Consider the following 271,666-nt stretch of genomic DNA (forward strand, 5'->3'; position numbering starts at 1 on the left):
ACTTTCCTGACCCAGGAATTGAACCCAGTTCTCCCGCATTTTGGGCAGACGCTTTACCATCTGAGCCACCAGGGAAGCCCCTGGTGAACTTTTAGTTCAATACACAACTGCTATTTAGTTGGATATTCAATTCTGTCCCCTGCCCATTATAATATTTCAACATTTGAAATCAGGGCCAGTCTTGAAAATTAGAGGCTTATAATCAAGCTGTTCATATGACAAGTCTTGGTGCTTTGAAGATAGCTAAGAGTCTGAAGTTTCAGAGCCAAGCCTGGTAAATGACAGCTGGAGAAGAGCATTTAACTAGCACCATGATAAAATAATAAGACTGAAGACTCCACTGCAGTGGTTGCCTCTTGACAGGAACTTTGTCCTGTTTATCTGTAATTTCCCAGTTCCTGGCACAGTGCCCTGACACACAGTGGCGTTTAATGACTTTGGGAAAGAAATGAATTGACAAGTGAAGAAGGAGTGAGCGAATACAGAGCTACTCCCTTGCTGATCTTAACTACTCTCACGACTTTAAATACCATCTAGGCAGAGAGTACACCCAAGAATATATCTTCAGACCAGAACTTGCCTCTGAATGCTAGACTCCTACATCCAATCACCTTCTCATCCTACCTGCACATCTTATAAGCATCTCTAACTTCATATGCCAAAGATCAAATTCCCGATTCTTCCTCTACCTCCTCCCAAACTCTTCCAACCATAGCCTGCCCCCACTCTGTCAAATATATCGTCACTCTTCCAGGTGCTCAGGACAAAAATCTTGAAGTCATACTTGACTCCCTTCTTCCTCTATAGCTGCTTGATGGACTTTTCGTCCATCAAGTTATCCCTAGGGTTCTACCTTCAAAATACACAGTTCCATGTCTACTTTTCACTGTCTCCCCTGCTTTCACCTGGCTCAAGTGGCCAGGATTATTGCAGTAGTCTCCTGACTTGCCTCCCAGCTTCTGCCTTTACCCCTGGCAGTCCATTCTCACAACAGCCAGTGTTGGTTACTTAGGCGTGTCTGAATGTTTGTGACCCCATGCACTGGAGCCCGCCAGGCTCCTCTGTCCATGGAATTTTCCAGGCAAGAATACTGGAGTGGGTTTCCACTTCCTCCTCCAGGGGATATTCCTGACCCACAGAATGAATCCGTGTCTCCTGCACTGCAGGAAGATTCTTTACTCTCTGAGCCACTGGGGAAGCCCCACAATAGACAGATTGATCTTTTAAACATGTCAGATTGTGTAAATCCTCCACCTGCTTATACAGTTTCTCTAAACCCTTACAACTGGATTTTGTCCCCACCTCATTTTCTGCTCTCCCTTTAGTTCACCATTGCAGCCACTGGCTGACCTCCTTGCTGATCCTGAAATGAACTCAGGACTAGGGCTCTGGTCCTCACTGTTCCCTCTGCTGGGAATGGTATTCCCAGCATGGTTCTTACTTCCTTGCCTCATAGGTCACCTTCTCAGTGAGAACTTTCTTGACCACTTCACTTATTTTTTTTTTTAATTAATTTTTTTTTAAATTAACTTTTATTGGTATGGTTGCTTACAGTGTTGTGTTAGTTTCTATTGTACAGTGAAGTGAATCAGCTATAGGTATCCCACATACGTGTATCCCATCCCTCTTCTTTTTGGATTTCCTTCCTATTTAGGTCACCACAGAGCATTGAGTAAGGTTCCCTGATCTATACAGTAGGTTCTCATTAGTTATTATTTACACTTAGACTTAGTATCAATAGTGCATATATACGTCAACCCCAATCTCCCAATTTTCCCACCCCTCTTTGTCCCACCCCTTGGAGTTCATACTGTTGATTACTCCATTCATACTGTGGACCACTCCATTTAAAATTGAAAACACATTATGGCTCCCATTCTCCTTTACCTGTTTTATTTTTCCCTCCTTGGCTATCATGCCCATTTAATATACCATATATTTTCATTATTTCTTTTTTCTTTCCCCACTAGATTATAATCTCTATAAAAGCAGGAATTTTTCTTTACTGGGCTCACTACTGAATCCCCAAGACCTAAAACAGCACCTGTTTAATGAAATGAATGTGTTCAATGAAGGGACAACAATGAAACTAATTCAATAACTATTTACCATGCGAGGATCCCTTGCAAGGGACTCATGGGTAGTAGCTAATTTTTACAGAGGAGGCACAGAAAAGCCATGATTAGAAACCTAGGTCTAATTCAACAATGTGTTCTTTTCTCCAGAACCCGGTACCTCTCCTGTGCTGTGAAAAGCCAGAAGGAGGTGGAGAGTCCAGAGGGGTCGGGGTCCAAGCCATGGCACCCCTCATAGCCCACATACTTAAGTGTGGCCAGGAGAGATCAGCTGTCAGTTCAGTTCAGTTCAGTCACTCAGTCATGTCCGACTCCTTGTGAACCCATGGACTGCAGCACACCAGGCTTCCCCGTCCATCACCAGCTCCCGGAGCTTACTCAAACTCATGTCCATCGAGTTGGTGATGCCATCCAACCATCTCATCCTCTGTCATCCCCTTCTCCTCCTGCCTTCTATCTTTCCCAGCATCAGGGTCTTTTCAAATGAGTGAGTTCTTCACGTCAGGTAGCCAAAGTATTGGAGTTTCAGCTTCAACATCAGTCTTTCCAATAAATATTTGGACTGATTTCCTTTACATTGATTGGTTGGATCTCCTTGCAGTCCAAGGGACTCTCAAGAGTCTTCTCCAACACCACAGTTCAAAAGCATCAATTCTTCGGTGCTCAGCTTTCTTTATAGTCCAACTCTCACATCCATACATGACTACTGGAAAAACCATAGCTTTGATGGGATGGACCTTTGTTGGCAAAGTAATGTCTCTGCTTTCTCATATGCTGTCTAGATTGGTCAAAGCTTTTCTTCCAAGGAGCAAGTAGCTTTTAATTTCATGGCTGCAGTCACCATCTGCAGTGATTTTAGAGACCCCCCAAAATAAAGTCTCTCACTGTTTCCATTGTTTCCCCACCTATTTGCCATGAAGTGATGGAACTGGATGCCATGATCCTAGTTTTCTGAATGCTGAGTTTTAAGTCAACTTTTTCACTCTCCTCTTCTACTTTCATCAAGCAGCTCTTTAGTTCGTCTTCACTTTCTACCATAAGGGTGGTGTCATCTGCATATCTGAGGTTATTGATATTTCTCCTGGCAATCTTGATTCCTGCTTGTGTTTCTTCCTGCCTGGCATTTTGCATGATGTACTCTAAACATAAGCTAAATAAGCAGAGTGACAATATACAGCCTTGACATATTCCTTTCCCAATTTGGAACCAGTTTGTGTTCCATGTCCAGTTCTAACTGTTGCTTCCTGAGGTGCATACAGGTTTCTCAGGAAGCAGGTCAGGTAGTCTGGTACTTCCATCTCTTTAAGAATTTTCCACAGTTTACTGTGATCCACACAGTCAAAGGCTTTGGCATAGTCAATAAAGCAGAAATAGATGTTTTTCTGGAACTCTCTTGCTTTTTCGATGATCCAGCAGATGTTGGCAATTTGATCTCTGGTTCCTCTGCCTTTTCTAAAACCAGCTTCAACATCTGGAAGTTCACGGTTCACGTATTGCTGAAGCATGGCCTGGAGAATTTTGAGCATTATTTTGCTAGCGTGTGAGATGAGTGCAATTGTGCAGTAGTTTGAACATTCTTTGGCACTGCCTTTCTTAGGGATTGTAATGAAAAACTGACCTTTTCAAGTCCTGTGGCCACTGCTGAATTTTCCAAACTTGCTGGCATATTGAGTGCACCACTTTCGCAGTGTCATCATTTAGGATTTGAAATAGCTCAACTGGAATTCCATCACCCCCACTAGCTTTGTTCCTAGTGATGCTTCCTAAGGCCCACTTGACTTCACATTCCAGGATGTCTGGCTCTAGGTGAGTGATCACACCATTGTGATTATCTGGGTCATGAAGATCTCTTTTGTATAGTTCTTCTGTGTATTCTTGCCACCTCTTCTTAATATCTTCTGCTTCTGTTAGCTATCCATACTATTTCTGTCCTTTATTGTGTCCACCTTTGCATGAAATGTTCCCTTGGTATCTCTAATTTTCTTAAAGAGATCTTTAGTCTTTCCCATTCTATTGTTTTCCTGTATTTGTTTGCATTGACCACTGAGGAAGGCTTTCTTATGTCTCCTTGTTAGTCTTTTGAACTCTGCATTCAGCTTTCCTTTTCTCCTTTGCCTTTAGCTTCTCTTCTTTTCTCAGTTATTTGTAAGGAAGGCCTCCTCAGACAACCGTTTCGCCTTTATGCATTTCTTTTCATTTTTTGCATTTCCCACCAGCTGTCGGAACAGACTGAATCCGTTCAGTAGTAGGCACCGCCCACCTCTTTTTTTTTTTTTACTGATTAGCTTCGGTTCCTAGAGTAGGAACGGGATGATTTCTGGGAGGGATGCCGGATTAGCGGAGCTTCCTCCCGCAGCTCGCGGAGGCTTCCCTGAGGCTGTAGGAGACGGAAATCCACAGTCAAGAGTCTGGGTTTCCGCCCGGAGGGCTCTTCCTGCCGCTCCCGGAAGCTGCGCTCGCTGCCCGGGTAACGGGTCCCGGCGGCTGAAGCGGCTGAGTTGCACAGATGGATCTGGAGGAGGCGGTGAGAAGTCCGGCTGCCGCGCGACCAGGCGACGGGGCGGGAGGGCCGTGAGGCTGAGGAGAAGGCGCCGGAGGACGCCAGCTGGCTGTGGAGGCGCTCTGGTCTCGAAGTGGGGCGGGTCAGAAAGGGATGGAGCTGGCGGGCCGCGGGTACCCGCGTGGTGGGGGAGACAGGCTGGAGCTGCTGGCTTGTTGAGGTTGTGAGTGGAGACGGGGTGAGGTGTTGATCGAGAGGGGTGTGTTTTAGGGGGAGGATGAATTTGTAGGTTTTGTGAGGTGGCCGCCCTCGTGGCTCACCTCCTCTAGACTGGACCACCCGCAGGTTCCCTTTGATGTTGGAGGTTGGGCGAGGGAGGCCGGGGGCTGGAACCAGAATGCCCCCCCAAGTAACCCCTGTAACCCCAAGTAACGTCACATCTCCCAGCACCTAGTCTTTGGGAATCCTCGTCTCGGCCTTGCGTAGGGAGGGCCAAATTCGGGTGTGAGGGCACGACCAAGATTTCACTAGTTACCAGTATGGAAGAAGTCAAGTGAAGTCGCTCAGTCGTGTCCGAGTCTTTGCCACCCCATGGACTGTAGCCCACCAGGCTCCTCCATCCATGGGATTCTCCTGGCAAGAGTATTGGAGTGGGTTGCCATTGACCTGCTTTTGAAATAAATTGGCTGTGCGTTTTGCTAGTCTTTGATGAGAATCCCTTGGACTGCACGGAGATCCAACCAGTCCATCCTAACGGAAATCAGTCCTGAATATTCACTGGAAGGACTGATGCTGAAGCTGAAACTCCAATACATTGGCCACTTGATGCAAAGAACTGACTCATTTGAAAAGACCCTGATGCTGGGAAAGATCCAAGGCTGGAGGAGAAGTGGAGGACAGAGGATGAGATGGTTGGATGGCATCACCAACTCAATGGACATGAGTTTGAGTAAACTCCAAGAGTTGGTGATGGACAGGGAGGTCTGGCATGCTGCAGTCCATGGGGTCACAAAGTCAGACACGACTGAGCGACTGAACTGAACTGAACTGATGGTGTTAGAGGAATATTGGGTAATTAGATAAATGATAATATGATTTCACACACCAAAGAGCTGAGAATTGATTATTCAGTGCCAGTCTATGTATGTACAGAAGCATCATGGTGATAGAAGGCTTTTCTCATTGTAGGTACTCAATAAATGTCTCTTGAATGATGGTTAACGGTGTGTAGATGCTGGGTTAATGAAATGAACAACTAGAACTCACCATGAGCCTGTAGAGTTATGAGTAGGGATCTTGTCTGTTTTGCTCAACGTCACATCTCCAGCACCTAGTTAAGTGTCTAGAGCATACATAGTAGGTACTCCTTGGATTGCTGAATGAGCAAATGGAAACTTGAAACAACCCTAATAAAACTCTGGTTCCTTTGTGGTGGGTTATGTGTTCTTAGTGTCCTGGAGGAAGTTCCAAATGGTATGCTGTTTCTTTTAAGTCTTCTCTATACTTAAATCTCATCATCTTTTTTCCTCACAGCATTTTCAAGTTTTATTTACTCATCTTCCTCCACCCCCCACTTTACCCCCAGCATCTTTTTTCTTCCCCTTCCCACACACTGTGTGTTTTAGAAACATTTAATAGTTTAATTCCATTTCAAACTGCTCAGACTGAACTGCTATTCTCCTTGTTTGTAGATAATAGTCTCTTTGGTATGTTTTCTATTTTCAGTGTTTCTGTACTGATAGAGTAGAATTGCAGGGAAGCCTGTACGTAGACCTGCAGGGTTTAGGTGCAGTGTGTTAAATGTGATGTTCCTTTTCTCCCACAGAGAGAGTTCAGAGAGCGCTGTTCTCAGTGTGCTGCTGTTTCTTGGGGTCTTACTGATGAAGGCAAATATTATTGCACTTCTTGCCACAATGTTACAGAAGTAAGTAACAGGTCTCATTTATGAATTTGCTTGTGCTTTAAAAATGGCAATTTCAGCATAATATATGGCATAGTACCCCCCCCCCCACCAGATTGATCTATTTTTATTACTAAGCAATGCCCAAATACCAAGAATATAAGTCATCCTCAAGTACTGACACAAGGGTTAAAGACTTCGTTAATTAGATTTAGGATGAACTTCTGAAACTATCTTGGGCCATGAATATAAGTGTTTTCCTGGTTCGGACTGTATGGTATATTTATTTGTAAGGGGAAATAATTAAACTTGCACTTGGAAGATGATAAATTTCTTTTCATTTGTTAATACTTACTTAAGAGTTTTTAATGTGCCATGATAGCATGGAGGTTTGGAAGATAGAATGTTGGAGGACTATTGGGAGTACTGGAAATATACATTGTTATCATTATGTCTTTGCACAGTGCATTACACATTATGAGTATTTTCATGTCCATTCATTTATTTCCTACTCTTAACAATGTGTGAGATGCACTATTATGCCTGTCTACTGGTAGGGCAAGTGGGCCTCATCAGGTGAATGAGTTTGCCAAAGTCTCATGGCTAGAAAGTGTTGAGGCAGGATTTGAACCTGAGGCTTCTGACTCGTGTTCATTTTATACCACCACACCTGCCTCTTAGGACAGAGGCTGACATCCTGTCCTGTGGGTCCTTGGTAAATGAGACTGCATTCACACAGGGAGTGCGAGGTCCTCTTCTGGTCACCACCACCCTCAGGACAGGACAACATAACCAAAATAATCAGAGTGTGGACAGCCTGCTGTTGAGTGGGCTAAACACACCAGGACTTTTCTCTCCGGAAGAGGATTTGCTCAAAGTCTACAGAGCCAGGAAGAGCAGATATATTTATTACCTTTGCCCTGTAGTCCTCCGGGATGTTTGAGAAAAGTGATTAACTTAGCTTGCAACTATCATTGAGACAGTCATTGTTCTTCATTCTGCTTCGCACTTGGTCACCCACAGTATTCATAAGATATGAACTCACTCAATGAAATTGTTGGGGTGATGATATGTTAATTACCTCATTTGTGGTGATGGTTTCATGGATATACATACACACACATCAGATCATACACTTTAAATATGCTCAGTTTGGTCCTTTGCTTTGATGTTTGTTGAGGCATTAACAGTTTTTGGTTTTGTACCAGCAGTGCAAATGTAAACACGATGAAGCAAGATGTCTGTAATGGACTGTCATTAGCAGATGAAGACAGCATATACTTGTTTTGGAGAAATTAAACTATTAATACATTAACTAATTGCTTTCTTTTATTTGTCTTTTGATAGTATTTCTATTTATTTCTGTCTGACAAAATCTGCTGCAGTCAGTTTTTAACTTGAAAGATCCTAATACCAGTATTTCCACATTTGAAAGATACCAGCTTTGTATGGAATAACCTGTCAAGAGTGGAACGTTCTGGATGGTGGGCACCATCTTCCTACAGGCCCAGAACCTGTCTCAGTGCCTCCCGTGTGATAGAGCTGTGTGTTGCACAACCTCAGTGGTTCTCTTGGCTTTATGGCACGTTCTTCAGATAGGAAAGTATGTGACTGGTGTGGGCTTGGCATGCCAATGTTTAAATCCACCTGGTGGGAAATGGCTGGTGAGCTGTGGTTACACCTACAGAATGGAGGTTGCGGTATAGCTTTCTGTGTTTTTCTGCTCCTTTCATTGCCCCTCAACTTACTCTTGTATGTAATTTTCATTTCCTAGATAGCCATCATCTGAAGGAAGGCCTTCTGAATTGATAAAGGAATTAGAATGTTATCTTGATTGATTTCATACAGGAAAAATATTTTGAGGTCTTAAATCTGGTCTATGTATAGACATTCTTGCAAGTATTTTGTGGATATTTAATAAAGGTGTAAGTTAAGATAGTGTGAGTTTAACAGATTTATATGATCGTAAGAGCAGATTTACTGTAGAAAATGTAGAAATGATGAAGGTGAAAGCTACAATCACCAGTGAGCTCAACATACATTTCAGTAGCTTCCATTTAGTCTTTTATATGAGAGACTGTCTGTATATGAAAGGGGCAAGGGGATATGGGTGAGTACCCCCAATCTTGTGTGAATGTGTTAATTAACTGCATAAACAGTCCACAGTATAACCATTCTCTAATTAGTTACAGCTTCAGTCAGGGTATTTAGCTTTTTTTAGCTTTTAGTTATTTTGCATTTTGTCTAATTCTTGTTTTAAGCCTTCCCCCGCCATCCCTCCCCCACCCCCACCCCCACTCTTTATAGGTTTTACCTGTTTTTGTTGGGTAATTGCTTTGTTGTGTGTTCTGAAATGTCTTACGTTCTCAATGTGGCCAACCCCATCCACCAGAACGGCTTTGAATGTGATTTCTGTGGAATACAGGGAGAATGTATTCCAAAAATCCTGTTGTTAGAGGCATTTCTTTTATTTTTAATGAAAGTTGAAGATAAATTTCATTCTAAATCTCTAACTTTAGACAAATACATAGGTAGTGTACGCTGTTGGTTAAAAATCTTCACCTTTCCCCCATCACGTAGGGCTGATGCTTTTATTAATATATTTTGGTTGTGAGAGAACCAGAATCTTAGGTCCCAGCCCTTGAGAGCACTTGGAATTGAAGACTTTGGGATAAACTGTACTCAGCAATAAGTCATTCTAAAATCCTGTCGGTCTGATTAAGAATGAAAGTAGTACTTTTATAATTTCATAAAGCTGTTTTAGAGTATGATTCAAACACGTAGAAAAGTTGGATGAAACTAATCTGTGTGTAGCTTAGGCATTGCTGACTACAATAAATACAGACATTATTTTAGTTTCAAAGTGGTTTGGGGTGGGGAAAAAAGGTGAATAAATTTGACTTTAGGATTGGGTGTCAAACAGTTAAAAACTGATTGAAAATAAAAGGTTATTCATTTGACAGTTATTTATTTAGTATGTTTAAAACTGTTCTCCGACAGCATACTATCTATAGTGAGACAGATCACCAGCCCAGGTGGGATGCATGAGACAAGTGCTCGGGCCTGGTGCACTGGGAAGACCCAGAGGAATCTGGTGGAGAGGGAGGTGGGAGGGGGGATCGGGATGGGGAATACATGTAACTCCATGGCTGATTCATGTCAATGTATGACAAAACCCACTGCAATGTTGTGAAGTAATTAGCCTCCAACTAATAAAAATAAATGAAAAAAAAAGATACATACAATATGTATGTTTAAAAATTAAGAAAATAAAGAAATGGAAAAAAGTGAAAAAAAATGACTGATAATAACGTACTTGGAAATGAACAGAATTAAAAATTGAAAATTATTAAAAAAAATAAAAACTGTTCTCCACACAGTTTTAGGTACTAAGAAGTTTTGAAGCAGAAAATAACATAAAGGCTAACCAGAGTGTTACACTTTATCTAATTTTCCCAAAATGCTACCGTCATTGGTCCTGGCATCCACGGTCTGGTTCATTATACACCCCAAAGTATGCTTGGAAATATAGTCAAGGACATGTGAAACTACCTTTGTATGGTCTTTTTTAATGGTCTGCTTCTGTTTCCTGCAGAGATCTACGGAAGTCATAGACACTGGGGCTATTCCTAATACTAAAATACAAGCCATCAACCGGGGACTTAAAAGAAAACGAAAACTTGGTAAGCTCTTTCTTCATATGTGCTTAGTATTTTTCAATCATGTTTTCATTTTCATAATTTGGGTGTGTGCAATTGGAATTTTAAATAGATTCTAACGAAGTTGCCAGAATTTTAAGCCAAAATAGAGTTAAAGTCGATAATTATTTTTGGTAAAATTGGAAACAACTTCTTAAAGCATACCCATTTTTATTCTGTTTATTGTAGATGATTTGATTTTTTTAGTGGTACAACTACTGTGCAAAAAATAATAATAGTCAAGGGAGTGTATTTCTTTGTATCTGTTGGCATATGTTTCTCTATTCTGTATCTATAATCTCTCATGATTTTCTGTGCTTTTAAAGAAAATTGCTTCTTTTCTGACATGTTTCAGCTATGGAGTTGTCAGGTTAGGCAAGTTAAATATGATACTCAGCTTTCAGAAATCCATTTCTCACAGTGATTTTGAACACACCCTTTTATAATAGGGAAAATTAATTTCCTTTAAAATAACCTCAGCATGGGTGTGCTTTGAAAGGCAATCTATTTCATTAATCCAGGGAGTACATATAATTAACCATTATTGAGAAGAATCTGAGGTGAAGTTTAGTTGATGCTTTTTATTTCTGTGACTGATTGCCTAGTTTCAGGTTTGAAATTAGACTAATGATAATGGCGGACTCTTCTACCTGAGGTAGCTTTAAGGATACACACATGAAATATATAATATGTATAAATGTTGGTGAAATAACTGCATGAAATACATTGCTGATCTTAGATAAATAACAGAGAATGCCTAGATGCCAACTCATGTTCCTGTTTAAACTTTAGTAGTGACTATTTTTATTAGGCTAAAACCTGATTAATCTTAATTAAATTTAATTAGAGTAAAACCTGATTAATTTGGACTTGGCATCTAGGTAGTAAAAACTGTATAGTTTAAGCTTAAATTGCTGAAAGAACATCAGGTGTTTCAAATTAAATGTTGAGAGTCTTATATTCAACTGCTTTGTCCTTAATTTCTTCATATGTAAAGTAAGACAGTAATACCATTTATTATAGAGAGTAGGAACCCAGACTTAGAATTTAAGATACGACTTTAGTTTGTCAGAACAGGGTGCAGGAAGGAGAGAGCACGCACGGCTGGCTATAGCGTGGGGAGTTTAAACTCCCTCACCTTTGGAACGCGTCAGAATTGCAGGCTTCTTATTTTACTCCTGTACAAACGAAGACCCTTTCCAGAAAGTGAGTTAGTCAGCAGAGGTGGGGAGACCTTGTGACCCTGAGGTTCGGGAGGGGCACAGGAATCCTCTGACTTTCTGCAGGGGAGAGGGCATCTTGGAGTCGTAGCAACAGACTTCAGAAGCATATTTTTTCAAAGAGTTGCAGTATTTGTCAACCTGGGAGGGGTAAAACGTAAGAGTCTTAACAGATTTGAGCATTTTCTTTTAACTGGTAGTTTTATTTAAACATGTAGCTTTGTCCATTCCTTCAAAATCTCTTAAGACTGTTTTGAGGTTGCAAGAAAATAACCTATTAATACTTAAAATACGTGGTGACTGGACCGAGTTCAATAAATCTTAGTTTCCTTGCTTTCAGTTTCACACTCTTACCTAGAACCATCTTGATGAAAGGAGAAAGCTGTTGAGCAGTTTGTTTTCTTTGTGTGTTCTTTTTGTACACCGTTTCCAGCGATCTTGGAACTTCCCCTCTTTGCTTTTTAGTTCATTCATTCTCCAAATCTTGGAACTTCCCCTCTTTGCTTTTTAGTTCATTCATTCTCCAAATACTCATTGTTCCCTTTCTGTGTGAGGTGGGATAGAGGAGTCGGAGGGGAAACAGTGGCTGAGTGTTGAGTATCCTTTCATTTAGGTTTCTGCTGGGCATTGTTCAGTACATTTATAAAACTTGTTTTCTTTTTTCAATGTGGTGACTAACCATTTTTCTGCCCTTACATTGATATTTCAGAAAAATTAAATTTACTTTAGCATTTGTGTACAGATTTGCCAGACTGGAAGTGAGAGTATAAGAATGGAAGCTCTACTCAGGGATATGAAAAAATTCCAGTTGAAGTGTGTGAAACACAATTGTAATTGTGCAGTAGCATTACATTTAGTAAGTAAGAAACTCAGATGTCTGAAATCTGTCATTTGTCATTTAGAGAAAGGCTGGGATTGGTATGTGTGTGAAGGTTTTCAGCACATACTTTATCAACAAGCAGAAGCCTTACAGAGCCTTGGAGTAGGCCCAGAGTTAAAGGTAAGTCCGTTTGAGTTCAGATGTTAACCTTTCATTTTGTTGTTTGAAAAACAGTAGACTTAGAGTGGAACTAAGAGTAGTAGGGTTATCAGTAATAGCATTTGGCTTATTAGAAAGAATCATTTTTCTGATGATTTTTCTTTAATCCTTTTGCAAGACCAGCAATTCCCAAAATGTGTAAATAAGCAGTACATCCAAAAGAAAGTAAGAAAGGTTTTAGTCTTCAGATAATTAGGAAACATTAGGTTAAAGTAAAATAAATAACTTTGTCCACTTATTAGTGCCTTTTATGTGTTAATGTGCTTTTTAATTTCCTAGGGGATGCAATGTGCAGTATTCACAATTTGAGAGTAAAATCCTCTGGTGTGTGTGGGAGGATGGGATGGGGGAAGTAGCATCCATCAGGACTTCTAGAAAATGCACTTTGTGCAGTGATACATTAAATCAGTGGTTTTCAAACTTGAGTGTATATCAGAATCAACTTGAAAGGCTTGTTAAAACACAGATTGCTTGACCCCATTCCAGAGTTTCTGATAAGCAGGTCTGGAGTAGGGCCCAAGGATCTGCGTTTCTAATCAGTTGCCAGGTGATACTGATGCTACTGGAGTCAGCTTAGTTGGAGAGAAGTTTCCATGTGTATGTGGAATGAGTGAATAGGACATCATATAGCACTATGCTCATAAATGAAAACGAGCAAAAAGCGAAGGAAGAAATATCAACTAGTGAAGTCACCAAGAAAAGATTGGTAAAGCAGCCTTTGCTATTCAGAGCAATGGATGTCCGCAGCAGGCAGGCAGAGTGGCCACAGGCCGGTGCACAGCCTGAGTGGTGAGCCTTAACCCTGACAGGCATTGCTTAGGTAAGCCTGCTGGTAGCCTGCAGGTTTGTGGATCTGGTTTTTCCTGGCAGAGGCATCTGATGTATGAGTGTTTTTTAATAAATGGTTTCAGGTGGTTCCACCAAAGAGCTTCAGTAGGGTTTACACCTGTATAGCTTTCTGTTGATACCTACTTCATCGAGATTAATCCTGAAAACAGTTTCTCTGAAATTAACCAATAAGTATGACTGTTTATACCTGGCCAGCTAAGTGGTGCAGGAATGGTGTGATGATAAGAACCCAGGCTCCAGAGTCAGAACTGACTCTAGATCCTATTCATGGGTCATTTTGGCCATGTTACTCAGTGTCTTCAGTGGTGAAATGTGAGCTAACAATTGTTTTGTAGGATTGTGTTAAAGCTTATGGATGCCTTGTGCCCAGTAGGTGATAAATAAATGGAAAAGCTGTTTTGTTTTGTTTTACTTTCACTTGGACAGAGGGTGGGAGGAGGAAGGGGGTGTCAGTAGGTCACTAAATGCAATAGCAACTTTGCTCCTAACTAGAAGTGTAGTCACATGTAAGTGACTTTCTTTCTCTGGATCTTAATTTACTTAACTTGTAAAAAGAAGGGATTCAACTAGGTGATTTTAAGGAACTAGTTCCTTCCTTTCCTAAAATCTAAGATTAGGAAGACTATATTCAGTGCTTCTCATATACCTGATACTGAAATGATAATTCTTTCAAGGAAATTTAAGTAAGAAAGGTAAGAATACATTTAGATGGAAACAGTATGTAAAGTACAAGAGAATAGAGGTTCTGTGATCTGGATGTGCCAGTATATTTTCATCATAACCTGAAGCATTCTTGTTTCTCTTTCACATTAGAATGAAGTTTTGCATAATTTTTGGAAGCGCTACCTTCAGAAGAGCAAGCAGGCATATTGTAAAAACCCAGTTTATCCCAGCAGAAGGAAAAGTACGGTAAGTCACACGTCTGACAAGTGGGACCAAAAGACATATCTGGTGAGAGATAGAAATGAAGATGAGGTTCAACCTTACCTCAGTTATGGTTTTCAGAGGAGTTTCAGTGAAGAGGTTTCATTTATAGTCCAGAAGGACAGGGTCAGTGATGTAGGCATTGAAATTAATTTTGACTTCTTATTTGACCAGTTGAAAAATAAATAAATTTGTGGTTAAGTTTCTAAATAGAAGTTTAAAGGAGTTTCTACCATTGTACTATTAAAAACTGTTTTGCAAATGTTATTCTTTTTGTTTGGAACACCTGCTTGCTTTACCTGGCATTTCAAGATTCAGCTCAGTTGTCATCTGGATGCTTCACCACCCCACCCCCATCCATCAAAGCAGTTATATTTTTAGCAGTTTTCTTTTCACTGCTTATTAAATGTGCCATGGATCATTTTGTTTGGAATAGGGGAGGATTCCACTGCTGGGAAATGCAGGTTTGATAAGCTTTGATGTGTTTTATGTGTGGTTCTTACTCTCTAGGACTGAGAAGGGATTCTGACTCTGTTTGACACACATTTGTTAAGAGCTTGGAAACTTGGCCCAGTGTTTCCTTGTTTGGTTAGGGTCTCATAGGTTCCACTAGCAGAGTTTAGTGAAAGAAATGAGATGTTTAGAAATTGTAGGAATGAGATGTTTAGAAATAGCAGGTAGAGCAGGAAAAACGATAGTTCAGTTTTACGCGTAAGTTTGAGACAGCTGTTGGACATCCAGGAGGAAATGTGGAGTCCTCAGATACACAAGTGTTCAGTTCAGGGGAGAGATCTGGACTAGAGATACAAATTTGGAAGCTGTCAGCTCACACTATAATCAAATCTAAAATACCATTGTTTGTAAGATGCACCATTATTTTTAAATACCCCCAAGAAAAAAGAAAATGCTGCAAATTAAATTGTGCCATGACGCTGACTGTAAGATATTCCTGATTTCAGGGATGTTAAAATATAGAGATGGGGGAGTGCACATTAGAATTGAAAACAGTATACATAGTAGATGGTATTTAAAACTACAAGACCGATGACATCCCTGAGGAGCAAAGACAGAGAAGAGGACCAAGAACTGAGCTCTGCATATTCACTGGGAGGACCCTGATGCTGGGAAAGATTGAGGGCAAAAGGAGAAGGGGGCGACAGGGTGAGGTGGTTGGATGGCGTCAGTGACTCAATGGACATGAATCTGAGCAAACTCCAGGAGATGGTAAAGGACCGGGAAGCCTGGCGTGCTGCAGTCCTTGGGGTCGCAAAGAGTCGGATACAACTTAGCGACTGAACAACAGTGAGAGGCGGAAGCGAGTGCACAGAGGGAGACGTTGCTGTAGGTGGGAGCAGGGAAGGGCGCAGAGGCCGACAGAGGGCCGAGCGTGTGGTGTGGGAGTTTCCTTAGGATTGCTCCAGTTTTCTCAGTGATCTCCATGTATCAGCCAGCTTTATGGTCGCCTGGCCCCTCGTGGGCTCACCTGTCAGAGGGTACGTGCTTGACAGAAGAAACAAGCGTTATCCTGTCCCTGGTTTCTTTTTTCTGTCTCATTCTCTGTGAGTTCCTTTAATACGAGCTTTATCTCCTCACAGTGAGATCCAGTTTCTGGCCTACATGACTGAGAGCATGGCTTTTTTGACTGTGATCAGCTCCCCAAGGTCATGTCAGTTAATGAGGCCTTTAGGTAGCTAGCCAGCTGACCTTTCTAAGGGACACTCTGACCGCTTTTTCAGCGATACACTTGTGAAAAATTAAATCATGCTAAGAGATAATGTATGATTGTCAAGCCTCAGTGTGTCTGGAGTCATTATTGACACTTGGTGTTTTTATTGGTGTTGCTGCTAGAGCTATAGGAGAGGTGTTAGTTGCAGAGAGAACTAGGCCTGTTGCGTCTGCGTGTTTCTCTGCTCGTGCCTGTTTGGCGTCCTTATCTGAGAAGCATGGCTAGGGGCTGCTGGGGAGCGAGCACGTGCAGAAGCCCGGCTCTCTTGGTCTCAGGGACCAGGCAGATGGCTGCAGATCTCTAGAGTGGCTCCTTCTCTGGTGTTTGTGATGCTCAAGCATTGTTTACAGTTTGTGGAAATGAATTATGTTGTAATTCCCATATAATCATAATTTATATTCTTTTATAAAACAGGTATTAGAAGATAATTCGAGCCATTCAGACTGGGAGAGTGAGCCTGAGCTGCTGAGTGACGTGAGTCGACTGTCTTTTGGTGAGAGTGGAGCAGAGTCTCAGCCTGATGTCCGCACTCCAAAGCCTTTCCCCATCATCAAAGCATCACACTCAGGTAAAGATGACAAACTAACACTCTGGCAATGCATCTTAGAAATAATGTAGTCCTGTCTCTTCATATTCCAAGGAAGGGAACTTGGCCTAGCAAGGAAGAATGATTTGTTGACTCATGTGGCAAGGAGAAAGGTAGACTGAATGAAATATTAGGGCAGTTTTTAAAAAGGTACATTGTTTCCTCATGAGCTTTTAGGTGTGATTTTTAAAGGGAACTAAACAGTGAGGCTTCCCAGGTGGCTTAGATGGCAAAGAATCTATCTGCAGAAGACCAGGGTTCGATCTCTGCTGGGTTGGGAAGATCCCTTGGAGAAGGGAATTTCTCCCTACTCCAGGAGCTGTTCTTGAGAATCCCATGGACAGAGGAGCCTGGCGGGCTACAGTCCCTGGGGTGTAAAGAATCAGACATGACTGAATGACTAACACTTCACTTTTCAAGCAATAAGCAGATCCAAAAAGGAGGCTAGCTGGGGTTACAGCTCAGGGGTAGAGCATTTGACTGCAAAAAGGAGGCTAGCTCAAGTAAGATAGCTGTGGGCTCAGAATTTTAGAGAAAAGTTGTAGCAGAGAACTAATAGAACTTAGCCATGTGGTAAGATAGACAGGAGTCAAAAATAAGCTGCCCAGTTTCTCTGCATAGACTAACACAGGCTGAATCAGATTACCATATTGTGTGTGTGTGTGTGTGTGTGTGTGTGTGCATGTGCATGTATGTCTTACTTTCTGGTTTAATTCCGTAATTTAAAATAGATAAGGAGTGTATTTAAGGTTACAGATACAGACCTTCTCCTCAGAGCATTTATTCATGATTTTAGTTGTTTCTACATTACTTTTAAAAATGAAAACAAAGAAACGTGGTGGAAAACAGAGAAAGATTTTATTATAGATTGTGAAGGTCTTGATGTGTGCTACTGGAGTTGTTTGGGAGATAGACTTCAAACCTCCTGGTGTTAGGAATTGTTGAAGTCTGCATTACGTGTGATTAGTAAAATTTTCAACAAAACTTTTCTAGTATGGACTGCTTCTTTGCAAGCCCCTCACCCTCCAGAGATTAAAAATTCCTTTTATCAGCATATCCACGTTTCTTTTTATCTTTTGTCGTTTCCTTTTTTTTTCCTTCAGCATATCTGCCTTTCTTGATGGACTGCACAATGACACAGTTATCAAATAAGTTAACATTTTGTGTCCAAAGAAGTTAGAATTGTAGGATAATTGGGCGGCATGGCATGTGGGGTTTCCTTTTCCATGCCTCAGGCCACCTGACTCAAATAATCTCAGAGAACTAGGACTCTGAAACCATCCAAGCCTTTTCAGTAAGACATCATGATTGTTTACCTATGTTAGGGGTTTTTGTTTGTGTGTTTGTTTCTTAGTAAATGATGATCTTTAGAGCTTTATTTTCATTTTCCTATTAAATGTAACTATTAAAACACTCATTATTAATGCAAAACATAAAATTCAGATATTCATGGGAATTCTCTGACAGTCCAGTGGTTAGAACTCAGCACTTCCACTACTGGGGCCCAGGTTTAATCCCTCGTTAGGGAACTAAGATCCTGTAAGCTGTGTAGCCTGGCCAAAAAAAAAACAAAAACAGATGTTCATAAAGAAAATAAAATCACGAGTTATTGTACCACCCCAAAATAACCACTATCACTGTATTCTTCTACATTCTAGAAGGTTTTTTATTCATATATATGTGTATATATATATATATAGAGAGAGAGACAGAGAGAAAGCACGAGTTTTGTTTTCCAAAAATGTGAACTACTTGATTCTTAAAATTTTTTTGATCAAAATTCTACATGCATGACTTGTTACACAAATAAAAATGAATTGCCGTCCACTATCTCCCTCAAATATCCCGTTTCCCAGAGGCATTCATTTTCAACTCTTTTTTAAACGCTGTATTGCTGTATCACATGCTTCTGTTACTACATCTTAATTTCTCGTTCTGCACCTGAGCGATTAAATTCCCACTATGGATGACGAAGCCTTAGCTCTTTCACTCATCCCTCACTGTCCCTCCTTACCCCCTGCCACGTAGTTACCAGCACATAATTATGAATTTCTCCTTCTCTAGCTTTTCAATGTAATTTTTTGCTTGGTCAATTTTTTTGTGCTTAAATTGTAAATGTATATAAATATTCATCAGAGCTGAGTCATATAGTTTACTATGATTACTTTTTCTGTATATGCTTTGGTTTCTCCAGAGTTGATAATTTGCTTAGTTTTCTATTTATTTATTACTAATCTGTAATCTAGGCTTCCCAGGTGGCTGAGTGGTAAGAATCTGCCCGCCAGTGCAGAAGATACGGATTTGATCCCTGGGTCGGGAAGATCCCCTCGAGAAGGAAATGGCAATCCATTCCACTGTTGTTGCCTGGAGAACCCCATGGACAGAGGAGCCTGGTGGGCTACAGTCCATGGGGTCACAAAAGAGTCAAATACGACTTAGTGAAATTATGAATCTATAATCCATGAATCTATAATCTATTACTAATGTATCTCCACACTTCCCCTCAGTTCTGGCAATCTCTCAATTCCTTATTCTGTCAATTTCATGTTCGGTAATAGATCCTAGAACTTCTGAGCTGCTTTGATCTAGAATGATGTATCTCCAGACCTCTGTCTTGGGGATCTCTTTACCACCATCCCGAGAAGTCTGTCACCTCTCTGTGGTTAAATTTCTTATTTCTTTATCTCACTTCATTTTCTTTCTTGGTTCACGCCCTCAATTTGTGGAGCATCTTTTCTTATTTTGCTGAGGATATTAATGTTATTTCCCACTGATTTGAAGATTTGACGGTAAAGCGTCTTCCTACAATGAGGGAGACCTGGGTTCAATACCTGGGTCAGGAAGATCTCCTGGAGAAGGAAATGGCAACCCACTCCAGTATTCTTGCCTGGAAAATCCCATGGACGGAGAAGCCTAGTAGGCTACAGTCTATGGGGTCACAAAGAGTCGGACATGACTGAGCGACTTCACTTTCTTTCTTTCTTTGCCTTTTTATAATAAAGGGTTTCTTCAAGTGCTTAGCAAGCCTAAGGAGGCTAGTCCTGTTTAAGAATGGACATTGAAAAGTTGATTGAAAGCTTTCTACCCACAGTAAGTCTTGTCACTTCTGCTCTGGTTTATTTTCTTGGTGAACCTCCAGCATTGTCATCAGCTGACCAGATTTTCCAGAAACATCTCTGAGTCTTTTTTTTGGAGGGTATAACCCCAGCTGTCCTGGGAACTGGGTGGGAAGAAGGCCTCAGGGGAGGAGAGGGTCTCTGGAGGAGAAACTTCCAATTTTCGGGCAAGACTGGGGAGGAGCAGTCATTTGGCTGCATGGAGCTTGGGAAGGAGTCTGGGTGTATAGCTTCTTAATCAGGCTTCCAAGCAGTCCTCCTGGTGTTGGTCCTACATCATGCACTTTCCAGGGCTACCTGGTTTAACCAGTTCCTGAGCCTTCCTTAGAGGTCCCCAGGGAAAATTATATTGAATTTTGCCTTCCCCTATTGCTGGCTGTGAATTCAGCTTTCTCCGCACTGCTAAGCAATAATCACCTCTCCATTTGCTTTTCAGCTTTTAACATTTTATTGCTGTTGTCTCTTTTTCCACGTTATTTGTTCTTATATGTATATATTTTAAAAATTTCTTTATAATTAAAGTGGGACAAAACAGAAGCTAATGTGTGTTTTCAATCTGCCATCTTAACTAGAAGTTCCTACATGTTTTTATATATGTAATATATAGAGAAGTTTTAAAAATAATGTTTTATAGAAATCTGTGCCTTTGTATATTCTTTTAAAACCATAGTCTTCAGCCTTTAGCATCCATCAGAGGGATGGTAGGGATGGAGGGCTGGTGAGCTCAATAATTTGCATCTCTACCATGTTCTCAGGTGATGCTACTATACCTGGTCCAACAACTGAACTTGGAGAACAGTCCAATGCTTTTACACAAAGCATTGTGTAAATTGTTATGCACTGTTTTCATTGCGTGGAGTTAATTAAATTTCTATTCTAGTCACTTAGGTTGTTTTAAATTGTTTTCTTATTATAAACAGTGTTGCCATAACGTGTCTTGACCCTGAACCTTTGCATGTTTTAAAAATCATTTCACTAAGATGAAATCTTTGAAGTAAAGCTGCTAGACCATTGGTCACCAAATATTTATTGGGTTCCTTCTCCACCTGGAGCCTGTTCTGAGCTCTGTGGATGCCATGGTGAGCAATACTGTCTGTCTTCAAGCTGCCTAGAGTGTCCTGGGAGGAGACACACCCAGGGACAATAAATGCACATGTGAAAAAGAATAGCGCAGTTCCTGATAAATGCTATGAAGAAAGGATCTTCAGGATTTAGAAAAGGGGATTTTGAGGGATAATTTGGAGAGTTTTTGCCCAAGAAAACTTGGAGTCTCTCAGGGTTATTCCTAGTCCTGCTTTTCTATCTACCCTCACTCCTGGCTTTAAACACTAGCTATATCCAGCAACTCTAAAATTCCTATCCTCTCAACTCTAGAATTTTATATTCAGCTGCCTACTCAGCATTTCCATTTGCATGTTTAATAAAGTCTTACACTTAACATGTGCAGGTCTGATATCTTGATTTCTCTGGTCAAGCCTGATCTTCTGCCACCTCCCTTGTCTCAGTAGGAGCATCTCCATTCTTCTTGTTGCTCAGGCCCCCAAACTGTAGACTTCTACTCATCTCCTCTTGTTTTCTCATACTTCACATCCAGTCTATCAGCAAATCTTTCTGATTCTGCCTTCAGCATGTGTCCAGGGTCCAGCTGCCCCTCACCATCTACAGGATCGCCACTCCAGCACAAGGACCCATTGCCGTGGACCTGGCATCATGGTCTCCTGTGTGCCGTCCCCTAATTCCATTCTTCATAGCAGCCAGAGTAATCTTTTAAAAATCAGAAATGAGATTATGTTGCTCTTCTGTTTAAAAGTCTCCAGAAAACTCTTATTATGCTTAGTTGAAAATCTGAAGGACAGATCATGGCCAACAAAGCCCTTTAACATTTTATTTTCTTGTCATCTAACAATTCTCTCTGGTCATCTCCTGCCACTCTTCCTCTCACCCGTGGTGCTCTAGCCACACTGGCTTCCTTGTTGTTCCTTCAAGTTGACTCTGCTGATAGACTCCCCAGATCCTTCAGCCTTACTCTCTGATTTCATCCAGGTCTCTGCTCAGGTGTCACGCTCCCCACAGGGCTTCTGGGACCACCCATGTGGGAAAGCACAGGTCTCCTCCCTTCCCCTTACTCTGTAGGCCCCTACATTACTGTTTTTCCATGTTGCTCTTAACCACTGTCTGTCAGGTTTTTTTTTTTTTTGGTCATTTACTGTCCCTCACTACTAGTATGTAAGTTTAAGGAGAAATGAGATACTGTACACAGTCATTTCCCCAGACCTGGAAGAGAAGCACAGAGTAAGATGGACAAGTATTTGTGGAATGAATGCATGAGGATGAAATAATGCTTTGGGGGAAGACGCCCGGAGCATGGGAGTGGGAGAGGTACTGCCTCAGCTATTGTTTGGAGAGCCTGTCGGAGAAGGGGACAGGGAGTTGAGGCGTGACTCAAAGGAATGACACACTTTTGCTTTGCTTAGTAGTTGTTTGTCCTTTTATTTATTTGAAAACTTGCTCCTGATCACTACAAAAAAATCCAGAAAAGACAGATAGCTCCTTAGACTCTCTCACACACCCCACTCCCACAGAGAACCAGCTCTTAACATTTTGGCCAGTTTTCTTCCAAATCATTACTGCCCTTTATTGCCAAGTTGCTCTGTGTAAAGATTCTATCACTAATTTTAAGATATTTAAAATACCTCTTTGGATTTTGCTGTTTTTCTTCTTTTCTTGTCCAAAATAGTTGCTTACACTTAAAAAAAAAATCTCCATTTGTCCCGTAAGAAACGACCTCTGTCTGTTCCGGGTCTCTTGATGGAGTAGAATATTCCCTGCGGAAGGAGAAGGGGGTCATGAAGATGAGCGTACCACGGACGCTAGCCTTCTGCTATCTGTCGTTACTTTGGCAGAGAGAGACAATTACTCTTTCAGATCTTTTGAGGTAAGCTGGGCCTCTTACGATGATGATTTTGCTGATTATCTTGTGACAGCCTGTGGATATTTTGGATTTTACCAGGAGGCTTCAATTAAGGAAGGGAAAGATTAGGTAGTTTGAATTCTGACTCTGAAATGTAATTCTCCCTGGGCTAAGAATTCATCTCCTGGGTTTCCTTATTTATATAGTGGAAATAATACTATTTATCCTACATGGGGTATTAGAGAATTTATCATCCACTGTGAATAAAATGCTTTGAAGGTGAAAAGTGACATTTAAGTACCTGCACAGTATTATTAAGTATTTTTCATTTTTAAGAGAGAAGATGAACAGATGACCTTCACATGGCAAATATTAGTAGTAAGTTATACAAAAGCATACCTTGGTGTTGTTAAGAGCTAAAAGATAGGTTGTCTGTGTTTATAAGCTAAAATGGAAAACAAAGCTATTACAAGAACCTGTTACATGGATAGTCAGCATGTACAGTTTTCAAGATTATCTGCAGGGTTTTATAGGTAATGAATAAATTATGGTATGTAAGAATATCTCATTAAATAGAAGATGTACCACAATCATTAATGTGTTCATTTTTCCTTGCTCGTTATGTGTTCTAAATGATAACATTTGAGTTTCTCAATGTGTGGAGTGATTTTCAGAGCATAGATTTGGAACCAGAACCGTGGATTCGAATCCTGGTTCTATCACTTATATGCTATAGGACCTTGAGTAAGTTATTTAATTTCTTTCCGCCTCTGTTTCCTCATTGGTAAAATGAGGTTGCTAGTAATATCTACCTCAGAGAGTTGAAACTACTCTCAGTACTTAGTACTACATGAAAAGCACATAGTGCCTGGTGCATAACAAGAACTCAGTTCTAGTTATTGTTGTTTATGTTTTCTTTATCATCATCATCATCATTGGCACTAGGCCCTTTGATTAAATAAAGTGCCTCCAGTAAATGAGAATAGTGCCTTTGAATTTGGCCACATCAACCAAATAACAAGGCTTTTCTCAGATGTGATTAACTTGACATGCAGATAGTCCATGATTCAGTGAATTTTACTGTTACGTTAAAACCTCATCTTGTTCTGTCCGCCCTCATTGGGTGATCTCACCCTTCCCCACGGCTCTAATTACCATCTGTATGATGACGACTCCCAGATCTGGATTTCCAGCCCAGACTTGTCTAGTGAGGGCCAGACCCATATATTCACATATTCAGCTGCCTGCTGGATACTCCTTCATCATCTTTCTCCTCAGTTCATCTCTTTCTCCACTGATTCCCTTCTTCATTAATACCCTGTTCCATCTCATACAGGCACCTGAGACCCATCCTTGACTCTTTCCTCTCTCTGCGTATAGTTTAATCAATATGTCCTCTCAATTATACTTCCAGAATAACTCTGAGAACCATGTTTCCCCCATTCCCTCTGTCTCTGTCTTCACCTGGGTTACTTAGCCACTTCCCAGGTGAATCTTGTGCTTCTCCTGTCCATTTGCTCCTGGTAACCCGAAGGATCTTACAGGAAGGATCATGTCACTGGAGCTGGATGAAAGGGCTAGCTGCTCTTTCTACACAAGGCAATCTGTAAGGGGGTAACAAAACTACCCTAGAAATCTAACAAGGAAGAAATAATAGTTGCCCAGAAATAATAGAGAAAATTATTTGCCCCAAAATTCTTCTCAGGGAGAATATTTTATGTGGTTAGAGGGTTGGGATAAGATCCTACACATTTGTCTGTCTCTCTCCCCCTCTTCTTCTGCCTCTCTCCTCACCCCTCTGTCTCCCTGCTTCCTTTTTTTCTTGCTTCCCACTCCAAGGGGAATTGTAAACTGCCTTCAAGAAGATTAGATCTAGTTAGCTGGAGGGCTTTTATTTTGCTCTGTGGGCCATACAAATTTGAGACCTGGTTTAATTGTTTGAAGGAATAGAAGAAAAGACTTTACCACTGGTCCTCTCTCTCTGCTTTTCTTGGAAAAGAGCTGTAAGTCACAAGTTCTCAAAGTGTGGTCCTGACCAGCAGCATCAGCAGCTTCTGGGAATTTGTTAGAAAGGCAAATTCTTGGACCCATTCTAACCTTCTGAGTCAGAAACTCTGGGAACAGGACCTGGTAATCAATCTCTGTTTTAATAAGCCCTCTGGGGATTCTAAGGGATGCTAAAGTTTGAGAACTACTATTGCTACACCCTGAATAAACTATTTAAAGAACATTGATTTGAAGGCCCTACATTATTAGCCTTTCCACAATACCCATGTATCTTATACTGATCCTGTATGTCACTTCTCTGTTAAATCCTTTAACAGCATCCTCCTTAGGATAAATTCATAACCCTTGAGGAGCCTTTAAAGGACCCTGTATTAACAATTATAATAAATAAAAACAGCCAACGTATGTTCATTCCACAGATATTCGTTGAATATCTGCTATTTGCAGGTGTTGTTTTAGAGTCCAGACCCTTGAAATACATTTGTGAACCATATAGATAGTCCCTGCTCTCCTAAAGTTTAAGACTAGAGGAGAGGACAGATAAGCAAATACATAAATATAGTAAATCAGACAAGGAAATGCTGTTCAGAAGATTGAAATAGGGTGATGTGATAGAGAATGACTAGATGGCTACTTTAGATAGGTTATTAGGGAAGGCCTCAGTGAGAAGGTGGAATTTAAACTGCACTCTGAATGAAAATAAAACCTGCTGTTGAGTATCAGAAGTACTAGCATTCCAGGTAAAGAGAGGTTGCTAGTGCCAGGCCCTAAAGCAGTTGCAAGCTCTGTATGATCCAGGAGCAGAGGAGGCTGATGTGATGGGAATGTGAATTTGAAGGAGTAGGAGGAAGATGAGGGCAAGGAGATAATAAACAGGACCAGACATAGGTCTTTGGAAACCAAGTTAGGAGTTTGGATTTTTTTTTTTAAAGTATAGTTTAAATACAGTTCACCCTTTTAAAGTATACAAGTCAGTGGTTTTCAGTATATTCACAGGGTGTGCAGCCATCACCTCTATTTCCTGGATGTATTTATCACTCCAAGAGGAAACCCATTGCCATCAGAAGTTTGCCTTTAAGTGTGATAGTAAGCCACCGAAGAGTTTAACAGGAGAGACATGAGTAGCCACCGAGGAGTTTAACAGGAGAGACATGATCTGATCTGGTTTATGTTTTCAAGATTGTTCAGGCAACTGTGAGGAAAGTGGATTCTAGGTAGACACGAATGGAAGCAGAGAGACTGGGTGGTCTTTTCTATACTTAGAGCAAGAAGTAGTGGCTTGGATTAGGGTGGTGGTGATAGAACTAGAATGAAGTGAAGGGGTTCAGGATATGTTTTGTGGGTGGACACAACTTACCTCTAATGCAGTGCTACTTAAACCACCTGTAATGAATAACTAGTTTGTTAAATTTCAGTCTGTCACAGATTGAAGCTTTTGGAAAGTACAGTGGTATTATAAGTAGAGATAGTATCTCCAGGGGTCATGACTGGAGTATTGGTTTCTTGGTTAGGAGGGGCGAATGAGACGCTGTCAGTCTACCCCACTGCTCTTCTTTTGTCTCTGTTTTTCTTTTTACCCTTTCCTCCTACCTAGCATACTGTGTATTTCACTTACTTGTTTTGTCATCTTGGTCTTCTCAGTACAATGTAAACTCCATGGGAACAAAAATATTTTATTGTTTTTTTCACTGCTGTGTCTCCCAGCCTGGAATAATGTTGGGTATATAGTACTCGATAAATTTCTGTCGAATGAATGAATGAATTGTAGATAAGTATGTATGAATATTTATTTACATTTATGTGCTAACTTCTTCAAACTCAGTAATTTACTATGACCAGTTACTATGTACCAGACGTTGAGACAGAGTGGTAAACAAGTGTTTCTTTAATTGTTATTCCAGTGACAGGTACCTACCATGTACTGTCATAGGTACTGGGGACCAATTGGAGGGCAAGGAGGTAGTCTAACAAGGAACACAGAGACCAAAAAGGTCTCCCTGAAGAAGTCATTTAAAAGATGAGTAGAAACTAATCACGTCAGAGAAACTAGGGATAGACAGAAGGAATGCCATATCTACAAGCCTGGTAAATTGACAAATAAGATAAACACACCTTTTAGAAATATTTTATCTATTTGGGCAGAAACAGAAGAGATTATTAGATAATCAACTAAATCTTGTCTCTGCACAAGGGAACAGAAATATAGATATTTTCAGGTTAATTGTCCTTAAATCTATTTGAGATATACAATGTACTCAACTGCTTCTTACCTTGTCTTTGAAATATAACATTTTCCCCTCTTTTGTTTACTTTGCCAAATCAGTACATATCTTATATTGAAACTTTTTCAAAAACACAGATTTGTTGAAGAGGAACATATTCCTTACATACATGCTTTTCAGCATTTTCCAGAAGAGATGAAATTATATGGACGTGACAAAGGAATCTTTGCCATAGAGGTAAATTATTTTCTTTTTTACTTTGTAGTCACTTATGAGACATTAGAGTAATTTGGTGATTTATATTCATCTCCTGATTTACTATTTCATGTTGAAGTTTAAAAAAGTCAACCACTTTTTGTTCTATTCAAATATGAAACATTAATCATATCTTAATAAAGAGTAGAACTATTATTTATATTTTCTTTTTGTGGTTTCTTTATTCTCTAGGCTATTCTCAAAATATAGCTTTAGTGTGAGATGTGTGCACTGCAGATAAATGTATTGTTGAGACTAAATTTCAGAAGTTTTATATAGAGAACTTGAACTAATTTCAAATTTTAAAAAACAGTGTATTTTGTTGTTATTTGCTCACTATGTTGCTTTAGAGGAAGGAACTGAAAGTTACTATGTTAGGGCTTCCTGGTGGCTCTGATGGTAAAGAATCTGCCTGCAATGTGGAAGACCGGAGTCCAATCCCTGGGTCAGGAAGATCTCCTGAAGAAGAGAATGGCAAACCACTCGAGTATTCTTGCCTGGAGAATCCCATGGACAGAGGAGCCTGGCGGGCTGTAGTCCACAGGACTGCAGAGAGTCAGATAGTACTGAGCATCGGCACTTTTGTTTTGAGAGGCACTGTTTTAAGACCTTTGTTTGCATCAGTCCTCCTCTAGCTCTCTTTTCATGTTTCCAGTGGAAGATCTTCTGTTCTTTTAATTATGAGCCTTTATCACAATTTATAGTACTCAAAGGTTATATGCCCTTTGCTCTTCATCAGGTTTTCAGAGTACTTAATATTAATATTAAATATTATCCTGCATTTGCCCACTTAAGGAATTCTTTTCATAGGCTTTCTTAACCTTCACAGCCTTTACGTTGTTTTCAGTTTGTTTCAAGAGACGTTTGTGATCCTAACTAAACCTCTGCATGAGTATGGTTCACCATCTTCCCAATTATACATGTGAGTAAACACCTCAGAGTGAAGTGAAGTATTAGTCACTCAGTCATGTCCAACTCTTTATGACCCCATGGACTGGGATTCACCAGACTCTTCTGTCCATGGGATTCTCCAGGCAAGAATATCGGAGTGGGTTGTCATTTCCTTCTCCAGGGGATCTTCCTGACCCAGGGATTGAACCTGGGTCTCTGGTGGCTCAGATGGTAAAGCATCTGCCCACCGTGTGGGAGACCCAGGTTCGATCCCTGGGTCGGGAAGATCCCCTGGAGAAGGAAACGGCAACCTATCCAAGAATTCTTGCCTGGAAAATCCCATGGACGGAGGAACCTGGTAGGCTGCGGTCCATGGGGTCGCAAAGAGTCAGACATGACTGAGCGACTTCACTTTCTCCTGCATTGCAGGCAGACTCCTTACTGTCTGAGCCACCAGGGAAGCTCAAACACTTCAGAAGGTGGAACCTTTTGCCGAGGTCATTGTACACAGTAGTCTCGAACTCGAAGTACAGCCTTCTGTTCTTTTTTTTTTCCCTCATTTTGTTTTGTATTGTATAGTTTCTATGGTGATGTCTTCAAATTCACTGATCTTTACTTCTTGAATTTGTAATCTACTGTTTTTTTTCCACTATTTTTTTCATTTCAGATTCCATGTTTTTCATTGCTAGAAATTCCATTTTAGTCTTACTTTTCATTTTGCTCATTATGTTTATGTTTTCTTTTTCATCCTCCAGTTTATTGACAATATTTACAGTAGATGTTTTAAGGTTCTCATCTACTGATTCTGTTACCTCTGAGTCTGTTGACTGGTTTCTCTCCTGATTGTGTGTCGTGTTTTCCTGCTTTCCGTGCCTGGTGGTTTTGATTGGATGTAGACAGTGTGAATTTTGTGTTGATGGATGCCAGATTTTTGTTCTGCTGTATGATTAGGTAGCTTGGATATCAGTTTGATCATTTAGAAGCTTGTTTTCAAGCTTTTTTATGGCTGTTCCAGAGCTTTTATTCTTGGACTAACTTAACTCCTGCTACTAAGTGATGTCCCTCTGAAAGACTTCACCTAGTGCCCCCACTATTATGAAGCCTCTCCACTCCAGCTGGTGCCTTATGTGAGCTCTGAGAATTGTCTGGATTCATTGGGGGGAAAGATCCAGAGATTTTTTTTTTTTTTCTCCCCTGGCCTCAAGTTTTTTGCTTTTTTTTTTTTAAAGCATGCAGAGTTTGGTACTCAGCCAAAGACTGAGAGGACCCCTTTGCAGACCTCCAGAGTTCTCTGTGCATCTGCATTCTCACTCATACTGTGTCTGCAAATTATAGCCACCCCAGCCTCCAGGAACTCTAATCTCTCTCTAACTCAGCGAGACCATGGGGCTCTGTTTCACTCTCTGCTCCCTGCACTGCAGGTTGCAGACTGCCTCCAGGCAGCATCCTGCAGCCGTTTGTTTCTCTTCTTTCAGGGCATAATCATCCTGTGCTTCCTGTTTTCTAATGCCTGAAATTGTTTCATATATTTTTTCTTTAAAAAAAGAAATTATTTATTTACTGTATCGGGTCTTAGTTGCATCTTGTGGGGTCTTTTGTTGCAGCACACGGACTTTGATTGGGGCACATGGACTCAGTAGTGGCATGTAGTCTCTCTAGTTCGGGGGCGAGGAGCCGGAGCACACGGTCTCAGTCGTTGCAGCATGTGGACCCTTCAGTGGTGCCGGCTTCGGTGGTTGCAGCGCTCAGGGCATGTGAGATCTTAGTTCCCCAAATAGGAATCAAACCTGCATCCCTACATTGCAAGGCAGATTCTTAACCACTGGGCCACCAGAGGGAAGTCCCCTTATATATTTTCCCCAATTCTCTGTTTATCATGGGAAGTCAATTCCCATAGTAGTTAGTGCTTTAAGGGCAGAAATAGAAGTGTTCCAAATACTACTTTTTAGACATTTAGAAATAGAGTCAATATTCAGATGCTTTTTAGCTAATTGTTACCTAAACAGTTCTTTCTTGAATGCCTGCAAATATCCAACTGCTCATTTATTCCTGGATTTTTTTGAAAATTATAATCTCTATTCACAAATACTGTCTAATCTTTGCTTCTGAATTTTCTACCAGCTGGACCATGTTATTGGAGGATCGTGGTTATAAACTTTTGTTTATATAAAATTCTTGCCCTAATAACAATCTCTTTTGTTGACTAGTTTTAAATTAATCTTGAGTGAAGGGGCAGGAGTAAAAGAGGGGAATGATTTCTTATAGAGATTTTGATAGAAAGTATAAGTTTAAAATAATATGAGACTATATCTGGATAACAATAACTATTTTACTTTGCCTTTTTCACTTGTATCTTAGTGAGCTTTTTTTTGGAGGAATTAGCCTTTATATATATATATAATTTTTAATTGAAGGGCAATTGCTTTACAATGTTGTGTTGGTTTCTGCCATACAACAGTGTGAATCAGCCATTAGTATCCATGTGTCCCTTCTCTCTTGAACCTCCTTCCCACCCTCTACCCCACCCACCCCTCTAGGTTGTTACAGAGCACTGGGTTGAGCTCCCTGTGTTATACAGCAGCTTCCCACTGGCTATCTATTTTACATATGGTAACGTATATGTTTCAGTGTTACTTTCTCAATTTGTCCCACCCTCTCCTTCCCCCACTGGGTCTACAGGTCTGTTCTTTACCTCTGCATCTCTATTCCTGCCCTGCAAAGAGGCTCATCAGTACCATTTTTCTAGATTCCATATATATGCATTAATATACAATAATTTTTTTCTCTTTCTGACTTACTTCACTCTGTTAAAAGGCTCTAGGTTCATTCACCTCACTAGAACTGACTCAAATGTGTTCGTTTTTTATGGCTGAGTAATATTCCCTTGTATGTATGTACCACAATTTCTTTATCCATTCATCTTTTGATGGACATCTAGGTTGCTTCTGTGTCCCAGCTATTATAAATAGTGCTGCAGTGAACATTGTGGTACATGTTATCTTTTTCAATTATGGTTTTCTCAGAGTATATACCCAGTAGTGGAATTGCTGGGTTGTATGGTAGTTTTTGAAGGAATCTCCATACTGTTCTGCATAGTGGCTGTATCAATTTACATTCCTACCAACAGTGCAGGAGGGTTCCCTTTTCTCCACATCCTGTTTGTAGATTTTTCGATTATGGCCATTCGGACCAGTGTGAGGTGATACCTTATTGTAGTTTTGATTTGCATTTCTCTAATAATGAGAGATGTTGAGCACCTTTTCATGCATTTATTGGTCATCTGTATGTCTTTGAAGAAATGTCTGTTTAGGTCTTCTGTCCATTTTTTGATTGGGTTGTTTGTTCTTCTGATATTGAGCTGCTTGTATATTTTGGAGATTAATCCTTTGTCCATTGATTGCTTCATTTGCAATTATTTTTCCCATTCTGAGAGCTGTCTTTTCGTTTTGTTTATGGTTTCTTTTGCTGTGTGAAAGCTTTAAAGTTTAGTTAGGTCCCATTTGTTTTTATTTCCATTACTCTAGGAGGTGGGTCATAGAAGATCTTGCTGCAATTTATATCAAAGAGTGTTCTGCCTATGTTTTCCTCTAAGAGTTTTATAGTCTCTGATGATTACATTTAGGTGTTTAATCCATTTTTAGTTTATTTTTGTGTATTTAGTTTTATTTTGTGTATAGTTTATTTTCCTAACAAGGAAGTATTCTAATTTTATTCTTTTACATGTAGCTGTCCAGTTTTCCCAGCACCACTTATTGAAGAAATTGTCTTTTCTCCATTGTATATTCTTGCCTCCTTTGTCAAAGATAAGATGACCATAAGTGTGTGGGTTTATCTCTGGGCTTTCTTTCTAGTTCCATTGGTCCATATTTCTGTTTTTGTGCCAGTACCATACTTTCTTGATGACTGTAGCTTTATAGTATAGTCTGAAATCAGGAAGGTTGAGTCCTTCAGCTCCATTTTACTTTTTCAAGATTGCTTAGGTTGTTCAGAGTCTTTTGTGTTTCCATACAAATTATCAGATTTTTTGTTCTAGTTTTGTGAAAAATGACATTGGTAATTTGATAGGGATTGCACTGAATCTGTAGATTGCTTTAGGTAGTATAGTCATTTTAACAATATTGATTCTTTCAATCCAAGAACATGGTATATCTTTAGAGAGCTTTTTTTTTTTTTTAAATAAACTTTTATTTGGGAATAGTTTTAGATTTATAAAAAAGCTGCAAAAATAAAAATGTATCCTTTACCCAGATTCAAATTTTATTACTATTTTATCCTACAGTTTCATCCTTTGTGCTATTTTATCACTGTATCTATCTCTGGAATTCTATTTCTGAATCATTGAGGTAAGTTACATTTACATAGCACATCATCCCTAAATATTTTAGTGTATATTTTCAAAGAATAGGGATAATCTCTTCAGTTCAGTTGAGTTCAGTCACTCAGTCATGTCTGACTCTTTGCGATCCTGTGGACTGCATCATGCCAGGCCTCCTGTCCATCACCAGCTCCTGGAATTTACTCAAACTTATGTCCATTGAGTTGGTGATGCTATCCAACCATCTCATCTTCTGTTGTCCCCTTCTCCTCCTGCCCTCAATCTTTCCCAGCATCAGGGTCTTTTCAGATGAGTCAGTTCTTCACATCAGGTGGCCAGAGTATTGGAGTTTCAGCTTCAGCATTAGTCCTTCCAATGAATATTCAGGACTGATTTCCTTTAGGATGGACTGGTTGGATCTCTTCACAGTCGAAGGGACTCTCAAGAGTCTTCTCCAGCACCACAGTTCAGAAGCATCAGTTCTTCAGCATTTAACTTCCTTTATAGTCCAACTCTTACATCCATACATGACTACTGGAAAAACCATAGTTTTGAGTAGATGGACCTTTGTTGGCAAAGTAATGTCTCTGCTTTTTAATATGCTGTCTAGGTTGGTCATAACTTTCCTTCCAAGGAGCAAGTATCTTTTAGTTTCATGACTGCAGTCACCATCTGCAGTGATTTTGGAGCACAGAAAGATAAAGTCAGCCACTGTTTCCACTGTTTCCCCATCTATTTGCCATGAAGTGATGGGACCAGATGCCATGATCTTAGTTTTCTTTTACTCTCTTGTATAACTGCAATTAACTTACTAACTTTAACTTTTTATTTTTCTGGAAGCTGCACAGAATAGATATGCCACAATTACCTCACTAGTTGTCTGTTGATGGAGATTAGTGTTTAAGGATACAAGGCTAAAAGGCTAAAGAAGGAAGCTACGTGATGAGAAAAAAAGCAAACAAATAGAACTGGAAACAATCTAAATGTCTGTCACCAGAAAAAGGGATAAAATGTGACACAGTCAGACATGGTGTATTAAACAACCATAGATACAAGCAGCAGGAATGGATCTAACATTATATCGAGTGTGAAAGGCAAATCTTAGGAAACTATGTACAGTATGATGCCATTTTTATTAAGCTCAAAAAAGAAGTTAAAGTAAATATATAGGTATATTTATATGTATGATAAAACTATTTTTAAAAAAAGTTCATGTAAGCAAAATTCAGGATATTAGTTACCTCTGGAGGGAGAACCACAGAGGGAGTACTAAAGGAGGAGTCCATGGGCAGATGTAACAGTTGGTTTGTTTGTATATTCTTTGCATCCCTAGCTACTCTTTGACAGTAGGAATCACGCAGTGCTTCTGTTTGTCATCCGTAAGACTTCATGGGCTTCCATGGTGGCTCAGTGGTAAAAAATCTGCTTGGTAATGCAGGAGCTGCAAGAGATTCATGTTTGATCACTGGGTTGGGAAGATCCCCTGGAGTAGGAAATGGCTACCCACTCCAGTATTCTTGCCTGGAGAATTCCATGGACTGAGGAGCCTGGTGAGCTTTAGTCCACAGGGTCACAAAGTCAGACATGATTGAGCAGGTGCGCGCGCGCACACACACACACGTAAGACCTCATATATAGTACAATTCTGTATACGTGGAAAAGAACTCTGTTTGTTGATTAAATGATTTGAAATAGCTGAAAAACAGAATTAAATACTTTATTTAGAGAAGATTTCAAATACATTTGTTGGGGATTTTTTTCTACCTAAGTAGTAAGCTTACAGTCTGCTGCTTTTGTATTTATTATGTATCAGGGGGCTATTAAATAGTGGCATTTGGCTGAAAAAATAAAAAAGCATTCCACTGACATTTTAGTGGTAAATGCATAAGGGATGTAATTTCTGCTTATAAGTAAGGACATTTACAAACTCGATTCATGGGTGTGTCAGTATCACTCATGAAAACCGCTTGTGAGATTAATAATCTTATCAGTTCTTCGTACTGCTCACCCATGTACCGAAACCAGTAGTTAATTACCCCAGTCAGAAAGTGTATGTTTGAGGCTACATGGATGACTTTTTTTTAGAAAAATAATACCTGATATTTGCAAAGTGAAGCCAGTGATTTCATGTGAACTGTCTGTGACTTAGTTCGATCCTGTGTCAGTACCCACCCCTGGTACCCAGCGTGTTCAGCCCAGGCCTCCCCCAAACTCTACTTCCCAGGAGAAGGAATGAGAACCAAGTTCTGTACTCGCCTAAGGAAAACCGAGTAATGACAAAGGTTATGCTGTGCTTAGCTGCTCAGTCGTGTCTGACTCTTTGTGACTCCATGGACTGCAGCCCGCCAGGCTCCTCTGTCTATGGAATTCTCCAGGCAAGAACACTAGAGTGGGTTGCCATGCCCTCCTCCAGGAGATCTTCCCAACCCAGGGATCGAACCCAGGTCTCCTGCATTGCAGTTGGATTCTTTACCGACTGAGCCACCAGGGAAGCCCAATGACAAAGGTTAGCCTGCTGCAAAAATGATCATGTAACCCTGCCAAGATCAAATGGAAATTATTTGGGGATTGTCTGCTCTTCTGGATACCAGCTTCTAATATGCTTTAGTACAGATAGGTGAATTTAAATGTAGGTATTCCACAATAAGCAGAATGTTTGGAGGAGAATGTCGGTAGGTTTTTCCCAACTCTTATCCTGAGGCCAAACCAAATGAGCGTCTCCTGTTCAGTTGGTCATCGATTCATAAATTTGTATTTGTTCATAAGGTTTATCTTGGTCTGGGCAAGTCGACAGCATGTTTCTGAAATGGTCTTATCCCCAGGACCAAGACTATATTTCACATAAAGTAATGTATTCACCATAGCCTTTCAGAAGACTAGATTTTGAATATAAAAAAGTATATTTCTTGTTAATTCTGATAGATTTACAACAATTAAGATAATTCTAGCATACCAGAAATGCGAATTGAACTGTTTTATGAATTATAATGCGTGTGGAATTCATTTTATCCTTCCTCCATAAATAATACATTACAGTGCTTTGTCATCTCTTCTGACATAGTTTTATTCTTTATTAATTTCCCTTTGCCATAGAAAGTCTTATTTTAGGTTTGGGTTAACAGGTGCATGTAGCATTAGCTTTTTCTCAGCTGAATTTTTGCTTCGAAACAACAATAAGTAAGGGTGCGGCACTGTGCCTTTTTTTAATAGCAAAGCAGGAAGTTCACCTCTGACAGGGTATTGTAATCAGGTTTATCACAAGAGCCTGCTGTTGTGTAACAGAAACTCTAGCTTGTCCTTACCTGTCTTCAGGCATTGCTTCATGAAGGAAAATAAACTCAGTGGAATATTTGTGAAATTCAATAAAATGCTTTCCCAAGCACGCCATTTTTAATGCATGCTAGAACAATTGATTATAGCCTTGTGGTCTTTTAAAAAACATATTCGCCTTGGGATTTCTTAATATTGTAATTAAATGAATCTATAGCCCTCTAGAAGCCCCATGTGTCATATTTACTATACGTTTTAGACTCATCCTCCACTGTGTCTACTAATAGTACATACTCCCTCCCCCCTCTCCCCCACATTTTTCAAGAAAAGTGGAGAAGGTTTGGGATGCCTTCAGATGACTGTTTATTTAGTTGACAGGCAGCTTTTCTTCATTGTACGCTTTGCATTTGCTCACAAAAGTGCATTCACTATTCCATAGTATGTTGAAACTTTTAAATGGAAACAGCTTTTGGTTAACAAAGGAAGCATTTTCTTCCCTCCCTTCATGTCTTAGCTTTCTCTACTAAGTCTTGGCTTCTTCAGCAGCTGTACCTCCACCAGAAATGACAAAAGGTGCGATTGTTCTGGGAGATGGTGATGAAGATAATGCCAGTGGAGTTTTGTGTGTGTGGGCTGCTTGGGACTGTTTTTCTTCTGTGTTTGGTTTTGTTTTGTTTTTGTTATTCCAGAAAGTTGAGCACACCTTAAAAGAAAAAAATAAAACCAAAGGGAGGAGGGAAAAAAAGGCTTTAAAGACCCTTAAACCTTTATCCTGTGTGAACTATTTCTTTCCATTAAATTGTTCTGTTAATATTCAAGTGGGCCCCAATAACAACAAATCTGACAAAACTCACTTTATAACATAGGGGAGTGGAATCCAGAGTAGAGAGTATTGATGTGGTTTGTTTCTTCTTCCAAGCGGGCCATGGGTTTGTCTTTCTGCCATTACTCTGACTTGAGTCAAGTTCAGGAGAGGAAACAGGTGTGAAAATTAAGTTTTAGAATTTCCAACCATCTCCTTTTTCTGAGTTGTGATTCCCAACTCCTGGGAGGTAAACTGTTTCATTTTCTTTAAATTTAAAGATAACCTCCTCCTCTTTTTTTCTGCCTCTGTCTCTTCTGCTGCTTTATTTTTGAGTCAAATTTCTGAAGTGTGGTGCTGATCTGAAGCTTCATTTATTTCTAGCAAAAATCTTTCAGTTCATCTGGTAGAATAAACTAAAAATCTATTCCTTTTCAGAGACACCATCTCTGTATAGAGTAGCAGATAAGCAAATTGCTGCTTAAGCCAAAATTGGGCCTAAACAGACTTTTCTCTTACAGGTGGAATTTATTCTGCCAGTGACTTAGCAGACAGTGGAGCTACTTGTGTATTTTCAGCCTTGTTTTCTTTTTTTTTTTTTAATCTTTATGTGTTTTAAACCCACAGACCAATTTCTAAACAGTTAGTATGTAACATACATATTATTGTACCACGGTCCTTGACAGTGATTCTAAGGCCTCTCAAGAATTAGTCATTTCGTCATCCCTCACTAGACTCAGCAAGAAGCAATAAAGAGGAACCTGGAAATCCATTCTGAAGTACATCTCCAGCTTTGTGAATGTTGATCAACAACATTCTGATCTCTCTGAATGAGTGAAAAGAAAAGATGCAGTGCTGGTTCAGCCAAACCCACTGAGTGGCACTTTGCCATGATGATTCATTTTGCCTCGGAGCAATCTTACGCCCTTTGTGAAACTAGGTCCCTGTTGGTTTAAGGAAGAAAAAGACTCCTCCAGAGCTGTCAGTCACTCTCTGAGCCCCTCCAGATGACTATCTCGCTGGATCAAGCTTTAATACACTCTGAGTTTTCAAACTTTACTCCAGATTTTTTCACCCTCTTCCTCTGTAGGCCGCATGTCACTCTTGGGATTGTTTGTGCAACCTCTGTTAGAGTAATCATCTAGCAGGTTTGAAATCTGCCTGAGGGAAACTGAGAGGAGTGTAATGATAACAGGTGTTCTCAGGTTCCCTCACTCCCACTCCCTTCCAGGATTACTACTGCTAGGCAGTGTGAATAGAAACCAGCTGACGTGCTCTTTTGTTCCTGGCTTTCCGCAGCATCTTAGCCATCGCTGGAATGTGTGGGTACACTTCTCTCATCAGGCTTGTGAACTAAAACCGTCAGAGCGTCTCTTCCAGGCTCCAGGAAGGAGTGGAGAGCCGCTTCATTTTATTTTATTATTATCTTGCACAAGAATATTGTGGAGAGTTTGTTTAAACTACAACTTCCTAGACCTAGTGTTAGGGATGGATTTATGAAGTCTGGTGTGGGATTGAGGACTTTTAAATCAGCGTCTTACAAGTGGTTCTGATAGAAATATGCTCTGAACAATACAGACTAGTCTTTTCATCTCTGCCTCTGTCTGTCTTATGCTATTGCATCTTGTTCCACAAAAAAAACTTAGAGGGAAAAGTAAATTAATTCGGGGATAACCAAAGACCAATATAAAACAAAGTACTATGGAGAAGGAAATGGCAACCCACTCCAGTATTCTTGCCTGGAAAAGTCCAGGGACAGAGGAGCCTGGCGGGCTGAAGTCCATGGGGTCACATGACTGAGCATGTGTGCACGAGGGTGGAGGGAGATGGGTTGGTAGCAATAAAGTGGGAGAACTAAAAAAAAAAACAAACAAAGTACTATTATACCTAAACTAAACATGCCAAGTTTTAAACAGTATTCTAGTAGTGCTCTTATTCTACTTAACACACAGATTCCAAATGAAATATAGTACAAATGCCCAGCAACTTTTATTACATCCTTCCTTTAGGTGTATTCTATACATGCATACATTTTTCTGAAAGTCAAAATAACACTATTTCTTGGTGGCTTAGACGATAAAGCGTCTGCCTACAATGCGGGAGACCCGGGTTCAATCCCTGGATCAGGAAGATCCCCTGGAGAAGGAAATGGCAACCCACTCTAGTACTGTTGCCTGGAGAATCCCATGGACGGAGGATCCAGTTAGGCTACAGTCCATGGGGTCGCAAAGAGTTGGACACGACTGAGCGACTTCACTTCAACACAGTCGTTAAATGTTTACTGTAATTATTTTATATATCCATGTTTTGGAATCTTGTCAAAATTAGAGCCTTCTACCATTCTCCGGGCTAAGGACAATGGCACGAAAACAAAAATGTGATCCTGTGATCACATTCTCTACAACAGTGTCGTGTCATAGTCCTGCCAGTCTCCTGCCCCAGGTTGGATGCTTTGCTGAGCTGGTGGTGCAGGCCCCTAGAGTGGCCTGACTTGGGTGGAATAGGAGCAGATGTGTGGTGGGGTTAGTCCGTAGCCAAGCCCTGTAGAGCCAGTTGGGCCACCATTTCACGTGATGTTGGAGGCAGAAGGTAGCGGATGTCAGTGTGGATATTTTGTGTGTATGTGTTCAGTCGCTAAGTCATGTCCGACTCTTTGCGACCTCATGGACTGCAGCACACCAGGCTCCTCTGTCCTTCACTATTTCCCGGAGTTCGCTCAAATTCATTTCCATTAAGTCAGTGATGCCATCTAACCATCTCATCCTCTGCCGCCCTCTTCTCCTTTTGCCTTCAGTCTTTCCCAATATCAGGGTCTTTTCCAATGAGTCAGCTCTTTGCATCAGGTGGCCAAAGTATTGGAGCTTCAGCATCAACATCAGTCCTTCCAAGGAATATTCAGGACTGATTTCCTTTAGGATGGACTGGTTTGATCTCCTTGCAATTCAAGCGACTCTCAAGAGTCTTCTCCAGCACCACAGTTCGAAAGCATTAATTCTTTTTTGCTTACTAGATTCCTTTTCATTAATGATCTTACTATTACTTGTCAAGAATTTATTATCCATTAAGTTGATTTTCTGAGATAATTATTTTTCAAAGAGGAACATTCACTGCTTTAGTGTTTGTTTGCAGATAAAAGTACTTAATTTCATCTCCTACCTGCATTATTTAAAAGGATTGTATGCTAAGTCACTTTAGTCATGTCCGACTCTTTGCAGCTCCATGACTAGAATTCCTGTGTCCATGGAATTCTCCAGGCAAAAATACTGGAGTGGGTTGCCATTTCCTTCTCCAGGGGATCTTCCCGATCCAGGGATTAAACCCCAATCTCCTGCATTACAGGCAGAGTCTTTACCGTTTAAGCCACCAGAGGGGAGCAGGATTAGGGTTACCATAAATCTTGTCAGTAACATTAATTGTTAACTTGAGAAGATTCTTCAAATTCTGAGCAACTTGATGCAGATGTCTAAATGAGTTGATTTTATAAAGATAAAAAGACAGCTTTTCCCAAAGGTCACTTAGATAGAGTGTATGTTTTCATTTTTAACTTTTTTTGTGTGGCTCTTTTTGGTTTATTGCATGTAGGAGTTACACTAGTCCAAGTTAAAAAGCAAACCCAAAATTATGGTTACATTATACAGGCTGTGAGGTTTTTAAACTTGTGAGTAGGGACAGAAGGGAAATTCTACTCATTGCAGGGAAATCCTCACTTAAGCTTCAGTGAGCCAAAAGCACTTAAAATCCGTGAACCTTCAGCTGGTCATCCTTAGCCAGTCCAGTCTCCACCAGGAACTGGCATATGTTCTTGTGCTGGTCACCCTGTAACTGAATTCCTTCTCCATATTCTGGATGCTCAATTGCAGTACCTTTGCAGGCAAATTTCTTCCTAAATGTCTTCACTAGTTTCTTTTTATCATCATCATCAGCGATCTCTTAGACGGTAGTAAGGGTCTTCCTGCTGTTTCTCTATTGAATTCTTGTATGGATATAATCCTCAGTGCCGGCAGGAAGCAGATCATCACCCTCACTTACATCAGCAAAGGGTCGGAAGAGTGGAGGTTCTGGATAGGGGACATACAATATGATTCCTTTTCCCCGGTGGAAATGGCCTGCGGAAGGTGGCGGCGGGAGAAAGCGGGTTAGGGGACAGAGCCTCCATCAGGAAGCGAGGGGAGGCCGCTGAGTCCCTGGCAGCAGCTCAGTGACTGGGTCATTTTTTTCCTTTTTAAATTTACAGATTAAAATACAGTTGTTAATAGTATTTTTGTATACAAGTAGAATTACTGTACCTCATCATTTAGAACAGACTTAAAAGGCCACACTGCTATTTGGTTAGACAGAAATTTACTTTGTATTCTTCAGCTACAGGTTGATCATATGTTAATAATATAGCATAAACTAAAAGCCTTTCCTCCCTAATAAAACTCAAAAAAGTTTAGATACTGAAATACTGGTATCAAAATAAATACAATACAAAGAAGGTTGTAACCTCAGGCAAAGTAAAATTGGACATAGTTATAAATTCTGGAAATTTGCAGTTTGTTTTCTGTAATTTAAGTAAAGTCACTCAGTCATGTCCAACTCTTTGCGACCCCATGGACTATCGCCCGCCATGGAATTTCTGTCCGTGGAATTTTCCAGGCGAGAGTACTGGAGCAGGTTGCTATTTCCTTCTCCAAGGGATCTTCCCAACCCAGGGGTTGAACCCGGGTCTCCAGCATTGCAGGCAGACACTGTACCATCTGAGCCAGTACCATTATAAAGTATTCCCTTGTGCTTTATAATTGCATGTAAGCTGAATGTGCCAAAGTAACATTGAACAGAGAAGTATTTGTTCCTTCACTTGGTTCCCAAACACCTTCATACATTTAGAAAATGGGCAAGACTTGACATAGTAATATTATTGGTACAAATTGTTGGGAAACAGATTTTCACTTAGAATAAGGAAGAACTTTGTAATGATTAAATGCATTAAAAATTGAATAGACTACCTTCAGGAAAGGTATTGAGTTCCCATCACTGGAGATTTACAAGAGCTAGACATACACCTGCTAGGGGTTTTGTAAATTTAGACCAGATACCTTTAAAGGTCTTGCCAACTCTGAATTTGCTGGTTGGATGATTTCTCCTATAGGGTGATATATGAAGTGATTGTTACACAAAATAGTTTACTAAACTTTCCCTCTTAGCATGTTTTTTTAAGCGAGACATACATACAGAAAAGTGAACATATCACAAATGTACCCAACCTGATGAACTTTCATTACCTGAACCAGCCCCCTAGATCAAAAAACAACCATCTCTGCACCCCAGAAGCTCCATCCTATCCCCACTTCCAGTCGTGATCACCTGCACCCTGAGAGTAATCTCACTCTTGACTTCCAGTCAACTTTAATAAATATTGCCAAACAGATTTCCAGAATGTTTGTATTCTGGCCTAATTTTAACGAGGTCCAACCATGTCAGAAATGTCAGTTTTTCTGAAATCCCATAGATCTTAAAAAAAAAATGTTGGTTGTAGCACTCAACAGCTATCTTATCCTATAGTTATCTTTGAACACTGACCTCCTTTTCTAGAGTATATATTCCTTGAAGAGATGACTTTATTCATCTTTATATTTCCCGAAGTATCTTACATAGAATAGACTCTAAATTTAACATTTTTATGTGAATGGATAAGTAAATAAGGAAAAATTATATGTAGTATCAATGAGAAGAATGTTTGGAAATTGCAAAAATATAAATAGCATACCAAATTAGCTACAAGGGTGCTCGTAAAATGAACAGAATTAATTTATTAATATTGGCTCATACATTTTCCTGAATTCTGTAAGGTACTCTTTCTTATAGACTAACATATGAGAAAATAGAAAGCTGAATTGCACGTTTTTAACTATAAGACTTAAGCCCTGGTGTCATCTCCAACACAGAAGCGTGTGAATGTTATGTAACACTGAATTGAATCTGTTAGCTGTGAATTGGAAGGTTGGCGAGAGGGTTCTGGTTAGGGAAGGCGAGAGGGAAGTCCTGCTTTGCTGGGATTATGACGACATCGTAATTCCAGTAGGATTACAGCTTTATCCCAGATTCTTCCATGATTGGCAAGAAGTAATGGTTTTACTATATCATGGGTAAGGCCAGTAAGAATTGTTTGAGCCAGATAGAATTTTAGTGGCTTTTAAATTTATAACTATTACTGTTTAAAATAGTTCAGTGAGGATATTTGGGGTTTATGGGTGTTTCTGCTTAATGTTTTTAATCTATACTCCAAGTTTTATTCAGTGAATACATGTTATTTTTAAAATCAGAAAGTAGTTTTTAAAATAATTTATGTTGCAGAAATCACTACCTTGACTATCTCTTTCATTCCAGTCTTGGCCTAACTATGAAGTTATCTTTAAAAAAATAATTGAAGTTGCCACATTTTTAGATTTGCCGCGTTTTCCAGACATAACTGAAAACTGCTATCTTCATCCAAACATCTTGTGTATGAAATACTTGATGGAGGTCAATCTCCCTGGTAAGTGTGAGGTATATATGGTGAGTAAGCCTTGACTTATTGAATTATTATGAAAAATGTATCAAATCCTCTCAATCAGAGACTATTAGAGTCACCTGACAGGGTCCATAGTAACATGATGCTTAATTTCAAAATTCTTTCTTAAAATGTTTTGGACCATTTAAAATGGTTAAAAGGACACTATTCAGAAGTAATGAGCTCTATTTTGGGTGAGAGGGATAAGCTTGAGAGATAATGTTTGGTTTTTACAGTAAGTTTTTGCTGAATACAAGTAACACATGATTCAGTATGTATTATTAATTACTTAGGCACCTCCGCTGAAAAAGGGCAGCACTCCTTCATTTGCATGAAGCGTGATTAGTAAATAAAGAATTCTAATTTTTAAAATCCCAGAAGTTAATCTGCAGTGATATTTTTATTGTTTAGTAACATATTTCTATTTCCAGTCCCTGAGACAAATGGAGATGAAGGTCTGGTAGGATGCAAAGGCAGCCTCACTAGCCCTTGTTCACAATACACCAAGACACAGGTCACCCCAGCGGAATTCGCTGATGGAATCTATTCCTGAATTTCTTGCTAAACTAGAAATGTGAGAAATGCAGGGTTTCTATTCTTAACAGAAAATACAAACATGGCGTGACTATATTATTGCTTATGCAATATAAAAAAATGTGATTGAATTTATTTTTAATAGGAAAGGAAAAGACATGTTATATGAAAAAAACAATATACAAAACTGCATGTATAATATAATTTTAGCTATAAAAATAAACATAAATTGGAGTAACATATATACACAAATGTAAATATTAAGTCTTCTAAAATATTTTTTAAAGAGGAAAAAATAAGCTTCTCAAATGTATCATTTATTAAGCTAAGGAATGTATGCGTCTTGCTGTAACTTCAGAAGTCACTGGCTCTTTGATTAAGATTCCAGAATTTGGGAAGTCTGATTTCTGCACTTTGGCATGTTACATATATCAGTTTATTGTTTTGGATTTTGGTTTTTTGATTTACTTTCGGAGTGGTTTTTTTAAAATATGGCCAGTTCCTGTGTTCTGTTATATACTTCAAAATCCTAAGCTCATAATGGGGAACTCTTAAGATATGGAAAGAATGCAAGGAATTACCAAAATATAACTGGCTCGGGCTGGGTTATGGCAAGTGTCTAGCTCACATAGTCGCTATTGGACAGAAGTGATGGTGGCAGTGTTTTTTGACCAGTGTGTGTAACTTAATAGTATTTCTCACCTAACTCTTCCTGAGAGTAACAAGTAGAATTAAAGCCACTATAATATACAGAGAGAGACTGCTATCATCTGATGTTTTAAAGTGCTGTTTTAGAGACCATATTAAAAAGAGCCAGGATAGAGAAATTTTACTTCCCACAAAGTGTTCAATAGAAATAATTTGGAATATAGATAAAAAACTATACACAAATGTTATTGACCTTATTTGTAGTACTGAGAAACCAGAAATAAATATCCAATGGAAAGGTAATGTTTAAGTAAATATTTTGTATATTCAGTGGAACCATGTGCATCTTTTAAAATCATGTTTGTGAAGAGTATATAAAAGTATGGGAAATGTTTATGTCATAATAGAAAAGGAAATAGGCCAAATTATAAATTATATATAATATAATCATAGCTATATAAAATTAAAATATTCATGAAAATATTGGAAATAAATTTACCCAAATATTTAAGTGCTATTTCTAAGTTATAGTAATGCATTTTTTCTTTCTTCCCACTTTATGTATCTTATAAATGTCCTATACTGAGTTTGTATTATTGGGAGGAAACAGTAAACAAAATAGATCTACAAACTAAGATGTGGTGATCCCTTCAAAATTACATTCTAAAATGTGACGTTGATTGGGCTCCTACCCATGAGATTATAAGAAGACTTCTAGAATATTGCCATTTTCAAAGCTGAAAGTTTGCACTCTACAGTTCTCTTGTGCTATTGATCAAAAAGAAGAGATCTGTGTACTTGGCCCTTTTTCAAAGAGAGGTTTTCGGGTTCCCAGAAAGCTAAAAGTGGTTTTAAGCATGCTGGGGCAACGAAGGCCCCTCCTCAGTGCCTTTATGTGTGACAGTGTCGTCTCTGGAACTGGGCAGAAAGCAGCTTCCAGCGAGCGTGTCACACACACACCCTTGCTGAGTAAGCTCTGCCTCTTTGGTGGCTCTGACTGAACTCCAAATGCGTCTCTTAGTTTCGTCCCTCATTCTGGGGCTGAGGAGCCGGCCAGAGAGAACTCCTGGCAGCTTTCATAGTCATGTCTGTTTAATTTGTGGGGAACCCTGTAGAGTTTCCAAAGTGCCTTCATCTGTATTACCTCATCTGTTGAAGGTGGAAAGGGAGGACGGGTGGGTGTTCTCATCTCAGATGAAACGTGGGCAAGCTGAGTGACGCCTGGCTGCTGATGGCCAAGGCGTCATATAATACTCCAGGTCACATAATACTCCAGGTCAGAATCTTAGTTTTTCTCTCCTGTCCTGGCTTCCTTCCTCATAATTTCTTCCATTTGCTTTTTATTAGTGTGTACTTTTAGTATAAGAGAAGCAATTCAAGATATTAATTTTAAATAAATAGGGGAGACATTTTTCAAGAAATACCATTTTTATAGTAATAAAATTCTGTATTTAATACTATATATAGAGACATATATATACTGTGTGTAATATTATTTGTACTGTTACAAAAGTATTGTATACTACATTAAGAGAATAGAATCAATAGAACATAATGACTGACAGTATATAGGAAATGCAATACAACTTATTATGCTCTTGTAAATAACAACTGTTCTACTTGAATTTAATCAAAATATAGGTACTTCAGTTAGTAAGTAAAGAAATTCGCTTAGTAATTCAGTGTTTTCAAAGTATAATTCACTTGTCCTATCTTTTTAATGTTTATCCTCACCGTAATGCCTTTTACAAATGAAGAAACTGAGGTTGAGTGGCTCTAGTCTGGAGTCACAAAGCTCATGATTAGAAAGCCTAAATATATAGGCTGTAGGTGTTCTGGCTCCAAGTCCCAAGTTACTCAGCCTTGAATAATAGATGAGTCTGTGCTGAGCGTGTAATTTCTTTGGGAAAGCAGTGCAGCGGGTGAGATGCACACTGGGCCTTCCAGTGTGCTAGCCAGGCTCCCTAGCTTCCCGAGTGCATATTTTTAGAGAAGCCCTTGGTCTTACAGGAAAGTTAGTTTCAGGTAAATGCAAATTGCCGTAGAAACATAGACAAGGAGCATGGATGAAGCAATAGAAGATGGATGTGTGCCTGTGTATTCAGTGCCAAGATGTGTCCCGTAGATAGCAGGCGTTTTGGGAAGTCAGAATAGAAGATAGACCTTGCCAGGATTCAACCATTTGTTTTTCTATACACATTTCATTTTTTGGTTTATTTATACACAAAATGGTATGTCTCAGAGTTCTGGCATTGTATCATATTTTAAGATAAAGCTTATCTCGTGGATATATACATTAGTATGGTCTCATTAACAAAAGAGTTTAATTTCACATTTTTCTGTTTTATTCTTCAACAGATGAAATGCATAATTTAACCTGCCTAGTGGTAAAAGCGACTGGAATAGGAGAAGTGGATTTTCTAAGATTTGATCCTATAGCTAAAAAGGCAAAAACTGTTAAATATGATGTGCAAGCTGTAGCTGTCATTGTAGTGGCATTGAAACTGCTCTTTTTATTAGATGACAATTTAGAATGGTAAGTGTATGTCTGCCTTAGGAGGAAAAAATTGTATCATTTTCCACTAATTATTCAGAGTAAAGGACTCCACATGTTATATCTCAGTAGAAAGTAGAGACTCTCAGTTGTTATAGAACACTGACTTGTAGCAGCAACTACTCCTTACCTAATGTTTTGGCTCAGGTATTTGTTAGAGATTTCATTCTCCTTTAGTAAGTTGTTTGGATCATGTTTTCTTCCATTTTTAGGAAGCTACACATGTGTCTCATTCTCCTGAGTTTTAAAGCATCATACACAAATTCTGAACAGTCACTTAGCACTTCATCTGTGTACCTTTTGATTTCTGGCACTATGTATCTTCAAAGATCATCTGGAAAGTGAAAGAATCGTAAAATGCCAACAAAGAGTGGCAGTGTCTTCTTCCCTATTTCAGTACTTGCTTCTGCATTAAAAGTTGGCATCAGTTTCAAGTACTGTTCTATACTTTTCTTTCAAAAGAATTCAAAATTTAACTGTCTTCAAATGAATGATTTCCAAATAAATTGATTTGTTTATTTGTATCTCCAGGTCTTTGTCTAATATTGCAGAGAAATATAATGAAAAGAACAAAGAAGGTACCTTTTTTTTTTTAGTCAATCAAGTGATTGTAAAAGGTGAATTAGAAGAAGAAACTCTGAGAAATATATAAATTGTACCTTGTATCAGACTGTTTATATGTGTAATTAATATATCTTCTATTCTTGAGGAGATAATAGTCAAATCTAAGAGAAACAGACATGTAAAAAGATGGTTTCAATATGTGTAATCTAGAAAAATAGTAAAGATGATCTTATTTGCAAAGCAGAAATAGAAACACAGCTGTAGAGAAGAAACGTATGCTTACCAAAGGGGAAAAGGCAGGGGGATGGGGTGAGTTGGGAGATTGGGATTGCATATCTACACGACTGTGTATGAATAGGTCACTAATGAGAACCTGCTTAGAGCTGCGGGAGCCCTGCTCAGTGCTCTGTGGTGGCTTTAACTGGAAGAAAGTCCAGAAGAGGGGGAACACGTGTGTATGTGTGGCTGGTTCAGCAGAAACTGACCCCACAGTGTAAAGCAACTATATTCCAATTTTTTTTTAAGGTAGTTTTGGTGTAATACAGGGCCACAGTACAGGTGAGAGTTCAGAATGGAAGGGGGTGACAGCAGAGTGCTCACAAGTCATATTAGAGCGTGGAGATAGTCAGCCCCTCCAAGGGCTGGCACATAAATGTTTAGTCAGATCAGTGAATAAAGACTCAAATGAGCAACATGTGTTATAATAATGTGACATATTTGGTTAGTAATCATGGATTTCATTTCTTTCAGATAAACCATGGTTTGATTTCAGAAAATGGTACCAAGTTATGAAGAAAGCTATTGATGAGAAAAAACAAAAGTGGGAGGAAGCCAGGGCAAAGTATGTTACCTCTTCTAGCTTTAGATTCACCTACTTTATTTTTTAAGTCTATTGCTTTACATCTGAAAGCTCAAGTTTCATCAGTTCAGACTCACCAGCATTATGACCCTTTTTTCTAGAATTAACCCCTCTGCCTAACCTAACTTTTAAAAATATTTCTATTAACTATTAGTGAGTGAGTAAAAGTCGCTCAGTCGTGTCCGACTCTTTGCGACCCCATAAGCCATATAGTCCATGGAATTCTCCAGGCCAGAATACTGGAGTGGGTAGCCTTTCCCTTCTCCAGGGGATCTTCCCAACCCAAGAGTCAAACCGGGGTCTCCTGCATTGCAGGCGGATTCTTTACCAACTGAGCTATCAGGGAAGCCCCATAATGTCCTTTTAGGGGCGTCCCTGGTGGTCTAATGGTTAAAACTCCACACTGCCAATGCAAGGGAGGTGAGATCCATCCCTGGTCAGGGAACTAAGATCCCACATGCCACACGGTGTGGCCAGAAGATTTAAAAAATAGTAATATTAGTGTCCTCCTCCTGATCCAGAATCCAGTCCAGGGAGCTGTATTGTACTCAGTACTCATCTTTTCGTAATCTGCATGACTCTCCTCTGCATTTCTGGTATTCCTTCCTCTTTCGTTTCCCACAGTGGATCAGTTCCCATCTGTGCTTCCCACTATTACAAAAGACTGCAAACATCAGCCTGTGTCATTTATAACTGGACTGTTCCTCCAAAATAAAGTTCCCTATAAAAATCCAAACAAAGCAAAGCAGAAAGAGAGTAGATATTTAATTCATTCATTCTCACTGTTTGACCTCGAGTTCTTCTCATGTAGGTCCATTGTTGTTGTTTAGTTGCTAAGTTGTGTCCAACTCTTTGTGATCCCATGGACTGCAGCACGCCAGATTCCTCTGTCCATGTGGTTTCCCAGGCAAGAATACTGGAGGGGGTTGCTGTTTCCTTCTCCAGGGGATCTTCCCGACTAGGGATCAAATCCGCATCTCCTGAATTGGCAGGCAGGTTCTTTACCACTGAGCAACAGGGAAGCCCACCCAGGTCCACTGTGGCAGAGTGGAAAGAGCATAGCATTAGAGAATGCAGGGGTGCATCCTGATTGTTAAAACCAGCTGTTTAACTGTGGCCCAGTTACTTAACTTAGCCTCAGTGCACTGAAATGTAGTCAGCTCATAAATTTTCGGAGATACTGTCTTATGTGGTAGAGGGTACATTGCTATAGGTTTCTGATTTGAATGGGTTTTATATCTATTCTTGGAACTTTGAGTCTCTGTGAGACTTTGAAGAAAAGGTTAACATTTCTGTAGTGTATGTAATTTTGCAACAGTACTCATTTGATCAAGTCATTTTATATCCTCTGAGAAAAATCAAGATTCCTCAAATTAGTTAAAATGATAACTCCAGTTTCCTCATCAATAAAGGAAGGCTAATGATGCCTTCTTGATATTCTTAATCACAAACTAAATTTCAGTGTTTGCAGATAGAATTAGATTATTTCTCCTCTAAATTTAAGAGAGCTTTTAAATCAAGAAACAGACTTCCAGGGATGAATAAAGCGCTGTGGGAGAAAGGATCCTTGCTGAAGAGGGGAGGAGATGGGCAGTTTCTTCCTGTTCAGGTTGAACAGATAGTGAGAGTGAGCTTCTGACAGCTGTGGGCACCCGGGGAATGGAGGCCTTCCTCTTTTCTGTTGGAGAAGGAATGTCTTTAGTCATTGGCTCTCAGCAGGCACAAGAGTAGCAGCGAGAACAGAAGGCTCTCCTGAGTTCTTAGGTAATCTTGGAGAACCAGCCATCGGACCTTCCTTTTCTGGTGCCGCTGTGGTGGTCCCGACCAATACTGAAAGGCTAGTTATTCAGGGGCCATGCCACTTGGGCATCTCAGGGTTGAATAGGTGCCCATTCGTGAACCCAAACCAGGCACCAGCTTACACTTCAGACATACCTGTTAGAGCCCAGATTCTTCCTGCAGTGCCTCAGTCAGCTGTGCATCAAAAGGCTCACTGACTTTTAGCTACTTTAAGGAAGAATTTAGTGACCAAAAAACGTATGTCTGGTTTCAAAGTGGCATTTTCCAGACGGACACCAGGCCTCTGGGAAGAGCTTGTCCAAGGGACCTGTTACCAAGATCCTTCATAGAGTCTGTGTTTTGGGATGAGTGAGATGACTTGTAAGTCAATGCTGACTGCTCTGTGGGCACAGAGCTCCTATGTATGCACATCACCTGTTCTACCCTTCCCCATCTCTGTTGTTGACATAAATTTCTAATTTTTCTCTCTATTCTTCTAGACATCATCTTCCATATTGTCAGGTAAAAGTTGTTAAGTATTTTCTACAGCTCAGCATAGGTCTCTATGCATGGGATTATGAGAAACACTAATAAACTGTAGTTGAAAACCTAAAAATAACTTTAGAGAGTGCTTTGACTTCCAGTTTTCATGAAAGAAAATTTAAAAGCATGTGCAGAAGATCTTTGCAGCCTTTCAGGTTAGACAAAAATTTTCTCAGATATGATACCAAAGGCATGATCCATAAAAGAAAAAAAAAAGATAGACTTCATCAAAAGAAAGAACTTCTCTTCTAAAAACACTGTTAAGAGAAGATACAGGCTAGGAGAAAATATGTTCAAATCACATATCTGATAGAAGGTTTGTATCCAGAATATATGAAGAATTTTCATATAAGAAAACAACTCAGTTTTTTAAATGGGCCAAAAGTAAGTTCACACAGAAAACCTATATATGAATATATGTAGATTTTATACGTCATTCACAAGTAAACGAATGAAACGTTGTGGCCAAAAACGCAACAACCCAGATGCCCTTCAGGTGGTAATGGATAAACAAACTGTAGCATATCTGTAAAATGAAATACTCTTCAGTACTAGAAAGGAATAAGTTTCTGATACATCCAGAAATGTGAATGAATCATAAATACATTATGCTAATGAAAGATTCAAAAGGTTATATACAGTCTAATTTCATTTATATGACTTTCTGGAAAAGGCTAAGCTGTAAGAATAGAGAAACAGATTGGTGGTTGAGACCAAGTTTAGCTGAGGGTCAGGGCAGGAGTTGACCTTCAAAAGGCATGGGAGATTTGGGAGTGTGGAACTGTTGCGTGGACTAATCATGGTGGTGATTACACAACTGTATGTGTTTATCTAAACTGGTGCAGCTATACACTGAACAGGGTCGGTTTTGCTACATATAAATTATACATGTAATATACAGCAGTGGGGAACCAAATCCCGAGGGAAGGCTGGACAGACAGAGCATAGAGGACCCTGTGGCTTCCTGGAGAAGATATCGAGACTTCGTGGTGGGCCTCTATTTTTTGTAGTTTTGAAAAGAGGTAAACAAAGTAAAGTAAATGTTTAAAGAAGGACTGTCTGACGATTGTTAATCATTTTCGATAGCCCACCTTTCCCGTCTTCTGTGCCTGTGACCTCAAGGAAGTAATGACACCTCTTTGACTGCAGCATAATTGCCGCCTGTGTGGGCGTTTACTATAAATGCGTAAGAAAATCCATCTAAATGAGGCAGTCACAAGGCGTTTTTAACAGTGGGTTTATCTAGGGAGTGGGATTAAACTGTTTAGGGAACTTCTGTATTATTAAGAGATTTTTTTTCATCTTGAATATATTGTCACTTTTATTATTTGATGAATAACAAAAAGATATTTGAAAGAATCACAGATGACAAGCTTTCTGAATATTTAAATGTGGTATGATTTAGTTCACACGTAATTTTCAGGAAGACCATGACCTGTTCACAGTGATTACACCTCTGCATTAGAAGGCGGGCACTTACTGTTCACTTTGTACGAGTTGTCAGAGTCAGAAGCACCACTGCTTTATCTGCAGCAGAAGGGTGTTTGGCCAAATACAAGGAGGAACAGCTTTTTTCTTAGGTGGCCTCACTTTATGAGAACATACAGCATGGGAATTTTATGATGAAGGTATAGTCAGTCGTTTCTTTGTCATCTTACGGCATCTGGGAGGTTTGGGGTGGAACTTAACCTTCCCTTGACTTCTTGCCTCCTGCAGTGCCACTCACTCACGTCTAGGTCATGAGTGCTATAGAGACGCGTGTCAGCAGGTCTTTCTAAGCCAGAGCTATTATATGAGGATCGGGAATTTCAGATACTGCCATTGAGAAACTTCTCTGAAGTGTGTTGAGGCCCATTTCATCTCCATCCTGCTCCAAGTGCGTCTTTATCTTGGCAGGTTTCTGTGGAAAGGTGAAAAGCCACTCTACTACTCAGCCATTGACAGGCCAGTGGTGTATAAAAGAAGAGGTGAGTGGGGTTTCTTCTCGTTAACACCAAGTAACAGCCCAGCTATAGAAAAGCTAAGTGTTTTCAATTGAAAAGTGAACGCATAAGTTCTTTTCTCAGTTGTTTAACAAGTGTCCCATTGCACATCCAGAGAAACGTCCTTCTCTGTTAAAAATGTCAGTAGAAATCTATTTCAGGAGCACTGCGATATTCAAACAGAACTTAAGTTCTCGCCAAAATCTTAAATGCTATATATCTATACTTTCAGAACTCTTTATTTGGAGAACTGCTTTTTTAGGTTGTTTTTTTTTTGTTTGTTTTGTTTCTGTGGTAAAATATAGATAACATAAAATTTACCTTTTTAGCCTTTTCAAGTTGTTCCTCGCCATCCCTCTTCCAGTGTCAGTTTCCCCTAGTTATGCTCTTCCATCACCGTGGAGCACTTACAAAACTACAAAACCACCGTTGGTGCATTACTATCAAGTAAATACAGACTTTATTTGCCATTTAATGTGAGTTTTTATTTCATTTCTTTTCCCTTCATTTCCAGAAATGGTGGTGAGTCTACAGAAACAGTTTAGCACACTGGTGGATTCAGCACCAAACATTGAAAAAAAAAAGCCTTCAAGTTTTCAGTTCAACTGGACTGAAGAGGACAGCGAGAGGCCTTGTTTCCATGGTCATAGCCTCCAGGGAGTCCTGCAGCAGAAAGGCCAGTCCCTGACAACCAAGAATTCCCTCTACTGGCTGAGTACTCAGAAGTTCTGTAAAAGGTATGCGATGCTCTTAGAAATCATGGGATAAAAACCACCCTGAAACCTCTAGTTTGGCCTGAAGTAGTAGTCTTTTCTCATTAAAAAAAAAAAAGGCCACCTATGATTTAAAGGAGTTGGTCATAATGAGGGGCAGATGTGTTATTGGTTGGACTTTAGAAGATGGTGAGCTTATAGTCAAGACCCACACATGGGACAGGAAGTTAGGACCTGATGCGTTAGTACCATCTGCCTTGTCTGCCTGCATAGTCGGTCCTTGGGGGTTAGTGGGGAACCTACACCTTTGTGCTCTTCACTTGGCACGATCAGTGCATTTTTGGATGTTCTTCATGGGTGTAATCCTGTAACGTAAGACAGTTAGTTACAAATAGACCTTGGTATAATCAGAGATGAAATAACCAAGATTTTTTTCTCTGCGTGAGTTCTAAGGCTAAGCAATACACTCTGTGCATCAAGCATGGTTATCACCATGGTTTTATGTACCAAAATCATCTGTCAAATTACCTTGCCTATTCAGATCATAGCCTAGAACCACATAGTAAGCAAAAAAGGGTCCAGCTCACCAATAAAATGGCCACTGAGTCCATAACTAACGCATATACACTCCTCTCAGGAAGCCCTCTAGTCCCTCACTCTGCCGGGAGGTATGTGTCCATCAGGCTAAGTTGTCTGATTTCCAGATTCCTCGCCATCAGAAGATGCAGAGTAGGCAGGAGACTGAGAGGTGTCTGCTGCTGAATGTCTTGACAGCAAATATAAGTTGTACTCATTTGACAAACAATAGAGGAACCAGCCACAGAAGCAGACAAAAGAACTCAAATTACAGTGGTCTGAAGTTCATTCATGACACACAATAGCACCATAGAACTGAATAAACTTGACCATGTCTCTGCTTTAGCATGTCCCCAAATTATGTGCATTCTCTTTGGGTTTGTTTTTCTTACCTGTATTTTCTAATATTTCCACAATAAAAGTGGACAACTTGTCACCATATAATTTTAAAGGAGGGCTTCCCTGGTGGCTAAAGGCTTTTGAAAATAGGCTGAATGTTCTCTGATTAATAATAACCAAATAATATATAACTCAATTTTAAAATATGTCTATCCAAAATGGTTAAAATGAAATGTTTTGATGCTTAAAAGAGCAGATCTTCAGCAACATGGAGAATTTTATTACACAGGAGGACTCAGTTTTGAGGGTTCAGAAGAGACAAGCTTTGTACTGGGAAATAATTTTGATAACACTCAGGCCTTGAGAACTAAGCAGAGAAAGGCTGAGAGCCCTTCAGATCATGAGGGTGTTTATCCTTCTTGTCTGAGGCGGAGCTAACAACCTGGATGAATTTAAATGATTGTAAGTTATATTTGGTTTTATCACTTAAAACTTTAGGAAAATTTAAAATTTTCTGAATTTATGATAAGGGATGTAATCCTTAAAAGATACTGTTGTTGATTCAACTTAGAAATAAAAAGTTCTCACTACAATATTGTAAAGTACTTAGCCTCCAACTAAAATAGATAAATTAAAAAAAAATAAAAATAAAATCCTACTGTACACATTTTATTATCTTTTTGTTGTAGAAATAGAGCTTTCTTTATGGTCCCTAGGCAAGGAAAACAATATTTGCACCCTTTTTGTGATAATATTTTGTCTGAGTCTCTCTTCATAGAGCTAAAATTAAAAATTAGAAAAGAAGAAAAGAGGGCACCATATTTGTGAGAATTCATATAAATGGCTTATATTCTATTTCCAATCAATGCACAAGCAGTTGAGGCTTTTAAATTTCCTACTAGTGAACATAGTAGGGTATATTATTAAAATAGGCTTAAGATTTTAAGTGAAAATTTTAAAATCAGTTTTAAAGGAATATAGGGAAAGTGAACATTTTTGAGCCCTTACTTTGTGCCAGCTGTTGGATAAGTGCTTAATATATATTCTCATTCATTCCTCTTTTCATCTTATGAGGTGGTTATTTTTTTTCTGTTTTGCAGATGAAAGAACCAAGAGTATTTATCCATAGTCACAACTGATGGGTGTCTGAGTTCTATGGTGCAAATACAAACATTCTTTCAGGAATTTAGGGCCATATTTGTTACATAAATCATTGTCTAAATGTTTATACCATCTATATAATGTTCACTTGTTTTTAAAACTATTTATTATGGAAAACTTCAAGTATATTCAAAGGTAGAGAGCGCAGTATAATTAATGCCCCCTACCCATAGTCACCCCCACATTAACAACTTTCCATGTGGCTAGACTTGTTTTCCCCATGCCCCAGCCAGCTCACTGCTTTACCTGTCTACTCCCAGATTATTTGGAAGCAAGTCCAAACATCATAATTTTCTCAAACAAAGCCATAATACCATTAATCTGACATTAAAAACTAATAGTAATTCCTTAATCTCATCAAACATGCAGTCAATGTCTAGATTTACCTGATTGTCAACAGTAAGTTTTTAAATAACTCAGAATCCACATAAAGTCCTTACATTGCCGGTGGTAGAGATAGCCCTTAAATACTTTAGTTCATAAATTCCCCCTTTATCTCTTTTATTTCCCCCTTGCAGTTTACTTATTGAGTAACCCAGGTCATGTGTCCTGTACAATTTCCTGTAGTCTAGATTTTGCTGATTACAGCCCATGACACCTTTTAACGTGTTCCCCTTTCCCCTGCTTCCACCTTGGTATAGGTAAAGATTGGCAGAGTTACTTAGCAGTTTTCATTAGTGTTTTAGAGATTTGATCAGGTTCCGGTTCTACTTACTACTTTAAAATAAGCAAAATTGCTTTGTTAACTCTTCCTTCTATAACACATACAGAACTGCAGCATACATTATTAAGCCTGGTATCTTATTTTGGTTGGGAGCTGGGGATTATTTTGTTCTTGTGTTTTCAGTATGTCCAGAATCTCTCCCTGTGTGCTTTTGTTTGCCTTGACCATGGTAAGAGGAGGGCCCACCTGGAGTGGAGGAGGAGCTGTGAGAACTGGCTGTGGACCACCTGTGTCCCACGCCTGATGGCCACAGACAGTGCTAGCATTTTTTTCCTTTATAAAATGTAGGATTCCTTCCAGATTGTTCCATTTCCTTCCAGCTCAGAGTACTATCTTCAGCCTAACCATATACAGTTTTTAGGTTATTTGGGGGATATTCAAGGGACCAGCACATACCTTTCTAAATGACCCTAATTTAAACGTGGTGTCTTTTTTCTTCCCCTTCTAGCCATTGTAAGCATGTGACAACCTATGAAGAATCCAATTTTTCTCTGAGTTACCAGTTTATACTAAATCTCTTCTCCTTCTTGCTGAGAATAAAGACTTCCTTTCTCCATGAAGAAGTGAGCTTAATAGAAAAGAGACTTTTTAAAGCAAAATATAATAAAACAAACAAGAAATCTTCAAGATCCAGGAAAGCAAGAAAATACTGAAAGAAATAAGTGGAAACTTGTCAGGGAAAATATTTTAATAATGAAAGTAATGTCATTGTAATATAAAATTCTAGAGAATGGTGAAAAATAGTGTTTTACTGCATACATGTACACACATACAAATACCTATATCAAAAATGTATGTTGGAAAACAGGTGAAATTTATTTGAATTTAGTTTTAAATTATGAATGTTCTCATTGTTAAAATGTTAAGTAAATGGTATCCAGAAATTTGTATTTATTGTATTTTTAAAAAATATTTATTTGGTTGCACCAGGTCTTAGTTACAGCACGTGGGATCTTTAGTTGTGGCATTCGAACTCTTAGTTATGGCATGTGGGATCTAGTTCCCCAACCAGGGATGGAACCTGGGCCCCCAAATTGGAAGCTCAGAGTCTTAACCATTGGACCAGCAGGGAAGTTGCTTCATTGTATTTTAAAGCTAAATTTTCTTTTTAAACTAGATCACTTACTTACTCTTTACACCCCAAAGTAAATCCCAGATGGATCAAAGATCTAAACATTATGATATTTTATATATACATGTATAAAGTCTTAGAAGAAAACAACTGTGAATGCTGTGATGATCTTGGAATGGGAAGGACTTTCTAAAATGTCTCAAAACCAGAAAGCAAAAGGAAAAGGTTAATAATATGACTACAAAGTAAAAGGCAACTGAAAAGCTGGGAAAATATCATTAATAGTGTACAATGAACAAAGGGATAAGCCCTTTAATATATCAATAGTGCTTGCAAAGCAATAGGAAAAAGATAGCTGAACAAGGCATATGAAAAGATAGCTTTCTGAAAAAACAAAATACAAAGGCCAAGCTAAAAACAGGGTAGTCAATGTCACTCATATTAAATGCAAGTTACAGAGATGTTGTTTCCCACATATTAGGTAGGCAAAGATTATACAGGTGTCTTAATACCTGGTGTGGATATTGGAAAAAGCCGTTCTGGTTCATCATTCGTTTATTTGTGCAATAAATACTTACTGAGCAGCTTCTGTGTTCCAGACACACGCTAGACCCTGGAGGTACAGTACTGAACAAGGCAGGGACAGTTAGTATACAAATAAATAATATTGGGGGCAATGAAGTGCAATGAGGAAAAGGTAAGGTAAGGGATGTGTGGTCAGGTGGGCCCTTTAGTACAAAGTAAATGAAAAGGACAGTCTGGGAGGTGACATTTGAGCTGAAACCAACCTGTGTGAAATCCAGTTGAGGGGGCAGGCCATGTGGCCATCCAGGCGGAGATCATTTTAGGCACAGGACACCCTACTCGGTGTCTACCCAGGAAAAATAAAAGCATCTTTCCACACAAAGACTTACACACAAATATTCACAGCAACTTTATCTGAGATCGCTAACAGATAAACAGCCCAAATGGCCATCAACAGGTGAATGGATATGGTATATCCATACAAGGGAATACTACTTAGCTATAAAAAGAAACACACTGTTGAAACAAGTCACAACACCTGCTAGGGAGTGGGGCAAGAGATTGAGGGGGCTATATAAGAAACATATCTTTCTAAGACTTAAAAAATTGCCTTCCACAAAGTAGTGAAATGTTTTCACGTTATCGAGAAAAGAATTGACTGTTTTTGAGTCGACCTTACATGCTGGACCCCCATTCACACACAGCACGAAATAAGTCAGGTTCTTTACAAATGGTATTTTGATAGATGCTGGATTGTTAATCTGTGCCATATTTGTGCCCACTCTTTTAAGAACAATGTAGCATTATGTTCATTTGGATAAATTGTGATTTGACAACTGATTTCAATAAAACATTTGCTTCACTTAAAAAAAAAAAAAAAATTGCCTTCCAAAGACCTGAACCGGAAAATTATTTGTATATGAGCTTTATGGAATCAACAGCATGATCTGAAGTGCTGTGGTACTTGAGTGGAGTAAAGAGCTGAATTTGCTAACAAGCCCTCCAGGGTGATTCTGATACACAATAGAGTGACAACCACTGGCCGCAGGGCCATCCACATAGCACTCAGCTCTACCTGCCGCCCTCCATATCCTCCCCTGGAGCAGGGAAGTACTTCTGGAGCCCTTCAACCCCCGGAGGGCCTTAGTGGCTGGGCAGTCATTTCTTCTGTGCTGGCGTCACCCTGCCCGTGTTCACACAGGGCGCCCTGTAGGTGGTCTCCTCAAGCCTTCTCTGCCTAAACACTTGCCTCAGCTATTTCTAAAGGACAAAGAGATATGATTAGGAAATACGGCAGAAGCAGGCACAGTGCCACAATGGATGTACAAACAGCGCCCAATAGGAGCATAGAAGGGGAAGAGACCCACACCGCCGGGTGGAGGAGGTCCTTTGTTCCCCAGCAGGCTGCCCCTGAGGAATCAAATTTTTTCAAACTGATTGCCCGTTCAGTTCAATTCAGTTCAGCCGCTCAGTCGTGTCCGACTCTTTGTGAATCCATGAATCGCAGCACGCCAGGCCTCCCTGTCCATCATCAACTCCCGGAGTTTATTCAAACTCATGTCCATTGAGTCGGTGATGCCATCCAGCCATCTCATCCTCTGTTGTCCCCTTCTTCTCCTGCCCCCAATCCCTCCCAGCATCAGGGTCTTTTCCAATGAGTCAACTCTTCCCATGAGGTGACCAAAGGATTGGAGTTTCAGCTTCAGCATCAGTCCTTCTAATGAACATGCCCGTTCAGGGGAAGTGATAAACTATTTTGCCACTAGAGTGACTTATACTTGTTGATTTGGATGGACTGTGTATTTTGAACAAATCTTACTTAGTTTTTAAATTAAATCAGCGCTGCAGGGAAACAATTTTATAATTTAGGTCACCATGGTAGCTCATTTGCGGCTAAGTCGGCAAAGAGTCTGCTTGCAATGCAGGAGACCTGGGTTTGTTTCTTGGGTTGGGAAGATCCTCTGGAGAAGGAAATGGCAACCCACTCCAGTATTCTTGCCTGCAGAATCTCCTGGACAGAGGAGCCTGCCAGGCTACAGCCTATGGGATTGCAAGAGTCAGACGTGACTGAGCGACTGAGCGCATACACCTAAAAGGAAGTATGATAGAACCAAGTAGGATTTCACACGGTCTCAGATCTGGAAAATATTGTAATAGTGTGAAACCAGAGACTTCTAGGAGATGAAAATAGAATACACCAGATATTTCTGGGGAAAAAAGAGTCCTGAAATCATTTTGTGTCTTTGAATGATCAGTCTCAGCTGATGGTTGTGTAAATAGTGCACACATGTGCTGAAAATGCTAAAAATTTCAAGTTTTTAGTTGCAGATCATCAAAACATTGTGAAAAGCACAGCTGTGTAACATGTATTAAATATGCATCTGCCTATCTACTTACTGAACACTTTAATATAAGATTTCTCATTTAATATATCTAGATAAATCTATCTGGTATAACTATAGCAACAAAGTTTTGCTCACAGTAGACTAAAGTAAGAAATCTGTATGCAGGTCAGGAAGCAACAGTTAGAACTGGACAAGGAACAACAGACTGGTTCCAAATCGGGAAAGGAATACATCAAGGCTGTATATTGTCACTGCTTATTTAACTTATATGCAGTGTACATCATGAGAAACGCTGGGCTGGATGAAGCACAGCTGGAATCAAGATTTCCGGGAGAAATATCAATAACCTCAGATATGCAGATGACACCACCCTTATGGCAGAAAGCAAAGAACTACAGAGCCTCTTGATGAAAGTGAAAGAGGAGAAAGAAAAAGCTGGCTTAAAACTCAACATTCGAAAACTAAGATCATGGCATCTGGTGGAAACAGTGACAGACTTTATTTTGGGGGGCTCCAAAATCACTGCAGATAGTGACTGCAGCCATGATATTAAAAGATACTTGCTCCTTGGAAGGAAAGTTATGAGCAACTTAGATAGCATATTAAAAAGCAGAGACAATACTTGGCCAACAAAGGTCCATCTAGTCAAGGCTATGGTTTTTCCAGTGGTCATGTATGGATGTGAGAATTGGACTATACAGAAAGCTGAGCGTTGAAGAATTGACGCTTTTGAACTGTGGTGTTGGAGAAGACTCTTGAGAGTCCCTTGGACTGCAAGGAGATCCAACCAGTCCATCCTAAAGGAAATCAGTCCTGAATATTCATTGAAGGGACTGATGCTGAAGCTAAACTCCAATACCTTGGCCACCTGATGTGAAGAGCCTGATGAAAAGACCTTTGAAAAGCCTTTGAAAAGACCCTGATGTTGGGAAATGTTGAAGGCAGGAGGAGAAGGGGACAACAAAGGATGAAAAGATTGGATGGCATCACCAACTCAACCGACATGAGTTTGAGTAAACTCTGGGAGTTGGTGATGGACAGCGAGGCCTGGCATGCTGCAGTCCTTGGGGTCACAAAGAGTTGGACATGAATGAGCAACTGAACTGACTAAAGTAAAAACTTTAAACTTGTTAAACATGTTTCTTTAAAAATTTAAATCTGGTGAAAGTACAATGAGCGTGTGTTCCTACCAGAACACAGAACATTGGCCCAAACAGTTCATTAGTCTACAGGGAGCGTTCATACATTTTGAACATAGTTTTGTTAGTTCAGGTTCTTGTTTCTTTTTTTTTTCAATCCTTCCCCTGCCAAAAAAAAAAAAAAATGCAGGTTTCTTTAGGCAGTTTGAGATTCTGTTAGACTTAAAAGCAACGGGACTGTCTCCTCCCTGCCAGCCGAGGCTCCTCTTGCAACAGATCAATCATCATTGTCATGAGGACATAATGATGGCTCACAGCGGGGAGCCATGCAGTGGGGAGCCCTGGGTGCCTTATCCTACTGAAGCGTGGCTTTTTCCTCCGGCCTAAAAGCAGCAGACCTGTCACTGACATTCCGAAGTGGCACTTCTACAGCCCAAAGGAAGGAGGCCTAGCACTGACGGCAGAGTATCTGTAGTTCTTTGTTATCTCTTTGGGTGCCCCCCTTCCCCGTATTGGCACAAAGCCACCTAAGGAAATTAAAAAAAAAAAAAAGCAGTATTAATTCAATCCTGGATTGACACAGGAAGCTATACTTCTCAGAAGGAAAGAAGGACCATTATTTCTGAGTCTCAAAGAAAACCTCAAGCAGAATCTCCAAAGTGTGGCAGCTGTAAAGAGTTCTGCGAGTATTATTATTGTGTTAGTCACTCAGTCGTGTACGACTCTTCGACCCCATGGACCGTAGTCTGCCAGGCTTCTCTGTCCATGGGATTCTCCAGGCAAGAATACTGGAGCAGGTAACCCTGAGGGTTCTTCCCAACCCAGGAATCGAACCCCGGTCTCCTGCATTGCAGGCAGATTCTGTACCATCTGAGCCTCCAGGGAAGCCCCTGTTATATACTGTAGGTAGTTAAAAGTGTTTTAAAATGTATGTTTTTATCTTGAATATGTAGCTGGTAACTTTTTTTTTGCTGGTAACTTTATAAAATTTAAAATGCCTCTGCAATCTTGAAAGCTGAGTGAATTCACAGTATCAAATCTCACAGAATGTCTCACGGAGCTCCCTTGTTTGGGGCCCTTGTGAAGTATTTAAGCATGAAGTGACTTTAGTGCCAGACTTGCCTGATAATACGCTGTGACTTGAGAAGAACTTACAAAAGAGTCCTTTTATTGACTATAAATTAAGAACCTGCTATTTCAGCTCACTTGGCCTTTTGCCCTCTGCAACAATGATTTCCTTCTGGAACAATTAGTACACGTTTTATGGATATTTGAGTTGAACAGGGTGACTCACAGATATTCCCAAAGAAAATTTTAAGTTAGAATACCACTTAAATGTAATTATCTTTGTGTCACCATTGTTGTCCATGTTAATTCAGATGAAGTGATTAAGTTAAATATTACCTAAAATGAAAATGGTGGTCTCTGAATTTTAAAACTCCCAAGGTTAAAGTAGGAAAAATGTGTTCTTTACCATGTGAAAGGATCAGAGAAATATTATAAAATGTGTTTACTTATTTTCACCTTTCCCTCCTTAGAAATTCACACCAGAATGAACAGTCTCCCTGGAAAAGTCTCTGCTTGGGGTCCCAGGTGCCCTAAGCAGTCACCCTACTGGGGCCTGAAGACAGGGACCTCCTCTCCCACCCCCCACCCAGCCACCCCAAATGCAGTGTGTTCCTGCCAAGCCCTCTCCACGCCCATCTAGACACACTTTCTTTCTCAAAGCACAGCCCAGGGATCCGAATCTGCTCACGCCAGGGCTCGTGCAGACCAGACCAGGGGCTCCCCTGCCTGCCCACTCCTCACCACTGCCTGATGATCAGAATTGGGGGCGGGGGTTGGCCTCAGAGTCTGCATTTCATCACCTGGCACCCCACTGCCCATCCCCAGGCACAGAGGGTAGGGACTACCCCCCACCACCCACCTCCCACCCCCTGACCTCAACCGTCTTCATCTTCCCTCTGTCTGAAAAGGTGTCAAGAAGAGCTCCTTTCTTTTGGTACCTCTGCACCCACAGCACCTCCTATGTTTGGCATTTATTGTCACCTGATTCTGCGTGTGTACTGTTGTCCTGACTAGGCTTTATTGTCCTTTGAGGCTGGGGGCCATTTCTCATGGCTTCATACAGAACCCTACCTCCAATATTTGTTTAATAAATGTCTTCGATGAAAGTAATGATTACTTTTTTTAAAAAGCAAAATTACAAAAAGCATCCTGCCTTCTTATCAGTTTACCACAGTGCAATGGTCACCACTTAATGGATGAACTTAGTTGTCTGCCTTCCAGACACTGGTTGTGAAACAAACTGAAGTACTTTTAAGACAGAAGGGGAAAAAATGGACATAGCTTTTGCCCAAGTATACGTGTGGCCTCACCCCGTAACTATATGATGCTCACAAGGTGCCAGGCACTGTCCTCAGCACTTGACACAAATCACCTCTTTCGATCCTTTCATCTCATCTCAGATGACGTGGTGCTATGATTATCTTAGAAATAAGGATGTTGAGACATTCTGATCCCAGGTAGCCTAGCTCCAGAATCTGTAGGCTTTGCCAGCTTGCAGCGCTGTGTCTCAAAGACACAGTGTGGAAGCTAAGTGTGGAAGCTAAGGAACCCCAGTGCTACCCAGAAGGAGACAACATTAGCCTGCATGAGTGGAGTGCACCCTCACGGACACTCACTCCTAACCTCCACCCTAACCCTGCCTGTACTCTCTGCTCCTCATCTCTCAATCACTAGCTCCATTCAACTAACCCCTAAGCTATAAGTCGTCCCCCCTCACTGTCACCGCCAACATCTCATCCATCACTCAGCTTTGGCAGTCCCATCACCAAGTACCTCTCTGGTCTGTTTCCCGTCTTCCATGACACAGTGACTGCCCAAATCAGGCCCTCATCGTCCCGCTTCTGTGTGTGTTAGTTACTCAGTTCTATCCAATCTTTGCGACCCCACGAACACAGTAGCCCGCCGAGCTTCTATGTCCATGGGATTCTCCAGGCAGGAATATTGGAGTGGATTGTCATTCCCTTCTCCAGACAGTCTTCCCGACCCTGCGATCAAACCATGGTCTCCTGCCTCGTAGGCAGATTCTTCACCATTTGAGCTACAGGAAAGTCTCAAAACCTCTCACCTTGACAATTTCTCATTCCCTCTGCCAACAGTTATTTTCCAAAAGTAGGCCAAAACACTTTGAGGCTCAAAACCCTTTGATGGCTTTCTGCTGCCTGCAAGCCGATGGCTTGGCCTGGGGTCCATTAGACTGTGGCTCCCACACAACCAGCCCTGCCACAGCCCTGCCCCCACTCCCTGCATCGAGGGCAAGGGGCTCCTGGGTGAGCCGTGACCCACACACTCAGTACCTTTGCCCCTGCTGTATTCTCTCTCAGGAGCTTCCTCCCTTGTCTCAGGAGGACGTTTATTTTTCTGTGATGACCCTGCTCAAATACTACTTCCTCCACTTTCCCCGCCTCGGTTCCTGGCAGGATCCATCCTTCCCAACTCAGGGAGATTTGTTTCTTGTTAGGGTATTTATACCATTTGTACTAAGGTGCCCGGGTCTCTAGATTGAGCTATTTGACTGCCAGACTGTGAGTAAGGGCTGGGGGAAGACACTTGAGAACTTGTGTGAAGAACAGAGTTGACAAAGGTAAAAGTAACATGTGAAAGAAAAAGCATGTTTAGGAGATTTCACACATCTAATTGGTGACAATGAGGTTTATGCAGCTAATGTCCACTTCCTACCAGAGCTCATCAGAAACTTTGCAGGACTTTTCCTCTACGCATTTTCGAGGTGATGCCTGCACATCGGTTTTGCTTTACTAAGGATTGTATGTCAACTAAGAAGCATTTTGTGGTGCTTTGCCTGGTCCTTCCCTCTACTTGTCAGCAGCCCTCTGGTTTCATGTCCCTGAATTAGCATCTCCATCCTCTGATTCCCACTATAGCCCCAGAGTAGAGACTTATGGATTTTTTGTGATGCTTTGAGGAACCTTTATTAAAAGGATTAAAGGATACCTACGTAAGTAATCCTCAGCTATTTCCCAATCTCCAAGTAATACAGTCATAGTGATGCCCACGATAATTTCAGACCAAACGCACATCAGTTATGAAACTCCAGGACCTGCTTCTACTTCTTTTTCTCTCTTGATGCTTGTCGCAAAGTTCTCCTGGCTTTTTTCCCCTTCTCGTTTCAACCTCTACATCTTCCCTTCTCTAATTATCACCAAAGACGTAACTCAAAATTCCAGAGACTGGAATGGATAGCGTCATGGCTGAAAGAAGATACACAGCAGTGAGTGTATCTACACATAAAAACAGAGTTCATGAACTGTCAACTTTGGGCAAGTGACTTAATCACGTTCCCAGTTTCCTACCTATACGTGAGGTAATTATTCTCTTACAGTAAAAATTGATGACCCTAGAGCCTATTATTCAGAGTGAAGTAAGTCAGAAAGAGAAAGATAAATATCGTATACTAATGCAAATATATGCAATCTAGAAAGATGGTACTGATTAAATTATTTGCAGGGCAGCAAAGGAGAAACAGACATAGAGAACAGAACTATGGACACGGCAGGTGGGAGGAGAGGGTGAGATGTATGAAGAGAGTAACACGGAAACTTACATTACCATATGTAAAATAGACAGCCAACAGGAAATTGCTGTGTGTCTCAGGGAACTCAAACAGGGGCTCTGCGACAATCTAGAAGGGTTGGATGGGGAGGGAAATGGGAGAGAGGTTTGGGAGGGAGGGAACATGGTGTACCTATGGCTGATTCTTGTCAATGTTTGACAGAAAACAACATTTTGTAAGGCAATTAAGCTTCAATTAAGAAATAAATTTTTAAAAAATTTGATGAGATGCAACAACATCTTTAAATGGATCTTAGCTGAGGGTGTTTTACCACTCGAACCCTTTTCTTCAAAGAGGAGAATATGCAAATGTGAGCCAGCAGGCAGAGTCAGGGCCTCCCAGTTCCCCTGATCAGGGCGTTTTCATGAAATGACAGGAAGCATCATGGCTCCACCTCGAAGAACGTTAGTCACAGGCCAGAGAGGTTTCCCGGGGGTGAAGGCCAGTGTTCCTAAGCTGAGAGTGCTCTGACAGCTCTGTTGCAACTATTGAGCCTTCACCGGAATGATTGATCTACAGTGAAGCCATGAGAAAAGAATGTGAGCTATCTGGGTTCAAGTTGCCAGAAAGAGGGTGACACCCAGCTTGACATGGCTCTTCGGCCTCCATTAGAAATGCGTCTGCGTCAAGTACCAGGTACCTGACAAGACTCACCTGAGACTGCAGCTGTCCTGGCCCGACAGGTGGGCAGGCAGGGGAGGGGCAGAGGCTCCAGGAGCAAGTGATGCCACTGAGGATATTTGAGAAGCGAGGGCATGGAGACCAAACCACGGAGAGTCCTCGGGGTTGGCGTGTTCTCCAAGCTTGGGAATTAACTATGCTTGTTTCATCGCTAAGTCATGTATGACTCTTCACCACCCCATAGACTGTAGCCCACCAGGCTTCTCTGTTCATGGGCTTCTCCAGGCAAGAATATTGGAGTGGGTTGCCATTTCCTTCTCCTTCCTTAGAGAATGAACAAACGCCATCTCCCAAGACATGTCGTCACAAGAAACCCCCAGCCATGACTCCGCCACATCTCTTCGAGTGTCCAGGCTGCTCCATGGTGGGGGCACAGGAGAAACACCAGGTATCATGCAGAAATACGTACCAGCAGCACCAAAGCCTGGGGAGAAAGTGTGGGATTTGGAAACAAGACGCCTGGCTTCATACCCCAAATTCACTGGCTATGAGACTTTGAAAATGTTTGATTTCTCTGGACCTTGTTTATCCATCTACAAGATGGGCGTAACCCTGTCTCACAGGGTTGCTTTAAGAATCGAATGACTCAGGTATGCTTTGAATCTGAAATGCCTCCAGAAGGTGACTGTCATTACCATCCTGAATAACAATGATCGTTGATCCTCTGTGTGTGTGTTTTTAGTTGCTCAGTTGTGTCCGACTCTTGCGAACCCATAGACTGTAGCTTGCCCGGCTTCTCTGTCCAGGGGATTCTCCAGTCAAGAATACTGGAGGGGGTTGCCATTTCCTTCTCCAGGGGATCTTCCCAGCCCAAGAAATGAACCCGGGTCTCCCGTGTTGCAGGCAGACTCTTTACCAACTGAGCTACAAAGGAAGCACCTCTATAATATGCTTATCCCCACACTAGATGATGAGGGATTTTTAAAAATATGATACATAGTTTCTGTTCCTTAAGCAGTTTATAGTACAGTTAGGAAAATGAGGAGATGGAAGATTTAATATTTATTGAGTTCTAAAAGATCTGGTGGGGTTTCCTAGGTGGCTCAGCGGTAAAGAATCTGCCTGCCAATGTAGGAAGTGTGAATTTGATCCCTGGATTGGGATGATCCCCTGGAGAAGGGAATCATGAAACGTAACAAACCAATCAGCCCTGGGCGATAGGGGTCATTAGCCCATATTCTCCAGGGGTTCCATAATTTCCCAAGTCATAGAGCTGGGAGACAAGGGTGGAGATGTCAAACTCTCCCTTCCACACCTCGTTTGTACAGAGTGGATGACTTTCATCTCACAGGAGGCACTAGCAAACAGGGCAAGACACAGTGGCTCTGGTGAACTGGCTGGTACAGATTCCTGGAAGTCAGGCATGGAGGCTGTGCCCTTGTCTTACAACTACTTCCGCTGTCCCTTCAATAGGGGCTGCCTCTGATGAGCCTACCTGTGAATGGTTGGTCAGGCTACAGCTAGGTCAAACAGCCAACAAACAAGCACTTGGAGGGACTGGACAGGGCTCAGACCCTGCTGGTCTCTAGAGAAGATGGAAGCCGCCCGTCCAGGGTCTTTGAGCCAGGCATCGCATGAGATTCTTTAATTGTATTATGTTTTTTCAATTCCTCAAAACTTGATACTGTTTTCCTCATTTTACAGATGAGGAAATTGGGGACTGGCAGTGAGGTAGACTGCTTAAGGTAAGAACAGGAGGCAGATCTGAGCTTGGAATCCAGATCTGATGGACTCGAAATCATCCCCTCAAACTCTTGCAAAATTTAATTACCTAAAAGGTGGAGATGCTTTTGATGAGTGTTAAATGAAGGGTATCTGAGGAGGTGGGGGAGAAATTTGTATGGGAGGGAAAGGGGTCCTGGAGGAGATGACATTGGAGGCTGGCCTTGAAAGAAGAATAGGGACTGGAAGAGATGAGGTGGAGAGAAGAAAGAGCACAAGCAACCAGGGGCCTGAAATTGCCGGACGCTTTCAGGGGACTCTGTGATGGGGTCCAGGGTGCAGGGCGCTCTTTACTGGGACAAACATTTGTGACTGTGTGTTGGGGAACTTGAATACCAGGCTTAGGAGCTTGGACTGCCATCTGTAAACTGTGGGCAGGTAAGATCAGAACTATTCTTAGCAACTGCTATTAGAATCAGGAGACATTGAAGCTGGAAGGGACCGGATGACCCATCCAACCTCGTCCTTTCCCAGAGGCCCAGAGCGAAGTCACCCAGCAGGTCAGTAGAATCGGGGCTAGTACCTAGGCCTGTGACATTCCCAATCCACCTTCCAGTCTGTCTCTCTACTTCCACGGGGCTGTTAGAACCCAGGGGTCTCCTATGGGAGTGTGGCCCCAAATTCATTTGCTACTCTGAAGCCCAAGACTTGGAAAGCTACCTCAGAAATCTGCCTTCTCTTAAAAAAAAATGACCCTACCCTTTAAAATTTAATGACATTAAAAATGTCATTGCCAAACAACTGAAAGGACACTAAATCTCACTCGTGATTTTTTAAAATGCAAATTAAAAAAAAATTAGATACTAGTTTTCATCTAAAGGCTAGCAAAGTCTGAGCATGCTCCTGTCTGGGGAGGTCCCATGACCCATTGGTAGCAGTCCAATGGGGGCAGCCTTTTGGAAAACAGTTGGGTAAGATCTATACAGACTGGAACTGTGCACGCCTTTTTCACAGCACCAGCAATTCTGGAGATTTATTCTATGTCTGTACTTGACCAAGTGTGCAGAGTGTGTAGATAGAGGGATGTGTATTACAGAATGTAATTGTGGAAAACTGGAGATAAAAACACTAATTGCTTGCAGGTAGGGTCTAGTTATCACACATCAATACAAAGAAATAATCTGCAGCCATTTTTTTTCAGAGAGAGAGAGATTCTTTATTGAAACATTTAATACTGTTCTATTTCAAGTAAAGAATTTCACATTTTGCATAGAATTTAATCACACCTTAATTATAGGCAAGTCTTGTCTGACTCTTGCGACCGCATGGACTGTAGGCCCACCAGGCTCCTCTGTCCATGGCATTTCCCAGGCAAGAATACTGGAGTGGGTTGCCATTTCCTTCTCCAGGGGATCTTCCCAAACCAGAGATCGAAGTCAGATCTTCTGCACTCAGGTGGGTCTCCTGCATTGCAGGCGGATTCTTTAATGACTGAGCCACCAGGGAAGCTGATGCATAGTCTCAATAGTATATATATATATATATATGTATATATATATACGTATATATGTCAGTCGCCATCTCCCAATTCAACCGACCCCACAACAGCCATTTTTTAAAATACAGGCGATGTATACGTGTTGACATGGAAAACGTGTAAGACTCTATAGTAAGTGAAAGTGAGCAAGCTGAGGAGGGCCGTACACAGTATGGACTCCATTGTATAAGAAAATATACCATATGTATATTACTTGTGGATACACAGGAAATATCTGGAAAGTTATAGGAAAACTGGTAGCAGTGGTTATCTCCGGGGGGGAGGGACAGGATGGAGAAGGGAGCAGCTCTGTGCTCTAAACCCTCTGTATTGCTTACGTCTCCTTTTTTTAAACTATAAATATGTATTATTTTTATAATTCAAGAACAGTAGAAAAATTTAAATTAAAAAAGATATTGTCAACATCTTACAAATACAGATTTTTTTTTACATTTAAAACAACTATTTGTTTTTAATTGAAGGATAATCACTTGACAATATCGAATTGGTTTCTGCCATGGATCATGAATCAGTCATAGGCACACATATGTCCCCTCCCTCTTGAACCTCCCTCCCTCCTCCCTCCCCCCTCTGCGCTTCATTCCTCCCTCCCCCCTCCCTGCCCCATTCCTCCCTCCCTCCCCCCTCCCCGCCCCTAGGTTGTTACAGAGCCCCAGTTTGAGCTCCCTGATTCACACAGCAAATTCCAACTGGCTATACAGATATGGATTTTAACTTCCATTTTAGAGAGCACTTAAAGACAAATGAAACAAGCTGGCATTCAGATTTATAAAATGGACCCAATGTTTTTTATTAATACACCAGTTTTATAACAACCTCTGGCCTTTACTGTTCTTGTTTCTGGTTTTGTGGTTTGGTGTTCATTCATTCATCCCATATTGATCTTGCGCCTATTACATATCAGACTGTGGTGCTGGAGGAGACTCTTGAGAGTCCCTTGGACTGCAAGGAGATCCAACCAGTCCATCCTAAAGGACATCAGTCCTGAATATTCATTGGAAGGACTGATGCTGAAGCTGAAACTCCAATACTTGGGCCACCTGATGTGAATAATTGACTCATCTGAAAAGACCCTGATGCTGGGAAAGATTGAAGGCAGCAGGAGAAGGGGACAACAGAGGATGAGATGGTTGGATGGCATCACCAACTCGATGGACATGAGTTTGAGTAAACTCTGGGAGTTGGTGATAGACAGGGAGGCCTGGCGTGCTGCAGTCCATGGGGTTGCAAAGAGTCGGACACAACTGAGTGACTGAACTGAACTGATGTATCAGACAGGGGAATGGAAGCATGAGACTGTGCATCTCCTGCAATAGGACGGTCATTTAAACCAGTCGCAGATGTGGTACTGATGGGAGGAGGCTGAGGAGCAGAATGGATGCCTGCAGAGGAACATTATCTCTTCAGGGATCACTTCCTGGACATCTTCTGTGTGGATACCAGGAGGCTGGGGACAGGAAAATGGAAGCAGTACAATCTCTGCCCTCTCTTGAAAAGCTCCCACTATGGTGGAGATAGACACAAGTAGAGAATCAATTGCTACAGACAGAAAGTGGTAAGTGTGGTAAAGGGGTGATGCTTAAGTACTATGTGTGCACGTGGGACACTTAACCCAGCCCAGAAGGCTGTGGAGGCCACCTGAAGGAAGGGGAGGGAGTCCTAGCCCAGTCTGGAAGGTGGAGTGGCATCTCCCAAGCAGCAAGATGAGTAGGGGCTGGGGGTGGGGTGGGGCAGGGGAGGTTCCCAGGGAAGAGGACCACCGCCAGGAGCAGAGTTGCAAAAGGGCAGGCAAGCTGATCAGACACACTCCATGCAAAGGCATTGGGACTTATATCCTGAGTGTAGTAAGATGATGTGATCTAAAATCTGTGCTTTGTATAGGTCCCTCTGGCCATATCTGGAGATGGATCAGAGGAAGAAGAGGGAAGGACTACGTACAGAGACACTGTTTCTCAAGTTGAGTCTCATCTACAGCACAACTCTGCAGAGCTGCACCATTCCTGGGAACCACCTGTACTATTACTTAATTTCTTTTTAAAGTTAGACCACTTTAAAAAAATAAAATTTCTTTAAACGAGTTGCTTCTACTGCTGCTGCTAAGTCGCATGAGTCGTGTCCCACTCTGTGCGACCCCATAGACGGCAGCCCACCAGGCTCCTCTGTCCCTGGGATTCTCCAGGCAATAATACTGGAGTGGGTTGCCATTTCCTTCTCCATTGCATGAGTGAAGTCGATCAGTTGTGTCCGACTCTTTGAGACCCCATGGACTGTAGCCTACCAGGCTCCTCCGTCCACATCCATGGGATTTTCCAGGCAAGAGTACTGGAGTGGGTTGCCATTGCCTTCTTAAATGAGTTAGTGAGTAAGAAAAAAGAAGAGACTCTCTGGCTTTAGCATGGTACTCAGGGCTAGAGGACAGAAGCTGACAATGGCAGAAAAGTGAAAAAAGTGAGGGTGAAGTCGCTTCAGTCATGTCTGACTGCAACCCCATGAACCGTACATAGCCTGCCAGGCTCCTCTGTCCATGGCATTTTCCAGGCAAGGATACTGGAGTGGGTTGTCATTTTCTTCTCCAGGGGATCTTCACGATCCAGGAATTGAGCCCAGGGCTCTGGCACTGCAGGCAGACTCTCTACCGTCTTAGCCAGCAGGAAGGAGACAGTGAGAAGTGTCTGTGGCTGCTGTTTAGGCCCCAGGAGACCTGGAGATCAGGGAGCAGGAAGATGGTGGGAGTGGATGAGGGGTTGGGGCTAAGTAGAGGTCCTGATGGCTTCCATGTTGCTAAATCCTCATCTTCCTTGACATCCTGGCAGCATGTGACCTGGTTGACCACGGTTTCCTCCTTGGTTCCATTTTCCTCCTCCCTCAGGGACCGCCACCCATCCCCCTGTCCTGTCTTCTCTGCAGAATCCTCTCCCTCTCTGTTGGAGGCTCCAGGATCCAGTGTTGGTCCTGTTCTTTCCTCCCCACAGCCATTGTGATTCACCCCATCTCCAGGCTCTCAACACCATCTCTGTGCTGATGGTTCCCAGATGTCTTTTCAACCCAGACGTCTCCCCACGACTCCAGACTCATATCCAACCATCTCCTGATATGTCTACTTGGGTCTCCAACAAAAGCCTTGAAACAAACATGTTCAAAATGCAACTCCTGACCTCCCCCAGACCTCTTCTGCCTGCAGTCTTCCCCGTCTCAGCGATGGCTGAGCATTCTTCTCAGTTTTTGGCTGCAAACCTTGTAGTCCTCGACTCTCTTTTTTTTTTTCCTCACACCTCACATCTGGTTTTTAGGAAATCTTGTTGGTTTTACCTCCAGAATAGATCCAGCATTTGACCATTTCTCACTACTCTATCCCACCACCCTAAGCCAAGCAACTGTTTTCTTTGGCCTGGTCTTCCTGCTCCCAGATCTGTCCCCTACCACCCAACAGCCAGCTTCATCACTTTAAAACAACAAAGGCAAAACAACACGTGCCTTTGTTGCTGTTCAGTCGCTCAGTCCTGTAGGACTCTTTGCAACTCCACAGACGGCAGCACACCAGGCTTCCCTGTCCTTCAACATCCCCCAGATCTTGCTCAAACTCATGTCCATTGAGTCACGTGCCTGCCATACTCCAACTCTTTCGATGCTTCCCCACCTCACTCAGTGAAACCCAAGTCTGCACAAAGGCCCACAAGGCCCGCAGTGTTCCCTGTCCCCATCTCCCCTGTCCTTCAGCACCCCAGCCCTTCAGTGTGGGATTACTGAACACACCAGGTATCCCCAACTTCTGCCGTGCGGTGCCTCTGCCTGGACCACCCCTCCCCACCTCCTGAAGGCCTCACCTCCTTCAAGTCTTCAAGTGGATCCCACCCTCTGCTCCCAGCTGCTCTACTTTCCCTCCCGCATAGCTTTCTAACCTATCAGTACAATTAATTAATTTTGTTATGGCCTGGTACCCCCAAGTCGGATGCTGGAAGAAGGCAGGGAATATTGTCCCCTGTGTTCACTGCAGGTATCCCCAGCACCTAGAGCAGTGCCTGGCATAGAGGCCAGTCTCTCAATAAATACTTGCGGAAGGAAGGGCAGACCCTGGAGAAGGGAGCTTCCACTCGGAAAGGCCAGCTGGGGCCAGGGGCAGGCAGGGGTGGAAATGCATAGAAGCTGGCCGGGCAAAGGAGTGACAGAGGAGTGATGCGGCTTGGGGGTGCTGGGAGGGGCGGCAGTGGTGGTGGGGGAGGAAGAATACAGGGTGGCCGGGGACGTCCAGATGCGCTTCCCAGAGGGCTAAAGAGGTGGGCAGGGATGGAAGTTCGAGGCTGGTGGGGGCGTCCGGAGTTGTGGGGGGGCCCACAGAAGAGGGGGAAGGGACAGGCACTTGGGATGCGGGCGGCTGGGGTGCTGCTGGGGTGACCACTCGGCGGACACCCACCCCACCCTGGCCGCGGGGGGGAAAGGCGGGGAAGCTGGAGAGAAGCGCCGTCTTTGAGGTCGTGGCAGCTTTGCGGCTACTGTCAGGAAGCGAACAATCTAAAGTGGATGAACGGGGTGGGGGGTGTGGTTCTAAAGCCGGACAGTTTCGGGCGGCGGGGGGTGGGGGCGGGAAAGGCGAGGAGGGACACGTCTGCGCTTCCTCGGGTAAAAGGCAAAGGAGCCTCGTAAGGAAGGGGGACGCGCTCGGAGAGGTGAGAGGGACGAGAGGGTGCAGGGCCCCGGCTCCACCGGCCCCAGGCCGGGAGATGCCCGAGGCGGCAGAGCAGCGGACCGCGGGGCGCCGTGAAGATGCAGCCGCTAGGTTGGGAGGGGAGGCTCCACCACTGGAGCGGCGGTGGGCTTGGAAGAGCGCCCAGGGACCCGGGAAGGCGCCTCCTTCCCGGGTCCCGGCCCGTCCGGCGGGTGCGGCAGCCGAGCACGGTGACCGCGGGGCACAGCGGGTACGCAGCGCCCGGCCTCCCCAGCCGCGGGCGTGCCAGGGACCGCCGAGCGGCTGCAAGTGCGCGCCCGTGGGCCTCGCGGCTTGACCGGAGTCTGGGCCGGAGCTGGGCCCCGGAGCTCCGGGCGCGCCGCACGGACGCGGCCACGCGGAGCGGCCGGGCCCCGCCCCGCCCCCCGGGGCCCGTCGGCCCCGCCCCGCGGCCCGGGCCGCCGGCCAATCAGACCGCGGTGCCCGCCCCCCCTAGCCCCGAGGCCCCGCCCTGTGCTGGCGCCGCCAGCCAATGGGCGGCCGAGGCGGGGCGCCCTGTGCGCGCTGCCCGTGCCCGGCCGGCTCCGAGCGAGAAAAGCCGACCCAACCCGTCGGGGCCGCTGCTCCGGACCCGCCGCCGCCGCGCCGCCGCCGCCACCTCCTCCCCCCCGGATCGGGTGTACTGTCCCAACCCGAAAGTCCAGTTCTGCGGCCCGGCAGCGGCGAGCGAGCGCGATGACACAGGAGTACGACAAGTGAGTGAGGGCGCCGGCGTCCGCGAGGCCGGCCGTGCAGCCGGGGCCGCTGCTGCCCGGCCGGCCGGTCGGCCGGCCGCACCTGCCGGGAGGCCGGGCGGGGGGCGAGGGGCCCGGCGGCGGGAGGGGGCGCTCGGCTCGCCGTCCGCGGACTCCGCTTCTCCGCACCCCCGCCCTGCCTTTGTTCCTCCAAAGCCCCCCCTCCCCCCCACCTGGGGGGAGACCCCTGCCTTGGGGGGTGCGGGCCTGCTCTCCGGAGTGGAACCCCCCCACCCCGCCCGCAGCTTCGGGGTCCTGGTCTGGGGTGGGTGGGCCACCCCTCGGGCGCGCCCCGATTCTGCTCCCCGGGGTAGGGGGGCGCGGAGGCCTCGCGCCCCCGCGCCCCCAACCCGAGCGGCTTTGCTCTTCGGGACGCGCTTCGCGGCTGCAAAAGGGGAGCCTTCTCAGGTAATCAAGTCTCTCGTCGCTCAACCGTGTCGTTCGGCCGCCTGCTAGAACCTCGGAACCGAGAGATCTAGGGAAAAGTTGAAGTGCTCGGGTGTCCTGGCGTTTTCTCTTTTTTTCCCCTGGCTGACTGTGTGAGTGAGAAAATTGCTGTTGGAGTTCTTTTGCCGCTTGCATCATTGGTGGTAATTACAGATTGCTGTAATTAAAAATGCTCAGAAATATCAAGAAGGATGAGACTTTGAAATCAGGGTGGTAAACTAGGAAGCTTTGTCCTTACTAATAATGCTTTCATGGAGCTCGTGATTGAAGAAATGTTTTCATAAACTGTAAGGCAGTAATGTAAGCCGTTAACATTAGGAGACACCCGGCGAGGGACGCTTCTGTATATCCTTTGCAGCTTTTCTGTAAATATAAAATCGTTCAGAAAAAAATGCAAGTCGCACCCAACCAATCAGTTATATTTGAGATCAGTGAATCCGGGGCACAGCAGTACTTCTCCCAGTTTTGTAATTATTTGCTGAGAATCATTTTGTGTAAGGGTGCTATTTTTCTGGAGGAGAGGTTTAGATAGTATTATGTATGGAACAGCTTAAGTGAAATAACTTAACCTTGTGTTGTACAGTATGCAGATAAATTATTGCTTGAAAATATATAATTCAAGGAGAGGGCAGTGATGAGCCTTTAGGGACTGTCATGAGGAAGTAGACTAAAAAAGGCAGCTGGTTTCGTGTTTATTTCTTGACTTATAGTTTAGATAAGGCATATTTCCAGAGCTAAAATTTTGGCCTGAGGCACAGTTTGGAAATAGTTTAAGACACCTTCAGGGTGATCACACACAAAATCATTTGCAAAGAAATATTTATTTTCTGTTGCTTGTGCAGATTTGGGATGGGGGTGGGAGAAGAAGGGAAGCTGAAGAACTAGCATGAGGGGAACTGAATGAGCCAAGTGCTGTCATATAGTCTTCTGGAAGTAGCTGTTACACTCTTAATATTACAGCTTAGCAAGACCCCAGAGAGTCATCCCGGGGTACCACTGGCTCAGCAGCTCTTGTTCTGTCCTCCTGGTGGCACAAGGAATGCCCCTTTGTATATTCTTAATTTTTTTTAAAATTTGAGATTTGTAGGAAGTCTTCATTTTTAAACTGAACATGCACTTTGAACAACCCATTGTGTTTGTTTTGTGTTAAAATAGTATACCACCTTCAAGATTTCTTTTCCTACCAAATGTGCACTCCTTGAAATAAGATTTAATTTTGACTGAGGATGAATTAAGTTGTTGGATTTCCTCCCCCCCTCCTTTTTCAGAATCTCTGTTTTTAAAGGGCCTAGGTGACTGCCAAACCCTAACCTTGTTGATTACTTGAGAAGATAATCAGTCTTTCTACATTCACTTTTAGAGTAGGTAGGTCACCTTTAGGCAATTTACATATTTCATTTGTGTGTTGCAATGAGAATAGCTCTTTTAATTTGCTTGTTAGAATAGTGATAATTCGGAGTAGTTCTGAATATTTAAACTTTTTTTTTTCAAGGAAAAAAGTGCTTAATTTTGCTGGAGGTAGTTTTCCACTTTTTTCTTTTTATTGACTTACTCAACAGAGCCAACTGAACAGTTGTTGAGGCTGTTTACATTTCAGGTTTTTGGAATCAGTCATGTTTGCTTTACTCTTTTAAGTTAAATCTTCTATAAGACTCTACTAAAGTTCTCTGTTGATGTTCTGGATTTTTCCCACCAAACTACAGCATTAATATGAAGCAGTTCTTGCCCCATGTGAAAAACCAGGAAAGATTTTTGAGGACAGATTCCCCAACCTAAAAAAAAAAAATCTTTTTTCCTAAAAAAAAAAAATCTCTTTTTGTCCAGCGGCTTCATTTATTATTGTAGATTCTTAAGTGTTTATCTCTAAGATAAACAGTGAACTCCCAAGCCAGAAAATTGTGTCTCCTTATTGGTTTACAGTCCCCTTTGGCCACATTCCATGCTCAATCTGCTGGTAATCAGTAGAATATTCTAAGTTTCTCATATACCCCCGAGGATTAAACCAAGTTATCCCTTCTTCCTTCCATCCCCCCTTCTCTCCCCCTTGTTGGTAGTTTGAGGCATGGCATCACCCAGAGAAGGAGGGAAATAGCAGTATAGGAGCTTGAGGATGGAACCGGATGTACTGTTGAAGAGGGGACAGTCCTGAGTGCCTGTGTTTGAGGAGAGTGCATGTTCTTGGCCTTACTTTGTCCTTGTGTTTGTTTATGTAAAGCGTTTGAATAGCTTCACATTTTCTTGGAGTGAGTTTTTGACTTTTGGTTTTAGTGGGGTTTTTTTGTGTGTCCTGGGTTCCACGTGAAGGTTAACTGCAGGTTCCCTGGCTGTCTAAATATTGTACATCTTCCTGGGTGACCCATTGGGCTACATTTAAGTGGGTTGTCTTCTGATCGTGTCTTAACTTACTTTACTAATGATGAAATGATGAAACAGTGGACTCTTTTATTGCAAAATCAAGAATTGGCTGTTTGCTTTTTCAAAAATTAGCTTATGATGATTTGCCATAGAAGAAGATGTGATATATATATATATATATATATGTATATACACACACACACACACATATATGTTGTTTTTTTCTTTTCTTTTTAAAAAAATCTCTCCCAAGCAAACGGCCAGTGTTGGTTCTTCAGAATGAAGCACTTTATTCACAGCGGCGTTCCTATACTAGTGAGGATGAAGCCTGGAAGTCTTTCCTGGAAAACCCGCTCACTGCAGCAACCAAAGCGATGATGAGTATCAATGGTGATGAGGACAGTGCTGCCGCGCTGGGCTTGCTCTATGACTACTACAAGGTGGGTTTGCTTGCTCTTCAGAACCCCGTAACTACTGTCCAAGGTGCACTTGATCCAATAGCATATAAAACAGTAATTTGCTGGTAGACTGTAATGCAAGTTGCTTCTGTAGTGACTATAAATCGTTTAATGAGTGCTTTGACGTACTGTGGTTCAAAGCTGAAAATCTACAATCACAGAATCAAAAGGTGGTTTCTAAAATGTATGAAGTAGCCAACTGTTCTAGCTCTATCTGAAAGGTGAAGTTACTGCGAAAGAAGAAATTCTCTGTGCCTTAATGAGGTCGATCATTTCTTCAGAGGTAGCTCTTAGCACCATCTAGAGTGGACAGGGGTTCCCTTTGCCCGTGTGCTAGCCCTTTCTTCCTAGGTAGTCTGCGTGGTTTCCTTTCCTTTAAATGGTATTGCGGGCATCTGATTTGATTTGATTGTGAGATTTCTTGGGGGAAAAAAAAACAACTCATATTTTCTAGATTTTCTAGTTTAAGGTTCAGGATGTGTTTTACTGTCTGTTCCTTGAGGTTTGGATTAGTTTTAATTCAGTGCAGTCTGTCCTCTGCCTGAGGCTTTACCTGGTGTTTGTGTCTGGATTGACACCCCTGGTCTGTGTCGTCATCATTAGCCCAGTGATACTAGCTACCACCTACCGATTACCTATACTAGATGTGCTAGACGTGTTACCAGAATGCATGTTGTTTCTGATCCCTCTAGGAACCCTGCAAGATCGCTGCCATTATCCCCATTTTGCGGGTGATAAAAAATAAGGTTCTCAGGTCACATGACTAGTATGTGCAGCCAGGACTTCGGGTTATGCCAGGCCCCCTCTTCTGTATGCCATGCTGCCTCCTGGGGGCGGGGCTTTGCTTGCTGTGTTCACTGTGGCATCCTTTTTAACCAGTAACCCACATGCAGGGATGGCTATATATTACAGTTTATTTTCACCATCTTTTTGTCTTTAAAACTTCCATACCTGTAGAAAACTTAAAATAAAAAGATAGCTAATTCTCAGATACTTTCACCCAAATTCACCAGTTTCCAGCTCTTTGTTACCTTCTGACACTGTATTCTTTGTGGAATACAAAAAAGGCACAGGGTAAAAAGCAAAGAAGATAGCTTGATTATCAAAATTGGGTGGGGAGGGGGAACCTAAACCAAAGCTCTGTTTTCTGATATAAGGCCATGTGTCCAGCTTGTTGTGTTTGAGGGAATGAGATAAGGTTTTTTTTCCCCCTTAGATAGGAACGGAAACTTACATAGTAACCAAGGATGCTAGAAGAAACTTTGCCTGGGAAGTGTAGCCACAAAAGTTTCCTTTGAAGTAGAACTCATATATCTGTTCTTCTTGTGGCTTGTTTTATTGACTCAGTATAGAAACTGTAAGTTCTTAAGTATTAATTATGAAGTTTGAAGTTAGATATTTTTAACTGAAACTTTTGAGAATGGGAGGAAACCAACAAGTTTAGTGCCAGAAAAACCTGTGGAATAACACTAGTTGCAGTGATTTTATGTGCGTGTGTTTTAAATAAAGGGTCCTGAAAGTATTATACATCTTAGGAGGAAATAAATCCTCATGTCTGCCCATCAAGGGTGGCAGTCTTAGTAGTACTATATGTCAGCCTTCTTGCAACAGATGTCCCGTTACTTATTTTCCTTTTTTAAAAACTGACTTACTTGTTTCAATTCTTTGGATGTACCCCTCAGTCATTTTTCCATAATAACCTTGGTAAAGCTTAAAAAACACGTTGTTACTACCAGAAACAATAATTCATTCTGCCTGTAAGGGTAAAATAAGAATGTAGAAATAGAGTTTCTACTTTTACATTGAAAACTAGTTTCAAACGTCTTAGTTTTTGGAGTATGTGTTGCAGAGAAGTCTCAGTTGAGTTGATGTCTGCAGGACATCCACTAACGTTGGCCTGCTCTCCCCTGTGCAGAGAAGCAGACTCGAAAAAGGAATAGACCCAACAGAGTCTGCTTTGTCCTTTGAGTGATAGACATTGTGAATCCCAGCGTCTCTGACAAAATGTATCATTTGGAGCCACCTTTTGGATCTTGGAGTGAATTGTTAATGTGGCTGATGCCTTTGATTTTGCATTTGATCCGAAAGGAAGGGTAGCAGAGAAGAGCAGGGAGAATGCTCAAAGAGCCTGGTTGTCTTTTCAGTAACTTTTTCTCTGTCATGTTACATAGATAAATGGGCAAAGCCCGACCAGAGGTATTTCTCTTAAGAGATGAAACCCACACTTCATGACAAAGTAGATTTGTGATGTTCTGAGTTTCTTTGGCAACTGAATAGAAGCTGGTTTTTGCATATCAACCCAGTGACCAGATTGTGGACTCCTGGAGAGCAGACACTCTCTTATTCATTGTGCTTCCTTGGAGCCTGGGGTTCGGTAGGCAGTCCATAGTCACCTGAAGGGTTGCACTTACTGAAAAGTAGGGATTGTGTCTCTACTTTGGGAGTGAAAACTAAATTGTGGTCCTGTGTGTTGATATCTCAGGTTCCGCGAGAGAGAAGGTCATCAGCAGCAAAGGCAGATGTTGAGCATCCTGAGCCGGACCATAGCAAAAGGTAAGGTTTAAGACAGAGCGTGGAACAGTATGCTACAAATTCCCGGTTTCTGTGAAAGTTAAAGCAAGAGCTTGTTTAAGTGAACAGGAACTAGAGGAAGACATGGATAATTTGGACTCTTTATATCTGAACACAGATTTCATTACTGATCTGCCCCTTACTCTGATTCTGTTACTGAAAAGTCACCAGTTTCTGTAGGAGAACTTCTCTTTTCTCGAAAACAAAAACAATTAACTGTCTCCTCATCCAAAGGAATTTTTTTTTTCATTATTAACAACATGACTGCACTGTTTCCTTATTTGTCTTTTAGGTTCTCTTAAGAACAGTGTGGCTTAAGGCAATGGCAGGGGTCCATTTAAAAAAGTCATCACCAATGACCTTAAATAAGTACCCATGTGAAACTTAATAGAGTATGTTCAGCTGTATTCCAAATGCCTATCGAGGTTATTTTTGAAATATTTTAAGTTAAAACTTTCAGAAAATTAAGGCTTGACTTTATAGACCTGGGAAAAAAGCTAAATATATCTTTTAAATTGTTCTGAGTTCTATTAGTAGTACAAGAATGAAACATTTTTGAAGAAAGAATGATCACTTGGAATCCCACTCTGCTGACAGTTTATTTGTTTATTGTTTGGGCAGGCAGGTGCATTTTATGTGGTTGTGGTTGTATTCACAGGTAGGATTTTCTTCTACTTAATATGTTACATAAGTTTTTCTACATTGCTGTTTTAGTCTTCATAATTTGGAAAAGGGCTTATAGCTTTTATCTTTTACTTTTTGTTATAGGCACTTTCAAACATAACAAAAGTAGAGAAGTAGCATAAGCCAATAGATACTCAGCTTCAACTGTTATCAGCTTAATTCCTGCTGTTTGACCCTGGTTGCTGCTGTTGTTGTCCAGCCCCTAAGGCATGTCCGATTCTTGTGACCCCACGGACTGCAGCACACCAGATTCCCCTGTCCTCCACTGTCTCCCGGAGTTTGCTCAAACTCATGTCCATTGAGTCAGTGATGCTATTTAACCATTTCATCCTCTCTTGCCCCCTTCTCCTGCTGCCCTCAATCTTTCCCAGCATTGGTGTCTTTTCCAGTGAGCTGGCACTTTGCATCAGGTGGTCAAAGTATTGGAGCTTCAGCTTCAGCATCAGTTCTTCCAATGAATAGTTAAGTTGATTTCCTTTAGGATCGACTGGTATCTGTTTGATCTACTCTTCCCTTTCTCCAACTTTCTAATTAGTTAATATTTAAATTTTATTTATTTTTGCTGGAGTATTTTAAATCAGACCCTAGCTATCCTTAGTATCAGGGCTATATCTGATTTTTGCTGTTACAAAGCCTTAATGAACAACTTTCTAGATAGCTTTTTCTTTTTTCTTCTTTTTCTCTAAGGAAATTTCTTTAAAATAGTCATGGGAGTGAATTTATGGTTTTAAGTTTGAATATGTTATTGATCTTGAAATCTGCCAATTTACCAAATTGTTTTTTCCTTGTAAGTATCAGCCTGTATGATTTGAGGGAACTTTGAAAATGTATGAATTTTACCCTAAACTAAATATCAGCTTATATTGCCCAGGATATTTGTCGAGCCAAAAGTAACTCTATGTTGATGTATATGATGGTTTAATATAATCATGGGGTGGGGGGGTGGGGTTGGTGAAAGCGAAAGTGTTATTCGCTCAGTCCATGTCTGATTCTTAGTAACCCCATGGACTGTAGCCCACCAGACTCCTCTATCCATGGAATTGTCCAGGCCAGAATACTGGAGTGGGTAGCCATTCCCTTCTCCAGCGGATCTTCCCCACCTAGGTATCGAACCCAGGTCTCCCGCACTGCAGGCAGATTCTTTACAAGCACTGAGCCATCCCGGAAGCCCCCAGGAAAACTGACGGGTGTGGGCCCCCGTGTGCCAGGCATCACTGCACGCTTTTCAGCATACTCTCCTTTCATCCCCATCACAACTTTGTGAGGATAGGTACCGTCATTATCCTTATTTATAGATGAGCATGTAGTTACTGAGAGATCTTGAATCTACCTTGTCTGACTCTGGCATCTATACTTTAACCTCCAGCCTATACTGCTGCAGTTAATCACGAGTGTAGCTTCAGGCTGCAAGTAAAATATGACAATTTCATGGGGGTTATTGGAAATGAAATATAATAGAGGAAAGCTCTGAGTTCTCAGCATTCCAAATGAAGTTTTACTCAGTGCTTTGACCTGTAACTAGAGGGCCTTTTCCTTTCTCTTGTGATGGGTTATCATGCCATTGCCTATTCATTTGGCTTCTACCAAGTGTGTGGTTATTATTATTAACCAGGACCCAACAGCCCAGTGCCATTTGGAAAATTAAAATTGTCCCGGAATTGTATCAGCTCTGAGTTTGAAAACACGCTTCTCTCTCCTTAAAGAAACATACCAAACGTGACGGAGCAGCCCCTCATCTCTGCTGGCGAAAACAGAGTGCAGGTGCTGAAGAACGTGCCGTTCAACATCGTCCTTCCCCACGGCAACCAGCTGGGCATCGACAAGAGAGGACATCTGACAGCCCCCGACACCACGGTCACCGTCTCCATCGCGGCGATGCCCACCCACTCCATCAAGACAGAAAGCCAGCCCCACGGCTTTGCTGTGGGCATCCCCCCAGCAGTGTATCACCCCGAGCCCACGGAGCGTGTAGTGGTTTTCGACCGGAACCTGAACGCTGACCAGTTTGGCTCTGGCGCTCAACCCCCCAACGCGCAAAGGCGCACTCCAGACTCTACCTTCTCAGAGACCTTCAAGGAAGGCGTTCAGGAGGTACAGGAAACGCAAGCATCTTCCTAAGACGCTGCGTGTTTGTTTAAGTATTGGGTTCCACCTCTTCCTTGTTATGTAAGCTTGAAACTCAGCCTGAAGTGAGTGGATTGGGAACAAAACAGGTTTCTCTTTTTTTTTTTCTTTCTTTTTTTTTTTTAAGAGAAAAGATCCACAGGTATAATTTGTAAACTAAACCTATAAAACCAGAAATTATTATCAAGGGCACATGGCTAATCTTACCAGCAGCTAAGTTAACAATTATGATTTCAACCAAGCGCTTTGCTGGAGAGTAAGAAGGAAAGCCGAATACATAATCTTCCACAGACAACAGACACAGCCTCACAGTCTGTTTTTGGCTTTGGTCCTCAGCCAAAACAACCTCCCCGCAACCGGTCTTAATATAAAAGGTGTTATCATGTATTTGCCTCGTATTTCTTGGTTGGCAGTATTGTCGGGGAGCAGGTAGATCTCAATGACAAATGCACCGTGTGACATTTACCCATCACTTCCAATACTTCCGAGGGTTTCAGGGTGATAAACACATCACTCAGGTCAAAGTCAGGGACTGAGGATGTTTGGAACTGTGTTTAATGACTCATGGTGGGGTCAGAGAGTCCCTCCCCGCTTACAGAGTAAATAGAACAGTAGCCTTTCCTGAGAAGGCGCCCCGCTCTAGCCAGCCACAGTGCCAGCCTGGTACTGTTGTCTGAACTTGGTGCAGTGGTGGAGCTGACTCCTAAGGGTCATGAGATCTGGGGTGCAGACCCCAGAGTTTGGGCAGAAGTGGGATGTGTGGGAAGGGTGGGAGAAGATAGAAGGCAGCGCTTAGTGGGAGCACCTACATAGATTGTCTTAGTTTGACCAAGTGGCGTATAAAATAGACACTTTTTTCTTTCTAATTTTCTCTTTAAATTTTTTGTAGAGTTAAAATTTTTGTCTTAGACAAGTTTTAAAAGCGCGGTGGGTTGCCTTAAGCCACAGACTCTGCTGCTGTGCCCGACGTCGGTCTTCGGTGAGCCTGATCACCAGTTACATCCTTGTGGCTTATCACATTGGTATTTCAGGTTTTCTTCCCCTCGGATCTCAGTCTGCGGATGCCTGGCATGAATTCAGAGGACTATGTTTTTGACAGTGTTTCTGGGTAATAGTTGTCTTTCAATTTGATTTTTTAACTTTCAACTTGTGCAACTTAACTTTCTATTATTAATTTGATCTTGAAAAATCAGAGGTGGCTTTTGGCGGCTTTCAACTCTACCTTCTTGCAGTTAGTGTGGTGACATCTTCGCTGGAGGACATTTGCTTTGTTTTAGTGCACTCGGTTTTGATCTCTGACTGTGTTTCTCGTTTCCCTAATGCTTGGTGTTGGTGCTTTTCCTTCCCTTTGGTTTCTTTATGTGATGTAGTGGAGTGGAATCTCAGAGAAGACATGAAAGATTAAATCAGATCTGAGGTCCCTTCTGTTTCCAAAAGTATATAATCCTGTGAGAATTTAGGGATAGCATCAAGTGGATAAAGGCTTTTGTATTTTTATTAGTCTCACTATAAGCCAACTGTTTACTGGGCTGACAACCTCTTTTATGCATCACGTAATTGCATTTCACTCTGCAAATATGAATATTTTCAACTTTATATAAAAACATCTTCAGGTTTTTTTAGGAGTCTAGGATTTCATTTTGTAATTTCATTTTATGCATTTTTATGAGTGCTGTATTTTAAAATAAAAGTTTTATTTAAAAGTCTAGGATTTTACAGGAGTCTGTAAGGCACACCTGCCTCAAGGTCCAGAAGTCACAAACTCTGGTCCCTTCAGGACCTGAGATGCAGGGGTCAGCAGGCGTTTTCTTTGAAGTATCATATAACAAATAATTCAGGCAACGTGGGCCATACGGCCTCTGTCGAAATTGCCCAGCTCTGCCCAGCTCTGGGCTGTATCACAGAAGTAGTTGTAATACAGAATCAAAGGGCATGGCAACATTCCAGTAAAACTTTATTTATAAAGATAGGGAAAATGTGCCAACCCCCGGCCTGACTGGGTTGTTAAACAGCTTCAGGGGGATATATAGGTGGGGCTAGAAAACAATAGAAAATGTAGAGGACCATGGAGTACCATCCGAGGACATTTAAATTATAGGTAAAAACAACAAAAAAGTGCTACACGGGCCAAGTCAGATTTCGTCAGAGGCCTGCCAGCCTCCTGTTTGCAACCCTTGCTGGGTAAGCACCAGGCTGGCAGCATGTCCTGTGAGATCTTCCAGAGTGCTTGTCACTCATTCGTAGCTTTAGTATCCTCAGCCTCCAAACCCCTAGTTTGTTAACATGGCTTCATAGGTTCTCTAGAGGTGGTCTGTAGTCCCACATCTAGGAGGACCTCTGGGCTGCTTGAGGTGATCTGGGGAAGAGCAGCGAATGCCGGTGGTGACATGACGCTGTCAGTTGGGATGTTTCACCTGCTGTGTGCATGCATCCACACTGCAGCATCTCACGTCTGAGCTCAGACATAGGGAAAGCTTCCGAGGGGGTAGATTAGAGGTCTGTGACTTTTATTGTATTCTAGGAACAACTTTGAATACACCCTGGAAGCCTCCAAATCGCTCCGACAGAAGCCAGGAGACAGCACCATGACGTACCTGAACAAAGGCCAGTTCTACCCCGTCACGCTGAAGGAAGTGAGCGGCAACGAGGGCGTCCACCACCCCATCAGCAAAGTCCGCGTGAGTCCTGCCCTGGGCCAGTTGGAGCTCATTATTTTCAGGTCTGAGGCGGATCTAAATTAAGATCCCCGTGGTTGAGACTCCATGCTCCCACTACAGGGGGATTGGGATCCATCCAGGCTCAGGGAACAGGGATCCTGCATGCCGCACAGGGTGGCCAAAAAATTAAATAAATTTTAAAAATAATGAAATTGCATTTTCATTTCAAAATAATGAAATTTCATTTCAAAAAATTTCAGTTTCAAAATAATGAAATTTTTTTTAATTAAAAAAATTTTTTTTATTTTAAACTTTTTATTTTGTATTAGGGCATAACCAAATAAAAATGTTGTGGTGAAAACAAAACAATGCTGTAGTAGTTTCAGGTGAACAGAGAAGGGACTCAGCCATATATATATGCATGTATCCATTCTTCCCAAAAACCCACTCCCATCCAGGCTGACACATAACACTGAGCAGAATTCCAGTAGGTCTTCGTTGGTTTTCCATTTTAAATATAGCAGTGTGTACATGACCTTCCCAAACTCCATAACTATCCGTCCGCCCTTCCACCCTGACACCCAGAAGTTTGTTTTCTAAGTCTATGAGTCTCATTCTGTTTTGTAAGTTCATTTGTATCATAAAATTGCCGTCTCAATTCACTGCAAAATCAAAAAACTAGGTTTTCCGAAAGATACTCAGCCCATAGTGTCTTTACCTGGTAACGTTTCCTCTCTCCCAGAGTGTGATCATGGTGGTTTTTGCTGAGGACAAGAGCAGAGAAGACCAGCTGAGGCACTGGAAATATTGGCACTCACGGCAGCACACGGCAAAACAAAGGTGTATTGACATAGGTAAGGAGCCCCGGAGCTCGCTTCCATTCCCAGAGGCGCTCGAGTCCAGACTTTTTTAAATCCAGTTATTTTTGGCAGTGATCAGCTTCCTGCCGAACGCATTTGAATTTTTCTGCCAGCCACTGCTCCCTTCCAAACCCTGTCCTTGGCCTCCTGGAATCGGTGCTCTTAACGTTACTTCCTTCATGAGGACAGGTGCCCCGTGCAGAGGCTTCCCACGTGACGCCGGGGCCCGGAGCTGCGGAGCCTGGCTCACAGAAGAGCGTCTTGCTTTCCAGCCTACAGATTCTTTTTGAGGGATGATGTCTTTAAGACATTCTGAAGTTTTTGGAGATAATTGTAAGGTGGAGGTAAAGAACCAACAAGTAAAAGAAAATACTGCTCTTGTGCAGTAACACATACTGTCTTCGCTAGTGCACGCTGAGCTGCATTGCAAGTCTCTTCTGTCTGTAAATACACCCAGAGATTCATCATCACTCGCGGTACAACAGCAGATCCACGCACGTCGTATTTTGTCAAGTAGCTTAGTGAAAATCCTGTTCTTGATGTGAGCGTGACCTTCATGTGAAACCACTGTCTAGGTCACAGAACAGCTCTTAATCTTTGAGTTACTTCTTTTCTTTGCCTTTGGAAGTGTTCATGTTCTCTTTCAGAAGTATAAAAAGAATCAAGTTCCAGTCTTGATTCTCTGGACTAGTTCTGTGGCCTTGGGACAGTTATTTAAACCTTTTAGACCTAAATGTCCTAATTTTGACAGAATGGGATAAAATTAAATACATCTAAGCTTGCCTCTGTGAAAAAGATTCTGTGATTCTTTTTCTACCTTCTTTGAACTTCTTTCAACCCAACAAAATATTAATTTAAATTATCCAACAATGATTATATGAAAAGCTGAACCTTACAGTGAACTGTATAATCTCACTGTATAATAACTGTATAATCTCACGTTGGAAACTGGAAGTCATGACTTCTCTCTCTCATCGCTCACCCAGCTGACTACAAAGAAAGCTTCAATACCATCAGCAACATTGAGGAGATCGCTTATAATGCCATTTCTTTCACTTGGGACATTAACGATGAAGCAAAGGTAGGTTACCAGCTCCTGGAGGAGTGGGAGGGGCCTGGTGATTTCACAGCTGTTTTTTTTTTTTTTTTTGCGCAGTTTTTCTCGTTTTCACTCCTTTGCTATGGAGGAGGGAGACCAGGCGGGGCTAGGAAGGCAGGTCACAGCCGTGGTCCTGAGGGGCTTGGAGCAGGACGGGACTCCAGGAGAATAAACAGTCCCCTCCTTGACTTGTCCCCGCGTCCTGTTCCTTAGCCAGCTGGGTCTCACTTTCTGCCTTTTCGTTAGTGCACATTTTCTGGAAGCACAGCATCTTCCCAGATGTTCTAAAACCATCCCTCTCCCCTTTCTGTTCTTTCTTCCTCCCCAAAATACAGTCTTGGTGGACCCTCCGTGTCCTGGGTAGCGGGGCCCTGGCAGGGCTGGCAGCCACCACCCGGCTTCAGTTTGGACTCCTCAGCCTGGGCATTGCTTCCTCCTTTGTGAAGTGGAGTTAATCCATTTCTGCTCCCTCCTCCAGGCGTGTTGTAAGGGTTGTCGGAACAGGGCTATGAAGCTGGGGGAGTTTCTATAGGTTGTCATCAGCAGGTTCTGTCTCATGTTGATGCCTTGTGAAGGCAACTTGGTTAGTTACGGTTCTTCTCTCTTGGGCTTTGACAAGTGAAGAACTGCCTCCAATTCAGATGGTCATTTGGAAGTTTTAGTACCTTTTGTGAAAAACTAAGTATATTTTAAAATGATTCCTGCCCTTCCCACAGTCTTCTTTTCTTTTAGTATAAAATATTAATCATTACTCATTGCAAAAGACCCTGACGTTGGGAAAGATTGAAGGCAGGAGGAGAAGGGGACGACAGAGGATGAGATGGTTGGATGGTATCATGAACTCGATGGACGTGAGTTTGAGCAAGCTTTGGGAGATGGTGACAGACAGGGAAGCCTGATGTGCTGCAGTCCATGGGGTTGCAAAGTGTCGGATGTGACTGAGCATCTGAACTGAACAGTGTTCCGCTATTTCTTTTCATTGCTTTAAAGTTTGGGAGCTCAGGTAACATAGTGGAAACATGAATTTTGGGGCAGTTGTTAACGTAAGATTGATCTTAGTATTTGTGGCAGTAGTAAGAATACTTTTCTCTATCAAGGTCCACCTTCAAAGTTATCCTCACCTTCCTGTTTTTTCTCAACTTCTCTTTTATTTATTCAACAAGACTTTAGCAGTTGCGGAGTAAGACACTACAGTAAGTACTAAATATGATAGAGTTTAATTTTTCCCGCCCTATTGCTTGTAAAAAATCCTCTGACTGGATTCTTGAGACCCGTTTTAAGTTTGTACTACAATTGCTTTCCTTTCTTATTGTCTAAAGTAAAGGTGCGTCTTAAGAGTGCAAGGTATAGTCAGTGGGGTCCCCCAGTCTGTTAGGAAGCTTAAGTTCTTGTAGTTGCCCCAAGGTTTTCCCGCTGACCACCTCCAGCCTATGCAAACGTCTTTAGGCTGCTTATCCCAGAGTTTGGAACAAACACTGCAGAGAAGCTAGTAGAAGGGAAAATGAACTTTCCACTTTATATAGTTGTTGCAGTTATTCTGAAATGAGATGCCATAATAGGGCTCGGTGTGCAGGCAGCCTATAGGAAGAGTGGGCCCTGTGCCCCTGCCCACCCACCCCCGGGTGCTTCTGTCGTTGAACCAGGGAAGTCCGTCCTGATCACCACGAAGGACTGTGAGGAAATTGCGGAAGAGCTGATCAAGCACCCCTAAGTCCTGAACTCACTTTTCTGACTTATCTATGATCTCGGGTTGGTCCCTTGATTCACCGGCTCAGTTTCCCCCCCACCCCATTCCCCTTGGAGAATGAAAACCTCGCGGTGGCCAGCTCGTTGGGGTGTCATCGGGACTCAGCAGGCGCTTGTCGGGGTGCAGGGAGCTCTTGATGGAAAGGCCCCACGTGTGGGCAGGGCGGCTTGTTTGTTCGGTGTCACTCTTCAGGGTGGGAGTAATGAAAGCCCAGCTGACGGGTGGGGATAATGGCTGGTTTCATTCTGAAGGCCTTCAGCATGTTTGTATTAAAGAGCAGTATTGTCGGAGGCGTGTCCCTAAGTAGTCTTAATAGCGTTGTTAATTGATGTAGGTAAATTCAGTTTCATTTCCCCTTCCAGACCCCTGCGCGGACTTGATTTTTTTCAGCCTTTGCCAGCTCCTGGATGGTGCTGGTGTCGTTTCTTAATGAGGCTGCTGCCTTTTGAAGCGGTATCAGGCATCAGTTTCAAGCGTTTGTTGGAATGAAGTCTGTAGATGTTTTGCTTCCCCTGGCCAAGTTAATATTTTCTGTCTTTACACTTGAAGTAATGGATGCCCCAGGGTAACTAGCGTGAACAGATGGACATGCAGAATTCTGTACAGGTGGCTTTTTTTGAACTTCAGTTTCTGAAATCATCCCACTTTCTTGTTCTGATTTAGGATGCATGTTTGTTGCTTAATTCCAGTTCATTCTCCCCCACAAACATAGGGTTTCTTGGAGACATGTGGCATTCCTTTCTCCCCTGACTTTTTTAAAAAAAGATACCTAACATATACCCTTTTTGCCACGCCAGGAGGAGTAAGACCAGAGTTCTAGCCCAGGGTCAACATGAGCATCTTCTCTGTAGATTCCACTGCTCTTCAGGGATGATTGTTTTTAGGACTCATCCGGTTTAATCTTGAGCACCTTGGCTTAGGTTCTAGTTTGGGGAAAGCCCTGTCTAAGCTAGACTCATCTTCTCCTGTCCCTGTCCAAACTTCTCTTACCAATGTAAGCATGTACTTGCTGTTACCATGGAAATGCAAAGAAATGATGAAATTTATGTTTAAAAAAAGTTTATTAGACTTCAAAACATCAGGGGAAAAGGAAGTTGCTTGGAAAAGCAGAAATGTCTTAGAAACAAGCCCCCGTGGCAGCCCTGGTCTCTCCTGTGTCTAGACCCAGTTCGTTCATTTTTCTGTACTCCACACAAAGTTAGGTCTGTTTAGGTAGCCATGCATCTTTTCAAGAGTCAGGAGTACCCAGACAAATTAAAGTTTGTCTGGCATTCACACTTCATTGAGAAATGACTTCATCAGATTTCTTCCTTCCTGATTTATGACTGAGATCATATGCTTGAGGTAATTTTGGTAGGGAGAAGAGGTTCCCTGCAAAACATTAAAACAGGGCGCTCTGGTGGAGTTTAGAATTTGTCAGGTAGGAGGGCACTGGTCCCTGGAGGATTAGGAGATTGCTGCAGGGGTCGGGGGGAGATGTAAAGGAATGTGGGAGGAAGATAAACACAGACTTGGGCTCTGTAAAGATTTCATCCAAAGCCAACTGTGCCCCTTGCCCCTAGTTCCAAGAATTCATAACTTTATCCTCCAAATATCAGCCACCTGCTGTGCCCATGGCCCAGTGCTCCATCCTGGCTGAAAACACTGGTGTTGTAGTTCAGGTATATTGGGGTTAAATGGGCTTTTGTGGCCTGAGATCCTAAATATAGCATCATGTTTCTAAGGAAATGAAACTTCACCAATGAACTTTGGAGACACAGATAACTTATTGGCTGGGGTTATCTGTTCTGCACCAGTTTCCGTGTTTCCAGTCAAGTGAGTCGTTCTGGATAGCCTTCATGTCCTGGAACAAGGTTTAATTTTTTTGCTTGGACTATAGATCTAGGAGTTTATAAGAGCATTGAGATTTGGATAGTGATACGAAGTAAGGGCCTCTCAAAGCCTGAAGATCTAAAATAAATAGAGGAAAAAAGAAGTTAGGGGGAGAGAATTAACTTGTCTAAGTATCAGTTTTAGGCCCGGCACTGTGCTGAGGGGCCTTCCCTGTGTTGGCACCTAGCGGGCATTGCCACCTGCCCAGTACCCAGGAAAAGGCGCTCATTCCTCCAGGTGGGAAGACGTTTGCTCCTTGTCATCCAGGTGAGATCACCCAAGGAGGCAGGCATCTCCACCTTGAAATGGACAGGAAGTGGTCCTGGCAGGGGGAGACATCTAAAAGTGTCAACCCTAATTATTAATAGAGAGGCGTTATGGATTCACTAATACAGATTGCCTTGGTAGAAAAAGTAGAGCACTTTTGCTACAAGGAAACAGTTTATACTGATTGTTGGATGAGTGGTGTCTGCCTCCAGAGGAGTGGAAATTATAAACCAAAAATCCCCCACATGGAATTAAGTGACACAGGACAGCCAGTTCTGAGGGAGCCTGGCGTCCAGCGGAGCCCCACTGGCAGGAAGGGGTCGTGCTGGTGGGACAGGACATACTTGGGTTATAGTTAACTGGACAGTGTAGGAAGTGGGAAAGAACGCAGGAGACACTGCAAACAGAGCTCAGGGTTGCTTTGATCGTCTATATGTGCTCTGAGCTCCTGGGTATGGAGCATAGCTTTTAAAGATGTGATGAAACTCCAGGGAGGTGGACTATCTCACATGTTTTTTTCCAGAGGTGACTTCTAAAGCCTTACTGCCAGGTGGGTTGGGGTGCAGCTGCCGATCACACAATTTCATCTTCTAAACGCTAACAGTGAAGAGTTTGCCATCAGACACACACCTCAGCTCCTGCTGGAGTGAGCACCGTCAGAGGAGGAGTAGGTGTGGAGTCTGGGTTTCTTTCCTGGATTTTGCCTTCATGGCTGAAAACCACCCGAAGACTCGGAAGAGTCCGTCCTGTGGGCCATGCTTCCTGATGTCTTCATCGGACCCGCAGGAGGAGGCGCTCGGGGTCGGGTGGGAGGAGGGCTCTCACGGGCAGATGGAGCTGCGCCTTCCTCTCCTCGTGGCAGGATCTCATCTCTGGGAGAGGGGTGGTCAGAGCCTGTTTCAACATGCCATTCGTCTCCTCCTGGTTCAGTTCCCTTGCCCGGTTCACCTTCGGGGCAGGGCCGGGGCCCGCAGATAAGAGATAGGACCAGATCGGAGCATCCTCTCCCTCGTGGGAGAGCGCTGTGTGCTTTGAATTCTAATGTGCCAGCTCTCAGGAGAAACGCCAAGGCGTTCTGCTGGGTTGTCCTTCTGAGCTAAATGTATTCTATGTCACCAAGAGGCTCGTGTTATGAAGTAAAGAGGACTGGAGTGGAGCACAGAGCCCCCCAGGAGCACCGAGAGCCTGGGTTGGGCTGGAGCACGGAGGTCTTTCCCTTTGTGCCCTGTCTCAGCAGAGGGCTACGGCATTCCTGCCGCGGGATGACAGAGGGGTGGACCCGTGCTGGTGACTTGAACTTAAGGCTTTCTGTGTGTGCTTGTGGGATGCAGGTTTATGAGTGTAATAACAGTTTGTTGTTTCATCTAAGCATAATATTTGGAATTCATCATGAGAGTAGTCTTTAGTTTGTTTGGACTGAGCCTACTGCTTGCATTTAGAGAGATTCCATCCTGGTGAGGCACCCAGCAAGCGCTCCAGTAAAAGAAGGTGTTGCCACCCCTGGTTGCATTAAGCATGGGGCAGGTTTGGTTTGTTTCTCAACTTGAAATTTCCAGTGTGAATGGGCGGGAGGCGGGAGAGGTGAGTCAGATGTCTTACTTGCGATTGCAATTAAGTGTAGGCAGGAGATTTCAAACAAGTGTATCTTCCCTGGCCTAAATACTGGAGGAAGCCAGGAAGCATTGTTACTTTTTAAATGAAGGTACGAGACTTTCAGAGTCTAGCCAGATGCGGCTGGACTCTCCGAGCATCCTGTCTTTAGACCCTAGAGGAACCAAGGGAGCCTGGGGGCTTCTGAGCTGACCCTCTTTCTACTCCGTGCAGTTGGAAAGTACTGGTTTATTAAAGTGAAAGATAAAAAATGTTGGTCCCAGAAAGTCACTCTCCTCTACAGGGAATGAATAGTCTTTGAGCTGTGGTTTGATCAGAACTGAAAGTGATGAGAAATTTTCCCGAAATGGAAATGTGTGGGGAATGCCTTTCACTAGCTGATACGGGATGAATTCTTGACTTTGCAGTTGGAAAGCTGACTCTGAAGAGACCGCCCTGGGTCTGACTATGAGGGAGGTTTCTCTTTTTAGAGCGAGGGTTGTTGGACCTGGGCTGGAAGCGTTTCACGTGTTATCCTAGTGTCTGGGCAGGAGGTCAGCCCCATGGTGAGACCAAATGCGCCGATTCCCAGTGGGCCTTCCGAACCTGCAGGTAACAAAAGCACACGTTCATCGCCGCACACGCCTGCGGGTGAGGGCCAGGCCGTGATGGTTTTGGTTGGACGAGGGAGACACTTGGCAGCTGAAGAAAGCCTCGGTTTGGTAGTGAAACCTGCCTCTTGTGAAACGGGTTTGAGGCACCGTGTCAGCCGCTATGAAAAAGTGCTGTCACTTGAACTTGTTTTTCCGTCTCTCTGGAGCGAGGCGGGTCAGAGTTTCCCCTCCCTCCGCCCTGCCGCGGTCACGATCTGTGAACTTGTCTCTCGAGCTTTCTTCTCTGACACTTTGTCACCTTAACCCGCCTGCTCCTGGGTCCTTCCTGGAAATTCCATCTCAAGTGGTATTCTGAGTCTGTCACTTCAGCCAGAGAGGATTGACTCTGCCCAGACATTATTAGTCGTAACTGAATTTACCTGGAATAGAGATTTGGGGGCAGTGTAGGACATGGGAGTTAAAGTTTTCTTTTTTTCTTTTTTATAAGGCAGGTCTTCTTCATGCGAGACTCCAGATCTGCTAGTAAATATAAGTGGACTCTATGTTAATTACCCAGTTAGGCCCTTTTTCTTTAGCTTTTTAAAGAAAAGTTCCAGTGTCTAATTCTAGATTTTGACTGGAAGTCAGCTTGCTGGCCAAGCCTGCCCTTGTGGCCATCTGCTTCCGGTCCTGAGCTCTGTACTAGAGATGCTGGCTTGTAGTCCGTGATTGCCTTGCTTCGCACCTGCATCCAGATCTTCGCATTTCAAACAATCATTCTGTTTATTTGGGACAACAGGTGCCCAGCCTCTGTTTCTGCCAAGTGTCCTTAGGTTCACCAGCCCCTGCTTGTAGGACGTGACAGAGGGAAGACGGCCTGCCGGCGCCTCCAGGGAGCTTCTCTCTCTCTCCTTCTCTTTCTTTGTCTTTGGGACTTTTCCCAGCTCTCTGCAATCTGTTGCAGAGACCAAAGCTGACATGTGGGCGGCGTGGGAAGGCAGCGCTGTGGCTGCAGTCGGGGCGATGACTAGACCCTTGTGTTGTCTTTGGGGAGACGCCCCACGTTGCTGGCAGAAGATTGCAAGTCAGTGCTTTGCTCTCCCCACACCCCTCCCCTCACGGCCCAGCCTTCCTGTTCTTTCTCTCCTCTCCTGATGGCCGTCTGATCGTCTGAGAAAGAACACACACACACACTGGTCGCATGTTTGCAGGCTCTTGTTTCATGCTGATGTTAATTCTGTAGTGGGACTTTTTACTCCCCACGTGTCATCAGCATAGTGGGGAGGTGTGACTTTCCTGGGATTAGCTGATGAATCAGTGGTGGAGCGGGACTCTGCATCTCGGGCTGTGACTCAGCCTCTGAGACCTTCTGGGGTGTAATTAATTAATTAGGCCTGTGCATCGGGAGTAAGCAGGGGAGCAACTAGGCTCCTGCAGAACTAAGATAATCAGAGTTTGTTGGGTTTGGGTTTCCCACCGGCTCCCCCACCCAGTTGTGGGAGAGGGAATGTTGAAGATTAAGTGTCTGCTGTAGAATACTCAATAGATGTTCCTGTCTGATTAGACTTGGACTTTGATTCCTTCCTTTAAACCGTTTCCTACTCCATTGGTTTCAGCTGGCGTAACTTCCCTATACACATATTGGAAAACTGGGGATTTTGTTATCTTGAAGTAGTGCTGTTAGATTTGGGGTGAGAATAAACCTATGTTGTTGATCTCACGTTGTAATTTAATTTGTCAGGAGGTTTCTAACTAAGAAAAGCGACATAGAAATATTTTCAGGTGATTTTTTTTTGACTGATATGGAAATGTGTTAAATGAAAGCTTGTTCTAGGATTCCTGCTTTCAACTTAGCAGATCAGTTACATCCCAGGAATGAGATTATGAATATGATCTCTTTGACTAAGTTGAATTTAATACTAGAATGAGTTGAATTTAATACTAGAATGAGTTAAAGCAGTAATGACTCCTAGAGGCAGCTGGGACAATACCCACAAGGGCTGCCACTGCCTAGCGGGGCCGAGGCATCAGCTAAGTCTCATGAGTTAACAGGAAGTCACATGGAAATTGGGCATAGAAGCCCTGTTTGATTTGGAATATAGGAACCTTTGATTTCATGCCACCTGATCAAAAAAGAACCTTCTGCTCGCAGCCCCTTGAGGGTCACTCTTTCCCCTGTTTTTCTGCTGCAACACACAGTTTTCTATTAGGAACTTCTTCAGGCTTTCTGTGTTCCCTGTGTCCTTGTGATTTCAAGAGCACAGATTTGTGCAGGAGGCGTAGGTCTTGGCTCTGGCTTTGTCATCTGTGTCCCGTGTGTCTTTTACTGCCTGACTCTTCAGAGCCTGAGCCACAACTGGATGCTGTGTCTCTCTTGAGTTAAGGTGTTGAGTAGCCAGATTCTGAGCCAGGTGATGCTCATGTTCAAGGTAAATATTTCTGGGGAGCGCAACAAGGAGAGGTGCATTCTTGGGATATAAGACATTTTTTGGTTATCAGCTTTCTGAAGCATCTTCCATAGTTAAATCAACCCATTTTTCTCTTTTTCTTTTCCTTCTTCTATTAGATCTCTTCTCTTTTCTTGCGTGTATTTATCAGGCAGTTAGACCTCCATTGCACTGTCTGAATGAGCACTTAATTCACAGTGACCCACATGGAATTCTGATCAGGCATGCTCTCAGCCCAGCAGGCTGATGCTTTTCCAAAATTCTTACTGTGTACAGTCTTAACTTCAAAGATGAAAGCACCATTCTCCCTTGACAAATTGTTTATGTTATTATCAATCCCTTTAACTCATTTCTAACAGCCTTCTAGGAAATTCTACGCAAGGTAGTTAATCTGTTGCTACTGTGTGGACGGTGTGGTCCATTCATTCAGCAAATTATTCCTTGTGCTTTTCTCTCTAGGATCACTCTGAGGGAGTGAAAAACAGTGTAAGCAGAAAGCCTGTCCTCAAAAGAGGGGACACTCTCTATGTGATGTACAGGTCATAAATGAGGTTTAAAAAATGCTCCCAAGGTTTCCAGGTTAAGGGGGTCCCTTCAGCTAAGGGAGGCGAAGGCTTTATGAAAGAGACAGCACCGGGCACTGTGCTTTGAGAGATGGTGGCTGCGGAGTGTTTGTGCAAAGGCCATCTGATGGGACCTTTCTTCTCCCTTATTCCTGCCCCCAGAGTAGCTCCTGTTAATTTCAGAGGCACCTGCAACGGCTCAGTCTGCAGAGGTGCTGTGATGTATTATAGCACGGGAAGCAGCCCCAGGACTTAGCTGCTGCGATGCTCGAATCTTGTAAGAAAGTCGTAGACGTTACCACCCTGTCAGTATGACACGAAGCTCCGTGTGAGGGGATCACATGCCTAATTATCACACCCCACTGTTAGGTACCTGCAGTTGCTATAAAGGAAAGATGTCACTGTACATAATACTTTAAAGTGTAAAAGCAAATCAGTACAGTAGACAGTCACCTCACAGCTCACTTTGTGGGTTTACCCCTGCCCTAGAACTTAACCATATCTGTCCCTCTCTGTGTATGATTAAGCCTCGAAATTCCATGATCTTTTTCCAGATTGAGGGGTATATGTAGTCATTCATTTTATGGTTATCTAATATCCAGTGTGTATGAAAGACCGCTTGATGTCCTGGATTCAAAAGATGACCTCAGTGTTCACCTGTGCTTGGAAAAAAGATGTGAATGTGAATAACCTGTGAACTTGGGCAACAAGTTACCTAACCTTGCAAAGTCTCATCTGTGCACTGGGGGCAGAAGAGAGCCAGTTTCAGAGGTTGTTTTGAGGGCCAGAGTGAGCTACATTGTCAGAGTACAGCAAATGTAACTCACATATCATAGCAGCATGTAGTTTTGTTTGGCTGGACTTTAGGAATCTGGGGGTCATCCATTCAGTGAATGCTTTTTTTTCTTATTGGCCAGGCACTGCCAGGATGCTTTGGGAGTGTAAAGCTGAGTGGAACATGGCCCAGTTCTCAGGAAATTCAGAATTTAGTGGAGAAGGTTGCTACTCTAGCATGTGCAGTCATAGAAGTAAACCCAAAAGAGTAGAACTTACAAAGATGAGAGAAGGTTCCCTTAGGCGACGCTTGAGTGAGTCCTAAAGATCAGTTAGGAATGAGCCAAGTGTTCAGAGCCCAGAATGAGCCTGTGACTGTGATGTGAGTGAGTGCAGAGCTCAAATCAGAACCTGACACCCAAGGCGAGTGAGGGGTGGGGTGAGGCGGTGAGTCCAGACCCTGAAGGCCCTGTCCTGCCCGAGTGAGGACCTTGGAGTCACCCTTTAAGCAAGCTGTCTCAAACCCTTGGGGGCTATGGACTGAGGAGATCAGGGTTGGAGTTTCTTTGCATTTTTAATTCAGTGATAAGACTTTTTAAATTCACAGGTATACTCTGGTGGCCAGTTGCTGCCAGGAGGTTTCATCGCTAGTGTTTGTGCTTAGATGTTAAGTTAGAGCCAGACACAGGCCAGGTGAGTCCCTGGGGGCACTGTGTGGTCAAACATTATGCATTCAGCTGTTTGAATAGAGTAGTTATTTCTCAGACTAGGATTGGATATGTTCTTAGGGGGCAAGGAACTTTTTTTTCTCTATCAAAAAGGATGTATGTATTATTCATGTTTGAGAAACATGCTGTAGGTGGTAGGAAACACAGCTGGACAGGGGGGTTGCATCACAGGCAGCTTTTGACTGCTGAGGAATTTAGTCTATCACATAGGCAGAGGTGAGTGATTGAATGCCATTGAGTAAGAATAAATGATTAAGGTTCTGTAGTGATCCTGGTGTTCGGTGGTTGCCTAATGTCAGGGAAGCAGGCTGTCTCTTCATTTCCTGATTTGTGTCCATTTTATTGTTTAGACAGTCCTCTCCTAGGGATTGGAAGAAAGGTGGGTTAATTTATGTAAATTTATATTAGCTTTTTTTTTTTTTGGTTGTGTGTAGACAAAAACACAGGGCAGGGCACTGTTACATGTATTTAAAGTTTTGTTAGGATTTGAAACTTGTTAAAATTTGGAGCTAATAGGTGGATTTTGTATCTAGTGGATTTTGTATCTACCTATGTTTTTTCTGTCTCTTATTAACAGTTTTTAATTCAGCACCAGTTAGGAGAAATGCAAAAAATATACTAAACACTGGGAAAAAAATTGTTTTTAATGGATCACACATAATCCCTGCCATCAAGGGGCTTACAGCAGCGGTCCCTGGGCCCTTTGGCAGCAGGGGCCAGTTCCGAGGGTTTTCCACGGATAGGGTGATTCAGGCACATGACACTTACTATGCATGTTCTCTCTATTGTGATTACATCAGCTCCATCTCAGATCGTCGAGCAGTAGGGGACCATTGGCTTATAGCGCTCACAGGGTGACAGAGTGACAAGGGATTCGGTAAAGGTGGCCTGTTTGGTGCTCTTGTCCCTTCCTTTCCATGACCTCAGTGATGGGTGCAGAGGCCCTTGGCCTGAAAAAGGCCCCAGGGGTCCAGGGAGGCTACTTAACTACCATGTGATAGATACTAAAATGGAGCTGCGATTCTCTGGGGGCAGCTGGGGAAACGCATCTCAGAGAAGCCCTTTCAGTTGTTACTAGGTCTTTAGTCATAAGAGAGATGTCAGTAGAGAATGAAATAAAGGTTATCATAAATTGAGTGAGTGAAAGTCGTTCAATCGTGTCCGACTCTTTGCAACCCCATGGACTATACAGTCCATGGAATTCTCCAGGCCAGAATACTGGAGTGGGTAGCCTTTCCCTTCTCCAGGGGCTCTTCCCAGCCCAGGGATCGAACCTAGGTCTCCTGCATTGCAGGTGGATTCTTTACCAGCTGAGCCACAAAAATAAGACCCCCCCGCCCCCCTGCCAAAGTGTGCATAAAAAGTCCTGTGAAGGAGGTGCGGAACTAGAATAGTGTGGAGCTGGCATACTGGAGGCCTTGAGAACTCAGGTCCGTTCCTTCAAGCCTTTTCTCTAAGCTCTTAGTTGTCCCCGTCACCGAGGTGACGTCACGTGGCTCACCTCTCACCTCTCACTTATGAGCGTTGCTTTGATACTTTATCATAATGTAAAAATTGGAGCCCTTAAAATGAAAAGTTTATTCCTTAAAAAAAAAGTTTAATTAAGAAAACTTGATCCAAGCTGTCATGAGGGTGGTTCAGAATGTTCTCACTGAATCTAAAGGTTCACATTTTGAAATTTTTCTTTCCTCTCATTAAGAAAACCATACTATGAAAGTCAGAGGAAATGATTTTCACCAGCATAGCAGCAATGTCATTGTCATACGATAGTGGGTAAAATTTCACCTAAATCAGTGGGGAAAAAATTGAAACTATATTATCTGGCTCTCAGTTTCTTTCCTTGTATGCGAAGAGTAATATGGAGTGAGTATGACTGTTGTGGTAGATTTTGGATAAGAAACAGCCTTTTTGTTTATGCAAATTAACCTATTATAACATATTTAAGTTAGTCTCATCACTCAGCTTTTGACTAAACTGCTTATAATTTTTGTAACTTTCGCCTTATGAATTCTAATTACTTTGTTAGTGCTTTCTTTCTGTGAATTAGGTAGATGAACAATATTTCTAGAACTTCTCCCTACAAATGAAATTCACTTGTTTCAGCTCACACATCTGACTACTCCCTTTAGACTAGAGAGTCAGTAAGTTTTCTGGAATTATGTCTCACTTGGTGGTATAGATGATGAAGCTCCCGAAGAGCAGGCGAGTTGGGAGTTTATAAAATCTGTTCTCAGCCGCACTCTCTCCACCTACTGGAACGTGTAGTGCTGACCGCAGCTGTCTTCTGAGCACACTGGTTCCCTCTTCCTCCCTCCTCTCTTTCTTTCATCTGAGGGCTGGCTGTGGGCACGGCAGCTGGCTGGTGAGCTCTATTGTGTGGCTGCCATAGTGCTTCCTGGGAAAATCATCGTAAACTAGCTCAGGGTCTGATTGCTTGTTGGTTCTGTGCTTGTCAACATTTGGAACAAAAAAAAACCTATGCAAGTTACTTCTTCGATGATGCAATTCTTTTTTTTTTTTTGATGATGCAATTCTTTATTCTCTTGTTTTCATTTTCCAACTGCGTTTTGAGGACAAGATTAAATCTTTTGAAAAATTCTAAGTACATGAAAACAAAATTAGATTTTTTGAGAAGTTCTAAATTCATGAATTCTCAGCCTCTAATGAGGAACTGTCTTAGAAAAATGGGCTGGACATTGAAAGAGGAATCTTGCCAAGCATCTTCCACCTAATTTAGCAGGGGTGTGTGTGTGTGTGTGTATGTGGTTAGGTTTTTTTCTTCTTTTTCTCTAGTGATTTTGGATGGGGACATTGATTGTTCATCTTTTAAGATTTATGTTCCAATTATTTGAATAAAATCTAACTTTTCCTCTAAATCAGTGGTAAGGAAATATGAAAATAGAGAAAGGGTCATTATTTGAGTTCTTAAAGATCTTTACATCATTCTGAAGAAGGGACGTTGTGTATCATTCAGCCTACTCTCAGATTTTAGATTTAAGACTTTTTAAAGTGTGTGTATCTGTGTGTATCTGTGTGCATGCACACATACTTGTGTTTTATAGAGGAGGGATTGGATGTGTAATAGATCATCTTTCTCTTTCCCACCTTCTTTAGCAGATAGTGGTGTTTTCCTGTAATCTCATTATAGAAAGTGTTTCTCTACACAGTGAGAATGGTCTGAACAGTCTGTCTTATCCAGACGTGGGTGACTTGGCCTGTTGTCCAAGGTCAAATTAAGGCCAAACCGCCAGGTAGAACCGGCCCCTGGGGTTGACGCGGGTGAGGAACAGAACGCACCGTCTCGTTGCTGCCCCAGGACCCAGGGCAGAGCTCTGTCTTGTCTCGTACATTTGCCATCTCCCTGTCGTGGGTGCCACTGATGAAAGAGTGTCACCTTCCTAAGTAAAGGTTCCCTGACACCGTGCTTCTCCCTCAGGATTTGGTGGAGTCCCCTCGGCGAGCCTGGGCTGCGTTGATAGAGGGGGAGGGTCCCCGGGAGAGGTCACACTGGCGAGACGTCCCTAGCGCCTGTCTTCTCAGGAGGCCACTTGTGTGGAAAGTGGAAATGCTGAGTCACAAAAAGGGCCTGACATTTCCTCACTGTTTCCCACATTGTGGTGAGGTGAAGGTCAGTTACGTCCCAGCGGCTTGGAGACTGCCCCTCAGGCCCTGGCCATCCAGCAGCCTGTTCACATGAGTAGTTTTTTCAAGATACCACCGCCCTCCTCTGCTCACATGTTGTTTGTGGCGGCGGCTTTAGCACCATCACTGCAGAGCTGCATGGTTGCATTTGGCCCAAAGGCAAAAACTCTTATCAGACCCTTCAGCAGAAAAAGTTAGCCCACTCCTGGTTTAGATGAATACTTGAGAACGCCTTCATGTATCTTGGTTGTGTTTATTCACTCCTCTCTCTACATTTTCCTTCTCTTGTTAAAAACCTGCATGCTGAGCGTGTGCTCTATCCCAGCCCCAGGAACAGAAAGGCTGGTCTCTGTCCTCCTTGGGGACTACACCAGCAGTCAGCCTGACACCCCCATCCAGACACACAACCCATCCCCACACGTCAGCCCCTGTGAAAACCAAACATCACACATAAACATAAGAAGTACAGTCTGACAGACACTCTTCTCTGATCTATTTATCTTCTAAACTAGGAATTCTTGAGGATTTGCATGACCTTGTTGAATAGTAAGGTTGAGCAGATGCTTTAATCTTTATCTTTCTATTGATTAAATGAATATTATTATTTGATAGGACTGTATCTCTGTAAAAAAATTTTTTTTATATATAAAAATGCCTAATGGGATACATATAAACACATGTAAGCACATCTGAACTTCTTAAAGAAAGGAAATCATACATTGGAACTTGTTTTACTAACCTCAGAGTTTTGGAGCCTAAGGAGCTCTTTTAGGGCTCAAAGTGTGTAAGTTTGTAAACAGTTAATTACTTGACAGCAGTGGTTTTGTCTTGGCCAATCACAAGAATGACCAGAGAGGACCTGAAACCGTCCTCAAGCCCAAAACCCACCCCGGGCCGGTGGGAGCAGGAACAACAGGGGCGGCCCCACGGTCTCCGGTACAGGCTGATGGCCTGGACTTCCAGGCGAGTCAGGGTGTCCAGCGCTCATATTTCAGGCAGGCTGATGTTCTGGCCACACTTTGAGAAACAGTGTTGTACAAGATTCTTAATTTTATACAAGTAGTTAGTATGATTGCTTTAAGTGGCAACCTTACATGGTACTCTTTTTAAGAGTATGGTATGTAAAAGTTGATTGATCAACATGTTACACAAAATTGTTGTTACTAGACTTACAGAGTAGGAATGTAGGGTTCATCGTCTTTCAGTGTAAATACCAACCTGGCACTGCAGTGAAGAGTCAGCTAGGGGTGGTCTCAACAGCCCTGTGCTTGACCAGTGGACCCTGGCCCATGTCACAGCACAGTTAGTGACGGAGCTGGAACCAACACTGGATGCTTTGATTTTCAGACCAGAGCCTTTCCTGTTGACCACGTTACCGCCTGCTAGGACGTACATACTGCATCTTGCCCCCTTGTCAGCCTTGGGTTGAGGCTTAGACACAGCATGCATGCCCCCCCTGAGGGCCGGCTGTCCCCGTGACTGTCCGGCGTGTTCCCATGCCGCCCTCGTCTTTCTCCTGCGGGCCTTCAGCCCACTGACTCTGAACTTTGTGTTCTTGGATCAGACACTGCACATGCTGTTCACCTTTTACCAGTATGTCTGCATATCTGTCGAGACAAGGTAGCATTTTTTAATGCTGAGTTAGGGATGCTGTCCACTCTCTCTGATTCCATGTAGAAAACTGCCAGGTTTGGAAAGAGTCGGTGATAAAAGATAGAAGAACATACACAAGAAAGTGATCGCAAGTGGTCATGAACGGCAGGGAGAGTGGTGTCTCTCTGAAGCCTCCGTGTTTATACTGACCCTGGGATTTGGCGCCTGCTTACTTCTGCTCTGAATAGAAACTTGATGCTGGGAAGCCAGGGGAGGTTAGGTTTTAGGCTGGATTACCGTGAAATCCTCTTTTAAAGGGAATATCACTTTGGGGCAAAGACTTCCTGGAATTGTGGAGGGTAAAGTGTAGTTTTCCCAGGCAGCTGTTTCTGAGTTAGGAATTGAGCCTTGCAGCCTAGAGTGATAGAGAAAAGCTTAGATTTTCTACCGAGTTGTAAAATAAAAAATGTGACTGTTTGGTTACTGTATGTGTTCTGTTGTTTGCATGAACTGTTGTCTTTCTGTCTGCGATTCTATTTGTCCTTGTTTCATCTATTCCATAGACTAACTTTTCAAGTTGGACTTACAGGTTGCATGTGAAATGTTTTCTTAAAAAAACATATATGAAAAGATATGAAGTCAAAGCCTTGAGTTTCTGTAGATCTGAAATTCACATGTGCTACTTTTGCCTGTGTATCTAGATGTATGTATTTAAGAAATTAGAGCAATTTGCTCATATACTGAAAATTAGGTAAACAGAAAGAAAAATACGATAGGCAGGATAAGGCAGTACTAGATCAGAAACCGTGCCAAGAGTTAAGAAAGGTGCCAGCAGCTCATGGAGCTCTCCTCGACGTTCTGTGGCAGACTGGGTGGGAAGGGGCTTGGGGGAGGATGGACACGTGTGTATGTGTGGCTGAGTCCCTTCACTGTCACCTGAAACTGTCACAGCATTGTTAATCAGCTAGACCCCAACACAAAGTAGAAAGTTTTTATTTAAAAAGGTGCCAAATGGAGAAAATGGACCTAGCCTACTGAGTATTTACTATCTAGTTTGGGGCTTCCCTGATAGCTCAGTTGGTCAAGAATCCGCCTCCAGTGTGGGACACCCCAGTTTGATTCCTGGGTTGGGAAGATCCCCTGGAGAAGGGAAAAGCTACCCACTCCAGTATTCTGGCCTGGAGAATTCCGTGGACAGCCCTTGTGGTCGCAAAGAGTTGGACACGACTGAGCGACTTTCACTTTCACTTGGGACACAAAACATACATATCTAAAAATGGCAGACCGTTCCAGGTCGTAAAGAAAATCCAGGGGATCGTCTAGGATAAATAGCTGGTTTGGATGCATATGGAATCTAGAAAGATGGTACTGATGGAACTATTTGCAGGGCAGCCGTGGAGACGCAGGCACAGAGAAGAGACTGGTGGACACAATAGGGGAAGGAGAGAGTGAGATGAATTGAGAACACAGCGTGCAAACATACACGTTACCATATGTAAAAGAGACAGCAAGTGAGAGTGTGCTGGGTGACCCAGGGAGCTTGACCCAGTGCTCTCTGACAACCAAGAGTGGGGGATGGGAGGGGGGTTCGGGAGGGAGGGGACATATGTGTACCTGTGGCTGATTCATGTTGATGTGTGGCAGAGGCCAGCACAATATTGTAGAGCAGTGGTCCTCCTTAAAAAAAAAACAAAAAAAAACTTACACACTTAAAAAAAAACTGCAATACACCATCACAAGTGGGCCGGTGGGGGGAATTGCCTTAATGGATATTATCGAGGTAACTGGCTAAAATGGAATATTACTTGTATAATCGTCTTGTGTCAATTTAGAAGTTTCCTGAATTTGGGGTGAGGGGGGAAGCTGCTTTGGGAAAGAGAAGCCGTAGGGAATAGAGGCAGAAAGACCTGGAAATGACTCCCAGCCCTTTGCTCTCTATGCGGGGGACAGTTTAAAGGTCTGTCCAGGCCTCACCTGTAAGCGGAGGACAGCAGTCCCTCCAGGTAGTGGTGGGGACACGAGACCCTGTGCGTGAGGCTTGCTTACACGCCCGTGTGTAAAGCTCCGTGCTGCGGGATCTGTGTCACAGTGCGGGCCGAATGCAGACACTCCAGGAGCGGGGCCTGGGGTTGGACGTTCAGATGCAGAGCAGCAGAGAGGAGCCGTGGGGGGCCTGGACGGGTCAGCGGGAGGACGAGGGGCCAGCATGGAGCTGGGGCAGGGCCACGCCGCCGGCGCATCCTTGGTGCGGGCAGTGGGCGAGGCCGAGCGGAGGGGTGAGGGGAGTGACGACCGCTCCACCTGTTTACATGGACAAGTCCTCAGTCTTTTCAGGGTGTCTTGGTCTCTTCTACTTGTAAGCAGTACGTGGACGAGAGCAGGCGTAGACACCCTGCTTCGGCGTCCTGCATACCTTCTGGAGAGCGCTGTTTGTCCTCGTGACTGTCTTTTCTCCTTGCACTCTGTCCACACTCCCTACTCTCTTATTACCATCTTATAGGTTTTCCCTGTCTTGTGACTTAAACTTCTCTCTTTCTGGGTCTTGCTTTAGCCAGAAGCAGCCTGCACCAGTGTAGTAGTTAGGGCTGGGTTTAGTTGTTAGGGCTGCTAGGTTGTCACCTCATGGACCGGCCGGAATCTAGAATAAGGGTGTGGGGCCTTCGAAATGTGCCAGGCTGTTTTAAAAACTGTAGTTCCAGTAATACCCACCATGTGGTGCTTATGCATCAGAAATAAATTCTAAAACAAAAGCATTGACTGGGAGCTCAAACACCTGTGGACCGGCTATGGGGGGGTTAAAATCCAGACTCACAGACATTGGGGGGGGGGGGGGCCTGAGCATGTTCATGCTTGTGTACAGGGTAGACCTGAGTCTCTCTGAGTAACATCCTTCAGTGCCACTTCAATCATGTGACTCACTGATTTCATAAACTCCAGGATGTTGGAACATAGGTTTTACAGGTTATCCTAGGAGACAGTATAGACACAAATGCAGGCAGATCCCCAAAGAGTTTGCAACAGGCTCTCAAAAAGCTGCAAAGAGCACCTGTGCCCCTTGGAACATTTAAAGATGACGTCAAGAAGGACAACCGGCCTCATCCACCTTCCGATTATTAAATAAGTGTTCTGGGAGGAGAATTGACAGGGGTCAAAGCTGTCATTCCTATGACCAAAGTGGTTTTAAATTAACCCCTTATTACCCCTTAAAAAAAAAAAACAAACTTCTTTTAAATGGGAAGACGAACTCTCGTTTCAAGCATAATCTGAATCATTTCCATGGCATTAGTATTTTTACCAGCTGTGCAAAGGGTTACTGCTGGTGCCTGTTGCTTACGGAACCTTTTCTTCGGTTTGCAGGTTTTCATCTCTGTGAACTGCTTGAGCACAGACTTCTCTTCTCAGAAGGGTGTGAAGGGGTTGCCTCTGAACATCCAGATTGACACCTATAGCTATAACAACCGCAGCAACAAGCCTGTGCATCGGGCATACTGCCAGATAAAGGTCTTCTGTGACAAGGTAAGGCCATCAACTGGATGTGGACACTTAGAATACACCCTTCCTCATAGGAAAAGACCAGGGCCTTCCTTGTACTTAAGTCCAGTGAGGACTTTGAACTGTGGTGTTGGAGAAGTGGTTATGCTTTTGAACTGTGGTGTTGGAGAAGACTCTTGAGAGTCCCTTGGACTGCAAGGAGATCCAACCAGTCCATCCTAAAGGAGATCAGTCCTGAATATTCATTGGAAGGACTGATGCCGATGCTGAAACTCCAACACTTTGGCCACTTGATGGGAAGAACTGACTCATTTGAAAAGACCCTGAAGCTGGGAAAGATGGAAGGCAGGAGGAGAAGGGGACAACAGAAGATGAGATGGTTGGATGGCATCACCGACTCGATGGACATGAGTTTGAGCGAGCTCCGGGAATTAGTGATGGACAGGGAGGCCTGGCGTGCTGCAGTCCATGGGGTTGCAGAGTCCGACACGACTGAGCAACTAACAGAACTGAAGCATGTATTGCTGATAATATAAAAAAGCTGATCTTAAATTAGCAGTTCATGTTTTAGCCATGCAAAGTCACATTATAGAGGAGAGAAAACTAATCTCCTTTTGACTGAAAAACCAGAAGGGAGGATAAGCGCGTTCTGTCGGGCGTGCCTGACAGGTGGGATGCAGGGACGTTGCGCCCAGTCCCAGGCGGGCCCTCAGCTTGCAGGGGCCTGCGGGCAGTGGCCTGGAGGTGGAGCTCTTCCCGAGTTCTGTGTCCGAGGCCCCCCGGTCTGCGTCGTCACTGGCACACCTCCTTCCAGGCTGTTTGGCAGGTTGTCCGGCAGCTCACTGAGGCAGGGGAAGGTGAGCTTCAGATTCTTGCTGACAGCAGCAGGTGGGTGGGAAGCAAGAGCACGGGCCCACATGATGTCAGTGTCATTCCTTTCCTCTGCTGTGACTCCTTGTTTTCTGGAGATCGATGGGCACTTTTGCCGGGTGCAGCGCTCAGCTGGATTAAATCCAGAAAGAAGCTGGTAGTCCCTGGTGCCCTGGGGATTGGAGACAGTAGTGTCCTCCAGAATGGGGCAGAACTGTCCACTGAACTAAGATTGAAGATGACTCTGACTTTTCCCACTCAGAAATCCTGGGTTGTATTTTTTTTCTTGCCAGTCTCCTCTTTTCATCCTGTTTGAACCTCTGTGTTACGAAGATTTTTTTAGAAGGTGCTAAGAACCCGGAAGTGAATTTGCCATCAGAGGCCTGGTGTCCTGACATGTGCTTTGGGTGCATGGAGCACTGCGTCGGCTCCAGGGGGTGAGCCTGAGACCTTCTAGGTCCAGAGGGCAGGTCCAGTGATGTTTATCGAGTACCTGCCGTGTGACTTGTCATGTTGTATCAGTTGTATTAGTCTTCTAATTTGCTGTTGACAAATGACCACAGACTTAGTGGCTTGAAACGACACGCGTCTGTCATCTTCCAGTTCTGTAGGTCAGGGAGTCTGACCCAAGTATTACTGGGCAAAAGTTAGGGCGCCAGAAGCCTGATTCCATCTGGAGTCTCATGGAGAACCCGTTCCCCTGCCTTTCCTCTGTCTAGGGCTGCCCGCAGTTCTTGGCTCGTGGCCCCGCCTGCCTTGTGAGCCATCCTGCCTCCTCCTCCTCTGGCTCTTCCGCTGTGTGGACACTTGTGACTCTCCCTGTCTTGCAGTCAGCCCAGCCTCCTCCTCTTGCTGTAGAAGCAATGGAGGCCCAAGCTCTGGGCATCAGACGTGGGCATCTCTTAGGGGCCTCATTCCTCCTCCTTTCCCCCGCTCCTGCCCTCCGCGTTCTCACATGCTGCATCTTAACTGGTGGCAAGTCACATCTGCTCTGGAGCAGAGGTCTCTGACCCTGACTCAGATTTTCTTTCTTCATGCCACATTCTTCCTTAGAGCCCAAAGAAAAACGATCGTTATCATGTCCTTTTCCTAAAAATTGTAGGGAGAGGTTAAAGTTTTATCCATTTAATTAAAAAAAATTTTTTTTTTCACTTGTGCTAACCATCTTTCCCTGTGTCTTGCCCACACTGCTGCAGTCCCGCCTGTGTAGTTTTCATCTCTGGAAGGTCAGTTTGGATCTATTTTATGTCTTCCAAGACTCTGCTTACCACGTTCAGTTTTTCCCACAGGCTTTCTTAGCACATGGACCGTGGCTTTGGTAGCCTAGCCATGGATTCCCGTGTCAGTTCTGGGTTGTTGCAGTGGTTCCATCCTCCTCCACACTCGGGGTTTCCTGGCTCCTGGGATCTCAGAGGACACCAAAGGCTGTGACCTTGACCTTGCTGGCTATCAGGTGTGCCTGTCAGCTGTCAGTCTTCCTGAGCCTTATCCTGAGATCTGGCGAACCTTCTTGGAAACAGTTGGATCTTCCAGGTCTTCTCTTGGATCTTCCAGGTCTGCTAGGCAGGTCTGGGGGCTTCCCTGATGGCCCAGTGGTAAAGAACCCTCCTGCTAATGGCAGGAGTCTCAGGTTTGATACCTGGGTTGTGAAGATCCCCCTGGAGAAGGAAATGGCAACCCACTCCAGTAGTCTTGCCTGGGACATCCCACAGAGAGAGGAGCCTGGCGGGCTCCCGTCCTTGGGGTACAAAGACTTTGACATGGAGTTATTTTTAGACCATCAGAAGGAACTGAGCAAGACCCAGAATAACCCCAGACAGTAACGGCGAGGAGCCTGGTGACCATCGCCTGTTCTTTTCCGTCAGGGATGTAGTGTTTGCATCAGTGTCACGTAGCAGTGGTGATGGGCAAGTTTGTGTGTACTGATACATTAGTGATGTATCGATAAATGTAGAAGGTGGTTTTTCATTCCATATTTTAAAATGTGGTTTTATTGTATAATCGTGCCAAATCAACTGGATGATTTTTATCGCCACTATTTGCTGTCAGGGAAGGTATTTACTGAAGAGTGAATAACCAGTTCTTTAACAAATAAAAGTGCTACTCACTCAGTCGTGTCTCACTTGCAACTCCATGGACTATTGCTTGCTTGGCTCCTCTGTCTGTGGGATTCTCCAGGCAAAAATACTGGAGTGGATTGCCATTCCCTTCTCCAGGGGATCTTCCCAACCCAGGGATCAAACCCAGATCTCCTGCATTGCAGGCAGATTCTTTACCGTGGAGCTACCAGGGAACCTGAATAACATTGTAAACAAATCTGCACCATCTAGAAATAAATGCAAGTAAGTCAAGCAAAATAGCTAATGAATAATTTTGTTTTCGTTTTGCTTACTTGCTTGATTTCAGGTTGTGTTTGTTCCTACGTGGGTCCACTTGTGCAGCACTGCTGTTCTTTGTGTAGTTCCGTGCACCGTGTGTGTATATCCTCTTTGTAGGCCTGGGAGTAAAGTTTTCCTTTTAAGTGACTACAGATTTCTAGCTAAATATTTGCTCTTGTGAGTCATAGTTGGTTGGATCTATCACTTAGTCAATGCCAAGACCTTGGACAGAATCACAGTTTTCAGTAATAACCACATTGACTGTACAGGACAGTATACTCAAAGTGGGATCAGCTTGTATTTTTTTCTCTCAATTTTCTTGTTATTAGACGACAAGAAAAGTCACTTGTGTCTTGGAAGCCAGTGTGCAGTACGTTAGCTGATTTTCTTGGCTTCCATTTGACCTGGCCTCATCCATTGTTGAGGGGAATTCTGCTCTCTTAGTTTTTTAAACGAGTGTTTCCCTGTGATTCTTTTCTAGTTTAAAAATAGTTTTAAGAAAGGGCTTTTTTAGAGGAAACTACCATGATAAACTCCACGAGTATAAAAAGCAGTCACCTCCAAAGAGGAGGTATTTTCCCACCGAAGGTCAGGATAAGAGCTAAGCATTTTCAAGAGGGTCAGTAAACAGAGCCACGTCTTGTCTTCTCTCCACCCAGGGAGCCGAACGGAAGATCAGAGATGAAGAACGAAAACAAAGCAAAAGAAAAGGCAAGTGCACTGACCCCAGCTCCCAGTTGAACGCCTGTAAGTAGAAGTGTTTCTGCCAAGCGTTTTAGACCTTTTCGTTCCAACAGTAACTCAAGTTTGTAAACAGAAGCTAGCGTAGTGGGATATTTTCTTGTTATTGCTGTGAAGTGATAGCTTTGCTTCCTTTAACCAGGAAGCAAAGACCCCACGAGGGCCTGAACTAAGTCGTGCTCAGGGAACTCCAGGAAGGAGTCCTGAGTTTTTCCAGAGGTCAGACGATTTTTGGCCCTCAGTTCTGGTTCAGGTTGCTGGCTCCCGTTCCTGACAAATAACACATGTTCCACCCGAATAGCTGATGATGAGATTGGAACTGGCCTAGATTTTTAAGAGTAATAGTAACACCCTTTGGAATTCAGGTTGTCTCAATTTGAAATAAGCGTGGTGTTCTTCTATCAGATATTCTTAACATATGCAGAATCTATAGGGCTTCTGTTTGGATGTTGCGCCGGGAAAGCTTTTTTTTTTTTTCTTTTTCCTTTTTAATATGGCCAGCATTCATATTCACAGAATCCCATAGCTCTCAGCTAAAAGGAAGGAAAAAAGCCCGCGCTCGGCACAGCTGGAGCTGGGGCACACGCTCTGCGCGGCTGGAGCTCGGACGGCCGCACCTGCTCTCTGCACGGCCGGCGCCCAGCAGACGTGGCCTGAGCATGCCCATCCGGGCTCTGCTGCTGGCCTCACACTGCAGCTCGGGAGATGTCCCCTTCAGAGAGCCACTCAGCGGCTCGGACAGCTCATCGCTAAGCACCTCAGGGCCAGGGGCTGGGGGACGGTGGAGTCTGTAATTCAGTAAATAAAGAGTTAGACAGTCACGTTGTCTCTCCGCCTCCCTGGGGTTCGATTCTGAAGACGAAGGTCTGGAGTTGAGGTGCCTGTTCTGATGTCAAGAGTACACCACTATCAGAACAGATTATCTAATGAGGAGAGCCAGGGTGAAATTACCTCTAAAAATTATGTTTATACAATCGTTAAGTTTTAGCCTTTCAGGCAGAAACTTCACGTGCTTTGCCTCTGTTCTGGATCTTTCTGTGTATGTGTGTCTTTGTGTTTAAACATGCCTTTTTCTCTCCTGCCTTTGGTAAGATGTGCGATTGATTTTAGTGCGAATGCAAATACATTAAGTGTAATTTTTCGCAGTTTAGGCAGCATGACCTGTATCTGCTGTTCTGCTATAGTTTAAGTTTCTTAAACAAGGAAGATGCTCTGTAGCCTGCCTGCAGTCTGGGAATGGAAGCTGCTGACTATGGTGTCTTTGTGTTTTTTTTTTTTTTTTTTCAGTTTCCGACGTCAAAGTGCCGCTTCTTCCATCTCACAAGCGCATGGACATCACGGTTTTCAAGCCCTTCATTGATCTCGACACCCAGCCTGTCCTCTTCATCCCCGATGTGCACTTTGCAGGCCTTCAGCGGGGTGCTCACGTAGGTAACCCGGATCCCAGAGTGGCTGCTAGGAGGTGACAGGCCACAGAAGGAGAGTCTTTGGCAAACAGAAGCCAGAGCTTGATGAGGTCTGGCCAGGGTTAGGGGTCAGCTCTTTGGAGTGTCTGGTTCGGGTGACGTGACGTCCTCACAGTCAGCTGTGTGTAAGCATCACTGCCGTGGAACCGTAGCCCCAGACCTGCCGACTTAATTCTGTATGGATGTTATCTGTTGGTGTCTTCAGCTCTTTAAAAGACACTGGAATAATAACATGTGGAGTTGAGTCTGTGATCATGTGAATTTCATTTCCATGGGTCTGGACAGGAGGGAAAAGCCAAAGGAATACCAGGCGTGGGAGCCTTAATAGGATGAAGGATGTCTGAGCGCTCTCCTCACAGTTTCAGTTAGGGGACCGTCACAGGCACGTGTTTGGTCGAATCTCGGCCACTAATCTGAAATTTATCAAAGCTGCAGTCACACTCTTCTTGGAGTAGAAGCTCATTGGAGGTTGGACTCGGGCAGAGTAAAGCATGCCCTCCGCCTGAGTTCAGGTAGATGCCCCAGAGATGTACGCCAGGAGCTTTGTACACAGATTCTGACAGACAGATGTGTTTGCAGCGTTCTTCAGGAAAGGCACTATCAGGGTATTCAGTTTCTCACGAGTCTAGGGTGAGCAGGGCTCGGTAATCTTGTGCTGTAAAGGGCCCAAGAATAAACATCTTAGGCTTTTGGGGTTGAGGGCTCTCTGTTGTGACTCGCCTCTGCTGTTGTGGGGCCAAAATCACTGTACACACTGCGCCAGGAATGGGCGTGGCTGTGCCCCAGTAAATACTGTATTTACATAAACGGGCATCAGGCCAGACTTAGTTCATGGGCTGTTGTTTGCCAGCTCCTGAACTGGAGGAGTTCAAGACATCTTTAAGAATCTGGTCATTGTGTGAGATTGGTCACATTCCAAATTACTTTCGTTTTAGGAATAATTTGTTTAAAGTCTGAAATATTTTAGCATATGCTTGAAAAGCAATCTTTTTTTTTTTCCCCTTGGTCTTAGGTCCTTCCCATTGCCTCAGAAGAACTGGAGGGTGAAGGGTAAGGTTTATGTTTTGTTTTACTAAATTCTTTTTATTTTGAAACGTTCTCAAACCTCTAGAATAATTCCAGTACAAAGAACTCGCTTTTTCCTGAGCCACTGGAGAGTAAGTGACCCAACACCCCTGAGTCCTTGGTGGTGGTGGTTGTTCAGTCGCTCAGCCGTGTCCGACTCTTTGCGACCCCGTGGACTGCAGCACGCCAGGCCTTCCTGTCCATCACCAACTCCCGGAACTTGTTCAAACTCATGTGCATTGAGTCAGTGATGCCATCCAGCATCTCATCCTCTGTCATCCCCTTCTCCTCCTGCCTTCAATCTTTTCCCAGCATCAGGGTCTTTTCCAGTGAGTCCATTCTTCAAATCCCGTGGTCAAAGTGTTGGAGCTTCAGCTTCAGCATCAGTCCTTCCAGTGAATATTCAGGACTGATTTCCTTTAGGATAGACTGGTTTGATCTCCTTGCAGTCCAAGGGACTCTTTTTTTTTTTTTTTTTTTTTAATTTTTTTATTAGTTGGAGGAGTCCAAGGGACTCTTAAGAGTCTTCTCCAACACCACAGTTCAAAGGCATCAATTCTTTGGCCCTCAGCCTTATTTATAGTCCAACTCTCATACCCATACATGACTACTGGAAAAACCATAGCTTTGACTAGACGAACCTCTGTAGGCAAAGTGATGTCTCTGCTTTTTAATACTCTGTCTAGGTTTGTATGTTTCCACAAATGAGGATGTTCCCCTGCATAACACAGTCAGAATGTTGACATCAAGGCCTTAGCACAGTACCAGCCAGTCCAGGCTTTGCTAATTGTTCCAAAAACATCCTTTATGGCAAAAAAGGGTCCCTTTCAGACTCACACAGGGTCTTTTGTTGTCTTGGCTCCTGAATCTCCTTCCATTGGGAACAACCTCCGCCTCTCCTTGGCTTTCCTGAGCTAATGCTTCTGCAGGTCACACTCCCGCCATTGTGTAGGCTGTCCCTTTGTCTGGGTCTGGCCGTGGTTTTCTCTTGAGGTGGATGATGAGTCTGGGCAGGACTGGCACGGACGAGGCCCTGCTCTCAGCGTATCCTGTCAGGGGCACGTGTTTTCAGGGCACCCCCGCTGGCGATGTTCGCTCTGGTCACTTGATTCAGGCATGCTCTACCAGGCTTCTCCGCTGTGGGGTGAAACTCTTTCTCCACTTATAGTAGGTGTTTTGAGGGGAGGTGCTTTGTAAACATCTCACTCCTTGTCAAGCTTTTAATTTCTCATTTGCATTATATCAGCATGGGCTTGTGGTTTCCCACTGGATTCAATACACTGTGATTCGCCATCGTCAGTTACTCTGCTCACCTGGTCCCAGGGCCAGCGGGGTCCCTCTCGCCTGCTCCTGGATCTCCCTGGCACAGCACGACCATCCTGCCCTCACCGCTCCAGCACTTCCTCACCTTCAGGCATGGCATGTTCCAGGCACTTGTTTTTCTCCCCTGCTCCGGCCCCGAAATCAGCCTCTGCTCTAAGAAGCCCAGGTTCCTTGTAGAGATCAGGCTTTAGAACGCTGGAGGAGGCCTCCGTGTGCTGGTTTCTGTGATGGTGTCGATGCCCCCTGCCCCCAGAGGCACCCGTCTCAGCCTCGCCGGCAGCCCTCCCGCCCAGCGCTCCACCAGGCGACGGTCCGGTCACCTTCTGTGGGCCATCCTGGCTCCCCACGCTGACCCGCATGAGCCACGGGCCTCGCAGAAGGCGGGCTCTCCACAGCCTCTCTAACTCGTGTTCTCAGACCTGAGTTCTGCAGGTGCTTTCACTGGAGGCCTGTTCTGTGCTGGAAGCTGAGACTTTTTAAGGTCCAGCTGCTTTTCTTAAAGTGATGGTTCTGCTCAGAAGTTCGCACTCACTTCATTTTCAGTTTTTTGGTTTGTTTGTTTGTTTGTTTTTTACTATTTTCTTGCTTACTCACTGAACCTCACAACAGTGAGCTCACTGTGACTTAGCCTTTGACAGCCAGTCCCGCCGCTCTCTTCACTTCTTTCTTCAGGAAAGTGAAAGTCGCTCAGTCATGTCCAGCTGTTTGCGACCCCATGGACTGTAGTTCATGTAATTCTCCAAACCAGAATACTGGAGCGGGTAGCCTTTCCCTTCTCCAGGGGATCTTCCCGACCCAGTAATCGAACCCAGGTCTTCTGCATTGCAGGTGGATTCTTTACCAACTGAGTTATCAGGGAAGCCCTTCTTTCTTCATATGCAACTGGAAATGTTTCCCCTCCCTTTGTATTTCCGCCGACACTGCCGTATTTTTTCCGATCCTCTGAGGTTTGATGCTGTGATTGTCTCCAGAGTCATCCCGCTCATCTGCTCGTAGGTCCTGGTGTCCACTCCAGTCTCTGCCATACCCAAATTGTAGCCTTCTTGATGCTCAGAACGGTCGACTGCCTGATCACTGCAACATAAAAGTCTAAACTTCCTGAGAGCTGAGTGATGGAGGTTTTCCGGATTAGATTCATCTTCCTCCGGGACTTTCTGTCTCAGCCAGCCTGGCTTAGCATTTTCCTGCTCACACGTCCTCCCTCTTTTGACATGCTCTCTCCTCTGTTACCACCCTCACGCGTATCTCACATCCCACCTCCTTCGTAAGTTTTTTTTCCTGAAGAGAAACCGCCTTCCCGGGAGGGCAGCTGGAGCTGTGTGGGAGCAGCAGGGGTGTCTGGCAGGCTCCTGAGTGTGCTCGCCCTCTGCCATTCAGTCGCACAAGCCCGGGTCAGTCAGCTTCTTCCCTTGAGCCCCAGATTTTCATCCACAAAATAAAGGCAGCTGGCCCAGGTAAAGGACGAAGGGCATTTTAAATGTAAAATCCAGTGATAACACCCCAAAACTCCTTTTGTTTCTGCAAGTGATTGAAAGTGAAGTCACTAATTGCACACCTCGGATCGCCTGCAGGTCCAGCCTGAAGAGGGGGCCGTACAGCTCGGAAGACGACTTTGTGATCCCGCCTCCTGCTAAGATGACCCGGGTAGAAGAACCAAAGAGAGGTGTGTTGGTTTACATTTCGTAGTGGGAGTTTTCAGTGGGAAGTGAGCTCTGAATCCAGCCAAAGCATGAATTCCTCAAACAGACCTCATTGGTGTTGACTTCCCTTGAGTGTTCCTCCATCAGAGCAGCTCCTCCTGACTTGAGCTGGGACTTCCAGCAGAGTTAAAAAGAAGCTGAAAGCTGTATTCCTTGAGACAGATTTTTATATTGGTTCATGTTTGCCGTCCTTAATGTGGATGTCTCTTTTTATTTTTCCCAATACCCACAATCTGTTTTCTTGTTTTGCTCCCATCAATGAATTACACTTTTCCCTCCTTCTTCCCCATTGGGGATCAGTGCTTCTCTATGTGCGGAAGGAGTCAGAAGAAGTCTTCGATGCCCTGATGCTCAAGACTCCATCCTTGAAAGGCCTGATGGAAGCTGTAAGTAGTGGGAGCTTTGTAATCCTTTTACTTGCATAGAATTCGATCAGAACAAATTTTACCAGCCTGTCCGGGTTCCTTGGTGGTGCTGAAGCCTTTCCTGAGTCCCAGCACCTTGTCTGTGGCCGAAGCACGTGCCACGTTTCACCCCGACCCCACCCCCAAACTTAGTTTTCAGCAGCTGCAGGGCTGTGCCTACCTCACACCGCTGTGCCCAGCACACCCATTGGTAGATAGTAATCACCCAGCAGTGTCTAGTCCACCGAACTGAGTGGATTTGTGATGACCCTTGGAATGGTTTAACTTTCCTTTGCTTGGTTAAAGGGAGATTGTCACTTAACAGACTACTTAGAAGCCAACAAAAATTATTTCTATCAAAATCTTAAAAACTTCCACACATAAAACAGTGGCTCCTCCATCGGCCTTTGGAACTCCTGATCTTGGGGAATGACTGAATTCATGTCAGATCTTACCCGAAGCCTATTTGTGAAAAGTCAGAGTTGTGACCAGAGGTGACCACAGCCAGGTGATTTAAAGTGAAGTCACTAGTTGCACACTTCTGATCACCTGCATGTCTAGCTTGAGAAGGGGCCCATACGACTTTGGTGGCTTGGAGATCCTTTTGCTGCAGCATCTCAGCAAATGGCCCAAGAGCACACTGACCCCAGCCTGCCCTTGGGGACACCATAGAAAGACACGAGAAGGGTGCCAGGCTGATCCCTGTTTTGGCTTTGCCCCAGAGTGAAATTCAAGGGATCAGCACTGTGTCTTGATACGTATCCACCTCGGGCCCCTATAAATCATCAGAATCTTTGAGCTCAAAGTGAGTCTGTAACTTGGCTGGAAGCAGGTTTCCCCTGATTACTGCCAAATGTTGAATTCATTTAACAAATGTTTCTGAAGGGCTTACTTTGTGCCAGGCACTGTTCTTGGCACTGGAGGTACAGGAGTACGTGACCCAGTGCTGAATGGAGTTTAGGTTCTGGTTAGGAAGATGGCTACAGTGAAATCGGCAGAGGCCACTGTGTAATTTGCCAGATAGCACTGATGGATGCCAGGAGAAATATCTGTAACCTCAGATATGCAGATGAAACCACCCTTATGGCAGAAAGTGAAGAATAACTAAAGAAACTGTTGATGAAAGTGAAAAAGGAGAGTGGAAAAGTAGGCTTAAAGCTCAACATTCAGAAAACTAAGATCATGGCATCTGGTCCCATCACTTCATGGGAAATAGATGGGGAAACAGTGGAAACAGTGAGAGACTTTATTTTTTGAGGCTCCAAAATCACTGCATGTGGTGACGGCAGCCATGAAATTAAAAGATGCTTGCTCCTTTGAAGAAAAGTTATGACCAACCTAGACAGCATATTAAAAAGCAGAGACATTACTTTGTCAACAAAGGTCCATCTAGTCAAGGCTATGGTTTTCCCAGTGGTCACGTATGGATGTGAGAGTTGGACTATCAAGAAAGCTGAGCGCCAAAGAATTGATGCTTTTGAACTGTGGTGTTGGAGAAGACTCTTGAGAGTCCCTTGGACTTCAAGGAGATCCAACCAGTCCATCCTAAAGGAGATCAGTCCTGGGTGTTCATTGGAAGGACTGATGCTGAAGATGAAACTCCAACACTTTGGCCACCTGATGCAAAGAACAGACTCATTTGAAAAGACCCTGAAGCTGGGAAAGATTGAAGGCAGGAGGAAAAGGGGACAACAGAGGATGAGATGGTTGGATGGCATCACCGACTTGATGGGCATGAGTTTGAGTAAGCTTCAGGAGTTGGTGATGGACAGGGAGGCCTGGCGTGCTGCAGTCCATGGGGTCACAAAGTCGGATGCGACTGAGCGACTGAACTGGACTGAACTCACGGACGCTGTGGGGAGAACTGAGGCAGTGCAGGGGGTGGCCGCCAGGGGGTGCTGTTGCTCAGTCTCAGGGAACCGGGCGCCACGGCGGCTCCTCGCTTACACCTCAGCCAACGGTGCCCAGCGGCCCCCAGCGCCACCTGTCGCCCTCTGCTCTGGGTCATTCGGCTTCCTGTGACTTATCCCAGTTCCTCCGACTTCCTTGTCTCCTGACAGCCCTTCCTCACTTCCTGATGATGGAGAGAGAGGAGAGTGTGGAAAAGACTGGGACTCACTGTGCCAAATATAACTCATTCACAGCGCTTAAGGAATTCATCCCAGCCTCCCATCTCCTGGGCTGGGGGTTTCATAAACACAGTGATCGTCCAGTGGTACTGAAAAGAGGTGAATGTGTATAATGGCATCTTGGATGTGGTTCGATGTGTATGGTATATCTTTGTTAGATTGAAAGTGATCTACAGGCTGGTCTTCTGAGGCCCTGATTTCAGGGCCGCCCAGAGGTGTGCTCTTCAGATTGAGGGTAGGCAGGGCGGCAACCCCTGGGTGGGAGCAGTCTAGATAGCTGCTCAGATAACAGCGTCTGACCTAGACTGGATCAGCCCTTGGTCCTTGGAGTAGCTGTCCCCTCCCTGTGCAGACCAGCTCCATGTCTGAGAGGAAACTTCCAGAGCTCACTGCACTGTGTGGACCCCGCGCCCCTGGTCAGGAGGGGAGGTGGGCTGGCACTGGGGCCCGCAGCCACGCCTCAGCCAGAGCCCACTGCCCTCCAGAGAGGCTCTGCCCTTGGCGAGGCGCCGGCCTGGCTGTGGCCAGGGCCCTTGGATGTTCCTTCTGAGCTGTAGAATCACAGTTCCTTCCTTCTGGTGATTCCATATCTGAAATGAACTCCTGCTTTGTGCTGGACATGCCTTAATCCCACGATAGTCATGGGGTATGTGAGGTGAGGGTCTCTCTTTCCTGTTGAGAGGAGGCCAAGGGTTAGAACGGTCACCTGCCAGTGGAAACTGAGTCAAAACTGACGCCGTTTAGGCATGTCTGACTCCAGAGTGAGGCCTTTGTGTGCTGAGTAAAGTGCCTGGACAGGATGCTTGTCAATAAGCATGGAGCCTGCAGCTTGGAGAGGGACCCACGTGGATGTCAGCATGCCTGGAGCACACAGCTCAGAGAGGGACCCACGTGGACGTCAACATGCATGGAGCCTGCAGCTCAGAGAGGGGCCCAAATGGATGTCAACATGCATGGAGCTCCCAGCTCAGAGAGGGGCCCACGTGGACGTCAGCACACTTGGAGCGCACAGCTCAGAGAGGGGCCCACGTGAACGTCAGCACACTTGGAGCACACAGCTCAGAGAGGGGCCAACATGAATGTCAACACGCATGGAGCTCCCAGCTCAAGAGAGGGGCACACATGGATGTCAACACGCATGCAGTGCTCAGCTCAGAGAGGTGGGCAGAGGACTTTAGTTTTCTTGTTGCAACAGCATCCGCTCAGCAGACAGGACAAGTGCAGTGCACGGATGTTGGGTGGAGAGAGCAGCTCTGTACTTTCTCTGTAAACCTAACACTGCTCTGTAAGGTATTAATTTAAAAAAACCATGGCCATATAATAGAGCTGTGACACCTGTGACTTTGGGAAGCAACAGATCCCTGATTCCAGCTCTCTCCAAAGGCAGGTAGCCCCCCTTCCCCAGGATAGACAGGTCCTCATCGGTGTCTTTGTGTGTGCATATGTGAGAAACAGAAAGCTGAGTGTCTGTACCACTGTGTGAATGTATTGTTTTGTCAAGTCATGAACATAGAACTTTGTAATATTATTTTTTTTGTTCTTTTAGATCTCTGACAAATATGATGTTCCCCAAGAAAAGATTGGGAAAATCTTCAAGAAATGTAAAAAAGGGTGAGTGCTGACTGGCAGCCTTAGAGCCTCTGAGTGATGTCAGTGTCACAGAACAGCCCCTCTGAGTGATGTCAGTGTCATAGAACAGAGACTAGGAGTGATGTCAGTGTCACAGAACAGCCCCTCTGAGTGATGTCAGTGTCACAGAGCAGCCCCTCTGAGTGATGTCAGTGTTATAGAACAATCCCTCTGAGTGATGTCAGTGTCACAGAACAGAGACTAGGAGTGATGTCAGTGTCACAGAAGAGCTTCTCTGAGTGATGTCAGTGTCACAGAACAGCCCCTCTGAGTGATGTCAGTGTCACAGAGCAGCCCCTCTGAGTGATGTCAGTGTCATAGAGCAGCCCCTCTGAGTGATGTCAGTGTCATAGAACACCTTCTCTGAGTGATGTCAGTGTCACAGAACACCTTCTCTGAGTGATGTCAGTGTCACAGAACAGAGACTAGGAGTGATGTCAGTGTCATAGAGCAGCCCCTCTGAGTGATGTCAGTGTCACAGAACACCTTCTCTGAGTGATGTCAGTGTCACAGAGCAGAGACTAGGAGTGATGTCAGTGTCATAAAGCAGCCCCTCTGAGTGATGTCAGTGTCATAGAGCAGCCCCTCTGAGTGATGTCAGTGTCATAGAGCAGCCCCTCTGAGTGATGTCAGTGTCACAGAACAGCCTCTCTCAGTGATGTCAGTGTCATAGAACGGAGACTAGGAGTGATGTCAGTGTCATAGAAAAACCCCTCTGAGTGATGTCAGTGTCACAGAAGAGCTTCTCTGAGTGATGTCAGTGTCACAGAACAGCCCCTCTGAGTGATGTCAGTGTCACAGAACAGCCCCTCTGAGTGATGTCAGTGTTATAGAACAACCTCTGTGAGTGATGTCAGTGTCATAGAACAGAACCTCTGAGTAATGTCAGTGTCATAGAAAATTAATTTTGTCCACCTGCATTTGTGCCCAGTCAAGAACCAGTTATAGAAATATCAGTGCAAAACTACAGTTTTTCTTACTAGATTATCCACATAAAGTTGATTTACTTTTCTAGGGCATCTTTGTGGATTTTTTCCAAGTAGAATCTTTGCTTCTCCCATGCTTGGCAGCAGTGCAGTGGCTCCGAATTCCAGAGCGCATGATAAAATTTACCAAGGGTGACAACAGTCGCTGTCCCATTTATTGAGCCCCCATCATGAGTCGGGTGCTGGACCAGGCACGCCTGTGTTGCTTAATTCTCATGTTACCATTACTCTAAGACAGGGATTACTACTCAGTTTCTGGATGAGGCAGCCGAGGCCCAGAGAGCCTAGGAGGCTTTTCCAGGATCAGGGGGCATCTTAGTGCCAAGGCCAAGCTTCAGGTTCTGTTTTGACCAACATCAAAGCCTTTGCTCCGTCTCCCTCCACCCTCCTGCCCTGAGTCATGTTTTCAATCATGGAATGTTGCTTCTTTGTTCAGAAGGTAATATTTTTAGAACTGTGTTACTTAAGTGTCAGTACTGTTTGGCCTGGGTAAGCAGGGTACAGAGTAAGCATTCTTTGGCTTAATTCTAAAGCATGTGGCATGTCCTCGATGGGTCTAGTGGGAAGGGTTGGCCTTGATAGTAGATCGACTAAACTTTGAGGGTAACTTGCTGGGGAAAATAGTCATCAGGGAGCTATGGCTTCTGATAGCGTAGGTTGACTTGACTGATGTGCCTTCTGTAGCTGGACCATGTGCTTCTTCTGTAGACTTACTTTGTTCACTGTAATAAGTACTGTTTATTGAATGATTACTGCACACAGAAATGATAACCCAGCTAGCGTGTTTTCTTTATCATACACCCTGCACGTGAGGTGCTTTACCCGAGCTGCTCTTTTCACCCGTACAACAACCATATAAGATTGACCCTACTATTATACCCATTTCACAGATGAGGAAAGTGAGGCGTAGGGAGTGTAACTAGTTCGCTTCACGTGGTACAGTTAGCAAGTGGCAGCGCTAGCTGTGAAGTTTGGGTGTGACTGCAGAGCGGGCAGGAGTGAGCAGGCCTGTCTCATCTGCCTTTTCCAGGATCCTGGTGAACATGGACGACAATATCGTGAAGCATTATTCCAACGAAGACACCTTCCAGCTGCAGATGGAAGAGTCTGGGGGATCGTTCAAGCTCACCCTCACTGAGATCTGAGGACGCCACGTCCACGACTCCCAGCAAGCTCAGCGAAGCTGTCACCTGGGCCTTTGGGGTTGGCAGGCCACAGGTTCGCCAGTCAGCCACCTTCCAAATGTGGGTGGATGTCAGTGGATGTTGGAGGTGGCGCTGCTTTTGGCTTGGAGATAGCATTGAATGTATTGCATTGGCGTTTTTCAGATGACCCCAGAAAGCATATTTGAATTTTCTGCTATAAATACTTAGGATTAAAAGTGGAACTTTGTTCCAAGATTTGCTAGGTTACCTGGGTACCTTTAGGATATCTGCTACATTATTTATGGAACTGTCTCTTCAGCACGGGTGCACGTCAGACTCGATGTGACTCTGACTGCCTCAGGTCACGGGTGGGGTGCCCCCAACGGACAGGGGCGCTTCTCTCCTCGGCCTCTCATTCCCCAGTAAGTGTTTACTCCAACAGGGCAGGTTACCGACATCTTCCTTTGCGACTGTCTTGAACATATCAACTGCCTCTCTTATGAAGAACCCGAACGGTGACAGTGTGCCTCCGTCAGGCTAAAGCTGCGTGTATGTAAGTGCAATACGTCTTGAAGGCCTGTGTCTGTAAATGTGTACATACCTGTCTTATATAAATAGATAATATATACATGTGGTGTCTGTACATACAGCGAAGAGACGCGATGAGGTCTACCCTAAGGACTTTCTTGAGACGAGAGGATAAGTTATTTCTGACCACCTACACCCAGCAGGTAGCATGCTGTGCTTCGTGAACCCCGCTCATACGCTTTCTCTGGGTTTTCCCAAACACAGCCACCATTCCGTAGCATAGCAAAACCTCAGATGACAGAGATGCTGCACACTCTTGAGAAGGTTGTTATTTGGATGTCTGCACTGTTTAACAAATGAAGTAAAGGAAAAAGCACTGCTGCAGCTCACGTCTGCTGTGTCTGCTCCTATTAGTCAGGTGTCCCCAACTGATACGAGCGGGAATAAACACAGTGATCACGGCACACACTGTCGTCACCGTGAACCAGGAGGTGCAACTCGGGATGGAGTGCTTCCAGATCTCTGTGCTACAGGAAATGACTTCTGTTTTATCACGTTTCAGAACCTCCAGGCTTTGATGGTCTTGTATGCTAACATCTCTAAAAAGCATTCATGAGTTTATGAGACTGTATTACTATGGGGAACATTTTTATACGTGTTTAAATATATAAAAATACTAAAGAGTGTAATTTTGTAATGGAAATAAAAATCGCAGGTATCTCTAGGTTCAGGGAAGTAGAATAGGCTATTTGTATACATAGGATTGATAGTTACATTTTCCATTAAAATATTCTAATGAAGTATGTGAACTAAATTGCTGGCTTTCTAAGATAAGATGTTATGGGACACGGGTCATATAACAATATTTTGTATTTTGTTTTATGAAATTGATTTTGTCTTGTTTTTAATTGTATAATTGAAGATGTATTTTAAACCAAAGGGATTAAATTTTATATGTCTATTTCGTAATACATCCTTTCCTGTTATTTAGCTTGGCTTTTCCTTTCATTAGTCAGTAAAAGCAGAATCTGTGATCTTAAAAAGCAGACCTGAAAAGAATCACCTTCGTGTTTTCTCCTTGTTTCCCAGCATGTAAACTTGGGAAAACTCGCTTCCTTCCTTCTTAGTCTTGCCTTAGAGGGTCTGAAACGATCTGAGTAATTGTTAACCGAGGGAGACCCAACTGAGTTTTTAACTACTACCAAAATTTAACCACCAAAGCTTGAGGTAAATGCTTTCAGACCTGACATCTCAGGGTTCTTAGTTTAAAGCTTAACAGAAAACATTTGGTTTAAAAATCTACCAGGGACTTCCCTGGTGGTCCAGTGGTTGGGACTCTGCGCTCTCACTGCCGAGGGCCCAGGTTCCATTCCTGGGCAGGGAAGTAAGAAACTGTAAGCTGTGTAGCTTGGCCAAAAACAAGGAACAAAAATCTACCAGTAATGTTTCAGATCATCAGAATTTCTAAATCAAACGGCTGTTGTTAAGTACACGCCAGTAATCCAGGGCCTAAATGTGATAGACACTGAAGTATATTCCTAGTGAACACATGATCGCACAAATGAAGTAACTCCCAGGGAGGTTTCCTGCAACACCTGTGGCCCAGAGGTCCACAGGCGTTACAGGAAACCTCCCTAAGAGGTTTAATCCTGGGGCCACAGGTCAGAACTCCTGAGGGGGAGACCCCGCCCATGGTCCCCTGAGGCCCCAGAGCCTGTGGGGTGGGGCCTGTGTGTCCTTTCCCAGGGGACCCTTCCTGGACTCTGCTGCCCCGGCCCCTCACACTTCCTGCCTTCCCTCCATCTTTTTTTCTTTCTCCCTCGGTCACTTAGCTTTTGCCTTTTGTCTCAGAGCTTGGCTTTGCCCTGGAGGCAAGGGGCTTCTCCCGTCTCCCCAGTGGAGAGCCCAGGTCCCCTGACCCTGCACACACACACCCCCCCAGCCCAGGTCCCCTGACCCTGCACACACACACCCCCCGCACCTGGTGACCCTAACTTGCCCGCCGCCCTCCCCAACCTCTTGTCTCCCTGGATCGCTGGCACCCCGCCTGGTGCTGGTCACGTGGCAGGTGCTCAGTCAATGATCCTGCGATGATGAGGTGACAGGCTGGTGCCCTTGACAAGCCCCGCCCCTTGCAGGACATCAGCAGGGAGACGGGTTAGAAGTCAGAAGCTCAGAAGTGAGCGTGGCTGGACCTGGCCCCACGGCACACAGTGGGGATGGTCTGCCTCACCTGGTGACAGTCAGCAAAGCAGCGCCCGAGAAGCAGGGGTCTCAAGGAGTTGACTGGACATCATGGGGGGGGGGGTCTCAAGGAGCTGACTGGACGTCATGGGGATGGAGTCGCAGGGGGTGCATGCGGCCCGCAGGTGCAGAGGTGGGGTCACCATGCCTGCTCCCACCAACCAGGTGTGCAGTCGTTCAAGGTCACTGTCCTCTGTCCACCCTGTGGAGCTGGCATATTACTGTCATCTGGTATCAGCAACATCTGTGTCTCACCTGCAAGCACTGCCACCAGTGTACAAGCATGGGCTGGTGAGCGGTGTGGCCAGGCCTTGAACCCACACCTTCGCTGCCCCAAGGGTGTCACAGCAGGTGTTCACCAACAGGCCACAGTCCCTTCTCTGCTCCGATCACTCCTGTCTTACACACACACCTTTGATCCTGAACTCCTTTAGCCATCACCCCCTTCAAATCTTTTAGTCAAAGTTTAGAAAATTTTATAAATGTAACACATGCCAAGAAAAAAAAACACATGCCATGAGAAGGAATGAGAAGAGCTCCATGAGAGCATCTCTCTGAGAGGTGAGTTTTCTGACACCCAGTCCGACGCCCCAGAGAGAACCAGCCATCCATTTCTCCAAGGCCACACCAGAGTCCTCCAGCAAACTCAGGTGCACTGTGCATATTATTTTGCAGGTAGGGTCATGCTATTCTTTGCAGGTGTTTTCATTTATCACTATTCTTTAGACATGAATTCTTTTTAGTGACTGCATTGTATTCCATTATAGAAATGACCACCATCTAATCAGTACCCAGGGCTTCCCTGGTGGCTCAAATGGTAAAGAATCTGCCTGCAATGCAGGAGATGTGGGTTTGATCCCTGGGTCGGGAAGATTCCCTAGAGGAGATTCCAGTATTCTTGCCTGGAGAATCCCATGGACAGAGGAGCCTGGTGGGCTACCGTCCATGGGGTCACATAGAGTGGAACACGACTGAGTGGCTGAACAATAAATCAGTACCTACCGACAGGCATTTAGACCAAGATTTTGCCATTGCAAACATTGCTACAAAAAAGTGTGGACAGGTCTGTCCTTCCATACCTGTGAAGTAGAACTGCACAGTGAATTCTTAGCAGAGGAGTACCGAGTCAGAGACAGTGGTCAGTAAACATTCTGTAGAGACTATGAAACTGCTATCCAGAGAGAATCGCTTTCATTCCTGCCCACTGAGTATGAGTCTCTCTTGACGGCTGAGTATGAGTCTCTCTTGACGTCTCAGCGCTTTGATTCGTTGTGTCTGTTGGAGGGCAGTGGAGTGTAACTTCTTGTTTGGGGGCTGTTTGTTCTTTGTTCTTTGTGAACTGTGTTTACCTCCTTGAAGGACTAGTCTGTTTATGGTCCCGCTTCCTCATTTCTTACGCGCTCAGCCCGGGGCAGCCTGACGTCCGTCCCTGCCACACCGTGCAATGAGCTCAGTGCCGGATGCTGGATGGTCTCCTTGAATCCTCCCGGGGCCAGTGAGCGGGCGTCGCCCCATTTCACAGCTGCGGCCCAGGAGATCGCACTGCTAGGGAGAGAAGCAGTGTGTCCAACTCCAAACCACCAGTTCTGTCCACTGTCATGGCTGCGTCCACTGCAAATGCTCCAGCCAAGGCTGCGGATGACCTAGCTGCTCATCTTTTCTTTCTCTCTCGGATATTTGACCATAAAGAAAACCTTCTCAATTTCTTTGGCTTTCGTGACGGGTATATCAGCTAGAAAGTTTCGGTTGCAAAATCAGAAACAACAAGCTGGTTAAACAATAAAGGAAATGTGTTGCTTTCCTAACGCTGAAACGAAGGTGGCCCAGGTTAGTCCTGGACCTTGATGTCACTGGCAGCCTAATTTCTTGCCTCCTTTAGGGGCTCCATCCTAACTTTTACTCTCCCTGTGTGGTCTCGAGATGACTGCCAACAATTCCTAAATCCATGTGTCTCCTGGTTCAAGTCCAGAGGTGCAGGACTCCCAGCAAATGTCCTGAAATTCATTTGGATCAGAACATCTCAGTTTATCCATCCACTGGTGAACTGTCATTAGGTCCCCCAAAAAAAGTCTCCTCCCCTCAACCACACAGCTTGGAAAATTGAAATCAGGGCTTTGGGGAGACTGGAGAGGGGACACGGGTCAGAAAAAGAATAAGACACGCTTACCAGGCAGCATCCTCTGATTCTCCTACATCTGGCTGACTCTCTATGACCTCACACCTGCCCTGGAAGTGCTGTTGTTATCTCCTCTCCATCCTCAGATTCTAATGTCTTGAGCACAGACTACTCCCGGATTTCTTTCTCTAATCCAGCCTCCCCCTTTTGCTCCAGATCCAAACTGTATTGGACATTCTCTGCCCGGCTCGTACCCCAAACTGAGCTCCTCTCCTCATCATGGTTCCTGTTGTACATGGCACCCAAGCCGGAAAGCAGGGTCACCTTTGACTCTGCCACCTCTCTCGTCCCCGCATCCACTCCAGACCTTTGGGCCTGGCTTGTCTTCTTCCACTTCTCCACTGCTGAAACAGCTTCCTGCTCACCGGTATGTAGCCCACCCACCCCTCAGCCACTCTTCAACAGTGCAGAGTTGTCAGGATAAACAACGGACGGCTTGTCCAGACTGGCTCGTGAGTCCACGCTATCTGCATATCTGCAAGCAAATGAGTCCTTCCCTGTCCCGTTTCCTGGAGACCTCCTCTCTGCCTTGGCGGAGCATGTTCACCCATTCTCTGAGACTCAGCTCACCCATCACCAACTCAGACCTTTCCTTGGCATTCCACTTTCCCCGCTGAAGTGTGGACACCCTCCTTTGGCCTCTCCAGCATCCTATGTAGTTGCCTGTTGAGATGTCTGTCCGTTCTCCTCTCTGGCCCTGTTCCAGAGCACAGGAGTGCAGGGGGGCAGGATAGGGGTACACACCATGCTTTCTTACCCCTCTCTGAAGTCTAGCACGGTGCTTGGCATAAAGAAGTTCACTAGCAAACAGTGATGCTAATTCATGCTTTTAGTTGCCCTGAACAAAAGCCTTGAAGTCATCATCAGTTTCCCTTTCTTTCGCATCCTGTATCCAGTCTCTTCCCCAAACCCTGTTGTTATATTCTTCAAAATATATCCAGAGTCCAATCATCTCTCACCACCTCAACTCTCACCTGTGTCTTTGCAGTAGCCTAACTAGACTCATCGGGGCTTCCCAGGTGGTGCTAGTAGCAAAGAACCAGCCTGCCAATGAAGACGTAAGAGATGCAGGTTCGATCCCTAGCTCAGGAAGATCCCCTGGAGGAGAGCATGGCAACCCACTCCAGTATCCTTGCCCAGAGAATCCCATGGACAGAGGAGCCTGGTGGGCTACAGTCCATAGCGTCACAAAGAGTTGGATACGACTGAAATGACTTAGCACAGTGCAACACAACTAGACTCATTGTTTCCACATTCATTTTATTTTCAATCTAGAAGGAAATGATTCTTCTAAAATATGAATCTAGATTAAGCTTCTTCTGCTTAAAACCCTACAGCGGCTCCCTGTCCCACTCAGAGGAAAAGCCAAGGTCCCTAAATGTGGATGGGGTCCACGGCCCTCACACTCTGACCTCACTTCTCACTACTCCCTGCCCCCCATTCCTCTTCAGCCATCCTGGCCCTCTTGCCGAAGATACTGCTCGGCAATGTCTCACAAGGTTACATGATGTCAGCAGCACACAGATAATAAACCACCAGTTTTCCACTGCTGAAATTCCGCCCATCTCCACTGGAGATACCTGCCCAATCTCAGTCTCAGGAAGAAAGACCTATTTATGAGCCCGAAGGGATGTCATGGCATTAATAAAATGAGTGCAGGCTGAGTGTCAGGCTTGCCCTTCTCAGCAAGTATTTTTTTCTCCATAACTGTTAGAAAAGACCATCAGAAGCGCTTTACTTCCAGCTGCCAGGACCAACATCACACCTTTGCTGCGGAGCTCAGGGGTATCCTGAGTCTCCAGCCCTCAGTCATGTCTAGTCTGCGGGGACCTCGCTCACCTTGCCATTCCATTGATGAAATAGAAATGGCAGGAAATAGCTTCTCCGGAAAACTGGTGAGTACCTGTGTGCAAAGGCGAGAAAACCACAGGAATTCAGGGGTCTGTCTCTAAAATTCCTGGGGGTCCAGTGATCCAGTGTCAAGACACCCCTCCAGGGTGAAGGTCCTCCCCGTTCATGCTCCCCACCCCTCATCCCCTGCCCCCCAGTCTCCTTCTCTGTTTCTTTCTTCATAGCACTTGTTGCTTTCTAACCTACCAGGTGCTGTGTTCATTTGCTTCAGTAGTGTTTGACTCTCTAGCCCCATGGATCATAGCCCACCAGACTCCTCTGTCCATGGGGATTCTCCAGGCAAGAATACTGGAGTGGGTTGCCATGCAACCCAGGGGATTTTCCTGATCCAGGGGATCTTCCTGACCCAGGGATCGAACCTGAGTTGCCTGTGCCTCCTCACTGCAGGCAGATTCTTTAGCACTGAGCCACTGGGGAAATTCAACATTTCAGGCAAGTGGAATCTTCCCAGAGCAGGATCGAACCTGTGGCGCCTGCAGTGACAGGCGGATTCTTAACCACTGGACCACCAGGAAAGTCTGGCCTACAGGACCTTAGTTGTGGCATGCGGGATCTAGTTTCCTGACCTGGGATCAAACCCAGGCCCCCTGCACTGGGAGTGCCAAATCTTAGCCACTGGACCACCCGGGAAGTAACCTAACCTACCATATATTCTACTTGATTATTATGCTTATTGTTTGTCGTTCACCTCCTTCACTAGAATGTCCCCTCCATCGGAACAAGGGTTTTGTCTGACTTGGTCCCTAATGAGTTCCAAGAGCCTCCAGGAATGCTGGTGCCTTGTGGACCCTTACGCGGGGGTCTTGTATCAGCCATCTGAGACCCATCCTTCACCTCCGCCCAGCTCTCTTCCCGGGGACACACCTGTGGGACCACGCAGCCTGTATGGTCAGGGAGAAGAGCCTCGGGCAGGAACCTTAAGGTCGGGGACTGATTTCTGACTCCCCACAAGCCACCTCAAGCAGGCTGACCCCCAAGCACGTGGTCTCCTCCACATGCTCTTTCCCTCAAGGATGGGATCACTTCCTTGTTCCTTCATGGGTAAGCTGCTACTCACTGCAGGTCACAAACTGTCCCCCAGGACCGCTTACATTCCATCTTGATAAACAATCCCTTTTTTTTTTAACTTTTTATTTTACACTGAAATATAGCTGATTAACAATGCAGTGACAGTTTCAGGTGATCAGCTCAGGGACTCAGTCATACATCTACATGTATCCACTCTCCTCCAAACTCCCTACCCCTCCAGGCTGCCACTGTCTGTCTTTTTTTTTTTTTTTTTTTTCACTGTCTGTCTTTGAATAGCACTATTTTGAGTGTGTCATCTGATTCCTCTTGAGACCCCGATTGATACAATGATCAATACACTTCCACTGAATGACTGAAAGGCTCCACTGCCGTAAGATAACTGGATCACAGACCACGGGACTTTGTGATCCTGACTGTTCTTTCTTTTTTTCCTTTTTAAAAATTTTTATTTATTTGGCTGTGACGGGTCCTACTTACAGCATGCGGGCTTCCGTATTTGTGGCAGTTCAGTTCAGTTCAGTCGCTCAGTCGACTCTGCGAGCCCATGGACTGCAACACGCCAGGTCTCCCTGTCCATCACCAACTCCCAGAGTTTACTCAAACTCATGTCCATTGAGTTGGTGATGCCATCTGACCATCTCATCCTCTGTCAACCTCTTCTCCTGCCTTCAATGTTTCCCAGCATCAGGGTCTTTTCAAATGAGTCATCTCTTTGCATGAGGTGGCCAAAGTAATGGAGTTTCAGCTTCAACATCAGTCCTTCCAATGAATATTCAGGACTGATTTCCTTTAGGATGGACTGGTTGGATCTCCTTGCAGTCCAAGGGACTCTCAAGAGTCTTTTCCAACACCACAGTTCAAAAGCATCAATTCTTCAGCGCTCAGCTTTCTTTCTTTTTTTTTTTTTTTTTTGCGCTCAGCTTTCTTTATAGTCCAACTCTCACATCCATACATGACTACTGCAAAAACCATAGGCTTAACTAGATGGACCTTTGCTGGCAAAGTAATGTCTCTGCTTTTTAATATGCTGTCTGAAAAGTGAAAGTGAAAGTGAAATCGCTCAGTCGTGTCTGACTCTTTGCGTGTCTAGGTTGGTCATAACTTTTCTTCCAAGGATTAAGTGTCTTTTGATTTCATGGCTGCAATCAACATCTGCAGTGATTTTGGAGCCCCAAAAAATAAAGTCTGCCACTGTTTCCACTGTTTCTCCATCTATTTGTCCTGAAGTGATGGGACCAGATGCCATGATCTTAGTTTTCTGAATGTTGAGGTTTAAGCCAACTTTTTCACTCTCCTCTCTCACTTTGATCAAGAGTCTCTTTAGTTCTTCTTCACTTTCTGCCATAAGGGTGGTGTCATCTGCATATCTGAGGTTATTGGTATTTCTCCCAGCAATCTTGATTCCAGCAGTAGTTGTGGCACTTGGTCTTAATTGCTCCAAGGCATGTGGGAATCTTAGTTTCCCAACCAGAGAGCGAACCCATATTCCCTGCATTGAGAGGCAGATTCATAACCACTGGACAGCCAGGGAAGTCCTCCGACTGTTCTTCCTTTGCATGTTCTCCTGTATGATACTACTGAAGAGGTGCTCCCTCGCGATCTCTAGTATGAAATGCTGAGGAAGGCTAGGCAGGTTTTTTGGAGAGTCATGCACCTGGGGTTGGGGCCTGGGGTGGGGTGCGATTCTTGTAGGGATTAGAAAAGAAAGTTTGACTTTCTTTCCCAGAAATATTCCCAGCCAGCATGCCTGTGTTCAGGTTTCATTATGTACTTGAAAGAAGATCATTTCAAGGGTCTGAGTGGGTTTTTACTTCTGGCCTCTACTCCTTTCCATGTGTGATTCTCCTGTTGCTTTTTATGGAAAATTAAGTCCAGGGCCCTGGGGAGCCGCCTCACACTCATGCGTACACCAGCCCCTGCGATCAGAAGTCTCTGAGGCCAGACAGCAAATGACACAGACACTCCTGGTCACGTCTCTCCTCTGAAAAAAAAAGCACCCACACATTTACTTAGGGCTTCCCTGGTGACTCAGCTGGTAAAGAATCCGCCTGCAATGGGGGAGACCCAGTGGGTTCTATCCCTGGGTTGGGAAAGTCCCCTGGAGAAGGGAAAGGTTACCCACTCCAGTATTCTGGCCTGGAAAATTCCATGGACTGTATAGTCCACGGGGTCACAAAGAGTCTGACACGACTGAGTGACTTTCACTTCCTTTCACTTATTTTTCAGGAAAAGCATAGAAGATAAAAACTAAAGTAATACAAAAAAAATTTTTTTTTACTCTTGATTTCTTTTGAGGATTTTCTTCCTTCCTATCTCTCTCCCCTCTCCTCCTCCCTCCCCACTGCCTTCATTCTTTCCTTCCTTCCTTCTTTCTTTCCTTCATTCCATCCCATATGTTAAGAACTCAACTGCTGACCAGGGGGTTAGTTATAGGAAGAGAAAACGCTTGAGAGTCCAGCTGACCTGCTACCTAAGCGGGAAGAGAGGTCTCTCCCTGGAAATAACCTTCTGCAGCGGCAAGGCATGAACCTTTCTGATCCCAGAAGCTCAAAATTCACCAGGATGTTTAGCACGCAGACTGCTCTGTCTAGGCCACTTTAAAGGAGGGCAGGAAAGTGGATTTTGCCCCCTGGAACAGATACAGAATCTTTTCCCCAAGATGAATCTATACACAGACTGTAAATCTTTCACAAAATTTAGCTAAAACTGGATCACAGGCCTAAATATAAATACAAAAAAACCCCTAACATCCATAGAAGACAACACAGGAGAAAATCTAGATGACTTCAGATATGATGATGAATTTTTAGGTATGAACCACGAGAGAAATAATTGATCAGCTAGACTTCATTCAATTTTAAAACGTTGACTTTGCAAAAGACAATGTCATGAGAATGAGAAGACAAGTCATTGGCTGGGGGAAAAAACAGTTGCAAAAAGCATGTCTGATAAAGGACTGCTATCTAAAATACACAGAGGGCTTTAAAAACTCAATAATAAGAAAACAAACTACCAAACTAAGAAACAGGTCAAAGACCTTTACAGGCACCTCACCAAAAAAGGACATGTCAACAGCAAATACACATAGGAAAAGATGCTTCACATCATCTGACATTAAGGGAGTGCAAATTAAAACAACCGAGAAATGCCATCACACACCCATGAGAATGCCCAAAATCCAGAAAAACACAGATGGCACCAAATGCCGGCAAGGATGCAGGGCAACAGGAACCCCCAGATGTTGCTGGCGGGGATGCAAAGTGGCACGGCGACTTGGGAAGACAGTTCGGCAGTTTCTCACAAAACCGTACCCTTACCATAGATATGATCCAGCAATCACGCTCCTTGGTATTTACCCAAAAGAGCTGAAAACATACCCACACAAAGCCCCGTGCATAGATGTTTACAGCAGCTCTATTCATTACTTCCAAACTTGGAGCAACCCACATGTCCTTCAGCAAATGAATGAATAAATCAGCTGTGATACATCCAGTCAATGGAGTGTTACTCGGTGCTAAAAATCAATGCATTACTAAGGGAAAGGTGTCAACCTGAAAATGCTACATTACCTGTATGACATTCTGGAAAGCAAAAAAGCAATAGGGACAGTAAAAATAGCAGTGGTTCCCAGGGTTTCTGGGGGATGGATGAAAAACCAGAACACGGAGGATGCTTGGGACGCAAAAATATTCTGTGTGATACAGTAATGATGGATACATGTTGACATGCTATTATAGGCTGTCCAAGCCTGTGGAATGCGCATCGCCGAGTGTGAATCATCATATAGACTCGCAGGGGGACAATGATGTAGCATAGAGGCTCATCTATGGTGACAAACGTCCCACTAATCATGGGGGTGAGGGGTTGACTGGGCATATGTGAGCCGGGTGGGCGAATATATGGAAAATCTCTGTACCTCCCTCTCAGTTTTGCTACAAACCCAAAATTGCTCTTAAATGATAAAAAACTTTTGTTCACCCAAAAAATGCACAGACCTGCAGCCAAAGCCAAAGAACGCTCCTCTGGGGCTGTGCTGACCGCCTGTCCTGGGCCCCCACCCTGGGTGGTGTCGGGAGTGACCCTGTCCCCAAGGTGGGCACTGCGGGCGGCCTGTGCACCCAGATCTTGGGCTCAGCAGTTCAGGTGGTCCAGGTGGACAAACCTCTTGGCCTCCTGAGATTTTGAGGCTAAGTCAGCTCTCTGTTGCAGTTCCGGACCTCTCAGCAAGCCAGATGGTCCCCCGAACCTCACCCTGCCATGTCCACATCCTGCTGGGCCAGACAGGGGCAGTGGCCAGCCCAAGCCTGGCAGCCAGTACGGATGGCCCAGTTACCAGGCGCCCACACGGAACTCTCCACTGCTGTGTGCATGTGGGTTGTGATAAGAGTAGGCAAACATCCTGCAGGCCACGACGGCTGGAGGCTGCGGCTCCCAAGGGAGAAGGTGCCCCAGGGACAGAGGCTCCTCCCCTCCAGGAGGGTTCCCCGGGGGAGAAGCCATGGGAGAGGAGGAACCGCCCTTAGGGTCGGTTCTGCCTTTGATTCTCACAGGCCATGCTGTGATATGGGAGGGCGGGCGTCCTCATCCACTTCACAGAGGAACCAACAGGCTCAGAGAGGCTCAGCGGCCAGGCCCCACCATAGAGCAGTGGACACGGCTGGCCAGCCTGTGGCCCTCCCCAGAGCCACAAGGCACCGGGTTTCTGAAGATGGCTGTGACCCTCCTCTCCAGTTTCCACCCTGCTCCCCATAGCTGACTCCCGTTTTCCATTTCTATTCTCATGGAGCCTGTCCTCCAACCTGGGTGGGCCCAGCTCGGCAGAAGCGGGCTGGACGCCCCTTCAGTCTGAACCAGCTGCTTCCCTTCCCACTCCCTCTGGGTTGCGTGGGGGCCGTGAGGGGTATCTAGTGACCCCCAGCTCTGATTTCCAATGGCAACCATCTCTGGGTAGCCCACAGAAGGTGCGGGTCGGCAGGAGGAGCAGGTGGCCCCGGGCCGGCCCACCCCAGGAGGGTACTGTCTGGGGAGACATGATCCAAGTGCCTTTACTCTTTAGACAGGGTTTCCTGAAGGTCTGTGATTGTATTTGAAATAGCTGAGCGAAAGTCTCCATCTAGTCAGGCCAACGTCTGGGATTCCTCAGTTGATTATATGCGTCGTGTCCGACTCTTTGCGACCCTGTGGACTGCAGACCCCCAGTCTCCTCTGTCCACGGCATTCTCCAGGCAACAATACTGGAGTGGGCTGCCATTTCCTCCTCTGGGGGATCTCCCTGACGAGGGATCTTACCTGTGTCTCCTTCATCTCCTGCATTGGCAGGTGGGTTCTTTACCACGAGTGCCACCTGGGAAGACTGGGATTCCCCAGAGACAGTTTCTATCGAATGGGTTTTCTTTTTTTGGGGCCTCTGTATGAGCCATACTTTCTTATTTCTTCTCATGTCTTACAATTTATTTTGTTGCTGAAACTGAGTATTTTCGATAATAAAACTTGGTTCCTTGGGCAATCAGCTTCCTCTCCTTGCACGCAGTAGCCTGGAAGGGGTGGACAGGCCCATTAGCAGGGAAACAGAGGTGGACAGACCCACTGGGGGGAAACTCTCAAACTGAGCCCTGACCCACCTCTCCTTTCTGTCCCGTATCTCCTCCAAGAGCCTCTGCCCTTTGCATGGAGGGATGGACGGTTAGCTCTGAGGGGCCTCACATCCATGGATCCCCTATCGCACCCCCATCCACCTGAGTCTCTGTCCCCAGAAAGCCCTCCCATTGTGAAGTCAGTCCCCGAGGCTGCAGAAGCCTGGGTCAGAGACAGCAGCAGCCCCCGGGGCCTCCGCCCACCCGCCCGCCAGCACAGCAGATGCAGCCCTGGCCTCCTCGAGGTCGTGCGGCCTCCCCTGGGTGGCTGACAGCCAGCCCAGGGCCGGCCTGTGGGTGTCTGGCCCAACTGGCCGCCAGCCATCCTCCGCCCACCGGCCCTGGAGCGAGGCCACCGCCGGCGCGACGCTCTGACCTTTCCCCCACTTCCCGATCCAGCCTCCAGATGCTTCCAGGTCCCCGAAGCCAACAGGAATCACGTGCGGCCGGCTCCTGCCTCCCCTCTCAGGCTTGGGCCTGACGGCGGCACGAGTGAGCAGGGAGGGCCTGGTCGCAGGCCTGCAGGATTTGGACCACCCCGGTGCCCCCCTCCATCCAGCACCTGCCCCGCCACCGTTGGGCTCCTTCGGCCCCTGATGTCCTCCTCTCTCAGGCGTCAGTCCTGAGGGCGGGCTCAGTGACCCATGTTCTCACGCTGCCCACGCTGTGGGTGGTCCTCCTCCCAGGACCCTCCTGGTGGCTCAAGCCTCTGTCATCTGCTTGGAGTTCCCTGAACACTCCCAGGCCCAACTCTCGGCTCCTCATCCAGGGTCACAGCGCCACAGGGCTCCCCAAATCCTCACTGTCCAGACCCTGTCCCTGAGACAGACAGAAATAGCGCTTCTCTTGCCGTCAGGCCCGTGACCCCTCAGGGATGGGGGGCTTTGCCAGAGAGCCACGACCAGGTGGCAGGGCCAGGTGAAAACATAGCCCCAGCCACAGCCTGAGATGCAGATGGAGAAACCGAGGCATATAGAGGTAAGCAGGGGCCAGAGAGCCTGAGCCTGGTGACCGCAGCCCCACACCCGCTTAGACCCTGAAGCACAGGGCAGGAGTCGGGGATTCGGGATGGATTTGGTCCCAACTCTCTTACACCTCCATAAAATTGGATAAAAAATATATAATTAAACTTAAAGATAGTTGGGAAGGAAAGTCGTTTTTGTTAATTGTTGTTGATTTAAATACTTTATTGAGGAAGACACTAAACATACGCAAAAGTAGACAGAACAGTGTGGTGAACTCCTATGTAACCGTGATCCAGCTACAATAATGCCCATTTGACCAGGGGTCAGCAAGTTACAGCCTAAGAGCCAAGGTCAGCCCACTACTTGTTTTTATGAATAAAGTTTTAAGAATAGTTTTTTCAGTCACTCATAAAACCGTCAATCCCATTACCCAAATGCTATCACGACTGATGTTCTAGTCAATTTCTGACTTTTGAATTCTCTTTTTATTTTCTCGTAAATCTAGCTTAAGGACTTCCCAGGTGGCTCAGTGGTAAAGAATCCACCTGCCAATGCAGGAGATGCAAATTCAATCTCTGGGTCGGGAAGATCCCCTGGAGAAGGAAATGACAACCCACTCCGGTATTCTTGCCTGGAGGATCCCATGGACACAAGAGCCTGGCAGGCTATACAGTCCATGGGGTCACAAAGAGGCGGACACAACTGAGTGACTAACACTTTTTTCACTTTTCCAGTTTCTGTGGTGTAAGTATTCTCATGAGGGCTGACCTCAAGCTACGATATGACACCACCAAACGTGGGCTGGAGGGGGTGTGCACACTCGGGGTGCCAGCCGGCTCAGGCCACCGTGGCTCTCCTCCTTCTGGCAGGCGACAACCACAGAGGTTGGAGGTGAGTGGGCTCCAGGCAGGTGACGTGTGTGACCAGGAGCCCTTTTTTCACAGGCACTCAGAGTTCCAGCTCAGCCTTACCTTAGAAGGTGGAGCCCACATGTCTTGGCATGTATTGTCTGTTTGCTGTGCTTCTTTGTTGCACATGGGGAAAGAACTTGGGCTATGCCCTGCATCAGCTGCTTCTTGCCCTCTGTGGTGTGGAAGCAGGGCCCTCAGCGTGAGAACTGGGGCTCCTCTTCTCCCCCTGTGGGCAGGCAGATGCTTCGGAAGCAGCAGATAGGCTGTCTCTAAGGCCAGGGTGCCAGGGCTGCCCAGAGGAGGCAGCTCTGAGCACCAGCTGTTAGCTCAGCCCCTGGGTTCCATGGGGTCTGCAGGAGCAAAAGGCACACATCTGTGTGAAGCCCTGGAGACGGGGGAGCCTGCCTTGCCCCCCAGACCCCACCACCACCGCCCAACACACACGCACAGAGGCCTAAAGGGAGAGGGACAGGAGCAGGGAGGACTGAACCAGGGCAACGGTCTGGGGGAGGCTGGTGGCCCCTGAAAGCTGCGATCACTGAGGCTGAGACTGCCCCTTGCCTCTCGCCACCAGATCCTCAGCAGCTCTCGGCCTCTGGGTGTGATGGTTCGTCTTCCCTGTCAACTTGACCAGACTCTCATCACCAGTTAGTCCATCAACGCTAACCTAGAGGGTTGCTGGGAAGGGATTTTGTCCATGTGGTTAATGTCCACAGTCAGGTGGCTTCAAGCAAAGGAGGTTGCTCTCCGTAATATGAGTGGGTCTCTTCCAACCAGCGAAAGGCCTTATAGCAAAGCTGAGGTCACCCTGAAGAAGAAGAAATTCCACCTGTGTCTGCAGTGGTAGGTCATGCACAAGAGGGTCCAGCCTGCCACCTGTCCTGTGAATTTCTAACTCACTTAACCAGCTCCCACAATTGTGCAAGTCACCTCCTTGTAATAAGTATCTTTCATGTTCTCTCTCTCTCCATATATATATGTAATATTACACAACATATATCATACATGATAATACATATTAATAATAATATACTGTATGTGGAAATCTCACACTCGTTGTTGTTTTAGCTGCTAAGTCGTCCGACTCTTTGCCACCCCATGGACTGCAGCCCGCCAGGCTCCTCTGTCCATGGGATGCTCCAGGCAAGAATACTGGAGTGGGTTGCCATTTCCTCCTCCAGGGGATCTTCCCAGATCTGAGACTGAACTCATGTCTCTTACGTCTCCTGCATTGGCAGGCGGGTTCTTTACCACTAGTGCCACCTGGAAAGCCCTTATGTTGGTATACTTTTCAGCAGAAAACAAAAAAAAAGCCCAAATTATTGTCTGCCTCCCACCCCTCCCTCCCACACCAACACACCCACACCCAACCACACACACACACACACACACACTCCTTTAGGCTTCCTTTTCTCTTTCCTCTTTGAGGCTCAGCTCAAACATGGCCAAGAGGCAGGGTTCTGACCCCAGGATGAAGTGCTGGTCTGCCTTGGGCTCCACACTCCCCACACAGTTCCTCTGGCCCAGCCTCCAACACCTGGTCACCCCGTGTCCTCCGGACTGTGGACTCTGGGACACCAGCAAGGCTTACTCTCTGGAACCCTGAGACCAGCTCCGGGCTGGCCATCAGCAAGGGTCTGTTGAAATGAATGAATGAATGTCACTTTCCGGATGGGAGTGGGGGTCGTTGAACCCTTCTGTGTCTTCTGAAGGAAGAACAGCATCTCCATGTGAATGGAGTGTGATCTTGGGAACAAATGCTTCCCAACCCTCCTCTCCAGTTTGGACTGCCAGAGCATCTGGGGTTCAGCTGATGCTTGCTGGAATCCACAGAGGCTGGCTGGACTATTTTATCTGTGCTTCTGCCAGTCTACTACCACCATACCAACCCAGTCCTCTCCTACCCCAGAGAGGGAAACCCCAGAGGCTGGGGCCAAAAGGAGCCTGCCTCGCTAACCTCTCCCCAGTGGCTGCAGAGCCCAACAGCCCGGGTGTGTCCCTCGGCAGGGGAAGTGGGCCAGGCCCACCCAGAGGCTGCGGAGGGATTGCCCAGGGTGGGGCGCTTCCTGCTTTCGGGGTACCAGACAAAGCCCTCGGAGGGCCCTGCGGGAACAGAGGCTTCCAGGGCCCCTTCCCACCTGCCTGCGCCTTGAGTAATGCTCTGGGCCTGTGACACCCTTGTTCCTCCCTTCCTTCCCGGCCCGGAACTGTGAAGGGAGCCAGGAAGCCGGAGGGTGGGGAGCTTGCATGATCTCCCAGCTCTGCTCTGAGACAGCTAAGGGCCTTCCCTGGCAGTCCAGCAGCTAAGACTCCACACTCCCAGTGCACAGGGTGTGGGTTTGATCCTTGGTCGGGGAACTAAGATCCCACATGCTGCATGGCGCTGCCAAAAAGAAATTGAAATGGCTGAGCAATGAAGTGCGTGTGTGTCCAAAACAGCTCAAAGGCCTGGCTGTAGGATGGGGTGCCCTCCGAGAGTGCCCTGGGACCATCCCAGCTGAGGCCGGCCTGACACCCTGGCCTCCTCACCTGGCTGCCCACCCTGGGGGTGCAAGCTCAGTGGCCTCCTGCCCTACACCAGGGATCTGGGTGCCTTCCTCTATTCCTGGGGACTCTGGCCCCTGCCCCTGCCAGGGTTTCTGGGGGTCCCACGTCCAGGGTGATGGGTGCTGTCCCAGTGTGGGGATCCCAGCTGCCCCCTCTCCCCCAGACATAGAATAAAAAGTTCCCCCTCTCCCCCAGCATCATAAATGGGTCTGACATGAGGGGGAGTTTGGGCCCAGCCAAGCCAGAGAAATCACCTCTCTGGATGGGGGCTCATCTGACACCCTGTAAGGACCATGCTTTGTGAGCATCACCTCTAATACCTAACACAACCCTGCTAGGGAAGTGTGACTGCTCCCATTTTAGTTGAAGAAATTGACCTCCTAAAGACAGTGGTCCCTGCCTAGGGGATCATGAGGCGAAAACGAGGGGAAAGCGTTTGTAAATGTGTGTGTGTAAGAGATCATCGCTACAGCCCACATGCCCCACTCTTGACTCAGGCAGCCTAAGATCTGGGGTCAGGCCTGGAGATCATACAAAGCAGAGGTCAAGAGGTCCCTTCTCAGGAGAGACTCAGGCCTCCTTAGGTCTGTGATCACTGCCCAGGCCGGGGGCCCAGACCCTGGCAAGCCATCCTCCCACAGGGTTGGAGGAGCTATGTCACCTGGCAGACACCATGGCTCCTCAAATTTCCTCCTGAGCCCGACAGCTAAGGTGTCCAGGTGGGGAGGGCCCGAGCCCTCAGGAAGCCCCGTAAAGGAGCCCGGGAGGAAACGAGCGGAGTGGACCACATGGATGCAGTCCGGAAGTGTGAAGGCAAGCAAGGCCCCGGAGGGCTTGGCTGGGCTGGTGAGTTAGGATTTCCTGCTGAGGCTCACTGCCCTGGGGGTTAACCCCTGCATGAGCCGGTCAAAGTAATGCAGAGGAGGAACTTGAGTTTCTCCCAGAATCCTTGGCCAGCCAGTGGGGCCACCAACTTGGTAGACCCCTGAAGTGAGGCCATGCATGATCTTCAGAATGACTCCCTGGCAGGCTCTGCACTTACCCGGTTGGCACGTATGCTGGAGTCGGGGTGCCAAGCTAAGCCTGCCTCTCGAGGACTTGTGGTACCTGCTAACAGCAGACAGTGTGGCCACTTAGGCAAGAGCTTGGTAAAGACACGCCGATGCAGAGGCTGCTGCTCCCTGTGAGGAAGGGCTGCCGTGGGCAGTAAGACAGTCTGTAGGCACCGAGGGGTCCTTGGGAGGAACCACCCAAGGCTGTGGAGTCAGTGTGGCCCTGAGCCCCTAGGATCTCAGGACTGGCCCTGGGGCCCCAGCAGCCAGCCCACTGTCGGCGGGAATCCACACCCCAGTGGATTTCTGCCCTGTCTGGTGTGGGCGCATCTCAAGTTGGGGAGCTCACCCTTCGCAGGGCAGTTCCTGCGATTTGTTACAATCCTAACACATATTCCCATTCGCTGTAGAAAGGCAGGGGAAGGGGACGACGGAGGACGAGATGGCTGGATGGCATCACCGACTCAATGGACATGAGTTTGAGCAAACTCTGGGCGATGGTGAAGGACAGGGACGCCTGGCATGATGCAGTTCAGGGGTCACAAAGAGTCAGACACGACTTAGCGACTGAACAGCAACACCGTTATCACCACTTTCCTTGTGAGCCTCCTTTATCAGTTCAGTTCAGTTCAGTCACTCAGTCGTGTCTGACTGCTTGCGACCCCACGGACTACAGCATGCCAGGCCTCCCTGTCCATCTCCAATTGCCGGAGTTTACTCAAACTCATGTCCATTGAGTCGGTGATGCCATCCAACCATTTCATCCTCTGTCGTCCCCTTCTCCTCCTGCCTTCAATCTTTCCCAGTATCAGGGTCTTTTCAAATGAGTCAGTTCTTCACATCAGGTGGCCAAAGGATTGGAGTTTCAGCTTCAGCATCAGTCCTTCTAATGAATACTTAGAACTGATTTCCTTTAGGATGGACTGGTTGGACACAAGACAGCTTTTTAATCACCATTTATGAATAGTCATGTGGCAGGCATCTTTGACGAATAGTTACATAAGCATCAGCTCATGTAAGCCCCAAGACATTCCTAGAAGTAAATATTTTACCATCCCAATTTTACAGAAGAGCAACCTGGGGCTCAGAGAGGCTAAGCAACCTGCCTAAGGTCACACAGGTACTGAGCTAAGTCCATGAGAGCTGGAAGTGTGTCACACTCATCTCTTCCCAGTGGCTGACAGAGCATCAGGCTTCAATGTGAACTTGCTTGCACTTCAACAGAAACAGCAAAACTCTGAGCCTGTTGTTGTCCCTGCCCCGGGGAGCTGAGCGCAGGGGTCAAGTCCTCCCATCTCCCCGCCCTGGGTCTCTGGAGGCTCCCATGGTGCTGGCCCCAGCAGAGTCAGGGTTCCGGGAGAGAAGGCTCCCATCACTCAGCATCCCTGCCCAGCAGGAGGGAGATAGAAAGGCAGTGAAGACGGCTCGCACACTGTGAGCCTGAGCCAGTGTGTCCCTCAGAGCCCACGATGGGCAGGGACGCAAGGGAGCCGGGGGATCCGACAGTGACACGGAACTGGAAAGGCGTCGGGGCAGGGGCTCCAGGCAAACCAAGCACAAGGCATTTTCTAACTCATCCTGGATAAGCAGTTTACTCCTGTCTTGGCCCCGTCCACATGGGCCTGCTGTGAGGTCAGAGGTCTGGGTTCAGGAAAGAGATAGACGGGAAGTGGTAAACACAGCAACTGTCACCAAAGAGATGCCACACGGGACACTGAGGGGGAGGGGCACTGCCTGAACCTGGGTCAGGGGCTTCATGGGGGAGACGAGGGGCTTCAGGGCAGAGAAGAAGCCATGGGGAGCAGGAGCTGCCGCCCAGGGGTCCCCTGGTTTCCCAGGAAGCGGCTGGCAGTAGGGCCAGCCCACCTGAGGGATGGCGGCAAACCCCCTGGTGCCGCTGTACTCAGCTCTGAGCTGGAAGCTGACAGCTCCTTCGAGGATTAAAATCCATTCCTATGTTGAGTCATGCCAGCTTGGGACCACTGAGGTGATATAATGCAACTGAGGCTGGATCTGGCACTGTTGGAGGGCAGCAGTCAGAAGCGGGCATCCGGGCAGGACCCCTGCAGGGCCAACACAAGCCCCCTGCGAGACACTTCTCAACTGGCCACTCTGCCAATGTGTCGAGCTGCTGTCCAGCTGACCCTGCTGCCCGCCTGGGCTGTTGCCAGCATCACACTGGACCATTGGGGAAGCCGGGCTGGCAGCACACCCAGGTACAGGCCGCTGGCCAGGCAGACAGGCTGGGCGGCCACAGGACACTTGGGAGACTGCCCGCCCGGCCAGCAGGTTCGTTGTGCTGTTGCCTAATGCTGCACTGACCTCCGAGGGCTTTTTTCTGGGGCTGGCTGTTCTCAGGACAGTGGCCCTGTGGCATCCATGCAGGGGGCCTTGTAAGGTGGTGGAGGGCATGGAGCCGGGATGTGTGGGTTCTGGTCATTTGAGAGTGATCTGGATGAGTGGTTTCCATTCTCTGGGTCTGTTTCTCTTCCTACAAAATGAGGAGGGTGGACAAGAGGACTGCTTCTCGCAGCTGGGTCCCTGGAGCAGTGACAGCAACAACATCCGGGAACTTATCAGAAATGCTGATTCTCCGACACCATTGGAGACCTGCTGTATCAGACACACGGGGTGGACCCAGCACTCTGTTTTGACACAGCCCCCAGGGCATACCGGTGCTGCTCACGTGTGAGAGCCGCTGGACTGGCCACTCTCCCCAGGTCTCAGGCCTTCTGCCAAGCCTATTTCCACCTTTAGCACCCTCTGCATATGCACAGGTGAGGTGTGTCATCAGCAGTGAGACGGCACCTCCATTCCCTGGACAGCTACCTCCCCCGTGTCCCTTAACACCAGCTCCGATAACCTCTTACGGAAACAGCCCTCCCGCCAGCTCGCAGGCAGAGCCTGCAAGGTCCCCTCTGTCTGCCCGCTCCCCCGTTCCCCACACGGTCCTCATTCATGGGTCAGTCTTTCCTGCCAAATGGTGGGACCAAAGAGCAGGGGTGGGTCTGGTCCCCCCGACGGTCCCCCTGCACCAGGCAGACAGCAGGGCCCTCCTTCCCCACGGCTCCACAGGCTGCCCAGCCCGCTCTCTCAAGACCCCACCATCGTCCCCTAAGGGAAGCCTCCAAGGGCCCAGTGTGCCCACAGTCCCACCCTGGAGCTCTCCTTTGGCAAATGGTGCAGGTTGTAGACTACGTGGCCACTCTACCCCAGGACCAGGGGCCTGACATACACAGAGCCCAGTTCTCCCTCTTAGGTTTGAAGATGCAATACACAGATGTGTATCCTGGCCTCCTGGGGACACACAGAGACGACAGAGCACAGCATGAAGGAGTGTGTTTGTGTGTGTGTGTGTGCGTGTGTGTGCGTGTGCGCACAAGCACGTACAGAAGGAGCTGACTGTCCCCCTTTGTCTGCTGGGAGCCACAGAGGCCCCCTCCCAAGTCCACTCGTTGAACTCACAAGTGCTCTTAGGGCCCGTTTGCAGGAGGAGATGGTTGGGAGAAAGAAGCAGGGGCCATGAGTCTGAGACATGAGCCTGGCTCCACCTATGCCAGCCACGGCTGCTTCACGTCCCTAGTCCTCAGTTTCTGCCCCATTTTATAGATGAAGAAACCAAAGGTGTTAGATGCCTGCTGTCAGGTTGGTGGGTCAGTCACTCAACAGGTGGGAGATTGGTGGGTCAATGATTCATGAATCATCCACTAGTCAATCATCGATGAGGTCATTTGGTCAACCAGCTTGCGGGTAAAGCGACTGGTCGGTTTATAGCATGTTCTGGTCCTTGTGTGGCTTCCAGCCAGTGGGCTCAGCCAGGACGAAAAGCAGGAAGGATGGGCTGGACTCAGGCCTCACAGGCGGCCAGCTCTCCCCTCCCAAGTCTGCTCTTCCCTGTCCTCCCACCCACCCTGCCGCACTGCGGGCAGGGAGAGCAGTCTCCAGACTCGCTTTGTTCCTCTTGGCTCTGCAGCTGGGCTCAGGCCAAAGACTGAAATACTCAAGGGCTGGCAGAGCCTGGGCCAGCCAGTCTGCAACCCAAGGAGGGGATGCTGAGGGTCAGGAGAAAGAAAGAGTCCACGCCCCCACCGCCTCTGCTGTGGGTCCTTGACTCTTCGTGGCTGCCAGGCCCAGAGCAGGGTGAAGTGCCAATCATCTGTTTCTGACTAGGCCTTCAAATCAGCTCCTTCCATTTCAACATGAAAAGAGGGCCAGCCCTTGTAGAACCATGGTAATCCAAGGTGGAATGGCGCTTCGGAAGCATCTAGTCCAGAAATTCCCAGATGTGGGCATTTCACTGACCATAAAATTTCAGAACAATTTTGAGGGCGCTGTCTTAGGGTTGCCAGTGCTTTGTTCTCACAAGTTAGAGTATGATGTACCATCTACTATCACCAGCTCTTCCTAAAAGACATGACATCTCACAAGAAAAAAAACAGGTTTAATAACAAATTAATGATAGTCTGAATAAATTATAGTCCTTCTGTACTTGACTATATGAAAAAAATGCATTCCTTGCACTTATTTTTCTCATTCATAACCAAACAATGAAAACTAACTTGATCACAATTCACGGCTGATTAGAATCAAAGAGCTTTTTGAAATCAAGATGGCTTTTTTAATATAATATCTTGTTTTAGACTCTTTTTAAAAATTCATTAACTTTTGGTTGTTCTGGGTCTTCTTTGCTGTGTGCGAGCTTGTCTCGAGATGTGGCTAGTGAGGGCTACTCTTCGTTGCGGTGCACAGGCTTCTCATTATGGTGGCTTTTCTTGTTGTGGAGCACACACTCAAAGGTGCTCAGGCTTCAGCACTTGCGGCTCAGGGGCTCATCAGTTGTAGCTACTAGGCCCTTGAGCATGGGGCTCAGCAGTTGTGATCCATGGGCTGCTGCTTTGCGGCATGTGGGATCTTCCCGGACTAGCGATGGAACCCTTGCACTGGCCGGCGTTTTCTTATCCACTGTGCCACCAGGGAAGTCCATGATGGCTTTTAAATACATGAAAAACCCTCAAGAAAACTCCACCAAAGAAATGCAATCAACTGTTACAAGTTGTCATTTTTTCGACTTAGCTTGGTAGAAGTCAGAATATTTGAGAAGGCACATTATTAGTGAAGCATAGGGGAACGTCTTTCCAGCTTATTTTTGACAGGGTCAATGGACACAAAAGCATGTTTGCTAGGGCAATTTGACAATTTCCCTCAATTAAAAATGCACCTACCCATGCTAGTAAAGTAATGCTCAAAATTCTCCAAGCCAGGCTTCAGCAATACATGAACCATGACCTTACAGATGTTCAAGCTGGTTTTAGAAAAGGCAGAGGAACCAGAGATCAAACTGCCAACATTCGCTGGATCATCGAAAAAGCAACAGAGTTCCAGAAAAACATCTGTTTCTGCTTTATTGACTCTGCCAAAGCCGTTGACTGTGTAGATCACAATAAACTGTGGAAAATTCTGAAAGAGATGGGAATACCAGACCACCTAACTTCCCTCTTGAGAAATCTGTATGCAGGTCAGGAAGCAACAGTTAGAACTGGACATGGAACAACAGACTGGTTCCAAATAGGAAAAGGAGTATGCCAAGGCTGTATATTGTCACCCTGCTTATTCAACTTATATGCAGAGTACATATGAGAAACGCTGGGCTGGAAGAAGCACAAGCTGGAATCAAGATTGCCGGGAGAAATATCAATAACGTCAGATATGCAGATGACACCACCCTTATGGCAGAAAGTGAAGAGGAACTAAAAAGCTTCTTGATGAAAGTGAAAGAGGAGAGTGAAAAACTTGGCTTAAAGCTCAACATTCAGAAAACTAAGATCATGGCATCTGGTCCCATCACCTCATGGGAAATAGATGGGGAGACAGTGGAAACAGTGGCTGACTTTATTTTTGGGGGCTCCAAAATCACTGCAGATGGTGACTGCAGCCATGAAATTAAAAGACGCTTACTCCTTGGAAGGGAAGTTATGACCAACCTAGACAGCATATTAAAAAGCAGAGACATTACTTTGTCGACAAAGGTCCGTCTAGTCAAGGCTATGGTCTTTCCAGTAGTTATGTATGGATGTGAGAGTTGGACTATGAAGAAAGCTGAGTGCAGAATTGATGCTTTTGAACTGTGGTGTTGGAGAAGACTCTTGAGAGTCCCTTGGACTGCAAGGAGATTCAACTAGTTCATTCTAAAGGAGATCAGTCCTGGGTGTTCATTGGAAGGACTGATGTTGAAGCTGAAACTCCAATATTTTGGCCACTTGATGCAAGAGCTGACTCATTTGGAAAGACCCTGATGTTGGGAAAGATTGAAGGCAGGAGGAGAAGGGGACGACAGAGGATGAGATGGTTAGATGGCATCACTGACTCAATGGACATGAATTTGGGTAAACTCTGGGAGTTGGTGATGGACAGGGAGGCCTGGTGTGCTGCAGTTCATGGGGTTGCAAAGAGTCAGACACGACTGAGCAACTGAACTAAACTGAGGTATCAGAATTCTCAAAGCCGCTTTAGTCCTAACAGCCCCAGACTGGAAACAGTCCTGATGCCAATGGACAGAAGAACAGGTGGCTGGGCATACACACCGAGGAAACTAGATCTGAAAGAGACATGTGCACCCCAATGTTCATCACAGCACTGTTTATAATAGCCAGGACATGGAAGCAACCTAGATGCCCATCAGCAGACGAATGGATAAGGAAGCTATGGTACATATACACAATGGAATATTACTCAGCCATTAAAAAGAATTCATTTGAATCAGTTCTAATGAGATGGATGAAACTGGAGCCCATTATACAGAGTGAAGTAAGCCAGAAAGATAAAGACCAATACAGTATACTAACGCATATATATGGAATTTAAAAAGATGGTAACGATAACCCAATATGCAAAACAGAAAAAAAGAGACACAGATGTACAGAACAGACTTTCGGACTCTGTGGGAGAAGTCGAGGGTGGGATGTTCTGAGAGAACAGCACTGAAACAGGTATACTATCAAGGGTGAAACAGACCACCAGCCCAGGTTGGATGCATGAGACAAGTGCTCAGGGCTGGTTCACTGGGAAGACCCAGAGGGATGGGATGGAGAGGGAGGTGGGAGGGGGGATTGGGATGGGGAACACATGTAAATCCATGGCTGATTCATGTCAATGTATGGCAAAAACCACTACAATATTGTAAAGTAATTAGCCTCCAACTAATAAAAATAAATAATAAAAAAAAAAGAATACATCATCAAGAACATGAGAAAGTATGCAGCCAAGAAAGGAAGATGTGGGAAGTGGGATCTTACAAAGAAAAAGTCTTCTATAAAACAACTGCCTTCAAGTCAAGTCAGTAATAAAATTCCTACATAACAACAAAAAAAAAGAAGAACAGGTGGATAGATCGTGCTGTATTTTACAGCAAGAATAATAAATGATCTCAACTACACACAACTCCATGCCAGACCTCAAAGAGAACAAACTGTTATGATTCACTTGATACAAGTTTCAATACAGGCAAAGGCATCCGATGGTGTTAGAAGTCAAGACAGGCATTATCCTGGGTGGCATCTACAACTCTGCTAACACTCTGTTTCTTGAGCTTCATGCCATGACACATGTGTGTTTGCCTCATACATCTAAGTTTTTGCATTTTCTGATATCTAAGCTATACTTTGACAAAATTTATCAAAAGGGGAAAAAAATGGGAAAAGAAATGCAAGGGACTTTCCTGGTGGTCCACTGGCTGGGTCCACGCTCCCAATGCAGGGGGCCCAGGTCCAATATTTGGTCAGGGAACTAGATCCCACAAGCCGCAGCTAAGAGTTAGCATGCCTCAACTAAAGATCCCATGTGCTGCAACTAAGACCCAGTGCAGCCAAATAATTATTTTAAAAAAGAAATCCAAGGGCATGTTCAGCAATTCCAATTCTAGGAAATTATTCTTGCATGTGGATGATGTCCTGGAAAACTGGAAATAGCCTAAATTCCCTGGTGATTAAAGCAGGAGTGGTTAAGTACAACAGCCATATAACGGAATAGTTACTTAACCATGATAAAACACAAGAGTGATCTTTGTTTACAGACATGCAACAGCCTCCAAGACGCATTGTGAAATCAGCCAGCAAGATTCAGCAGGTGCATAGATCATTATCCTCTGTGTAAAAGTATTTCTGTATATACACAGATTCTGGGAGGACCCACGAGAAGTGGTGGGAGTCTAGCTGGTGGCAACATGCTCCGTTGTATACAGGAGGCCCAGTCTGCCTGCTGGACTGCGCCCTCCCCTAGACACTGTGGGGCCTGGTGCCAATGAGGGATTTGGTGATGGCTCAGAGTGAATGACTTGTGCCTGTCTTCAGTTTATAAGCATGTCAATATCTCACTGACTATAAGAAGGACCAGAATGTGGGGTCTGGCAGCAACCTCAGCTTGGGGTGAGTGTGTGTGTGTGTGTGTGTGTGTGTGTGTGTGTGCACGCGCGTGCTTGTGCACGTGTGTGCGGGGATGAATACAAAGGCGTCATCGAAAAGCAGCAACTGGGTAAAAGTGGTGGAGAAAGGAGGAGGGACGAGCATAAGACCTGTCTGTCCGTCACATGGACACATATAGGAAGGACAATGCCTTATGCCTGCAGAGCCCTGAGCCAGCCTGCTGTCCAGGGAGCAGGCACTGAGCTGCTGGTGAGAGGAGCTGCTACTGTAGATTTCCAGAGGGCGGCAGCCACCTCTTCTACAGCGACAAAGCCAGCCATGTGGCCTGGCCACACTGGCAGAGCTGGTGTTTGCATCCAGGTTTGACCTCAAAATCCTGCACTTAGCACCTGGCTGAGCTGACTTGCCATTCAGGGGTCAAGAAGGGCTTCACTGAGGAGTCACACTGAAGTCTTAGAGAGTAAAAGTGGAGAAGGGAAGGGGTGTTCCACGCAGAGGGAATGCCACTTACAAAGTAGAAGAGAGTGACTTCATGTGGTGTAGGGGACACGGGACTCTCTACTGGGGCTATGGGTCAGGAGGGAAAAGGATTTGGGGAACTGGTTTGAATGGTGCAGGAAGCTCTGGCAAGGGCCTGGTTACGCAGAGTCATGGAGTCCCACCTAAGGAGTAAGCCTCAGTCCCATAGCTCTTTGGATTCCAAACTGAGGGTTTCATAACATCTCTACTTCTGGAAGATCATTCTGGCAGTGAGATGAGAGGCAGGCTGCAGGCGATGAAGCTAAGGGCAGAGAGACCCATTGGGAAGCAGTGGAATAATTCAGGTGAGAAAAGGAGAAAAGATGGTGGCTTGAACCACAGCAGGAGTAGGCAATGGAGAGAAGTTAAGAGTTTGAGGGGTATTTAGGAAGAACAACAACACAAAGTAACTGGCAGAAGAAAGCAAGTGTAGGTAAGGGAAGGGTCAAAGGTGACTCAGATTTCTGGATGAAGGGATGAGGTACCTGGTGGGTTTCCTTCCGGAGATGAGAAATCCAGACTGTGGTAGACGGAAATTCTGTTTCAAGGACATTGAACTAGAGGTGTCTGCAGGATGTCCAAGGTTCGAGTGGGTGTGGGGGAGATGGTGCTGGCCTTCATTCACTCATTCAACCAATGGTTACTGTGCTTGCACTGAACCTGGCACCGGAGGTTCACGGTGAATCAGACAAGGGTCCCTAACTACTTGGGAGGAGGGTTCCTTCTGGTCGAGAGACAGTTAACAAATAACTAAAGAAACAGAAAGGTTACAGGCCATGAAAGGTACTGGGAATGACCTGAAGATGAAATGGACAGAAGCCGGAGGCCAGCTTATCATCCCTCTGCCCAACAGAGCAGGCCTGTCGCGGAACAAGCTGGCCAGAGCCCTGGGCCCCATCTGCTTACTTATCCGTACAAGCCGGAGGGCCTGGTGCTCTGGTGGCCTGTTCCTTAGGCTCCGGGATTCTTTTCCTAGGAGCCAGTCCCAACAGGGAAGGTTTCCTTTCCTTTCCTTTCCCCTGCTCTCAGCTTTTAGGGCCGAGGTTTTCTGACCGTGGCCTCTGGACCGTGAACTGTGCCAACCCATATCCGAGCTCAGCAAGCATGGGTCACGTGAGTGGATGAAAGGTGGTCTCATGCCTCGCTGCAGGCTGCGGGGGGAGTACAAATAAACTGAGCCTGTTCTTTACGAACTTTGAGCTGCCGAATGGATAAACCACACCCAAAGAGATACAGGAAACCGAAATGCTGGTGGGAGGTGGGGTAGGCGAAGGGAGCGGGGGTGGGGGTGGGGGATTGGCATTTCTCATTCAGGCCTGAAGACGTCCCAGAGGGGAGTGACGCTCACACCTGGTCTGGGGAGAATGGGTTTCACCAGGTGACTTTTGGGTGGGCATCCGTCTTGCCCTCAATTCCCCACTCTCCCTGAACTAAGCGGAAGCTGCAGCACGGAGCTGCCTGGAGACGGGGGATGGGGGGAGGGTGGCGCGTCCAGCAGACACAAGTCTAGAAGCTTGGGCTCTGGACATCTGCTGCAAAGAGCAGATGCAGGAAACGTAACCTGGGGCTCAAGAAAGCAAAATCTGGGTAGAGGCCTTTAGGTGAGCCGCCTCCACTGTGCTGATTCACTCGGTGGGGACCTGCGCTCTAGCAGGCTGCGGGCAGTGCCCCCCCTCCCACGCGTTTAAGCGCAGACCTTCTCCCTAGCCAGCTCCTTAGGCTCAGGGACTGCCCCGGCCCCAGCTGCGCGGTCAGTCCCCAGCGCCTGGCCGCCCGGGGGGCCGCCGCAGCCGTGGCAGTCACATCGCATCCCAGCGCCAGCGCCGCCGCCGCCGCCGCCGCCGGGACCTTTCCCCTACTTTCCAGGGCCTCAGGCCCCGCCCCGTCGCCGCGACCAAAACACGTGCCGCATCCCGCCCTGCCCGATCACGCCGCGGCCAGGCTCTGATCACGCGGCCCGGCGCGGCGCCGATTGGCCGGCGGCGAACGGGCCGGGCGAGGATTGGCTGCCGCCCTTGGGGCCCCGCCCCCTCCAGGGCGGGGCGTGTTTTGGTTCGCCTCCGCGCTCCGCCCCCGCGCCGCTCCGGCCCCGGCCCCGACCCCGGCCCCGCCCCGCCCCGCCCGCGCCGCGAGGGCCGCGCCAGGGCAGAGACGCGCGGGCGGGCGGAGGCGCGCGCCGGCCGCCGGTGCTCCGGGTGGTCGCCGCCGCCGCCCGCCGCGCACGTGCGGCAGCTGCCGAGCCCCCGAGCTCCTGCCTCGCGGGCGCTTTGTTGCCTCCGGGCCGCCAGCACGATGCACACGCCGGGCTCCGCGGGCCCGGGCGACGCGCCGCGCGTGGTGAGTGGCCGCCCATCGGCGCGAGGGGCGAGGCGGGGACGCGAGGCCTTGTGGGGGCCCGCCGAGTGGAGGAGGGCCCGGGGCCTCGCCGCCGCCGCCGCGCGCGCACAGCTAGGAACCCCGGCGGGTTCGGCTGCCGGGAGGGGCGGCGGCCGTGTGAGGCCGCGGCGGGAGGGGCGGGAAGGGGGCGTGTGTCTCGTGCCGCTCCACGCACAGCTTTGTCCGGCGCTGCCGCAGCGGCCCCGCCCTGCCAGCCCCCGGGTGCGGGGCTATTTCCAGCCATGACGTCACCAGATCCGGTGAGGAGGGGGCCGTTGGGCAGGGCGCGACCGGCGGGAACGCGAGGCAAGGGCTGCGGGGGGCGGGGCAATGCCGAGGGGCGGGGCGGGACGAGGGCTGCGGGGGCGGGGCGCCGGCGGAGGGGCTGGGACTGTGGGAACGCGGCCCGCAGGTGGTGAAAAGGCCGAGGGGGCGGGGCAAAAGCTGGCCGGAGGGTGGGGCGGGGAAAGGGGCGGGGCAATACCGAGGGGGCGGGGCAAGGCATGAGCGGGGCTGGGTGCTATCCGAGGTGCGGGGACTGGGAACGCGGCCCGCCGGCGGTGAAAAGGCCGATGGGGCGGGGCAACAGCTGGCGGGAAGGTGGAGGCGGGGCGAGGGCTGAGGGGGCGGGGTGCCGGAGGAGGGGCGGGGACTGTGGGAAGGCGGCCCTGGGGCGGTGAGAAGGCCGAGGGGGCGGGGCAACAGCTGGCGGGAAGGTGGAGGCGGGGCGAGGGCTGGCGGGAAGGCAGCACGCGGGGGGCGGGGCGCCGCGCCTCTACCCCGGGGGTGCTCCGGTCCAGGCTTGAGGGTCGCACGGAGTTCGCTGGCTGCACCTGGGGCCTAGTCGTCGAACCGCGCGGGCCGCTGAGGAGCCGAGAGAGAGGTCCGGGGGCCCCGCACCGCCCTGTTCCTCCTCGCCAAGCAGGCGACAGGCCCCACGTCTGTGAGTTTGCAGCTCCTTCCGAGGAGGCCCGGAGCGGCGGGTCGAAGCTTCGGGCAGAAGCGGGGCCAGAGTGGCCTTTGTAAAAGGCAGCAGCGTTACCTGGGTCCTGGCGGTCGGGTGGGGGGCAACCTGGGCAGGACAGGTGGGATATTGAGGCAAACTGACTAGAAACTCCAATATTATAAAAAAAAAAGAAAGAAACTCCAATATTTTGGCCACCTGATGCGAAGAACTGACTCATTGGAAAAGACTCTGGTACTGGCAAAGATTGAAGGCAGGAGGAGAAGGGGACGACAGAGGATGAGATGGTTGGAAGACATCACCAGTGTGATGGACATGAGTTTGAGCAAGCTCGGGGAGTTGGTGATGGACAGGGAGGCCTGGCGTCCTGCATTCCATGGGGTCTCGAAGAGTCGGACATGACTGAGCAACTGAAATGACTAGAAGTGTGTATCTTCCTAGATATAAAGTTTCTTTGGGAAGAGATCCGTTCCAGTCTCTTCCTGCCCCTCTCTTGCTTAAAAAGACAGGGTGCTGCGCTGGAAAGCCCTCAGGCCCCGGGCTGGTGGCGGATCTTACACTTTCTTTCGTCCCCTCGCTGGCCTGGTGGCCTCAGAAGTGACTCGGTGCCCCCGGGTGTGGGGACCCAAGCCGAACAGCACAGGCTCTCCTGCCCCGAGCTCTGCTGAGCAATGGATGCCCTGCCTGGTGTGGATCCTCCAGGGTTGTCACAGATGCGTCTGCGGGGATACTCGGGTGGCTTCGCCAGCCGTGGCGCTCTCATCTCAGCCAACCTGAGCCATGGGTGTCTTTTCTTCTTGGCCGGGGATAGTTAGGTACTAGACAGGCTCACACCTCTAGAAATAAGTCTTATTATTCATTTTACTGACGGAAGACAGGAACAAAGCTTAACTTTGTTAAGCGTCAGAGTTTCCTGTGGAAGCCACTGGCCAGCTGAGTTCATTCCTCCTCCTCCCTTCGGCAGAATGCTATCTTGGGGCTCGGTGGTCCTCGGGTGTTCTGTGGGCATCCTTCCTGAAAGCCAGTGTGCGTCCACATGCTGCCCATGGTGCTTGCCGGGCTGCCTTGCGCGTCCCCATCCTGTCTGTCGGGGTGCCCCTCCCTGTGTTTCCAGGGACTGAGGAGCCATCCTGTTGTTCTGCCTTTAGGTTGACATCATGGACATATGTGAGTCAATCCTGGAGAGGAAGCGACACGACAGCGAGAGGTCCACATGCAGTATCTTGGAGCAGAATGATATGGAAGCTGTGGAGGCTCTTGTTTGCATGAGTTCCTGGGGTCAGAGATCCCAGAAAGCCGACCTGTTGAAGATCAGACCCCTCACACCTGTCTCTGACTCTGGGGATGTCACCACGTCAGTGCACATGGACACGGCCCCACCCGAGCTACCAAAGGACTTCCATTCTCTATCAACTCTGGTAAGACGGAAGGAGAGGAGCAATTATTGCAGTGACTGAAGTACGTTTATTAAATGTGCTGAAGAGATCCTAGGTAGATTTGCCTGATGCTGGCTAGCAAGTTCATGTCTTCCCGCTGTGTGGGTCCAGAGGGTGAAAACTTCCTTTTTCTCTTGAAAATAGCTTTCTGTTGATGGTAGTTTGTAGCCATGGGGTGAAAATGTCCAGCGACTGAAACCTGCAGTTTCATGGGAGAAAGCGAAGTGTACTGATTTTCCTGGGAAACTGCAGGGCAGGGCTTCGGTTCCCGCAGATAACCCCAGTCCAGGATCAGGATTGACTGCTGCAGCTGGGGAAGGCCTGTGCTCTGGTGCCGGGTGGCCTTTGTTAGCTGGATTGAAAGCTTGGCCTCTCTGTGGCAGCCAGCTTCTTTCTTGGGTGAGTTGGGTGCAGTCAGGCACTGGTTTTGGTTTTCTTAACTTGCTACAGCTATGAAGTTCCCGGAGAAAACTTGCTTGTCAACTTGGAGACGTTGGGAGCTGTCACTTGCCAACAAAACTGAAGATTATAATCTGATTGTCCTGGGCTGGAAGCTTGTATTGAAAGGAATGTGGAAAACTGACATGGAGGGATGAGAAGGAACTTGTGGGTAGTAGAGAGGGTTGTCCAGGTAGTGGGCCTCACTACCCAGACAGGTCTGACTCTAGGGTGAAGTGCCGGTCTGCCTTGGGCCCCCCACTCCCCACACAGTTCCTCTGGCTCAGCCCCCGATGCCTGGTCACCCCTGTGTCCACTTTCTTGTCCTTTCCATGTGTGTCCACATGACAGACATACAGGTCTTAGCTTATGCTGGTTCCTTCTCCTTTCTCCTCCACCTCTACCCAGATACCACTTCTCCATCAAGCCTTTCTACACACACACACACACCATACCACACACACACGCCCCCACCCACCTGGGTTGAAGTGCCCTGCCTCATGCTCTCAAAGTTATTTGGCATTGGAATTTTCCACTCGGAGGCTGCAAATAAGTGGGAATTGTTGCAGCAGGGGGTCTGTTACACAAAGAGAGGCTTGGTTTAGACAGAACCCCTGATTGGAACATGACCTTTTAGGGATCATTCAGTTAGGTTTTACTTTGCATTCAGTAGGCACAGGATACATGTGTGATTGATGGATAAGTGTGATGATTTCCACTAGAATTTTTAAAAGTTTTTTGAGAATCTAGAATTATCATGTAAAGCACTCATCTTGAACATAGATTTTTATCTCTCATTTGTAGTCCTAATATTTAAATTGTCCATTTCTGTTGATATGCAAGGCCAAGCATGGCATTGGTTATCTTACAACTGAGCAAATGGATGCCTTTGAGAGAGAGGGCAGGAAAAGGGGAGAAAGCTAGGAAGTAGAGCAGCTGATGCAGCCTTTGTATCCACTGGGTGCTACTGTGAGCAGGCCTCGACCAGTCTTTTCTAGATACTTCTTTGTAAAGGCCTTGGGGAGACAACATGATCAAAGTAAGTTTCTTAAAATTTAACCAGAACAACCTTTTCACGTGGTAATTTTGTTTGTTTGTTTGTTTTTAAGTGCATGACTCCTCCTCAGAGCCCTGACCTCCTGGAACCATTGACAGGGACAGTTGTTCCTTCCCAAGTAACTGCTTCCAAAGCCCCCGTGGTCATGGTGGTTCCCCCAGCTTCTGCTGGGGCTGCCAGAGTGCTGAGCAGGACGGCGGAGGGGGGCCTGCCTGGTCCGAAACCAGAGTTGCTGGAGTCAGCTGCCAGCCCGCCCTGCAGGGCCACGGTGACGGGTATCACTGGCCACGCTGGCGGGAGTCCTGCTCCTGCCCACCACTCCTGTCCCACCGCCCAGACTCAAGAACACCAGCTTCCAGCTTGCACAGAAGGAGAAGCACAGTTCCTGGGGCACGTTGAAACTTTGCAGGACATGCACCTCACAGACAGTTTACTTAGCATGAACTCAGTGTCCTGTCAACCTTGCTCGCACAAGTCCAGTGGCCTGATCCCCACTGATAAAGGCCAGCAGGCAGGGTGGCCCATTGCAGTTCAGACCTGCTCACCAAAGAGTTATGAAAACGACTTGGCAAGGAAAGCCACCCCTCTGATTTCCGTCCCCATTCCTAGTCCCCCTGTCCTCTGCCAAATGATCCCTGTGACTGGACCCAGTGGCCTGTTACCAGCTGTTCTAAAGCCACCTCCCCAGGTGTCTGCGGGGCTCGTCAAGCCCGTCTTGCCCCACGTGGCTCCCGCGCCCCCACCTGTGTTCGTGGGACCGTCTGTGCCTCAGGGAACCGTGATGCTGCTTCTGCCCCAGGGGCCCCTCCCCCAGCCTGCCACGTGCTCAGCCGGCAGCATGCCTGTTGGGAACTCCAGGTTCCTGCCCCTTGCGCCTGCTCCAGTGTTCATTGCATCCAGTCAGAGCTGTGCCCCTCAGGTAGACTTTTCCCGAAGGAGGAACTATGTTTGCCACTTCCCAGGCTGCCGGAAAACCTACTTCAAAAGTTCCCACCTCAAGGCTCATCTCCGCACTCACACAGGTGAGTACTGCAGGGTAGGTAGGGTGTGGGGAGGTCAGATCCTGTGGTTAGGAAACACACATCCAGCCTTCTCTTAGTGGGAGCAAAGCTGGAACCCATTGGAGGAGGTAACCATTTTTCTTTGGTTTTGAAAAGCCTTCATCGTCTTAGGGTGAAAGTTAGTACATCTGTCAGTGGTTTTTCTAGAACCTTCCATTTGTAGTGTCATTCTCTGAACCTGTGATCGATAGGCTTTTAGGGTGAGGCTCACGCACTCTCTTTCTCTTCATATTGCAATGGACGCTTTTCTTTGCATTTTAGAAAATGTCTGTTCACGTTCACTAAACACTCTTATCAGTGCGACTTAGGCTTACTGTGGGGAAAGAGCTCTCCAAAGTGTGGAAAATTCTAGAATATTTGAACTTTAAAGAAATTTCGTTTTTTTATTTTTGAAAATTCATAGCTTTAACTCAGAAGTCACAGAAGAAAACTAACTGTAGTGACCTAGTGATCTCTCTACAGTCCTATTATTTTTTTTTTCATTTTCTGGTAATTTTTATTTTTTTTTTTTCCATTTATTTTTATTAGTTGGAGGATAACTACAATATTGTAGTGGTTTTTGCCATACATTGACATGAATCAGCCATGGATTTACATGTGTTCCCCATCCCAATCCCCCCTCCCACCTCCCTCCTCATCCCATCCCTCTGGGTCTTCCCAGTGCACCAGCCCTGAGCACTTGTCTCATACATCCAACCTGGGCTGGTGATCTGTTTCACCCTTGATAGTATACCTGTTTCAGTGCTATTCTCTCAGAACATCCCACCCTCGACTTCTCCCACAGAGTCCAAAAGTCTGTTCTGTACATCTGTGTCTCTGTTTTGCATATTGGGTTATCGTTACCATCTTTTTAAATTCCATATATATGCATTAGTATACTGTATTGGTCTTTAATCTTTCTGGCTTACTTCACTCTGTATAATGGGCTCCAGTTTCATCCATCTCATTAGAACTGATTCAAATGAATTTTTTTTAATGGCTTGGTAATATTCCATTGTGTATATGTACCATAGCTTCCTTATCCATTCGTCTGCTGATGGGCATCTAGGTTGCTTCCATGTCCTGGCTATTATAAACAGTGCTGTGATGAACATTGGGGTACACGTGTCTCTTTCAGATCTGGTTTCCTCGGTGTGTATGCCTAGCAGTGGGATTGCTGAGTCATATGGCAGTTCTATTTCCAGTTTTTTAAGGAATCTCCACACTGTTCTCCATAGTGGCTGTACTAGTTTGCATTCCCACCAACAGTGTAAGAGGGTTCCCTTTTCTCCACACCCTCTCCAGCATTTATTGCTGGCAGACTTTTGGATAGCAGCCATTCTGACTGGCGTGTAATGGTACCTCATTGAGGTTTTGATTTGTGTTTCTCTGATAATGAGTGATGTTGAGCATCTTTTCATGTGTTTGTTAGCTATCTGTATGTCTTCTTTGGAGAAATGTCTGTTTAGATCTTTGGCCCATTTTTTGATTGGGTCATTTATTTTTCTGGAATTGAGCTTCAGGAGTTGCTTGTATATTTTTGAGATTAATCCTTTGTCTGTTGCTTCGTTTGCTATTATTTTCTCCCAGTCTGAGGGCTGTCTTTTCACCTTACTTATAGTTTCCTTTGTTGTGCAAAAGCATTTAAGTTTAATTAGGTCCCATTTGTTTATTTTTGCTTTTATTTCCAATATTTTGGGAGGTGGGTCATAGAGGATCCTGCTGTGATTTATGTTGGAGAGTGTTTTGCCTATGTTCTCCTCTAGGAGTTTTATAGTTTCTGGTCTTACATTTAGATCCTTAATCCATTTTGGGTTTATTTTTGTGTATGGTGTTAGAAAGTATTCTAGTTTCATTCTTTTACAAGTGGTTGACCAGTTTTCCCAGCACCACTTGTTAAAGAGATTGTCTTTTTTCCATTGTATATTCTTACCTCTACAGTCCTGTTCATTCCATCCAGAAGGATTTTCGGCAGTGATGGAAAGTTTTCTGGTCATTAGGAGGGTAGCTACCAGTGACACACACTTGAAATGTGAACAGTCTGAGGAACCTAGTTTTACGTTTTCATGGAGTTTGCATTTATATAGCTACATGGCGCTGGTGTGGAGAAGGAAATGGCAACCCACTCCAGTACTCTTGCCTGGAAAATCCCATGGATGGAGGAGCCTGGTGGGCTACAGTCCATGGGGTCACGAAGAGTCCAACACGACTGAGCAACTTAACTTTCACTTTTCACTTTCATGCATCGGAGAAGGAAATGGCAACCCACTCCAGTGTTCTTGCCTGGAGAATCCCAGGGATGGAGGAGCCTGGTGGGCTGCCGTCTGTGGGGTCGCACAGAGCCGGACACGACTGAAGTGACTCAGCAGCAGCAGCAGCAGCAGCATGGCGCTGGTGGCTACCATGTTGTTTATCTGGGGTGTGAGGTTGCTGGTAGATGGAACTTCTGTTTTTTGATTGATTTGGCCTGAGTGTCTTGGTGGCTCTCTTACTCTTTGAGTTAGTGTCAGTTCTGTTTTCAAGGGTCCTGTGGCTAAATAGTCTGCTCACTAAACTCAGCTTACAAAGATTCACATACATTCATACATGAAAGCACAGTAAGAGGTCACAGGTTCTGTAGTCAAGATGTGTTTCATAAGCGCTCTTGATCATGGAACCCAGGTGTCTGCTGGTGGCCTGGGGGACGGCAGTGAATTATGGAATACAGCTGAGGAAAAGCTGAACTGAAGAGAGTGGTTTACTCTGGCAGTTTACTCTGAGATGCATTTGAGGTAGAGCGGTTTGTAATTCGCACATTAAAAGTCTAACCGTGGTAGCTCCCACTTGCAGAATGAAGTTGCATCTGGAACGCAGGCCGTATAGGAGCTCTACCACCCTCCCCGCTGTGGAGGGGCTGTGTGCTTCAGGGATGAGCCCCACACCTGGCCCATGAAGAATTTGCCTCTCTGGCTTCACCTTCTCTCCCCAGCCCCACAATGCCCCTGTTCACCCTCTGCCCATCTCTACTTACTGAAAACCCTGTAAGAGCCAGTTCTTAAAGTATCTCCTCATCTCTCCTCCTTTCTTTGCCCCTAGTGGTTTGCTCTGTTTTTCACTACGTTCTTCCTTTGTGTTTTAGTTATTTGTATACTTGTCTGATCTCACTGAATATACACTCGGTGTCTGTCACAGGAGCCTGACTCTAGTAAGTCATGATTGATTATTGGTGCTGCAGGGTCAGTGTGAACAGGTATCTCTAAGGGGCTCCTTGACTTGGCAAGCTCTACTTCTCACTGACACTACTGAGGTGAGCTTCAGATCACGTCCAAACACAGATTCCACATCTGGGGATGCAGTGGGATTATGTCTTACTGTTCATTCGGTCAGCTTCCCTTGGTAGAAATACTGACAGGATGGCATGAAATAAGGTGATCAAGCAAGCTGTCTTCAGGTTTCCCAAAGTTCTTAAGTGTCAGTAACCATAAAGGTTCTGAAGAATCAAGTTCCGGTGCTACTTTGTATACACTGAATTGGAGTTTTTGTAAGAAATAGAAACCTTGGCTAAGTTTACGTTAGATAAGATGATTTTTCACTGTACCAACCTGAAAATGTTTTCCTAGGATAAAGTAGAGTGGGCAAAGGCTACATTTTTGCTAAGTTGAAAACATGGGACACTTTATAAATCCCACACCAAAGGGTTGTCTCTCTCCAACATCTGGCCACCTGATACGCTGCCACCGGTGGTGGTTTCCTGGAAACGGGTAACTTTATTTATGTTTTCAACATGGGGTCTTTGAAATCCAACAAGTGTGAGCCCTTTTTTTAGAGTGGTTCATAAAAACCACTGGGATGCTGAATTTTCCTGTTAAATCTGCTTTGAAAATACCAAATATTTAGTTGATGTCTCTTCAGCACTCATTAACTCAGAACCATTTATTCACCACCTATCATCCAAACTGCTGTGCTGGGGGGCTAAACTACATAGATGGATGCACTAGACAAGTCGTAAACCTTCTAGGAGGAAGGTCATGACAGCACCCCAACAGCATTTAACATATCCGTTCACAAGGTTGCACAAGCAGTGTATGATGGTCACAGCCTGGTCAAGGTGAGGGCTTCGGGAGGCAGGAAAGGGCGCACTCCTGCTGGCTGGAAAGGCCCAGAAGGACTTTGCAGACAGGTGCTCCCTGGCTCGCCTCTGTACCTCCAGGGAGACACAGTATAGGTGGGACACCTGCCAGGTGCTCTGAAATGAAGTGAATGACAGAAGCATGAGGCTTGTGACAACAAGAAGTTAGCTATTAGAATTCTAACCAGTCTTGTAATTAACCTCATCATCAGTGTAATAACAGACATGAAGATGGATTTAATGATTCTGAGAAGTCGTGAAGGTCCTGGGAGGGTTTTTTTTAAAGATGTGCAGCTTCAGAGAGCAAAGGAATTCTTCTTTTATTTTTTTTAGGAATTGTTTTCAAGAATCTTCCTCCTACCCCAAGTTCACAGTCAAAGATTTTAATTTGAAAACATGGTGTGGCATCCCTTATATGTGGAATCTGAAAAGAAATGATACAAATGAACTTACTTACGAAACAGAAAGAGACGTAGAAAAAGAACTTGTGGTTGCCAGGGGGGCGAAATGGTTAGGGAGTTTGGGATGGACATGTACACACTGCTCTGTTCAGAATGCATGAGCACCAGGGTCCTACTGGACAGCACAGGGAACTCTGCTCAGTTATGTGACAGCCTGGATGGGAGGGTGGTTTGGGGGAGAATGGATAAATGTATAAGTGTGGCTGAGTCCCTTTGCTGTTCACCTGAAACCATCACAGCATTGTTAATCGGCTGCACCCCAATGCAAAATAAATGTTCAAAGATAACAATAAAGATTAGATTAATTCAACATCCTGGGACCGTGACATGTTGCGTCTTAGGTGTGGCAGGAAGAAACACGTCTTGGACAATTTCTTGACTTCCAAATAACCTGTTACCGGAATAATAGGGATTACTTGTCTCTTAGGTTTTCATGAACAGAATTTTAAAACGACATGACTTAACGTGTCCATTAAGGTGCTGGGCATTTACGTTTCTCATGTGTTTTCTCGCCCCTCAGGAGAGAAGCCTTTCAGCTGCAGCTGGGACGGCTGCGACAAGAAATTTGCTCGTTCGGATGAACTCTCTCGCCACCGCAGAACTCACACTGGGGAGAAGAAGTTCGTGTGCCCAGTGTGCGACCGGCGTTTCATGCGCAGCGACCACCTGACGAAACACGCCCGGCGCCACGTGGCCACCAAGAGGGTCCCCGGCTGGCAGGCGGCGGTCGGCAGGCTGAACAGAGTGGCCTCCGCAGAGGACCCTGGGGGCCCGCCGGAGCGTGCGCCGGCCTCCGCCTGAAAGGGCCGCAGAGGGGTGGGTGATGGACGGGAATTTTCCAAAGCCTTTTTTTTTTTTTCAGGAATCATGGAAGTGATGGTTTTCTCTCCAAAAACAACAACAAAAAGTTGTCTTGAGGGCCAGGGGAGCTGGTTCTGATGAACGTTATGTTAACTTGTCTTTTTTTTAGGTTGGGACCCTGTTAAGTATCTTTTGTAGTTTCAGAAGTTCTTTTAAGGAAATGGAAGAAGATTTGGTAATCTAAATCACCAGCATTCAGACACACAGTTTGGCAATAAATTTTGCAAAATTTGGATTTTTACAACCTTCCTATTCCTGTTTTGTAGGATTGAGACAGGGTACTAATTTTTATACTGTTTTTTATAAAAAAGATACTTATATTGTTGGTTCTCAGATCACTGATTTCTATATAGATGATTTTACAGTCTTTTCAGTGTTTAACATTTTTATAATAACCCTGCTTTTGGTAAAGTTGGCACATTATTCAGGCAAAAAAAAAAATTTATAGCTCTTCAATCAGGCCTTTTAGATCTACGAGGTTTTAAAATCAGAACTAGTCGAATAGGGGCCTCTTAAAGAAATGGGTGCGGGGGAAAACCTTTGCAGGCAGCTTCTTCCTAATACTCTCAAGGGAAATTCCAGACAAGAGTTTCTTTTAAGGCTTTATGTAGCCCAAGGAATTAGAATTTTCTTTAAGTAGAACTTAGTCACCTGTGTCTGTGGTGTGACTTGTGAAGATTGTGCCCCAGAGATGAGCTTAAAATAATCGGTAGATATCCAGTGAGCAGAGAGCTGCTGTAGCATCTCAGTGTCTGTGGTCAATTCACAGTCTTCTGTCTGTACCTCAGACACCAAGAAAAGATGACTTAAGCACTCAGACCCAGCTGCTCTGTCCCCTTGACTTCCTTTGCTGTGGCCTTACACAAGTGTTTTGTGGGTAGAATCACTTCTTAGAGAAAAAGATGTCCTTAGTGGTTGGAGGAACTTTTCATTGAAGGAAAGCTTATGTGAGGTGAAGTAGCTGTGTGTGCGGTCCAGCTGCCGTGTTCCAATTCCTTTGTTTATTAAGTATTGGTGATGAGGAATGTCAGTAACACCAAACAGCAATAATCCTACCAAGCTGTCCTCTCATTCACATCGTTGGAAAGGAGTTGTTTTGATCAAACAGAACAGTACTTGGAATGGGGTATTTTGCTTAGAGAAGAGACCACGGGCCTCACTGAAGCCAGAGCACAGGTCCCAGCATTGTAGAGACTGCACCCCGGTGTCCAGGAAGCTACTGAGACTGCCTCCACTGGGCAGCCTTGGGAACTCAGGCAAGAGAAGATGTCTAAGGACCATGGCAATGTCGCTCTGCCCTTTGAGCCTGGGAATGGTTTTTATCATGCTGTATGTAATCAGATTCTGTCTTTGCTGCTGATTTATTTGCATTTGCCTTTATTAAAATGATGGTAAGGTGAAATATTGAGTAAGTACAGTTAGGCTTTGTGTTCAGGTCTTTTTTAGTCTTGATAGCCCTCACCCGGTCATTCATTGTATGTCACTTGATACCCATTAAGTTACTCTTTAGTATCAACTGCTGATTGACATACAGGTCTGTAAGTGCTGGCTGTGTTTCAGAGGCTTCCGTGTCTTTGGTCACTTCTATAGCTAAGTATTCCTACTGGTCATGAGACATACTGTAGTTACAAGAGAACCAGAATTCAATGTACATAGCTCTTGTTTCCCCACCACCCCATCCTTTCTCCCACTCATGCCCTAGATCAGCATAAACATTGCTATGTGTATGCTGTAAATGGCATTAAATTCGGATATTTTTCATAGCTAACACAAAATAATATTGGTCCGACTAAGGTTCTGGTGCATAATACGTCTCTGAGTGGTTGCTTGTCACACTGAATGAAGTTCATTCTCTGAACAGTGTCGTTTTTGAAGAATAGGTGTGCTAAAAAGGAAAAAAGGTTTTGATTTACACTTCCATTTCCTGATGAGACTTTGAAATACCTTCTGTAAACATTTTGGGCCCTCTGTTGTTGATGGAAAGATTGTAAGTTGGGAAACAGCTTCACCTGAAAAACACAACGTGAGAACCAGAGCCTTGCGGGGCGTGTTCAGCATGAGGTCCCTCCGTGCGCCATGGCGTCGGAGGAGCACGCGGGAGGCACGGCCCCTAGTGCACTTTACTGCCCAAGCAGTTTTGCTTGTTCTTTTTTTGACTTTGAGCCTTTTAAAGTAGTTTCAATGATAAAATTTTAAATGTTTCAGAATTATGTTTTATGTAACAGACTTTGACATATTATTTAAATGAATATGTGTGATGTAACTCTTTTCTTTGAATCATATAAAACTCTTTGGATTTGCAAACTGGACCTGTGTCCTGAACCGTGATGTACTGTTTCACTGTACTGTGATGTACCCAGTGCCTGACTACCACCCTCCATCTTTGTTTTCTGGGATTCTGTTCGGCCTTCGGGTTCTTCGGAGGATTCTTTCTGAAAGAAATCATGTGAAGAGGCAGTTTCCGTGTTGGCCGCTCTGACGTCGGGACTGGTCTTGGCAGAACAGGACCATGGGTGCCGGATAACCCGCGAGCCTTGTCCTCAGGCTCTCTGTGTGCCAAGAGGGGATGGGAGGCAGTCGCTTCCCGCCCTCCCCCCACCCCCAGCCCAGGCTTCCAAAGAACATCCAGGAGCCACAGCCTTCACGCCTGCTACTGGAGTCAGTGCAGTTCGGTCACTCAGTCGTGTCCGACTCTGCGACCCCATGGACTGCAGCACGCCAGGCCTCCCTGTCCTTCACCAACTCCCGGAGTTTACTCAATCTCATGTCCATTGAGTCGGTGATGCCATCCAACCATCTCAACCTCTGTCGTCCCCTTCTCTTCCCCCCTTCAATCTTTCCCAGCATCAGGGTCTTTTCAAATGAGTTAGTTCTTCACATCAGGTGGCCAAAGGGTTGGAGTTTCAGCTTCAGCATCAGTCCATCTTCCAATGAATATTCAGGACTGATTTCCTTTAGGATGTACTGGTTGGATCTCCTTGGAGTTCAAGGGACTCTCAAGAGTCTTCTCCAACACCACAGTTCAAAAGCATCAATTCTTTGGCACTCAGCTTTATGGTCCAACTCTCACATCCATACATCACTACTGGGAAAACCATATCCTTGACCAGACGGACCTTTGTTGGCAAAGTAATGTGAGTACGTTCTTGCTAAGCCACTGTGCTGGGGCTGTGTGTCCACACCCCACCAGAGGCGGCCCAGTGGCCTCGGTTCCTGGTCCTCAGGCTCGTCTGTCAGCAGCCCTGAACAAGGTCGATGGCTCCCCTGCAAACCACACCACCCTATTGTCCTGTTAATCTCACCGCTCCTTCTCTGTCTTCGTTCCTCTCCCTGACCCCTCTTGTACTCTCTTCACAACCTTGGTGAGCTTTTCCAACCTTGTGATTTAGATCAAAATGATCTCTGTACCATAAAGACCCCTGCATTTTTGTCTCCTTTACACTTACGCACCTGGCTTCAAATTCCTATATCCAGCTGTCTGCTTGATACCTGTCTAACCAGCATCCCAACCTATAAATGATCAAACTCCTCAACTCCCCCTGCCCAGACACTTGCTTTTCTAACAGTTGACCCCACTGTCTTTAAAAATAATAGGGAGTCTATCCTAGCTGTTCAGGTGCAAAACCTTGGAGCACCTGAGACAGGCCTGGGTGCAGATCTGACTCCATCTAGCTGTGTTTGGCTGAGAAAGATACTGGACCTTTAGTTTCTTTATTTATAAAGTGAAGACTAGGTAGAGAGCAGGGGCCTGTCTCAGGGTCTGGCACTTGTATTTTGCACATAGAAGAAAAAGCCCTAGTTGTTTACCAAAAGCAACCAGGGATCCTTGAAGGGTAACTGCTTGGAGCACAGATATAACAGAATGGGCTTAAAGTATTCTGTTGCCATCTGCCGTCAAGGGTGTCAGGGACTGCTAAATGGCATAGGGCTCCCACTGGCCAGGCTGTGACAGTTTAAAGATGAACGTAATAGTAATAAGAATTTCACACTTCTACCCAAGATGGAGTTACAGGAAAAGCCAAATATACTCTCACACCCAACATAACCAAAATAAAGTTATCAAACGAGAGTTTTCTAGGAACTAGACCTTAGGTCATTCATGAAAGACAGTGACCCTGAGAGACAGGATGTAAATGGGGTGCACCCTGTAACTGCCCAGATTTGCGGCTTTGAGGAAATTGCCAGACTGTGATGCAGGGACGGGAACTCATGAGAGACCCAGCAGAGTCCCCAAGCTGAGCAGATGGAGCTGAGGGTCCAGGGATGCCAAGGTGATGGGGTGTGGGGCAGGGTGCCAAGGTAGAGAAACAGCCCAGAAAACCCAGGAGATCTACAGAGGGTGTGTCTAGCGGGGAGAACACCTTGACACCGAAGGCAAATCGTGTGCACAGGGGCGCGTGTCCATCCTCTGGGCTGAGGAGTCATTACTTGCATCACTTCTCAAAGCGCGACCCAACGTGGTTGGATCAGGGCTCAAGGCTAAGGCTGCGTGGAGAAGCCCACAGGGTGCGGGCGCTGGGCCAGGGCAGTGGCTGGGCCTCGGGCTTGGTGTGCTGGGTACCTGACCCCTCGTGGCCCCTGCTCGGTATTGGAACCCGGGGAGATGGCTATGTGTGTGTGGATCACGAGAGCTGGGACAGGAGGTGCCCAGACGGTTTTGCTGAGGGACATCCCTACCAAGGGGGGTCTTCCTAGGTGGCACAGAGGTCAAGAACCTGCCTGCCAATGCAGAAGATGCGGGAAAACCAGGTTCAATCCCTGGGTTGGGAAGATCCCCTGGAGAAGGGAATGGTAACCCACTCCAGTATTCCTGCCTGGGAAATCCCATGGACAGAGGAGCCTGGAGGGCTGCAGTCCGTGGGGTTGCAAAGAGTTAGAGACAGCTGAGCTACTGAAGAACAACAAGCTTTTCTGGAGCACTGATGAGTGTGCCTCTGCTCACTAGAATCAGTGCGTCCTCACTGGTGGGGACCAGATACTGCTACCGGGACCCCGGCATCTCGTAGAGGGCCGGACTCAAAGCAGTAGGGGCTCAGAAAATGAGAATGAATGTGGGTTGAACAGATGCTCATGGGAACATCCACCCTCCCCTGCAATCTCAGCCCACCCAGAATGGCAGCCCAGTGAGAATCAGACCTGAGACTTTGGCACATCAAGGGGCGTGTCCTGGGAAAAATTTATTTTAGGTGAGGATGGGGAGCCTGAGCTGGGCAGGGCCCCTTTGAGAAGGCCTGTGGCTGGCAGAATGAGGGCCATGGCTCCCTCCCCAGGAGGAAGGACACGACATTTCTCAGAGCTGGGGACAGGGTGCATTTTTTAAATTCCTGCGCTTGGGAGCCTCTTAGAGGAACCCGCCACCACACAAAGCAGGAGGCACGTCTGTGGCACTGAGACTTTTCTGGACATCAAAGTGTCATTGTCACTTTCAACACAGAGACGTTTTTCTTCCTGCCTCTGTTTCAGCCACATTCCCTGTGTCCATGAGAAGATCCCACACTCAGCTCCACGGCAGAAAGCTGCAGCTCAGAGGCAACACCAAGCGACCAAGAGAAAGCCCGGAGCAGCGCGGGGCACCCAGGAGGCCCTTTCCACATGCCTAGTGCAAGAAGCACTTGCTACCAGGCTGGCACCCGATTCCCCACCACCAAGCGTGATCGGCCTGCCTCCCCTGGACACAGGGTGGCAACACCTCAAAGCTGGGACACGCCGCTTTATTGTCAAACACCATCCAGAAGACACATTTTTTTCCTGAATTGGGGGAATAAAAAAAATATGAAGACCTGAGAATGACCGCTGTGACTTCTCAGCTTTGATGAAGTGTATTCACCCCATTGGTGACATCAAATGTCATGAGGAATTCTTTTCCTTAATGCTTTTGTTTCGTGAAGGGTTTTATGAGGTTTCCATGGGAAAGTACAGGGTGTCAACTTTCTGGCTGAATTAATTCACCAAATGAATGATATAAAACTAAACATTTACATTGTTAAAGTCAAGGCCTGATCTGTCTAGTAGGGAGAAACAAAATTTTAACTTCAAAAAGAAGTATCTGTATTATTATGATAATAACAGGTTTAATCTTCATATCAAAACAAATGGTTTGGGCTTGGATGAGAAATAGCTCTGGTTTGGGGGAGGTTCTGAGCCAACCCTCTGGGGCATTTGCTGGAAGGATCCATGGTTCCATCAAAGCCTCGAAGTTTAAAATCTCCCTGCCATGAAACATCTGATCAAAGGCACCCTTGCCAAGTCACAGAGGTTTGTGGAAATGCCTGTTTGCCCATTTGGGCAGCAGGCCTGTGGCCTGGGCACGGTGCCAGGTGGCCGTTCCTCGAGCCCTGAGATGCTCTTGCAGGTGACGCTGTGGAGGAATCACCTGTACGTGGGTGGGGAACACTGGACAAGCTGAGACCCGTTCTGGCTTCAGGAGGCGAACAGGTACCCTCTACGTGCCCTTCTTTTTTTACCCACGTCCTGGCCAGCTGCTCTGGAGGGCCTGCCTCCCAGGTCTCCCCCCTCCTGGGCTCTTTATCGCCTGCTACCCTGAACTTTCAGACAGCAGCCACGCTGGGCCCACAGCAGGGGCCTCCCTTCCAGTCAGGCTGTGGGTCTCCCCCAAGGGCCCCCTGGTTCACAAGGCACTGGCTTCCTCATTTGTCCACTGGAGATGTTCTAAGGCTCTTCTGGCCTCACTGCTGTGATTTTCTTCCTTCTACCAGGTGGAAGAGCAGGTGGCCCTGAGCACGTGGGACTGGGGCTCACCCCCAGCAGGGGAGGCAGTCCCGTGCCCCCAGGGGAACAAGGAGACCAAGGACGCCTGGGATGTGTAATCCCAGATGGTCAGAGCAGGGGGGTGGGGGACACAACTCTGGGACTCACTTTCTAGAGAGGGACCCCGAGGCCCAGAGTGGGGAAGTGACTGCAGGTTAGTTCGAGGGCAAGGATCAGAACTGGGGACTCTGGCTCTGGTCCCCCCACAACACACACACTGCAGGCGCACATGCCTCTCTCTGGGGAGGGGGCTGGGCTGTGGCTCTGAGCGGCCTCCGGCACCAGGGAAGGAAGATCCAGCCAGGCAGAAGGCTTGGGCTCAGTCCCTGCCGCTCTGGGCGCAGCTGGGACCCAGCAGCCTGGGTCTCACCTGGGAACTGCTGAGACCTGCAGACTCATAGGCCGTGCCCCAGACCCATGGAATCAGAATCTGCAACATCTCCATGAGACTCATTCACAAACCTGAGGGTGACTCCCTCCAGCTCCGCAAGGCATACCTCCTAGATGTGCCCTCCAGTGGGAGACCTCCCCGGGGCGCTGTGGGACACGTGTGAGGCCCTGTAGCCTCGTGTCTGAGCCACACTCAGCTAATGAGCCTCCCTTGGAGCACGTGGCGAGTGGGCATCAGAAAGGGAAAGTGTTTCAGGATTCGAGAGACCCTTGTAGATGGCTCTCCCCGGCACTCGCACCTTCCTTCTGCCTGGGTCTGCACGGCTGATCATCTCTTGCCAGCAAGCACGATGACCAGCAGCCAGCCATGTTCAGAACTGTCTGAATGTGGATTTGAAGAGGCCAGTTGTGAAAGATCTTGGAACGTGCGCCCCCAGCCAGTTCTGGTCAGATGGGGCTGGGTCTGGGAGGAATGGCACGTTGGTTGGTTGCTGGGTGACAGTGAGGCTGCTGCTGCACCGGCCTCAGCAGCAGTACTCCCGCTCAATGCTGGCCATCAGCTCCTCCTCGGAGTAGTCATATGTGATAGCCGACTGCCTCTCGGGCTTCTTGTGGCAGCTGCCTGGGGCCCTGTGGGTGAGAAACACAGACACGGAAAGCAAGATGTTACCTTCAAACTCCACATCTCTACTGGACAGCTGCAGTTGCCGTGGATGGAATTCTGATCCATCCTCAAACTCAGACTGAAAACCTCTGCCCTGGGGACACATCCTCAATCTCTTCCATGAGCAGCTCCTGACTCATTCTTCGGTTTCATCTCCTGCTGTGTAACCCAAGGCCTTACCCTGTGAGGAAGCCAGTGACTGCAGTGCTTCAGGGTGAGGGCCTGGGGGTCGAAAGACCTGGTTTGCATCCCAGCTCCACCACTTACTAGCTTAGTGACAGTTTTCTCTAAAATGGAACTGCATTCCTAAGTTCATTCTGAGGCATAAATGAGACCATGCATGGATGGCATGTGACCCTGAATCTTGCACCCTGCAGAGCCCTCAGAAAGGTGAGCTGTGTTGAGATTCTCTATCGGCTGACTCACTCCTTGTGTCTGCACCCTCAGGGGCTCTCGCAGGAGCTGCGCCTACAGGACAGCATTCGGCGTCGGGGTCCTCTGGATCGTGACCAGGCCCCCCACCCACTGGGCAGTGTATTAAGTGACCAAGTCCTGGCTCCTCGTCCCACTGCTTGGACTCTGGTTCCCACCAGCCTCGACCCACAGCCCATGCCCTCTCTGGCTTTCTGGACTTCGCTGTGACCCCAGACTCCCCTGAGGAGGGAAGGGGCCGGCAGTCCAGACCCTGGGGAGGGCCTGTGTGGCTTCAGAGCCTGCTCCCCGAGGGCACAGCCCTGACCACACCTGCAAAACTCTCCCCTTCCAGTCACTGTGCCAGGACCTGCCTGGGAGTCACCCAGCCCTGAGCCCAGGGCCTAGGGCAGTACTCAGCACGCTCCCACCGAAGTCTATTGAGGGACTGAATGAATGAATGAAGTACTCCTGGTGAAGGACATCCTGGAATGTGCATGTGAGGGGACGGGACCTATTTGTTTCAAAATAAGAATAAATAGCTAATTCTTTCAAGGCGGAATTTAATCCTCCTAACGTCCTTGGGTTGATGAAATTCACTGAAATTCACTGCCAGTTATCTTTACAATCAGTAAAAATACGCAGCTGGGACTGAGCAGTGTGGGCACCAGGATGGGCCCGTGTCCTCAGCATCGCCATAGGCACGGGTTTCCGGGTCAGCTGAGCAGAGCTGGCCGCTGGTAGCTGGTCACTGCAGTGGGACCCGGCGCCCGGTCCCGTATGTGAGCCCACGGGGCCGAGCCCCCCTGGAGCTGGTGTGTGAGGCGCTGCCAGTGCTGTCTGCAGAACGCGTGAGGGGCAGGGGGCTGCCAGGGAGGATGGGTAGGGATGCTCCACTCTGCCGAGGGAGGCTCTGGCCTTGGCGGGAGGCTGAGTCAGTGTACAGGCTCTCACCGCTCCACCTCCAGGGCCACGATGGAGGCCCTGTGCGCACCTAGCCTCCTACTTAACAGCAGTGGCCCTGAGGCAGGAAACGGATGGGCCCCCTCCCCATGGTAAAGCAATTGAGATACATTCTCTATGTTCTGAAACTCCAAGACGAGAATAGCAGGGCAATTAAGGGGGGAGGCTGGACCTTGCACAAACCACGTATTTCTCATTCCCAAAGTCAGGAGACCTCCCCAACCATACGTGCATAGAAAAGGCTCCTTGGAGGTCAAAAGAGGAGCAATGTCAAGGGATGCTCTACCCAGACACCTTTCTGGTAGGATCCATCTTGGCTAAGAGAAACCTGTGCACATATGGGAGGATCCTGAGATATACAAAATATGGACTGTGAACCAGGCAAATCAGCATGATTGGCCAAAGGAAAATTGGAAGAAAATATCCCATAAAAGTGGAGAAAACATTGGCGATCCACTCCAGTATTCTTGCCTGGAGAGTCCTATGGACAGAGGAGTCTGGCAGGCTGCAGTCCAGGGGTCGCAAAGAGTCAGATGCAACTAAGCGACTAACACTACACTATTACTACTATTATGTGGAGAAGGAAATGGCAACCCACTCCAGTATTCTTGCCTGGAGAATCCCATGGACAGAGGAACCTAATGGGCTACAGTCCATGGGGTCCCGAAGAGTCGGACACAACTGAGCGACTAAACCACCACCACCACCATCCCATAAAAGTAATTCAAACTACTATGAGAGCACTGCTCAGGAACTCAGGGACTATCCTGCTGAGTCCGCCTGTATCTATCCACGGACTGTACTCTTTTCCCTGCTAATAAATACTTGACTTGCTTCACTACTTTTCGTCTTTGTGGATATTTTTTCCTGCAAAGCTGAAGGGCCAGGGTCCTTGTCACTGACCACTTGTCTAGTGGCCAGGAACTGGTGCTCTCAACGCCGTGACCCAGCCCATCTCTGGCTGGGAACCCAACCCCGCTCCAAGCTGTTGCAGGCCAGGCCACCCACAGCTCTTGGTTTCAGCCCTCCTTCTCCCCTAGACCCTGTTCTAAATGCCATCAGCCTGTGATCGGGGTCCTGTTCACACCTCCACACCTTGCTTGTGGCTCCGGCCATCTGGCGCGCTCTTGCCCTCCTTGGTGAAACCACTCGTCCTCCAAGCCATTGAAGCCTCAGCTCCTCCATGAGCCCTCCGGCTGCTTCTGTCCTCTCTTGGACTTCCCTTGAGCCCATCTGAAGAGACCCCACTCTTCTGGGAAAGGCTTTTGCAAATGTTTGTTAAATAAGGGAAACCAGCAAGGTTCTGGCCCCGCAACCATTTGGAACTGGTAATAAAAATAGCTGTTGAGCCAGCGTTTTCACAGCTTTTCACATCCATGGTCTTGAGCACCACCATCCCCTGCGTCCCAGGGACAAGGGCCATCACGGTGACTCCTTAGAGATGAGAAAGCAAGGGCAGATGGGCCGGGGCCCAGGTCAGCCCAGCCCAGCCTCCGGGTGCAGGGTGCTCTGGGGGCCCTGGGAATCCTCACACAGCCCAGGGCCATGCCGACACCAGAAGCCTGGAGTCCTCAGCTGACACTTTCCAGGGGGTTTAAATGTGTTTTCCTGCTAACATGTAATAGGATTACATGTGACCTGGTCCCCAGGTGACTGGGGACCCACCCGTCATCCCTCTAGGCTGGAAAGTCCTGAAGGCCAGGACGGCACCTCATTCACGGATGAGCACTGCACACAGTTTCCGAGTGAATGAGTGATGGCAGGCACAGAGATGCAGGTGCCTGGGGGGTGGCAGGGGAGGGGAGCTGTGATTTCTTGCAGAGATGCACCTCCCTGCCCCATACTTACTCAGAGACATGGCTGCCCTCTGGGTGGTCTTCAGCGCTCTGCTTTGGGGACACCTTGAGAAGGACAAACCGAAGAGGCATCAGAAGGTTGTCGGTGCTGCAGCCTGCCTTTGCACTGGCTTCCTGCTGACAGAGAGCCACTGCGTTCAACCCACAGCTAATAAACGAGCACTGGAAAGTGGAAGGTCTCCCCTGGTGTCTAACTCCAACTGCCTGTTCTGTAGGTAGGAAGCTGAGGCTGAGGGGAGTGACCTACACAGCTCACACTAAGAGACCTTCCTCCCTGGGAGCTACCATCTAGCAAGCCCCCACCTCTCACTCTGGGAGTGGAGGTCCTGACCTCCATCCAAGCCCTTGCCTGGCAGCCTGCCCTGCTGCTCTGCTACACCTTGTCTGTCCGGAGTCAGGAGTGCACGGGCGTTGCACACGTCTGTCTGCAAATTCTACCAATGATTTATGCCTGTCCTGTCGCTAGCACCGCCCCGTCTCAATGACCACAGCTTCAGATGAAGCTGGACTGGTCCTGGTTCTTTGCACTTCCAAACATGTGTGTTGTAGTCAGCTTCTCCCCCTTGGGGGTTTTGTTGGGGTTGAATCAATATGCAAATCATTTCAGGCAGACTTGATATCTTTTTTTAAAAATTGGAGTATAATTGCTTTATAGTGTGGTGTTGGATTCTGCTGTACAATGAAGTGAATCCGCTATAAGTATACATATATCCTCTGCCTCTTGAGCCTCCCTCCCTCCCACCCCCTGTCTATGTCATCACAGAGCACCGAGCTGAGCTCCCTGTGCTATACAGCAGCTTCCCACGAGCCATCTGTTTTATACATGGCAGTGCATAGATATGGGCTTCCCTGGTGGGTCAGATGGCAAAGAATCTGCCTGCAACGCGGGAAACCTGGGTGCGATCCATGGGTTGGGAAGATCCCCTGGAGGAAGGCATGGCAGCCCACTGCAGTATTCTCTTTCCTGGAGAATCCCATGCACAGAGGAGCCTAGTGGGCTACAGTCCATGGGGTTGCAAAGAGGCGGATACGACTGAGCGACTAAGCACAGAAGCACACAGTGTGTAAATATATCAATGCCACTCTCTCAATTCACCCTGCCCTCTCCTTCCCCCTTCCCTGTGTCATAATCTCTATAATAACAAGCCTTCCAGTTCATAAACAAGGAACACCTCTCCATTTATTTAGGATTTCTTTAATGTCTTTTAAGAAATCTTAATCATTTTCCCTGGAGAAGTCATAGACACCTCTTTTTAAACCAATTTCTAGATACTTAGATAATATCTTTTTTCAAATAAAATTTTATCTTCTACCTGCTTGTTTGTGCAGAGATACGATTGAAACACATACATTTCATGTTTAGCAGTTTTACTAAGCTCTCTTAATTAGCCCTAATAATTTATTTGTAGATTCTTTTGGACTTAATTTCTTCCCATTCACGTTATGTGGGAATTATGGCCATTCAGTTTTTTTCCTTTCTGATCCTTACATATTTTGCCCCTAGCCTTCCTGCACTGGCTAGGACATCCAGTACTACCTTGAAAACAAGTCATGATAATAGGCATCTCTGCCTTGTTCCTGTAGTGAAAGGGAAAGATTTAATTATTTCAAATATAGTATTAGTTTTGCTGTGGCTTTTCCTCAAGCTGTCTTTCATCAGATCCCAATCTCTCTGTGCTGGTCATTTCTTCAGCTCTGTCTTCCAGGGCACTGATCTTCTCTAAATCTCTAATTTCCTGTTCACCCAAACCATCAGAATCTTTAATTTTGTTTATTGTATCTTTTATTTCTACAAGCTCTATTTGGTTGTTTTTCAAATATGCTAGGTCACTTTCAATAGGTCCTTCTTCACAAATCATGCATGTGTGCTCAGTCGTTTCAATCGTGTCTGACTCTTTTGCAACCCCATGGACTGCAGCCTGCCAGGTTCCTCTATCCATGGTATTCTCCAGGCAAGAATACTGGAGTGGGTTGTCATGCCCTCCTCAGGGGATCGTCCCATCCCAGGGATGGCACCTGTGTCTCCTGCATCCCCTGCAGTGCAGGTGGATTGTTTAACATTGTTATTTTTGTTCAGTTGTGTCCGACTCTTTTTGATGCTATGGACCGCAGCTTGCCAGGCTTCTCTGTCCATCACCATCTCCCCGAGTTTGCTCAAAATCATGTCCATTGAGTCGGTGATGCCATTCAACCATCTCATCCTCTGTCGTCCCCTTCTCCTCCCACCTTCAATCTTTCCCAACATGAGGGTTTTTTGCAATGAGTCAGTTCTTCGCATCAGGTGGCCAAAGTACTGGAGCTTCAGCTTCAGCATCAGTCCTTCCAATGAATATTCAGGGTTCATTTCCTGTAGGATTTACTGGTTTGGTCTCCCTGCAGTCTGAGGGACTCTCAAGAGTCTTCTCCAGCACCACAGTTTGAAAACATCAATGTTTTGGCACTCAGCCTTCATTATGGTCCAACTCTCACATCCGTACACAACTACTGGAAAAACCATAGCTTGATTTTACAGACCTTTGTTGGCCAATAATCTTTGGTAATCCAAATAAATAACTGAGGCCCTCACAAGTCTATTTTTGTTGTTTTTGTTTCTTCTGATTTTCACTTGGCTCTCTGAAAGTGTTAGTTGCTCAGTCATGGCTGACTCTTTGCAACCCCACGGACTGTAGCCTGCCAGACTCCTTTGTCCATGGAATTCTCCGGCAAAGAACACTGGAGTGGGTTGTCATTCCCTTCTCCAGGGGATCTTCCTGACCCAGGGATCGAGCCTGGGTCTCCCACATTGCAGGCAGATTCTTTACCGTCTGAGCCACCAGGAACAACTCTCTGGGTGGTTGATTATTTTTTCTTGTCTGATGCTCATTATCCTTGAAAATCCTTTGTGGGTGTTCTCTGAGGCCTGACAGGAAGATACCTTCCTCCAGGGAGGACTTACACTTGCTCTGTTCAGGCACTAGGGGGCACTCTCAATCTGGGCCCACTTGAAATTAAATCCAGCAAGCTGGAGAAGGCGAGGGTGGGATGATTTGAGAGAATAGCATTGAAACATGTATATTATCATATGTGAAATAGATCACCAGTCCAGGTTCGAAGCATGAGACAGGGTGCTCAGGGCTGGTGCACTGGGATGACCCTGAGGGATGGGATGGGGAGGGAGGTGGGAGTGGGGTTCAGGATAGGAAACACACGTACACCCATGGCTGATTCATATGAATGTATGGCAAAAACCACCACAATATTGTGAACTAATTAGCCTCCAATTAAAACAAATAAATTTTAAAAAAAGACTGCAGGGAGAAATATCAGTAACCTCAGATGTGCAGATGACACCACCCTTGTGGCAGAAAATGAAGAACTAAAGAGCCTCTTGATGAAAGGGAAAGAGGAGAGTGAAAAAGTTGGCTTAAAACTCAACATTAAGAAAACTAAGATCATGGCATCTGGTCTCATCACTTCATGGCAAGTAGATTGGGAAACAGTGGAAACAGTGACAGACTATCTTTTTGGGCTCCAAAATTACTGCAGATGGTGACTGCAGCCATGAAATTAAAAGATGCTTGCTCCTTGGAAGAAAAGTTATGTCCAACCTAGACAGCATATTACAAAGCAGAGACGTTACTTTGCCAACAAAGGTCTGTCTAGTCAAAGCTATGGTTTTTCCAGTAGTTATGGATGGATGTGAGATTTGGACTATAAAGAAAGCTGAGTGCCGAAGAATTGACGCTTCTGAACTGTGGTGTTGGAGAAGACTCTTGAGAGTCCCTTGGACTGCAAGGAGATCCAACCAGCCCATCCTAAAGGAAATCAGTTCTGAATATTCATTGGAAGGACTGATGCTTAAGCTGAAGCTCCAGTACTTTGGCCACCTGATGCAAAGAACTGACTCATTTGAAAAGATCCTGATGCTGGGAAAGATTGAGGTCAGGAGGAGAAGGGGATGACAGAGGATGAGATGGTTGGATGGCATCACCGACTCAATGGACATGAGTTTGAGTAGACTCTAGGAGTTGGTGATGGACAGGGAGGCCTGGTGTACTGCAGTCCATGGGATCTCAAAGAGTCAAACACGACTGAGCAACTGAACTGCACTGGACAGATTCAGGTATTTGGACCAGCCAGGTGATGGGAATTGGGGCTGCAGACCTAAGGGACAGCTAGATTGTGGCTTTTGTACCCTCCTGCACTGTTCTGTGCTGTGACACTTGCCTTGTAGTCCCGTGAGGGTCCTGAACGTATGAGCGAAGGATCTACTCTTAGTCTCTATTGTCATTGGGCCCTAAACTCTGTCCCCTTTACTGTTGGACACTGTCAGCCCCAAAGCCCACGTTCACCTGAGGCAAGCACAGCCCAGTGGGTCTGTCACCTGCCTCTCTGGATTCTGCCTTCCTTAGATCTGGGCTGGTAATTCCTCACTGTCTCATGAGCCACTTTATGCTTCAAAGACATTCTTACCACATTAATTATACCCAGAATATTAAACTGTCTTCAGCAGAGGGGCTTGTCTGAATAAGCTTCTTCACCGTGTTCCCCAGTATAAGGCACTCGGCACTATGGAATCCAGCCTTTGACCCGTGAAGCTGAGCAAGGCCACGGCCCATCCAGACATCAGCCTGCTTTGTGCAACAGATCCCCGTTGCCACAAGCAGCATCCTTAATACAGACTGTGGCTGTCAAGAACCCAGTCTTCCAGGAGCCCATAGCGCATGGGGCGAGTCTCATAAAGATGCAATGTGATGCCACGTGATGAATTCTATAGCCAAGTTATAAGGTGCTGGGAGGTGCTGGGAAAGCCTACACTCTGCAACAGGAGGGAAAACCAACTTTGAATGGGAAAAACTCTTCCGAGAAGAGTGGCAAGAATAACATTTTAGCTGGAGTTTTGAAAGATTAGGAGTTTACCAGATGGAAAGGAAGGGAAGGGTACCCTGGATGAGGAACAGCATATGCAAATACGTGGAGTCATCAAAGGCCGTGAATAAGTCTTCATTCATTAACTCCCTGCTGGGCGCAGGTTCTATTGCCCATACAGGATATGATATCCTTGCCCAGAGCAGCCCACAGCTGGGCAGGAAAAACTAACATGAGGATACAACTAGAGAAAAACCCAGCGCCATTATCATTAACATCAGTTAATCCTCCTCAACAAGAATATCATTTCTCCTAAAGTTTACAGATCTCTAAGCAGGGCACACAATACACATAAAATAGTTCCTGAATCGGATTGAATGTCACTTTGATGGGTAGTCATAATCCTGGGTTTGTCTCTATAGCAGTTGGCATAAGAGTAAAAATAGCACAATGCAGAAAAGGGTTCAAGGCCCAGTTTTGCCATTTAATCATGATGTGCCTTTGGGTGGACTGTGAGGCTCTGTGAGCCTCAGTTTACTCATCTGTGTAACAGGTACATAGCCTTGAGGGCCACAGAGAGAAGGCAGATTGTCTGTCTCATCCTTAGTATAATACCTGCAAACACCATGACAAACATCTGACCCCGTATCCAGCCCAGAGTAGCCTCTGACCCAGCCCAGCGAGAAGAGAACCTGAAGGCATGAGAGGAGGAGAGCCCAGGGGAGATCTTGTGTTCGAGGCCTGAGAGGTTCAGGACAGCACTTTCTTCCCTGAGAAACTAGTGTTTCTTGGGAACTGTTACCCAAGGTGGTGAACAGAAGCGAGCTGACCCTGGGTATATCCGGCCACACAGGCCCCGTGGCGTGGTCCATGGTGGTCAACCCGCTACTGCAGGGGTCCCATGCCCTGGCTAGAAGAGCCTGCCCTGCCCGCCTGGTCTTCTTTCCACGTGGAGTCGGGCTACCCAGCAAAGGTGCAAAGACTCAATCCAGGGACACCTGAGGGGCCGCGGGATCTGCTGGACGCTGGAGACCTGCCAGGGGGAGTCAGTGTTCCCCAAAGATTCCTTTGAAAATTCACCGTGCCTCTGGGGAGTGCAAAGATGAAGAGCAGATGTTTCCCACATCAGCAAGGAATTCACAGTGGGAAGAGGGGGTGATGAACACGAGAGCAAGCAGAGGAAATCACTTGCATGCACACACACTTGTACACACACACTTGCACACACACACACATGCTCACCTCCTCTGCCTCCTGAAACAGACCATTTCAGCTCAGGCAGGTCAGACTGTCTGAAAATTCTTTTAAATTTATTTTTAATAAAAAATTAATTGTGGTGCAATACACAGAACCTAAAATGTAGCATCTTAACCATTTTTAAATGTACGTTTCAGTACTAGGTGCATTTACATTGTTTTACAACCAACCTCCCAAATTTTTCATCTTGCAAAACTGAAACCTGTCCCCACTAAACAACTCTCACCCCCCAACCCCCAGCAATCACCATCCTGCTTTCTGTCCTACAAGTATGACTCCTTTGGACACCCGACCTGAGTGGAAACATGCAATATTTGTCATCTGGTGACTGGCTCACTTCACTTAGCATAATGTCCTCAAGGTTCATCCATGTTGTAGCCTATGCCAGGACTTACTTCCTTTTTAGGGTGGAGTAATATTCCCCTGTACGCATATACCATGTTTTGTTTATCCATTCATCCATCAAGGGACACTTGGGTGGCTTCTACTTTTTGGTTATTGTGAATAATGCTCTTATGAATATGAAGCCTCTTTGAGATCCTACCTTCAGTTCTCTCAGGCATATAAGAAAGCTCTCTTTTACTGACACCAATCTGCCTCCCTGCAGTTTTCAGTCTCTGAGCTTAGTTATAGTCTCAGGGACAACACAGAAGAAAAGTAATGCTTTTTACCCAACCATTCTTCAGCGATCTTTTTCATGAAGTCATCCAGTAGGGACCCTAGTTCTTTCTTGACCATTTCTGCTGGAACCAGCTTTTGTCATCACCAGATGGAGCTTTCCGTTTCATCACCAGATTTTGTAAGGGTTGTTCAGATATAGTTTCTGCCCTCAGGAGGACAGCTGAGGGACTTCCCTGGTGGTTCAGTGGTTAGAGCTCCACACGTTCACTGATGAGGGCCTGGGTTCAATCCCTGGTTGGGCAACTAAGATCCCATAAGCTACTAGTGCAGCAAAAAAAAAAAAAAAAAAAAGGCAACTGAGTGAAAGACTGCTCAGATTGGAATCAAACATTTGCATCATCAGCCTGTTTCCACTTCTCTGAGCTGTTCTACTCAATACTAAGGAGGATATGCTGCTGGCCAACCAAGATGGCAATGACGTATGAGGTCTATTGTGTACGAGGACTGGACACCCTGAAGCTGCACTCAAACGGAAGACCATACTCTTTCTTTTATAACTTTCCTGACAGTTCACCTCTGTTCTTTCACTTTTTCACCTGTGTTTCTTTCTGTGCTTGTGGTTTGCATGTGTGGTTCTTTCTCTTGTTAATGTGTCTGTAACTTGACTCAGATGCAAAACGCGTTACACACCCTCCCAGCTTGACCCACCCTGGATCTCCCAGAAGATGCAGCTGGTGGAAGCTTCGCAGGAGCTTGGATGAAGAGCAAAGACACAGCAGCCCCTGGTGGCTGCTCCAGGCCGAGTGCAGAAGCAAGCTGCCGCCTCCAGCCAGCTGCCTGCCTGCCTGCCTCTCCTGGTCGGTAGGACAGACTTCTGTCCCACCCCAGGGAGGCTGTGGCACCTGGGCTGGGGCCACGGGAACCGGACTGAGTTCAGTGTGAGTGTGGGATGTGTCATCACTCCAGGTCTTGGGGAGGCTGAACCACACCACACCACAGCAGAATGAGAAGCAGGAAGCATATGTGGAAGAAATGAATAAGATGATTTCTTAAAGCCTCCCCTGACTCTTACAACTAGGGGTTTTGGAAAAAAAGTGAAGTATCTGTAGAAAATCCAGTGCATATTTTATTTAACAATATGTGGAAATTCCATGGACAGAGGAGCCTTGTAGGCTACAGTCCATGGGGTTGCAAAGAGTGCGACACCATTGAGTAACTAAACCACTACCTTTATATCCTGCTTCTCTTGTTCTTAACTCTTAGGTTTTAACAGTTTTATACGCATATATGTACACATATCAATAATATATATAATTAACATGGGACAAGCTGTAGACATTTAAATAATACAATTTGATAGGTTTTGACATGCGTATGGGACATGGCAACCCACTCCAGTATTCTTGCCTGGAAAATTCCATGGACAGAGGAGCTTTGTGGGCTATAGTCCATGGGGCTACGAAGAGTCAGATACAACTAAGGGAATGAGCACACACACACTATGTTCTTACTGACATAAAAGATATGTACAAACGGGACAGAGAAAACTGGAAGGAACTACATCAAAATATTATCAGTAATATCTGCAGAGTCTATTCTGAAATCTTTATCTCCTTTATATATTTTATATATATATATATATATATAGTTTTCTCACTTTTCTACAATGAGCAAACATTCTTTTACAATTGTAAAGTGAAGCTAATTATAGGGCTCACCTCTTTATTGAAATCCTTTCATAAGTAAGGTCATTAAAATTTTTGTTTTCTTTTATTGGAGAGAACAGCCAAGAACAAAATTTTTCTCACACACATGTATATTACCTATTCTAACTTCAAAAACAAACACTTACAAGTAAGCATAACCTTTGCTGGGCTGGACTCATATTCAGTGACTGGGACACATTTTATGCAGTCAGGGAAATGGGGGAAGGCTCCTAGACCCAGGGAATGGAGACTTATTTCAGAGAAAAACTGAGCCCCAGAGGAGTTGGGGAACAAGTGATAATCCCTCCTGATGGCAAATTGGCTCAGTCAAAACTCTAATTGAACTTCCCTGGTGGTTCAGTGGTTAAGTACTGTGCTTTCATTGCAGGGGGCCCGGGTTCCATCCTTGGTTTGGGAACTAGATCTTATGTGCCGCAACTAAGAGTTCACATGCTGCAACTAAAGATCCTGAGTGCTGGAAAAAAATTCTAATATACAATTAGGGCTCTGCAGAGAGTGTGTTCAGAAAGACTCGGACTCGCTCTTTCCAGCTACATGGCCTTGGCCAAGTTAACTGCCTCTCTGGGGCTTCTCCCCTCTCCTATGACATGAAGTTAGGGGAAAGTGACAGCAATTCGGCAAGGACCTATTCTGACAAGGATTAAGTAAAACACTGGATGTTAGGAGCAGGCTCTCTGAATAGCCCCAGTAAATAGTGGCTGTATTACAATATATGAACAGTTTCTGAGCAACTATAAGTGAATCGCAGAACCCTCTGTTTAGCAGAAATCAAAACTGGTACAGGACAGGGACCAGACCTCATTCTGGGTCTTTTTTCTCTTTGTTCTTCTGCCTCTGCCCCTGGATGACCAGCAATATGCTTACATGCACAGGCTCATGAAAACGCTCAAAGAAAAGGACACTGGTGACAGATGTATTAAGTAAATAATTGGGAGTCTCACAACTTTTAGTAAAAATGGTATGACCCCTAAGCACATAAACATCTGAATGAACAAGGAGGCTGCAAAAAATGATATTCAGGGCATATTATGAGCGCAAGGTGGAGAACCTTTATCAGACAAAATAAAGGTTCTGATGAGATTGCTTGAGGAACACTCGGGATTACTGAATGTTTAAAAAAAAAGTCATCTGGTAAAGAAAAATGGGCCAGGCATTAGAGTCGCTGTAAGTAGAGCATCGGAAGTGCTAGACACCTGGAAAACGAAAAAGGCATGGAACATTCCAGGTTGTCTGTTGATGGAGCCCGGCAGACTTGCTACAAACTCTGCTCCCTCCACTTACTGGCAGTGTGGTTTTGGGAGCATGATGATTCTCTGGGACTGAAATGGCTTTGTTTATAAAACAGAGAAAGCATTATTTACCTATTTATTAATAACTCAGACTCTTAGAAAATGTGCAGTTGCCAGAGACCCAATTAAAGGGCATAAACTAGAAAGCAGAAAGGCTAAGGCTCCACACCTGGCCATATATGCATGTGTGCATGCTAAGTCACTTCATTTGTGTCCAACTCTTTGCAACCCCATGGACTGCAGCCCACCACGCTCCTCTGTCCATGGGACTCTCCAGGTGAGAATACTGCAGTGGGTTGCCATTTCCTTCTCCAGGGTATCTTTCTGACCCGGGGATCAAACCTGAGTCTCTTATGTCTCCTGCAATGGCAGGAGGGTTCTTGACCACTAACGCCACCTGGGAAGCCCCTACACTTGGCCATACAGGTAGTTAACTTTCTACCTGAGACCTCTAGAGCCAGGACATGAAGAACCTTCAGCCTTTTTACTCAGTCTCCCCAGAACTGAAAAGAATGGATAGGACTCGGGAGCATCCATTCAGCTATAGTAATCTAGGACTCCTGGATTTATTCAAGAAATATCTATGGCACAGAAGATACATACTATCCACACACAAAAGAGCAACATGGCTGGGGACTTCACCTCCTAATGTCTCTTGACTCCATCTCCCCTTCAGCCCTCTAACTGCCCTGCTTCACTCAGGACCTGCTCCTGTGGACTGCTGCAGCAGTCCCATTAGCCATCTTGCCCTTTGTCTTACTAGGCCCAGTTTGTCCTCCCCATGGCTGTTGGCCTAACCTTCTTAAGACACAAAATACCACTCTTAGCCCTTCAAAATACCCAAGGTTTTTATGATCAAGTCCAAACTCCTCAGCCCAGAACACTTCTAGCATGACATGTCTATAGCCTGGCATTCATCCTTCCCACCCTCTTCAACTCCACTGTTAGCACCCACACCCTGGGTACCATGTGACCCGACCACCATTGCCCTTGTACTCAGGATTCTCTTTGCCCAAATGCTCTTCTTGTTTGCGCAGCTAGTGCCATAGATCCTTCCAGATCCAGGTCAAGCCCTGTCCTGCTGGGATGCTGATGTGACTTTTCCAGGGGACTCTCTAGACGGACTGCCCACGGGTGTTCCACTCTGTGGATCTTTCTCGCCCATTACACTGTGAACTTCTTTAGGGCAAAGACTGTGTGCCATCTGTGTTCATCTCTAGCACCCAGAGTGATGCCTGGCACACAGCAGATGCTCAAAGAATACCTGAGAAGTGACTGAAAGGGTGAATAAGGCAGCCCCAGCACCCTAGGAGTTGTTACAGTACTCAGCCAATGAGGGTGGGACAGGGGGTGGGATGGGAAACTCTCTTTCTGTTTTCATTTTCACTTCTGAAACTTCCAAAGTACTTGAAAATTGAACACAAAGATTGCTTCCATGCCACCTCAGAATTTCCCCCAAATTTCTCAACCGTTTATCCCTTTTGAGGGTTATATAACGGAACGCTGATGTAATCCTAAAGGAATCTTGTTATATAATTCGGTCCCTCTTGCTGCAGCTCACTTTGGGAGGGTAGCAGGGCTTGGGCAGGAGGGGATCAGGGGAGGAAGACCCTGCACCGTCCAGGTTGGCTCGGTCCTTTCCACCTCTCCCCACCTCCACCTCGGGGAGGAGCTTCCCACTTTCTCCTGCTTGGTGGCTGCCCCCAAGATACTTCCCTCCCATCCCCAACAGTCTTAAGCAGAGCCTGTGGGACTCCAGGGCAGGGGGCCGTCTTGTACATCCTCCTCAAGCCCGAGAGCTGATGCTATACCGGTGTCCTTCATTCAGTTCTGCAGGAGTGGTGACTATTGCCAAAAGAGAGTGCTCATTTGTATTGTCTTTTTTCTAGAACAGCAGGGATGTTATTACAAGTGTTCTGGAAGAAAGAAGAGGGAAGCCAAAAAGAAATTGCACAGCATCTTAAAATAGCCAGCAGGGTGCGAGGTGCTTGACAACTTGCAAAGTGGCAAAGATCCTGATGTGCCTGTCGGGTGCGGTGCGGGGTTTTGCTACCACTGTTTGGCTCCTGGTCCCACTTCCTAGGATCCTTCTCTGACAGTGCCCTGGAGGCTGGCTGAGGAGGGAGGTACTGAAGAGACAAGCAGCCCCCTGGCCAGCTCCTACCTAGGCTGGAAGGAGCCACAGTTTAAAAAACAAAAACAACAACAACAACAACAAAAGGTGACCTCTGGCCAGAAGAAAGCCCAGGAGATGCTTTTCTGCTAAGAGATGTCTGGGTCCCTGTCCTGCTGCCTGTCAACCCCCAAGGTGGAGGCAGTTAAACCAGCACCCAGAGGAGGCAGAGAGACTCAGAGGGGATGTTTGGGAAGGAGAGGCCGTGCGATCAGCAAGAGACCCCGGTGGGATTCGGGGACGGCCAGACGGTGGGTGACACAGGGCAGCGGGGACAGGGCACCGCGCAAGCCCAGGGAGTCTGGCAGGGACCGGGGGCGGTGGGAGTAAGGGGGGCGAGTAGGGAGCGCAAGGCGGGACGGCGCCAGGGGCTGGGGGACAGAGCGCGGGGTGCGGGCCGGCGGGGAGGACGCCCCCCCCCCCGGGCGGGAACGGGCGCCGCGGCCCCCACACTCACCGGGCTCCAGGCGCCTGCTGCGGGTTTGGGCAGCGCCGGGCCCCGCGGGGCCAGCTCCGCGGGGCCCCAGCCCGCCGACTCGGCCAACAGCTGGTCCAGCAGACGCAGGGTCTCGTCCCCGCCGTCGAGGGGCGCCGCGGGGCCGGGATCGGTCCCGGCCGCCGCCTCCGGGGCCTCCTCCCCGGCCGCTGCCACCGCCGGCGCAGAAACCGGCGGCCCCGTCCCGCCCTCCGGGGCTGCCCCGCCGGGCCCCGCCGGCCGGCTGTCGGGGCTGCGCAGACGCCGCAGGGCGCGGCCGCTCCGGCTGCTGCCGCTGCCCATGGCGCGCGGGCGGAGCGGACCGGCGGCGGGGCGGGAGGAGGCCCGGGGGCGCGCCGCCCGGCCGGGGGCGCGGGGGAGGAGATCCCGGGCCCGGGACGCGATTGGGAGCGGGACGGCCGGGGGAGAGGGGAGGGGGCGCGCCGGGCCGAGAGTGGGGGATGGAGGTGATCCCGGTTCCGGGACGCGACTGGGGGAGGGGATGCGAGCCGGACCGGGGGCGGGGAGGTGCGGGGGGCGCGCCGGGCCGGGGCTCCGGGGGTGGAGGTGATCCCGGGTCTGGGACGCGGTTGGGGGCGGGGATGCGAGCCAGGCCTGGGGCGGGGCGAAGCCGCCGGTGCGGGGAGAGCGGGGCCTGGTGTCGCGGCGGGGCAACCAGAGCCCGGGACCGGGGGGAACGTGCGAGTGGGCGCGACTGGGGCAGGGGTGCTGAGCCGGGCCGGGGGCGGGAGGAGGGGCCGAGCTGGGGACGAGATCCCGCGGCGAAGAGGCGGCCGGGGGCGGCTGAGAGCGGGATGCTGGCCTGGGCCTGGTGGTGGGGGCCGAGACCCGGGGTGGTGTGCACTCTGGGGGAGCCGGCGGCCGGGGGCTGGGAGCGAGGGCCGGGTCTGGGGGCACTGGCTGGGGGACGAGGACACTGGTGCGCGGCGTCCTCTCCTCCTCCGACTCCTTCCTCCTCGCCCCTCCCCACCTTGGGTCCTCCGCTTCCTTGCGGGGGCCTGCCCTCCAGTCCCTGGCTCCTGGGGACTAGGGACCCTCCTAGTCCCCGCAACCAGTTAAGAACTGATCACCCTGGGGCTCCTACCGGCGCTCCGGCTAACTCGGCCGCCTTTTTCGTTCCTTTTTGGAAAGCACTGCAGAGGCCAACCCGGCCTGCCTGCGGTGGTGATGCGCGCGGAGGTGACTCCACGCTCCGGCCCAGCTCCAGTGTGGAGCGCATGGGGACGTCACCTCTCCCAGCCTCCTGTTCCTCAAAGGTTGAGTTGAGGGGTGGGGGGCGGACGGTAAAGATGCCTCTGAGGATGGGGTAAGACGACACAGGTGCAGGGCCTCACACCCTTCCATTTCTGCCCTTCTCCCTCGCGCGCACGGACAGACCTAAGACAGGACAGGAGGGAAGGGGGCGACTCTCTCGGACCGACTATCCCCTCAAGCCTTTCAGCAAGGGCGCGAGTAGCAGGCAGTGGTGCCCTGGGCTTCCTGCCCCTTGGCTCCTGCCCCAAAGGCGATCTGGTACCTGAATGCCGAGCCTCATTAGAAACCATCATCAGAAACGTAACCACTTTTGAGAAAGAAAACATTTAAAAGGAGACACAGAAAGCATTCTCTCTTCCCTCAGGTAAAAAGCCAGTAGGTACTGATCATAATTAATTCTAGCTTTTGGTCACTGGATAGTAAAAAAGAAAGAACAAAAACGTTTATTCTTTTTAAGTGAACCAACCCCAAAATAAGAACAGCAAACAGGCCAGACGTGTCCAGTTCAAACCGAAACCTGATGGTGTAATTGTTGGTTGTGCTTGCATTTTATTTAAGACTTCTTTCTCTCCCTTTGTCACTTATTTAAAAAAAAAAATCTAACCTCTCCAAAGCAAGACAGCTCCAACATGGTGAGTTTTAACTCCCATCTTGACATTAACCTGAATCCAGATGGGACTGCAGAATAACTGTTAAGGTGAATTTTGGCTAACCTCTCCTTGTCGCAGTCTTGAACTTTTATTATTCTATCACTTCAGGAGTATGCATTGCAAACTTTATGCCCAAGAAAATGGAATAAACAGGAGAGTCAAGTCCATATCCATGTTTTACTATCAAGAGACTAAGGAAGTATTTGTAACTCCTCTTCCCCCCTTTTTTTTTCTTTTTTTAAAATGTACTGTCTTAACCATCCAGATGCAGGAGATGGGCTACCTTATCTGGTGTCATTTGGGTGTTCTGAGTCCACAGATGTATCTAGTTTGAAGCTATGGATATAAGCTTTCTCTTTAAGAAAACAAATCTCATCTTGAAGTTCTTTAAGCCTGGGGAAAAAAACATTCACAGGGAAAAGAAATTTTTCTTGTACTAAGTTCAACTAAGTTTAATCATTTAAAGGAAAACATGTTTTACTTCTGCCTAAGTAGCATCTAGTCATGTGACTCATAGTTTAAATATATCCAGAGCTCCCTGTGTTCACCTCCCAGGGCAATTGATTTTTCTGATGGCTCTTGATCCCAACCCTGTTTCCCCAGACTTCTCTGGCTCACTGGGCTTCAGTGAGCATAGCTGCCAAAGCCTGTGTTCTTTCCACTCTGAGAGTGCATTTAAAATCAGCCACATTCCAGGACTGGCTTCCATTTATTCATGCTTAAAACCCAGATTGATTTTATTAGCACCTTCCCATAACAAGCAAACAGCCTGAATTTTCCCACATGACCAAGGCTGTCTAAGATCATATTTAGAAATAAACAAGAATCTCTCTGTCCCAAAGAGACAAAGGAATATTGGGACATTGAAAATGGGTCTGATCCCTCTTAGGGAAGCATCCTGGCAGCCACACTCCTCCAGCTAAAGACCTTCTTTTTTATAATTATATAATTAAATCAATTTATTTTTAATTGAAGGATCATTGCTTTACAATATCATGTTGGTTTCTGCCAAATATCAACATGAATTAACCATAGGTATACCGATGTCCTCTCCTTGTGGAACCTCCCTCCCACCTCCCTCCCCATCCCACCCCTCTAGGTTGTTACAGAGGTCCCATTGGAGTTTCCTGAGTCACAGAGCAAATGCCTATTGGCTATCTATTTTACATACAGTAAAGTGTATGTTTCCATGTTACTCTCTCCATACATCGCACCCTCTCCTTCCTCCCTCCACCCCCCACCCCTACCCCCTGCCGTGTCCAGTCTGTTCTCTATGTCTGTGTCTCCATTGCTGCCCAGCATGTAGGTTCATCAGTCACTACTTTATGTATGATACTTTATGTATGTATGATACTTTATGTATCAGTCACTACTTTATGACTTCTTTATGTAGTGACTGAAGTGGTGGCTGGTGAGGGGGTGGAAGATGAGGCCCGGCTTGGGAGCTGTCTGCTTAAACTCCTGGAAAATAAGAACTTCCTGCAATGAACAAAGTAAACTTCGGGAGAGAACTGCAGTTCTTGATACTTTCTGCAGGAGATGTTTCCTGAGTGATGTTTCTCTTGGCAACGGGACTAGCCTGGCATCTGGAGATGAAGGAGGTCCCCTCCTTACTGCAGCCTGGGGACCACCCTCATTGCAGTAGGCTGCCAAAACCTGCCCCCTTTTCAAAGCCACACTCAAGTTCCCTTTTTCCAGGACCTTCCAGATCTCTTCTCCCTCCTGAGAACCAGTATAATTTCCCACCATTCCTGCCCATCCCAAGCTATTACATAGGAGAGAGATATTGTGTGGGTGCAGGTCATTATGAATATGCAGAAGGATAATGTTTGTATTCAGATGAGAAATGAGACAGCATTTGAAACACAGGCAAGCCAGATTTCAGTTTTTAATGCTTAATCAGTAACTTGAGAGAGCCACAGTGCTATCAATTATTGCTGATACCTTTCAATGGGCAGCATCTCATATAATTGCTATTGTCTTCTTGCAAAGCTCCAAGGATTTGCATCCTGTTTCATGGCTTCCCCACAGAGAGGGGTAGGAAAAGTTGTAAGGAGGGTCAACACCGTTCATTAAGGACTGTTAATGAGTTACAGAACCCTTTTGCAATATTTACTCAGAAATAACATATCTTGCTGGTGAGAGGTTGCTGTGCAACACCAGCTGGGGAGCCCAGTTGCATTTTGCGATGTCCTTGGAGGGGTGGGGAGGGGGTAGAGGGGAGGGGAGGGGGAGAGGGGATGTGTGTATAATGATGGCTGATTTGCATTGTTGTATGGCAGAAACCGACACAACATTATAAAAATTTTTTAAACATATATTTAAATTAAAAAATAGAAAAAAAACACATATCTTAAGTCCTCAGAACTGGCATGTTAGCATCACGATTGCTTTGGCCCATTCTATAACACTGTAAAAGATTCTGACCCCCTGCAGTAAAACCTGGGTGACTTACATCCTTTTGAACAAAAGGTGGGAAATAGGATTCCTGATGCAGATTTTTCCATTAGTTGACCAGGTCTCACTGCTTAAAGAGACATCTCCGGGCTTCTAGTTCAAAAGGACAGAGCAGGCAGAATTTGCTTCTCTTGTTCTTTGTGACTCTAAAATTAAGATATTGAAGTTTTAAAAAAGGAAGTTCAGAAAAAGAATAAAAAGGAGGGGGAGTTGGGGAAGGAATTGAAAAAGGGAGAGAAATCCACAAATGAGAGATTTCCACACACTTTTGGAAGATGGAAAGCTGACGGTAGAGAGCTGCCAGATGAAACAGGAAGAGAAGTGACAACCTAAGATATGCTGTCTGGGGCTGGAGGGGAAACGGGGGTCGGCCTTCTAACAGACGAGGCTTGGGACTCCTCCTGTGGATGGTGCATCACCCCCAAACCCCTTCATGCATAAGGAAAGGGGACCAGGTGGCCGGCATGGCTCACTCTGCTTCTGTGTGAGGAAGACTCTCTTCCTGCTGAGCTTTTACTTGGAGTGTGGAGCTGTGTGTCGGGGGTGGGTGTTTGATGGTCACTCTAGAGTCGGGCTCCCCCAGGTTCAGGTGCCCACACCTGCCCACTGAACTGTGGTGATGGCTCCTGCGGAAGGGCCGTCCTTCCCCGGGGTGGCGGACTCCTGACTGCGTAGTTCGGTGTCTGCTGGCCTTGGTGCGCCCGGTCCCCTCTCCTAGCAGAGCCGCTGCCCAGAGGCCACAGGCTGACTCTCCTTTCCATGAACTCATCGTTTTGAGTTGGAGATTTGGAGGCCACTCAAAGCACACTCAGGTTCCAGGCTTTGGTAGGGTTATTTATCACCCTGACTCATTGGAAAAGATCCTGATGCTGGGAAAGATAGAAGGCAGGAGGAGAAGGGGACAACAGAGGATGAGATGGTTGGATGGCATCACCGACTCGATGGACATGAGTCTGAGCAAACTCCAGGAGTTGGTGAGGGACAGGGAGGCCTGGCGTGCTGCAGTCCATGGGGTTGCAAAGAGTCGGAGGCGACTGAACGGCTGAACTGAACTAAACTGATCACCCTGAGGAAATTGTGTAGCAGGAGGGGAGGTGGGGAGGGGGCAAGGAAGCCTGTGCAAACGTGGCCATTGACATGCTCTGCTTATCACAGAAGTCAACCTTTGCAATACCACTGGCTAAAAGGAGGGTGTAACATGGGACATCCCTGGTGGTCCAGTAATTAAGAACCGCCTTGCAATGCAGTGGATGTGGGTTCGATCCCTGCTCGGGGACCTAAGATCCCATATGTGCAGGGCAACTAAGCCTGTGCTACAACTCCTGAGCCCATACACAACAATTAGAGAGTCCATGCGCCCAACCCAAGATCCCGCATGACACAATGAAGACCCAGTGTGCTGCCACTAGACCTGATGCAGCCAGTAAATCAACACATTTTTTTTTCCAACACATTTTTAAAAAGAGTAACATACTTGAAATGTCCCACTTTAAGCTCAAACGTTGTCACCAATAATGGCGATTCTGCAACGTGGAAGTTGTCCTATTTGGATGGTCCATTCTGAACAGAAACAGCCTATGGTCCCAGAGAGGTGGAAAAACATACAGTTCCCCACTTCCCACTGGAGACCTGAGAATGAAGTAGTGGGTTAATAAGCTGAAGGGACAGAGGTCTCTGCTTAAAGCTCAGGTTAAACATTACATCTCTTGACTTTTTTGTTCATAGCTCTTTAACTTGTCAAGTGGAGCTGAAGTCCTAGCCTGCTCACAACTGTTCCTGATGAACACCGGTGAGCTGTTTGCACAAGTCCTCCTGCTGAGAAGGCTCTCAGGAACACAACTTCCTCCTCTAGGCCATCGACCGCCCCTTCCTAAGAGGCTGCCCCAGTTCCCTTCCAGGTTGTAACTCACTGAAGGAGCCTCTCAATAACCTTCTGAGGTCCTCTGTTTTATGGATGCAAAGCTGAGGCTTAAAAGAGTGGGATGCCTAAGTTCTCAAAGCTAGTAAATAGCAGAGCTGGGACTTGAACCCAGGTCTCTCTAGTCCACAAGGTCTTTTCATTATGCTAACTATGCCCAAATAAATGAGAAACCTGGCAGAATAGACAAGTTGACCTCTGAGTAGAAGGAACTACTACTCTGGTACCCAGGGCTACCGTGCAGGGAGGGTGACCAACCATCCCTGCCTGCCTGGGTCTTGGGGTATTTCCAGGTCATAGAATTTTCAAGCAGATAAGTAGATCACCCTCCATGTAGGGTTGCACAGGTTGCTCATGGAACAAAAATACCAGACCAAGCAGCATGTTGAGGCTGCAGTCCAGCAACGTTCCATTTGCCAAGCTGTCCCCCGGGGAGCAGAGTTGCATCCCCCTAGACAAGGGCAGCATGGGCTCATCAAGGCTGCACCAGTTCCTCTGACACTGTTGACCCAGAACTTCAAGTAGTTCAGTGATGAAGGTAATGACTTCATTTTAAACTAAGCTTTTTACCCTGTCTTGTCAAAGAATTTCTCCCAATCCCTATACACACACTCACACAGCATCAAAACACAAAGTCCCAGTCATGTTCTCACAAACTAGTCTGGTCACAGATAGGAAAGAAAGCTGGAGAATTATAGTAGATCTAGAATGCAGTATCTGGTGGTCCCCAGTACTGCTCTGCAAATGCTTCCTCCTGGATGTAAGAGTGGGATGACTTCCCCTCATGGGACTGGATGGTCCTGGGACAATCTCGTGTGAGAAAAAGTGAGTGTGTCACTTATGTACTAGAGCAGTCAATTCTGCTGAAATAGCCCCTCAAATTCTCTTTCTCCACCGTGGAGACGGACCTGGTTCAAGTTGGTGGCAGCTCTGTCAGTCAGCGTTCTGGAGCATCCCGCTCATGATGGATGAGCTAAAGAACTCATCTTGAGTTCTAAGAACTAAATCTTGGTTGTCCCAAGCCAGTTCCACTGGGGCTGTTTCTTCCTGTGACATAATCCAGCCTACCATCAATGATACTCTAAAGTAAAGATATTGACACTTGGGGCTTCCGTGGTGGTCCAGTGGCTAAAACCCTGAGCTCCCAATGCTGAGGGCAGGGGGTTCGTTCCCTGATAAGGGACCTAGATCCCACATGCCCCAACTTAAAGATCCTGCATGCTGCAACAAAGATGGAAGATCCCATGTGCCACAACTAAGACCCAGTGCAGCCAAATAAATAAATATATAATTTTAAAATAAAAAAAAAGTCCCCCCAAATATAAAAGATATTGACACTCAATTCTGTGAATGAGGCGGTGTCCTAGAGAGTAAAAAAGTCAGGTTTGTAGTTTTCACAAACCACTATTTCCCTGGGGATTTAAAACATGAATATGTTTAATAATCAAGTTAGTCTTAAATATATATATATATGTATATATATATATATATATTTTTAGTAAAAGTTACTTTAATGGTAGTTGTGATGGTTAATCTTATGTGCCAACTTGTCAGATCTAAGGGATGCCCAGATAGCTGGCAAAACATTATTTCTGGTTGTGCCTGGGAGGGTGTTTCAAGAAGAGTCAGTGGACTCAATATAGCCGAGGCCTTCACCAATGCAGTTGAAGGCCTGCAGGGAACAGAAAGTGGGAGAAGGGAAGATTCTCGCTCTCTGCCTGAGCTGGGGCATTGTCTTCTGCCCGTGGACACCAGCCGTCCTTATCCTTAGGCCTTCAGAGCCAGACTCACTGACATCACTGGCTTTTCTGGGTCTCCAGCTTGCAGATGGCAGATTGTGGGGCTTCTTGTTCTCTATAACCCTGTGAGCCAATTCCTGTACTGTGTCCTCTTATATACATCTCTTTATGTATTCTTTTGGGCTTCCCAGGTGGATCAGTGGTAAAGAACCTGCCTGGCAATGCAGGAGACGCAGGAGACATGGGTTCAATCTCTGGGTCGGGAAGATCCCCTGGAAGAGAAAATGGCAACCCACTCCAGTATTCTTGCCTGAAAAATTCCATGGACAGAAAAGCCTGGCGGACTACAGTCCATGGGGCCTCAGAGAGTGGGACACGACGGAGCACAAGTATCCTGTTGGTTCTGTTACTCTGAGAGGCCTGACTAATACAATAAGTCACATAAAATCTCTGAGTAATAAAAGAGGCAGATTTCCTTTCCTACATTTTTTTTCTCACTTTTTAACATAGCTTTTTATTAACTAGTGTTTTAGACTACAAAGCATGCATGCTCATGGCAGAGGAAAAAAAGGACAATGAGTGCAGAAAGATAAATGTATAAATAAAGCATGCTCTACACCACAGGCCATCCAGGTCTCCCAAGATAATCACTGTTAACAGTTTATTGTGTTGGCAACCCACTCCAGTATTCTTGCCTGGAGAATTTCACGGACAGAGGAGCCTGGCAGGCTACATACAATCCATGGGGTGACAAAGAGTTGGACATGATTGAAGTGACTTAGCACTGCACACACATGTATCTTTTTAGTGATTCCTTTCCTGCATTCCTCCCTGGAGGAGGAATCCACTCCAGTATTCTTGCCTAGAGAATTCCATGGACAGAGGAGCCTGGCGGGTTACAGTCGATGGGGTTGCAAAGAGTCGGACACGACTGGGCGATTAACGCTTCCTACATTTCTCAAAGGGTTAACACTTCTAATGTATGAAAGTTTGCTTCAAAGACCATTTGTAAAAAAAAAAAAAAAAAAAAAGGAGTTCCCTGGTGGGCCAGTGGTTAGGACTCTGTGGTTTCACTATGGAGGGCATAGGTTCAAGACTTGTAGATCATTTGTCTTATGAAGCCTGAAATATGTCCATCTGGCCCTTTACACAAAGTGCGTGGAGCCCTGGTTTAGTTGAAAGTGCTCTGAGTTTCGTCCCAGATGATAGAGTTTATTCATGAAAGAAAAGGAAGTTAATATTAACCACCTACAGTTTTTAGTAACTTATTTCTGCCTTCATACCTAACTCAGCGTGCTCACTTGGGGCCCCAGGTGAGATTGTAGAGTTATGAAACCCAAGGGAAAAGGTTCTTGTAGACAAATAAACCATCTTAAGATTTAAATTCCTTCTTGTGTGTGAACCAGAAATGAGATCTGAAAGTCACCTCTTTTTTTCTATTTCTAGATTTTATTTTTTCTCTACAGATAAAATGTTATCAGCATTTCCCTTCCTGTCCTTTCTCTTATTTAGAGACAAATAAAAATCTTTTTATACAAAAAAAAAGTCTTCCAAGTTTTTGCAAGTATCAACCCTAGGAATATGTTAAGAGTTATTTTTAATCTACTCAGGAATACTTATCCAAATATGTTTTGATTATTTAAACTGAAAGCAAACTTACACCAAAATGAAATCACCAGAAAAGAAACTCAGTCTGTTTGAACAAGTATATATCACACAGAAATGCAGTTTGACTCAACTCTATAAGCACTTGTAAAGCTTTTACCATGTGATAAACTTGGGGAATATATAAATAAATGATTCATAGTCCCTGGCTTCAGGAACTCAGAGACCAGTGAGGGAGACAGCCGTGTTCAAAAATTAAAATAAGGATAGAAATGTGACATAACAGGTATAAATACTGAGGAAAGACAACATAAATGAGTTAATAAGTCTAGGAGAGGTCAATAAAGCATCATGGAGAAAGCACTAGAGCTGGGTGTTAAAAGAAGGAGAATTTCCAAAATGCAGATGAGAAAGGATCAAGATGTAGAAGGACATATGGATGCTCCCTATGCTATGCCGGGGGGTGAGGAGGGAAATGAGAGTTGGTGCCCTCTGGTCCAATGCCCTCCTGGTCCTTAGCTTACTGCTATAGTGGGGAAGGCAGCATCCTGATTTTTTTAAAAAGAATCCTGCGTTTGGTACAAAATGAAATCCTAAATTAGATGATGGCTTCTCCAGCCCCAGACCATCACCCCTTCCCGGGACAGACAGATGTCATTCTGCCACTCGGAGCACGCGGTCCTCCACGTGTGGCAGCCACGGTGAGGAGGAGCACACAGCAAAGGCTGGGGTGTGGGGTCAGCCCTGAGGGAGCCTCGGGTAGGGCATGCTCAGAACAGAGTCCTGAAGAAGGAAAAGTGGCTCCTGCCGGGTCCCCAGGCAAAGATTTCAGAGCTATTGTTTACTGAGAGCTACGATGCCCTGGGCACTCTGTGAGGTTCTGATGGTTTGACCCTTGGGAGCATCATGGGGTAGATTCTGTGGTCCTCCGTTTGATGGATGGGGCACTGAGGCTCAGAGAGTCCAAGACACTTGCCCACAGTCACACAGTTAATCAGTGCTGGAGCCTCCGGTGGTCTTGCATTACAAATCCCTACTGGCCCCCAACACCTGTCCTAACGCTGAGCCCAGGCACCTGGGCCCTGGCTGTCCCTCCGTTACCAACGAGCCACCCTAACTAGCAGAGCAGCAGACGGTGACACAAACGGCTTTGGTGACAGTTTTAAAGCATGTGCTTCTGTCCTCTGAGGAGCCTCTTTCCTAGACCAGGGTGTATCAGCATCTTCCAGACCCTGGTGAGATCCCAGTCCATCTTTTAGCTTCGACCTGGCACCCGAATACCCACTCCAGCACCCGCCCCCCACCCCGAGAGCTTCATCTGACTGTGCCTGGAGTCGCCACGACCACTGCCGTGACCTCATGCCTCTCTAGGTCCAAGCAAGAGTTGAACACCAGCTGCTCTGAAAGCAAACTTTGGTTGCCATGGTAACCGGGCCATCAGCCTCTTCCTGGCTTCAACAGTGCCAGCAACACCCCTGTGTCTCAGCTCCAAAAGGCGCCTGCAGCAGCTTACTGTCTGGCTGGGCACAGCGGGGGCAGGACTCCCGTGGTCAGGGTGAGATGAGGTGAGGGGAGTGAGGAGGGTTGGGGCTAAGGAGGAGGTGCAGGAGGGCCTCTCCTCACTGGCCATGTTCTTCAGCCTCAGGGAAAATTTCAGAGTCAGTGCTTTGATCCTGAGCGAGGAACCCTCCCTTTCCTTAACCATCTGTGTTTTGCTGGGGAAACACAAGGGGTGGGGGGATGTTTCTCTGCCTCTTAGACCCAGCTCTGTGGATTGGAAGTGGCCGTGGTGACCAGGGGGGTTGGTGGTCCTCGGGTGTGAGGTGGGGACCGGGGTGGTGGCCCGGGGCAGGGAGACACCCAGTTTGGGGTTGCTCCTCTCTTGGAGGGTGGGTGGGCTCCCTTGGTGGTTGACTGGAGCTCCACCCTGGCCCCAGACTCCTGTCCAGACCTGGGGCCCAAGGAGAAAGGACAGAGGTGCCAGGCAACTGCCAAGGAGACAGAGAAACCATCTCGATTTGAAGGAGAGTAAGGAGACGTGACAGAAAACTCAGGGAGGAACCCTGTATCATAAAAATGGCAGTACAGCAGGGAACAGGGAATTCTGCTCAATGTTACGTGGCAGCCTGGAGGGGAGGGGAGAAGGAATCCATGTGTTAGGTAGTTAGAATAGGAAGAAGGAATCCAAAATAGCAGTTGCTAAAAGACAAAGAGAGGGAAAAGCCCCCCAAAATAGAAAAAGGATGGTCCGAGGACCCGAGTAAGAACCTCAGGTGAAACACACAGCCCTCCTGGCTAGCCCAATTTACATAGGCCAGGCTCAGGGGAAGGAGAAAAAAACATATAAAAAGAAGAGCCAAAATTGAACCGCTCTCTCCTTTGGGTCAGCCCGCCCTCCCGGCTCGAGGATGTATTTTCCTTTGCTTGCCAAATAAAACTGAGCTGTAACCGAACTGTAACACGTCTGCCGCTTCAAATTTTTGCTGTGGTGAGACAGAACCAAGGAAATTACACACTCCCTCGACACATGTATATGTATGGCTGAGTCCTTCTACTGTCCACCTGAAACTATCACAATACTGTTAATCGGCTATACTCCTATATAAAGTAAAAAGTTAAAAAAAAAAGGACAGAAGGGGCAAAACTCTGGAAATTTGCGTAAAGTCTGCAGTGTAGTTAGCAGTGTTGCACCAAAGTTGATGTCTTATTTTTGAAACTTTTCTGTGGTTATGCCACATGTCAACAGTAGGGGGAGCTGGATGCAGTATAGAAACTGTACAATTCATATCTTCTATCAGCCTGAAATTATTTCAAAATAAAAAGTTTCTAAAATTGTGTATTTTTCTTCATGGAAATAAAAGGAGGTGCTGGCTTCAGTATCTTGGCACAGTGTGAAATAATTTTGTCATACTGCCTGTGTGTTTGCCCTTCTAATTCTGGCGCAGCCATGCCATCCAGACCACTGGGCAGAGGTCTAGAGAGACCATGGACAACAGAGACGAGAACTGGCCTCTTTAAAAAAAAAATACAACTTTTGATTTTGTTGGGGTATAGCCAGTTAACAATGTTGTGACAGTTTCAGGTAAAGGGATTCAGCCAAACATACACATGTATCCATTCTCCCCCAAACTTCCCTCCTCATCTTGGCTGCCACATATCATTGAGCAGGGTTCCCTGTGCTAGACAGTAGGTCCTTCTTGGTTGTCCAGTTAAAATAGAGCAGTGTGTACATGTCCATCCCAAACTCTCTAACTATCCCTTCCCCCTAGCAACCGTAAGTTCGGAGAACTGGCCTCTTCTTAATGCTACAGCATCGTTCCAAATTCCCTATTATTCCAGTTACTCAGTTACTTGGGGGTCCTCCTTGACTCCTCTTCTCTCACAACCCCCCTTTAAACCACCAGCAATTCCCTTAGTGCTGCCTTCTGACTTCATATCTAGAATCTGGCCCCTTCTCACCACCTCCATTGCCCTCTCTCACTTCTCTCCAGCCTCCCTGGACTCCTTGCTCATCCTCAGCCATGCCAAACACACACACCTCAGGGCCTTTGCACTGACTGTGTCTGCCTCACTCTTCCAGGAAGCTGTACAGCTCATATCCATCCATATCTCACTCCCTGCAGTATCCCCTCCCATTTCATTATCACAAGGAAGCTTATTCTAAATTAAATCTCCCCTCCTACACTTTAGATCCTCTTTATTTGGCTCTATTTTCTTTCCATAGCCCATTCTCCTTCTAACATACAATTTGATATACTTATTAATTATGTTGATAATTTGCTTCTGTTTTTCTCCTGCTAGAATACAAGCTCCCAGGGCCAGGATTTTTTCTGTGTTGTCCCTGGCAGTGACCCCAGCATCTAGAATAGTGGTTGGCCCTTGGTAACTATTTGCCAAGTCAGCAATTAGTATGAGAAGAGTCACTTGTTCTCTCCAGGGACAAGCATGGGCAAACTGTTCACAGAACTGTTCTGTTGTAGGTGTTTGTCTCTCCAGAGCAGAAATATGTCACATGCACACGGTTCTGCCAAGCCCAACCCAGAAATGGGGTCTGTTCTCAAGTGTCAGCATTATGGAACAGTGGCACCTTGGAAATGGAGACACTCAGGTGTGACTCTGACACCATCTCTGTAGCTTAATCTCATGGTGCCTCAGTCTCTTCATCCATCAAATGGGCATTAATAGTACTTACCTCATCAAGTCTCTGTGAGAAGTGAATAAAATTAAATGTGGTCATGCATACCAAGCCATCAGCACAGAAGAGCGTCTAGCCCATAACAAGCACTCAAAGAATGTGAGCTCAAATGCATTTGTAAAAGGTGACTGTTTAAAATCCAAAGTACATTTTCCCGGAGAATGAATAGAAAAAGCTAATTATTCCTTAGAGCTCATGAGAAGAGTTTGGTAATTGAACTGAGGATGTATAATCAGCCTAAGGCTGATCCCAGTTCTGTGAACATTCACTGGGGACACGCTGGTCAGTGCAGCCATGACAGGCTGTTCTTACTTCTTAACCACTGGACAACTTGGTTTTGCCTGCTGGCTCCAGACTCATCGTATCAATAGGATCAGAAAGCAAAGTAGGGCAGAACTCAAAGAACCTTTAGCATGCGTGCGTGCTAAGTCACTTCATTCATGTTCGACTCTTTGTGAACCCCGTGGACTGTAGCCCTCCAGGCTCCTCTGTCCACAGGACTCCCCAGGCAAGAATACTGGAGTGGGTTGTCATGCCCTCCTCTGGGGGATCTTCCCTACCCAGGGATCAAACCAGTGTTCCCTATGCCTCCTGAACTGGGAAGCAGGTTCTCTACCCCTAGCACCACCAAGGAAGCTTACCCTTAGCAATGACGGTCTAAATGCCACCCTTTGGCATGATCAAGCTGAGGCCTGGAGAAAGTGCAAATGCCATGCCCAGGGTCACACAACTGGCATATGCCTCACACCGCTTCCCTCCTCCACGCTCCATGTCCTGCTGTAAGGACTGAATGAAGCCCATGGATGAAGCATCTTAACCAGGTGCCTGTTACACTGAGTGCACAGCTTCCCAGCGTCACCAGCTGGTGAGGGAGAGGAATTCAACACAGGTCTGTCTGCTTCCAGAATCATCTCTGTGATGCTCTTGACCTCAACCACATTAATAACTGACTATAGTGAAAGTGAAAGTCACTCAGTCATGTCCGACTCTTTGCGACCCCATGGACTATACAGTTCATGGAATTCTCCAGGCCAGAATACTGGAGTGGGTAGCCTTTCCCTTCTCCAGGGAATCTTCCCAACCCAGGGATCGAACCCAGGTCTCCTGCATTGCAGACAGATTCTTTACCAGCTGAGACACAAGGGAAACCCAACAATATTGGAATGGGTAGCCTATCCTTTCTCCAGCGGATCTTCTTGACCTGGGAATCGAACTGGGGTCTCCTGCACTGCAGACGGATTCTTTACCAACTGAGCTATCAGGGAAGCCCATAACTGACTATGCATGGATTAAAATGTCTCCTTTGTAATACACACATGGCCTGGTGTCTTCTATACAATGAACGACTATGCCACTGCTCTCGGCCTCGGCACGTGAGGCCTGAGCTTCCTTCTTCCACGTCTTATTCTTTCTGTCATGTTTCATATCATAGTCACTCTCACAGCTTCTGGAGAGCAGCAAGGCTGCCTTCTGTTTGGCTCCCAGCCTTGAGCGGAAAAAACTTGTTTGCGTCCCAAAGGCCAAGCACGCCCCCTGCTGACCACTAGTGGGATACTTTCTCCAGGACAAGAATCCCTGTTGGAGCTGAGTAAGGCACATAAATGGGGGGGAAATGGAAACAGTGGCAGATTTTATTTTGGGGGGGCTCCAAAATCACTGCGCACGGTGACTGCAGCCATGAAATTAAAAGATGCTTGCTCCTTGGAAGAAAATCTATGACAAACATAGATAGCATATTAAAAACTAGAGACATTACTTTGCTGAGAAAGGTCCATCTAGTCAAAGCTATGGTTTTTCCAATAGTCATGTATGGATGTGAGAGTTGGACTATAAAGAAAGCTGAGTGTTGAAGAACTGATGCTTTTGAACTGTGGTTCTGGAGAAAACTCTTGGGAGTTCCTTGAACAGCAAGGAGAGCCAACCAGTCAATCCTACAGGAAATCAGCCTTGAATAGTCATTGGAAGGATTGATGCTGAAGTTCCAATACTTTGGCCACCTGATGTGAAGAGCCAACTCATTGGAAAAGACACTGATGCTGGGAAAGATTGAAGGTGGGAGGAGAAGGGGGCGACAGAGTATGAGATGGTTGGATGGCATCATCGACTCAATGGACATGAGTTTGAGCAAACTCCGAGAGATGGTGATGGACAGGGAAGCCTGGCGTGATGCAGTCCGTGGGGTCACAAAGTCAGACATGGCTTAGGGACTGAAGAACAACAAGGGGGCTCCCAGAACCTCCACATGGGAGAGGCGGAGGGGCTGTCACCTGCCCCTAAACTGAGGGAGTGGGAGTGACTGTGGACCTTGACTGATGCTCTTTGGAAAGCCACTGTTTGGAATGAGCTGTATGTTAAATCTCACGAGCCTTGTGGGCCTTGTAAGGACTCACACTTCTGCCCTGCGCAGGATGAGACAGGTGAAGACAAAGGGCATCAGAATCCCCACAGAGTGTGGGACCCTGGCATCCTGGCCCCCGTCCGCACTCTCTCCATGACCTCATCCTCATCCTTCTACTTCCTGGGACATTTTCTGGCCCCTTTGGGTTATGTCTACCCACCCTAAGTGTGATTCTGCAGGTTTCTGAAAATGTGCATCAGTCAGGCCCAGTCATCACCTGTCTAATCTCCCCCCTGCTGCCTGGGGCTGAGCCCAGATAAGCCTCCCATCAGACGCAGGCAGAGAGAGCAGAGCAACGCCTCCCTGGTCTCCTTGGGCAACGCGGCAGTGGGCCTTTTGGGTGAGGGGTACGGGGCTGGGGCCTTGGAAACTCCTGGAGCAAATTCACAAGCATTGTAAGAGCTACCATTTTGTGAGGATTGCAGCACACCAGGCATTGTGTCAGACCTGCCGTGGATCCTCACTTAAGCCTCACAACATCCTACTGCAGTGCGGATACCCATTTCACAAATGAGGGAGCTAAAACACAATGGAAAAGCAGCTTGTCCAGTTACACAGCCAGGAGGTGGCAGGGAAGATCTGCCTCAGGGTGTCTGGCTCCAAAGGCCCCCACCGTTTCCGTGTCCACCTCACATGAATCTGGTCTCTTGTCAACATTTTTCACTGAATGGTGTCATGTGATATGCAACAGATAATAGTATCAATTTTGTTCCAAACTCTACATGGTCCACTTATTAAAATACTCCTATAAAAGTTAATGCTGGAAATGTACATAAAAACCACAACTTTTTTTTTTTTTAAATATTTGTCTGTTTGTCTGTGATGGGTCTTAGCTGTCACATTCAGGAGGCGGCATGTGGGATCCTGTTTTCCAACCAGGGATCTAACTCAAGACCCCTGCATTGGGAGCTCAGAGTCCCAGTCACTGGACCACCAGGGAAGTCCCTCTTTTTTAAAAAAAAAAAAAAAGTGAAATAATGTGTTGACGAGGAGATAAAGAAGTTGGAACCCTTGTGCACTCTTGGTGGGAATATAAAATGATGCAGCCACTGTGGAAAACAATATGGCAATTGTTCAAAAAATAAAAAATTAGATTATTCTCTGTACTTGAGAACACTTTTTTTTTTTTGGCTGTGTGACACATGTGATCTCAGTTCCCCTACCAGGGATAGAACGTGTGGCCCTTGCATCATAAGCTGGAAGTCTTAACCACTGGACTGCCAGGGAAGTCCCCCAAAGACATTTTTTTAAATGAGGAAGAAAAATATGCCACGTCTTCTGATCACAATGCCAAAGAATGTCCAAACTACTCCAATAAAAACAGAGAGTGGAAACTAAAACATATTCCAAGCTGAAATCAAACCAATATGGATAATTAACATTTTTGACCTTCTAAGTAACTCAGATCAACGTGTTCAAATAGGCATGTAGCATTGATGAGACAATGCTACAGGCCTACTAGAACAGCTGAAATAATAAAACACTGGTGATACCCAGTGCCAAAGCAGAGGACACGGGTCTGATCCCTGGTCCGGGAAGATTCCACGTGCTGTGGAGCAACTGAGCCCCTATGCCACTAGGACTGAGCTCACGCATTCCAAGTGCTGAAGCCCACGCGCCCAGAGCCGGTGTTCTGCAACAAGAGAAACCACTGTAATGAAAGCCCACACACCAAAACCAAGAGTAGTCCCCGCTTGCTGCAACTAGAAAAAGCCTGCAGGCAGCAACGAAGACTGAGTGCAATCAAAAATAAATAAATAAATAATATATTAAAAAATAAAAGACAACTATTAAGGACTAGCCCAGGGAGTTTCCTTCTGGTGACAGAACAGTTCTGCATCCTGATTTGGTGATGCTTATTCAAATCTACACATGCAATAATATTTCCAAGAACCATGTACACACACACATATACAAATGCATGTAGTAACTGGTAAAATGTGCATGTGGTAACTGGTGAAATTATCAAACAAGGTTGATAATTTACTTAAGAGGATTGCACCAGTGCCAGCTTCCTGGTTTTAACAATGTACAATGGTTGTGTAAGGTAGGATCAGCTTCCTGGTTTTAACATGCACCATAGTTGTGTAAGGTGTGAAGGGAACCTGGGTGAAATACACAAGAACCCTGTTCTAATTTTGCAGTTTCTTGTGTGTCTTGAATTCTTTCAAAATAGAAACTTATCATTTAGGAAAAGAAGAGAAAAAAGATGTAAATGAAAAGTCATGAAATATAACTGCAACATATATTACATGAAAAAGAAGTGGCATTCAAAACTTATAGAGCTCCTATAAATCACCATGAAAATAAATAGCTCAATCTATATGTGGATAAATATCAGAAAGTTCAGAGAAGAAATATAAATGTCCATATGTCTACATTCAACCTCACTAATAATCAAATACATTCAGCTTAAGACAAGGAAATCTGAGTCTCCATCCATAAAGACTGATGGATACAGAGCAAGAGCCACTCCCAGGCACTGCCAGTGAGAGTAGGGATTGGCCAACAGTCTAACCGGCAACTTGGTGGCACCTATCCAAATTTTAAACGTTTACCTCACTGGATCCAGTAATTCTGCTTCTAGGAAACACAAAGATACACGTTGCAGCATCATTTATAATCGTAAAAAACTGGAGATGGCTTGCATACTTGTTACAGGGGGCTGGTTAGACAAACTGCAATAATGGCAACTACTACTCACTTGTTGCTTTCAATGTTCCAGGAACTTAGTCCTGAGTATTTTATATGTAGTAACTCAGGTTAATCCTCACAACCATCCTATGAGGTAGGTTCTAAACACTGTTATTATGCCTGTTTTACCACTGGGGAGACGGGCCAGTGAGGAGCTGATGATGGAAGCATGACGTCTACTCAAGAAAGACAAAGAAGTTCTTACTCTCCCCACTTTTCCTTTGATTATAAAACTGTAGGTTTTACTTGGGGGCGTGGCATTCCTTTGCCCACCCGACTGTAAACCTTACAAGCACCTTATTCTAATAAGCCACTTCTTATCTATCACTTTGCCTCTCACTGAATTCTTTTTGTCTCTGAGACATAAAGAACTGGGATACAGGAGCTCTTCAGAGCCCCTGAAATGACATCAAATGGTTTCAAAAATCATTCTGCTCCTGGAGTAGGAAATGGCTACCTGCTCCAGTCTTCTGCCTGGAAAATCCCCTGGACAGAGGAGCCTGGTGGGGGCAGGGTGGCTACAGTCCATGGGGTGGCAAAGAGGTGGACATGACGGAGCACGCACAACTTGGAGATGCTGAGATAGGCAGGATCAGTCTTCCTAACTCCTTGAGGTTGAAACCTGAGACCCAGGGAAATTTTGTAACTTTCCCAGGGTCACACAGCTGTGGTGTGTCCCCACCAAGCCTGACTCTAGAGCCTATGCTGTGTTTTTATATCAGCATTTCCTAAATTATGTTTTGTTCCATGACATACATGTTTTCATAAGCAAAAAAAAAAAAAACAACATTGTGCTCTACGCATACACAGTGCGGTATGTCAACTATGTCTCAATGAAACTGGAAGAAAAAAGCATACATAGGAATTGCACAGCCTGGGGCGCCGCCCTTAGCCCCTCCACCCCACCCCAGCCAGGGGATGTGTGTCTTGCAAAGCTCTTCCTCTGGCTGGGGCTCCTTTTTCCCTCGAGGTGAAGGTGAAGCTTCCAGGAGGATGCAGAAGGTGCTGACTTATGTAGGGGGACCCACCCACTTCAGAGCTCTCCAAGGCTGGCTCTACCCCAGGGAGCTGATACCCTTCCCATGTGAACAAAGTAAACTAACTTCAAAAGAAAAACAATACACTGGATTACATGCGCATACCTGCTCAGTCGTGTCCAACTCTTTGCGACCTGACAGACAATAGCCCACCAGGCTCTTCTGTCCATGGGGTTTCCCAGGCAAGAATACTGGAGCGGGTTGTCATTTCCTTCTCCAGGGGATCTTGCCAACCCAGGGATCAAACCAGCATCTCCTACATCTACTGCCATTGGCAGGCAATTCTTTACCCCTGAGCCACCTGGAATGGAAGTCATACCACCAACACTGGAGATTAGAAGGAAAAGATCAAGAATTTAAACATGAGAAGCCTACAGAAGTCTGTGGATTTGGGATTTTAAGAAACACATTGTCTGTTTCTGAGATGCTGATATTTGTGCCACATGGTGGCAATGACATTCCCTGCAACTACTTTAACTTACCACGAAGAATTTTTAAGATCAACTTACATGTGTACAAAGGAGCATGCTACTTTCCAATTCCAATTTCCATGCTACTTTCATTTTTTAGGGGCTACCCCAGCAAAAAGAAAAGCCCTGTTCTCAGCCCTGTGCTGTGCTTGCTGCCTGATTCTGTCTGGATGGCTGATGCCCTGCTTGTCTGAAATTTAGGGTTCCGCCAGGTTGTGGGGGCAAGAACTGCCTAAATTCTTCTCCCATCTTTGGTGTGGTTGAGGCCTACATCAAAGGCTCCAACTGTTTGGGGTGAGGAGAGGTGGGGCTCTTCCTGCTTAACCATTTCCTGCCCACTTCTGGTGAGCTGCACATAAATTAATTTCAAAGTTTTAACTAAAAGGGTAGGGCCAGGGCTTCCCAGGTGGTCCAGTGGTTAAGAATTTGCCAGCCAGTGCAGGGGACATGGGTTCGATCCCTGGTCCAGGAAGATCCCACATGCCATGAGGATAAGTAATCCTCGAGCCACAACTACTGAAGCCGGTACCCTAGAACCTGTGCTCTGTAAGGAGAGCAGCCACTGCCCCAAGGAGCCTGCCTGCCACAATTAGAGAGTAGCCCCTGCTGGACGCAACTAGAGAAAGCCTGTGGGCAGCATTTCTTCCAAGAAGAGATATTCTCTTTAGCAAATGCTAGTTCTCTTCGAACAATGAAAAGGTGAATTTCAAAGAGGTCCTCCTGCTCATTAAATAGGAGAAAATCTGGGCTTTTGAGTGGGCTTCCCAGGTGGTGCTAGTGGTAAAGAATCTGCCTGCCAATGCAGGAGACTCAAGAGACATGGGTTCAGTCCTTGGGTCGGAAAGATCCCTTGGAGCAGGAAATGGCAACTTACTCCAGTATTCTTACCTGAGAAATTCCATGGACAGAGGAGCCTGGCAGGCTACAGTCCATGGGGTTGTGAAGAGTTAGATGCGAAGAAGCACATAATTTTTCCTGGGCTTTTGACCCAAGTCCCCTCATGTATCTCTTTGTTCTTCGGGATCAAGGCTGTGCTTGAATTCGGTCCAGTGCAAGGTTCTTGCAGGCTGGAAGTGCTTCCTGGTGCAGCTGGGATTCACAGTCTAGGTTCAAGATCTCTACGCCATGATGCCTCTTCTTCCTCATTCTTTTAATTCAACCATTGTGTGCCCACTCATGGGCACTGCCTCCTTCATCCCCATCCCCATGCTCAACCTGATGACCTAAGAGGGCACAGCAGACAATGACAAGCTGAGGAGGGATGGGGCAGCCCCATAACACAGACATCAGGCCTGCAGAGAGCAGTCAAGTTGCTGCCCAGACCGGGCATGCACTGTAGCTGGGATGTCCAGAGGTGACACCCTTTAGCATGGATGTCATCAGACCTGGCTAGTTAGGACAGGACTCAGGTCGGAATGTCAGGGGGTGGATACGTTCAGGAGAGTAAGAATTAGGTGAGGAGGCATAGGGGCTTTGTGGAGTTGAGACACTTGGGCCTGGTTCCCTCTTCCTAATGAGTTACCCTTTCGTTTCCTTGGAGGAAACTTGGCCCCCACTTGTGATGGCTAGCAGGTACATCAGGGCCCTCTGGCTTGGGTGACAGGGGCTGCTTCTGCTTCGCTCACCGGCATGAAGAATACTGTGGTGGTGACAGGGAGGAGACAAAAGAATATGGGGACAGAGGAGCTGGAATAGAAAATCCAGGGGTGTGGTTAACTGATGACCCAGAGATGAACTGAACTAGGAACCTAAGAAAAACACATTGTAATAACTTGAGTTTTGTGATCCAAGGAGCTAAGAGTGGTCAGCGAGACTGGCTAAATGGCAAGGATTGAACTAAATATCTTACCCCATTTAGTCCTTAGGCTCACCCTGTGGTGTAGAAATCACCATGCCCATTTTATCAGTAGAGCAACAGGCTCAGAAATGTCAAGTGATTGGTCCAAGGTCATCGAGTGAATAAGAAGTGACACAAATGCAGACCTGAATCCAGTGTTGGGCCCTTTATTCCACTATACTGATCTGGTCTAAAAGCATCTGAACTTCCAGGAAGTGAATTGTCAGGGTTTTGCTGGGTGGATTCTCCTGGGCTTTTCTTCTCTCTCTTTTGAAGTTGTTATTTAGCTAAGACGGTGCGCAGTGGCCTAGGATATTTTATTTCTGTGCTGGAGCTGACCCTGCTGTTTCCCCCTCCCCTCCCTAGCCCCCTTATTTTTTAGTCCCTAAGTCATGTCTGACTCTCTTGCAACCCCATGGACTGTAGCCCACCAGGCTCCTCTGTCCACAGGGTTTTCTAGGCAACAATAGTGGAGTGGGTTGCCATTTTCCTCTTTAGGGGATATTCCCAACCCAGGGATCAAACTGAGTCTACTATATTGGCAGGCGGATTCTTCACCAAACTGAGCCATCAGGGAAGCAAGCCCCCAGCCTCCTACACGCTCACTAAAAGCAGGAATTGAATCCTATTTGCTTAGGTTGCTCTCAGTCTACCAGTTCAGAATAACATTAAGCTGGCTGCACCCCCATCCTCCCAAACACACACACACACACACACCATTGTACTTAGAAAAAAGTCAATATGATGGCCTCCTTATTCAGGGAAGGAGGCCATTAGAGAATAAATTATTCAGTAATAAGCCAACAGGAAGCTGAATTGGGGAGAGAAATAAACTAACCTTAGACCTGCACAATCATGGCCTGACACTTATTTTTCTTTCTTTTTCAAGTCAGTCTTTCAGACATAGCCTGGAAGGGGCAAGCCCACAGCCTTTGGAGAAGGGCCTTGACCTGGGCCCAGGAAGACCAGAGCAGGGCTCTGGAGCCAGGAGAGCAAGCAAAGGCCCAGCCTGGAGGAGGGAGGGAAACATGGGGTCCCCCCCGGGGTAAGATGGGGGGTGCATTTTCAAAGGAGATAGACATATGGAGGGGGACATCCCTTGGCAAGTTTTCTGGCATCAGGCAGAGAGACTGGAGGGCAGAAGGAGGTGGACCCAACCCCACCCCTCAGGCTACTGCCTCGCTCTCGAAATTCCACAGCCCACAGTCATGCCTGGAATAGAGTATTCCATCTTCCTGCTTCCCAACGATGTGTTTTCAACAGAGGAGTCTGAGCATCCAGAAGGTCTGAAAGGGGGGGTGGCAAGTTCAGGAAGAGAAAGGAGGTGCTCTAGAGCCACATACGTAGCTCGGTTTAGAGGAAGGTTGACTTGCTTCCTAGCAGTTGGGAAACAAAAGAACTCCATGGAGGGGAGGGCCCGATGACTGCAGAAAGGAAATCTCAGCAACAAACTGTGGGATACCCACACAGGGGAATATTGTCCAGCCTTAAAAAGAATGAAGTTCTGACACAGGCTACAACATGGCTGAATGCTGAAGACATTATGCTACAAGTCATAGGGTGTAATGCATATCCAGTTAATAATACTGTATTGCATATTTGAAAATTGCTAAGAGAGTAGATCCTAAAAGTCTTCAACCCAAGAAAAAAAATTTGTAACCATGTAGGGAAATAGATGGGGAAACAATGGAAACACTGACAGACTTTGTTTTGGGGGGCTCCAAAATCTCTGCAGATGGTGACTGCAGCCATGGAATTAAAAGACGCTTGCTCCTTGGAAGAAAAGTTATGACCAACCTAGATAGCATATTAAAAAGCAGAGACATTACTTTGCAACAAAGGTCTGTCTAGTCAAAGCTATGGTTTTTCCAGTGGTCATGTATGGATGTGAGAGTTGGACTGTGAAGAAAGCTGAGCGCCGAAAAATTGACGCTTTTGAACTGTGGTGTTGGAGAAGACTCTTGAGAGTCCCCTGGACTGCAAGGAGATCCAACCAGTCCATCCTAAAGGAAATCAGTCCTGAATATTCATTGGAAGGACTGATGCTGAAGCTGAAACTCCAGTACTTTGGCCACCTGATGCAAAGAGCTGACTCATTTGAAAAGACCCTGATGCTGGGAAAGATTGAGGGCACGAGGAGAAGGGGACGACAGAGGATGAGATGGTTAGATGGCATCACTGACTCGATGGACATGGGTTTGGGTGGACTCTGGAAGTTGGTGATGGACAGGGAGGCCTGGCATGCTGCGGTTCATGGGGTTGCAAAGAGTCAGACACAACTGAACGACTGAACTGAACTGAACTGAACTGATGCTGGGAGAGACTGAAGGCAGGAGGAGAAGGGGATGACAGAGGATGAGATGGTTGGATGGCATCAATGACTCAATGGACATGAGTTTGACTGAGCTCTGGGAGTTGGTGATGGGCAGGGAGGCCTGGTGTGCTGCAGTCCATGGGGTTGCAGAGTCAGACACAACTGAGTAACTGAACTGAACTGAACTGATGGTAACAGATGTTAACTAGTTTATTGTGGAGATAATTTTGCAATGCATACAAATACTAAATCATTATGCTGTGCACCTGAAACTAATATAACATTATATGTTAACTGTACCTCAATTTTAAAAAGCTGTAAAATAAGGCAATACCTAAGACTATTTTCTCTTATTAAAAAAAAAGAAGACATTATGCTAAATTTAAAAAGCTAGACACAAAAGGACAAATATTGTAAGAATGCAATCACATGAGGCACTTATATTCATATGGAAAGTAGAATTTTTAAAAATAATTTTATTTCTATTTGGCTGCACTGGGTCTTTGTTGCTTTGTGAGGGCTTTCTCTAATTGTGGCAATTGTAGTGAGTGGACTTCTCATTGCAGTGACTTCTCTTGTTGGGAAACAAGAGCTCTAGGGTGCATAGGGCTTCAGCAGTTGTGGTGCATGGGCTTAGTTGCTCGGTGGTACATGGGATCTTCCTGAACCAGGGACTGAACCTGTGGCTCCTGCACTGGCAGGCGGACTCCCAACCACTACACCACCATGGAAGTCCAGAAAATAGAATGGTTTTTACAAGAGATTGCTGGGAGGGAGGAATGGGGAGCTAGTGTTTAATGAGATGATAAAAAGTTCTGGAAATGGATGGTGACAATGTTTGTATAATGCTGTAAATGTGCACTTGAAAATGGTTCAAATAGTGAATTTTAGTTTATGTATATTTTACCACATGCAAAAAAGATAAATTAATCTAATAAAGCCTTTATATTTTTCAGTTTAAATACAGGATTAGCAGAACAAGTTAAATGATAATGTGAAGACACACGAGGTAAATGTAGAATGTGGGACAGTCTACAAGAAAACTAGCCTGGACTTTGAAAAGTCAGTGTCATGGGGGAAAAAGGTGGAGGAGTTGTTCGAATCAAAAGAGACTAAAAAGACACAATAACCAACTATAATGCATGCGTTTAATAGGATCCTGCACCAAAAATGAACAAACCAAATTAAGAGACTTATGGACTAGATATTAAGTGATATAGAGAATTGATGTTAGTTTTCTTAGGTCTGAATATGGTATTGTGGTTATGTTAGAAAATGTGGATACTTTTAGGAGCTACATGCTGCAGTATGCTGAAATATCTAGGTGTGAAGTGTCATATCTATAACCCACATCAAATGATCCAGAAAAAAACAAAGTGTCACATACCTGTAGAGCGGGATGGAGCAAATAGGGCAAAAGAGAAACAACTGTTGAATCCTAGATGATGGGTGAACACTGTAGACTTCATCCCATTTTTCTGTATGTTGAAAACATTAAATATATATATATATCTGGCTGTGTGAGGTCTTAGATGCGGCATGTGGGATTTACTTCCCTGACTGGGGATTGAACCTAGGACCCCTACATTGGGAGCCTGGAGTCTTAGCCACTGGACTATGAAGGAAATCCCTGTAGAATACATTCCTTAAAAAAAAAACATTTATTTATTATTGTTTTATGTTTTGGCTGTACTAGGTCTTGGTTGCTGTGCGGGGGCTTTCTCTAGTTGCTGGGAGCAGGGGCTTCTCATTGCCACTGCTTCTCTTGTTCTGGAGCTCTGGGTTCCAGGGCACGTGGGCTCTGTAGCTGTGGCCCACAGGCTCTGTTGCTACAAGGCATGTGGGATCTTCCTGGACCAGGGATGGAACCCGAGTCCCCTGCATTGGGAGGCAGATTCTTATCCACTGGGCCACCACCAGGGAAATCCCTGTTGAAAATACTGTTAATAAAAAGTTGGGAAAGAAAAGTTGCAGCTGTGCAGTGAAAGGAGCTGTGTGACCTTGGCAGCCTCCTTGCCTCTCGGGCCTTAGTCTCAACCTAAGAACAGGGCTGAAACACCTATTTTCCCACTGTCTCTGGATTAAAGTGTAAATCGCCTGGTCCAGCGGCTATAGGGTCACCGTCATTAGTATTATTATGACAGTCTCCAGCACGATGTCAGGTATATATGGAGGCATGAGGGCATCGGGAAACTCACTTGAGCTCCCTGGGTGGGCTGACGCTTAACGATGCTGCCTGGGGGTGGAGCGAGCGAGGGGCCGGGTAGATGTTAATGCGCCTCATCTCACGCGCCTCCAGGCGGAAAAAAAAGTGCGACTTCGGGGGGCGTGGCCACTGGGGGGCGGGCGGCGGAAGCGGGGTGCGGCTTGCGGTGGCCGGCGTGGGATCCCAAAGCTATGAATGAGCACGGTCTCCCGGAAGTTGGGGGCGGAGCCTCCGTGTGTGGACCAGTCGCCGAGTAGCTGTCAAAACTGGCGCGGAAGGGAAAAGGGGCAAGATCCCAGGCGGATCTCAGCGCTTGGCGGCTGCCGGGAACATTCTCTCTTCCGGGGACTGGGCCGGACCTGGTCCCGCCGGGGCCCTTTCTCTCTACAGTACCCAGGCAAAGAGACGGACGGGGCCACTGCAGACCAGAACCTTGACTCGGTTGTGTGACCCCTCGGCGAGGCCACGTAGCCTTCGGCCCTTGCTTCCTCCTTTATAAAGTGAGAGCAGTAAAAACCCAATGTAGGGGGAAGTCGGGACATGCCGGAATGACTCAGAGGTGGGAGGAGGCGACGGTAAGGAAGGCGGCTTACCGCCCCCCACCCCCACTGCCTCGTGGCTGTTCAGCCGAAAATGAAGTCACAGCTTCTGGCTCTCAGAGTGATCCTTTATGGTACCCGTGCACAGACTATATAGCAGGAGCTTATAAAAAAGCACATGGTGCCTGGGGCAGCCACCAAAAGGAGCAGGTCGGATATGAATTACCCGAAATCGGAATGTGAGTCATGTATTAGAGGATACCAAGGACTTCTCGATAGTTTTGTTAGTTTTATGGCTGATAAAGCTATGATCACATCTGTCAATAAAAATACCCATTTTCTGGAGGTACATGCCAACGGGGAAATTGACAATGTCTGTGAGTTGCTTTCAAACACATGATTGAGACCAAAGTTTTAGTTGTTGCTTTGTCTAAGAGATGTGATGGTCGCTGATCTTTCTTCTCAGGCTTAGAGAATACTTTAAACACAGTATACAGTACTCTAAGAAATAGACCTCTGTGGGGAGGGTATCTTCCCTACCCTCACCTCTTTAAAGTATTGTATCTAGAAAAGACATTGTACAAAGTCCAAGCCTCACTCAGTGACAGCCCTGAGTGTGTGCGCTGTTAGAGCTTATCCTGGTTAATCATTTCTTTCCTGGATCCTAACACTTCTGTCTCATCAGTCATTTCTGGCGTTTTGCCACATGCAGGGCAAAAATCTATGGCAAATTTGAAAGACCAAGTGTAAAGTAAAATTAAAATGTTACTAAGTTTATGTCTCCACCATCACCCCAATGGAGGTTTTCAACCTCCTCTTCAAGCTCTTTGAGGCCCAGTAAGCAGTAAATGGGCTTATTTGGGCTTCCCTGGTGGCTCAGACGTAAAAGGTCTGCCTGCAGTTCGGGAGACCGGGGTTCGATCCCTGGTTTGGGAATATCCCCTAGAGAAGGAAATGGCAACCCACTCCAGTATCCTTGCCTGGAAAATTCCATGGACAGAGCAGTCTGGCAGGCTACAGTTCATGGGGTCGCAAAGAGTCGGACACGACTGAGTGGACTTCACTTTTCACTTTTAAAGCAGTATATGAAGTCCTAGTTATTAAATCATTCTCTGAACTTTTTCTCTGAATCTTCGCTCAGTTTGCAATTTTTAAAACACTGTCGACGTTGAGGACGAGATTTCAGGGGGAAACTTCACCAAAGACCCTCTCTCTCTGTTATCAGCTTGAAGGTTTACAATGGACTTCGTGTTGTTCATGAATTACCTCATTTAGTCTTCTCGTTTTATTAGAAAGCCCGCAGCTTAGATATGGCTACAAGCCCATTTTACCAGCGAGGGGACAACAGATGACGTGTCCAAGGGACACAGCCACTGCACCCCGGGGACCCTGTAGTTCCGCGGCTCTAACCGTTAGGCGGTCACCACCGGCCAGCCCCCACCTTTGCCGGACCTCAGGGACCTGGAACCCCCCCCCAATCCGGGCACACACACGTATCCAGATCGCCGCAGCCACATCTCCCTCGCAGCCAGGGGCGTTTTACGGGCCCCCGTACCAAGCTCATCTGCAAAAACTATTTACGCGGAACCGAGAGCCGGGTTCCAGGGACGTCTTCAGAGAGGTGGGGCTCCGCGGGGGTGGGGAATTCGCTCCCGCTCGCGGGCCGGCGGGCTCCAATCGCGTTGCTTCATTCAATCCCAAACCGTTCCGGGGACGCGCGAGAGAGCCCGCGAGCCCGCCAGGGCGCACGGAGCGCGCAGGGGCTGCAGCCTTTGTCCGACGAGGTCCTCGGGGAGGCGGGCGGCGGCGCTCGCGGCCCCCCAGAGGCCTGGGAGGGGCAGGTGCCCGGGGGTCCCGGGAGGGCAGGGCCTGGGGGCCAGACTGAGCTCCCGCGCAGCGCTTGAATCTGTGTGGGGTGGGCGGGGCCAGCCGGGATCCAGCCAATGGGGAAGTGGCCTCGCCCACTGGGCCGGAGCCTGGGGCTTTAAATATTCCCCCGCGGGGCCGTGCAGGGGCTCTCGGGACTCGCGCGCAGCGCTACCGCACTGACCTTCTCGCCACCATGCTCTCCGTCCGCGTCCCGCTCGCCACCATCGCTGACCCGCAGCAGCAGCAGCTCTCGCCCCTGAAGGGGCTCAGCCTAGCGGACAAGGAGAACACTGTGAGCGCCCCGGGGGGCGGGGGTCGGGGGCAGGGCGGCGGGGTCCTGTGGGTGGGTGAGGGCGCGGGCAGGCCTCTGACCATCATCTCCCTGCAGCCCCCTTCCCTCAGCGGGACCCGCGTGCTGGCCAGCAAGACCGCGAGGAGGATCTTCCAGGAGCCCTCAGAGCCGGTGAGTAGGTGGGCTGCGGCGGGGGCGCGCGGCGAGGGGGCGCTGCACGCAAGGCGGTGCGGGCGGAGCCTGCTTGGCGCCAAAGCCTCATTGTCTGCTCTCAAACCCTACCCACCTTTCCCCGGCCCGCGCTGCCTTCCCGCCAAAGTCTGCTCCCTCCCCAGCACCATTGCACATCTGGACATTTCCTATTTCTCTATATTCCTATAGAATCCAAGTATGACAACCGACTTACCTTCAGGCCCATGGGATTTCTGATCATTGGAGGTATTCTGCTTGAAAAAGAAATGACAGTTTCATGATTCGCCCTATTCTTAACATTTTTTTTCCCCTTACATTTTCCTTTCCCAACAGAACCCTAAGCTATCTGCCCCCAGTGTGGAGGACGAACCACTTCTGAGAGAAAACCCCCGCCGCTTTGTCATCTTTCCTATCGAATACCATGATATTTGGCAGATGTATAAGAAAGCTGAGGCTTCCTTTTGGACAGCTGAGGAGGTAATCAGATGCAGCAGCTAGGAGACTTAAAAGACCCTTTGCCCATTGCCTCTCTAGAGGAAGACCCCAGCCGGGCCGGCTATAACATGTTTAAAATATGCTTTGCTGTCCTCCCTGTCCCTATTTGGAATGGTTGTCCACTCAGGATGTGAGATGTTCAAATTGACAGAATATGGGAAGGGTATATAAATCAGGTGGTGCTAGTAGACTTATTAAAGTTGAACCATTAGGCATATGTGTGAAGGTCCTGCCGGCTTGAACCCTTTGTGAACTTCTGTATTTCAGGTGGACCTTTCCAAGGACATTCAGCACTGGGAAGCCCTGAAGCCTGAGGAGAGATATTTTATTTCCCATGTGCTGGCTTTCTTTGCAGCAAGTGATGGCATAGTAAATGAAAATTTGGTGAGTTCCCCCTGTCTCCCTCACCCCCCCCCCCCCACCGCCCCGGAAAAAGTACCTTTACTCAAGATTTATGTGAGAACTAACAATTCTCTTTTTTGTCTTTTAAAATTTTGCATACTGAATATGTATATATCTATATCTGTAAACCAGGGTTTTATATTCTATGGCATTTTCTGTTCTATAGTGTACTTTGCAGTTATTTTCTTCCTTATGGTATTTTTTTCCCCAACTGTACAGAAACAATGTTAAGACAATGTTAAGTGAAGGAAATGGCAACCCACTCCAGTATTCTTGCCTGGAGAATCCCATGGATGGAGGAGCCTGATGGGCTACAGTCCACAGGGTCACAAAGAGTCAGACACGACTGAGCGACTTAACTAAGTGATAGTAATAGATCCAGAACCTTAGTAACTATCTATTTGCTCTCCTTTTTGTGGCTTTGCTGTTTTTTTTAATAACTGGTCGCATATATGTCTTGAGTGCATCCTCCTTGCAATGAATGAAAATGAATTACTATGTCTAGCTTATAATGATACAAAAACGGAAGTGTGAGGCAACCAGTGTTCCTTGACTGAATTGCTGCTGGTAGGTTTTCCATAAAATGATCTTTGTGTTTTACCACTAGGTGGAGCGGTTTAGCCAAGAAGTTCAGATTACCGAAGCCCGTTGTTTCTATGGCTTCCAAATTGCCATGGAAAACATACATTCTGAAATGTATAGTCTCCTCATTGACACTTACATTAAAGATTCCAAAGAAAGGTGAGTATTTGGGTGGTGATATGCCAACATATTTATTTAGGATTACTAGTTGTTACTTTTTGAAATCGTATAGGGATAGAAAAATGACTCTAAAATGAGTAAGTCAAAGAAACTCCTAGCACCCATGGTCATGTCTACTCTTAAGAACAGGCCTAAATTCACTTTACTAGTCAATTGCTAAAAACAGTTATAAGGTTACTCCATCCTTTGAGAGCTGGAAACATACTAGTGAACGTCCAATCTAATGCCTTCTGAGAAAACATTCCAAGAGGCTGTCTGATGAGCAAAAACTTAGATTTGATAGTTTTCATGTCTGGCAAATCTGTCAACTTACAGTGTGAGGCTGGCGCAGGGTGGAGTGGGTGGAGGATGCAAAGTTGAAGATAAAACCAGCCTCTTAAGGGGCTTGCAACATAATATAGAAAATAAGACCTAGGAATATAAGTGGAGGAATTACGTAATAAATAGAACAGAGGCAGCAGTGAACAATGAAATTAATTTAGGCACACAGCAATTTGCCTGAAATGATAGTATATATTGGGATAACAGAGAACAAATGTAAGTAGCTTAGGGCCTATTTTACATTGTCAGGATTGACTGGAGAGGAAGGGAGCACTAGAAATAGGCGTTTGAGTAGCTTAGATACTAAGGTCAGCTTCAGGACAAGAGCCTGTGTAGCACAGAACTGGTGAAGCTGAGGAGTAGCCTTTTGTAGATGATGTGGAAGAAAGTAAAGAGGGAAAATAAATGAGTGGTGACTTGAAAGGCCGGCAGGATGGAGGAAACTCTTTGTGGGGGCTGGGGGGCGGTTGTAAAATGATTTGAACATGTTTGCAGACAGAAATGAGAAAAGAAAGTAAAGGTAGGGCATGATTGGAATAGATTACCAGAAGGGAGGGATCAGAATGGCCTGATGGTTGGGCTTTGAAAGCTAGGGAGAGGCAAGGAAAGAGAATAAAAGGAGCCCAAGGTCTGATGGAAACAAGCTCACTGGGACAGGCTGGGGAATCTCTGGACTCCTGAAGTAGGCGCAGGGAGGAAGAGGGTAATGAGGAAGACCTGGGTGAGTGTAGGGCCAGTTGGTTTGCTTTTCTGACCTGGGATCAAGGATGTAGCAGAGTTATAAAGTGAAAGCAATCACAGGTTGTTTAGTTTATTGACTTCAATTATTTTATTATATACTTACGGCATTTGGGGCCCAAATAATTGGCACAGTGATATTGTGTAGGCGGTTAGGGCATCAGTTTAGGGAGACAATGGTCAACATAGCTTAAGTAGTCCTAGCAGTTAAGCTTTTGCAGTTCTTTGAATTTAAAGATAGGGCCTGTGGACCTTGTTATCACCTGAACTTGAAATAATGAAACCAATCAATGCTCTTGATGTAACAGACTGAGGTTGTGGGGCTCAGTATGAACTAATGGTACCTAAATTTTATTCACATAAACCAAATGGATTTTTGATATTTTTTCTAAAACACTGGAGGAAAAAGCAAGCCAGTGAAAAGAAAACATTTCAGTTTGAATCCCAAATTGGTCTTGGTCCCAGTGCTCTTACCTAGAAGCTGATACTAGAAGTCTTTGCTAGAATGGCTGATCATCTGTGTGTGCCTACCAGGGAATTTCTCTTCAACGCCATTGAGACGATGCCTTGTGTGAAGAAGAAGGCAGATTGGGCCTTGCGCTGGATTGGGGACAAAGAAGCTACGTATGGTAAGGGACTTTGGCCCTACTTACCCCTGAGCTTCATTTTCTAAGTGATGTTACTGGTTTGTTCCTATGAACACAGACAGATACAGAAATATTTTGTTTTTAACTGTAGGAGAACGTGTGGTAGCCTTTGCCGCAGTGGAAGGCATCTTCTTTTCCGGTTCTTTTGCATCGATATTCTGGCTCAAGAAACGAGGACTGATGCCTGGCCTCACATTTTCCAATGAACTTATTAGCAGAGATGAGGTGGGTCTAATTCAGAAAACAGGCTGACCTGCACCCCAAACACCTACAACCCCGTGTTCACTGAAGGGAACCCAAGATGTGAGATTGCCTTAAATGCACATTTAACTTGTGGGTTCAACCATAGGCATCTTGGCAGAGAATGAAATAATTTGCTGAAGTTATTTTACTCATATTCTCAGTATACATAGGTATTTCTCTATGTATGGAATTTTTTTTTTAGGGGAAGTAATATTATTTCTACCTGGTCTTCTGTGTGATCCTTCTGTACTTCAACTAGTTAGAGAACATCTCAGTGAATCCATTCTGGTCCAGTATGTCTTTGAATGCACTTGGATTAAAATGCCAAAGAGGAAAGTAAAGGTGCCCAGATGTTCTGTATAACTCCCATCAGCGTTGTCTGGGTGTGTGTGTTCTCAGTCATGTCTGACTCTGCGACCCTGTGGACTGTGTAGCCTGCCAGGCTTCTCTGTCCGTGAAATTTTGCAGGCAAGAGATACTAGAGTGTTGCCATTCCCTTCTCCAGGGGATCTTCCTAACCCAGGGATCGAACCTGTATCTCCTGCATTGGCAGGTGAATTCTTTACCCTTGAGCTATCAGGGAAACCACTCCCATCAACTTTACTTGGGATTTAATGCACTAAGACTTTTGCAGACTTGATTCACTTGAAATTGCATTACTATTACTGATTTCCCAGACATTAGGTTTTAAATCTAAAAACTAACCAGGCTATTCGGAGTTTTGCCTTTCCTGTTGAAAGTAGTGGTGGTGAATGTTAGAGCTCAGGGCTGTAGGAAGGAAGAATGCTGAGAAAAAGTTCCTCCCACTCCTTGGCAACCACAGAGGAGTGAGGACCAGACCTGTCTCACTGTCCTCTAGGGGGCCCAGGGGGGCCAAGCCTGCCTAGGTGACACAGCTGTTGAGTCATCTTCCCCTTGACATTTGAAATGCTTTAGTCTGACCACATAGGATGTCTAACAAGAATGCCAGCCTAACAGTTTCCTCTTCCATATTAATGATAGAAGTCTACTGCTCTGTTGGTGACCTTAAACCTTTTTCTTCTAGGGTTTGCACTGTGACTTTGCCTGCCTTATGTTCAAACACCTGTTGCACAAACCTTCAGAACAGAGAGTAAAAGAAATAATCGTCAATGCAGTTAGGATAGAACAGGTGGGTAACACGGGGAGGCCTTGTGCTTGCTAGAAGACCTCTTAATGCTTCCGTTTTATTGAGAAGCTGTGCTCTGGCCCCTAGGAGTTCCTCACGGAGGCCCTGCCTGTGAAGCTCATTGGGATGAATTGCACTTTGATGAAGCAGTACATCGAGTTCGTGGCAGATAGACTTATGCTGGAGCTGGGCTTTAACAAGGTAAAGTATTGTGGGTAGCCCTCTGGTTCTTTCTGAAACCGGTGTTCTGTGCTTACGTTTTGCTATGAACCTTTTCAGGTTTTCAGAGTAGAAAATCCATTTGACTTTATGGAAAATATTTCACTGGAGGGGAAGACTAACTTCTTTGAGAAGAGAGTAGGCGAGTATCAGAGGATGGGAGTGATGTCAAGTCCGACAGAGAATTCCTTTACCTTGGATGCTGACTTCTAAGTGACCTGAAGATGTGCTCTTACCTTGCTGATTTTTTTTTTTCCTTCTCATCAAAAAAGAAAAAAATCAGCTACTTGAACCATATCAACGAGCTACACCATGAATTGTCCATCATGTTCACTAATGGCATCTTTAGCACTGTGTAGCTACCTCAAAATCAATCCTGTTAATGCTAGTGGGGTCACCTAGATGGAAAGTAGTCAAAAGCTACTCAAGTTCTTGAAAGATCTTGGTCTGTGTTTGGCTTTTGCAAGCAGGCTAGCTGAACAGGACTTACTTTGCCTCTTAACAGCCGCTTTCTTGGCCTCCAAGTGTAGGGACTCCAGTGAGTTTGATCCGGAAAGATTAAAGAGTAACTGCCACAAGACTGTAGGAAGACATCAGACTCACTGCTTCTGAGCAGATTTTAAAGTTTACTTATGATTTGTATATAAAACTGGCACTTTACACACAAATAAACATAGTTTGAACTGTCAGGGTAAAGGCTTGATTTTACCTAAATTTGTTGGTTTCTGCACCAAATGCAAAAGTATTCTATTTACCAATAGTGGGAGCCAATTCAAGATTTACTAGGTGACCAGAGTAGGTTAAGCCTATGTAAACTAAGCATGTTATTTTTCTTCTTTTCTTGAATGAATTAAATTGAAGCGCTTTTTTGACTCAACCCTGTGCACGCCTAGGTATTAGTATCAGCCAGGTGGTGCCCCCTTGAACACAGGTTGGTGTCCTGTTGTAGAGCCCAGGTTGAGTATCCCAGGATAAGAGATGAGAGATCTCTAGGAACTAAAGTTCAGATCCAGGCTCACTGTAGGTTACCTGGGTGTGCGGGAGGGGCTGTATCATTTAGTTTCTCAAATTGTATGTTCTTCAACTTCAAGTTAGTATGAAAGATCCTTGAAGAGTCTTCTTAGCAGGGATCCAAGATATAATATTAACATTGTAAGTTGGTTTTGAAATCACCCTTGAATGATAGGACCCACCTACATAATATCTTTGGCCTATTAAGTGGTAAAGGCAGGACTGAAATGTCCCCTCCTAAAAGTTGAGTGTTTATTCTGATTTTGTGAAATTTGTAAGTAGGTACTGTTGACTTAACCATTTATACTTATAAGTTAGAAAAGTTTTCTACTATCTATGTTTTTTTAATATTATATCTGTAGTTTATACTTTGAAATAATTACCCAGTATTATTTTCCAGTTCATAATTGAGTAGTTACCATTCAGTGCAATGACTTCTAGGATTTGCGTAAACCTTAGCATCATCTGCTGGATTCTTAAACTGCAGTAGAAAACTAGTGTTATGTGAATTATTAGTACATGTTCCACTCAAATATTAATTTCAGAAAAGAAACTATAAACTTAATTGGTATATTTAATAGGGCTGGTTTGAATCAATCTGCCTTTTTATTCCTTCCTCCCTCCAAAAAAGGCAAGATGTAATATGGAAGGAAATAAGTGACACCCATCAATCTCTCGGCTGTTTTTTTTTTTTTTTTAATTTTTTAAATTTTTTTATTAGTTGGAGGGCTGTTTGTTAACACATTGTGTTGTGTGTTGGCTGACCACTGGCCTGTCCTATTGTCAGTTTTCTTCCTTGTATAAATGGTAAAATAGTCGATTTAAAATTTTCTGTAATATGGGATCCTTCTCTATCTTTTAAATTATTGTTGTAAAGTTAATCCAGATTATATGGTCCTTAAACGTAGGCAACACAAAAATAAACACTTTAGCTGGCATGGTTAGGTACAGGTGGAAGTTGGAAGCAAATTTTAGGATTCTACCTCCCATTAGCTGTGTGATACAAGCATTAACTTCCACCAATTAGGATCCGGTTTCTTCATCTGTTTCAAGGGAAAACAGATTTTGTCTAAAACGTCTCAAAATCCTAATATTGAGTACTGCACAAGTGTTCAGTGATTTCAATAAAACTGTTCTTGTGTCAGTTCCTTGTTAACACTTGTGTTTCAATCTAGGAAGAAAAAACTAGAAAGTATTTCATAAATATTGTGTAGGGGTTCGTTTGCTTTCTGCAGTTCTGGGGAGGGGGCTTTGTCGTGGCTGTTCTAGCACAAGTTGTGGGAAACAGGTTCACTTGAAGGGTGATGCCCCGAAGCATCTGCCGAACTGCACATGGGTTTGTGAAACCAGGAACAAGGGAGTTGAACTTGGCTCACAGCCTCGGGTGAGCCACCTCAGGGCCTGGGTCTCCTGGACTAGGTTTTGCTTTGCTGGCCCTCATCAGACTGTCCCTCTTGTCTGTAAATGCCCTTTCCTGGGGCAATCCCACTTCCCTTCACCTGTGCATTCTTAAACTAATGAATTACTCATTGTATCCCCACTGGTGATGTACAGTTATTCATTGAGCAAATGGCAGGCTCCCCGCCGGGTGTCGGAGGTGGGGCTGAGGGCAAAGCCCTCCCTGTGAGGTTTAGGTTTACCCCTCAGGCCGAAGCTGGGTGCCTAAGTAAATCCCAATTAGATGAGGATGCAGTTCTGGAGCCAAACCAGGGGAGACAGCGATGGGGATGCTGGTTTCGGGGGAGCATTTAGGAGTGTGGAGATACTGCTTTCCCTGCTGGAGGTGGGGTTACAGATGAGTCTTCCCAACTGCTTTTCTTCTGCTTCATTGCACTGAGATTCCTTCCCTGTACTCCTATGAAGAATGTTCACTTAGAAGGCACACATTTTAGCCACTTCTGTCTTGGAGTTTGGGCTTCCCTCGTAGCTCGGTGGTAAAGAATCTGCCTGCCAGTGCAGAAGTAGTACGTTCAGTCCCTGGGTGGGGAATCCCATGGACAGAGGAGCCCGGTGAGCTATAGTCCACAAAGTCACAAGAGACACAACTATCTTATCATACAACCTCCAAGGATTATGCCCTTGGAGTGGCTGGTGGATGCCATTGAATTTGTGCTGGCATTTGGAGTGGTTAGAAGTGTGTTCTATGTCCTGGAGGAGTCTCTTTGGGGAGCTTTGCCTTTTATCCCCAAAACACCATCAGATACTTCCAGGCAGCTGTGCTCTAAGGACCATCAACTATTAGCCTCCACGCGGGCAGCCCAAGGTCATGTTTTTTCTTGCGATCCACCTATGCTGGCTGCCGGAGCCCTCAGATACAGCCCCCATACTTCACTTGGAGGACCTGCATCAGTGTAGTCAGACCACTGGGCCTGAACTGCCTTTGCTGCATTGATCTTGGTGGTGAAACTAGGGAGCCCACAGTTTTAATGAGTTTACCTTGGGAGATTCTGAAACATTTGACATTGGGATGGACTTTATATGGTTCAAACCAGTGGTTTTCAACTCTGGTGGACATTATAATCACCCATGGGCTTTAAAAAACCTAGTAGCCTGGATCCCACTTTCCGGTTTCCCTGGATGTGCTTTCTGATTGGGCTCCAGATGTACTGAGCCCCAACACTTACATAGGAGGCACATTTAATCACTCCTGATCCCTGGGGTTCTGCTCCCTTGGTGTGGCCCAGCCTGGCTGCCATAACAGTGGTGGGAGCCCCCCCTTGCCTGCCAGGCATTGCCTGGCCTTTGATCCAGCCTGAGGACTGGCTCCTTGCAGAGATGGTATTTATAAGTGCCCTCTGGCCAGGGAGGGGCTTCCCTGATAGCTCAGTTGTAAAGAATCTGCCTGCAATGTGGGAGACCTGGGTTTGATTCCTGGGTCGGGAAGATATGCTAGAGAAGGGGTAGGGTACCCACTCCAGTATTCTTGGGCTTCCCTGGTTGCTCAGCTGGTAAAGAATCCACCTGCAATGCGGGAGACCTGGATTCAATCCCTTGGTCAGGAAGATCCCCTGAAGAAGAGAAAGGCTACCCACTCCAGTATTCTGGCCTGGAGAATTCCAAGGACTATACAGTCCATGGGGTTGCAAAGAGTCACACGACTGAGCGACTTTCACTTTCCCTTTCTGGCCAGGGAGCTGTTCAGTAGGATCAAGATCCTGATAATGTCTTAACTGCAGAGCAAGACAATCCCAGCCCCTCAGTGAGTGACCGCAGCTTTGAGGCCACACAATTGCATGGCTTGGCCCATTCAGACCAGCAAAGACTCTGCTTGGACCCTATCTACTCCATCCCCTTCTGTAGAGGGGGCTCCGCCTCCTGCTGTACTCTCTGGGCAGTCATTCCTTGGAGTGGATTCAGTAACTACAACCACCTTGTTCAGTTGTGTGCGATCCCATGGACTGCAGCACACTGGGCTTCCCTGGCCTTCACTAGCTCTCAGAGTTTGCTCAAAATTCATGTCCGTGAGTTTTGCGTCAATGATGCCTTCCAACCATCTCATCCTCTGTCGCCCTCTTCTCCTGCCTTCAATCTTTCCCAGCATCAGTGTCTTTTCCAATGAGTTGGCTCTTCACATCAGGTGGCCATAGTATTGGAACTTCAGCTTCAACGTCAGACTTTCCAATGAATATTCAAGGTTGATTTCCTTTAGGATTGACTGGTTTGATCTTGCTGTCCAAGGGACTCTCAAGAGTTTTCTCCAACACTGTAGTTCGAAAGCAGCAATTCTTCGGCGCACACCCTTTATGGTCCAGTGCTCACATCTGTACATGACTACTGGATAAACCATAGTTTGGCTCTAAAGATTAAAGTGTGGCTCCAGCAAGATGGTGCCTGAAAACCCTCCTGCTTCAGACACCTCCCAGTGATAAACAAAAGTTAAATGGCTGCTGACTTCCTAAGAAAGGAAGATTCTCAGATGCTGGGAACAAAGACAGTGACCCTGGGAGACTGCTTGGAAAAGCCCTGTTGGTTTCTCTAAGGAACCAACAATTTCTCTTGTTGGTTTCTTAGAGAAATCAGGGTAAAGGACCAAACACCCTTGGGTTAGCTGGGAGGGGTTGATCTGCACCATAGGAGGAGTTAGAACCAAAATATCTGCACAAAGCAGGAAGTTGAACAGAAATAGAGTCTAATAATCCCACTAGCCCTGGGGAGAGGATGAGGGTGTTGATCTTTCTGGACTCTGAAAAAGGCAAAACCCTAGGTAGGCCTGCGTGGTCTAGAAACTTGGAGATGCATACCCCCAACCCAGCTGTGCGTGGTTCCCACATAACAACGTACAAGGAAGGGCTTCCCTGGCAGTCCAGTGGTCAAGAATCCGCCTTCCAACACAGAGGATGTGAGTTCGATCGCTGGTCTGGGGAACTAAGATCCCATATGTGGCAAGGCAACTAAGCCTGTGCGCCACAGCTAGAGAGAAGCTGGGGTACTGCAATTAAGACCCGATGGAGTCAAATAAAATAAAGTTAAATAAAATACTGTTTTTAAAAAAACATTCAAAGAAACAAGCCACATGACTGTAGGAACAATGGGTATAAGCATCTCAAGAATGTGGATTAATAAGATAACAAGTACTCTTGCCTGGAGAATCCCTTGTACAGAGGAGCCCGGTGAGCTACAGTCCACGGGGTTGCAGAGTTGGACATGACTGAACGACTGACACACACGTGATCAAAGGCAAAAGTGAATCAAACCGCAAAGAACAGAACTATAAAGAAATAACAGGCCGATTTTTAAAGAACCAGCTAGAATTTCTAAGAATACAATACTACTGGGATTCAAGCTCTTAGAGCTTTAAAAAATAACCTGCTTAGTACGATTAGACATGGCTGGTGAATTAGTGACCCTCAGGGATGTAGCTGTAAGGAATCACCTGAAAGTAGGTATGAAGTTGGGAGGGACAGCAGACGTGGAGGGCAGGATGGAAGGACACCTTATGTCTAAAGGGAGTTCATAGGGGGGTCAATGGCGAGGTAGTCATGTAACTTTCCAGAATTGGCTTGTCCTCATAATCAGAGTCCAAGGATGCCCATCCTCCCACATCCAGATGGTACCATCAGAGCAGCGTTCCAGGGCAAGTGTAGGCTGGCCAGGTGTGACCCATCACTGCTCGTGACGTGAGCAGGGCAAGTTTGCAGTTTGGCCACACTCACCTGGGGACAAGCCAGGTGAGGGGTTGAGGCCAGGCTGGTAGCAGGCCGGTGTGGAGACAGCAGGGCCCTCCAAGTTTGGGGGTTGGAGCTGAGGCTTCCTGGGTGTGGCCCTTGACCGGAGAGTTTAAGCCCTGCCTGAGGCTTCCCGTGACCCAGAGAAGACCTCTAACTCTGCACCCTCTGTGACGTGGCGGGCGGTGTTGCTGTCCCTCCTGGCTCTGCAAGATGGAATCTGCTTTAGGGGTGGGTAGAGCCTTGGAAGGCTGGTTACCCCCTCCTCCCACCAGAGGCCACTGATGACCCTGGTTGCTCACAGTCAAAGTCCTGTGACCACAGTCACCGTGGTCAGATGGTTTGAAAAGAGGATCTGGTTTACTGCCAGCCAGGGCCAGGCTTAGGGCTTGCATTTGATTTGAGCTAGCGAAGGCCCTGTTTTTCCCCCAGGCCTTGGGGTTTAGGGTACAGAGGGTTTGGGGCTGCTGCAGCCACCTTGCAACCATGAAGCAGGCCTGTATTGACAGTGCACCCCACACACGGGAGAAGAGCTGATTTTCAGAGAAACAGAGTGTTGAGACTTCATTTTCTGGATCCAGCCATGCCTGAAGTCCACACCCAAACTATTCCCTTAAGTAAGCCAATGAGTTCACAACAGCCCTGAGTTCCTGTCATCCACAATCACCCTGGGGCAGGGAGAATTAGATCCATTTTACAGATACAGCCTTGAGGCACAGGCAGGTCACCTGCCTTGCTGGGAACCGGACTTAGATACAACAGTGGCCGACCAGGACTGGAACTCACGTGTCCTGGCCCCATGGCCACGCTCCATCCCTTTACCCCTTGGGAGTGATGGTTCTCCTTTTTGGGAGGCCGGGCACCCAGGCCGCCATGCTGGTCCCAAGAAGCATTTCTGGAGCTGCTCCTGCTGCTCAGGGACCTTGTCCGGGGGCCCGTGTCCTCGTCCTGCCTTCCCTGTGTACCTGGTGCGGTGGGCGGGCTGCACTCTGCCCTGTCCCTGCCACCGTGAGCCTGTGGCCTGCTTCCCTGTATGTAAATCAGAGAAAGTCATCACTGGCCCAGGCTTGGGAGCCATTCTTGGCTGGCTTCTGCCTGAGTCCCACAAATAAGCTCTCAATGAAGCACCAGGAAGGTTGAATCCCAGGTTTAGTAATGGGCGCAGTGCCCCGCCCTCAGGGGTGGAAAATGGGAAGGCTCCAGCTGTTTCCAGAAGGTGCCTCGAAGCCTGGCTGCCTGTGTGAGATCTCGCTGTGCCTCCCCTCGCTCCCCTTGGGGTGGGCAGCCTCTCCTGTGGGACCCCAGGGACCCCCCCCCCGCCCCCGCAACGATGCACTCCTCTTGGGAAGGCCTGCAGATGGGCGCCAGGGGGCCTCCCTCCTGTCCCCTGCAGGGACAGCAGCAGCAAAGACTGGATTTAGAAACTGTCACCGTGAGAATTAGGCGACTCCAGTCCTGGTGTGTTTTTCAAACAGCTTTACAGAGATACAATTTCAGTGGTTTTTGGGATAGTCACAGAGTTGGGTAACACAACCCACTTTAGAAAGAGACCTCGTCACCCATCAGCAGCCCCTCCCCTCATCCCCTCTGCCCCAGCCACCCCCCGGGAACCAGTGATCAGCAGTTCTGTCTCCTTAGGTTTGATGTGACATAGTTTTGAGGCGCTCGGTAAACAGAAGTTATTAATGGAAGAGTTACTGGATTTTATTTCTACGACATATCACTTAGAATGTTAGAGGCAGCAAGGAGGGGATGGGTCTGCCTTGCAGAGAGAGATTTGATTTATATTTCAGAAAGCTCTTTTTCCCTTGGCACATTAGAAAAACATTTTGCATTAAAAAAAGATTCCTGACATTGCCCGGAAGGGGACTTGGCTGACTGAAATGCCAGGCAGGCTGGTGGACCTTCATTCCATCCCTCCCTGGTTCATCAAACATTAACCGAGCCCTCCTCCCTCTGCTGGGGGAGGGACGTACTGAAGGTCAGGGGTCAGAACACCAGCCCCCGGGGCCAGATCTGGTCCGATGCCTATTTTTTACAGACTCTGAGCTAAGAATGTTTAAAAATGTATCAAAAGAATAAAATTTCATGATACACAGAAATGATATGAAATCTACATTTCAGCACCCACTGGATGCTTCCTCCGGCACATGGCCACGTGGCTTGTTTATGTATTGCAACAGAGGTTGTGCTGTGTGTGCAGCTGAGATGTTTTCTCTCTGGCTCTTTCTAAAAAGTGTTTTGATGACCTCTGAGTGAGGCAGGACCTTACTCTTGAGGGATCCACGATCAAGTCAGGAAACAGGAAAGTGGTAGATGGTCAGTAATGGTCAGCTGGAGCCAGCAAGTACCCACTTGGGAGTCGGTTAGTACATTTTCAGGAATTTTTTGAGTGTCTTCACTTGCTAGGGCCACTGCAACAAAGCACCCCGGAGTGGATGGCTTGCACACAGACGCTTGCTCTCTCACAGTTTTGGAGGCTGGAAGTCCAAGATCAGGTTCTTGGCAGGTTTGGTTTCTCCTGGCATCTCTCTCCTTAGCTGGCAGATGACTACCTTCCCACAGTGTGGTCCCGTGGTTGTCCCTCGATCTATGTGTGTGTTATTCTCTTCTTAAAAGGACACCAGTCAGATTGGATCAGGGTCCGCCCTTAAGATCTCATGTAGCCTTCATCACTCCTGAGGTAATGGGGATTGGGACTTCAGCATATGAATTTTGGGCAAGGGGGCTCAATGCAACCCATAGCACTGAGCATTGTTAATTACAGCCATTGTTAACAATTACTGATGTTGTTGTTCAGTTGCTAATTCATGGCCACCTCTTTGCGACCCCATGGACTGCAGCATGCCAGGTTTCCCTGTCTGCCACTATCTCCTGGAGTTTGCTCAAACTCATGTCCATTGAGTTGGTGATGCCATCCAACCATCTCATCCTCTGTCACCCCCTTCTCCTTCTGCCTTCAATCTTTCCCAGCATCGGGGTCTTTTCCAATGAGTCGGCTCTTCACATCAGGTGGCCAAAGTATTGGAGCTTCAGCTTCAGCATCAGTCCATCCAATGAATATTCAAGGTTGATGTCCTTTAGGATTGACTGGTTTGATCTCCTTGCCACCCAAGTGATTCTCAAGAGTCTTCTCCGGCATCACAGTTTGACCTTTGTTGGCAAAGTAATGTCTCTACTTTTTAATGCACTAAGTCTGTCATAGCTTTTCTTCCAAGGAGCAAGCATCTTTTAATTTCATGGCTGCAGTCACCATCTGCAGTAATTTTGGAGCCCAAGAAAATAAAATCTGCCACTGTTTCCACTTTTTCTCCATCTATTTGCCATGAAGGGATGGGACCAGATGATATGATTTAGTTTTTTTAATGTTGAGTTTTCAGCCAGCTTTGTAATTCTCCTTTTTCACCTTCATCAAGAGGCTCTTCAGTTCCTCTTTGCTTTCTGCCATTAGAGTGGTATCATCTGCATATCTGAGGTTGTTGATATTTCTCCAGGCAATCTTGATTCTATTGTGATTCATCCAGCCCAGCATTTTGAATGATACACTCTGCATATGGGGGCTCCTAGGAGGTGCTAGTGATAAAAATCCCATCTGCCAGTGCAGGAGGCATAAGAGACTCAGGTTCAATCCCAGGGTCAGGAAGATCCCCTGGAGGAGGTCATGCCAACCACTCCAGTATTCTTGCCTGGAGAATCATATGGACAGAGGAGCCTGGTGGGCTACAGTTCATAGGGTTGCAGAGTTGGTACAATTGAAGTGACTTAGCATGCACTCATGCATTCTGCATATAAGTTAAGTAAGCAGGGTAACAGTATACATACAGCCTTGACATACTTTTTTCTCAATTTTGAACCAGTCTGTTGTTCCATGTTTGGTTCTAACTGTTGCTTCTTAATCTGCATACAGGTTTCTCAGGAGGCAGGTAAGGTGGTCTGGTATTCCCATCTCTTTAAGAATTTTCCACAGTTGGTTGTGATTCACATGGTCAAAGGCTTTAGCATAGTCAGTGAAGCAGAAGTATGTGTTTTTCTGGAATTCCCTTGCCTTGTCTATGATCCAGTGGGTGGTTACAATTTGGTTTCTGATTCCTCTGCCCTTTCTAAATCCAGCTTGAACATCTGGAAGTTCATGGTTCACGTACTATTGAAGCCTAGCTTGAAGAATTTTGAGCATTACCTTGCTAGTTTGTGAAATGAGCACAATTGTATGGTAGTTTGAGCGTTCTTTGGCATTGCCTTTCTTTCAGATTCCCTGGAGAAGGAAATGGCAACCCACTCCAGTATTCTTGCCTGGAAAATCCCATGGACTGAGGATCCTGGTAGGCTACAGTCCATGGGGTTGCAAAGAGTCGGACACGACTGAGCGACTTCACTTCACTTCTTTCAGATTGGAATGAAAACTGACCTTTTCCAGTCCTGTGGCCATTGCTGAGTTTTCCCAATTTGCTGGCATATTGAGTACAGCACTTTAACAGTATCATCTTTTAGAATTTGAAATAGCTCAGCTGGAATTCCATCACCTCCACTAGCTTTGTTCCTAGTGATGGTTACTAAGTCCCACTTGACTTCACACTCCAGGATGTCTGACTCTAGATGAGTGACCACACCATTGTGATTATCTGGGTCATTAAGACCTTTTTTGTACAGTTCTGTGTATTCTTGCCACCTTTTCTTAATTCTTCTGCTTCTGTTAGGTCCTTGCCATTTCTGTCCTTTATTGTGCCCATCTTTACAAAAAAGTTTCCCTTAGTATCTTCAGTTTTCTCTATTTCTTTGCATTGTTCCCTTAAGAAGGCTTTCTTATCTCTCCTTGCTATTCTTTGGAACTCTGCATTCAGATGGGTATATCTTACCCTTTCTCCTTTGCCTTTTGCTTCTCTTCTTTTCTCAGCTATTTGTAAGGCCTCCTCAGACAACCACTTTGCCCTTTTGCCTTTCTACTAAAAATTAAATTACATAAACTTGCCATTTAATAAATTATATTAAAGAGAAGCATGATCAATACTCAAAAGTCTATCTTATTACATGTTGCTATCATTTTCCGTGCATCTGGGGCTCTCTACATTTGTTGCATGTTACTGGGCATCTCTTTGCAATTCCATGACATCCAGTGACATCGCTTTGGTAGCTCAGAATCAGCTTTTGGTATTTACACCATGGAAATTGATACATGCTGCAATTCAGGGTCCCCTCCCATAGAGCCAGTGACCTCTGCCGGCACAGCAATAACAAGACACTACGCGCCGAGGCAGAGGTCAGCCCGGGCCTTGTGTGGGTCTGGGGGTGGGGGGTGATGGCAGAGATGGTGCGTGAACCACCTGGTGGGAGAGAAGAGAGGAGTCTGAAGGGCTGGGGCAGGCCCTGGAGCGCCAGGCTCAGGGGGGTCTACTTGCCCCAGCGGTCAGGTCACGGGGAGCCATGGAAAGATATGGAGCCAGCCGGAGGGGGACGGACCAGGGTGGCGAGGGGGTTGCTGTCTGTTGGGTTTGTGGTTGTGCCTGTGAGTGACATGTGGACGCAGGCCTCCGTGACTTGCTTCCTCCATGTCCCCTGCAGGTGGAATGTCTCCCCGGACGCCAGCTGACAGGCTGCATCCTCCCATTCTTTCCAAAATCTCTTAACAGGGGACTCAGCCTTCCATCTCCAAGTCGAGCTAGAGCTGGGAATTGCCTAAATGTCAAGCAGAAGGGGAATGGTTAAAATAAATCACGGGGTATGGACCCAGTGGAGTACTAACTAGTCATTACACATGGTAAATATGCAGGCTGTGTCGCAACACGGGAAGCTGGTTCCAGAGTAATGGGAAATGAAAGAGCCAAACAGAAAATTATATGTGCTCGGTGGTTACAGTGACATAAGTGATCTAGAAATATGGGTCCATCTGGATAAAGACAGGGTATCACAAATGCAGAAGTGAAATCAGAGTGGTGGGAGGGAGAGCCGTTTGGCTTTCTATTCTGCGTTTCTGTTTTAATTTCGATTGAAGAGCAGTTGCATCTACCAGGTAGATGGCCGTCCTGGCCCCTGAGGAGCTCAGGGCAGAGGGCCCAGCCCTGGAGCTGCGGCGGGAAGTGCCGGCCACATGGAGGCTGAGGACCCCAGGCTGCCGCTTGCTAAGCTGCGTTGGTGACTCCTATGTGCACCTTCTCCTCTGTTGTGGCGTCTCAATGCTGCTCAGAAGGTTCTGGATCTAGCTGGGACCCGGGAGCCTGCTGCTTCTGTCACAAGGGCTGGCTGGGGGAGGGTTGGGGATGCTCTGAAGCCTCTTTCAGTTGAGAGGATTGAGCCCAGCCAAGTCCCTCTCCGCTGTGTACAACCCAAGCTCACAGGAGTTCAGTCTGCAGATGGTGGAGCCTGACTTCAGGCGGCGCCCTCTGCCCCCACCACCCCCACTGGGTGCCCCTCAGGGCTTCAGACAGCTGGTGCCAGCCAGCCATGCTCTGCGATGCCCTTTGTGGGCTATGCTAGGATGGTGTCCCTTTGCTCATAGGCCCTCTCCGGGGACACTGCCAGCCCCTTCTGGGCAGGACCCAACTCCTCATCCCTGGTTGCTGCCAGCAGAGGTAGCTAGAAGACAGATCGTGGCGTGACTGAATGGGGGGAGCCCGGGGTCCGGGAGCACAGAGTTAGGGTCCTGTGTTCCAAGGTCACAGAGAGGAAGTGTGATTGTCTCCGGAGAGGGGGGAGTAGGGGGCTGGGGAGGAGCCCCCTCCATGCACCTGGGAAGGATAGAGCAGGAGGGAGTCGGGGAGCTTGTCCAGGGTCAAAAACACTGAGCCCAGGCAAGGCAGACCTAGCCGTCTGGAGGAGGGGTGAGGCCTGGGGCCGGGAGGCCATTAATCCCAGCCCTGCTGTGTACCCTTGCTGGTCCAGGCTCCGGGGAGACCAGGCCCTGGCGCAGAGCATGTGCTGGTGAGACAGAAAGCCCGCTGACCCGGGACTCACCTCTCTGCGGTACATCAGGCGGTGGCCTCGCTCTGGACAAGACCAGGGCAGGAGGGGGGCGCCAGGAAGGCCATGGGCTCTTTGCGGTGTGTGGTCAGTGAAGGGCTCTCTCCCAGGAATGGGAGGAGGAACTGGGGGACACAGCACACGATTAAAGGAAGGAAGCACGTTTCTGGCGGCCGCCAGACAAGTGCCAAGGCCCTGTGGCAGGAACCTCCGTTGTCTTTGTGCGGTCAGAGCAGAACGAGGGGTGGGAGACAGGATCAGGTCAGTGGGCGGGGTGGGGGGCGGTGTCTGTGCGTGGAGGGTTGCGTGGGGCCTTGCAACCCCAGGGAGAGAGTTTGGCTTTTGTTCTCTGTTATGGGATGAGGAACGTGGGGAGTTTGGGATCAGTCTTCCATTGTCAAAGGAGCACTCTTGTTTCTCCATGTGTCAGCCATTGGCCGGGATGCCCTGGTGGAGGCCAGAGATCCGCTCAGAGGCAGTTGCAGGTGCCCAGGTGACATGATGTGATCTGCTCAGATGGGGAGGGCAACAGAGGGGTGGCGGGTGCGGCCACGTCCTGTCTGGATTTTTAAGACAAAGCGGATGGGATTAGCTCCAGGGCCGCCTGTGGTGTGAGCTGAGAGTCAGAGGACGTAGCCAGAGCAGGGCGCCCGGAGGGACACACGAGAGGCCTGTCCTGGGCAGGTTCCCTTTGAGGTGCCTGCTGGGTACACAAGCAGGTGGGCTTCCCCCATGGCTTAGTGGTAAAAAGTCTGCCTGCAATGCAGGAGAGACAGGTTCAATCCCTGGGTCAGGAAGATCCCTTGGAGGAGGAAACGGCAACCCACTCCAGTATTCTTGCCTGGAGAATCCCCACGGACAGAGGAGCCTGGTGGGCTAGAGTCCATGGGGTTGCAAGTGACTTAGCACGTGAACAAGCAGGAGCTGGACAGGCAGGTGAGAAGGTGGGACAGGAGCTCAGGGAGGAGGCCTGACTAAGCTGGAGACAGCCCTTTCGGGGGCTTTGATGGGTAGGTGGGATCTGAAGTCAGGAAACAGGTGTAGACAAGGGGAGAGGAGGCTGAGCGCTGCCCCATGAGGCTGGAGAAGGGGGCAAAGGAGGAGGGCAGCCAGGGGAGGCCAGGGGGAAAAGGGATACAGCAGGTTGCAGGAGGGGGGATGTGGTTGGCGGAGGGCGAGGGGGACGTGCCAGGTCCAGAGGGCACAGGGGCGGGCGGCTGCAGGCATTGCAGGCCTGCACCTGCTCCCCGGGGTGCTTTCCTGCTCCCCCTCTCTGTGGGTGCCCCCACTATTGCTGGGGGGCAGCGGCGAGTCTGTCCCCCTCACAGGGCACCTCTGCCCCGACCTGGCCCCGGCCCAGCCCTCCAGGTCCCACCAGCCTCTGCTATTCGAAGTGTGGTCAGTGGGGCCACGTGGCTCGTGGACACCGTGGATCTCCAAGCATTTCCCCCCAGCCCCATGGGCCCCTGCTTGTCTGGGGACTCAAGAATCCGTGTTCCTAGGAAGCGAGCGATTTGGGCCCGAGTGGTCTCACCTGGGGCAGGAGGGCTGTGGGGAGGACGGAGGGAGGGCAGGCAGGATCAGCCTTCGTGACCCATCAGCCTGCGTTGCCAGGGCACCAGGCAGGGGTCGGGTCAGGGCTTGGGCCCCCAGGAGGTTTCCCAGGCGCTGGGCTGGGTTTCTTTGTCCTTCCTGGGTTTTGTCCTTGGAGGGGCGACATCCCTTCCTGTCTGCCAGCTCATCTCTCCCTGCTCCGCCCATCCAGCCCTCTGCAGTTTCCACCACCTTCCCCGCCCCCCCCATCCCTGCCTGTTTCCCCCGCAGTCTGGCTTCTTCCCCACCTCATCCCCTGACACTATGTCCCTGAGACACTGGGCCTTTGCTTTCTTTTCCCTAACATTGATACGTCACGTCACTCAGCTGGTGAAGAATCTGCCCGCAATACCGGAGACCTGGGCTCAATTTCTGGGATGGGAAGATATGCTGGAGAAGGCATAGGCCACCCACTCCAGTATCCTTGGGCTTTCCTGGTGGCTCAGCTAGTAAAGAATCCGCCTGCAATGCGGGAGACCTGGGTTCGATCCCTGGGTTGGGAAGATCCCCTGGAGCAGGGATAGGCTACCCACTCCAGTATTCTGGCCTGGAGAATTCCTTGGACTGTAAGTCCATGGGGTCGCAAAGAGTTGGACACGACTGAGTGACTTTCACGCACTATTCCAAGTACTTTTCATATACTGACTCACTCGCTCCTCACACCATCCCTTTACAAGCGAGGGACTGGAGGCCCAGAAAGGTTAAGTCGCTTCCTGAAGGTCAGTTCAGTCCGTCATAACTTTCCTTCCAAGGAGTAAAAGCGTCTTTTAATTTCATGGCTGCAGTCACCATCTGCAGTGATTTTGGAGCCCCCAGAAATAAAATCTGCCACTGTTTCCCCATCTACTTGCCATGGAGTGATGGGACCGGATGCAGAGATCCTGGTTTTCTGAATGTTGAGCTTTAAGCCAGCTTTTTCCGGGAGGTCACACAGCCAGCAAGGGGAGGAGCTGGCATTTGAGCCTGGGGTAACCCAGCGCAGTGGCTCTGAACTTTCAGGTCTGTCGTGTTCTGCCCCCTTGTGGCCCCTTCAGTTCTCACCTGTGTCCTCTGGGCTCTGCTGTGGGGGCCCCTCCTCCGTGCCCTTTGCCTCCCCCACCCCACCCCTCCCGGTGCCCTCTCCTGTCTCTCCTGCAGGGTTTTTCCCCTCTTTCCCATGGTGCTACTCAGACACCGTGGGCCTGGGCTCGGGGCCACTTCTGTGTGCCTATGGCTCTGAGTGTTTATAATACAGAATGGTACTTGTCGGTCCCTTTCCTGACCACTCCCCAGTCCCTCGGGTAGTGAGTGCCCTGAGGGCAGGGATGGGGCCACGTGCCCTAGTACCGCCAGACATCATCGGGCACAGGCCTGGCGTTCTGGATTCTCTCGAGTGTTTGTTGAATGAATGAATGAGAGAGTTAGTGACTGACCTGGAGGAACTGCTGTCTGTGACTCAGTAGCGGGCCAGAGTTCGGGGGCACATGGTAGGGGTTAAGTGAGATAATGGTTGGGCCTCTTTCTCCGCACCGTCCCCCCTCATGAGTGCTGAGTGCTAAGTCGCTTCAGCTGTGTCCAACCCCGTGCGACCCCATGGACTGTAGCCCGCCAGGCTCCTCTGTCCACGGGATTCTCCAGGCCAGAATACTGGAGTGGGTTGCCAGGCCCTCCTCCAGGGGATCTTCCTGACCCAGGGATCGAACCTGTGTCTCTTATGTCTCCTGCATTGGCAGGTGGGTTCTGTACCACTAGCGCCACCTGGCAAGCCAGTCTCCCTGCTTACTCTCAGGGCTAACCTGCATCCTCACAAGCTGTAGATGTCTCTGCCATCCCTCCCCTGCACTCGCAGGGCCTTCTGGAGACTGTCCTGTGAGCAGAGCTTCAAGCCTTTAGAGCCGGGGACCTGAACTTCCTTCCGCAGGTGTCCTCAAGCTCCTTGGCCGTGCACCCTTCTGAGGACTCAGAGAGAATGCAGACCAGCCAGCGCCTGAGACCTCGGGTTCCTTAGGGGTCAGTGACCCGTGGTTAACGTTCAATTTCTTTCATTTTTAGAATAAATTTATTTATTTTTAGTTGTGCTGGGCCTTCATTGCTGTGGGGGCTTTTCTCTAGGACTGGTGAGCAGGGACTACTCTCTAGTTGCCGTCCTGGGGCTTCTCGTTGAGGTGGCTTCTCTCGGTAGGATGTGCAGGCTTCAGTAGTTGCAAAACACAGGCGGGTTCAGTAGTCGCAGTTCCCAGGCTCTGGAGCACAGGCTTAGTGGTTGAGGTGCACAGTTGCTCCTTAGCACGTGGGATCTTCCCAGATCAGGGATCCAACCGTGTCCCCTGCATTGGCAGGTGGATTCCTGTCCACTGTACCACCAGGGAAGTCCTCAGTTTATTTCTTTTTCAGTTTCTCTTGGAACCTGGGCTTGTCCAGATGTTCACGTGATATGGTGGCAACTAGGCTTTATGAAGCTGCTGGCAGAGTAGCATTTGGCATCCCTGTGGTTCTAGAGGTTTCCAGGGCCTTGGGGCAGGGCTCCAGCTGCAGACAGCTGCCTGCCTTCCTATTTTTAATAGCCAGTGAAGTGAAAGTTGCTCAGTCATGTCCAACTCTTTGCGACCCCATGGACTGTATAGTCCATGGAATTCTGCAGGCCAGAATACTGGAGTGGGTAGCCTATCCCTTCTCCAGGGGATCTTCCCAACCCAGGGATCGAACCCAGGTCTCCCGCATTGCAGGCGGATTCTTTACCGGCTGAGCCACAAGGGAAGCCCTTTTAATAGCCAAGTCATGGAGAAATTTTAAGGCCTCTACTTCTTTGGGGGAGCTTCCCTGGTGGCTCAGTGGTAAGGAATCTGCCTGCAATGCAGGAGACCCAGGTTTGATCCCTGGGTCAGGAAGATCCCCCGGAGGAGGAAATGGCAACCCACTCCAGTATTCTTACCTGGGAAATCCCATGGATGGAGGAGCCTGGTGGGCTACAGTCCATGGGGTTATAAAAGTTGGACATGACTTAGTGACTGAACCACTGCCACCATCACCACTTCATTTTGAATAGAAAGCTTCCAGAAATATTCATATCTTTGCTTCTGTAGAATCCAGAAAGTGGTCTTAGCCCAGAGGAGGTCAGCAGGTGGACTGGGATCACCTAGGAGATGACCTATGACGTCATGCCCTGCTCACTAGGTCCTGCCCTTGAGTCCTCTGGGGTTGGGAGCTGGGTGGCCTGGATACCCCTGCTCTCTAATGGGGATGGGGGTGGGATGAGGGTCTTGGGGGGCTTTTGATGTCATGCTGAGGAATCTCAACTCTGTCACTAAACCCACTGGATTCTAGCTGGGGAGTGACATGCTCAGGTGTGCATTTCAGAAAGATCAAGGGTCATGGATGAGAGCTGTGTCTTTCAGTTTTCTCAATTCACGGAGGCCGGGTGTCTACCCCACAGGCAGGGTGTCCTGGCATCAGCCATCACTCTTGCCATGCCCGATACATTCCAGTGTTTTCTACCCTATTCTCTCTGATCTGTTTTTCTGACAGTGCTGTTTGCAACCCTCCCAATTGATTTCCTGTCTCCTTGGATGTTTTTAATCTTCAGTTTGAACAGCGATGGATTGGAGAGAGGGAGATGGGGGCAGGAGGCAGGATGGAGGCTGTTGTCATGGTCTAGCCGGCGGGGACGCGGGCCCGGGCCCTGATCAGACAGAACGAAGGTTCCGCGCCGCAGGCTTTGGCCCCCCCAGGGTGTTCTCAGCCCCCTCGGGTGATGTGGGGCAGCTCCTGAAGCAACAAGAAGGGCCTTGTGCTTGGGCTGAGTACGGGATCCAGAAGATGTGGTTTCATAACTCAGACACGCTGCGTGGTGTCTGAAAGTCATTTCATTAAATGTCGAGTGGAATCAAAATAGAAATTACATCTTTGGGACAAAGCCCATTGAGCCAGGAGCCAGGCATTCTGAATTGGAACCAGAATAGTCTCCTGGAGGCTGGGACTGTGGGTCCATGGCAGCCGTGTCTGCAGGCCAGCATCTCCCCCTGGGGCTTCTGTGACTCCCCAGCTGTGGCAGGTGGTCCTGGAGCCCCGCTGCCTTGCTGGAATTGGAGGCTGCCCAGGTGGGGCCAGTGATGCCAGCTTGCCTTGTCATATGCTCCTAGGTACCTGTGCTGAGCTAAACAGTTACCTGTGTTATTGCTGATCTCCTCCCAAATCTTCTGGGACGCTTCTTCCACTTGAGAACACCGAGGCTCAGGGAGGGCAACGTATTGGCCTGAGGTCACACAGCTCATAAAGGCAGAAGGGGTTTGATCTCCAGGGCGGCTCCCACACCCACCTTCCTTTCTGTGTCCTGGGCTGCCTCTCCCCACTTGCTCCTGGCTTTTGCAACTGGGCTTCCCTTCTGGCTCAGCTGGTAAAGAATCTGCCTGCAATATGGGAGACCTGTGTTCGATCCCTGGGTTGGGAAGATCTCCTGGTGAAGGGATAGGCTACTCACTCCAGTGTCTTGGGCTTCCCTGCTTCCCCGTGGCTCAGCTGGTAAAGAATCTGCCTGCAGGATGGGAGACCTGGGTTCGATCCCTGGGTTGGGAAGATCCCCTGGAGAAGGGAAAGGCTACCCACTCCAGTATTCTGGCTTGGAGAATTCCATGGACGAGTCCATGGGGCTGCAAAGAGTTGGACACAACTGAGTGACTTTCACTTGCAACTAGATGAAATTCAAGCTTCTGAGGGAAGGACTTGGGCATGTTTAAAGCTCCCTGGCAGACCTGATGTGCGATAAGGACTGGGGACCACTGCTCTAGAGGGTGGGGAGGGGAGTGAGTGGACTCTGTCTACTCTCTGCTGGGTGGTCCATTCAGCCGGTGCACTGGGTGGATCCTCTGCTGGGGGCCTGGCAGCCCAGACCCTGCCCCCATCCAGGTGTGTGTTCATCCCCTCCTCCTCAGATGGGCCAGCTTTGGTGGGCTGGAGGGGTGGAGCAGGCCCTGAGGTGCTGGTGAGCCCAGAGGGGAGGGAGGAGGAGGAGGGGAAGGTAATGCTTTATGCCCACTAGTGCAGGAAGGACATTCCTGGGCCTTGCTATTCTAACCCATTATGTTCACTTTTGTTTGTATTCTTTCCTTTCACGTAGGTTGATTTTGTTTTTTTTCTTACTTCCAGCTTTGGATTTATAATTTCTTTCTTTTTTTGTTGTTGTTGTTCTCCTAATTTAAATATAAGTTTTTAAGAGCACAGGTTTTCCTATGAGGACTGTTTTAGCTGAATCTTGTAGGGTCTGGTTTGGGGTGTTTTATTATTATTTCTACATATTCTGCAGTTTAAGTGTGGGCATCTTCTTTGACAAAACAAAAGAAACTTGGTCTTTACATATAGCCTTATGATCCATTTTTTAGTTAAATTTTGAATATGGTATAAGGTAGGGTTTTTTGTTTTGTTTTGTTTTTGCATATGGCTGTCTTTGAGATGGGGCTTCCCAGATGGCACCATGATAAAGAATCTGCCCACCAATGGAGGAGACACAGGAGATGTGGGTTCAATCCCTGGGTCGGTAAGATCTCCTAGAGAAGGGAATGGCAACCCACTCCAGTATTCTCGCCTGGAGAATCCCATGGACAGAGGAGCCTGGCGGGCTACAGTCCACGGGGGTCGCAAAGAGTCGGACATAACTGAGCACGCATGTACTCATCTTTGAGACAGTTTTTGAAAAGATATTCCTGTTCCTCTGCTATATTTGAGCTGCAAGGCCCCATTCCGCTGGGGTTTCTTTAATTGGTAAGTTTACATTCTCCAAATGGGTGGAGTTTGGTGAAAATGGTAAGATAAACTGCAGAGAAATAAATAAGCTAAATATTTGGCATATCTGAGTATCATGTGTTAAATTGCAACCTGGCCACGTGAGACTTCCTAGGCTGGGTTTTCTTCTCTCGGAGCCTTTGTCCGGCAGCAGAAGGAACTCAGTCCCTCAGTTGTTCCGTCCCTCCAGCCGGTCAGCTATGAGTCAACCCAGAGGAGTGGAGGGACACGGGCTGGAAACGGGCTAGCCCTGGGTGTGTCTCCAGCTTATTCCCTGGCCTCAGTTTCCTCACTGAAAGGCGAGAGTAGTGCAGAATATCTTGTCTCCCACCCCACGCTGCGGTTGGCTTCTGGAGTTTTCCTCCAGTTTTTCTGATTCTCTCCCCTCTTTTGTTTCAGCCCAAGGTGTTTTCTTTCTGCCTCAATGCCTCTGATTTTCAGTTGACCGGCAGCAGCCCGGGAAACAGGAGCCACTGGGCCTTCCCTGGGTGACGCCTCCCTCTTCTTTCCAGTCCTCCCCAGTGCATGGGATTCCTCCAGGACACTGCAGAGTCCGCCGAGAGCCAGAGTGCCCCCAGCTGGGGAGTGATGCTGAGCCAGGGTTACATGACCCTCCACTGTGCCCTCACTGTTGTTTAGTCACTATGTCATGTCTAACTCTTTGAGGCCGCATGGACTGTAGCCCTCCAGGCTCCTCTGCTCATGGAATTTCCCAGGCAAGAATACTGGGATGGGTTGCCATTTCCATCTCCAGGGAATCTTCCTGACCCAGGGATTGAACCCAGGTCTCCCACATTGGCAGGCGGGTTCTTTCCTGCTGGGCCACCAGGGAAGTGTATTGTGCCCCCAGGGAGGTGTAATTATGCCATCACATTTTCACTGGCTCTGCTTTAAGAATGAGGAAGTTTTAGCCCAGAGAGGTTGTTCAACTTGTAGAAAGTCACACAGGTCATCTTCTAAACCAGACCATCTGAATCCAAAGCCCCTGTCCCACCCCGCTGTCCAAGGACTGGATTCCACTGGCTGAGGTCTGCCTGGGAAGAGCCCTGAGGGCACCCTAAGGAGCCCATCTAAACCTTGGAAGGATAGGTACTCTTAAATTCAAGTCAGTCTGTTATGGGACAGACTTCACAGTCGTTTTAGAGGGGAACAGCTCACAGGCCTGGAGGACCTAAAGGAAGCTGAGTGAGCGCTGTGAACGAAGAAAGGGGCAGGCTGTGCTGCGTGCAGCTTGGTGGTGGGTGTCCAGCTGTGTTTCTTCAGATGAGGCACATCTTGGTCGTCTGGAGGGCAGGCAGACAGCCCCCCACCCCCCACCCCAAGTCTGTTTGACTCCTGAGAAGTGCTCACCTGCCGGAAGGGAGAAAGGAACCTCGCCAGTTCATTCATCCACTCATTCAGTTGTGTTTACTGAGCCTTGACTGTTCTGGGTTCTGGACACAAGGATGGGATGAAGGGAGGGCAGTTGCTGAGCTCAGCCCATTGCTTGGGCTGGGACTTTCTCCCCCAAAGCCCCAGGGTGAGGAGCTACAATGAAAAAGAAAGGCAGTGGTCTCAGCAGAAAGTGGAACTGGAGCTTCAGCAGCTTAGAGGGCCTGGAAGCCCTCTCCATTTCAGGGAGCAAGAGAGGAGAGCAGGGCAGGGGCCAGGGGAAGGTGCTGTGCTGGGTGACCTCTGACCTCCCGAGCCCTGTGACCCTGTGACCTCCCAGGCCCTGTGACCCTGTGACCTCCCGGGTCCTGTGACCCTGTGACCTCCCAGGCCCTGTGACCCTGTCCAGAGAGAGGACAGGGAGGACTGTATCTCTGGGAGAAAGTAGCCCAATCCTTGTCACACCTCAGTTGCTCATTGTCCGTTTAAAAACAACAACAACAACAAAACATGGCTCTGGTTTATACATCAGTTACACGAGTCTGGCTAATGTGAGTCTTCCCTGAAAGCGAATCTTCACTCTGATTCTAGCGCAGCAGTGAGTAGGGTCAGTTGAGGGGTAAGTGCCATCTTGAGAGGCTCCTGAAGGACAGCCAACCAGTTTCAGCCACTAGTGACTTAGTAAGCAAGAGGTCATGCCTGGTTCAAGCATGGAGACTGTGAAGCCCAGTAGTGAAAAGCCAGATGAATTCCTGTCACCCCAGGCTCTTGATCAGCTTTTCCCCAGCCTTTGCAGCCTGGAGTAGGGCCAGGGTCCTGATGTGAGCTGGAGAGAGAACCACGTTATCTCGTCTGTCCCTCCTGTGGACTAAAAATTGTGCTGCTGGCACTGGGCCCTTCCTTCCTCCATTCCCGGGCTGCTCTCCCACTGCTTTTGGAGCACGGACGTGCTGTCTGCAGGCTGTTGCCCTGAGCCTGGCGAGGAGCAGAGAGGAGAATCCCACCCAGTTCTTGCCCTTGAGGCCCTTGGGGTCTAGAGGAAGTGGAGGGGGTCTCGTGTGGGAGGTGGGAGAGTTTGTTAGCCCTGCCCTGGGCTCACCTGTCTGCCTGCTGTCTTTGGGTTTCCTCACTCCAGAGAACAATCACTGCAGGCAGATTTCCATGAATTCCATAAATTTGATATTCGGTCTGTTCTGAAACGAGGTTCTGGGTTACGTGATTTTTGGAGGTTTTGACAGAATGCGCAAGGAGCTGGATTAAATTAAAACAAAATTGCCATCGCTGAGTTAATGACTGTGACAATATGATTCACCACCAAATTAATGCAATATTAGGTCTCATCATTATACTAATAATCTTTGCACAGCAGTACAAAAACAATTGTTTGGGGAGGGGTGACTCATAACATGGGAGAACAGTTTTGGATAAGTCTCAGAGCTTCCTTCTGTGATCTGAGGAGGGAGAGAGAGGCACTAAGGTTTCTGAAGTGCTTGCTGTGTGCTAGGATGCGGGGGGATCAAAGAGACAGTCCTTGCTCTGGGGGAGCACCCAGCTCCCATGGTGGGGACAGCCATGAGTGACTGTAAAGTGGTGTGGCCTTGAAAGGAAAAGGACCATATGGAAGGCTTCCTGGAGGCGGCAGCATTGAGGTGAGCCTGGGAAGACAGCATCTTCTGGGTCTTGTCCCCCTCCTCACTTTCTTTTTCTCTGCAGCAGGCTGTAGTCTGGCTCTTGTCCCCTCTTCACCTCTGAAATGCTCTTATCAGGTGACCTTCACATTGTGAGACCCAAACATGGGCCCTTGATCCGTCCTTGTCTTCCCTGACTCCCAGAGCAAGTGCTCCGAGGGGCTTCCACGGACTCCGGGGTTCCCACCAGCATCGCCGGCCCCCTTCTCTGTCTCCTCTGCTGGGTCCTCTGACCTCTGAACACCTGCGGGCCCTGGACTGAGCCTTCCTCTCCTCTCTCCCCCGCCTCCCAGCTCCCCTGATGTCCTGGACACTCACTGACCAGTCCTGACCCCTCTGATCATCACACACAGGCATCTCACAGTCTATAACAGTGCCACCATGCGGTGTCTAATACACGTTTTTAAAACCAGGTTTCATGATACAGAAAAATGCACCCGCATAAGAGCCCAGCTCATTGCCTTTCCACAACGTGAATGCATTGGGATGTCAGCTCCAGAATTAGGAAAGAGAATGCTACAGCTCGAGGAAGACCCTCCCGGGCCCTGTGGCCCCACCACACGGGCGTGACCCCACCACACCGGCATGGCCAGGTCCCGACTCTTATCACCTGAGGTGGGTCTCACCTGGCCTGGTGCTGAACACGAGCGGAATCATGACATCTGCTCTGGCATCTGGCTTCTTTGGCTCAGTGTCACATGTGTGGGACTCATCCACATTTCCATGTAGCTGTGGTATATCCTTTTTGTTGCTGTAGGGAGTATCCCACCAAATGCACCACAGTTTATTCATTCTACCTTTGATTGGCATTTTTGGTGTTCCCATTTTTAGAATTATGAATAATCCTGGGAGAGGGATTGATGCTCAGTCTTACTCCTTACTCAGGAGTAAGGACCAGCTTGACGTGGTGGGGTGGAGGTGAGGGGGACACGCGTACATTCTAATGGGACTTGTAATGCCCTTGCCTAATGGAGGGCCTGCTGTCGGCATCTTGGCACCATTGCTGGCCCTTTTATTTTAAATAAGAGGTTGCATGAATTAATAAAGAGATAAATGAATGAACACATGAATGCATTTCAGAAAAGAACATTATTGCGTGTCAAATACGGTGCTGGCCATTTTTGTAAATGTTATTGTATTTAAGCCTTGGAGATGGGGTGACTCCCTTGACTTTATAGAAGAAAAAAAAGATTCAAGGACCAGGACATTCAGGTCATTTAACTTCTGGACTCAGTTTCCGCATCTATGAAATGGCAACAGTAGGTCTCAGCAGGTGGTTGGGAGAACAGTTGCATGATCTACCTAAAGCAGTCAGCACAATCCTGGCACAGACGAGTGCTTAATAATCTCTGGCTCATCCTCTTTATGTTTTAAATTCATGTGGCTTGTAAGTGGCCGACCCAGGATTTGAACCTGTGAACCTGACATCATCTCACTACATCATTTCCACCCCTGGGGATATGGGAGTGTGAAGGAGGGGTTGTGGCTGTATCTTTCCAGCCCCAGCCTGTCCTTTTCTCTCTTGAACTCTGGGATGTGAGGGGGGCTCGTGCCTGAGCCACCTCTGTGTCTCCCCCACCCTCCTCACTGCACATAATCAGCCTATGATTAGGCAGATCAGTTTAGACTCTGCCCTGGGATTTGACACCCTCCCACCTCCAAAATTCCTTATCCAGAGAATGAAAATAGCTTGCAACCGTGGGCTCTGCTCACTAATTTCATTTTCTGTGTCCGGAGTAGTAAGGCCTCTTGAACTCTCAGGCCGATTTAAATTTGAATAACAACCAGCCTAGTGTGTGACCAGGGCTCTGAGCTCTCTGCCCTGAGCTTGGCCGGCTGCTCCCGGCAGAGGGCATGGCAGGTACTTCTGGCCTCCCAAGCTGAGGCCTCGTGGACCCACCCTGGGCACGCCCCGCTCCTTCACCTCCGGAGGACCCGCTTGTGATTAGAACAGTGCCCCATAAAAAGTGGTGCCCCTGGGGCTGGCAGGGCCTCAGCCCTCTGGATGAAACTCTCTTGTCTTCTTCCATTAATTGGTCACTTATATCGCACTCTTTGGCCAAGAGACAGATGTCAGTTTCAAATGGGGATCAAGTCTGGTCCTGCTTTTAGTCACAGCTGGTGCTAAGAGGTGAGAGGGTGCGGGTGACATTCTCAAAGGGATCTGTGGCTCCGAATAAGACAGCAACACTTCTCCAGTGAGCGGAGATGGCCTTAGTTCAAGCTTGAGTGGTGGAGGAGCTGTGAACAGTGGTCACCACATGCTCCCTGGGTGTCTCTTGCTCAGCCCCGAAGGACCCCAGGGGGTCACAGCAACTCCCACGGGACCCCAAGGGGCCACAGCAATACCCAAGGGACCCCGGGGGGCCACAGCAATACCCAAGGGACCCCAGGGGGCCACTGCGACACCCAAGGGACCCCAGGGGGCCACAGCAACAGCCAGAGGACCCCAGGGCCACAGCATCTCGCTCTTCCTTGCTCCCTGCCCTTCGGCGTCAGGGATGCACTCCGAGTTCCTTGTTTCTTCCTTCCCCTCGGCTGGCAGTGTTTGCTTAGGGTCTGCTCCTCTGATTCTCACAAGATTGGGGCTACCCTCCTTGAGACTTTTCTCCCCTTCAGTCCCACTCACAACCCTGGGGCCTCTGTGCTAGGAATCCTGAGATGGGATGCAGGGTCTTTCCATGAGGACCTCATGGACAGGTGGGCTTGCAATGATGTTTTCCAAATCAGTATTCTACTAGTGCAGGCAGGGAAAAAAAAAACAAACAAAAAACCACAGGTCCAGGAGGCATGAGATTTAGGGATCACTGGACTGAAACAGTTCATCAGGCTTCCTTCCTGCAGGACTGCTCAGAGCCTTTACTGGTTTAGGAGAAGAATACGATGTGGCATTTCCCAAACTCATGAGGGTATGACCCTCCCTGCACGCACACAGGGGTGTGAAGAGGTGAGGAACTCGCCCAGGTACACAGTTCAGTGAGGAGCTGAGTGATCGCCAGGGGTCTCTCGCCTGTACTGGTCTCTCCCAAGCTTCTGAGTCTCCAAATCTGTTTAGACGGTCTGGAACCACCTGTCAATGGCATGGGCTGTCTGAGTCACCCAAGATGCTGTCTCGTTAGGACAGCAGTTGCAGCGTTGGGAGTTGGCAGTGACGGATATCTGATGGGAGCCCTGGTCCAGGGAGCAGGGGACATAGGAGCAGTCTTGGCTCTGCCGTTTATTGGCTATCTGAGTTGAACCAGTTCCTTCTGGATCTTGGTTTCTCCACATGGAGATAAAGGACCCCCTTCTCTGTCTCCATGCAAAGTACTGGCAACAGTTTACTCAGCCTGTTGACAATTTGAGGCATGTGCCAGTCTGGTGGGGAAGGCGATCTTTACTTGGCTGGAAGCCTTTGCTTTTTTCTGGCCAAGATGACTGTGCGTCTCAAACCCGCTGTATGGTCAGCACAGCAAGCACACCTGTAGGAAGATTGGGTTCCGAGCAGGGGCTCGGCCTGGACTGGCCTCATGACCTTGGGAAGGACGTCTCTCCTCTCTGACCTCGGGTCCTCCATCATGACAATGAGGCGATTAGCCTTGCAGCTCCAGCATTGCATGACTGGGGTTCTCCCAAAGGGAAAGGGAAAGTCACTCAGTTGTTTCTGACTTTTTGTGACCCCATGAACTATACAGTCCATGGAATTCTCCAGGCCAGAATACTGGAGTGGGTAGCCTTTCCCTTCTCCAGGGGATCGTCCCAACCCAGGGGTAGAAGCCAGGTCTCCCATGTTGCAGGTGGATTCTTTACCAGCCACCAGGGAAGCCCAAGAATACTGGAGTGGGTAGTCTATCCCTTCTCTAGTGAATCTTCCCGACGCAGGAATCGAACCTCCTGCATTGGGGTCTCCTGCATCGCAGGTGGATTCTTTACCAACTGAACTATCAGGGGTTCTCCAGGCCCTGACTAATGGCCTGCAGTCACAGCTGGCCAGGCCTGACCGGGGAGGGGCCCTTGAGGGCACCGCCATCCCCACGGCACGTCCCGGCAGGTGCGCTCGGCCGCCTGCCCCCAGGAACAGCTGCTGATGGGGCGGGCGAGAGACCGGGTCTTGGTGGGGGTGGGCTGGCGGCCCCCGCTCTGCTGCAAGCGTGGCTCTGGGGTCCAGTGCTCATCAGCTAAGCAGGTAATTATGTGTGCTCTTTGTTCCCTGCACAAAGGAGCTCTCAGAGAACTTCCGAGAGGCCCCGCTTCCTGGCTGATTTGATTTTTTTTTTTTTACAGAGTTGGAGTGTGAAAGCCAGGCTGAACCTGCCTAATTGTGCCTGTGAAGGCTATTCAGAGAGACCGTTCTTGGAAGGAAATCAGGACGATTAGCTCTTGGCTGCAGCGAGAGGGGAAGCGAGCTAATCATGGTGAATGACAGCCTGTTCCCAGGAGAACCAAAGGGCACAGAACTGGGAGAAAAGACAGCAAGAAAAAAGTGGGGCGTCTGCTGGGCCTGCCTTTGGGGGGTGGCTGGGTTCAGCCATCAGGTGGGAGCAGAGCCCGGGCTGGACCAGGGAGGGCTTTGCTCACTCAGACTGCAGGGGTGGGTGGTGTGACCGTGGGCCAGTCACCGAGGGTTTCAGTGGAGTCTCGGTTTCCCTGAGTCTGCAGAATGAGGGCTGTGCCAAAGGACCGGATGGAACCATCCATCACGGAAACGACAGGTGGGAGCCGAGGGGTCCAGAGCAGATGGTGCTGGAAGGGCTGGAGGAGAGGGCTCCCACAGCCGGGCACGGGCCCGGTCCTCTGGCCTTTTCTCGGCCATGGCTGCACCCTCCTCCTTCCCCTCCCAGTTCTCTGCCTGGACCGGAGGAAAGTTTCTAATTTTTTTTTTGCCCCAAAAGTTACTTGTTTGGCTGTGCTAAGTCTTAGTTGCAGCATTCAGGATCTTTAGTTTCAGCATGTGGGGTCTAGTTCCCTGACCAGGGATCGAACCCCCAAGCTCCCTGTGTTGGGAGCAGAGAGTCTTAGCCACTGGACCACCAGGGAAGTCCTGAAAATTTCTAATTCTAACTCGAGTGCCTTGTTGGGCTTCCAGTTCAGAGAGGTAGCAGTTCAAAATCTCAGCTGTGTCTCCTCTTAGCTCTGTGGCATTAGGGATGCTCCCTAACCTCTCCCAAACCTTTTCTTAGCTAGGTACATTGTGGTACACAGTGGCCTGACTCCCGGTGGGTCATGAATGCTTGTTATTACTGCTGCAGCATCTGGAAACTAGGGTCCACGCAAGCTCATTCTTCCCATAATGAAAGCTTGGGTGAGTGTGTGGCTGTTTAGACAGCATTTTCAAAATAGAGGATGTGCCTTCCTACCTTTTTTGAATGGAGTCCAGGGTGCATATTTCATTTTTTATTTTCTTTTAAAGAGAAACAGGGACTTCCCTGATAGTCCAGTGGCTAAGACTCCGTGCTCCCAATGCAGGGGTCCTGGGTTCAATCCCTAGTCAGGGAACTAGATTCCACATGCCTCAACTAAGACCCAGCAATAGCCAATACATAAATACTTATTTAAAAAAAATAAAATAAAGAGAAGCAAACAAGTGTCAGGGCCCCAGCCTTGAAGTTGGGTGCCTGAGCCTGCATCAGGGCTCCACCTCTCAGCGGCTGTGTGATAATCACTTTGATCCCCAGTTTCCTTATTTCTCAGTAGAGATAACGATCACACCCACTTAAGTAAGTAATGGGTAAGTGATGGGAACTACTATACTCAGCACAGGGACTGGCACTTTGTAAGTACTCAACAGAGTTTAACATCATCATCTTTATTATATGATGGCTCAGGGTCACGCTGAGCCACACGTGTGCCAGCAGGCGACAGGGGGATGACTCTATTCCCACACGTCTGAATGAGAGAGTCAGGGCTCAGGTCCAGCCAGTGTTCACGGCGAGGCTGCCAGGCTGACATCTGGGCTATTGGTCTGTGCTGGATCATGTCAGTTGTTAACTATTTTGAATACTTACACCTGGATAGAAGAGATAGACCCTCTTCTTCCAGTGCAGAAACTGAGGGGCTAGGTGTGGGTGTGGCTAGCAAACTGGTCCTAGAGGTGACCCAGGTCTGCTGTGGGGAGCCCAGGGCCCTGCAGGGGTCTCCCGGTCCCCATAGCCACTCCTCTGGTCCCCAGGGGTGAGATGCAGCTGCTACACCAGCCCCAGTATTTTCGGCACGCACGTGGGAACAGGCTACCCGGGCCACAAGAGGAATCTTCCTTGTCTTTGTCCTTGTCCTTTATCCTTTGGCTGTTTCTCGAACTAGAGGCTTTGCATTCTTCCCGTTCAGAAGACAGCCACTCTATTCTTTCGGTTATCTTTACATATATTTATTTATTTGCCTGCACCTGGTCTTAGCTGTGGTACTCGGGGTCTTATCTTCACTGCAGCATGTGGGATTCAGTTCCCTGATCAGGGATCGAACTCCAGTTCCCTGCAATGGGAGCCCGGAGTCTTAGCCACCAGACCCGGAGGGAAGTCTCATCTTTTGGTTATCTTAATCTCGACGTGGGGCTTCCCTGGTGGCTCAGATGATAAAGAGTCTGCCTGCAATGCTGAAGACCTGGGTTCAATCCCTGGGTTGGGAAGATCCCCTGGAAAAGGAAATAACAACCCACTCTGGTATTCTTGCCTGGAAAATTCCATGGACGGAGGCTCCTGGCGGGCGTTAGTCCATGGGGTCACAAAGAGTCAGACACGACTGAGCAACTAACTTTAACTTTTTAATCTTGACTCTTAAGGAAATTTTGGAGCCGCCATACGCGTTTCCCACTGAGCACCTTTGTGGAATCCTGAGCGATGAAGTTTCCAGAGGGTGGCATGGCTGAGAGCAACGGTGGCCCCTGAGGACACGTGGCCAGGTAGCTGATGTCCCCAGGGCCCCGTTCCACGCGGGGAGGAGGCTGGGCGAAGCTAACTGGGCTGCCAGCACCACAGAGGGGACCCACTGTTCCTGACCCCAGCCGCTCCTTTTGGACACGAGAGATAAGGAGTGTAACGCCTACATGATATAAAATGGTTTGAAACAAGGTCTGTAAACAGCATCATGCCAACAGGCACTCAGGGTTATGTGACTAGCATCCTCTCCTGGGTGACCCGTGGTAGGAGTGGAGGCAAACCACAACAGATGAAGGAGGTGAAGAGGTCAGGGAGGATGCTCCCCCTGAAGAGACGGGAAAGGACACGCGGCTGATTAGACTTGGGGTTCGGCTGGGTCCCTGTTCTCCCTGTTCATTGCGGGTGTGTGTCGTGTGCCCTGTGGCTCCCTGGGGCTTCTTTTTGCTGACTTCTCTCTGCTCACTTTGCTGAGTTCGAGTACAGCGGCCCTCCCACAGCCCACGGTGTCTGAAGGTGGAAAGGGCGGTGGGAGGCACGGAGGGAGTTTGCCGGTGGGCTTGCTGGCCCAGCGGTCCTTCTACCCGTGGGGCCGAGTAGGAGGGTGCCCTGTGGCAGCTCCCTGCCAGGGGATCTCCGTCCGTCGGCCTCCCCCGGCCCTCTCCGCTGCCTACCTGCCAGGAACACACAATTCCATCCTAATGCCTTTTCAATAAAGCCTTAAAGATGACAGACCCCATTTCCTGAGTAGAGCAGAGAGCAGTTATTTTACACTTCATCTAATTGATTAGAATGACTCCTGTAAATTAACTAGGCCTTGCAGAGCCAAGGGTGGGGTAGAGAGCCAGGCAGACAGAGTGGCTTGCCCAGGGGGTGGGGGGCAACAGTGGCGGGGGACGGGGTGGGGGGAGCTCCTCGGATCCCCACAATGTGGGCTGCGATCCATCTTCTAGATCCTGCACTCCTTCCTTCAGACCAACTGCCCCCCCCCCCCTCCCCCCATACCCCAGGTTCCTGCGAACCTGGCGACGTATATCAGACACTGGCTCCTAACAGCCTCTGTCCTCCCTGGACCCCCGCAGCCTGTGACCAGGGCCTCTGTCTTGGGGTAGGCAAGGGTCAAGGGCACCCTGCATGGCAAGTGGGTGAAACGTTTGGTCTCCATTAATCCTCCAAACTGCTCCAAGAGGAAGACGATTCTTTATGATCCCATTTTACAGCTGGAGAAACTGAGGCCTGCTGGGTGGTGCTGGGGCCTCAGGCTGGCTCTGTTGACTCTGGAGCCCAAGCATGTCCGCCACCCTGTGGGGCTGGGAGAGACACCCTCCAGGCCCCATTGCCATGCCTGCTGCACCCTGCAGTGTTTGAACATTCTGCCAGGTGGACTCGGTCAGGAGGAGCCGGTGTGCCCACCATCTCTCCTGGGGCAAGCCTTCCCCACCTGTGAGGCCTGGAGGGGTCCACTCGCCCTGTAAAGACCCGAGTGTGTCTCTCACAGAGCATCCCTCTGTTCGCTGGGGGCAGATGGCAGTGGGAATGAGAACTTGTGCCTTAAGAGCCAGATGTACAATTCTGTCCGAGGCACGTGTGTTGACACCTGTCACAGAGGCCTGCCCCAGCTTCTCTCGAACCGGGCTCAGATGCCACCTCCCCTGTGAGGTCTCCGGCCTTGCCTTCAGCTCCCCTGGAGCATCTCTCAGCTGTGAACTTGGTTGCCAGCACGTCCCTCCACTATGCCCTTCGCCACTGAGTCTTACTTGCCTCGGTTTCCCCAGATCTGCCGCCTGGTAGACACCCGGCAAATGGTTGTTAGAGGAAGCAATGGGCAGATTAAGGCATGAATTAGCAAGTGGGTGAGAAAGGAATGAGAGCCTGTGAGCAGATCCCTTACGTGGGTTGGGAGGAGGCGTCCCTAGGCATCGCGCCCTCCCCTCTCTCCTGGACCTCACTGCTCAGCTCCCAGACACCTTTTGGCCTTGCAGGCTATGAGGATGGACAGATATCTGCTCTGTATGCAGGCCCAGAAAGGAAGTGCCCATGTCCTACACAGGTGAGAGCAAGGGCAGGCCAGAGTCTGGAGTTCCTCCAAAGGCGGCCACCCTCTTGGGCAGTGCAAGGTGGGTGTATGTCTGTGGGCTTGCTTTCAGGGGGCCCTCGGGGCTCAAAGGTGATGATCCTGTCTTGCTGATCTTCCCCACCGACAGGCCATGCCTTGTCCTGGGCAGGTGCGGGCCCAAGACACAGCAGTCGTGAAGGTCCTCTTTCCCTTGGGTCTCCTGCCTCCTGTCTCTGCCCCTCTCCTCTCTGGGCCAGGAGGAACTGGAGCAAAACAGGAGCTGAGCGCCTGGGCAGGAGGCCTGGGGAGCAAGGCAGGGTGTCCATGGGGTCAAGGCTGCAGCCAGAGCTCTCCTGGATGGATCAGAGCAGCTGGAGCCTGCTTGTCCATCACAGGGGAGGGCAGGGGACAGCAGGAGGCAGGCTGGCTGGACAGAGATGGGAGAGATGGGCTCGGGGCCAGTGTCCCTGGCTCCAGGGGCAGTGTGCTCCCAGTGTAGTTCATGGCCCTTGTTTATGGCCTGCCCATTCCCATTTTCCAAATTGAAGATGACTGTGGCTGTTCTGATTTTTCTTCCCACGCAAGGCCCTGTCTCTGTCTCCTTGCATTTGCTAAGCCCTTTGGCCAAATGTCTGCTTGCCCAGAGGAACTGTCTCCAGGGCTTTCTTGGAGACAGCTCCCAAAGTGACACATCAAATTGTCAGGAGGAAAAACTTTCATTCTATAGATCTGGCTTCAGAGGAGGGGGGCCTGTGACTTTAACTGACAAGGGGACAGATGAACAAGAGAAAAGATTCACATACAGATGCGAGCACAAAAGAAGTGGCTTAATAACTGGAGACAGGCGATTGTACACTCAACAGTAGGGGGAGGGGAGGGACAGAAAGAAAAAAATGAGTTTATTTAGGGAAGACCTACAGGCTTTAAGAGATAAGACAGCTTGATGACTTACCACTTTGTTTATACAAGTGGTCCTGTGTCTTTTCCTGGAGGGAATCCCCACCCGCCCAGGGAGGAGATTTATGGCAGCTCCCCTCCCAGAAGCATCTGTCTTTAGTCTGATAATGGAAACTCCCAAAAGTCTTCTTTCTGTACCTGTTTATTTATCTATTTCATTCATCAGTAAGCAGTCAGCCTTTTACGCCCTGACTACTGGATTCTTTTTATAATTTCTCAGGTTGGAGCCCCCTTTTTAGGTACAGTTATACACATGTGGGCTTTGCAGGTGACACAGTGGTAAAGAATCCATCTGCCAACAAAGGAGACGAGGTTTCGATTCCCAGATCGGGAAGATCCACTGGAGAAGGAAATGGCAACCCACTCCAGTATTCTTCCCTGGAGAATCCCATGGACAGAGGAGCCTGGAGGGCTAATAGTCCATGGAGTCACAAAGAGTCGGACATGACTGAGAGACTAACTGATGCACATACATACACGTGGGACAAGAAGGAAAGACGTATTGAATTAACTACTGGTTCCAATACTGCTGTTAAGAAAAGGACTGTCTTTGTTTCCAAGGATGCCCTCGTATGCCCTGTTGAGGCCTAGATGTCCTTGGTACCAACTCAACAGAGAAGATGGAAAGATGCTCTGTATGAGACAAGTCTGCATTCTGTGGCAGAGACGGTAAAAGATGAGAAGGCGAGCATGTGGGGGGTCGGGGGCTGGGGGGCTGTTGGGGGAGACCAAGGCCCTCCCAGCAGAGGACATTCTGAGACTGGCAGGGCCTGCTGCTACTTGGAGGCTTGCTGGCATGAGAACAAAAAAGAAAGGCCCTGCTCAGTCATGTCTGATTCTTTGCAACCCCACGGACTGTAGCCCACCAGGCTTCTCTGTCCATGGGATTCTCCAGGCAAGAATTCTGGAGTGGGTTGCCATTCCGTTCTCCATGGGATCTTCCAGACCCAGGGATTGAACTTGTGTCTTCTGCATTGCAGGTGTATCCTTGACCACTGAGCCACCAGGGAACAAATGCCCTTTCCAGACTCCTCTTGAAGACCACTGGCTCCTGAAGGCTGTGTAAATAAACTGGAAGTTCAGGTTCTCTGAGCTGCTTTTCACTCCTGGACCCCTGAGATATGGAAGCAGGATCCTGGAGGCCCCAGGGGGTCTAAATTCTTGAAACGAATTTGACTTCAGGACCAAAGAGAGATGGGAGTCAGGTTTTCCCAGCTCCTGAGGGCCCTAATGGCCTTGGCTGACACCCAGTTTGAGCTTGGGTCTTGCCCCCTCCCCACTGAGAGTAACCCAAAGTGAGTGAACCCAGGGGAGCAGCTTCAGTCCCGCCTTGCAGGCGGCCTGCCGAGCACTCTCCCACTGGACAGGGAAACCCACCTACTCCTCCTGCCGATAAGGCTCCTCAGGAGAGCGCCCTGTGTGTCCCAGGCTCAGATGAAGTCTGTTCCTAGAGGGAATTTGTCCTGGAGGGACGGGGTGAGGAGGCAATTAGGAAAGGTTAATTTTGAATTCATGCTGGATCTGCTTCTGTGATTTTAACCCTCATCTTTCTTTTTAAAATCAATTTATTTATTATAATTGGAGGCTAATTCCTTTACAATATTGTGGTGGTTTTTGCCATACACTGACATGAATCAGCCATGGGTGTACATGTGTCCCTCATCCGAACCCCCCCCCCCGCCTCCCTCCCCATCCCATCCCTCTGGTTGTCCCAGTGCACCGGCTTTGAGTGTCCTGTTTCATGCATCGAACTTGGACTGGTGATCGTTTCACATATGGTAATATACATGTTTCAATACTATTCTCTCAAATCATCCCATCCTTGCCTTCTCCCACAGAGTCCAAAAGTCTGTTCTTAATATCTGTGTCTCTTTTGCTGTCTCACATATAGGATAGTTGTTACCATCTTTTTAGATTCTATATATATGCATTAATACACTGTATTGGTGTTTTTCTTTTTTACTTTCTTCACTCTGTATAATAGGCTCCAGTTTCATCCACCTCATTAGAACTGACTCAAATGCATTCTTAATAGCTGAGTAATATTCCATTGTGTATATGTACCACAACTTTCTTATCCATTTGTCTGCCGATGGACATCTAGTCCTAATTATTATAAACAGTCCTAGCTTCCATGTCCTAGGTATTGTAAACAGTGCTGCGATGAACATTGGGGTACATGTGTCTCTTTCAATTCTGGTTTCCTAGGTGTGTATGCCCAGCAGTGGGATTGCTGGGTCATATGGCAGTTCTAGTTCCAGTTTTTTAAGGAATCTCCACACTGTTCTCCGTAGTGGCTGTACTAGTTTGCATTCCCACCAACAGTGTAAGAGGGTTCCCTTTTCTCCACACCCTCTCCAGCATTTATTGCTTGTAGACTTTTTGATAGCAGCCATTCTGACCGGCATGAGATGGTACCTAATTGTGGCTTTGATTTGCATTTCTCTGATAATGAGTGATGTTGAGCATCTTTTCATGTGTTTGTTAGCCATCTGTATGTCTTCTTTGGAGAAATGTCGGTTTAGTTCTTTGGCCTATTTTTTGATTAGGTCATTTATTTTTCTGGTATTGAGCTGCATGAGCTGCTTGTGTATTTTTGAGATTAATTATTTGTCAGTTGTTTCATTTGCTATTATTTTCTCCCATTCTGAAGGCTGTCTTTTCACCTTGCTTATAGTTTCCTTCATTGTGCAAAAGCTTTTAAGTTTAATTAGGTCCCATTTGTTTATTTTTGCTTTTATGTCCATTACTCTGGGAGGTGGGTCATAGAGGATCTTGCTGTGATTTATGTCAGAGAGTGTTCTGCCTATGTTTTCCTCTAGGAGTTTTATAGTTTCTGGTCTTACATTTAGATCTTTAATCCATTTTGAGTTTATTTTTGTGTATGGGTGTTAGAAAGTGTTCTAGTTTCATTCTTTTACAGGTGATTTTAACCCTCATCTTGCTGCTTTTGTTATTGTAGGCAGACATAATGGCCTGCCTCAGGAAGATAACCTGACCCCAGCAGTAACCCTGTATGCCCACCCTTTGAAGGACGGTAAGGAAGTGAAACTAACACATCCCCCTGTATGAGGCTTGCCATTCTAGGGGAAATGTGCACGGACTGAAAAGTCTTTTTACTTTGTTCCCTCACCTGCCATCTCTGATCCATAAAAGAACCCCAACAAAATGGTTATTTTGAGGCACTAGCCTGCCATCTTCTTGGTTAGCCGAATAAAGCCCCTTCCTTGTCTTAACACCTCATCTCGGATTTATTGGCCTCTCATGCAGTAAGCGACTTCCCTGGTGGCTCAGACGGTAAAGCGTCTGCCTACAACACGGGGGACCCGGGTCTGATCCCTGGGTCGGGAAGATTTCCTGGAGAAGGAAATGGCAACCCACTCCAATCTTCTTGCCTGGAAAATCCCATGGATGGAGGAGCCTGGTAGGCCACAGTCTGTGGGATCGCAAAGGGTCAGATACAACTGAGCGACTTCACTTTGTTTTCTTTCATGCAGTAAGCAGAGCAAACCTGTACTCGGTAACAAGGTCTGCCTCTCTGCAGGCTTCCCGCTCTTAGGAGGGCTCAGGAAACCCCAGACTCCCTGTCTAGGAGCTTTTGCGCCTGCTGGAACCCCTTGTCACCCTACCCATCTTCCAGAATGATCCATTTGCAGCTCTCCCAACTATCTGTCACCTTTCCTCCTTGGCTGGAACTAGGAATTTGTTGTTGAGGCTGAACACGTGGCTGAGACACAAAGCATGAATATATCATGATCGGGGAGTCGGCTGGTAGATCGTGGTAACACATGCTTCCCTCCCAAGAACAGTTCCTGTGGCCAGGCTGCTGAACAATCCCCTGACTGGCTCGGATCTCAGCCGGTGGGGGAACCAGGCAGCCCCTCCTCAGCCCCTGGGTGCTGGAATCAGAGTGGGGCTTTCAGTCCGAGCTACTGATGCTGGAAGAGGTAGCTGGACGGACTGTGTTGTCAGTCTGGTTTCCCTGTCTGGGGTGTGTGTGGCGGGGGGAGATGCCCCTGGTGAAGTCTGCGTGGCTGATTAGCCCAGCTTCCCTGGGTGGCTGCAGTCAGTTTGGGCCTGTTATCAGGGACAGACACAGGCCCCGCTGTGAGGTGGGTCATTTAAGGTCTGGGCCTCCCTCTCCCCTGCAGGCTCCTTCCCTCCAACCTGCCTTCCTACTGGAAGGAATTGAGAGGCGCCCAAAAGCCTCTGGGCAGCAGAGAGAGTGCGAGACTCAGGCTCCGCACCCTCCCAGACTCGGCCCCTTGAAAGCCCGGGAGATGAACGCCTGATTAGAAATCAGATGCTGTTCTAAAAAGCCAGTGCAAAAAAAAAAAATAAATAAAAAGCCAGTGCAAAGTGGGAGGCCTGGAGAGACAGCATCCATTAAAGAGCCTGCGAACCAGGGGCTGTACCTCGGGGCCACAGGCTGCTCTGAGAAGTGGGCCAGGCCCAGGCCTGATGGGGGGTGGGAGAGGTCACCCCAGGGCACTGTCTGCCCCAAGCGGATGTGTGCTGGCCTCCATTGGGCTCAGCACCCACACCGGGGATGGGGGGAGGATGGGGCTTCCAGGCTATCAAGGCCCAACCCTTCCATGGCTCACAAGGGGCTTGATCTGCCTTCCACACAGACAGCCTCTGTCCCCAGGGCTGTGGAAGGCATTGTTGTTCAGTCGCTTGGTCGTGTCTGTTTGTGACCCCATGGACTGCAGCACGCCAGGCTTCCCTGTCCTTCACCATCTCCCAGAGTTGGCTCAAACCCATGTCCGTTGAGTCAGTGATGCCATTCAACCATCTCATGCTCTGTCTGGAAATAAAGGAAAGAATAAAAACCAACCCTCTCATGGAGCTTCGTGGAAAAGTAGGGAAGATGCTCCAGAGGGAGAAAAGAAATTGGCTGCTGGGTGGCTCTGAATGGGGAAGCTGTGATTTGTGTGCTGGGTGGCCTCCGAGGTCTTGCTTCCAGTCCAGTCCCCAAACCTCTCTTGCCGGGTTAGGGCATTTCTGTAAATGCTGTTAAAGAGGAGGCTGTCCGTGAAGGGGGCCGGGGCTGGGCAGGCTGCTGGGCATGGGCTGGCACCCTGACTGTTCAGATGTGGCCTGTGATGCTGGACCGGCCTGAGCAGAAGGGTAATGGGAGCCATGGAGGAGCGGTCCTGGGCCTTGTGTCAGGACTAGCGCAGTGACGTCCTGGGTCCCTGGAGGAGTGTCCTCCTCACCTGGGCATCAGAGCAGGTCAGCCGGTCAGCTAGTCAGAGGCAGGAGTGGTCATGGACACTTCCCCAGGGCTACCGTCACTCAACTAGTTTTTCTCATTTAAAAAAAAAAAATTAAGTGTCACCTGTGGCTGGATGAAGCACAAATTGGAATCAAGATTGCTGGGAGAAATATCAATAACCTCAGATATGCAGATGACACCACCCTTGTGGCAGAAAGTGAAGAAGAACTAAAGAGCCTCTTGATGAAAGTGAAAGAGGACAGTGAAAAAGTTGGCTTAAAACTCAACATTCAGAAAACTAAGATCGTGGTGTACAGTCCCATCACTCCATGGCAAATAGATGGGGAAACAGTGGAAACAAAAAGCAACTTTATTTTTTTGGGCTCCAAAATCTCTGCAGATGGTGGCTGCAGCCATGGAATTAAAAGATGCTTGCTCCTTGGAAGAAAAGTTATGACCAACCTAGACAGCACATTAAAAAACAGAGACATTACTTTGCCTAAATGTCCATCTAGTCAAGGTTATGGTTCTTCCAGTAGTCATGTATGGATGTGAGAGTTGGACTATAAAGAAAGCTGAGCGCCAGAGAATTGATGCTTTTGAACTGTGGTGTTGGAGAAGACTCTTGAGAGAGGCCCTTGGACTGCAAGGAGATCCAACCAGTTCATCCTCAAGGAAATCAGTCCTGAATATTCCTTGGAAGGACTGATGTTGAAGCTAAAACTCCCATACTTTGGCCACCTGATGCAGAGAACTGACTCATTTGAAAAGACCCTGATGCTGGGAAAGGTTGAAGGCAGGAGAAGGGGACGACAGAGGATGAGATGGTTGGATGGCATCACTGCCTCAATGGACATGAGTTTGAGTAAACTCTGGGAGTTGGTGATGGACAGGGAGGCCTGGTGTGCTGCAGTCCATGGGGTCACAAAGAGTCGGACACGACTGAGAGACTGAACTGAACTGAACTGTGTGTGAGGCTCCAAGTGGACACAGACTCTTGGTGGTGAACAAAACAGACAGAAGCTCTGGCCCTGAGGACTTTGGATGAAAGGAAAGTGCAGCAGGCTGTGAGGGTGTCCCCAGCCTGGCAGGACCTGGGAGGACTCGGGAGAAAGTCCTGTTGCAGGGTGATCACCGTCTTGGAAGGAGACCCAGAGGAATGCCGTGGGTGGCAGGGGGTGTGGGGGCCACACCCCTCCAGACGGGGCGCCCCCATCTGCCAAGGCCTAGAGAGTCACCACAGCTCCTTTGAGGAATTGTAGTTTATTTATTCGTTTTTAAAAATATTTATTTATTTGGCTGCCCAGGTCTTAGTTGTGGGGCAAGCGGGATCTAGTTCCCCGACCAGGGATCGAACCTGCCTTGGGAGCATGGAATCTTAGCCACTGACTACCAGGGAAGTCCCTATTGATGTGTCTGAGCATGACTATATTGAGAGAGGGGCAAGGTGCATTAACAAGGCCTGAGTTCTAGAGTCAGGTGAACCTGGGTTAGACCCTGATTGGATACTCGCTTGCCTCGGACGAGTTTGCGCACAGCCTCTTGGCTCAGAGTGGGAGAGCCGATCTGTCCCCCACAGCACTCTTGGGGATGAGAGGTCATGGAGCTGAGGCTGCAACCATGCTGGCCCCCGCGGGGGCCTCCCCCAGTGTCTCCAGCCTCAGGGCAGCCAGGCCGGCCACAGCAGGAGAGGAGGGCTTTCTCTCCACCCTCTGCTTGGCAGTGACCGATGGGAACACAGAGCAGCTTGGAGCTTGAGGAAGACACAGCGAGCATCCTTCTGTTTTTAGTTCAATTCTGTGAGCAGGGTGCTCCTGGGGCCAATAGACTTTTTCTGTAATAAAATTGTAAAAGGAATTGAGTTATGCTTCTCAAGCTTTAAAGAAAAACTGGTGACTTTTTCCCCAGCCCTCCAGCCAGTCCAGCGGATGCTCATTCCCTGTGCTGTGGTCAAGATCCTCACGTCTTTCTTCTGAGCTGCTGGCACGGCCTCTAGAATGTCCTCCTGCTGCGGGGAGACCCTGGGGTGTTTGCTTCATGAACGCACCCGGGACTGGAGACATAGCTTGCCAGATGAAACGTGGAGCCCTTGGCTCAAACATGCTTAAGGATTCAAGATGGCAACAGCAGAGGGTTAAAGCAGGTGCAGAGCCCTTCTGGCTGCCTGGGTATAAAGCCAGCTCTGCCACTTACTAGAGTTATGTCCTGAGTGCGGTGATTTCAACTCTGTGCTCAGCTTCCTCATCTGTGAAATGGGGAGAACGGTAGCATTAGCCCCTCCCCCTCCAGGGCCGCAGGGAGAGCCACCTGGACTTTGGGGGTGTAGCTGAGTGTGGCTCCGATTCTCCCCTTCTCTCTCCCTCTCCTTTGATCCCCTTCCTTTACTTCCCTCCTTTTCTCTGGGGTCCCCTTCTCCCCACTGCATCCCCAACAGGCTCGCCAGTGGCTGATGCTGAGCTGTTCTTGCTGCAGAAACTGGTCCTCGGGTCAGCCTATCACTTGGGTCCTTCCCTCGGTGCGATGGGCGGCCCTTCTCCACGGTCTACTCTGAAGCCCACGCCCTCCCTCCCTCCTTTGGGCAGAGGCCACGCCTAGTGCAGACCCCTCCCTGGAGAGAGCAGCCCCTCTCAGCACCGCTGCACTCAGACTCTAGGGCACCTTGGAGTTTCACCTGGAATCTCAGGTAGAGAAGGAGAGCAAGGCCGGGAGGAGATGGAGATGCCTGACGTCTCCGTGGGAGGAGGGAGACATACATACAGAGGAAAATATGCTCATAATCCAAATATAAACAGAAAACCCTGCTAGCATGGCATTGTGCGGCTTTCTGTTCCTTTATTGAGGCAGAAGTGCTTTTTCTCTTATTTAAAGGTCTTTACTGAAGAGGAGTGTATGGCACCCCACTCCAGTATTCCTGCCTGGAGAATCCCATGGACAAAGGAGCCTGGCGAGCTGCAGTCCATGGGGTCACAAACAGTCAGAGACAACTGAAGCGACTTAGTACGCATACCATAGCACTGAAGTGTAACACACTATTGGTGCAATAGGACAATCCGTAGAGTCTACCCATCTCATTCAGATTTCCCCAGTTTTGTTTGTATTTGCATGTGTGTTTATTTAGTTCTATATACTTTTATCACCTGGGTATGTCAGTGGCTCCAACACCATGGAGGGTCCTAATGTCATAAGGTTCCTTCCCGCTGTTCTTTCGTAGCGCCACCCAATCCCCACCCCCACCTGTCTGACAACCACGACTCTGTTCTCCATCTTTCCTCTTGTGTCATCACGGCTGGAGGTAAATGGACCGAAGCAGTGTGTAACCCTCTGGGATCGGCTTTTTGCACTTAGTGTGGCTTCCTGGAGCTCCACCAGGTGGCTGGGTCCGACGAGTGTTGGAGGCACAGATCTTCTGGGTGAGCTTACCGTTCACCCTTTAAAGGGCATCTGGTTATTTCCAGTGTTCTCCTGTTGCAAATAAAGCTTCTCTGGACATCCGGGTGCTGATTTTTGTGTGAATATAAATTCACACAGGAGTGCAGTTACTGGGTGGGATGGCAGTCCCCTCCTGACTATTTTTAAAGGAGCCCAAAGTCATAGGTGACTGCTGATAACGTATTTTAACGTGAACTTTTCCTGTGACCTGGAAGACTTTCCTAGGAGCCCTCTGGTGCTTGTGTGCGTGCTAGGTCGCTTCAGTGGTGTCCAACTTTGTGCGACCCTACTGACTGCAGCCCGCCAGGCTCCTCTGTCCATGGGATTTTCCAGGCAAGAATACTGGAATGGTTTGCCATGCCCTTCTCCAGGGGGACCACTCCTAATTCTTTGTGTTGGAGATTAGAGCCCCCCTCTGTCTAACCCAGGTCTGAAGATATCCCTTCAGGCAAGGGAGGTGCTTCACTCCGCCAGCCTCCCTCCAAGAGGGTCCCCATTTGCTGACCTTCCTTGGGCAGAGGACATAATGGATTAATTTTCTTTTTCTGCAGAGGCAGGACCTGGGAATTTACAGGTTAACAATCCAACTCTAGACTCACCTAGTTCTCTTTATCTGGGAAACACAGAGTATGTGTCACCTCTTGTATGGATGGAGTCCTTCAACAAAGTGAACAGAGTCTGGTAAGAACTTTCTTCTGGGAAAAACTGACTTCATCTGTTGAAAACTTGCTCACTTGTCTCCAGCAGAAAATGTTTTAGTGGAGACATGAGACATGAGAATGTCTCAGCCTCAGAGAATTATGATTAAATCATTCTCTTAACCCTAGAGACAGGCAGAATAAGACCATTGCATTTTCAACATCCTGCGAGACATCCGTAACCAAATGGTTAATAAGAAAATTTCCAAGTCATTCATTATTTACCCTGGCTGCATAATGCATGAAACCCATGAGCCAGACCCATTTGTATTTTCAACACTGGCCTCAAATGTCAGCCCAGTGCTTCACAGAGCATACCACCGCCCCCCCACCACCACCCAGGATGAATTTGGCCCTCTGGTTTGGCCCTTCTTCCCCTCAAGCTGGATTTTATGGGTAAGTGACCAATTGAGGTCTTGAAGTCTCTTGCATCCTGCCCACTCTGCTGTTAGCCTGCATAGTTCTCCTTCCTTTACTAAATCCTAATCTTAGAGGCTTAGCCTGGAAGTCCTTCCTCCAGGACTCCTCCTTGACAGGAAGTGGTGCTCCATCTGCTGTCTTCCTGTAGCACTTAGGGTCTCTGACAGAACATGTGGGACTACCAACACCACCATAACAATAGCTATTATGATTTATTTAGTTTCTAATACCTGCCAGACCTAGACACATTACTGAGTTGAATTCTCATAATAGCTGGTGAGGCAGATATTATATTTCTCCATTTTAAGATGGGGAAGCAGGCTTGGAGAGGTTAATTCACTCACCCAAAGACACATAACTCGTAAGAGGCAGAGTTGCAATTGCCTGCAGAAACTTTCATTGCTTTTCTTCTCAATCAGTGCCTGCAGGAGTCTCTTCATTTGTTCAGTCTTTCTAGAAAACCAACCTCAGGTTTTGGTGATTCTGTTTCTTAGTTTGTGTTATTTATCTTATTTATTCCTTCTACTTTTTTTGGATTTATTTTTCTGTTCCTTTTGTAATTTCTGGGGATGGATCTGAGTTCATTACTTTGCACTCCTTTTGCCTCTCTGCATTTAAGGCTAGGGATGTCCCTCCAAGTGCTGCTGTAATTGCATTATATATGTTTTGAGCTGGAGGAGTTTATTATTCCATTCAAAATATTTTCTAATTTTCAGGGTGATCTCGAGTTAAGATTGTGCTCATGTTTGATGGACATCACACCTTGCTTTTCATGAAATCTTTTTTTCAGCATCAAATAACTCATTTCATGTCAGTCCCTCCCTCTGGATTCATGTTTGATGGACATCACACCTTGCTTTTCATGAAATCTTTTTTTCAGCATCAAATAACTCATTTTCATATCAGTCCCTCCCTCTGGATTCTCCCAGTCCCACCGCAGGGGCGACTCCACCCTTATAGGTATGTGTTGGTGGGCTCAGGTTACGTGCCTCTGTGCCACCTGCAACGTCTTCCCCACCCTGAGGTCATGATGACAACTGGGTGAGCAGGGTTATTGAATACCATAGAGTCTGTTTTAATCTACCACAAAAATAGCAGTTCATAAGTTTGGTGCTTTGACCATAATTGGTCCTACATTTTGACTAAGGTCCACTTAATTTGAGAAGATCAAGCAGCTCACCACCTATGCATTCCCATTTTCCAGGGAAAAAAGGAAGTGGTGATAACAAAGAACTGGAGGGAATTTTATGAATTTATCTGGTCTTTATGACAGAAGATTTGATTTCACATAACCACTCAGAAAAAAAGTGGCAGAAAGTGAAGAGGAACTAAAGAGCCTCTTGATGACAGTGAAAGATGAAAGTCAAAAAGCTGGCTTAAAACTCAGCGTTCAAAAAACTAAGATCATGGTATCCGATCCCATCACTTCATGGCAAATAGAAGGGGAAAGAGTGGAAGCAGTGACAGACTATTTTCTTGGGCTCCAAAATCACTTTGGACAATGACTGCAGCCATGAAATTAAAAGACGCTTGCTCCTTAGAATGAAAACTATGGCAAATTTAAACATCATATTAATAAAGCAAGACATCACTTTGCCGACAAAGATTCATATAGTCAAAGCTTTGGTTTTTCCAGTAGTCATGTGTGGATGTGGGAGCTGGACCATAAAGAAAGCTGAGCACTGAAGAATTGATGCTTTTGAACTCTGGCATTGGAGAAGACTCTTGAGAGTCCCTTGAACTGCAAGGAGATCAAACCATTCCATTCTAAAGAAAATAAACCCTGAATATTCTTTGGAAGGACTGATGTTGAAGCTGAAGCCCAATACTTTGGGCACCTGATGTGAAAAGTCGATTTGTTGGAAAAGACCCTGATGCTGAGAAAGATTAAAGGCAGGAGGAGAAGAGGGTGGCAGAGGATGAGATGGTTGGATGGCATCATTGACTCAATGGACATGAATTTGAGCAAACTCTGGGAGATGGTGAAGGACAGGGAATCCTAGCATGCTGCAGTCAGTGGGGTCACAAAAAGTCAGACACGACTGAACGACTGAACAACAACCAGTAAAATGCGGGCTCTTTCAAAAGTAGGGGAGGTCTGTGTTTTGAGTACAGTAGGCAGAAACAGGTGCAGTTATCAGCTCCCCACCACCCTGTCATTCTGTGTATGGGTCCAAGGATTTCAGGTTCTACAGGCGCCCTAGGGCTGGAAGCGCTAATGTGGCCTCAGGCTGTGACCCCTGAAAGTTGGAGGAGTTCAGGCAGGCATCCAGGCAGCATTGATTGCGGCAGATCCCTTGGGGCCAGGATCCCCTGGCCCCCACCCTCCCTGGGTAAGCCACTTTCCTTGTCCCACAGGCAGAGAAAAATCTTGTTTCTCACTGGCTGCTTGACTCAGAGAAGCAGGATTCTTTCTATTGGTGCCGCTGCCTTTTCTGGCTCAGACAACATCTAGTATCATCAGGAATGCAAACCTTCTTGCGATCGGGTCTCACTGACCGGCACAGGCCTGGGGTTTTGCTATTTTAATCACAGGACTTGCAGTTCATAAACACCCTTCACTTTCCTCATCTCCCTAAGCTGGGCAATCATGATAAGCTTAAACTTATTTCCCTTCTGTTATGCCTCTTTACCAACAATTCCATAACCAGCTTGCCCAGGCTGATCAGGACTGTCCTGGTTTTAGCCCCAAAAATCCAGCATTGTGGGAAACCCTCTGTCTGAGCCAACTGGGACAGCTGGTCACCCACCTGGGAGGCTCACACTTGGGAATATTCTGCTGCTCCTGTGACCTGAGACTGGCGTGGGTGAAAGGGACCCAGACAGAAGGGCTGAGTTGAAAGGAGGTTTGGGGGGGCTTTCCTGGGGGTATAGTGGATGAGAATCTGCCTGCCAATGCAGGGGACACAGGTTTGATCCCTGGTCTGGGAAGATCCCATATGCCACGGAGCAGTTGAGCCTGTGTGCCACAACTACCGAGCCTGTGCTTTCAGTTCAATTTAGTCGCTCAGTCGTGTCTGACTCTTTGAAACCTCACGGACTGCAGCACGACAGGCCTCCCTGTCCATCACCAACTCCCGGAGCTTGCTCAAACTCATGTCCATTGAGTCGGTGAGAAGCAACAGCAATGAGAAGCCCGTGCACCACAGTGAAGAGTAGCCCTGCTCGCCATGACTAGAGAAAGCTCTCACGCAGCAAGGAAGACCCAGCACAGACAAAAATAAATGAACTGACTTTTAAAAAAAGAAAAAAAGAAAGGAGGTTTCATCTTGCAGCACCAGCCTGGCGAGAGCTGAAACCTCTGTGCAGCCCCTCCTGGCCTCCCATTTCTCTCCATGACTCCGTGTAGTGGGCTGGGGAAGGGCCCGAGGGGAGCTCTGAGCTCTCCCAGGAGTCTCCCAGAACACACCATCAGCCCTGTAAGTGCAACCATCCCTGCAACAAGGTTAGCACGGGGGACATCACCTCCCAGGGCAGGGAGGGGCTTAGTGACCATCTCAGGCTCCCACTTCCTTTACAGATGCAAAAACTAAGCCAGGAAAGGAGGGCATGTTCCCAGGTCATATTAATGGAACTCAGTTTTGCTTCGTAGCATTTGTAGGTGTCAGGACAGCACAGGTCTCCAGACAGGAGCTCAGGGTCAGCCCTGTCTCTGCCGTGAGAACCAGCCCAGCAGCAGCCAGTGTACCCACAAGGGACTCACCAGTGGACAAACGGCCAAGTCATCAAGCTTAATGTTCATAGCAAATCGGCCAGGACAGGGTGGATTTGGAAGGTTCTTGTGATGTTTGTTTCACTAATTTTTATTTTTCTTTTGTGCCAGTATTTTAAGGAGTATTTTGGAGGAGAGACAGAGGAGAATCAGTATGCAGCTGCTGAATTTGGCTGCTGACTCCCGGATGGAGGCAGTGGGGGGCGGCAGGGAGGGGAGACAAAGAGAGAGGAGGCAGGAGATGGAGAGCAGAGAGCGAGGGCAGACTCAGAGAGGAAGAGAGAGAGAGAGAGAGACAAGGGAAAAACTGCGGAGGGGCAAAGAAGGAGAAGCTGAGAAGGGACAGTTGACAGCATTCATTTTACTAATCTACTCTTCTTATAAAGAAAACTAGATACAAAAATCTATTCGTTAAAAACATCTGGACTTTACTGACTACATACTGTTAAAAGGATTTTTTTTTAAAATCATGGGGTAAATTTCAAACACATGTGCCAATAGAGAGTATGGTGCGGTGAGCCCCATGCCCCACTTTCTTTTCGATGGGGCTCAGTATGACTGGGGCTTCTCTGGTGGTTCAGATGGTTAAGCGTCTGCCTACAGTGTGGGAGACCCGGGTTTGATCCCTGGGTCGGGAATATCCCCTGGAGAAGGAAACAGCAACCCACTCCAGTATTCTTGCCTGGAAAATCCCATGGACGGAGGAGCCTGGTAGACTACGGTCCATGGGGTCGCAAAGAGTTAGATGTGACTGAGCGACTTCACTTTCACTTTCAGCGGTGACTGGTCCTGCCCCTTCCATCGTCTTCTATCCCAAATCTGGATCACCGTGACGCCATTCCAGAGCTATCATTTCATCTAAGAATATGATTGACGATATTCTTGAATAGCCTGGATACATTTAAAAAAAAATAACCTTGAATATTTTTTCGAGGATGAGAAATTCCTGCAAATACAAGTTTCCAGGTCCCAGAGCCTGCCTTTTTTTTTGCCTTTCAACCTCGTCTCTCTGTCCCTTTGTCTCCCTGTGCTCCCCAGCCTCCCCTAACCTGCCTTTCTCCACCCTGACCCTCAGTCTCATCTTCTGGGGAGCAGGCAGCTCAGCTGACTCTCCTCCCATCCCCTGTCTTCGATGAAGTTCCCTTGAGCTGAAGCAGTGGGTGCTGGACAGAGACAAGTTCAGCACAGCCTGACCGTTGTTATGAAGTCAAGAAGAGTTGGCCTAACCTTGGCAGAAATCTTCATAACTTTACATGTAAAAACCCCACAATTAAAAACACAACAAACTGATGAATGTAACAAACAAAAAGCAAACAGACACAGAGAACAAACTAGTGGTTATCAGTGGGAAGAGGGAAAGGGGCGCTACGGAGAGGTAGAGGATTAAGACTACAAACTATTAGGTATATACTTCAAGGATATATTGTACTACATAGAGAATATAGCTGATATTTTATAATAGCTATAAATGGAGTATAACCTTTAAAAATGGTGAATCACTGTATTTTGCACCTGTAACTTATAATGTATAGCAACTATACTTCCATAAAAAACTAAATTTAAAAATCCTATTTCTATGAATCACTGTACAGGTATAAGTGGTTAGAATGGATGACTGAATTGACCTTTTGATGTGTTGACCAGAGCTGTGTGATCTCAGACAGGTCACTTCACCTCTCCCAGAGCCTCAGTTTCCTTATTTGTAGAGTGGGGATGTTGAACCATGATGTTGATTTTCCTGTCTTTGGAAGCAGAGTCTTTTCTCTGTTTCTAACTAAAGCCTCCATGAACCCCAACATGGACGACAGTTAAAGGGGGTCAGGTCCCATGGTGCAGGCAGAGATCAGGCTGCCTGGTGCATCCCAACCCTCTGTGCCTCAGTGGCTCGCCTGCCCAACAGGTCTGATGACAGTTGAGAGGTGGCGGAGACGTTTCCTGGGATCAGACAAAGGGCTCCGCCTGGGCCCGGCTCAGTGAACACCAGCCTTCAGTTTTATTCCTTGCGCCTGGATGAGGCAGGATGGGGTCAGGAGGCTTGGCTGTCTCGGCCATTACCGCTCTCTCCCCTTGGTCCACTCCTGCCTCCACAGGGTCTCAGGAAAGCCTCAGGGCTCTGTGTTCTCAGGTCCAGCGAGGCTGTGCTCTGACACTAGGTCAGGCCGGCCCAGTGCCCACAACTCAGCCCCTGGCCCCCAGAGCTCCCCAAGGAGAGCTTGGAGGAGGTCGATGTGGTGCTGGGTGGCAGGGTCACCCCTGGGGGGGTCTTTGCCCAGCTCAGTGGTGCCCCCCAACCTTGGATGGCCCACGCCCTGAAGGCTCCCAACCCAGGAGTGACCTGGAGGCTCAGAGAATCACCGGCCCCTGCTTCCCACTGCAGCCTCCTCCCTTCCAGGAAGGGTCCAGGAGAATGAGCAACTCTCAAGTTAATTATAATTATGGACAACTGCAGCTCGGTTGTCATAGAAACCCATTGCACCCGGCTCTGTCTGTGGGACTGCCGCTCCTTGACCTGACAGCCGCAGCGGGGATGACACCATCCCCCTCCTTCCAGGGTCTTGACAAGTTTCGGGAGGAGTTTGAAGGAGAGGGTAAAATGCAGCCCCAGGGTCCTCTCAATCTCAGTCATTCCAAACCAGCAGGAAACAACAGAGAGAAAGTCTCTCTGCATCTGGGGAGACAGGGTGCTCTTAGGGTGTGTCTGTGCATCCCAGGTTGCAGGGGTGGAGGGTCA

At 46.9% G+C, this 271,666-nt stretch overlaps 5 protein-coding genes and 1 pseudogene across 12 annotated transcripts; 4 read left to right on the forward strand and 2 right to left on the reverse strand.

Moving 5' to 3' along the window:
- Positions 1 to 4,370: 4,370 nt before the first annotated feature.
- Positions 4,371 to 56,698, forward strand: TAF1B (TATA-box binding protein associated factor, RNA polymerase I subunit B). 4 transcript variants are annotated; one of them, XM_043917056.1, is made up of 15 exons: positions 4,371 to 4,700; positions 6,401 to 6,499; positions 10,071 to 10,158; positions 12,296 to 12,393; positions 14,095 to 14,190; positions 16,346 to 16,499; positions 22,412 to 22,568; positions 26,911 to 27,010; positions 42,676 to 42,823; positions 46,379 to 46,556; positions 47,106 to 47,152; positions 47,889 to 47,979; positions 52,216 to 52,286; positions 52,816 to 53,038; positions 56,263 to 56,698. In XM_043917056.1, the coding sequence occupies exons 1-15, from the start codon at positions 4,386 to 4,388 to the stop codon at positions 56,465 to 56,467; spliced, it is 2,070 nt and encodes a 689-aa protein (XP_043772991.1). In that variant the 5' UTR covers positions 4,371 to 4,385; the 3' UTR covers positions 56,468 to 56,698. The 4 variants fall into 4 exon arrangements, with proteins under 4 accessions (XP_043772991.1, XP_043772992.1, XP_043772993.1 ...); XM_043917057.1 differs by having other exon boundaries at positions 4,463 to 4,599; XM_043917058.1 differs by having other exon boundaries at positions 4,600 to 4,717.
- On the reverse strand, positions 40,039 to 40,379 carry LOC122702994 (annotated as a pseudogene).
- Positions 56,699 to 74,071: 17,373 nt separating the features above from the next.
- On the forward strand, positions 74,072 to 124,785 carry GRHL1 (grainyhead like transcription factor 1). Of its 4 annotated transcripts, none has more exons than XM_043917094.1 (16): positions 74,072 to 74,096; positions 77,945 to 78,131; positions 80,632 to 80,702; positions 83,108 to 83,495; positions 84,560 to 84,636; positions 86,050 to 86,206; positions 86,928 to 87,039; positions 88,032 to 88,126; positions 107,318 to 107,476; positions 111,360 to 111,447; positions 112,729 to 112,868; positions 113,920 to 113,957; positions 116,867 to 116,958; positions 117,296 to 117,381; positions 121,075 to 121,139; positions 123,174 to 124,785. In XM_043917094.1, exons 2-16 carry the CDS (start codon positions 78,066 to 78,068, stop codon positions 123,286 to 123,288), a joined length of 1,749 nt encoding a protein of 582 aa, XP_043773029.1. In that variant the 5' UTR covers positions 74,072 to 74,096; positions 77,945 to 78,065; the 3' UTR covers positions 123,289 to 124,785. The 4 variants fall into 4 exon arrangements, with proteins under 4 accessions (XP_043773029.1, XP_043773026.1, XP_043773027.1 ...); XM_043917091.1 differs by lacking the exon at positions 74,072 to 74,096 and adding an exon at positions 74,686 to 74,850; XM_043917092.1 differs by lacking the exon at positions 74,072 to 74,096 and adding an exon at positions 74,686 to 74,850 and having other exon boundaries at positions 111,360 to 111,411.
- A 28,553-nt stretch (positions 124,786 to 153,338) lies between these two features.
- Positions 153,339 to 166,270, forward strand: KLF11 (Kruppel like factor 11). 2 transcript variants are annotated; one of them, XM_043917060.1, is made up of 4 exons: positions 153,339 to 153,557; positions 155,709 to 155,978; positions 157,544 to 158,513; positions 163,621 to 166,270. In XM_043917060.1, exons 1-4 carry the CDS (start codon positions 153,513 to 153,515, stop codon positions 163,899 to 163,901), a joined length of 1,566 nt encoding a protein of 521 aa, XP_043772995.1. In that variant the 5' UTR covers positions 153,339 to 153,512; the 3' UTR covers positions 163,902 to 166,270. The 2 variants fall into 2 exon arrangements, with proteins under 2 accessions (XP_043772995.1, XP_043772996.1); XM_043917061.1 differs by lacking the exon at positions 153,339 to 153,557 and adding an exon at positions 153,824 to 153,856.
- A 3,383-nt stretch (positions 166,271 to 169,653) lies between these two features.
- On the reverse strand, positions 169,654 to 187,765 carry CYS1 (cystin 1). Its single transcript, XM_043917062.1, has 3 exons — positions 187,386 to 187,765; positions 175,006 to 175,058; positions 169,654 to 171,749 (listed from the first exon to the last, which is right to left on the reverse strand). The coding sequence occupies exons 1-3, from the start codon at positions 187,704 to 187,706 to the stop codon at positions 171,644 to 171,646; spliced, it is 480 nt and encodes a 159-aa protein (XP_043772997.1). The 5' UTR covers positions 187,707 to 187,765; the 3' UTR covers positions 169,654 to 171,643.
- Positions 187,766 to 216,646: 28,881 nt separating this feature from the next.
- RRM2 (ribonucleotide reductase regulatory subunit M2) lies at positions 216,647 to 222,792 on the forward strand. Its single transcript, XM_043917251.1, has 10 exons — positions 216,647 to 216,898; positions 216,995 to 217,069; positions 217,424 to 217,567; positions 217,853 to 217,969; positions 218,595 to 218,728; positions 220,343 to 220,437; positions 220,547 to 220,680; positions 221,744 to 221,848; positions 221,933 to 222,046; positions 222,125 to 222,792. Exons 1-10 carry the CDS (start codon positions 216,800 to 216,802, stop codon positions 222,275 to 222,277), a joined length of 1,170 nt encoding a protein of 389 aa, XP_043773186.1. The 5' UTR covers positions 216,647 to 216,799; the 3' UTR covers positions 222,278 to 222,792.
- The last annotated feature ends 48,874 nt before the right edge of the window (positions 222,793 to 271,666 follow it).

The sequence above is a fragment of the Cervus elaphus genome, chromosome 11 (genome assembly GCF_910594005.1).
Source record: "Cervus elaphus chromosome 11, mCerEla1.1, whole genome shotgun sequence".
NCBI lineage: Eukaryota > Metazoa > Chordata > Mammalia > Artiodactyla > Cervidae > Cervus > Cervus elaphus.

Bases quoted from the DNA above. Each gene is read 5' to 3' on its own strand.
- TAF1B (XM_043917056.1), top strand. From the start codon at position 4,386: ATGATTTCTGGGAGGGATGCCGGATTAGCGGAGCTTCCTCCCGCAGCT. The intron at 4,701-6,400 runs GTCTCGAAGTGG...TTTCTCCCACAG, and splicing joins CTGGCTGTGGAGGCGCTCTG to AGAGAGTTCAGAGAGCGCTG. The intron at 10,159-12,295 runs GTAAGCTCTTTC...TTTGTCATTTAG, and splicing joins TAAAAGAAAACGAAAACTTG to AGAAAGGCTGGGATTGGTAT.
- GRHL1 (XM_043917091.1), top strand. From the start codon at position 74,831: ATGACACAGGAGTACGACAA. The intron at 74,851-77,944 runs GTGAGTGAGGGC...ATCTCTCCCAAG, and splicing joins ATGACACAGGAGTACGACAA to CAAACGGCCAGTGTTGGTTC. The intron at 117,382-121,074 runs GTAAGTAGTGGG...TTGTTCTTTTAG, and splicing joins TGAAAGGCCTGATGGAAGCT to ATCTCTGACAAATATGATGT.
- KLF11 (XM_043917060.1), top strand. From the start codon at position 153,513: ATGCACACGCCGGGCTCCGCGGGCCCGGGCGACGCGCCGCGCGTG. The intron at 153,558-155,708 runs GTGAGTGGCCGC...TTCTGCCTTTAG, and splicing joins CGGGCGACGCGCCGCGCGTG to GTTGACATCATGGACATATG. The intron at 155,979-157,543 runs GTAAGACGGAAG...TTTGTTTTTAAG, and splicing joins TCCATTCTCTATCAACTCTG to TGCATGACTCCTCCTCAGAG.
- CYS1 (XM_043917062.1), bottom strand. From the start codon at position 187,706: ATGGGCAGCGGCAGCAGCCGGAGCGGCCGCGCCCTGCGGCGTCTGCGC. The intron at 175,059-187,385 runs GTGAGTGTGGGG...GTCCTTCTCAAG, and splicing joins CAGCAGGCGCCTGGAGCCCG to GTGTCCCCAAAGCAGAGCGC. The intron at 171,750-175,005 runs GTAAGTATGGGG...TCTCACCCACAG, and splicing joins GAGGGCAGCCATGTCTCTGA to GGCCCCAGGCAGCTGCCACA.
- RRM2 (XM_043917251.1), top strand. From the start codon at position 216,800: ATGCTCTCCGTCCGCGTCCCGCTCGCCACCATCGCTGACCCGCAGCAG. The intron at 217,970-218,594 runs GTGAGTTCCCCC...TTTTACCACTAG, and splicing joins GCATAGTAAATGAAAATTTG to GTGGAGCGGTTTAGCCAAGA. The intron at 220,438-220,546 runs GTAAGGGACTTT...TTTTAACTGTAG, and splicing joins GGACAAAGAAGCTACGTATG to GAGAACGTGTGGTAGCCTTT.